Genomic DNA, 288358 nt, shown 5'->3' on the forward strand with positions numbered 1-288358 from the left:
TTTCAGTTTGTGCTCGACTGTGGAGAGATTTGGTGATCTAACAGGCCAAGACAACATGTCGACACTCTGTAGGGCATGTTTGGTTACAACAGCGAGAGTTATCGTGTTGGAAAATACCCCTTGAAATGCTGCTCATTAATGGCAGTGCAACAGGTCGAATAAACAGACTGACGTACAAGTTTGCAGTAAAGGTAAATGGGATGATGATGAGAGTCGTCCTGCTGTCATAAAATCGCACCCAAGACCATATCTCCAGGCATAGTTGCAATGTGTGTAGAACGCGGACAGGTTTGTTTAGACCTCAAATGGCTTCCTGCTGACTAATATACGGCTGCCACTTCTACCAAGGAAGAACCAGCTTTCATCAGAAAGCACTCCAAATCTCCACCCTGCCTTCCAATAAGCTCTCCCTTGACGCCACTGAAGTCGAAAATGGCGGTAGTTTGGGGTCAGCGGAATGAACAGTCCTGGGCGTCTGGCTCGGAATTGTCCTCGAATAACTAATTTGTAAGAGTTCGTTGCGTCAATGTGGTGGCAACTATTGCTAAAATTTGTGATGCAGATGCAGTATGATGCGCCAGAGCCATACACCGAACACGATGGTAGTATTGGGACAAGGCGCAATCTGATTTGTTGCCACATGTATCCAAGACAGCGGCTATGACCTCATTCACAATGACGGCGTGTAGACTTGGCAACAGTGCATGTCATCCAAGGTGGTGGCTATGACATCATCCAAGATGGCGATCTTCTCGAGAAGTTTGAATTTTTTCGGGACAATTGGGCAACCTGCCCCACTCCTCCCCCCCCCCCCCCCCCCAAGAAAAATGGCTGGAAGTTCAAATTCCAACAGGATGATGCATCCCACCTCTACTAAGCTAAGAAAATTGCAGGAAGATAGGTTAGGAAAGGTAGCCCAAGTGACCTAAGTCATCAGACCGCCTACTCGCCCTAAAAACTGGCGCCAAGTTAGAATTTTGGCAGCAAAGATAGGTCACTTGGGGTTTCTCTACCAACCTAAGAAAATTGCGGGAAACAAAGATCACCTCCTGTTGTGTCTAGACAAGACAGCCTAGACACAATGAGAGGAAGCCGAAAGGCACGCGCTAAGTTAAAGCAGGATGGCGTGAGGTCTGAAACAGGATACGTAATGAATGCTATAAAGAAAAGTACGTAGCTTCTGGAATACTTAACTTTAATCCATCCTTTTGGTACATCTGGAGATTGTGGCGATACAAGTGAGACTCTTTAGATACATGCAATGTTACTAATGGCGCCTTGCTAGGTCGTAGCCATTGACTTAGCTGAAGGCTATTCAAACTATTGGCTCGGCTAATGAGCAATGCTTCGTCCATGTAGTCGCTAGCAAAGTCGTCCGTACAACTGGGGCGAGTGCTATCCCGTATCTCGAGACCTGCCTTGAGGTGGCGCTCGGTCTGCGATCACACAGTGGCGACACGCGGGTCCGACATGTACTTATGGACCGCGGCCGATTTAAAGCTACCACCTAGCAAGTGTGGTGTCTGGCGGTGACACCACACCTCCACTAACCTAAGTCACCCGGGCACCACCTCTTCCTAGGGATTGCTGGGAAAAGAGCTGACACTGGGCTGGTGAAAAGAGAAAAGTTTGAACTTTATTTATTTTGGAACAATTTATTTAGGGATGGAGTATATTTATCGCAGTGATACAGAACACGTGCTCAGACATGCCACACAGCATACAGACATGCAAACTACTCCTAAATAACTCATTTATAAATCTCTACTCACACATTTGCCAATTCTGTCAAAATAACGCTTTGCACAGCCTGGAGACATGCAAACCACTCGTAAATAATGCCATTCATTTACGTCCAGAGAGCCAAACAACTCATAAATTGCATAAATTGCTCGAACAGTCCACAGGTACACTGCCGGTTCATAGTGTCCAACGGGCACAATACTTCGGCGATCAGACATGTCGCCATCGTCAGGTGCGCTGATGAACTGAGATCCTGAGGGCGGGTGGCTGATTTAAATCTCCACCCCCCGCAGGCCGCTCTCTTCGCCGTCCGCGCCCGCGCGCCGGCGGTCGCGAAGACGTGGGCGTTGGAATCTGTCGAAGCGTCGATGTGCTTGCTACGTCCGCCCTGGTCGCCAGTTCGTACTTCTTGCTGAGTGTCTTCTTAATTACATTCAATGCCGGGCCCCAAGCATCGCTGAGATTGTAGCCGCAATCTCTGTTGATAAGATCTTCCCTGGTGCGAATTTCGATAGCCTCCCTTATAACGCTGTCCCAATATACAGAGGTCTGAGCCAGGATCTTGGTACGCTCATAATCCATCTCGTGTTTCTCGGACAAACAGTGCTCTGCTACCACCTACTTATTTGTATATTTCAGTCGAGTGTGCCTTTGATGTTCTCGGCAACGATCTTCGATGGTGCGTACTGTTTGTACGATATATGTCTTCTCACACTCATAGGGAATTTGGTATATGCCGGCCTTCCTCAAACCGAGGTCATCTTACACACTTCCCAGTAATGCCCGTGTTTTATTGAGCGGGCAGAAGACGGTTTTAACTCGGTGTTGCTTTAATATACGGCTGATTTTCCCCGATAGTGCGCCATTGTACGGAATAAAGGCAGTGGCTACCTCTTCTTCCGTGACGTCATCCGTCTCCACAGGCTGTGCAGTGGTGGTGGGACGGAGAGCGCGTCTAATCTGCCATTCCGAGTGCGCGTTTTTTCGGAACACGGTTTTGAGGTGTTCCAATTCCTGGGGCAGATTCTCTGCGTCTGAGATGCTGCGCGCCCTGTGTACTAGTGTTTTTAGTACTCCATTCCTCTGAGAAGGGTGGTGGCAGCTGTCTGCATGCAGGTACAGGTCAGTGTACGTTTTCTTCCAGTACACACCGTGGCTCAGGGTACCATCAGCTCTTCTCTTGACCATGACTTCCAGGAATGGTAATCTTCCTTCTGCTTCGGTCTCCATAGTGAATTTGATGTTTGGATGTATGGAGTTTAGGTGTGTAAGGAAATCCAGGAGCTTATCCCTACCATGGGGCCCAATGACGAACGTGTCATCGACATAACGGAAGAAACAAGTAGGTTTCCAATTGGATGAGGCCAAGGCTTCCTCCTCGAAGTATTCCATGTACAAATTCGCGACCACCGGCGAGAGTAGGCTGCCCATTGCGACTCCATCCGTTTGCTCATAGTATTCCCCATTAAACAGAAAATACGTTGAGGTCAAGACATGCCTAAAGTGTCAAATTTCTTCCCAATACGCTCGACTGACTCTCGTAGAGGCACCCTGGTGAATAGTGAAACCACGTCGAAACTCACTAGGATATCAGTGTCTTTCAGTCTGAAGTTGTCGAGACGTTTCACGAAATCCACGGAATTACGGATATGGTGAAGGCATTTACCTACATAGGGGCTAAGTAATTCAGCCAGATATTTTTCCAGCAAGTAAGTAGGTGCCCTAATGTTGCTGACAATCGGGCGCATAGGTACCCTCTCTTTGTGGACCTTAAGGAGTCCTTAAAGTCTTGGTGGTACAGGTCCTTGAGGTGACAGTTTCTTGCCGTCCCCCTGTGGTAGATCCGCGTCCTTGAGTAGAGCCCTGGTCTTGTTCTCCACCTTCTTCGTGGGTTCAGCGTTGATCTTCCTATAGGAGTCGTCATCTAGCATGCGCTGCATCTTCTCAATGTAGTCCTTACGGAAAAGAACAACAGTGGGACTGCCTTTGTCAGCAGGTAAGATAACAATCTCAGAGCACCCTCTTAGGTCCCGAATGGCCGCCCTCTCTCTACTGGTAATGTTAGTCTTCGTAGGTTTAGTTCTGGTCAGAGCCCGGCAGGTTTCCCGACGCACTTCTTCTGCTGCTTCAGGTGGTAATCGCGCTGCAACCTGTTCCACTGCACTGACGATGTCCGCGACCGGCGTGAACCTAGGGGTGGGAGCAAAGTTGAGTCCCTTCTCCAGAACCTAAACCACCTCATGAGACAGCTCCATGTCAGTGAGATTGATGATCGTCTTGCATGGTTCCTCCAGCGATGGTTTATCCGAGAGAAGTGGGAATTTTGAAATCTGACGTCCAGTGGCCTTTTTATACGCAGAATCGGCAATCCACCCAGTCCCAGGTCCACGAGTTAAACTGATTGGCCATTTTACGATGAAGTTTAAATAGTTCCTGGCCCGTCTCTTAATTCTCTTGGCTGCTGCATAATCGATGTGATGTGTGACCTTAGCAAATTTCCGCACAATCTGTTCGGTACAACATCTCTTCAGGAATGCAAGAGCACTCAGCAAACGGCATCTTCGGTGGCGCAGCTTGTCGAGTTTCTTCATGCTGCGATACATCTCCTCCCCGTAAAGGTATATGATGTGATTCAAAAATGGCTCTGAGCACTATGGGACTTCTGAGGTCATCAGTCCCCTAGAACTTAGAGCTACTTAAACGTAATTAATCTAAGGACATCACACACATCCATGCCCGAGGCAGGATTCGAACCTACGACCGTAGCGGTCGCCCGGTGATGTGATTCTTCAGTTTCTCCAGGCGTATTTGTTGCTCGAACAGTCCACGGGTATACTGCCGGTCCATAGTGTCCAACGGGCACAATATTTCGGCGATCAGACATGTCGCCATCGTCAGGTGCGCTGACTGAGCTTAATACGAATATAACTGTATAACCTAATGCCCTGTAGACTGAGTGGAAGCTGTCTGATCAAAAGGAGATAGGGACCACAGAATTTTCGTGAGAAAAGTACAGCTCAAGACTTTGGTTAATCTATATTCAAGCGACATGGGGGTTAAGGAATTACCGAAATGGTAGCAAGAGAAATTCGACTACTGCACATTGATATTTCCAAGATCTGCACACACACACACAAAAAAAACCGAACATCGCTGACGTCTTCGTCTAAAAATATCAAGAAATGCATGAAGTAGTAAACAAGTGACGCTCGTACGGTGTAGCCACCGGTACAGGAAAATACAGAGTAAAAGAGGGGTTACTTCCAGAGACGGCGACTGGTCCGACTTTAAGCAATGTGGTGGAAGTAACTGCGTTACTTACGGTGCTCGACATGCGCCACAAGTTAACCAGTAAGTCAATGGTAACTCATGACCCACTGTAACAAACGGTGAATCGTGAATCGCGAGAGAATTTAAATTAAAAGTTAACACTCGCGACTTAGGCCGTGGAAGGACTCTGCCTGAATCGCAAGGATCCTAAACTGCTTACGACACCGATCTCATTTAGATCGTAACTCACCACTCTGGCTGACACCTCAGACCTCGTAACAGAGAGCGACAGCTCCCCACTGGTTCCGGGTTCAGGAATCTGCTGCCTTCCGCTGCTCCTCAGCACCGAACGTTTCCCCTGCCTCCCTCCGGACAGAATGCCCTCCGCGCTCCTCTCTGAAACCGAGCGATTCCGTAACTCCGCGTCTCGACAAAAACAATTCCGCCGAAAACTCGCGTCAGCCAACCAGGGCCTGTGCTTATTTGTTTTACCAATCGGAAGAGGGGAAATTTTTCCACGCAAGTGCCAGAAGGATCCACGCCACATATTTTCCCTATCATCCTGAATCTTTTTAGAACCGGTTTCGCTAAACGACTTTGGAGTCAATACGTTTGCAGGGGGCGTAACTTACTACTTAATCAGCAAGCAGCCAACTTCCCACTGGCGCCAGTATGTTGCTCAGACAGTGCGAAGGCATTTGCACATTTTCACATTGGTGGAGAAGGTGCACAACTTGCATGTGAGTCTCGGCCATCCTGACTTCACCTCATATGAACGAATATCTGTTATTTCAAAAAGATCTAACTTGATCGTTCCTCGATCTGTTAAGAGGAGCATCAAATCGCACATCTACATCTTCCTCCACATAAGAAGCCATCGTACAGTGCGTGCCGGAGGGTACCCTCAACCACTATTAGTCATTTTATTTCCTATATATCTCATAATTAAATTTTACTCCAGACATTTGAGTCTAATTTTTAACTACGATAATGATGGAATCTAAAGAAATGAATTAAAATTTGTGTCCCAGCCAGGCCTTTAACCCAGGTTTATCTTGTTTACTAGAAAGAAATGCTAGGCACTACACCCCTGCAGAATGCAGTGCTGCACGGACTACCCAAGTGGAATGCCTTTCCTGTTCCACCCGCAAATGGAGCGATGGATAAACGACTGTCTGCAAGCCTCCGTAAGAGCCCTAATTTCTCTAATCTTATCTTCGTGGTCTTTACGCGTAGTGTCTGTTGGCGGCATCAGAATCATTTGTCAGTCAGCTTCAAATGGAGGTTCTCTAAATTTACTCAATAGCGTTTCTGGAAAAGAACATTGCCTGCCCTCCAGGATTTCCCATTTGGGTTCCCAAAGCGTCTCCGTAATATTTATATGTTGTTTGCTTCTGCTTGTAACAAATAAACAACCTGCCTCTGAGTTGCTTCGATGTTTTCCTTCAATTTGACCTTATATGAATCGTAAACAATCTAGCAATCTTCAAGAATAGGTTGCATCAGCTTCCTATATCCACTTTCCTTTACAGGTGAACCACTCTTTTCTAAAATTTTCCAAGTAAACCGAAGTCGACCATTGCATATCTAAATTTTATTCAAAGGAGCTAATTGTGAGAGTGGCTGCAACTGTTTGTGTTATATTCACACTGTAATTACTGGTGCGAATCAGTATTAACTAATTTTGAATCTCATCGCACGGATGTCTCGTTCAAAGGGCAAGCAGCGTCGTCCTATGTTGCTTTTATAGATCTATGTTTTTGTCGTCTGTTGCCAGACTGGAATTTCACGTTAGTTAGGTTTGGAAGGAATTAGCAGATCATAAACATGTAAAAATAAAGAAGACAATGGCACACTTCTTTCTGTGTGGTTAGTGATATTAATAAACATTTAGGAAGTGGCAAAATCCAGTGGACACTTTAGAAAAGCATAAAGAAATGAGAAGTATCTGACAGATCTGTCTCAACATTGTGGAGAGAAGAGAATTGGAACTTGTGAAATGTCATAATACAGCTGGATGCTGAAGATTGTATGGGTAGGTCAGGCAACTAATGAAGAAATAATACATCAAATCACGGAGAAAATAACTTTATGGTGTAATGTAACTTGAGGGAACTGTTTATTAGGAAATACTCTGAGCAATCATGTATTATACATTGACAGTGGAGGTAACCTTGAACGCTGAATATGATAGAGGGGGTTGCATTAGCTATGCAGATATAGAGGGGCTTCAACAAGATGGCTTACCTTGGGGAGCAGGATAAAACCAGTGTATGGACTGGCTTACCTTGGGGAGCAGGATAAAACCAGTGTATGGGCTGAAGGGAATGATACTTTAATCATTTCCATTAAATCTTTGTTCCCTCACGTTTGTTTCTAATTCCCTTCCTTTGTTTTCCTGCTCCTTGAATTTCATGAAGTTTGGATGCTTGCGTTCTTCTGACTATCACTTAGTAACAAGATGGAGCCAGAAAAAAACGTGTTAATAAAATGACAGGTCTTAATATGTAGAACCCCTCATGGGAAATCATGCAGCACTGGATTGCGAGATGCTCTCTGAAACGTACCAGTATTTGACGTTATGATAAGTATGACATGAAGAGTCGACCTCAGGTGCCATGCAGCCAAATTTACAGGTTTATATAAATTTTGTAACGTTCTTGTTTCATTTATTTAATCATTTTAAAACACAATATATTATACTGTCATTAATTTCAATTTTATCGAATACAAAAACATCCTTGTTCTGGTTCTATCGTTACTAATCGATACTTGAACGTAAATCACAAACAACTCTCGATTCGTAGTTCCAAAATACTTTTCACAAGAACTGAACCTAACTTTTCGTTTGTAGTTATTTAAAGAACTCATATACATGTTAACATCTCCCAGATAACAAATCTCATGACATAAGCGACTTTGTAAAACACAGTGTTAGCGAACATATTTTGTGAATTTTAGCACTAAAAACTAAGAACCCAGTAAAACTTAATGTTTCAGAGTGGGAGGAGAGAATTAATACTTAAATTTCCACTCTCAGTTTGTAATACTTTTATGGACTTCTTTTCTGGAAGCAATACAGATATTTGTGAGTACAAATTAACATCAAAATCACATAGTGCTTTATAATTAATAGTACACACTAACCAACTTATTTCTGCGTAATTTTTATTCTGAACAAGAAGTTTAAACGGTACATGCTTAAATCTAGAGAAAGAAGCCAGAGAAGACTATAATTTAAATTTCTAATATGCTTAGATGTTTAACAAACATGGGCACCACTGTTGAATATTTGACAAAGACTTTTTCAAACCACTGCTTTCAACAGTTACGTCAGCAGTATACAATTATTTCACACATATATAAATTTACAAACTTTAGTTTATGGTCTAGCAGAGATTTGTGGCAACTGCTTGGAGGTACTGTATTGTTAGTTTCTGTATTTTTCTGATTCATGAGGGTTTTGTTGGGTGTTTCCAGGGAAATGTACATTTTCGCTATCTTTTCCCATAATTTATTTAGATATGGAGCAGAATTAGTGCTTACAATTATGAGAACAGAAAGTGCTCGCTGTTGTGTGTCTTTAGTCTGAAGACGGCCACTGGCTGGCCGGAATCAGTTATGGGATCCTAAAATGCTCGTGTGGTTGTGTCATAGATAATTTAAAAAATGAAAAGAAACTTGTTTTCTCCAAATAGTAAGTAGCTGCGCTGGATGTGTTAATTTACAGCGCAAACATGATGAAAAATAAAATAAAAGAAAAGGAAATAGATGATGAGTAGCAGAGTTCAAATCAAGAAGTAACACAGATAAACACAAACAGGTGGGAAAAAATTACAGATAGGATTACGAAAAGGAGACTGATAGTCTGCAAGCACTCCCTAAGGAAGAGTCCCAGCAAAGATGTCTGAAATGGGAAACAAGAAGGGGGTACTTGCTCCTCCCTCCACCTATCTCGCAATCTGGAGTACAGAGTATTTATTCATTACGAAATTCTCATATACTTCTGGAAGTGATTTCCCACGATTCTGGTCAATCACGTGTTCAGCCAATTGTACCACTCCGTGGTTCCCTGCACTGAGGCAATACAAGGACTTTAGCAATTGCTCTATAGCCTGTGTTTGTTTGGTCGTCACAATGTAGATTTTAGTTTACTTAAGAATTTTATGCCCCTCCCCCAATCCAGATAAATTTCTATGCACGTCTATGAGTCCTAATAGACAAAAAAGAAAAATGGTATACATTAAAACTTAAAAGATAAACCCCAGCTGACTTACTGGAGTACATGGGCATCTTGAAATAATTGTATAAGTAATCGAGAAATTGGAGACACAACAATATGTGGAAATGAAGTCAATATGTGAGAAAGTTTCCTGAATGAAACTGTTCCTACGAATCACGGAAGGAAAAGAGGAAATCAAAAACTGGAGAGCTGAAGTAGTGTAGAACTGTCATAGTGGCTTAAGTGTGATCCTATGTTCGTCTGTAAAGGGCCAAAGAAGAAAAGAAACTGAACACTAAATGTTAACTTTTGTGTTTCCTTAACACATTTTTCTTCTCCTTTGTTCTACTAACTGTTACAAACTTTAGAGGGATATAGTTTTTCAATAAGAATTTTTTGTTGCGAAATATATAAACACCTGAGGGTTTCCCCCACTGAGCGACTACTCTACCTCCTATCTCCAAACTTAAAATCGTGCTTCTCGAGTTACGGAACCTAGTTGAGCAGAGCTAACACGATGCTCCCGACGGCAGCCAGCAGGAGGTGCAGGGTCGTGGAGACGGCTGCCGGTGAGCCGCTGGCGACTGCGCTGTCGAGCCAGGCCCCCACCTCTGGCACGTGGTCCTCACCCCAGGCCACCTGCTGCTCCGCCTTGCTGATGGCGCTCTGGACGGTGGCGTTCACTGCCTGCAGGTCTGGCACACTGGACAGGGCCCTCAGCTGGAACAAGAAACACACCTGTCTGTCTGCAGATTCTCCGTTATACGGTGCATTGTGAGCCAATCATTCCTCTTTGTTGCGGAGTAGCTGTACACACATGTGAAGATTATGTCATACATCATAATTCTAATCCAGCCCCAAAGGAGACACATTTGTTTTCTTTACATTTCTATTAAATTTCAAAGGCCGAGCTAACTAATTCTCTGTATTTCCATTTCCTTGCTGCGGTGATCTCAGTCCGAACGCTGGTTTCGTGCAGATCTCCACATTAATCTATATTGTGAAAAACTTCTTCGTACTCAATTAATCACTCTGACCCTCATCCACATGAACCTGCTCTGTGTGTCTGTATAACTTTTAATCCACCACCCTTCACTCCATTACCAAACGGACGATTCATTGACCCATCAGGATGTGTCCTGCCAGCCAATCCCTTCATCGAATCCAGTTTGTCGTAAATTTCTCTTGTCCCAATTCCGTGCAGTACCTCCTCTCTAATTATTCGAGACATCCATCTTGTTTTCAACATTCTCTGGTAGCTCCACATTTCGAAAGCGTTCTTTTTGACTGCACTATTTATTGTCCAACTTTCAATTGTGTACAATGTGCTGTCTGGACAAGTACCTTCAGAAACGACTTTCTAATACTTATATTCGATGTGTGTGTGATTTTCAGACAATATTCTTGCTATTGCTACCTACATCAGCCATCGTCAGTTACGTTGGTGCACAAATAGCAAAACTCGACTACTACTTTCAGAGTCTCATTTCTTTCTATTGTTTCCTCTGCAAGACCTGATTTAATCCGATTGCACTCCATTGACTTTTGTTTTAATTTGTTGATGTTCAAAGTACAATCTCTTTTCAAGTCAACTGTATTCTCTCACAGGATTACAACTTCATCTGAAAACACAAAATCTTTATTTCTTTTCCCAGACTTTACTTCTATTACCAAATTTCTTCTTGGTTTCTTTTTCTGCTTCCTCAGTGCATTCTTCACTAATGATTCCCTCTTATGTCATTCGACCCTTATAACTGGTTTGTGTACAAGTTGTAGATAATTTTTTAATCCTTATATATTTCCCTGTCACTGTCAGAATTTCAAAGAGTATATTCTAGTCATCATCGTCGAAAGATTTCTGTAAATCTCCATACACCACAAAACATAGATTTCCTTTTCGTGATTGTATCTTTCAAGAAAAGCCATAGTCAGTATGGCTCTGTGCATTCCTACATTAGTCCTCGAGGTGAGATACGATAAGCCAAGTGCCAGAAAATTAAAATAATATTTCTCTCCAGCTGAAGCTTATATTCCTCGAGGTCATCTTCCAGAAGTTTTTCCATTCCACTGTAAATAATTCTTGTCCATATCTTGCAGCCACGACTTATTAAACTGATAGGTGGATTCACACCATCCACTTTCTAGGAATGCCACTCCAGCAAGGTACGCAATAGAGTCCAATGGAGCTTGGAAAGCAGCTCACGCATGAAAAGCTTTATTCCCTGTGAGTGACAACGTCATTAGGGGTAGAGCTTAATATCGGACTCGGGGGGGGGGGGGGGGGGGTGTTCGATATCCTCGTCTTTTTCTCAAGAAGTTTAAGGCACTGTAGAAAACCTAAATTGGAATGGCCAAGTAGAGATTTGAACACTAACATAAAATGTCGTGTGGAGAGGTTGCATGCCTTGTGGGGCATGCTGTACTGGCGCCTCTCCGACCCGTTCCGACCGTGTAACATACAATAAGTACATGTACTTTATTTGTTTTAGATCCCAGTTGGACTCCTACTTATTGGCTCTCACAGTTACATGATCATATCTGTTCTGGTTGTTGAGACTATGACTTCACTGTGTGCGTTTTGTCTGTTAACTGGTATGGGTTCCACGCCTCCATCTAAAACATGTGAAATACGTGGCGGGATGGTTACTTCCAAATAAATGTCCACAGCTGATCTCAATCCCCACTTTTGGCCACCCTGTCCATCTGAACTTTCTTTAACTATTTTAATGTTTTTCAGCTCTAAATATCATTTAGTCCTTCTCTTCTTTAATATAAGACATGTAACCTCACCTGATTCAGTTGTTCGTTTGTCACCACTTTCCCAGCGAGTCCACTGATGATCTTCTGCAAAACGCTGGGCCTGGGAAGCAGAATATTATGTTATGACGCGTCTGAAATGGAATATTATATTATTAATCCGACACGTTTACATAACCATGTGAAGATGTGAAAGAATGAAGGAATTACTTTGCAGTTTCAAATAGCTTGCAAAGTCTTTGGATGAGTGCTACGAATCTTACGAAATCGTATTAGACACCCTCTTTGCTACATCAGGAAATGTATCGAAGAATGGACACAACATGTGTGTAATTTCTGTCAGAGAAAGTAAACTTAAAGAACTGAACGGTTTCAAACCACTTTAGATGGGAGTGGACAACATTTTAGGCAGTTTCGGTGAAGCAGACAACACAAGTTACTGGTGCCTGTGTCCGGTAATACTGTGGACGGGAATCGTCAGGGAAGCTCTAAACACACCCACAGCTCTGAAAGAGAGCGGTTGCACACACTCCATTCTTTGTTGGAGGAAATAATTTACTTACAAAATAAAAGCTTTATTTATACGTGTATTCGATTTGTACCATGTTGTATCACTGATTCAACATTTTATTTCAACTTACGTTAGAATACTGGACAATATGTACATCATTCTTGAAGCATTTATTAGAATTCGTCTAAATAGTATACAGTCATCCTGTTTTGAGAAGACAGCAGTGTTAGATGAAGTTCGCTGATGTTTAGTTAACATACTCACTGTTCGTTTTCCATGTTAGTCAATTTTATGGATCATTGTATGATTAATCATAATTACGTTGAAGATATCATTTTCCATTCATATTACTTATTCATATGTAAATATGGCTACGTGATGATGATTTACAAAGTTTCTTTTGTTTAATACAGATGTGAATTAATAATTCCTACCCACCAGCTCTACAAATCGCAAAGATATGGAATGGATGCAGTATCATTGAAAAACTTTTTTAGTTTCTTTTTCAAATTTAACTTTTCTGTCTGGAAGATATTTCACATCATTGGATAAGTGATGAAAAGTTTTGTTGGTAGCATTGTGCACCTATTTTTGTCTTAAAGATAATCTTTTGGTATTGTAATTATCTACATCAGTGTTCCTTTTTACCCTACTGTAAATTATTCACAACAGACTTTGTGAGAGAAATAAATACACTTTGAAGCTTTAGTCAAAATATCTAACTCCTTAAGCGGATCTCTCTAAAATATTCATCAGTCAAAATGTGCTCTAAAAATAATGAGTTGCTCGTCGGTGATCATTTTGTTTATTAAGAATGAGGTATCCCAGACCATTATTTCGTACATAACGCACTGAAAATACGCAAAATTATAGCGAAGTGGACGATCCACCGTACGCCAGTACGTCAGCAGACATTCGGATTCTGGGCAGTCTGCAACATTGCTCAAAGACAAGTCGGAGTGTCTTGGAATCTCATGAAAATTTCAACATAGGCAATCAACGTACCTAGCAACTTTCATTGCAAACTCATTGTTGAAAACCGGAAAATTAAAACATCTAACAAATGCGCTAAAGGACCACAACGTACTCATAACAGCCATTCAAGAGACACGATACATGGATACAGATACATTCGATTCCGATGGTTTTAGGATATACAAAGGGAAAGTGGGACCGAGAGTAATGAAAAATGTACCACGTCTTGGAACAGCCTTTATAATCAACAAAAAAATCTTGAACTCAATAGTTGACTTTGATTCCAAATCAGAAAGAATCTCAGGTCTTACATTCAAAAGCACAAACAAAATCTACACAATTATCAATGCACACGCCCCTATAAATGAGGATAACAGAAAAAAAACAAAGAAAAATTGGAGGCCTTTTGGAATCATCTACATGACATTATACAGAAAATTCCAGATAAAAACATCATCATTCTTCTTGGAAATTTTAATGCACAGATTGGTAAAGAAAAAAGATATAAGAAAATAGTTGGAGACTATCCTGCACACAAGAGAACAAACAGAAATGGTGTGAGGCTAATAGAACTTTCCCAAGCACACAATTTAGTTCTTAAATCCACAGCTTTCAAGAAATACCACGAAGACAAAGACATGGATATCCCCAAATCCTAGCCTTGGGGAATTTCAACTTGATCATGTGCAAACAAGAAGATTTCTCGCAAAGAAATCATGAGTGTTAGGGTACTCAGGAGTGCAAATTTGGATTCAGACCACTACCTTTCTAAAATTAAGTTCAAAGTCATCCAATACAGGAAACGTAGCATAAAACAAATTAAGGGTCGGATATACAGCATAGAAAAGATATTAAAATCAGATGAATTCACAGCAGCAACAGAAACTATTCAGACGCAAAGCTGGGGGGATATCAAGGAAAACCTCATTACTACAGCTGAACGTATAGCACCTAACATAAAAAGTAAAAAAACATGCCTGGTAGTCGCGGGAATGTGATGCCCTCGTTGAAACAAGAGAACTGGCATGGCAAAACTGGCAGTCACAGAAAACAGAAGAAAGCAGATTGAATTTCATTACAGTTAAAAAACTGGTAGCTACAACTATAAAAAGTATTAAGAAGACACATGAAAACGAAATTCTCCTCCAAATTGATGGATAATTTTCTAAAAACAACACAAGAAGCTTTCACAGAACTTTCAAACAAAGGTTGTCAAGATACAAATCACCCACCCTCCAATTTCGTGATGTAAATGGGACCATCGCTCACAGTAACACGGAAAATTGCAAAATACTAGCAGGCTACTTTGAGAAACTCTTGAATTGTGAACCCATCTTTGAAAAATTTGAATCCATCCCAAATAACCGTGAGAAGCCGGATTCAGAACCACCGACGACTGAAGAACTACAGAATGTCATTTCAGAACTTAAAAACAACAAGGAGTCCGGAGAATACCAAATAGTGGCCGAACTATGGAAAAAGGTTGACAAAAATGCAATTACATCCCATAAGTGTGTTTTCGATAAAATCTCGATAGAAGAAGAGGTCCCCACAGAATGGAGAACAGCTCTCATCCACCCTATCCACAAGAAAGGTTTGAAGACAGACCGCAACAACTACAGAGGAATATCGCTGCTGGATATAACATACAAGATTCTTTCTAAAGTCCTTTTGAACAGGGCAGAGCCGCCGCAATTGGACCCGCAAATCTGGAGGTTTTAGAAAGGGTGGATCATGTTCGGAACAAATACTGAACCTCAAAAACATTATGGCATACCATAAATCACGGGCAAAGACATACGTAATCTCCTTCATTGATTTAAAAAAAGCGTATGATTCGATTGATAGAGAATCTCTAGTATCAGTCCTGGAAGAAATGTGTTTGGATAAGAAAACAACTAATATTATAAAAGCGACCTTTACAAATACATTTTCGAAAGTTAAATTTATGGGCAAATTATCGGAACCCTTTGAAATGAAAACGGGAGTGCGACAGGGGGATGGGCTCTCGCCGTTGCTGTTCAATTGTGCGCTTGAGAAAGTAGTCAGAGAATGAAACACAAATATTAAGAGTGCTATAAGACTGGGTTCCAAAAAGAAGAACCTTAAAGTAAATTGCATTACTTTTGCAGATGATATGGCCCTGTTTGCTGAAACAATGGAAGAAGCACGGGAGCTAAAGAAAACTAATGAAACAAGCACCTAAAATAGGTCTTCACATCTCCTTTGAAAAATCGAAGATATTGACAAACATCAAGCACTCATGTAAATACATCAAAGTTCAAGAACAGAAGATTGAAATAGTAAAGGAATTCAAACAACTCGGAGAATAGATTAGTTGGAATGCTGGGGAAAGCAAAGCAATGGAATCCAGAAAAAATAAACTTGAACTGACCTTCCAACTGACAAAAAATACATACAACAAAAAATCCCTTTTATGGGGTCCAAAATTACACATTGCAAGACAGTGATTAAGCCAGAAGAACTGTAAGAAGCAGAGACACTAAACATGAATTTCAAAGGCCAAATGGAGAAACTTAAGCTAAAGGAAACAAAAATTTTAAGAAAAATCATAGAGCCAAAATTTCAGGACAATAAGATTATATACATCAAAAATGAAACTCTCTACAAGAAAATTGAAAAACTTTCAGGTACTATGCGAAGAAGGAGAATAAATTTTTATGGTCATCTTCTCAGAATGAATTCCAACAGATTAACTAAACAAATCTTTGACGAAACCCAAATGGTTTAAAGAAACTGAGGAAGATCTAGTAGAATTAAAGATTTCAGAAAATTCACTTACTGTTCGAACAGCTAAATTAATTATTAAAGATGAAAACATGCGGTTCCAAGACAAATCTACACAAATGTCCAAACGCTTCATCTCGGAAGAAGAGAGGAAAAGATCAGACAAATGAAGAAATACTGGGCCCTAAGGAAAGAACAACGCACAAAGAAATTATTGATCCAGCGAACCCCAAAGAAGGTGAAACGAAAGAAGAAGAACAGTTTCAATATATTTAAAGTTATAATTAATTGTTTGAGATTGTGAAGAATGAAATAAATTTAATGAGAGAAAAAACAATTATAGCAGCTGGTATCGAACCAAAGCCAATGAATTGGCAGTAGATGTGTTTGACCACTGGGCTACTTGACTCATACATGAATTTCTGCTCGAAAACCCCTCACACTCTACACTTAAGCGTTGCAGGCGTGTTTACTCACCCCGTCCTACCAATCCTCTCATTTCTGTGAATGAGTTACTTCCATATTTCGGTGAATAAAAATGTTTCGAGTGTTTATCATATAACAGACGTGCCTCTTTGCGTGCTATCATATACAAAAAGCCTAGTTTCGATATCTTGAACCGTTTTACAAGTATGACGTTTGCTGTGACCACAGGATTCCCTACGTACAGAAACGGAAATGAGCATGTTACGCACGACCGTCCGCCAGATATACTAACTCGTGGGCGAAATGAGATATCGTTCTGCTCTCAATTTCAAATAAAATTTTGACTACTTCTCTACATTTCATACACAGCAATGTATATGCTAAAACCCACCGTACCCAAAGTTTACGCAGTGCGTTTTTACCTCTGCTAACCCTTTAAAATTTCGTGCACTGCATTACTTAATAACGAAAAGAAATTCACGCGTGACCTACCCACGGACTTAAAAATCAATAACTTGAGGAAAAAATGACATATCGTCCTGCTCTCAATTTTAAGTAAAATTTCCATATTCTACCTACATCAGTGTGGCTGAGCCTCATTTCAGCACTTGAAGTTGCTTTCTAGTTACCATGAACAGTGCATTACAAAACATGCTTTTGTCCAATTAATTTACATACCAGCACGCATTCGAAGAGAAATGGCGTAATTTTAGTGTGCACTCTGGCTCGAATTCGAAGAGAAATTGCACAATTTTAGTGTGATTTCCGGCTCGCGTTTGGAGAGGAATGACATAATTTCAGTGGTGATCACATGATCGCCAACTACTACTCTGAATAATTGACGAGTGTAGCCGAACCTGTAAGTACACACTACCACTGCATGCAGTTATTATTGCATAATTTTATGTATTTTGTCAATCACTTAGAGGAAAAATATTGAAATGGATACTAATGCAGAAAATGTGGTCAACTGAAGTGTCCTTTTCATTCAGAAATTTCATTTCTTCCCATTACATTTGAATATTTTACTTTTTGCAGATAATGCGTATCCATTATATACAGCTTCAATCAATCAATCATAAATCAGTCACTCGATCGATCGATCGATTAAGAGATGTGAGCAACTTATTTCTATGATCAATGAAATTTCGCATCTTTCGATCGGGGGGGGGGGGGCGCTTCACAGCTTAGAAGCCGCAAGGCTGTTCTTGTATGAAATAGCATTCGCCAGTCTGTTTTGTGTACTGTGTTCTGATGTCGAGGAGTCCTGTTCTGTGATGTGACTTAGGGGGAAGATTGCTTTTGGTGGTTGTCCGTGGCGGTATGGAGATTCTACAATGATGAGAAAAATGGGTGGGATCGTTTGCCACAGCAAAGCTTAGTTGTGGGCGGTAGATCATTTCGGCACTGCTTGCTCATGATTACTCCGTGATGAGGAAAGTGGTATTTTCTGCATGGTAAAATGGCAACTTGAGGTAGCTCAAACTTGATTAAATGGAAGCTGATTACAGCGATGTCTATGATCTTTTCAACTCGTCATGCTGTGGGTTCAAATTTTTCCTCCGCACATAAACTGTGAAAGAGTCGTTGCTTCGTTTATAATCGTGTACTTGCAACAGAGTATTCTCGTTATTTATTCTGAATTTGAATTGTATACCTACTGCTTCGTGCCCGCGTAAATCGATTTAATTGTATTTAGTAACGATATATATATGCCTATTAACCACCTACTTCTGGAATTGCTTCTATGCAAAACAAATCATTCTTTGTTAACTGTGCAGAATAGTGCCATGTTGCATGGCTGTAGTCTTGTGATACATCATGGATTCCATTCACTGTTCATGAATCTACCATCATACAGGAATACGAGAGCTGAGTTTCAGTCACAAGAAACTAGTAATAAGTGGTTACTCCCCGCATACCATTAGACTGCAGATAAGGACAAGGTAGGTCAACGGCTGCCGTTTCGACAGTCGCTGCTTGCTAAGTGTTGTGTAAAGTGATCTCAAACGTTACTGTGATGTTAGTCGCAAATGCTATTCACAAATTATGTGTTTACTTTGTGATTTAATTATTCTTGCCTTTAACTGAGAAAACACCCTCATTCGCACAGCTGGACATATAAGCGTAAAGTGAAAATTTGTTCAGCTTTGGGTAACAATGATCAATCATTACTTGCTGCTTAATATTCAAATGATAGCGCAGGTGAAAATGGGCTTAGCGTAGCTATGTTATATAAGTGTGTGTGTGTGTGTGTGTGTGTGTGTGTGTGTGTGTGTGTGTGATTATTTCTATTGAACATATGGGTGAGATTGCGTTTCTGAATTTTTTTCTGGGGCATAAGACTTGTGGGAGTAGTTCATCGCTATTTCCACACACACACTTGCAGCTTACACAAATAAAGTCAGTGGGTTGGAACAGAAAGTCAAAGTTTATCTCTGATGTCAAAACCTCCGTGTCCTGCAATTTTTACTCCATCTCCTTCCCCCCTTCCCCACTCCTCCACTCCTTCACACACACACACACACACACACACACACACACACACACACACACACACACACATTTCTCTACACGACCAAACTGATGATTCCATAATGCCACGGAAGGTATCCTTTCAACTGATCACTTCTGCTAGTCTAGGTGTGGTGTAAATTTCTTTTTTCCCCAGTTCGACCCAGTACCTACTCAGCATACTTCTGTAGCACGACATTTCAAAAGCTTCTGTTGTCTCCAAGGCTACACTCGAGACGAATACCTTCTGGAAGGACCGCCTAACTTCTACATTTATGTTCGATGTTATCTGGTTTTCTCTTTTTTAGAAACACGTTTCCTCCTACTGCAAGTATGCATTGTATATCTTCTTTACTTCAGGCATCGTCACTTATTTTGCTACCAAAATAACAAAACTCGTGTACTACCATTAGTTTCTCATTTCCTAATCCATTTCCTCAACATCGCCTGATTTAATTCGGTTACATTTCATTACCCTTGTTTTCTTTTGTTGATATCCATCCGATGAATTCTTTTCAACACACCACCCATCCTGTCCAAGTGCTCTTCCAAGTCCTTTGCTGTCTCAGACAAAATTACTATGTAATTTCTTCTACCTGAAATTTTAAGCCCTTTTTTAAATTTTATCTTCGTTTCTATTACACTTTTCTGAATCTACATATTGAATAACATTGAGGACAGACTACATCTGCCACCTTAAAATACTGTTAGAATTATGATGTGCAAGTTAGTATTTATAAACTGATGTGGCAAGTTCTATAGAAATTAGTATGTAAATGAAACTAACATCAAGTTTCTATCTTTTTCCACGTCTTTCAGAACCATCTGACTTTTGGTCTGTTTAGGAAACATTAGCATATATTTTATTTTGTAAATGCTTCTGACATATTCCACATCTTCAAGTATCATATCTAACCTGTCTATTATTTACTCTAATATGTATTTACTCTAATACCTAATCATATTTCTAATCAGTCTAATAATATTAAATAATCATAATATCTAATGTAATCTATCTATTACCTGATCAATGCCTTATTATAATGTAATATAACATAATATTAAATCTAATACGTAATCTAGTGTCGTGCCTGCACGAGATGGGGATTGGTTCAGTACGTACTGTGTGGAGAGGTCGGCCGCACGCGTCTCGATGAAGTCCATGGCGACCTGCAGACCGAACGGCGTGGAGTAGACGCCGGCGTACACCGTAGTCCAGTCCTGGGGCCTCACCAGGCTAGCATTCAGTGCGTTCGTCAGATACCTGCAACAACGCCGCAGCACTTTCGTACGGCATCCCTCGTATAGGAAACAACTGAAAATCAGCTAAAGCTTTGGATCACTTGAGCACGTATTGGATGCTTCGTTTATACTGCAGGCACATGCCCACAGTACACGAGAGATGTGCACTGGGCGGCTTCAGCACAGACCAGCAGTTTTTACCAACGATATCATCAAAACAGCGGACGTAAACGACCCATCCGAGTCCAGTATGTATAATATATGTTAAATAAGCAGGATTACACTTATCCTCACGATATCACACTCATTGGCTTCGACAAATCAATGCCAGACGCTCACCTTCCAACCCGAGCTACACCTCAAGCTATGCTACAGATCAGACGTCACAACAACTGAGATTTCGCATTCACATTCATCAACATCACGAGATCACTACCGTACTGTTACCTTTCAACCTAACCTGGACCTCAGGCTACTCGTATACTACTAGCTGATATTCCGGAAAAATAAAACTGGAACACGATCTCATGTACCGTTCACTTTCTGTTTAAGCATGTATGACGTCAGTCACTGTATCATCGTTATATCGTCGGCCATAGCCTACGCCAGGAATCTATATTCCTCCCCAGCTCGGCCCGTCTTCAAAAAGTTGAACGTAAACCGAGAAGCAATGCAAATAAATTGAGCTTATGACATTGTGAAACAATCGTCGGATGCCGGTTGCCGAAATGTTGGAAATCACAAGACCAGTGGCGTGTTAGCAGTAGGCCCTGCATCAGCCACGGTTCTTTAAAGAACAGATCTGGCGTGTGGAATTTTGTAGGTATCTTCAGTGGTACAGTGAATAGTGTTAGTAGTAGGATAATTTGTGGGCCGTGAGTTACGCTGCTTCTAGACGTATACAAAGTTTAATACTTCCTGCGTTAAAAATCTAACTCGAGATTATTCCTGCTTATGAATAGATTGTGACACCACATCAAACTTACCTAACAACACGTGTCGTACCAGCAGTGAACTACAGAGGTGTGTGTGTGTGTGGGGGGGGGGGGGGGGGGCTACAGTATGGCGGCGGTTCACACGGTTAGTGTGTGGTCGCCTACGAATCATTTGACAGCGTTGTGTAACGCGTACAGTAGAGGAACAGTTTGGAGACGGCGGCTGTCTGTACCGGCACGATAACGTAGCCTGTCGTAAAGCGACGCCTGTGAGGCAAAGTTTTGTGTGTGACGACGTTCTCCAGACGGACTGGTCCGCCCCGAGTCACGACCCGAACACAGCGGAGCACCTCCGGGTTGAGTTACAGCGCTGACTTCCCTCCAGACCCCAACACCCAGCATCGTCACCTTTCCTGCGAGTACTAATGAATGGTCTCCCATTGCCTCACAGACATCCGATTGAAAGTCTACAGCAAAGTTCATTCCATCATTTATGTGGTGGTCGAAGACGTCCGCTAAAATATGTGTGGATACGTTCGATCGGATAATGTACGAGTAAAGTGGAACGAGGCAATGGAGATGTGTAGACTCACGCGTAGAGCGTGGCGTTGTCCTGGGAGCAGCCGAGCGCGCTCAGCAGCTCCACCTTCTCGGTGGCCACCGCGGTGTCGAGGTAGCGCTGCCACAGCCTGCCCCACAAGTCCCCGTCCTGCGCCCACACGCAGTACGCCGTGCTGCGCAGGTCCGGCTCCACGCTGCAAAAACAGTTACAGTCTCGTTGGCAAATGCAGAGATACTAGCAAATGGTAAATAACGGGTGAAAAATTGCCAGCTGAATCTCGACTTTAATGTAGTGTAAAACTGAATACGTACACGAAAAAGTTTCATATCCCTCGACTACTCCGTCGTCCATTGATAGCAGGCACAACAATCGTGTTCTTAGGCGTTTCTGTCGGGAGTGATTTAAGATTGAGTAGCCACGTCTGATGATCAACCAAAGCATTGTAACCATTGTTCGCCGTGAGAAACATTGCGTCCTCGTGTTACGTTCACTCGATACACTAAGAAAATTATATAATAGTGTCGAATACTGTTGCTGTGATGCGGGCTCCAAATGGGGGCCGTGCAGGGTAGCCACGCGGTCTCAGGCGCCTTGTCACGGTCCGCGCGGCTTCTCCCATCGGAGGTTCGAGTCCTCCCTCGGGCATCGGTGTGTATGTCGTCCTTAGCGTAAGTTAGTTTCAGTTAGATTAATTAGTGCGTAACGTTAGGGAGCGATGACCTGAGTAGTTAGGTCCCACAACACCTTACCACAAATTACCAAAAAAAATTACAATTGGGGAAATGACCAGACGTAAGCAACTTTCCTATGGAGGTGCTTAACAGAGGGAGAGTCTGAACGAGAAAGAGAGGCCAAAGATGAAAGTGATACCAAAGTGGTAGAAAATGCGATTACCTTAGAGCCACCTTCAATGAAACAGATCAAAACAGCAATCGAGTAGCTAAAGAATGGAAAGGCCCCGAGTGGATAACAGTGCAGAAGGATGTCTAACCACTGACGCAGAGGCAGGCACACGTGTTATCCACAGTCATTTAATAAAGGACTGGAACTTGGAAAACGTGCCATAGGAGTGGACAGAACGGCTTCTCGTCAAATTTCCATAACTGGAGGGGAACCACCTTGCCTACGAGTCGTAGCAAAGCATCTGGGCGAATAATCCTTAACAGATAAACTGCAGGTAAGAAAGGAGCAAGCTGATTTTAGTAGAACTGTTCTTGTACGGGTCAAATAAACACGCTTATAGCCGTTACTGAAGAATCAAATTACTTCATCACTGGTGTTAATATTCTTTTTCAATATTTGGTAAAGGCGTTCGACACCATTAAAAGAAGTAATACGTGCAAATCTTTGAAACAGCACGCGATACCGGAGAAGAGTGCAGAAGTTATCAGGGGGACTAAAAGTCCCGAGCTATCCGTGAGGGTAAAGTTATCGAACACTTCCCAGTTAATTGTGGAGGTCGAGATGGGGTGTGTTTTATCCACCGGTATCCTTTTTTGGTGCAGAATTCAGTGACGAGCAAAGTGACGGAGAAGAAGAAGACAGAGATATAACGGGGACTAACTGAACGATCGGAGATCTCCAATTAGTCCAACTCCTCTCGTAGAACTTTGTCGACACGGAAGAAAAGCTGCAGGACCTCCCAACACGAAGCCGAGATAGTCGGGCTGCAAGTGAATGCCGCGCGAAGACGAAGAGTACGAAAGTCAGCTGAGAACTAACGACGAGAATGTCGAAAAGGTAAACGAGCTGGCGTACTTGGGGAGTGCAGCACCGTTGCCGACGCCAGACCGAGAACCGGAACGGTGGACGGGGCGTTCACCCGGCTGTGTCCGTTACGGAGGGTCACGCAGATTTCCACGTTAACTCGACAACGAGTACGCAGAACAAAGGTGAAACCAGTGCTGCTTTACGGACGTGAAACGGAAAATTACTTCGACAAACTGCAAGATTTTGAGAAGTCAGCCGGCCGACAGCGCGACAGCTGCGAACCTACGCGAAGAGGACATAAGCGCCGCGCCGCGCCGGACTGGTCACGGCCACCTCGGAAGCGGCGTCAACGTCGGCCACTTCCGTAGATCACCGGTCACTAGTAAGACTGATTATTTCCTACGTCGCCCTTTCCTCCCGACACGTCTGTGTAGTTGTCAAATTTAAGTATCTGTAATAGTCTTTTTGTAGTACAACTCATTAATACGAGTTGTTCTATTGTACGTTTAGCGAACTGAGTATACCGGATTCGTGGACAGGACGAGATGTCTTAGGAAAAGTCTTAAAATCTTGTGACTAAATGTAATATCGGCGACGACCTACGAATTCGAAACAGAAGAACCTGTCGACGTCGAAATAGAGAGAAGACAACGGAGCTGGATGGGACACACCCTGCAAAAAAAGTCGGGACGATGTAGAGGGACACGCTCTCTGCTACCGCCCGCAGGGTTAACGAAACGTGCGAGGTAGACTGTTCGCCCGGCTGAAGACTTGTCAGTCGATTCCACTGGGGCAACTCGCGTGTTGACGAGGACGAAACGACTGAGGCAGCACGAGACCCAGTCTCCGAGGGAAGGAAATCTCCGACCTCGCCTCTAAGTGACCCCGCAAGCCTTCGGCGGTATTCTGACGTGCCGAACACCCGTCTACGGAGGCGGACAAACGCAGGGTCAAAAGGAACCGAGGAAGACCGCCGGCAAGGAGAAGCCCCAGAAGGAGGGGACGAGAGCTTCGACGCACCTGGCTGCCCCGTCGCCGTCGCCGTCGTTTTGCCCGCCCTCCGGGAAGGCGACGGCGGCCAGGTCGGCGGCAGCCTGCAGGCACGGCGGGTAGCCGACGCGGCAGGCGTGCCGCAGCACCGAGACCCGCAGCAGGCGCGTCACGTGGTCGTCGTCCGGGAGCACCTCGAAGCGCAGCGCGGCGTACGGCTGCGCCAGCAGGGCCTGCATGTACGCCTGCAAGCCGAAACCCGATCGATGCCAAATAGCGAATGCACACTTCCGTTAAAACAAATCCAAATATACGAGTTCCGTTCCCCGGCGTTGCCCAAGGCGACGTAGCAGATTATTACCTCTCGCAGCGAAAGCGTACTTTGCCTCGGGGCCGGGAGGACAGCAGATATTTGGTTCTTGGCGCCGGCACAGCTGACGCCGGCTGCTGCGCCGAGCCAGCTACTGTACTCGACTGACGCCGCGTGCAATGCGTTACATGTACTCTCCCCGAATCTCGACAAGTGCTGCTAAATAGTAACACTTCTTTTACGTACTTAGTCTATTAAATTCTGTGGATAAAACAACCCGACTGTCAAAATTTCAAATCGTAACTTTGGTACTTCCGCAGATATAAATTTTTACCTAGGACGCATAGTAACTGTACTGGCATTGTGAAACTGAGTTAGGGACTGTAATGTATTCGTGTATAGTACCAATTGAAACTACAACCGAGGGGATAGGTTCATTTACTCCAATTTTCTGCATTTTACTTTCGTTTCCATAAATTTCTGACGAAATTAAATTTCCACAAATATCTGACGTATTTAAATAAACTTTGGAAGGCTATTATTTCATCGTCTTTCGGTTGTCTGAGTCTTTTGAAAAGACTTAGAGAGCGAATGGGGGACATGCGTAAAGTGAGACTGATATTTTATTAAAACTATGTAAATGTATGTGTGGCTCTGAGCACTATGGGACTTAACTTCTGAGGTCATCAGTCCCCTAGAAGTTAGAACTACTTAAACCTAACTAACCTAAGGACATCACACACATCCGTGCCCGAGGCAGGATTCGAACCTGCGACCGTAGCGGTCGCGCGGTTCCAGACTGTAGCGCCTAGAACCGCTCGACCACCCAGGCTGGCAAATGTATGTGTGAGAAAGTCGTTGTGCAACAGTGAGATTTGTGACGTATGTTCGAGTGAGTTAGATTTCGTAACAGGCAGCCAAAAGGAGCGTTCTGTATTAAATTTATTGGTAATTTATTTCGTGGAAAGGAATCGTATTTTGTTTTCATTAAATTTTATTTAGTTTCGAAATTACGAGATTTCTAGTCTAAATCACTTGCTGTAATCTGATTGGCTGACCGCGAGTATAGAAGTGCTCGACATGATACGATCGGCTGCTGAACATACCAGCCAATACGAATTCAGCATCGTCCTGGCGTTTGAGCCGACATAGTCGGTCAGAACCCGTCTTGTGCTTATCACCTATGTTATACCGCGCTGATCAAATCTGCAGCAAAATGGAGATATCCGTGCGTCTCATCGGTTCTCGTGTAGCTGATGAAAAGTGACTACAGTACTGTGTATTTTCAGAAAGTTTGAGCTTTGTAAGTGGTTTATTCTAGGAAATTTCGTGTCTGAAAATTTCGAGTCGTAAATAAACTCCGGGTAGCGTGTTTCGTGCAAATTACGAGACATTAAGGTGAGCACTCCTTCGCTAAAAGCCTACCGAACGACTGAATGCGTTAACTCGCGAGTAGTCGTGGGTCAGTGACTGTTTGCGACGTTAAAAAGTATCGGGTAGGACTAAACATCTTCTGGCTGATTTCGTGTGTCAACTTGTAACAGAGACAGTCACTAACGATGTATAATTGATGGTGAGATATCAAATAAGGACTCGACTGCCATTTTCCGTGGTTTAGAGACAATAAATCAGCTTACAGGAAATCTTAGACAATTTTCAAACTAGTCATGCAAGATTCCCGACCGTTCCATAGTTTAGCTGTCAGCTAATGCTCACGGACTGGAGTTATGCGGTCTTTGCGTGGTAGGTATGTCAACGCTGCTTCTACCAGCTACCACCGCAGAGCTAATGGGCAGACAACCGGAAGCCTATGCAGGTGGGTGGACAGATTGTTTAAAGAATAGTGAGAGAGCAACTCGGCGTGCTGCACCGGCTGTGTATTTAATCCGATCTTGTATCAGTCTCTGTTGCTGCCCCCTCCGTTCCTCTGCTCCTTCCCCCCTGTCCCTCTCCTCCTCACCTTCTGTTTGCCAGACTCCTACCCACCTCTGTGTCCATCTCCCCTCCCCTATCGCTGTCCCTCTCCTCCTCACCCTCTGTTTGCCAGACTCCTCCTACCCACCTCTGTGTCCATCTCCCCTCCCCTATCGCTGTCCCTCTCCTCCTCACCCTCTGTTTGCCAGACTCCTCCTACCCACCTCTGCGTCCATCTCCCCTCTCATATCGCTGTCCCTCTCCTCCTCACCCTCTGTTTGCCAGACCCCTCCTACCCACCTCTGTGTCCATCTCCCCTCCTCCTACCATCCTCTGTGTCCATCTCCCCTCCCCTATCGCTGTCCCTCTCCTCCTCGTGCTCCCGTCCATCACTCTCTCCTCCTTCACCCTCACCATCTCCTCGTCCTTCCATATCTCTCCACGTTATCACACTCACTGGAGTAACAGCCTGGCCGTTGTTACTCCTACAGTATTTTTTTCATAATGTAACTAATCTGACTGATATCATTCCAGGGATTTCGGGTGAGCTTTCTACTCGTGGCTTTCCTCCCATACGAATATGTCAAATATATTGTACACATATTTAACATATTTCACGCATATTTGTACATATTTCACCTGTATGGCTAGTCAATATCGCCACACAGTGCCATTTTCTCGTAGCGTAATGTTTATCACGTCGTGTGTACTGAACTACCTGGTATAGGATGATATAAATTTGCAGGTACATTCAGTGGTATATGTACTTACTGTCTGCGGAATGTACTTCGAATCGGTAGTAAAGAAGTAATAAACTGAAGCGTCATTCTTCATGTGGCAGCGTAACTGCACAAAAACGAAAATGTAGTATGCAACAAAATTTTTCCTTTCGTCTTTTTGCTGGGGTTGTCAGAGGGTGAAAGTTTTGTAAGGGTTTGAAGTTGTGTGTGGAGTTCGTCGCAAGTCTCTAAGCGCTCCTTTCTCGAACACTGAATAACTGGACTACGAGTATCCTCGCGTCACCTCGCAAACCCTCTGACCGGTGGCTGATTCTTACCCCCATAGTGGTTTTTTCCAGACAGTAAGAGATATGTGTACCAAGTTTGATCGAAATCGGTCCAGTGGTTTAGTAGGAGATGTGGAACATACTGGGTGATTATAATTAAACTTTCCCTACTTAACACACTATAACATGGAAATTAATTACTGTACGAGTACCAAAATTGGTAGCATTAATGTCCAGAGTATGAGGTGCACGATTTCCAAGCGTCACAGCGCCACCGTCCAATTCCAGCTATGGCTACCAGGTGGCGTGATCAGTCATCGTGATTCATAGTCTCACACCCCTGACCAGTCGCAATGCACTTGTTGATGTGTTAACGTTAGCTTGGACAAAAGTATTAGCTCATTGTCTATTATCGAAACAACAGTAACGCTGCAGCGGCACTTCGAGAACATCGCCAGCTTAAAGGATGACGGAAGGGTCCTCTTTCCCCACCTGATGTGCGGAGCACGATGAAGAAGTTCGAATTGACTGGAGAACTGGGCGTCGCTCCAGGAAGGGGCCGACAACCAACTACACCACAGGTGGTTGATAAAATCGCTGTTGCTAGCGCAAACAACGCTGCGCGCAATTCCCTATCGTCAGGCAGTGCACATGCTGTGTCACGACAGTTGAAAATCCCTCGGTCCACTGTACGGAAGGTGCTTTGAACCTTTCTCAAATGGTATCCGTACAAGATCCAAATCGTACAGCAGTTTGCACCACAGGACGCACAACGACGTCTTGACTTCACTGTCCACTTTCTCGCAAGGGCTGTAGTTGAAGAAGGCTGGCTCTGGACCATCCTGTGGACAGACGAAGCTCATTTCTCTCTGATGCTCGAGGCGAACACGCAGAATTGGAGAGTGTGGGGATCTTCACCTCCAGTCACTGTACGTGAAGTTCCTCAGTACGGTGAACGTGTCACCATAGGGTGTGGCTTTACAGCAAAGTTCATCATTGGCCCATTCTTTTTTTGAACAGGTTGGCGCTCGAGGACCAAAGACGTGTAGTACGACTGGCCAGCGTTACTGCGATGTGCTTCGCCAGCAGCGTGTCACTCACGCCCTACGTGATAGAGACGCATTGAAGTTCAGTTTTCATGCTAGATGGAGCCCCAACGCACATCGCTCGTGATGTTCACCTGCTTATCCTAACCACATTTGGAAACTGTCGAATTATCAGCCGATCGTTTCCAAACGCTTAGCCGGTACGATCACCTGATCTGACCCTCTGTGATTTCTGGTTGTGGGCTACCTGAAAGGCAGGGTTTACTAAGGGAACATTCACACAGGTAGCAAGCATACCTACGGACATGCTTCGCTCTGCTGTGCAGAATGCAATCCTGCACTGATGAGCGCCATACTGAGCCCCCTTTGTAGGAGTAATGGTACCGGCATGTAATGGTATGATGTACTTTAGCAGCACATTAAAAGTGTCTCAATTTTGTTTGTCTTCCCCATGCCATCGACATCATTGCTACGAAGTTTGGTACTCGTAGAGTAATTAGGTTCTATGTTATAACGTGTTAGGTAGAGAAAGTTTAATTATAACCACCTGGTACGTATGTACTTATGTATGTACCCATATAAACAGATTTTTATGGTTTGTGTGGATTCACAGTATTATCATTCTCGGCTTTCTGCCGCCATGGTGGAGACTACCACAACTAATCGTTCCCTTCCCTGTTCCACTTGCAAATAGAGCGAGGGAAAAGCGGCTGTCTACACGCCTCAGTACAAGGCCTAATTTCTCTCACCTTCACGGTCCTTAAGCGAAATGCACTGTAGGTTTGGCAGCGGTAGTGTCGCTCTGACGTCTTATGCTGCAATCAATGACCGGTTCTCTAAATCTTCTCAACAGTGTTTTCCGGAAACAGCGTCGCCTTCCATCCAGGATTTCCAGTCTGAGTTCACGAACCATCGCTGTAAAGCCTGCATCCCGATCGAACCTACCGGTAACAAGTCCAGCAACACACTTTTTAATTTGTTCCGTGTCTATATTTAATGCAGCCAGGTGAGAAGCCTAAACACACGAGCGTTACTCAAGAATTGGTATTCTGTACTTGCTCTGCGTTACAGAGGGTCTAAACTCCTCTAAAACTCTCACAATAAACAGAAGTCGACCATTCGCCTTCCCTGACACTATCCTTACACGGTGCTGCGCTCGGACAGAACAGCTGAAGCATAAAACAGGTTCGAGTCTCAGTGTGGTTGCCACTGCTAATTACTGCAGCTCAAGTCTAATCGTATTCTCAATTCCAATTCTCAATTTAATCTTCCATGACATAATTACAGTCTTCCATCTCAAACCACAAAAGTTTCACATACTTAACGTCTCACATCATATTGAACAGATTAATTGATTTTTAGACCACTTTCGTATTGGAAGGAAGTGTGGTGGGTAAAAATTGTAGACAGACAGTGAGAGATGAATGCAGTACACAGGATCAAAAGGAAGCACGTCGCAGATGAAGAGGCTCGCACAGGATAGAGCTGCACAGGGAGCTGCCATCGAACCAGTCTGTGGACTCAAGACAGCAACAACAACGAGAACGAGGTATTCGGGCTTTTGAAGCCGATTTAATAATAACAGGTTAAAGTTGGCCAAAGGAAGAAACGTAAAAGTGCACGATGAGGATTAGGCGGCTCACAGATAGCACGTATCGTTAGGATTCTCCGAACACGTAACTACACCAACAGCTGCTGGCTCACCTTGAAGGAGGAGTAGTACTCGGAAGGTGCGAGGGCTGTGTCCAGGAAGTCCAAGTTGCGGAAGGCGACAGCCCAGGGCAGGTAGTCCCGCTCCTCGCTCAGGTAGAGGGAGATGTCGAGCGGCGGCCCCCATACCAGGTGGCCGGACCGCGCCAGGTTGAAGGAGTCGCTCAACAGCTGGGCACGCGTCTCCCGGGGAACCACCAGGTGGTCGGACACCAGCTGGGCCTGCACCACCTGCCAGCCGATCCTGTCGTAGTTTACGCGGTAGAAACCTGTGCCGACCAGACCACGGGTCAGTTCTCGAGGGCACTTTTGGCTTTGAGCCGCCCGCACACGAGCAGGCCAGTCGACCGACTCGTCCGCCGAGTGGACCTGCCCCGACCGGTTCGCCTGTGTGTGAGTGTCGGATATGTCGTCCGCGCTCTCCACTCTGACTGGCAGACCCCTAACTTCCAGCGCTGACTGCAACTTGCTGGCCCACAGTTTCGCCAGTGCCGGCAGCTGGGGTGTACCGTACAGCAGCCACAGTCGGACAGGTCGGCGAGCGAGTCGGTGAGATGGTCGGGCCGTGAACGGGCAGTACTATTGTAACATCTTTACACATTAATAGAATATGAAAGGTGGCTGTAAAGCTTCAATTACCATCTCTAAAGAACAGCGCACATACTTTTCAGAAAGGGCCCATTGTGCGAGAAAGAACAAGCTGTTCCCAATTAATTGGAGCTTCATCTCCGAATCTCACAGCTGGCAATGTCACACAATTCTTTCTCAATTGCAAACAGAATAGGGTGCACCATGTAGCATCCCGCACACTCCCGAATGGGGCTTTTGGAGTGCGGAAGTGGATTACAAAGTGACACAGTCATCTATCCTTCAGTAATATTATTTATGGATAGTTCTGCCTCGAGCAGACACAACATTATTCTTTCCTTTCTACCCAGATATGCTGTAAGGTGTCAAACAAATAACGCACTTTACACTGAACTTTTGAATCAATTCCAGTTAACTCGATATACCACACGACATAATTATGTGAAAATGTATGAATTATTGATAGATAAAGTGAATAAACAAGCCAGCATTTCGTGAATGTAAACCACTAACACTCACACTAGTAATGGCAGCAAGTAATTTCCAAGACCCGCGCTACGAGACGCAGTTCTGAGGGAAAGAGAATTTTACGGCGGCAACGCCCGCCTCAATGTTAGGGTGAAGCCCGCACAGCGGGACACCTTGTGGACACAATCAGACACCGGAGCCACTGCACAGGCCGTCGCCAAAAGCCGCCCTCGTCTCCTCGGAAAGCCTTTCTACAGATAATGGAGATTGATAAACGTCTGGAGAAACCCCACTCAAAACATTGATGACTCACTATAGCCACTAGTGCTAAAACTCACACGAAAGAAAAATCTGTTTATGTCAGTATTACATAGCAGAAGTTAAACTCTACCATACGAAAGAAACGACGCCCGTGATAGGCTACAAAAACTCTAGTGGGTGGAGCTATAACAAGTATGAACGCTCTATTGGCCATAAAGCAAACGCTTGGCCACTAGCTTTGATATAGGCAAATGTAGAGAGAGACATTCGCTCTTTCTCTTGTAGCAAATCGTCGAGTGTTTGAGCAAGGCGGCTCGCGCCATGCTGAGACGAATGCGCGAGTCATTTTCAGAACACTTGTTCACAGGCTCGTCTTAAGTCGAAAGGAGTTAAACTGCGAAGTCTCCTAGTATGGGGAATCGCACCGAGAATGACTGTTAACGCAAGCCATTTGAGGGCAATGACGTACACGCTATACCAGACAAATCGTGTGTACCGTTCTAATTAACTTAGCTGGGGAAGAACTAGGAGTATCAGCTTCACCGAAGATGATGGAAATTTATCATATTGAGGTTTAACACTCGAGAGAGATTTAGAATAGATTCTCAGGTTCACAACTCGCGCTAACAGCCTCCACTGCCGGCGCCAACGAAAGGTAAACACGTGTGCTCGTGCTACGCCAACAAGTGACATTCAATTGACACTCAGAACTGCGGTCCTCTCCGTCTCTCCTACATTTTTTGTACATTCAACCGTGATATTTAGTTAAACATACTCACGATTATCATGCTAAATTGAGTAGAAACGCGAGGTATCTGATTTAACAAAAAGAATTCATCAGCCACTGTAGAGTGCTTTATATCCTGAAGGTATTGAATTGCTTTAATTGTGTACTTGAAACTTCCTGGCAGATTAAAACTGTGTGCCGGACCGAGACTCGAACTCGGGACCTTTGCCTTTCGCGGGCAAGTGCTCTACCGACTGAGCTACCCAAGCACGACTCACGCCCCGTCCTCACAGCTTTACTTCTGCCAGTACCTCGTCTCCTACCTTCCAAACTTAACAGAAGCTCTCCTGCGAACCTTGCAGAACTAGCACTCCTGAAAGAAAGGATATTGCGGAGACATGGCTTAGCCACAGCCTGGGGGATGTTTCCAGAATGAGGTTTTCACTCCAGGCACTTAAGTGTGAATTGCAGTGTAATCACGTACATCCAGATGTAGATTCACAGTCCAATAAACCACTGGCTGTTGTAATCCTGGTGCTTCTTTTTTCCCCGAAACGTTTTTTGAGATTCTGTTGCTACTTCGCACACATCGCAACTCATTTATTCCGACAACTTTTTAAAAATTTCGTAGGCGGAACAATATTTCTGGCAGCTTCACGAAATATGGCGTTTCTGTTCATTGTTCATAATATCAACGAAATTTCTTTCTGATGGCACGTTTATCGATATCGCCCACGGGATGTTTATTATGTGCCGGTTTCTTCTTGCTCCCTGGCGGTGTCCACTTGAATCTGTGGAGCAAAATGTCCCTCCCGCTGTAACACGAGTATCATCTGCTTCCTGAGCTTCGGGCATTTGCACACGCACGCCGTCACATTTTGCGTCCACACTATTGCATCTGGAAGCCGCCAGCACCCAGTTGGTCCCCTTACGGCCAGGGCTGTCGATCGCTTTGTCCAGAAGTTGACCACCTCAAATAAGTTTTTGTCCAGAAGTAAAATACAAATATGTACCAAGCAATTGTTGTTTAGCTACCAGCCGGACACTATTTCCTCTTTCTTGCGTCTTTGTTGGTTGAGCTTTCAGCGGAGCAATAATTGTAGATTCTCATATTATTGCACTTATTCTGCTGACCTACATTGTCTGTAGCTGAGTAACATTTATACACTACTTCCTCTTGCCTGGTGTACGTTCCCACGCGAACGCTGAACTGCAGACGGCTGACTGAATGACCGGTGCGTATTTTCCTTCTGTTTCCATTTGCTTCCTGTAAACTCCAGGAAGTGGACGAGTTACGTCATCTACCTACACTGTGTGCAAGTACAGGAATGTTAAAATTAATTTCTTGTTGTGTTTTCAAGAAGGTCATGTTTATGTGAGCGGTACGCTGGGATACGTTTCTGAAAAGCTCTTGACGTGAGAAAGTGGATTACCGAATTAAAAATACACGGAGATATGTAATAAGGAAATGTAGTGCTCTTCACATCTTCTTTCTCATTAAGCAAGTTACAAGAAAGGCAGTCAGACATGTTAATGTCCCCCTGGTAGCTAAACATCATTTGCTGGCCACTATTAAAGTTCCAGCCCTCATACATATCACTAGGACATAGAGAATATGTATATATATATGAGGGCTGGAACTTTAATAGTGGCAACTATTTATTTACAGCTCGTACAAAACAGATATGTGTTTCAGAGTTTTACTGACCTTCAAAGTAGTCACCAACATTGTGTATAACCCGTTGCCAGCATTGTCCTGCAAAATGATGGTCACGTCCTGCAGAAAGCGCCATCACTTCTGTCTCTAAGCTGGTCGTAGGTTGTGTTCCAAAACTGAACAGCATAGAGACACAGGTGATGACACTTCCTGCTGGACCTGAACGAATTTTTTCAGGACAATGCTCAAGCACGTACAGTGCAAGCTGTTAGTGGTTTCAGTTTGGAAGGTAGGAGACGAGGTACTGGCAGAAGTAGAGCTGTGAGGACGGGGCGTGAGTCGTGCTTGGGTAGCTCAGTTGGTAGAGCACTTGCCCGCGAAAGGCAAGGTCCCGAGTTCGAGTCTCGGTCCGGCACACAGTTTTAATCTGACAAGAAGATTGTTACTGATTTGTTTGACTGATGGGGATGCTAAGTGATATACCACCTACTGCACTCCCCTGACTTAAGCCCCCGTGAGTTCAACTCGATTTCTAAACTGATGGAAACACTTCACGGCATTCGCTTCAGAACCACTACAAATTCGTCGGGCAATAGAGCACGCCGCTCGAACTGTCAACACAATTGGCACTGTTAAGAGTTTCCTACGACTTCCACATCTCCGGCAACGAGTTATACACAATGCTGGTGACTACTCTGAAGGTCAGTAAAACTCTGAAACACGCATGTATTTTGTACGAGCTGTAAATAAATAGTTGCCACTATTAAAGCTCCAATCCTCGTATACTGCTCCCAGAGGGAAAGGTACTTTCGGTGTTCAAGATAAATGCTCAAATGTGTGTGAAGTCTTATGGGACTTAACTGCCCTAAGGTCATCAGTCTCTAAGCTTACACACTACTTAACCTGAATTATCCTAAGGACAAACACGCACACCCATGCCTGAGAGAGGACTCGAACCTTCGCCGGGACCAGCCGCACAGTCCATGACTGCAGCGCCTTAAACCGCTCGGCTAATCCCGCACGGCTCAAGATAAATGGGATAATCTTCTTTACAGTTAAATGCTGTATTGTACGTTAGAATTCAGCAGTGAACCCAACGCTGCCCCCCCCCCCCCTCCCCCCTCGTCCCTTCGTATCTGAAAATTTGTGCTCCGTTTCATGCAAGAACCAGTTTTTCACAAATCCCACTGTTTACGAGGTCGTATCACCTGAACTATGAGCGTGCCAAAATGTAACAGGACATAGAGAATGATGCACTGAACAAATTGAGGTAGAGAACCTGGAATTGGAGAAGCCAGCTTACGGAGGTAAACTTGTCTACAGCTTTGTCTAGCATTACAGTTTTCCAGCTCATTTACAACTAACATCCGTTTGAGATTACACGTACTGTGCTTTTTATTTACATGTACATTCTTTATTTATTGCAGGGAAACGAGGACTAGCCTGGTTACTAGGTAGTACAACCCGCACGCTGGACTGGAAGGGGACGTCCTGTTCCGTGTCCTGCGAGGTCACTTGAGCATAATCCCCTCGATTTTTTCATATGGGGATACGGGAAGCCACTTGTTATGAGACCCGAGTTGATACGGAGACGGAATTATTTGTCAGAATTATAGCCGCCTGTGATGTGATTCGAAACATACCAGGGATTTTTGTCAAGGTGCGTCAGAATCTTGATCGCCGATGTCATGCTTCCGTTCAACATGTTCTGAGATACAGTACAAACGGTGCGTTAATTGTGTCAGTCATGGTATTTGCAGTTAACTGTAACTAATGTAAATAAACAAAGCAGACACTAATGGGTTGGGGTTTGGGTTGTTTGAGACCAAACGCGAGGTCATCGGTCTCGTCGGATCAGGGAAGGACGGGGAAGGAAGTCGGCCGCGCCCTTTCAGAGGAACCATTGCGGCATTTGCCTCGAGCGATTTACGGAAATCACGGAAAACCTAAATCAGGATGACCGGACGCGGGACTGAACCGTTGTCCTCCCGAATGCGAGCAGACAGTAACGTCACCTCGTTACGCTGGCTGCTCCGACCCCAGGTTCCCTACCTCAAAGTGTGGTGTCAGCTACCATTCTGCAGATTTTTAGTATTTGCTGAAATGCTACTGAGTGAATGCATTAGTACGGTCGTACCTCAAATTGACTAATTCCCTTAAGGAATAAATACACTGGGAAGCAATGGTAAATATCCCCAATTCCCTAAACAAGCCCACGAGTTCACATCACAAATAATTCTTATTGCACGTTTTGTACCTGGAAAACTTTAGCTTGGCTTGATGAGTTACCCCAAAAAATACACTCCTGGAAATGGAAAAAAGAACACATTGACACCGGTGTGTCAGACCCACCATACTTGCTCCGGACACTGCGAGAGGGCTGTACAAGCAATGATCACACGCACGGCACAGCGGACACACCAGGAACCGCGGTGTTGGCCGTCGAATGGCGCTAGCTGCGCAGCATTTGTGCACCGCCGCCGTCAGTGTCAGCCAGTTTGCCGTGGCATACGGAGCTCCATCGCAGTCTTTAACACTGGTAGCATGCCGCGACAGCGTGGACGTGAACCGTATGTGCAGTTGACGGACTTTGAGCGAGGGCGTATAGTGGGCATGCGGGAGGCCGGGTGGACGTACCGCCGAATTGCTCAACACGTGGGGCGTGAGGTCTCCACAGTACATCGATGTTGTCGCCAGTGGTCGGCGGAAGGTGCACGTGCCCGTCGACCTGGGACCGGACCGCAGCGACGCACGGATGCACGCCAAGACCGTAGGATCCTACGCAGTGCCATAGGGGACCACACCGCCACTTCCCAGCAAATTAGGGACACTGTTGCTCCTGGGGTATCGGCGAGGACCATTCGCAACCGTCTCCATGAAGCTGGGCTACGGTCCCGCACACCGTTAGGCCGTCTTCCGCTCACGCCCCAACATCGTGCAGCCCGCGTCCAGTGGTGTCGCGACAGGCGTGAATGGAGGGACGAATGGAGACGTGTCGTCTTCAGCGATGAGAGTCGCTTCTGCCTTGGTGCCAATGATGGTCGTATGCGTGTTTGGCGCCGTGCAGGTGAGCGCCACAATCAGGACTGCATACGACCGAGGCACACAGGGCCAACACCCGGCATCATGGTGTGGGGAGCGATCTCCTACACTGGCCGTACACCACTGGTGATCGTCGAGGGGACACTGAATAGTGCACGGTACATCCAAACCGTCATCGAACCCATCGTTCTACCATTCCTAGACCGGCAAGGGAACTTGCTGTTCCAAACAGGACAATGCGCGTCCGCATGTATCTCGTTTCACCCAACGTGCTCTAGAAGGTGTAAGTCAACTACCCTGGCCAGCAAGATCTCCGGATCTGTCCCCCATTGAGCATGTTTGGGACTGGATGAAGCGTCGTCTCACGCGGTCTGCACGTCCAGCACGAACGCTGGTCCAACTGAGGCGCCAGGTGGAAATGGCATGGCAAGCCGTTCCACAGGACTACATCCAGCATCTCTACGATCGTCTCCATGGGAGAATAGCAGCCTGCATTGCTGCGAAAGGTGGATATACACTGTACTAGTGCCGACATTGTGCATGCTCTGTCGCCTGTGTCTATGTACCTGTGGTTCTGTCAGTGTGATCATGTGATGTATCTGACCCCAGGAATGTGTCAGTAAAGTTTCCCCTTCCTGGGACAATGAATTCACGGTGTTCTTATTTCAATTTCCAGGAGTGTATTACGAAAAGTAATCAATGTACTACAAGGACATATTGGTTTTAACGGGGTAAAGAGTTTACAAGAAAATAATGTCAAGTTCTTTGTATATTAACAACGGAGATTAATGACTTACGAAGTGGTAATCAAAACTCGTCCAGATAATCTGTCTGTGGACTAATAAAGTAGATTCATGTTAAAGGTTTTACGTAACTTTTGAAATGGCAAAAACTGTAGCAGGTTTCAGGATGAATTATTAACAGATGGTATATGTTACCGTGATTATTACTTAGATTAATCATTCATCAAGTGGACGTAATTTTTGAGAATTTAAAACCGTTCATGTATCAGCGATACATTTAGTTCTGTAGTGATAGTTCTATTGCATATTAATAGGTGTAGCGAATTCTGAACGTGCAATTCTAACAAAAATAATCAATAGATTAAGAACTCTCTGCTAAACCCATTTCAGAAACTACAAATAATGTTCTACATATTGGTACCTGAAGTATATCACTTACTCATCCGCGCGTTATTTATTAAAGCACTCAGTGCACATTCTGCGTCTTACTACCATTGAGTGCACCGTGATTATTGTTCGATAATTCCGTCATTAACATCAAAGTACGCTACAACATTAAGTCGCATTAAACGAAAGTCGAAGCTATAAACTTGACTCAACGGGCAGAGCAGCCGGCCACACTCAAACTTCCCACATTGATTTCTGCGGTTATTTCACGCAGGGTTGCTTGTCTGTTAGCACTGAAAACCCAACTGAAATACTGCTGCTCTCACTAGTTAAGCGAAGGCCATCGGCCTCTGCATTGTCCGTGGTGAGAGATAATGCCCGAAATTTGGTATTCTCGGTTCTTATTTCAATTTCCAGGAGTGTAATTCCGTAAGACATTATGGAATGAAAGTCGGCATAGTGTGTCATCCTTTTCATTTAATGTCTTCTATGTCTGACAAAATTCGCATTGCAAATAGAGATTTGTTTAGGCGCTTCACCAGATGTGTGGTGTGTTAACGCCAGCTGAATTTTCTTATCGGGCTGTAAAGCCGAAAATCTAACGCTGTTGATTCGTCATGTGTTTGTCACAGCATTTTAGGCATTTACTGGTGGGAAATCTCTTACAAGTTCTGAATTGCAAGCAGCGTGTTTTTTTCTAAATTTAGGTACAAAGAATTGGCTGGTAACCAGTTATTAACGTCCTCGAAAGTTTCATTGCCGATCTTTCTAAGACTACACTTGATTAGCTATTTATTCCAATGGTTGTATCATCTGAGAACAAAACAAACTTCTCATCTGGTAATATTACTGAGGAAACGTCACTGATATACACAAAAAAAAGCGAGAGCCCTAAGATGGAACACCAAGTGTAATTGTAATTAGATCCCAGTTGAATTACGCTCGATAGCTTAATACACGACTCTTTCCTATTGACACCCTTTCTTTCCTGTCAGAGATGTAGGAACCAAACCATTATGCAGCATTTCCAGTTACAGCGTAATATACTAATTTACTCGAAATAATATTGTGATTTACAAATTCAAATGCCTTTGACAGATCACAATATACAGTAGCCTGTAACTTATTACCTAATGAATTAAGTACATTTTGACTATGTAGATTGTTTTATCAGTACCAGAAACCCTTAAAATCCGAACTGACAAGGAACCCCTGGAGTGGAAGACCAGTGATGTTTCGGCATTCGACTCCCCACATACTGTCTACCGTGCAACTACTATGTTGGCTGTTCGTGCAAAAGGGGGCGAGACTGGAGGTGTCCAGTAGTGAGAACAGCACGAGGTTGTGTTACGACTGGAGGTGTCCAGTAGTGAGAACAGCGCGAGGTTGTGATACAACTGGTGGTGTCCAGTAGTGAGAACAGCACGAGGTTGTGTTACGACTGGAGGTGTCCAGTAGTGAGAACAGCACGAGGCTGTGTTACGACTGGAGGTGTCCAGTAGTGAGAACAGTACGTGGTTGTGTTACGACTGGAGGTGTCCAGTACTCAGAACAGCATGAGGTTGTGTTACGACTGGAGGTGTCCAGTACTCAGAACAGCATGAGGTTGTGTTACGACTGGAGGTGTCCAGTAGTCAGAACAGCACGAGGTTGTGTTACGACTGGAGGTGTCCAGTAGTCAGAACAGCACGAGGTTGTGTTACGACTGGAGGTGTCCAGTAGTGAGAACAGCACGAGGTTGTGTTACGACTGGAGGTGTCCAGTAGTGAGAACAGCACGAGGTTGTGTTACGACTGGAGGTGTCCAGTAGTGAGAACAGCACGAGGTTGTGTTACGACTGGAGGTGTCCAGTGGTGAGAACAGCACGAGGTTGTGTTACGACTGGAGGTGTCCAGTAGTCAGAACAGCACAAGATTGTGTTACGACTGGAGGTGTCCAGTAGTGAGAACAGCACGAGGTTGTGTTATGACTGGAGGTAACCAGTAGTGAAAACAGCACGAGGTTGTGTTACGACTGGAGGTGTCCAGTAGTGAGAACAGCACGAGGTTGTGTTACGACTGGAGGTGTCCAGTGGTGAGAACAGCACGAGGTTGTGTTGCGACTGGAGGTGTCCAGTAGTCAGAACAGCACGAGGTTGTGTTACGACTTGAGGTGTCCAGTAGTGAGAACAGCACAAGATTGTGTTACGACTGGAGGTGTCCAGTAGTGAGAACAGCACGAGGTTGTGTTACGACTGGAGGTGTCCAGTAGTGAGAACAGCACGAGGTTGTGTTACGACTGGAGGTGTCCAGTAGTGAGAACAGTACAAGGTTGTGTTACGACTGGAGGTGTCAAGTAGTGAGAATAGCACTAGGTTGTGTTACGACTGGAGGTGTTCGGTAGTGAGAACAGCACGAGGTTCTGTTACGACTGGAGGTGTCCAGTGGTGAGAACAGCACGAGGTTGTGTTACGACTGGAGGTGTGCAGTAGTGTGAACAGCACGAGGTTGTGTTACGACTGGAGGTGTCCAGTAGTGAGATCAGCATGAGGTTGTGTTACAACTGGAGGTGTCCAGTGGTGAGAACAGCACGAGGTTGTGTTATGACTGGAGGTGTCCAGTAGTGAGATCAGCATGAGGTTGTGTTACGACTGGAGGTGTCCAGTAGTGAGATCAGCATGAGGTTGTGTTATGACTGGAGGTGTCCAGTGGTGAGAACAGCACGAGGTTGTGTTACGACTGGAGGTGTCCAGTAGTGAGATCAGCATGAGGTTGTGTTACGACTGGAGGTGTCCAGTAGTGAGAACAGCACGAGGTTCTGTTACGACTGGAGGTGTCCAGTAGTCAGAACAGCACGAGGTTGTGTTACGACTGGAGGTGTCCAGTAGTGAGAACAGCACGAGGTTGTGTTACGACTGGAGGTGTCCAGTAGTGAGAACAGCACGAGGTTGTGTTACGACTGGAGGTGTCCAGTAGTGAGAACAGCACGAGGTTGTGTTACGACTGGAGGTGTCCAGTAGTGAGAACAGCACGAGGTTGTGTTACGACTGGAGGTGTCCAGTAGTGAGAACAGCACGAGGTTGTGTTACATAGTCCAACTACTTAGTCAAAGAGTAACTCGCAACACGCTGCAGCGCTAGTGGTGCAGAGCAACGGCAACGATAAACGAAGCAAACATTGGATTATATCTGCAGCAATAGTTGCCGAGGTTGACATTTCGTCAGAAGGACACTAAAGAGTTTCGTAAGAGTGACAGATGAAATATTAACGTTTTTGCAAGATGCGTCGGTGGGTTGTGTGCGGTCTATGTACGAGTACATGAGGAGCAGTATGTGCCTAACAAGTGAAAGTGACAATGGAACACGTTTCGAACCATGTAGATCATCATCCTCGTCGGACAGGGAGCCACAAAGCCCGTCTCCAGTGTAACGTAGTGAAAGACAAACGCAGTCCAAGGAGCGGGTACTAAACGTAATTACATATACGGAATATCATCCGCAGCATAATAAAACAAAGACAATTATGAACAATTTATAATAAGTAAACAGCAATATGACCGTGTATGGCGTAAGAAAAACTACCGATGTTCAAGGGAGGACAAGGTGCACTTGCAACAAAAGCTGGTGTTTGTCGGTTTCAAGTGTGCGTGATACAATTTGCAGGACGTGCATGACAGTGACCAACTACGTTATACACATCAAACTGCGGGTCACGCAGACTACAGCGATTTTAGGGGAAGCAGTGGACGGTTGCGGAACTTCAAACAGAGCTACAGAACTGGAAGAGGTACGATGACGAAATTTCAAACAAAGCGTCAACTTGACGATGCATAGTAATCAGCGGAATCGGCCAGAAAATTTGTAGATGAGATAAAATAACTTATCTCATCGTTCAGTAACAAATTTGTTTTCGTCTCCGACCAATCGGAATTTGAAGAGAAAATACAGATGAAAGGAACACTGAAAATGAGAGATACCAAGGGAGTTGTAGCAAGCTGAACTAACATCAGTGCTGGAAGGTTATTTGTTGCGCTTTGAGAACCCGGAGCTGCTCTGCCCCCTAAGATTCCTCCTGGTGTGCGTCATCTTGCAAGGGCGGTAGGGAATATTTACGTCGCAGAAAGCAAGAGTGGAAAAATGGCTGTAAGAGAACTACAACTATGGCATAAGCGCTGCTTTAGGCCAATAGCTGATAAAAATAACTTGCTTTTGCTTGATTCCTGGTAAGCGTATAAAAATCGTACTTTTTTAGAGCAAACTATCCTTCCTGAAACGTGTGACATTACATTTCATACCAGCTGGAACATCAGGACAAATTCAGCCTATAAAACGTGTTATCACATTACGTGCAGCTACGCCTTAATGGGTAACCGGTTTCATGGTAAGCTGCTCGACAGACTTTTGAATTCGCCTGCATGACATCAAATTCCATCAGTTCTCACCATCCCGTTGCACCAATATAATTCTTTGATAGGGGATACCTAGGTGAACGCCCTGCTCGGTTTGTAACTCCCAAGGAGATCGCCTCTGACACTGATGGTTCCAACCTCTGTGATCACGTGGTGCGCAAGTTTTCATTCGTTGTTTTTAACGTTTCTCCAATGTCGACGATGTGCACTTTGCGAAGTGTAATACATGCACCCCATAGATCGGTATTCTCTGCACGTGTCGGGCACTCATTTTCTGTGGCCCTTCTGATGCACACGGTGAGTCATTAGCAGCTAATAATTAGAAATGAGCCTTATTAAAGAGAGAACTTGCGATCTTGCACTGAGGGGTTCCTTGTGAGGATTGGACAACATACTGAATAAAATTTTCACACTGCAGCGTAGTAGGCATTGATACGAAACTTTCTGGCAGATTAAAACTGTGTGCCAGACGGGGACTCGAACTGGCGACCTTTGCTTTTAACAGGAAAATGTTCTTCCGACTGAGCTACCCACGCACGACTCGCGACCCCTCCTGCCAGTATCTCGTCTCCTCCTTTGGATAATGTAATATTTGTTATCAGATGGTTAAGAGGCCGACTGAATATTTGGGAATGCTGGCTAAAGTGAAATTGGACGGAAATTTTATAGTATTTTTTTATCTCCTTTCTTAAACAGACTTTTGCCTTTAGCATAGTTCAGCCATTCGGGTTTCATCTGAAAGTAATGTTTTCGAAACGCGTCTCGAATGTGGAACAAAAGAAACTGTGTGGGTGTCTTACCGGTCCATTTGTAGTTGAGGAGTATCAGTTCTCCCTCCGACAGACCTACGGTGATGTCCATCTGGTCGTCGAGCATCCACACGCTCTGCACGACGTCGTCGCTACCCAGCTGGGAGCCGTTGTTGAAGGTAATGAAGATGGGCCACGGCGCTGCGGCCTCGCCGTCCCCGGACGGCGTCAGCTGGAACTGCCACTGCCAACAACGGGCACTCAGGTCACCGACCGTGTCGTGCTGCACCTGCACTTGGCACTCGAATTGTAGTAATAACTGAGTAATAATCGAGTAGTGAGGATTACTGGAGACTGGGAAACCACCTGCCGGCTCCAGCTAGTGACTTCTCCACTATCCCGGAAACCCTTACTTCGAGCGTATCCGACATGGCGGCCACGAACCTATCCACTTGTAAGGTGCCAGAATAAATGATCATATTCGCACCTTACATGAGAACTTTATACATCGCAACAAGAAGGTGAATATTACACCTAACGTTCTTCGGCGGTTATGAGAACATTTACCTCTCAGTATGTATTGCAAAAAGGGTTGACAGTAAATCGACGGTAATTAACACACCGTATGCGTGTCTTTGAGCGGAAGGTGGAACAGGCAACGTGAGTCGTTTTTAGTTTGAAAAATACAGGTGGGCAACGGCGTAGCGAAGGCGCGCTGCAAGGGTTACGACGGAAGCCACTTCAAGGTTTGGCAGGAGTAAGGTCAGCGACCCGACCAGGTGATTCAGGAGGGAGGGCCACGCAAGGGACAAAGGAAAGGCTTCAGAAAGCTACGTTTCGGAATTCCTATGGGACGCGAAGAAAAACTAGTAACGCATTTCGATGACGCGTCCAGCGCATGTGACACGAGGAAAGGTCAATATACTTTAGACCTCAAGAAGGGGCACAAAACGTCCGATTGGCGGAAACGCACAAGGAAGGAGAAAAATACTGAAGTTTCGACGCAGTTTGATAGAATGGACATTGCGATTAGTAGAGAGAGTTTCCACAAAATAAGAGGAACGCTCCTATTGATCGAAAAAGGCCGTGACGTGAAGAATAAATGAACCCAAGTGGCGGACGTAGTTCTGCCGTGAGTAGGACAAGAGAGAAATTTTCGGGGATTCGTCTCTGAACTGGCGTCAAGTGCAGAACGGAGTGTTTATCACTCTGTACGACTCAGAGAAGAAATTTGTGTGGACACTGCACTCACAGCGGCTGCAATCCAGCTCTAGCAACGTTTAGCTCCAACTGTGGAGAAACGAACCAGCCAAATTAGTTAATTGCTCTTGCGAGAACTGAGAGGGAACTATAGTATGCACGCTGCTCCAACCACGCGCGTGTATATCGCCACGTACTAAGACTAGGGCTGAGTACATGTTTTCTCGCATAACGAGAAACACAGGGGAAGTTTCTGCTGGAAAGTTCAGCAAAGGCCTGATTAGTTTTGTAGGAATTTCAGTGGGAGAGAGCGCCATTCCATTGCAGTCGGCAGCTTGTCGCAGATGAAGGCAAACACCGCATACAGAGGCTTAAACTGTGTTGCTTCACCAGCTTGTGTCCACTGTAAACTCGAGCGGCCTTGGCTAATCTTGCGCTCACATTTGTCACGTAACTAACGATCTACCGTAGACTTGATTGTCATCCTAAATAGTACCAAACTTTGAACCGGAATCGGACGATTTTCGTAGTACCGACCAACATCAAAACATATGTGTAGGAGCAGTTTTGTAAAGAAACTTCCAATTTAACTTTTATATTATTGTGCTTAGGATTACTGTTCTTTCAGAGAGTTAATATTTAATAGTGTTGTGTGTAGGATTACTTCACTTTTTGATGTTGGCGAGATGCGTTATCCATTGCGCTGTTTTTATGTCGTCGAGTTGAAAACTGTGTAAAAGCTCTAATTTTTGTGCTAAAATTTGCTACATTAAACTTGTCATTTCAACTTACACAGTTGTTTTCAATTCTGGAATACGCACCCATGTTACACACTGACTAAAGCCAATTAAATTAGTGGGACAAACACGGCAAAAAGGGGTCTCGGGTGATGATAAGCTATAAATTCAATAATAAATACAACACCGTTCGAGGCGTAACATTCAGAAAAAAAACACTCTAAACTGCCAAAAAACAAAAGGCGACAAAATCATTCAACACACAGCATAAGATCGCAGTATCCCAATCTGCAGTTAACTTATATAGCTGCACCCTATAACAAAATACCAATAACCCCTCCCTCCCCCTTCCCCCCACAAATACGAAAGCCGGTATCCCAACCTCCAGCTCACCTATGTAACTCACCCCTACACCAGGATACCAACAAACCCTCTCCCAACTGCAAACTCGGGTATCCGAATCTCCAGTTCACCTATATACGAGTACTTTGACTGTACCCAAAAGTGCACTTGCGGTGTCCACGGTTTTGTTGGATATTGCATTTGGTAATTGTGTGCGTGGTGAATAATGGAAAGTGAAGATGGGAAATGACGAGTCGGACAGGACAAGACGGCGAAACGCATGAGAAAATAGTTTTCGATAAACGACGTGAATGGATCAGAGTTTTAACATTAAATCGTGAAAGATGATAGAGGAATCGTGGTTCTTTAATGAAATCGTGGGAGAAGGTAGGTGGATCAGTGTTTATTAATAATAGTGTCATACGTTCGATATATTAATAAACATTGAACCACCTGCCTTCTCCTGTGGTTTACTTAAAAAACTGATTCAGTTACTCGGTGGTTAAGCAGGCACCTAAGAGTGCAGTTTAAATGTTACGACATAATCTCTTTTATATGACAACTGCACATCATGACGACTGGAGCACACTAAATGACACAACGACATACCTCACAGACACTACATAATTAAACAGCTAGAGCGTGCCACAGCGCCCGCTACAGCACTTCACTTCCACTCCGAAACATTCCGAGACTCCACGAGTCGGCGAGGTGTCGCGGCACAGCGCAGCTACTGTACGCGAGGGGCCGAAGCCGGCGGGCGGCGCAGTGAGGCAAGTCCTGTACACTGAGCAAGCGGTAAAGGGGACACCAGCAGAAATCTGGAGAGCCGATTAAGAAGAAATTAAAACTTTCAGCTCCGCCGATGACAACAGGATTTTGTCAGAGACGATAAAGAACTCGGAAGAGTATCTGAATGAAATGGATAGCCTGTCGAAAGGAGGTTATAAGGTAATATCGACGAAAGTTAAGCAAAGGTAAGTCTGATTAAATCACGTGACGATGAAGGAATTAGATTCGGAAATGATACATCACAAGTGGTAGACGAGTTCTGCTTTCTGCGGAGCAAAACAACTGATGACGGCTGAAGCAGAGAGTTTGTAAAATGTAGCCTGCCTATACTTCGAAAAGGTATCTGAAAAAGAGGAAGTTCTTAACATCCAATATAAATTTAAATTTCACGTAGTTTTTTGTGTATGTATTTCTCTGGATTGCAGCCTTTTTTATCTTAGACGTGGGCGACGAGCAGTTCAGACAAGAATATAGAAGCTACTTGGGGGGTGGAGCCAGAGAACAGTGTCTAAAGATTAGGTGCATAGTTGGCCTAAGCGAAAGCGAATTGCTGACAGGGATAGAAGCCATTCTCCAAATTGAAACGTATGATGGCTCTTGTCGCATGTTTGTAAATGTGCAGAGTGGTTATAGTTTGGCTACTTGAGCCAGTATAGAAGGAAAACTGCTTACCGTATAGGCACCCAGCTTTACAAGAATGATGTTCGGATTGTGCGCTGCAGGATTTGCGTTGTTAGTAGTGTTGGTTCGTTCTACGTCTACATCTGCATCTACATGAATACTCTGCAAATAACATTAAAGTGCCTCGCAGAGGGTTCATCGAACCACCTTCACAATTCTCTATTATTCCAATCTAGTATATCGCGCCGTAAGAACGAACACCTATATCTTTCAGTAAGAGCTCTGATTTCCCTTATTTTATGATAGTGATCGTTTCTCCCTATGTAGGTCGGTGTCAACAAAATATGTTCGCATTCGGAGGAGAAAACTGGTGATTGCAATTTCGTGAGAAGATTCCGCTGCAACGAGAAACGCCTTTCTTTTAATGATGTCCACCCCAAATTACGTATCATTTCAATGACACTCTCTCCCCTGTTCCACGATAATACATAACGTGCTGCCCTTCTTTGAACTTTTTCGATGCACTCCGTCAATCCTATCTGGTAAGGATCCCATACCGCGTAGCAGTATTCTAAAAGAGGACGGACACGCGTAGTGTAGGCAGCCTCGTTAGTAGATCTGTTGCATTTTCTGCGTCCTGCCAATAACACACAGTCTTTGGTTAGCCTTCCCTAAAACATTTTCTATGTGTTTCTTCCAATTTAAGTTGTTCGTAATTGTAATTCCTAGGTATTTAGTTGACTTTACCACCTTTAGATTTGACTGATTTATCGTGTAACCGAAGTTTAATGGATTCCTTTTAGCACTCGTGTGGATGACCTCACACTTTTCGTTATTTAGGATCAACTGCCAATTTTCGCACCATTCAGATATCTTTTCTAAAATGTTTTGTAATTTGTTTTGATCTCCTTATGACTGTATTTGCCGATAAACGACAGCGTCATCTGCTAACAACCTAAGACGGCTGCTCATATTGTCTCCCATATGGTTTGCATAGATAAGCAACAGCAAAGGGCCTATAACACTACCTTGGGGAACGCCAGAAATCACTTCTGTTTTACTCGAAGACTTCGCGTCAATTACTACCAATTCGCTGACGGGAAATCACAATCCAGTCACATAACTCAGACAATATTCCTTAACCACGCAATTTTACTACAAGCCGCTTGTGTGGTACAGTGTCAAAAGCCTTCCGCAAATCCAAAAATCAATCTGAAATCCCTTGTCAATAGCACTCAACACTTCATGCGAGTGAAGAGCTATTTGTGTTTCACAAGAACGATGTTTTCTAAATCCATGTTGACTGTGTGTCAATAGACCGTTTTATTCGTTTTAATTAGTAATGTTCGAACACAGTATGTGTTCCAAAATCCTGCTGCATATCGATGTCAATGATACGGGCCTGTAATTTAGTGGATTACTCCTACTACCTTTCCTGAATATTGGTGTGACCTGTGAAACTTTCCAGTCTTTGGGTACGGATCTTTCGTCGAACGAACAATTATATATGATTGTTAAGTATGCGGCTAATGCATCAGCATTCTCTGAAACGAACCTAATTGGTATACAGCCTGAACCAGAAGACTTGCTTTTATTGAGTGATTTAAGTTGCTTCACTACTCCGAGGATATTTACTTCTACGTTACTCATGTTGGCAGCTGTTCTTGGTTCGAATTCTGGGATATTTACTTCGTCTTCTTTTGTGAAGACATTTCGGTAGGCTGTGTTTAGTAACTCTGCTTTGGCAGGACTGTCTTCGATAGTATCTGCCATGCTATCGCGCAGAGAAGGCATTGATTGTTTCTTGCCGCTAACATCACATACGACCAGAAACTCTTTGGATTTTCTGCCAGGTTTCGAGACAAGGTTTCGTTGTGGAAACTGTTATAAGCATCTCGCATTGAAGTCCGCGCTAAGCTTCGAGCTTCTGTAAAAGATAGGCAATCTTGGGCATTTCACGTCTGTTTAAATTTGGCATATTTGTTTCGTTGTTTCTGCAACAGCGTTCTGACACTTTTTGTGTGCCAAGGAGGATCAGCTCCATCGTTTGTAAATTTATTTGGTATAAAACTCTCAATTTGTGCCGATACCATTTCTTTGAATTCAAGTCAAATCTGGGCTACACTTTTATTATTAATTTGGAAGGGGTGGAGATTGTTTCTCGGGAAGACGTCAAGTGAACTTTTATCTGTTTTTTTGAATAGGTATATTTTTCGTTTATTTTTAGGGGATTTGGGGGTTCCAATATTGAGTCTCGCTACGACAACCCTGTGTTCACCAATCCCTGTATCCGTTTTTATGCTCGTTATTAACTCAGGATTATTTGTTGCTGAGAGGTGAAGTGTGTTTCCACAACCGTTTACTACTCGCGTGGGCTCATGAACTAACTGCTAGAAATAATTTTCAGAGAATGCATTTAGCACAATTTCGGATGATGTTTTATGCGTACCTTCGGAATTAAACATGTATTTTCGCTAACATATCCAGGGTAAATTAAAGTCACCACGAAATATGCTCGTATGAGTCGGGTACGTGTTTGAAATCAAATACAAGTTTTCTTTGAACTAACAATGACCTCGTCTCATGCTAATTCGCAGGAGATATCTACTTCAATTTCGCGACAAGATAAACTACTTCCAACATCAACAAATACGCCACCGCCAACCGTGTTTAGCCTGTCCTTTCGGAACACCGTTAGGTTATTTGCAAAAATTTCGGCTGAGCTTATATCCGGCATTAGCCACCTTTCAGTGCCTATAACGATTTGAGCATCAGTGCTTTGTATTAGCGCTTGGAGCTCTGGTACTTTCCCAACACAGCTATGACAATTTACAACTGTTATACTGACGGTGCCTGTATCTACGTTCTTGCTGTGTTCCGCCTGCAAATAAAAAAAAACGCCCAGTCCACGCCAAAAAGCCCCTGCTACCCGTGTAGCCGCCTGCTGCGTGTAGTGGACACCTGATCTATTCAGCGGAACCCGAAACCCAGCCACCCTTTGGAGCAAGTCGAGGAATCTGCAGCCTACACGGTCGCAGAACCGTCTGAGCCTCTGATTCAGACCCTTCACTCGGCGCTGTACCAGAGGTGCGCAATCGGTCCTGTCGACTATGCTGCAAATGATCACCTCTGCTTTCACCTTGCCGGCAAGACTGGCAGCCTTTACCACTTCTCTGTACCAGAGGTGCGCAATCGGTCCTGTCGACTATGTTGCAATGGTCACCTCTGCTTTCATCTTGCTGGCAAGACTGGCAGCCTTTACCAATTCTGTTAGCCTCTCGAAACCAGAGAAAATCTCTCCTGATCCAAAGCGACACATATCATTGGTACCGACGTGAGCCACCACCTGCAGTTGGCTGCACCCTGTGCTCTCTGTGGCACCCAGGAAGATGCGTTCCACGTCTGGAGTGACTCCACCCGGTATGCACACGGAGTGCACATCGGTTTTGTTTCCACGTCTCTATGCCGTGTCCCTAAGGGGCCCCACAACGCGCCTGATGTTGAAACACGAGTATCAGCGTGTATCACTGTTCCAGACAGGTAGGACGGGTCTGGACGTGGGGAGCAGGGTTTTACTTGTAAAGCTCTTTCATAGAAACAACAGCAACAGTGATGGCGCCCTTTGGAGTACCGACGCGTTAAAGGAACTCTGAGACGTCCTCTTTCCGCACCGGGGTTGAAGGGCGTAATTCAGAAGTTGAGATTAACTGGCGATTCGGGAATTGCTCCCGGGAGAGGCCGACGGCCAACTGCGCCACAAACTGATGAAGGAGTTATACTGCCGCACGCGATGTGCGACCTGCTGGCAGTGCGCCAGCCGTGTCAGGGCAGCTGGACGTTCCGTGGTCCGACGTTACAAGAGTGCTGCGAACGAGAGTCATACGGTATACGTACTAACTTCACATCAATCACCAACTTTTGGCACGTGATGCAGACATTCGAATAGGCTTTGCTATAACGTTTCTTGCAAGGACTGAAGTTGATGACGTGTGGCCTCGGAACATTTTGTGGTGTGACGGAGGTCATCTCTCCCGGTCAACAAACACTCCGTATTTAAAGGCAATCGAGAACCTGTGTGACGACTCCAGCTGGGCTGTTGGCATCACAGAGCCTCCACTGGGGAACCTTACGCGGCTGACCACGGCACTGCAGTTGGCACGGGTCCGCCAGTCTCGCACCTGTCTCGGTAGGTGGCCGCGTCAGTGCGACTCGGCAGCGTACGCCGTCCACTCGGCCGTGGCAGCGGCGCGGGGGGCCCAGTCGTGCAGACTCTCTGAGGGGAACCGACGGTGCCGGGCTGCGATCTGCGTCGTCAGGCGGACTCAGCATGCGCCGCGACGGTACGGGGCGCCACTGCGTGTTCATCTTTTGTTCGCACAGCTGCCCACATCACACTTGAGGCGTGCCACGCCGATGTCGGACGACGCTCGAATTACGGACACCTCGACGGAAGCTCGCCTCTGTCTGTCCACTGACCAAATGAGAAGGCGGGATATTTCCGCTCGCCTGCAGCAGACGGGAAACGGCAGCAGGGGCCGGCCGGACTCGCCAGCCCTGCCGGATCCGACCGCTTCTCTCGTCTGCGGCATTCCGGGGACTTGGTGTAGGTACGCCTCAACGTTTCCCAGTGAGTAACATTCTGCAGTCACGATTCCTGCAGACGCTAATTTTTCAGTCTGGTGTGCATTGGCGAAAGTAAAGCAGATCCCCGGCTGAGATTAATTCCGAGAATCCTAATAAAATTTAATTCTGACGATTCAAAGTCTGGCGACCAGCGGCAGACGTAGGAACGAAAAAACACCGAGACTAGAATGTAAGTCCCCACAATGGAAGGGGAAGCCCAATCCGACAACAGCCGATGGTGGCTGATTACGGACCGACGAGTTGATAGACCAAACACGTTCCTAGATTAAATGTATCCCCAGTTGTGATTATCGACAATCATCAGCTGTGTACTGGAATGACGACACCGAGTTCGTGCTCGACCGGGAGTGGAAGGCGGATTTGCCGCTTGTCGCCAGATGGCTACCCGAGCACGGCTCGCGGCCACACCTGTACACGTACACACGTAACGGGCGTACGAGTACAGGTCGCAGACACACGTGGATCTTTCGGCCTGGCGCTGAGCTGAGTCGCGGTCGCATAGCTGGTAACTGCTCGTCATAAGCGGGTCCCGGTCGAGCACGAATCAAAAGTGTCGTCGTTCCAGTACACAGCTGACGAATATCCGTACTCGCAACTGCGGATACGTCGCATGTACTTCGTAACGGCTAGAGTTACCGCAGTACCTGTTCCTTTGGTCGTGCGTGCATGTCCGAAGAAAATCTGCATCGTAATTCGTAAGAACACAGGCACTGCAATATCGTAAACGTGTCTGTTTCCAGTCCGATAACTCATCCTGGCGGCACAGAACGACGGCGAAAATAGCCAATATCTAGCTCGTACGCACTTACTCATTTATAATTTCTTGTTAATAATACCCTATATAAGATTGGAAATGTTATTAAATAATGTTGAATGTTTGCTTATGACAAGTTTTTAATTCTGAACCGTTACCTGCCCTGAATTTACACTGGCCAGTTGCCTCGTTTCTTATAGTTTCAAAAATGTTCTAGTCCTGGAAATTATTTAGGTAACTTCACAAACAGATCCAAGTTTCGAAAAAGTCTCCTGCAGATCTGTCTTCATTAAGCTGGCGCACCCAAAACTTTTCCTCCAAGTGTTTTGCTAAGAATAATGTTCTTCACTAGCAGAAGCCAATGCAAAAACTCGTCATCAGAATCGCTCGTGCTATCCCCACAACACAACTGATGCGACCTCCCTATCGGCCGTTAACTATAGCCAATGTTGGCACCCGTGGAGGACGACTTCTGTCGGCATTGCGCCATATAGCCACTGCTTTACATCGGTTCGGGAGAAATATGCATCCAATGTGCGTGCACAGGACAGGTCACGACACCCTTAAAAACGGGGACGTGAAGCGAGTTTCATATGTAAGGATCAACTGTAGTGCATTATACTTCACTACCACTTTATAGTCGGGATCTGCATTTAGGAGTAGCGGGAAGGGCTCTGAGGGACAGGGTACAAGGGAGAAAGACAATACTCCGCAGGAATTTCTAAAATCATTGAGGCAAGTGGCAACGAAACGTCCATTCAAGTTGGTGTGTAGAGTCCGTGAGACTGGCGATGTACCATCAGAGTGTCGAAAAAATATAATTCGCGTAATTCTGGAGACAGCAAGTGCAGATAAACGCGAAAACTATCGCACAGTCGGTTTAAAGGCTCGTGCATCTAAGTTGCTGACGAGATTAATGGAGAGGAGAATGGAAAAGAAAACTGAGGATCTGACAGACGACCATCGGTGTGGCTTTAGAAAATGTAAAAGGACCAGGGTGGCAGTTCTTGACCGTTGGGTTTAATAATGAAAGCAAGGTCGAAGAAAACTCGAGACACGCTCACACCATCGGCGACCTAGAAAAAGCATTCGACAATATGAAATGGTGCACGATGTTCGAAATTCAGAAAAAAACAGCGCTGAGCTGTGAGCTGTAGGGAGGGACAAACTGTACAAGAACCGAGAGGGAACGAAAAGACTGGAAGACAAACAACGAAGTGCTTAGGTAAAAAGTCCTTAAGACAGCGATCCAGTGTTTTGCCTGTACTGTTCAATCTATACATCGAAGAAGCAATGACGGAAATAAAAGAGGCGTTCAACAATGGAATCAGATTACAGGATGAAAGAATATCAACGATAACGTTCACTGATAACATTGCTATCCTCAGTCAGCGTGAAGAAGAATTACAGGACTTGTTGGATGGAATTGGTACAAATATGCATTCATAGTACACTGGTACGAGACAAAGGTAACGGAATGTACAAGAAACAAGAATAGCGAGCAAGTAAACATCAAAATTGAGGATCACAAAGTAAAGGAATTTTGCTACACTGGAAGCAAAATTATGCACGACGGCCGAAGCGAGGTCGGTGTAAAAAGTAGTCTAGCACAGGCAGAGGGGCTCAAGTCCACAGCTGTCTAACAGAGGCCTCTATTTAAGGAAGAAATTTCTGATAAGGTATAGTTCGTGCGCAGCATTGTATAATATCCAATTGTGGTGTGCGGGAAAAGCGGGACAGAGCAGAATCGAAGAGTTTGAGATGTGGTACAACAGAAAAATGTTGAAAATTAGGTGGGCTGAAAGGTCAGAGAGGAACGGAATATATGGAAAACACCGACAAGAAGAAAAGACAGGATAGTAGGACATCTGTTAAAAAAGACATCAGGGATCGGGGATAACTTCCGTGGTTCTCGAGGGACCTGTGCAGGGAATAAAACTGTAGGAGAAGGCAACGTTTTGAATTTATACAACAAATAATTGAGGACATAGGATGTAGATGTTAATATGGTATGGAGAGGTTTGCAGGAGAAGAATTCGTGGTGGGCTGGATCAAACCAGTCAGACGACTGATGACTAAAAGAAAATAGAAAAGTGGATGTGTGTCTGGATAAGGTCAAGAGGAGGAAAGAAAAGGGAGGGAAGCTCTGCAATTAGAAAGTAGTGCGGAAGGGCTAGTCAAATCTGATAAGAGTGATAGATGTCAGGGCGGGTTTAACTGCCAGGAGGTGGGAGTCTGCTAAAACTGTGCAGGGAGAGGATATGGAAAACGTATAAGTGTAGAGCGCGCGGAATGTGTTGTTATATGCGTCGCAGCACACCAGGATTTGTAGCTAAGCGGGAAACTATGAAGTTACTATAGTCGAGTCTACGGGGAGTGTAGGATGTACAGATGTGTTTAGTGTCAACATGGAGGTGGGGAAAAGATATGACCTCGTAAAAGACTGTTACAGGGGAAGGCATGTGGATTCAGGAAGCAAGGCCGAGAGTGTGTTGTTCGATGAACTTGCAGGGGTTGATGGAATGACGGGTTGTCAGATATCGAGGCAACATTTGCGTAGGAGAGGATAGGTCACATGCAGGCATTGTAGGCGTGGGGGATGGCGAAGGGACGCCGTCCCTACGTTCTGTCAGTCAAAAGCTTCTGCCTGTTGAGGTGTTTCTGTTCGACAGTTAGCAGACGGCGTTTCCATATTAGTTTACAAACAAGAGTTGGTCCAAAACATTTTAGTGTGCTTCTTAATTGGGAAGGGCGGTCGTAATCACTAAGGTAACAGTCATGGATACGGAAACTGCAAACAGTTCACCGCATAATTGTTGCCTAAGTTTTAGAGGGACTGATCTTGATGAGTCGCTGCTTTGACTAGAATGTCAACTGATGAAGGGTAGACGTAGGGCAAAATTGCGAAAAAATTTGATTTTTTTTCATTTCATAATTTATTACGTTGATTCTTTAAGAATTCATCGGAAAGTTTCATAAGCAAATTCTGGCTAGAAATATGTTTTAAAAAAGTTTGTATGGGTGTGTGTGCCTGCTACGCTGCCCCCCGCCACCTCTTTCTGAGCTGTCATCCACACCTCACCTCCTCTATGCTAGAATTTATTTTTTTTCCATTAATTTTTCCTTCAACGAACTGCAGGTGAGTCTAAAAGGCTGCCAGAAAGATTATGTCTGTTTGTTCCTTTCTTTACAAACGTGGTTTTTAGAAGGTGGAAGGCCACTGGGAGGTGTTAACAGACTGACAGACAAGGAAATCCACACTTTACAATTATACCATGGAAAAACTATCAATGATAACCTACATAGTGTGAAAACAATGCAGCAAGCCGTGTGGACAATATTCTTGCACAAGCTTTCCACGGATAATAATCCTCAACATCCCCTTTGTGAAAATATCTTCTGGCAGAAGCCAGTGGAAAGCGATACACCCACAAACATGGTTTGACACATGCTGTTTTAGACGTTATAAAACCAATTTTCAAGTACCTATCCAGTCCTGAACTGCTCAAAAAATGTGTACATGCGAAAACATAGGATGCGTTGTCCAAAAACAGTATTTGTGTCCTCAGTTGTTGTGAGGGTAGTTACATGATATATATGTCTAGTGGAAATGTAGATAGGATTAAGTGCCTGTAGAGACTAGACTTCCATCCAGGTGCGTTCACACTGAAGCATCGATGGAGCGCGACTGGACAAAGCTCAGGCAGCAGAAGAAAAAATGGGAAACATGCCAAGCGAAAGGAGGCAGGGGGAGAGATTAGACCAGGAAGACGACGAAGAGAATAAAGGTTATGGACTTGGAGAACATTAGTCACTAGAGGTACAGAAATAATGTCAAAAAGCTTTAAATGCGAATTGCTATAAACTGACTTTTTGAGCTGTAATGTACCTTTTATCAGGAACCATAAAAGGTAACATCCTGAAATTTGGGATAGTTCTTAAGAATTACTTACTGAATAATCCTGTGCAGTGCTTTTCTGTTATCTTTTTCCTGAGAAAAGTTCTGCTTTAAGGACGACAAACGGGCCGACTTCGAGCAAGAGAGCCACTGCAGGACATTTTAATTTCTACTGTATATACTTTAACAAATAAATTCATAAAACTTTGTCAGCATGACCAGGAAGGATTGAGGACTCACATTCATAGCAGTGGTAGTTCAAAAACTTAGCAAAATACCTTTTTTTACATGTGAAATTTCATCTTTTTTTCACTTACTACTGGCTGCATTTGTTGCTATAGGTACACTTTTCTTCCTAAGTGAGAGAGATTCTTCGATGAATTTTGCACAGCATACGAACAGTACTCTCAGGTGAATGAAACTCTAGAATTTTCCAAACCTATTAAAAAACTGTGGTAAAAATTGAGATAATTAACTATAAAATTTGAGTTTTTTCTAAACATGAAATTTAAAATGTAACAGTTCATTCAGTTTTTCATAAATTAAATAAATTGTAGAGTTTCATACACCTATAACTATGGTTTGTATGCTGTACAAAATTCATGGAAGAATCTCTCTTACTCAGGAAGAAAAGTGTACCTACAGCAACAAATGCAGCCAGTAGTTAAGTGAAAAATGATGAAATTTCACATGTAAAAAATGTATTTTGTTACGTTTTTGAGCTGTCACTGCTAAGGGTATGAATCCTGAATCCTTCCTCGTCATGCTGTCAAAGTTTTATGAATTTATTTGTAAAAGTATAGACAGTGGAAATTAAAATGTCCTGTGGTGCCTCTCCTGCTCCAAGTCGGCCCGTTTGACGTCCTACCCCCCTTAAAATTTGAGAAAAATAAAACAGTCCCGAGCCAAACAAAAATGAAAAGTTAATTTCAAAGCAACTATGACCTTAAAAAAAATCTGTTCCACAGTTTTATTAGCCTCTTATGCAGCTTTAAACTGTGAAATTTCAGTTTTATTGCTGGATTAGTTTACGAGAAAAGGTACATTATAGAAACAATAAATAAAAATTCATATCCTTATAAAATGTATGTTGATGCGCAATTTCAAACAAAAATTTCACAAAATATCAAGCATTATGTTGTTCATAACAGTCTCAAGTTTTACTAGTTCGGCTGTAATACACTGAAGCGCCAAAGAAGCTGCTGTAGGCATGCGTATTCAAATAGAGATATGTAAACAGATACAATACGGCGCTGCGGTCGGCAACGCCTATATAAAACAAGAAGCGTCTGGCGCAGTTGTCAGATCGGTTACTGCTGCTACAATGTCAGGTTGTCAAGATTTAAAAGAGTTTGAACGTGGCGCTATAGTCGGCGCACGAGCGATGGGACACAGCATCTCTGAGGTACCGATGAAGTGGGAATTTTCCCGTACGACCATTTCACCAGTGTACCGTGAATATCAAGATTCCGGTAAAACATCAAATCTCCGACGTCGCTGTGGCCGGAAAAAGATCCCAGAAGAACAGGACCAACTACGACTGAAGAGAATAGTTTGAGGTGATTGCAGCAATTTCCAGAAGGATTTCATTTCTGATTTTAATGCTGGGGTACGAACTAGTGTGCCGGCCGGAGTGGCCAAGCGGTTCTAGGCGCTTCAGTCTGGAACCGCGCGACCGCTACGGTCGCACGTTCGAATCCTGCCTCGGGCATGGATGTGTGTCATGTCCTTAGGTTAGTTAGGTTTAAGTAGTTCTAAGTTCTAGGGGACTGATGATCACAGCAGTTAAGTCCCATAGTGCTCAGAGCCATTTGAACCAATATGAACAAGTGTGAACGTGCGAACCATTCGACGAAAATTCATCGATGTGGGTTTGCGGAGCCGAAGGCCCACTCGTGTACCCTTGATGACTGCACGACACAAAGCTTTACGCCTCGCCAGGGCCCGCAGATACCGACATTAGAATTTCGATGATGGAAACATGTTGCCTGGTCGGACGAGTCTCGTTTCAAATTGTATCGAGCGCACGGTATGGAGACAACCTTGCGAATCCGTGAACACTGCGTGTCAGCAGGGGAATGTTGAAGCTGGTGGAGGCTCTGCAATGGTATGGGGCGTGTGCAGTTGGAGTAATACGGGACCCCTGACACGTCTAGATAAGACTCTGAACAGGTGACACATACGTAAGTATCCTGTCTGATCACCTGCATCCATTCGTGCCTATTGTACATTATGACAGTTCAGCAGGACGATGCGGCACCCCAAACGGCCAGAAAATGCTACAGAGTGCCTCCAGGAACACTATTCTGAATTTAAACACATCCTTTGGCCACGAAACACCCAAGACACGAACATCGATGAGCATATCTGGGATGCCTTGCAACGTGGTGTTCACAAGAGATCCCCGCAGAATTCGTGGCGTCAGGTCCCTCTAGCACTACTCCAGGCATTAGTCGAGTCCATGCCACGTAATGCTACGGCTCTTGTGCGTGCCCTCGTGGGCCCTACACGGTATAAGCAGGTGTAGCAGTTTCTTCGGCTCTTCAGTGTATTTTTGGAGATATATATGTTTAAGTACAAGAATACATTTTTCCCCACGTCTGTCCTTAAGACGGATCTAGAGGGAATGTCGTGATTTCTGGAGGCTGTGGTGGAGGGGTAGGGCGGCGTAGTGGCCGTAGAGGAGTGGGGAGGGGAGGTACCTGCTTCAGCTGCACCTGGCTGCCGTCCTTGGTGACGTTGATGACGGGGTAGCCGGCGGTGGAGGTCCAGAAGGCCATGCGCTCCTGCAGCTGCGGCTCGCCCGGCGCCAGCGCCTCGAACAGGTCCGCCGGCCGCGCGCTGCTGTAGTTGCTGCAACGGGACGCCGTAAGCTGCGCCGCCAGCTCCCGACGCTCGAGGCTTTGCTGTGCGCAGTGCTGTGTGCTAAATCTACGTCTACATCTACGTCTCCCCGAGCCACCGAACGGTGTGTGGCGGAGGATACCCCGTGCCACAACTAGTCCTTTCCCTTCCTGTTCCGATCTGGGCAAGTACATGCCTAGTAAGTGGATTGACGACGGAAGGACCCCACCGTGGTTTAATAACGAAATATGGAAACTGCGGAGTAGGCAAAAACTGTCGGATTCTCGGTTCGAAAGACGACGTGCAAGTGACGAGAGGCAAATGTTAGTAGAGATTCTTGCGTCTGTGGAAAGATCGACGGGTGAGGCATACGGCAGCAACCACCGCCGTAATTCGACTACAGATCCGGCGGGGTACCCCAAAAAATCCTGGTCCCGTGTAAAATCGCTAATCGGTGCTAAGGCTTCTATCCAGTCAACTCTTCACCAGTCTGGTTTGGCAGAAGACGATAGCAAAAGGAAGGCCCGAGTTTTAAATTCCACATTTAAGAAATCGTTCGATCGCGAGAATCTTACAGACGTACCTATCATTCGACCATCGCAGAGAGTCCCGTACGGACGACAAAGTAATAAACGTCGATGTCGTAGAAAAACAACTGAAGGAGTTGGAAAGCAAACAAAACGCCAGGACCAGATGGAATCCAAATTCGGTTTTACAAAGATTACCCTACGTAAAGGAAACAAAAGTAAAATTCGGAGTAGGTATTAAAATCCATGGAGAAGAAATAAAAACTTTGCGGTTCGCCGATGACATTGTAATTCTGTCAGAGACAGCAAAGGACTTGGAAGAGCAGTTGAACGGAATGGACAGTGTCTTGAAAGGAGGATATAAGATGAACATCAACAAAAGCAAAACGAGGATAATGGAATGTAGTCAAATTAAATCGGGTGATGCTGAGGGGATTAGATTAGGAAATGAGACACTACTTAGGGAGTAAAATAACTGATGATGGTCGAAGTAGAGAGGATATAAAATGTAGACTGGCAATGGCAAGGAAATCGTTTCTGAAGAAGAGAAATTTGTTAACATCGAGTATAGATTTAAGTGTCAGGAAGGCGTTTCTGAAAGTATTTGTATGTAGTGTAGCCATGTATGGAAGTGAAACATGAACGATAAATAGTTTGGACAAGAAGAGAATAGAAGCTTTCGAAATGTGGTGCTACAGAAGAATGCTGAAGATTCGATGGGTAGATCACATAGCTAATGAGGAGGTATTGAATAGAATTGGGGAGAAGAGGAGTTTGTGGCACAATTTGACGAGAAGAACGGATCGGTTGGTAGGGCATGTTCTGAGGCATCAAGGGATCACAAATTTAGCATTTGAGGGCAGCGTGGAGGGTAAAAATCGTAGAGAGAGACCAAGAGATGAATACACTAAGCAGATTCAGAAGGATGTAGGTTGCAGTAGGTACTGGGAGATGAAGAAACTTGCACAGGATAGGGTAGCATGGAGAGCTGCATCAAACCAGTCTCAGGACTGAAGACCACAACAACAACAACCCTACGTCGTTGGCCCCTTACTTAGTTTGCATTTATTGCGAATCTCACGACCAGCGTAAAGTTCCGAGCGCAGGTTACTCCTGCATATAATAAGGCTAAAAGATCGGATCCGCAAAATTACAGCCCAACATCCTTAACATCGGTTTGTTGCAAATTCTAGAACATGTTTTGAGTTCGAGTACAGTAAATTTCCTAGAGACGGACAAGTCGTGTCCACAAATCAGAAAGAACGCAGCTCGGTCTTTCCTGACACGATTGCTGCCAACTGCGGCTGATTTCCGGCCGCCCACTGCGGACTGGTAGCGGCAGTGCGAGGCCCCCAGCCGCAGCTCCAGTTCCCGGTCCCCGTGGTGCAACCCTGCAACTCGCATCTGTTTGAACCTGCTCACTGCAGCAAAGTCTTGGAATTCCGTTCACTGTTTGTGGTGGTACTATGGGTACGGGGTTTCGTTGCGTTGGCTAAAGATCCTTTATCAATTATCGCAACACTATATTGACAAATTGCTTTCGTTGCTTTCGGTACGTAGCCTTGAGTCTTATCAATACTGAATCCTTTTTTAAATATTAGCTGCGTTATGGCGCTCGAGTATATGATTATTAACACATAATTTTAATTTTCTGGTTGTAATATAAAACTGTGATACCACAAAACCCAATTTAGTTTTTTTTCTGTATATCCGAATTGCGCGTCACTAACGTACAAAAATGTAAATTATAGATCAGTTTTTTACAAACATTAACTACCAATTTCTGAAGCGTATAAAATTAATACGACATCTTTAGTGAAAACATATATTATAAGTCAATTCAATCTGAAGTTATCTTGTGTCATGTGTGAAGTTTTGTTTTATGACCAAATGTAAAATTTATTAATTACAAGTAAACAAATCAATGTATCTGGTGAGAAACCGGAACAACTTAATTTATAAGAAAATCACAAGTCAGCAGTTACAATTATGGTATACACAAATCGAGATTAATTCAGGACTATAATGGAAGTAAAAAATCAGATACCTACAATGAAGTTCTGTGGAGACAAGCCATACAAAGCACAAGTACAGATGCATTGTGTTTGTTGTTCTCAAATATTTCTTATTTGGTATAAGAAGCAATTAGTGATGCGTTTTTAACGCCTAGTTGAGAACAGTAGTTAAGCTCACAAGAGATAGTGTCTCGTTTCGTAATTCCCTCAATATCATCTCACGTAATTTTACTACTTACATGACCGTTGTTTTAGTTTTGTTGACGTTCATTCAATAATCTCTTGCAAGTTGACTATCCAATCCATTTAACTGACCTTTAAAGTGTTACAGTTCCATCGGCAGATCTTACATCTTTTATTTCTTCTCCTTGAAATTTAATTCCCTTTTCAAATTTCAGAGTGTTTTCCTCTATGCCTGTCTGTGTAACATATGAACCAGTCTGTAACGCCATCTCACTCACCTCTTCCGAACTGCTGCCTCTTCTATATCAGCGTATACATGCGGACTCCGCAAGCGCCCGCCTCGCTCTGGGCGGGGCGTGCCCTGTGTCACTACTAGTCATTTCCTTTTCTGTTCTACACGGAAAAGCAACGAGAAAAAGAAGACTCCTTTTATGCTGCTGAACGAGCACTACTCTCTCTCATCTTATCTTCACGGTCCTTACACGCAGTCAGTCTCAAATACCGGTTCTCTAAATTTTCTCAGTAGTGATTCGCGAAAAGAATGTTGCCTCTCTTCATCGGTGCCCATTTGAGTTCTCAAAGCATCTCCGTAGCACTTGTGTCTTGTTCGAATCTGCTGCTAACAAATCTAGCAGCCCGCCTCTGAACTGTTGCGGCGTCTTTCTTTACTCCGACCTGGTGTGGATCCCAAACATTCTGGCAGTACTCAACAATTGATCACACTGTCCTACATGCAGTCTCGCTTGCAGATGAACCACTCTTTCCTAAAATCCTCCCAATGAACCGAACTCTGCCATCCGCCTTCCAACTACAAACCTTAAATGCTCATTCTGTTTCGTACTGTTTTGCGATATTACTCCCAGATACTTAATCGACTTGACCGTGTCAAGCAGAACACTGCTAATGCCGCACTCGAACGTTACAAGTTTCTTTTTGCTACTCATCTGCATTTACTTGCATTTTGCTACATTTCGAGCTAGCTGCTATTTATCACACTAACTATAAATCTTTTATCCTCTTATAATGGCTCAGCGGCTACACCAGAGCATCATCAGCAGACGTCCGCAGACTGCCGCCCTCCCTGTCCCACGTGAAGAGCAACAGCAGTCGCATCACACTTCAAAAATGCTTCAAATGGCTCTGAGCACTATGGGAATTAACTTCTGAGGTCATCAGTCCCCTAGAACTTAGAACTACTTAAACCTAACTAACCTGAGGACATCACACACATCCATGCCCGAGGCAGGATTCGAACCTGCGACCGTAGCGGTCGCGCGGTTCCAGGCTGTAGCGCCTAGACCCGTTCGGCCACTCTGGCCGGCCATCACGCTTCCTTGGCGCACTTCCGACGACACCCTTGTCTCTGATGAACACTTGCCGCCGAGGACAGTGTACTGGGTTCTGTTACTCGAGAAGTCTTCGAGCCACTCATATATCTCTGAACCTATTCCGGTGTACTATGTCAGATGCTTTACAGAAATCTAGGAATACGGAATCCGCCTGTTGCCCTTCGTACATAGTTCGTAGGATCTCGTGTGAGAAGAGGACAAGCTGAGTTTCATCGGTAGACGTTTTCTAAACCATGCTGATATGTGGACAGAAGCTTTGCCCTCTCATGAAACTTTAATACGCGGGGTTGGAACTTTAATAGTGGCTACTATTTATTTACAGTTAGTACAAAAAAGACACGTCTTTCATAGTTTTATTGACCTTCAAAGTAGTCACCATCATTGTGCAAAAGCCGCTGCCAGCGATGTGGAAATCGTAGGACACTCTTAGCAGTGCCAGTTCTGTTCACACTTTGAGCGGCGCGGTCTATTGCCCGACGAATTTGTAGTAGTTCTGAAGCGAATGCCGTGAAGTGTTTCCTTCAGTTGAGAAATCGAGTTGAACTCACGAGGCCTTAAGTCAGGGGAGTGCAGTAGGTGGTATAACACTTAGCAGCCCCATCAGTCACAGCTTACACTGTACGTGCTTGAGCATTGTCCTGAAAAAGTACGGTCAGGTCCAGCAGCATGTGTCATCACCTCTGTCTCTATGCTGTTCAGTTTTGGAACACAAGCTACAATCACACGTTACTATTAGAGGCATGTATGCTTTTGGCAGTTACCACTGTGCTACACGGCTGCCGTTACCGAGCAATTGAAGCCGCGAGAGACAGAGCGGCTTCTCCTCTGTAAAGCAGACCACGTACCATGGTTTACGTACAATAACTCCGTCTTTCGTCAACTTTCCCTTAACCAGCATTTACAGGCGAAATCTTGATATTAGGATCACTTCCCATTCGAGATGGGCATCGAGCTATTGTAGAGATGAAGAATAAATTTGTGCGAATTAAGCCGTAACCAAACTTTGTCTGGTGCAAATATTTCGGCTTGCTCTCGTCAAGTTTTCTGACTGGTCCGATGCGGCCCGCCGAGAATTCTTCTCCTGTGCCAACATCTTCATCTCACAGTAACACTTGCAACCTACGAACTCTATTATTTGTTGGTCACATTCCTATCTATGTCTTCCCTTACAGGTTTTACTCTTCACAGCGCTCTCTAGTACCATGCAGCTAAAAAAAATGGAAATGAGAGTATCGCATCGTTGGCTGGGAGGCCCCATTCGGGGAAGTTCGGCCACCAAGTGCAAGTCTTATTTGAGTCGACGCCACATTGGGCGACTTGCGCGCCGATGATGAGGATGAAGTGATACTGGGGACACCCAGCCCCCGAGCGGGGAAGATCTCCAACCCGGCTGGGGATCGAACCCGGGTCCGCTTGCATGGGAGGCGAGCAAGCAGGTGGACACCACGTAGGTATTCCTTGATGTCTTAACAGAGGTCCAGTCGTCCCATTCTGTCTTCTCGTCTTTGTTGTTCACACGTTTCCTTCTTCGTAGATTATGTGGAGGACTTCCTCATTCCTTAATTATCAGTCCACCTAATATGAAACATTCTTCTGTAGCTCCTCATCTCAAATGCTTTCATTCTTTTCTGTTCCGGTTTTCCCACAGTTCGCAGTTCACTACAATAGAATTCTGTGTTCAAAACGTACATTCTCAGAAATTTCATCATGAATTTATCACCGATGGTTGACACGAGTAGACTTATCTTGGTCAGTAATACGCTCTTTAGCTGTACTTGTCCCCATTGTAAATTCTCCTTGTTTCGTCCGTCATGTTTTATTTTGCTTTCAAGTTAGCAGAATTCTTTAACTTGGTCTACTTCTACAGTATTTACGTTAAGTTTATTGCTAATCTCACTTCTCCTACTCTCTTTCTCCGATGTGCCCTCAATTCACATCTCTACTCATTAGAATGTTCGTGCCACTCAGCATGTCCTGAGTAGTTCTTGATCACTTTGAATGAGGATAGCGATGTCACCAGCAAATCTTACCATTGATTTCCTATCCCCTGAGTTTCAATTCTACCCTAGGACATTTTACAGCGGAAATGTTAGCAGCAGACAAAGTTCATGTACGGTTGAATTTCTGCAGTTTTATGGCTGAAGTAATACGTCATGAGAATATGAACATTCCCAGAGCGGGCGCTCTCACACACACACACACACACACACACACACACACACACACACACACACAGTACCTCTGAAGCGATTCCTCGATTTTGTTCCACAATCCATTCCTTTTACTATCAGGTGAAATATGATCAGCTGTGTTGGGCAGCAGATGTCATGTATAAGAGCTGACATTTGTCGTGTAGTGACATAATGATGGTGATGTTACATTAGAGATTATAATCATCGAACAGTACCTCATTGTCTGAAGGAGGGAAACAATTGGTACTGAATGTTATTCCGTAGATTTTCCCAGCGCCTTTCATGTTTATGCTCTCCATGGATATGCTGCAGGATATGGTCATCTTCACTACATGAAATTTCGACGATCCATCTGCCCGCCATCTTCAGGTGCGATCACTGAGTACACAATCTCGCCTGAACTGAACAAACACCAGAAACGGCGGCTCCTTTATAAGCCATGTATAGGCGACTGCAGTATTGGGACAAAGTATGGTTCTATGCCAAAGTACCGTTATCCAAGATGGTGGCGATGTCGTCATCCAAGATAGCGGCTGTGATGTCATCCAAGATAGCGGCTTTTGGCGGGAAGTTTTAATTTTGGCGGGAAGATAGGTCAATTGGGCTACCTCCACTAAACTAACCACCCTCCCCCAGAAAAATGGCATGAAGTGCAAATTACAACAGGATAATGCATCACATAACAGTTATCTCTACTAACGTAAGAAAATCGCAGGAAGATAGGTCACTTGGGCTGTCTCCACTAATCTAAGTCTTCTGACTGCCACATCTTCCTAGGAACTGGCGCCAAGATTGAATTTTGTCAGTAAAGAAAGGTCACTTGTGGTTTCTCTACGAACCTAAGAAAATCACAGGGAGATAGGTCACTTGGGCTACCTCTACTAACCTAAGTCACCTGATCACCACCTCTTCCTAGGGATTGGTGGGAAAAGGACTAAGCCTGCACTGGGCTGATGGAGAGAGGAAGGGGTGTACTTTATTTATTTTGGAACAATTTATTTAGGGATGGAGTATATTTATCACAGTGACACAGAACACATGCTCTAGACATGCCACACAGCATACAGATCTGCAAACCACTCCTAAATAACTCATGTATAATGCTCTACAAATCCATCTGCTAATTGTAAACTGTCAAAATTAGATTAGATTAGTACTTGTTCCATAGGTCATGAATACGACACTTTGTAATGATGTGGAACACGTCAGGTTAATAAAATATGTCTATACAAGATATTACATTACACAAAATATTATACGACACTTAATATTTTAATTTTTATTTACTTTTTTTGTGGGCGTTCGGAAAATACCCACTTACTATACCCAAAAATTCATCTAATGAGTAGGAGTTGCCATTAAGAAAATCTTTTAATTGCCTTTTAAATGCTATATGGCTATCTGTCCGACTTTTGATGGTATTAGGTAAGTGACCAAAAACTTTCATAGCAGCATAATTTACCCCCTTCTGAGCCAAAGTTAGATTTAACCTCGAGTAGCGAAGATCATCCTTTCTCATAGTGTTGTAGCCATATACACTGCTATTACTTTTGAATTCGTTTGGATTGTTACTAACAAGTTTCATAAGTGAATATATATGCTGTGAGTATCTCTATCTCTTTAAATAAGTGTCTGCAGGATGATCTTGGATGAGCACCAGCAATTATTCTGATTACACGCTTTTGTGCAATGAACACTCTTTTACTCAATGATGAGTTACCCCAGAATATGATGCAATACGAAAGCAGAGAATGAAAATAGGTGTGGTAAGCTAATATACTGAGATGTATATCGCCAAAATTTGCAATTACCCTAACAGCATAAGTAGCTGAACTCAAACGTTTCAGCAGATCTTCAGTGTGTTTTTTCCAGTGCAACCTCTCATCAATGCAAACACTTAGAAATTTTGAATATTCTACCTTAGCTAGCGATATCTGATCGAAGTCTATATTTATTAATGGTGTCATTCCATTTACTGTGTAGAACTGTACATACTGTGTTTCGTCAAAGTTTAATGAGAGCCCATTTGCAGAGAATCACTTAATGATTTTCTGAAAAACATTGTTTACAATTTCGCCAGTTAATTCTTGTCTGTTGGGTGTGATAGCTATACTTGTATCATCAGCAAAAAGTACCAGGTGAATATAGATTGCCAAGTCATTAATATATATTAAGAACAGCAGTGGACCCAAGACCGAACCTTTCGGCACCCCATTCTCAATTGTTTCCCACTTTGATAAATCAGCAGTTTTTTGCAAATGACGCATTGCACAGACTACAGACATGCAAACCACTCGTAAATAGTGCAATACATTTACGCCCAGAGACCCACACAACTGGTAAATTGTCAAAATAATAATCCATCTAAAAGACTTGGCAAACATGCTTGCTCATCATCAACTGTCGTAACTGTGCACCAGTCTTTATTTAAACAATTAGAGACAGCAACACCATTCAGTGTGTTCGGCAGGAGGTCTGCACTCCAACTGACCTAGTACACAATACTGCCACTAGAGGGCGCTGTCATCCCTCCTGTTGGTGGTCTGGAGGGGGAAAATGGCGCAAAAATAACTGAGCCTGCGCTGGGCTGCTGGATACAGTAAGGAAGGAGTGTACTTTATTTATTTTGGAACAGTTTATTTAGGGATGAAGTATATTTATCACACTGATACAAAACACATAAATGGAGCCACGCCTCAGACCTGTAAACTACTCCTAAATAACGCTCTGAAGACACACGAATAGCTCCTAAATTACCGAAATAATTTCAGTACAGACATGCAGACTCCTCCTAAATAATGCAGTACACAGATGTTCAGACATGAAACCAACTTGTAAACTGCCCAAACAATGCATAGTTCAGCCTGCTCACAAAATAATGCAGTGGATAAGTAATCAACATATGTAGACACCATCTGCCACCACCTGTCCAGTAGACCACACATGAGGCCACCTGTAGCCCTGCAAAGCGACACAGCTGTCAGCTGTCAAACCACCCACGAATGCCTGCATGCATGAGGCAGCGACATCTCTCTCATACTTGATACCTGAGAAATTCCTCTAAAAATATGTGTTCACCTAGGCACCAATGCTGATGCTACCGGGCAGGAGTGCAGACGCACCAGGGATGTGCTGTGAGCTGCTGCCAGACACAGGTGAAAGTTGACATACAGTCAGTGTTATACTGATCTCACAGAACTTCAAGGCGTGCTAACGCAGATCCCATATGCGAGACACCTCAGGGCAGCACGTGTCTTTACCGTTGATTACAGAGTAGCACTTGGTGCATTGTTCCTAGTGTGGCATGAGAGAAGCGTCTAACCGTGCTTAATCGCAAATAGTGCAAAATAACATCGAATGCACTCTTCCCAGAGGTCCTAACGTGATACCTGAGTCCATTACGTGTTACCCTTCCTGCTTTCAACAGACACAAACGTTCCCACCACTATGTAGAGGCTCCTATATCCCAGCACAAAAGATGTGAATGAATCGAGCATTATGATTGGCTCTTATCGAATTTACCTGCCGAATTACTGATGCTGTCGGTATTGAAGCACCATCCACCTTTTCTTTCTTTCTGCAAACAGGGATTTCAGTGGTAAATTATTTTGCACAGACCTCTCAATTACATTGACGGTTAAAGCTGCAAAGTTGTCTACAGATCATCAAATACATACAAGACTCACAAGAATATTGGAAGCCAGGAAAATATTTACCAGTGTAACTACAATTAAATATTGTGATTGCTGCTACAGTCTGACACCAATCGATGTACAGATAATGTCTCCTCTTGACGGCTGTGCTTCTGGAATCAATCTCAGTATCTATAGCACACATAATTTTCCGTGCAAAACATCTCCTTCATACCCTTGCGATTATTGATGTGCTGAATCTATACATTCCTTTCGATAGGACACAGTCATCCTCTCTAGTCATGCCACAACATAAACCACAGTAACTTTACAATGCTGTATATACACATTGTACACAACATAAGCTACAGTAACTTAACAATGCAATATACACACATTTTACTCAAACACTGCAGTTTTCATTTATATCTGTACAGCACCCGAAAAAATTATAGTATGCTTACACTTACACTGGCTATATGTCATGAGGCTCGTCAGTCCTAGGGTAACACCGTCAGCCTTTTCTTTTCTTTCTACAGATGTGACATTCAGTGGCTATAATCTATTTTACATTGATCACCATATTGCATCAACAACTAAACCTTGTAAAGTACCATACGTATAATCAAATACGGAAAGACTCTTACTCAATTACACTGCTCTCCCATTGAGGACAGGAGCTTGAATATTAGAGCGTGGAACCGATCTCCAACCGAGCAATATATCTCCGCATACCGTGTCGATGTAGTAAACATACAATTCATATCCTCCATGGATTGATGTCACTCTCAGAACAGTTATGCAAAGACTGGCTCGTTTCCCCCTCCTCCTCGGTAAAAAACAGTACTGTTTCTGGTCTTGATCTGCCTGCTTATTTGCGTTTCTACACCCATCTCCAGACCCTGGGATTACAAGAACACATGTAATTTAGCACGGTTCACACACAGCAGTATCCTACCGATCGCTCACCCAATGTAATTCCGAAGATATAAACTGGGATTTATTTCTATTTAAACCCGGAACATAGCTGGATGGAGCATGCTCTAGACCACTGAGTAACTAGAAATAAACAGACGAAAATGATATTTCCACCCACAAATACCAATCTCAGTGATATAACAGATTTGAAACCATCCCTATAATTTACAAGGTCAACTAAGGTGTTTCTCATGTCTATAAAACCGAAAAAAATGTCTTCCACTTGCTAGATACACCCCACAAGCGATCTTCTCTCAACTAAATTATGGCGCAAAATGTGTAGAAGCAATCAACCGAACAATTTACATGGGAGGGAATAATGGTCCAGCACAAACGCACCTCCACAGTCATTCTCAAATTGGAACATGACACAGGGATCACGCACATGACTGCAATATGAAGAATCAGTCGAAAGCGGATGCAGAGCCATCATCTATTCCGTCATTGTGACAGAAGAGTTTAAAGTCGTCAGTCACTTTCGGACATCAGTTTGAAAACACTTCACAATGCAGCTAGTTTCCTTATGTTGTAACTGTCTTTTATTTAAAAGCATCCAGTGTGTGGCGTCTTACGGTAGCCATCGTAACAACACGATTTACACTGTGCGATGTCTAGTTTTCTGCGAGAAGCTGTGGATCAGAACTTCTTAATGTCAGTTTAGAGCATGGCACAGGATTCGAAATCGTGGCAGAAAAAGAAAATGTTTTGCAGTGTACAAAACCATGTTAGAAAACAATGTTTCAAACAATGGCACAGGAACACAGGGAGCATCTCTTGTGACTTACAGAATAGTCTGTGGGATACGGTCATCATCCTACAGTACAGGTGATCAAACTTTAAAGTGGCCTCTGCAGTGCCTGTATATTTAATAGGATCGTGCCACACCGGCAGCAGTAGCAGCAGCAGTTTGACGGGACTGGCTTCACTGTTAGGAATGCTATTCTGGGGAGTATTGCGAAATCTCTTTCTCCGCTCTGGACCGCACCGCGGCAATGCATCATTGCGCCAGCATCGATGCCTTGGTGACTTCTAAATTAGATGAAGTTGGTGGAGCTTTTATAGTTCTATAGTTCGTAATTTTTCTCAATTTTTGGGGGGGGGGGGGGGGTAGAGAATAACGATTATAGCATGTTGGGCTGATTGATGTGAATGGACGCGGATGTGTAGTACTGGTAAGTAGTTTGGGGACACACCACAAAGCGCGCATTTCTGCATAATGGTCAAAGCACGGTCCTGTCGCACTAACTCAGGTCGTTCAGTTTCTACACAGGTTGCAGAAGGTGGTGGATATAGTTTTCTCCGACTTCTGCTGAGTTCCGCCTTAAAATGGAACGATTAAATACGCTAAGCTGTAGGAATAGAATCAGTTGCAAGATGCGTAGAGGGTGACTAAAACCACGTTGAAATTTTACTGTAGCAGCTAGGTTCAGGAAAGGCAACTCATTTCGAGACATGAGAGTGCCAAAAATATGATTCACTTGTGGCTGTGATCCAAAGCAAGTATCTGTTTGAATGGAAACACCTGTTTCCAAATCCCAACCATCATTTCTAGTGCATAGCGTAACACTCCAGTTCTGAGAAGCTAGTGTCCATTTTCGTACGACCTCAATTAGCACACCATCTACTACTTTTTGTGATCCTTCTGAATCAACCATCACCTACAGCTCAGTGGATATATCACCAAACCTCTGACAAGAGATCGAAACAGAATGCGCTACAAATACTGTAGAAAATTCTAGCTGGGTGGCGTGAGGGAGTCACAAATACCCCTTACATATCACGTTCCTTAGCCGAATCACTTTCAAAATGCAGCGATTTTATCACGAGCTTGCGCCGTCGGCGACGCGTTGGTCTGACACAATATACTCCTGCGATCGCCGTCACGGTATTTGTGTGGGCAAAAAACAAACCTTATTCAGAGGTAATGTCATACCTCGATTTGTAAAGTGTGTATAGCTTTTAACATTGACACTTGTATGCATATGTAGAACCAAGACTGCTTGTGACAGTAACATACAGTAGTTGTTAGGATCGGGTTTTATAACATTAGGTGGTTTGCAAGACAATCACCATATCATTATTTGTCTGGAAAACCCACGTGATTTGTAGGTAATGCCATACGTGGATTTATAAAGCAAGTATAGCTTTTAAGATCGATACTTGTGTGCACCTGTATAACCAAGATCGCTTGTGACAGTAACATACAGCAGCTGTTGTGATCGGTTTTTTAACATATGAGACTATTATGGCTCTCTTTCTAAGACACAGTGGTATCACTCACAAGAAAAACTTATGAAACATGTCCATCCATCGCTGATTTTCTCTCAGTGTTATTTTGTATCATAGGTAATCAGTTATTGACGAAGTATTATACTTAGTAGTAGTGGGTGCATGATAGGTTCGCCTTGAGCATCTAGCTTATAAAGTATGTGTTTGTGTTCTGATATATGCAAAGAAATGACTATGTCGATTCATAAGGAAGCTATGGATTTCTAGTACTGTGATAGCAAAGGGAGGAGTATCTCAGTTCATAACAATGGTACTGATATTTCTATTTCCAGATCCATAGCCATCAACAGGGTGTATTTCCGATACTTCGCTCATTATCGAATGTCATTCAACTGAGACCATGACTGTAACATTCAGTTGTAAGTACAGGCATGAAATATATATGTGACCGATTTCTTAGGACGATTGATTCTACCTGTGCACAGTCGGCCTGCAGAGCCGGTGATCTGTGCGGGGGTGATTCACGTTTCCCTTTAACACTAGGAGCTGTCAAAATGGCGAGGCCTGTTGGAATGTAGGAATGTAGATGAATTAAGGGGTTGTCCTCTAGACTACGATATAGCGAACTAATACTTAGTACGTGTTGGATAGTTTTCGTGTTCGCATGGAAATTTGAGAATGAATATGGAGGTGAGTTTGTGCTGCATCATTATTTCCTCCCACGTAAATTGTTCGGTTGGCTGCTTGTGGGCATTTTGCGCCTTCATTTAGTTGAGAGGAGATCGATTGTGGGGTGTATATAGCATGTGGAAGACACTTTTTCCGGTTTTATAGACATGACAAACAACTTAGTTGACCATGTAAATTTTAGGGACGGTTTCGAATCTGTTATATCACTGAGACCGGTATTCGCCAGTGGAAATATCATTTTTCGTCTAATTATTTCTAGTTACTCAGTGGTCTAGATCACGCTCCATCTAGCTAAAGTTTAAGGCTTGTATAGAAATAATTCCCAGTCTATATCTTCGGATTGGCATTGGGTGAGCGATCGGTAGGATGCTGCTGTGTGCTAACTATGCAAAATTAGATATGTTCTTGTAATCCCAGAGTCTGGAGATGGGTGTAGAAATGCGAGCAAGCAGGCAGGACTGGCACAGAATAGTAACACATTTGTACTGAGGGAGGGCGAGAGGAGCCAGTCCTTGCTCAATAGTTCTGAGGGTGAGTTCGATCTATTGACGGCTTTCTGATGTAAAAAGGATGATTTTGTATTGTGGAGGACACGAATTGTATGTTTACTACATCGACACGGTATGTGGTGATATATTGCTCGGTTGAAGATCGGTTTCACACTCTAATATTCAAGATCCTGTCCTCAGTGCGAGAGCAGTGTAACTGAGTAAGAGTCTTTCCGTATTTGACGATACGTATGCTACTTTGCGAGGTTTGGTTGTCGGTGCAATATGGTGATCAGTGTAAAATAGTTTCTTGTCGCTGAATGTCACGTCTGTAGAAAGAAAAAAAAGGCTGACGGTGCTTCCCTAGGACAGACATATAGCTGCTGTGAGTGTAGGTACACCATAATATTTTCGGGTGCTGTACAGATATAAAAGAAAACTGTAGTGTTTGTGTAAAATGTATATTGCATTGTAAAGTTGCTGTGGCTTATGTAGTGTAAGATTTGTATATATTACATTGTACAATTACTTTGGCATGACTAGAGAGGATGACTGTGTGTCCTATCGAAAGGGATGTATAGATTCAGCACATCAATAACCGCAAGGGTACGAAGGAGATGTTTTGCACGGAAAATTATGTGCGCTATAGATACTGAGATTGGTTCCAGAAGCACAGCCGTCAAGAGGAGACATTATCTGTACATCGATTGGTGTCAGACTGTAGCAGCAATCACAATATTTAAATGTAGTTACACTGGTATATACACTCCTGGAAATTGAAATAAGAACACCGTGAATTCATTGTCCCACGAAGGGGAAAGTTTATTGACACATTCCTGGGGTCAGATACATCACATGATCACACTGACAGAACCACAGGCACATAGACACAGGCAACAGAGCATGCACAATGTCGGCACTAGTACAGTGTATATCCACCTTTCGCAGCAATGCAGGCTGCTATTCTCCCATGGAGACGATCGTAGAGATGCTGGATGTAGTCCTGTGGAACGGCTTGCCATGCCATTTCCACCTGGCGCCTCAGTTGGACCAGCGTTCGTGCTGGACGTGCAGACCGCGTGAGACGACGCTTCATCCAGTCCCAAACATGCTCAATGGGGGACAGATCGGGAGATCTTGCTGGCCAGGGTAGTTGACTTACACCTTCTAGAGCACGTTGGGTGGCACGGGATACATGCGGACGTGCATTGTCCTGTTGGAACAGCAAGTTCCCTTGCCGGTCTAGGAATGGTAGAACGATGGGTTCGATGACGGTTTGGATGTACCGTGCACTGTTCAGTGTCCCCTCGACGATCACCAGTGGTGTACGGCCAGTGTAGGAGATCGCTCCCCACACCATGATGCCGGGTGTTGGCCCTGTGTGCCTCGGTCGTATGCAGTCCTGATTGTGGCGCTCACCTGCACGGCGCCAAACACGCATACGACCATCATTGGCACCAAGGCAGAAGCGACTATCATCGCTGAAGACGACACGTCTCCATTCGTCCCTCCATTCACGCCTGTCGCGACACCACTGGAGGCGGGCTGCACGATGTTGGGGCGTGAGCGGAAGACGGCCTAACGGTGTGCGGGACCGTAGCCCAGCTTCATGGAGACGGTTGCGAATGGTCCTCGCCGATACCCCAGGAGCAACAGTGTCCCTAATTTGCTGGGAAATGGCGGTGCGGTCCCCTACGGCACTGCGTAGGATCCTACGGTCTTGGCGTACATCCGTGCGTCGCTGCGGTCCGGTCCCAGGTCGACGGGCACGTGCACCTTCCGCCGACCACTGGCGAGAACATCGATGTACTGTGGAGACCTCACGCCCCACGTGTTGAGCAATTCGGCGGTACGTCCACCCGGCCTCCCGCATGCCCACTATACGCCCTCGCTCAAAGTCCGTCAACTGCACATACGGTTCACGTCCACGCTGTCGCGGCATGCTACCAGTGTTAAAGACTGCGATGGAGCTCCGTATGCCACGGCAAATTGGCTGACACTGACGGCGGCGGTGCATAAATGCTGCGCAGCTAGCGCCATTCGACGGCCAACACCGCGGTTCCTGGTGTGTCCGCTGTGCCGTGCGTGTGATCATTGCTTGTACAGCCTTCTCGCAGTGTCCGGAGCAAGTATGGTGGGTCTGACACACCGGTGTCAATGTGTTCTTTTTTCCATTTCCAGGAGTGTATTTTCCTGGCTTCCAATATTCTTGTGAGTCTCGTATGTATTTGATGATCTGTAGACAACTTTGCAGCTTTAACTGTCAATGCAATTGAGAGGTTTGTGCAAAATAATTTACCACTGAAATCCCTGTTTGCAGAAGGAAAGAAAAGGGGGATGGTGCTCTGTTACCGAGGGCATCAGTAATTCAGCGAGGAAATTAGATAAGATCCAATCATAATGCTCGACTCATTCACATCCTTAGTGCTAGGATGTAGGAGCCTCTACATAGTGGTGGGAACGTTTGTGTGTGTTGAAAGCAGGATGGGTAACACGTGATGGACCCTGGTATCACGTTAGGACCTCTGGGAAGAGTGCATTCGATGTTATTTTGCACTATTTGCTGTTAAGCACGGTTAGACGCTTCTCTCATGTCGCACTAGGATCAATGCACCGTGTGCTACTCTGTAACCAACGGTAAAGACACGTGCTGCCCAGAGGTGTCTCGCACACGGCAGCTGCACGAGTGCTCATTAGAGATCTGTGACGTCAGTATAACAGTGACTGTAGATCTGGAAACAGAGGCAACTCTCAGCCGCATCCGGCGGCGGCGTACGGCTGTGACGGCGCGGGCACGCCTTGGGGTGGGGGGGGGGGAGCGCTCCCAGCCGGTCGCATCGGCAACGGTGCCTAGGCGGGCACGTATTCTGAGAGCAGTTTCTCAGGTGTCGAGTACGAAATGGACGTAGCCACCTCACTGGTGCGGGCATTGCCGTCCGGTACGACAGCTGACGGCTGTGTCACTTTGCGGGGTTGCCGGTAGCCTCCTGTGTGGTCTACTGGACAGGGGGCGGTAGACGGTGTCTGCTGCATTATTTTGTGAGCAGGTCTGTAGGCTGCACTACGTTTTATTTGGGCAGTTTACGAGTTGACTTCGTGTCTGCACATCTGTATACTGCATTATTTAGGACAAGTCTGCACGTCTGAAGTGAAATTATTTTGGTAAAGTAGGGGCTGTTGGCGTGTCTTCAGAGCGTTATTCAGGAGTAGTTTACAGGTCTGTGGCAAGACCGCGAGCACGTGTCTTGTATCAGTGTGATAAATATACTCCATCGCTAAATAAATTGTTCCAAAATAAACAAAATATACAGCTTCCCTACTCTATCCAGCAGCCCACCTGCAGATAGCGGCCAGATGCATCGCCGAAATATCGTCTAGTGAAGACGATCGTATCCGGCAGCATACCCCTGAAGAGCATAAACATAAACATAAATAAGTACTGCACCTTCATAAAGCTGCTATCCCCCGACCACTAGAGTTAAATGTTATTTTGATGGTACTAATCCACTGGATAGCAGTCAAGTATGCGCAGAGTTTTAAATATCTGTGTTGCTGACACTTACTGAGAAATAAGATACTCGTTGAGCCTTTCGTAGAACACGTCCTCACCGAGCCAATTGCTGAACATGCGCAAGATGGAGCCTCCTGAAAAATATGAAATGAAAGTTAGTTATAATTGTCTACTGTAACGCATTTGCGACGGTTCGCTACGATGTAGAAGATCTCGACAGCTTCACACACAACATTCTGCATCTGTACATCTGCAGTGCAAGAGGCGAGTATTGGGAGGGCTCGAGTGAAGTTGGTTCTGTGAGAGGAGGCACTCGCCCCTCGCCGGTTTCCCTCGGAAGGCCTGCAGCGGCCAGTGGTCGCCGGCAGTAGCGGCGCCAGTGCGCAGCGAGCGGCCCCGGCTGTGGGCTGTGGGGCGTGCTCTGCCCTCCCTCGCTCACCGCCTTTCCTCGTCATCCGCCGTACCGCCATCGCAGGTGCCGTGCACCCGTCGAGTTGGCCTCCAGTCCAGGCTCCCTCTATTCAGTCCACTATAATGTCAGGAATGTGGTGTCCTGATCCTGGCGGGGAGCAAAGGCCTCCAGGTCCCGCCACCTGAGAGAGGGGCACACCGCGGTGTCCGACTCCGCGACTGGTGATTATGGCGAGGCAGCCACGTCTCCCAGTAGCGGCTGTTGTCTGTACCGTGCAGGAAATCTACACCAGACTCGTGCCAGACGTCACTTCGCTGCAGTCGAGGAACCGAGTGTGAACGTCACGTAGGCCACCGATCCGTCCCACCGGCTGCCTCACGAGCTAAACTGCATCGGTATTTGTGCAGCGAAGTAGAGGCTATTCTTTACCGAACGTCATTCGTAATGACCACGTAAGGCGAGCTATTACGGAGGTAGCGTCGGTTTTCCTTTCAGCCGTGCTCGCTTCGTGACTTTCCTGTGGTACAGAACTGTTTCGTGAAAGCTCTCGGTACCCTTCGTTGCATTCGCCTTAGCCTCTCTTTCCGACGTGACGCCGTGTGCTCGATCTGAGCCGCCGCATTCTGCTAGACTCTCGTGCCCTGCTCTCCCGAAACGGCAGTATTTTGTTTTGCCCTGACCCAGTCTCGGCAGCGAAATGTTTTCATTACGGCCGCCTCGTGTCCACGTTCTCGCAATGCTTCGCTCTGCGACTTTGAAAATTTCCCTCGTTTTACTGTCCTGTAGATTAATATGAGGAGCGTCCATTCTTTGCCTCTATGACTGCTCGAAACCTGCTAGAGATACTGTGACCGAGGTGTAGGACTCGACATCGTAGGCAGTAGTGACCCGGACACGTAGCTGTGGAGCCAGGTCGACGGTGTCGCAGTTTCCGCCAGTGCTACGCTGGATTCGTGTCGGTGTCGGCAATCCGCGCAGGCGAGTCCACGCGGGGAACGTTACTGTCAACAAACCGCTGCCTCACGGGCGCTGCGTTTCCGTCTTGACACAGACGTCCATCGCCTCGGGACTGTTCCTCTACCGCACGCAACACACGACGCTGAAAATTTGTACACTTCTTCTGTCGCTCTCAGCGTTTTCTTAGCTCCATAAGGGGACTGCGCCCTGGACACCAAAACCGCTCGCATTCTATAACACTACCTTCCCCGTTATTTTGATGTGGAGTGAAATAGTGACTGTGAAGGTGACAGCGATCCACTGCTACGAAATTCTGTAAATGCAACAGTCTCCGATCGTAAGAGGAGATTAGTGTTTAACGCTCTGTCGACATCGAGGTCATTAGAGACGGAACACGGGCTCGGATTAGGGAAGCGTGGAGAAGCAAAGCGGCCTTGTCCTTTCGAAGGAATCATCCCGGCATTTGCCTGAAGTGATTTAGAGAAAGCACGGAAAACCTAAAGCAGGATGTCCGGACGCGGATTTAGTTCCAAGTCTCTGATCACTGTTATTTTTTTATTCATTTACCGGTTTCAATCGTTATGATCATCTTGACACTGATCTACAAAGGGCGTTATGATCATCTTGAGACTGATCTACAAAGAGATGAAAATATTTATAGCAGGTCATCAACAGTTACAAACAGTATCGTAATATACAGGGTGCTATGAAATTCCTTTGCAAGCAAAATACTTGCAGAGAGCTACGAGTATATAGTAGCTTGAATGCAAACACACGTCCGGAAACGTACCGCTTCTGTTCTACGGCGGTTTAAAAAAAAATGGCTCCGAGCACTGTGGGACGTAACATCGCAGGACATCAGTCCCCTAGAACTTAGAGCTACTTAAACCTAACTAACCTAAGGACATTACACACATTCATGCCCGAGGCAGGATTCGAACCTGCGACCGTAGCAGTCGCGCGGTTCCGGACTGAAGCGCCTAGAACCGCTCGGCCACAACGGCCGGCTACGGCGGTTTCAATTCAGACGTATAACTCATTCACTTCTGCCTGAGGAATTGAATTAAGCGTGACACACTACCGTTATTAGGCAGTAATTCCAAAGGAAGCATAACGAGACATTCATTTATCACTGAAGCACATTTGTTTGTATTAACTCTTAAACATTACCTGTTTACAATATTGCAGAGCAAATAAGAACCCAGCACACTGTTCGTATAGAAAGTAATGTTTAAGTGTTAATGCGAACAAAAGTGCGTAAGTGATAAATAGATGTTTAGTTATGTTTCCTTTCTGATTGTTACCTAATAACTGCACTGCGTCGCGCCTAATTCACTTCCTCAAGCAGAAGTGGATGAACTGAAACCGTCATAGCACGGAAACGGTGTCGCATTTAATCGCCGACTCCAGGCAAGCGACTTTCAAGTAAAATGTCTCACCTGTACCGGAATATACACAATGGATGTACGAATACAGGTTGTAGAGGCATGGGTCTGGCCGCGAGGCGTTCTGGAATAGCCCGACAGTGAGGCAACAGCCCGCGATAAGCGGAAAATCATGGCTGGCCACCCGGTCCGGCATTCCGTTATACAGCTTACGGTTACACTTTTAATGTATATCGTAGAAGATTGTAACAGGAATTTCCGAAAACCCTTGCAAAACTAACGTTTTTGGCTACGATACTGTTTCTAACTGTTGACAGTCCACTATTAGGTAAAAAATTTCATAAATGTGCTCTCTTTTTAGATCAAACTGAAGATTAGCACAATGATTAAAACCGGTAAGTGATTAATCAAATATTTGCAATCAGTGATCCTTGTTGCATAAAAAAAAAAAAAAAAAAATGTCCTCCGTATTTCACTATTGGCACCACGCATGACGCGAGGTAAGGTTTTGCAGGCATTCGCCAAACCGAAACGCACAGCCACAGAGCACAGCGTCATTCATCACTACAAATGACTTGTTTCCGGCCATCCAGTGTCTCAGGTGTCGTCAGTATTGACCACACAGATGTGTGGCTCACGAGCAGGTCCTCGGCCGTTGTCCGCCATTACTTTTAATTCTCCGCCAGCAGTCATTTTGTTGGCGTTTTGGAAGTCACGGTCGGTTCCTTCCGCTGACTCCACGCGACGGCCCTGTTTGTCGGCAAGTGGGCCGTGCGCGGGTGCCTGGTCGCCGTTCAGCTGTGCTTCTTCCTCCGCGTTCCAGTTCCGCCTGTGAGGCTCTAGACAAGTTTAAATGTCCCCGACGGTGTTGTTACTCGGGTGACATCCGTTCCAAGTCACTGACGCCCCCCTCCCCCTTTTATACTGGCTGGTCCGCCTCTGGTCACATCTGCTGGTCGATTCCGCATTACACAGGGCTCTCTGGATGCTACTCTCCATTGCATGACTTGTGATATAAACGGCGATTAAAATGTTTCCGCCAGAAGGCCCTACAGTCCAGAATCTGGATGCCAGTAGGGCAAAATCGAAGTGATGATATACTCTTTCTATGGGCTCGATCAAACTATTCTCTCAACCAGTTTCAATAGCAAGTGGCAAACAATCAGTTATCTTTAACGGTAATGATTAGGGAAAGGAGTAATTCTCCCCAACGCTTCACTTTAGATTTTGCATTTATTGTCACACCCTTCAGTGTGAACCACAGAACCAGCAAGTGTAACAATGAAAGAATATTTGCACTCGTAATATTTGTTATATAACTTAAGAATTAATTAATAAACAATAGGAATCTAAAACTAGTCCTTTTTAACAAACATTTTAAGACCATAAACAATATAGTTGAACGGTTAATAAAGTCCCATAAACTTGAGCGAGGATTACCTTTTCAGTCTCTGAATGAAGTCAGTAGGTGACATAGGGGACAATCAGAAGTACATTAAATGTTATACCATTAAGGACGGTCACTCATTAAGTATTATAACCACAAATTATATTAGATTCATTTAAAGCAATTAACATCAATAGCAAATAATTAAGTCACGTCACAGCAAATTTATCAAAACCAAATCTTTCAGTTCTATAACAATGTCGGATCGTGGAATACGCCGGATTACCGACGCAGAAGGCTAAATTTTACCAAACAGGAATTTCTCCAAGCCTAGAACTATCTCAATAGTTTACAATACTTAGGTTGTCCAGGACTACTCTAATTCGCCTTTCTTGGGCATAACGGTGGAGCAGATAATTAACCTCTTATTTCATTCTCCTGGAACATTGAGCGGCAATAGACACTCGGGCAACTCTTACCCCAGCGTGGCTCGGGAAAGAGGTTGGCTTCACCAGGAGGAGGAAACATTTACCCGAACTGGAAAGGGAACTCGTCTAACGCGAGCCACTAGGTTGGACGAAGACGAGTTGGCGATTTTTAATCATTAACCGAAGCTTGCCGGCCAGCGGACGAAAATTGCAGAGGCAAAGGTAGCTTTATTTGTGCTCCCTGGAATTGATAACTTCTGCAAATGAGATTCGATTAGAAGTACTGCCGTAGTATCAATATGGGACTTGGGAGCTGAGGAGAGCAGGTCAACAACGGTCTCTACCCAATACGCCCAACATTTCAGACAGACCGTGCAACCGACATCAGTCGTGGCTAGGCGGATTACCAAATAGAAACTCCAGCATTACTTTAAATAGAATTAAATAGAGCACTTAAATGCCACAGGGACTAAACTCCTTAACACAAGAATATATGCACAATAACGACTACAGTTATATATGCCTACATACTAAAAGACAACAGATATTGTCGAACATTAACACAATCTCACAGCCGGCCGAAGTGGCCGTGCGGTTGAAGGCGCTGCAGTCTGAAACCGCAAGACCGCTACGGTCGCAGGTTCGAATCCTGCCTCGGGCATGGATGTTTGTGATGTCGTTAGGTTTAAGTAGTTCTAAGTTCTAGGGGACTAATGACCTCAGAAGTTGAGTCCCATAGTGCTCAGAGCCACAATCTCACATTTCAGACATCCATAAAATTAATTGGCTCTATCTCTCCACCAGACAGTACAAGGTTATTTAACATTTTGCAACGTGCTTATCCAAACAGTGACCTACGCCGTCCATGGGAAAACTAAAGTTTGCAGAAGGTCCACAGCCAAAAAATTTTTCCTTTTGTGCTTCTTTACGACTCGCGCCTTAAGTCAGTATGGCGTACAAATGCACCATCGTGCAAGGGGACAGTAACACACACGCAAGGCAGTTTCCGACCACAAACTCAAAGCAGAGAAACGTTGCTACACATTTATTAATAGCTCCCACAACACCGGGAGATTAGCCCCGACAGAGATTATTGGCAGCCGCAGACGGACTTCTTAGCTTCCCCAGCCTACGAACGGAAACCGAACGTTGTCCACAGATTTACGGCCTCTCATGTCCTCACGCCCCGGGTTTTTTGGCCCATGCAGACTAAGCATAGAGGGAGCGTCCCGCTGCAGATCGGTCGTCCAGGGCCACACACTCGCCTCAACCGCCTCCTCCGCCCTGGGCACGGCTCACAGCGGGCGCCCTAGCGGAGGCTCCACAGCGCGGAAACTCCAAACAGGAGTAAACCGAGTGGAAAACAGGAACCGCAGCAAACGACACGCTTCACGTGAGCATTGACGCAATGATCCCACCGACGCACCAGTTTGGCAAGACACAGCCCCCTGCTGCACGTCACCATCTGGCGGGAATCGTCGACCCTTCTGGGCCTCTTTAAGGGACCGAAGGCGCGATAATCGCGTGCCGGAGAGACCGGCACTATAGGGCTGACGATCGAGTGCCCGCCGCTTAATGCTCCCAGACCGACCGGCGCCTCGTGTCGAATTGCGACCAGCGCGGAACTTGGCGCAGCACTCCACAAGATCGTTTTCGACGGACATACTACCCCATTCGCATTCTTCATTCTCCGACGGATGTCTGCCGGTGTTCATCGTGCGGCACGCGAGAAAACAATAACAGCACACTACTGCTGTTTCGACGCATTTGGTAACAAAGTCGCCATATTTTACATTTATGCATCTACCACACGAACGTCGGAAAGATACAAATGTCACACTAATCCCATTCCTACAGGTCGGTGCTTGTATACCTACATCGGAGTCGCGCTACTTTCGTGTATATTGTAGCAACGACCTCAAACGGAACCTTTTTGATCGCCTCTTACACACACATCAAAAAAAGTTTTTTATCACCTCGGTTCTGAGAGTTCCGGAACGTGTACAGAAAATTGGAATAGAGATCAACATAAATAACATTTCCGCCCTTTTTACTGCTCATGAAAACCACATATTGCATGTTGTACCACCAACCAGCAAAACCTTCAGATGGTCCAGATTGCTGTACACACCGGTACTTCTAATACCCAGTAGCACATCCTCTTGCATTGATGCACGCCTGTATTCGTCGTGGCATACTATCCACAAGTTCATCAAGGCACTGTTGGTCCAGACTGTCAAGCTCCTCAACAGCGATTCGGCGTAGATCCCTCAGAGTGGTTGGTGGGTCACGTCGTCCATAAACAGCCCTTTTCAATCTATACCAAGCATGTTCGATAGGGTTCATGCCTGGAGAACATGCTGGCCACTGTAGTCGAGCGATGTCGTTATTCTGAAGGAAGTCATTCACAAGATGAGCACGATGGCGCGAATTGTCGTCCATGAAGATGAATGCCTCGCCAATATGCTGCCGATATGGTTGCACTATCGTACAGCCGGTACGGTGCCTTCCATGACCACCAGCGGCGTACGTCGGCCCCACATAATCCCACCCCGAAACAGCAGCGAACCTCCACCTTGCTGCACTCGCTGGAGAGTGTGTCTAAGGCGTTCAGCCTGACCGGGTTGCCTCCAAACACGTCTCCGACGATTGTGTGGTTGAAGGCATATGCGACACTCATTGATGAAGAGAACGTGATGCCAATCCTGAGCGGTCCATTCGGCATGTTGTTGGGCCCATCTGTACCGCGCTGCATGGCGTCTCGGTTGTAAAGACGGACCTCGCCAAGCTGCGCATCATGCAGCCTATTGCGCACAGTTGTAACACGACGTCCTGTGGCAGCACGAAAAGCATTATTCAACATGGTGGCGTTGCTGTCAGGGTTCCCTCGACCCATAATCCGTAGGTAATGGTCATCCACTGCAGTAGTAGCCCTTGTGTGGCCTGAGCGAGGCATGTTATCGACAGTTCCTCACTCTTTGTATCTCTTCCATGTCCAAACAACTTCACTTTGGTTCACTGGACACTTCCCTTGTTGAGAGCCCTTCCTGGCACAAGGTAACAATGTGGAAGCGATCGAACCGCGGTATTGACCCTCTAGGCACGGTCGAACTACAGACAACACGAGCTGTATACCTCCTTCCTTGTGGGATGACTGGAACAGATCGGCTGTCGGATCCCCTCCGTGTAATAGGAGCTGGTCGTGCGTGGTTGTTTACATCTTTGGGTGGGTTTAGTGACATCTCTGAACAGTCAAAGGGACTGTGTCTGTGATACGAAATCCATATCGATGTCTATCTTCAGGAGTTCTGGGAAATGGGGTGATGCAAAACATTTTTTGATGTGTGTACTATCACTAGCCGGCCAGGGTGGCCGAGCGGTTCTAGGCGCTACAGTCTGGAACCGCGAGACCGCTACGGTCGCAGGTTCGAATCCTGCCTTGGGCATGGATGTGTCTGATGTCCTTAGGTTAGTTAGGTTTAAGTAGTTCTAAGTTCTAGGGGACTGATGACCTCAGAAGTTAAGTCCCATAGTGCTCAGAGCCATTTGAACCATACTATCACTAGCAAGGATTCCAACTACAATCGGTCACGTATAAACCTATCAACACGACAGCCTGAGGGACACGAATCGTGACAACGAGGTAGCTGCACTGTTTACCGACTCCCAAAAAGTATTTAACTCTCTAAGGCATCAATGTTCACTAACGATGGTAGGATCTTGCGGTGTATATATCGCATTTGGGACTGATTTCTAATTAGGGAGCAGGTTGCATGTTATCTTCAGTGTTGGGTCGCCAATGGAAGCTGAACAACTTTGTACGTTTCATAGACAAAAATCTTCCCACTTCCACAGAATTATTTGATCTAGGAACAGCCTTCTGTGATGTAAAGTGGCGCAAGTTGTTCGCAATCCTCAGTAACTTAGATGTAAGCTGTGGGGGAAGGAGGCCACAGAGGTCACACCGGCAGAGTAAGGCGCTGCCGGAGGCGGTCGGCACGCGGGCGGCGGCGGTCCGGGCCTGCCGAGTGCCGCACCGGCAGCGGGCGGCCCGCACTCGGCCCTCGCGAGCCCGCCCGAGAAGCAGCGTCCCCGGTCACTAAAACTGAGACCGACTGGGGAGCGATGTGCTAACCACGTGCCCAGTGAGGTCTGTGGGCTGAGGAAACAGATAAACGTAATTAGGAGTAGCAGAAATTAGAATAGCGAAAAAATTATTATCCAAGTTTGATACCACTTAGTAGATGAAAACGCCGTACGGCCACTGTAGCGTAAATAACTAGCCGAGTACACTGAGGTGACAAAAGTCCTAGGATAGCCATTTGCAGATGGCAGTAGTATTGCATATATCAGGTATAAAACGGCAGGGCCTTGCCAAAACTGTCATTTGTACTCTGGTGATTCGTGTGAAAAGGTTTTCCACGCTATTACGGTCGCACAACGGACTTAACAGACTTTGAACGCAAATTGGTAGTTGAAGTTACAGGCATTTCGGAAATCATTAAGGAATTCAATTTTTCCGAGATCCGCTGTGTCAGAATATCTAATTTCGGGCATTCGCTCTCACCATGGGCAACGGAGTGGCCGAGTCCTTCACTTGACGACTAAGACCGGTGCCGTCTGCGTATAGTCGTCGGTGTCAACAGACAAGCCACACTGGCGGAATAACCGCAGAAATCAGTGTAGGACGTTCGACGGACATGTTCGTTAGGACAGTGCTGTTAAATTTGGCGTTAATGGGTTAGGGCAACAGACGAGCGACGCGACTGTGTCTGCTAACAGGACAGAATATCCTGCAGCATCTCTGCTGCGTTCGTGACCGTGCCAGTTGGACGCTACACGACCCCACGAAGCCACTGACCCAAAATGTCAAGGCACTGCGCAAGTTGGTCGTGGCTCCAAAATAGCGTGGGCTGCGTTTACATGTAACAGACTGGCTCCTCTGGTCCAACTCAACTGGAGATGATTATGTGCAGCTACTAAATTTGTTTTTCCAAAATTATTTCACTGAGTAAGATTGTGGCTCGCCCTTTAAATCGTCAGACGAACGTCAAAATCACAGACATCGAAACAGGTGACCCAGGGATAGAAAAGCAACTGAAATGGTTTGACAGAGGAGAGGCCGCCTGACCTGATGGGATACCAGAGTGTTCTAGCAGCACTGTACCGCAGGTCCCTGCTGAAAGCAAAGTGTTATATATATAATTCCCGGCAATCAGTTGCAACAATTATGCATATAATAAGTTGTTGAAAGTCGTTTGTCGTGGAAAAACTGGCGACTTCGAACATCATTATGTTTTCCGCAAACAAAGTTGTATTTCACAAATGTTATTAATTGTCTTCATAATGTTTACCACGTATAGTTAACGGAAGACGTAGAAACGATATTCCGAAACGAATACGTATAGCGTAAGTCAAACGTTCGAATTAGAATAGAGACCCCACGAACACAAATTTGCTGTGGCAGGTATGAAATATAAACTCCGTTACTCGCTCGTTACACTTGATGGACAGATGTTGAATGGGCCGAAACGAGCCGCCTCATAACGGCGTAGTTGCCTGCTAACTTCGAAAGAAGGTAGATGCGGTCCCTAGCGCAACTTATAACATCGTCGAAAGTCAGTGCGGGCGTGAGAGCTTTGGTACAGCCTGTTAAACAAACGGAAAAATGGAGGCGGTACAATTGGAGAGCGATCCGCCTTCACCAACATGCATAAGCAATTCATTAATTCGCGGCATGCAACTTTTTTTTATTATGCCTCGGGATTTGATCCGGCGACCTTCGGATTGCGAACCCGAGCGCTTACCGCTGCGCCAGGACGCTGTAGAAAATTGTTAACCGTAGAGAGTATTTCACTGCAACGGTTTCTTTTAACTCTCGACAACGGCTGAGAAGTGCATCTTGGTGCTTTGCCACATTACACCTCTGGCCATGAGCTTTTATTATGCGCAGTATGAATCGAATCTGAATTTCACAATTGGCGGCCTCCCCTTGTTAGAGCGTATAAATGACCTTGTAAATAACGTCGGAAATTCTACGAGTTTTTTCGCGTACGACGCTGTACTATACAGAGACGTCACGACGGTTGAAATCTATAGCGAAACACACCAACACCTGCAGAGGATCTACGCTTGATGCACGGATGCGAAATTTATCCAAGATTAAACAAACGCAACACATTGCGCACGAATAGGCAGAAAAACCGGTTACCGGATGATTACACAGTTGCAGAGCAATTACCGCGCGCATTACATATTTGGGTGTACACGGTCAGAGCCATCTGGAACGACCACATAGAACTAATCGCAGGTGGTGCTGACGCTCCGATGAGATTCGCCGGAAGAATTCTCAGGATGTGTAGTCCACCCACAAAAAAGGCAGATAGCAATACACTCACTTGACCGATTCTTCAATATTGCTCGTCAGTATGGGACTCGTATCGGACGTGACACAGGAAGAGCAGCGTGTCTCGTCATAGACTCGTCCGGCATCCGCGAGAGCGTCGCGCAGATGCACAGCCACGCGCTGCAAAAGGGGCGCTGTGCGACCCAAAGATGTCGCTTGCGGCGTATCGAACACGATGTGGGCCTACGTATCACTGTACTCGAATGCTATGTAATTACGTAAATATTACAATTAACATCTCGCCAATAGTCATCATTGTACAACAAATAACACTAGTAATTACACTACTGGCCATTAAAATTGCTATACTAAGAAGAAATACAGATTTTAAACGGGTATTCATTGGACAAATATATTCTACTACAACTGGCATTTTATTGCATTTTCACGCAATTTGGGTGCATAGATCCTCAGAAATCAGTACCCAGAACCACCACCTCTGGCCATACTAACGGCCTTGATACGCCTGGGCATTGAGTCAAACAGAGCTTGGATGGCGTGTGCAGGTACAGCTGCCCATGCAGCTTCAACACGATACCACAGTTCATCAACAGTAGTGACTGGCGTATTGTGACGAGCCAGTTGCTCCGCCACCATTGACTAGACGTTTTCAATTGGTGAGAGATCTGGAGAACGTGCTGGCAAGGGCAGCAGCCGAACATTTTCTGCAACCAGAAAGGCCCGTACAGGACCTGCTTGGAACCGTGCGACCGCTACGGTCGCAGGTTCGAACCCTGCCTCTGGCATGGTTGTGTGTGATGTCCATAGCTTAGTTAGGTTTAATTAGTTCTAAGCTCTAGGGGACTGATGACCTCAGCAGTTAAGTCCTGTAGTGCTCAGAGCCATTTGAACCATTATCCTGCTGAACTAGCCGGCCGAAGTGGCCGTGCGGTTAAAGGCGCTGCAGTCTGGAACCGCAAGACCACTACGGTCGCAGGTTCGAATCCTGCCTCGGGCATGGATGTTTGTGATGTCCTTAGGTTAGTTAGGTTTAACTAGTTCTAAGTTCTAGGGGACTAATGACCTCAGCAGTTGAGTCCCATAGTGCTCAGAGCCATTTGAACCATTTGAACCTGCTGAACTGTAGGGTTTCGCAGGGATCAAATGAAGGGTAGAGCCACGGGTCGTAACACATCTGAAATGTAACGTCCACTGTTCAAAGTGCCGTCAATGCGAACAAGAGGTGACCGAGACGTGTAACGAATGGCACCCCATACCATCACGCCGGGTGATACGCCAGTATGGCGATGACGAATACACGCTTCCAATGTGCGTTCACCGCGATGTCGCCAAATACGGATGCGACCATCGTGATGCTGTAAACAGAACCTGGATTCATCCGAAAAAATGACGTTTTGTCATTCGTGCACCCAGATTCGTCGTTGAGCACACCATCGCAGTCGCTCCTGTCTGTGATGCAGCGTCAAGGGTAACCGCAGCCATAGTCTCCGAGCTGATAGTCTAAGCTGCTGCAGACGTCGTCGAACTGTTCGTGCAGATGGTTGTTGTCTTGCAAACGTCCCCATCTGTTGACTCAGGGATCGAGACGTGCCTGCACGATCCGTTACAGCCATGCCTGTCATCTCGACTGCTAGTGATAAGAGGCCGTTGGGATCCAGCACGGCTTTCCGTATTACCCTCCTGAACCCACCGATTCTATATTCTGCTAACAGTCATTGGATCTCGACCAACACGAGCAGCAATGACGCAAGACGATAAACCGCAATCGCGATAGGCTACAATCCGATCTTTATCAAAGTCGGAAACGTAATGCTACGCACTTCTCCTCCTTACACGAGTCATCACAACAACGTTTCACCGGGCAACGCCGGTCAACTGCTGTTTGTGTATGAGAAATCGGTTGGAAACTTTCCTCATGTCAGCACGTTGTAGGTGTCGCCACCGGCGCCAACCTAGTGTGAATGCTCTGGAAAGCTAATCATTTGCATATCATAGCATCTTCTTCCTGTCGGTTAAATTTCGCGTCTGTAGCACGTCATCTTCGTGGTGGAGCAATTTTAAAGGCCAGTAGTGTATCAGAACTGTAAGACTAGTGACAATATTGACACGGCAAGAGAGATGGGCTAGTAGTGTTGAAATAACAACGTTAATTCATGAAATGTAACATTTTTATCATGTGAAGGCGATATTTATTGGTTTATTTACCAAAAAAATCACACTTAACAGCGTTACACAAAAGCTTTCAGTTCTTTCAAAGACTCATGTTCCGATCGAGGACAAGTGCGGTAGACTGGCCACCGTTGATGACCACACAGTGTCACTGTTTGCTTAGCACATTACGTTTGAAGCCATACAGGTCTCTCCTCCCCTCATCAACACAGAGTATTATAGAAAGGACGTAAGGTTAAAAGAGACAAACAGAAAAGGCAGGATGTTTCAATAGAGGCTCAGTGAATGAGAGAATAGAAGTGGAGAGTATCCAGAGTCCACAGTGAACTAATCCGTGGGCAAGTATGTAGAAAGGAATGCTAACCCATTCTCTCTCCTCAAGCTGTGAATGCCTGGGATAGTCCTGGGTGTTTGGATCCAGTTGTACTGATTTTCGAATTAGATTCAGACTATTGTGGGATCACTGCGACTTAACCTCTCCACGGTTTGTGTTGCTGGAATGGTTCCTCAACCATCCTGCAGTCGCGTCTCTCTGCCTGGGCTAACGCTTCATCTCAAATGCTGACGTACTCATCTCTTTGGTTTAATTCAAATGAGAGCCACATATTCAAAAATAAGAAACTCAAATGTCACTCACTATTATCCAGGTAAACAAACATACCTTTGTTGTAAGTGATGTCATCGAAGGGAGCTGTGGTGTTTTCTTCTGTGGTCATCGGGTGCGTGTCGGCTGCCGCGTCAGATTCCAGGGCCCCCGTAAACTCTTCAGCCAGGAACTGGTCACGTAGTTGCCATCCCTCTATGATGCTTCCCTGGAGAAATTTCGGTGCAGTCAGTACAAAGCTATAGCCATTATAATGCGCATTGTCAGAGATGTTCTCCGAGGCACAGTGTTGGGACCAATGCCGCCCTTTGTATAAGTGAACAGCACAACAGTCTCCCTACCCTGCTGTAGTTATCAGATGTTATCTTGCTCGCATTTAGGCCAGGCAAAAGAATGGAGTGGTCTATACACATCTGCAAGCACTAAATCTGTCGTTCCACTAAGTGTTCCTCAAGCCTCAGTGCTAGATCCACAACTGTGTCGACTACCAACCTGTCACACACCGAGCGTTCGACGTTGCTGTGGTATTTCAGGCGACACATTGCAGGAGTCTGACGTCGGTAGAATGGCAGTTGCGCAGATAATGAAATGTGAGCATTTTAATGTCCCTTAGAGTAGGTGCTGTCCAAAGCGTAGTGATTGTCACACTGCTGTTCTCACTGTATATCTACGACACAACAACTACGCTATGCAGTTTTAGATTGCCGAGCACTTATGTCCCCGATCCGTCCCTGCACGAAAGCACACAACGATCGGTATATAAATATGGCCGTTGTAATGGTCATTCCGCTAAGTTTTGCACAGGTTTAGGCATTTTACTGTTACCACTGTCAATCGTACATCAAGTTTTTGATTTTATGTGTAAAGACTGAAGTGGGAGCGAAAATTTGTACCGAGGTCCGGAATCGAACCCGGGTCTCCTACTTACTAGGCAGGTGTGGTAGCCACTGAGCCATCTCGGCACAGCAGTTCGCTCCACTGCACGGATTGCCCTGGCACGCCGCCATCCCCGATCTAAATTCTCACTCCGGCCCCAGTCTACTTTAAATTCCCCCTTACATACGAATCGTATATGTACGAGACCAGTAAAGTCTCTAAAACTGCGTCATTCCGTTTGTCAAATTTTTGATCGTCCAGTGGGTTGTCAGCCTGCTTTCTACAGAATTGCAATCTTCGCAGAAAGGTGATGTTGCGAGTGCACAATTATGGATGGTGTAATATCCATTACATCAATTGTTCTTTGAGGCAAAGTGTTAGGCCCACACCAGTTCTCACTGTGCCTCGACAAGACAACATATTCCTGACAGTAGTGCAGTTTATCAGGCGCCATTCGGTGCGAGCTCCCACGGAAGGACAGAGTGCTGACTACAGAGCAGTCGATGCTGCAGTGGTGCTCCTCCAGCCACAATAGAAAGTCCACCACCGTTGTGAATGCCGAACAGTGGACGATGCTGCAGTCAACAGCCGGCAGTAGACAGTATACTTCGGCAGGGCAGGAAGGCATTGTCGTCATTAATGAACTGCGGGCGTCGTAATCGTCTTTACTTCGTCAATGCACGGCGTAATCCACTCCTCACTGTATAACAATGGAACATCCAGTGTCTCATTCTAATAGAGATCATGATTTAAGTGAGATGTGCTCCCATCAAAATACCAGCTTCCTCAGTGCAAAGCTGTAGTGGTCGTAACTGTAGTTGATGTCCGAGGGTCACTACTAGACACACGACTCTTATGACCTCGGGCAACAGGCGTGCCAAATCTCCTTCCCTGCAGGGTTCCGTCAACTGACACCCTGCGTTGTTTAAATGTTGGCAGAAGTGAGGTATGCTGAATATGGAACTCTGAGCATTCTAATGCTCATTACTCCACGCGAACCGGTGCCGTAGTGGTGGGCTTATTACTGTTCTCACTTTTACATCGAGCTCACAAAAGTCTCGGGATAACGATATTCACATAAACAGATGGCGGCAGTATCGCGTATACAACGTATAAAAGGGCAGAGCTTTGGCGGAGCCATCCTTTGTACTCAGGCGATCGGTGTGCAGAGGTTTCCCACGTGATTACGGACGTACGAAGGGAATTAACAGACTTTGAAAACGGAATGGCAGTTCGAGCTAGACGCATGGGACGTTCCGTCTCGATGTTTAGGGAATTCGATATTTCGAGAAAAACAGTGTCAAGAGTGTACCGAGAACACCGAATTTCAGGCCTCACCTCTCACCACGGACAGTGCAGTGGCCGACGGCCTTCACTTAACGACCGAGAGCAGCGGCGTTTGCATAGAGTTGTCGGTGGTGACAGACAAGCAAGATTGCGTGAAATAGCCGGGGAAATCAATTTCGGACTTACGATGAACGTATCCGTTAGAACAGAGCGGCGAAATGTGGCGCCAGTGGGCACGCACACGACAGAAGAGAGTGCCTTTGCTAGCAGCACTGTGTCACCTGGAACGCCTCTCCTGGGTTCGTGACACTAGAAGGCCGGAAAACCGTGGCCTGGTCACATGAGTCCCAATTTCGGTTGGTGAGAGCTGACGGTAGGGTTGAGTGTGGCGCAGACCCCACGAAGCCGTCGACGAGGCACTGTGCCAGCTGTTTGCGAATTAATAAAGGTGTGGGCCGCGTCCAGTCCTACGGTCCAGATAAACCGATCAATGACTGGAAATGTTATGTTCGACTACTTGGAGACCATTTGTGGACTTCATATTACCAAACAATGATGGAATTTTTATGGACGACAATACAGTATTTCACCAGACCACAAATATCCGCCATTGGTTTGAAGAACATTCTGGACAGTTCCAGCGAATGATTTGGCCACCTAGGTGGTCTGACAAGAATTCCATTGAACGTCGATGGGTCAGTTCGTGCACACAATCCTGCACTGGCAAGACTTCCACAGTTACGGACGGCTACAGTGGCAGCGTTGCAGACTTGCTGTGTCCACTGCACGTCGAGCTGCTGAACTACGCCAAGCAGGAGGAGGGCCGGGCACAGCTGCCCCAGCGGGTTTCGTCACCCCAGCTGCAGGTTATCAGGCGGCAGAATAAGGGATACAGGCAGACATCACAGTATTTCTTTTTTTTGTATGATAATTGCATAACATGTAACAACACACACCCCAAACTCACAAGTAACTTGCACCAATATTACGATTCTACTTCGGTTGTGTCATTGCCAGTTAATGCAAAGCCATAAAATTGAAAGACGGAGAGAGGCAGATGGCGGACTAAGCGTCAGTTAGAACTGTTTTAAATGAATAAATAATTTTTGCCCTGCCGATCAACTGCTGTCTCCAGTAGCTGCATGTGGATCTCAAGATGACGTTTAACAAACGTCGAAACCGATAATCCGCATAAACATAAAAAGGTGACCCAGTCGGTGTCTACCCTGCTACATCATGTTAAGAGTGCTCACTGAGGCCTGAGAAATCGTGTCTTCAGTTATGCTTTGCAATTACGTTGCACAGGTTTGCATGCTATAATGGAAACTTCTCCATCTAGAAGCGACTTACATGCATCTCCATACCAGATAGTGGAGGGGCTTATGGAACTGTTGTTCAATCCAGCTGTCTGAAAAGCCTAATTATTTCCTTTTATACGCCTTGTGAAGATATAGCTATTAGTGATAAGTATTTTTTCCCCTTTTCTTGTGTCATTTCTTTCGCTTTCTTAGACCAAGTATCTTTCACGGTATAGCATAGCAGTGTTTATAAATAATACTAAAACGCAACTGTAGTTTCTTTCTTTTTCTCTAATGGATAGACGTTTTCTTTCTTTTAAATTATTTTGTTTTTCTCATCTGTATTTCTAACATTAACTCCGGTATGAAGAACTGCTACGTAAATCGTAGGCCTGAAATAACCGAGAGTAATGTCGAAAGTAACAGTGGAGCAGCGATATTAGTCTGTCAGTGCTTACGTCAGAATATGGCGAGTGTTGATTTGAGATGCAAAAACTTGCCGAGAAAGTGAATCGTGGAACTTGACAACTGACGATTGGGATTATCGTCCCAGTGCGCGACCAAAGTTGTAGTGATCGTTGTGAATAGGAAGACCGCACGACTGTTTCTCAGCTGCTACTGACAATGCTTATATTGCTAGCGTGTCAGTGTTACCGTTTCCACATTTAGCCTACGGCGAGAGCCAAGGCTCCATAAAACTGTTGTATTTGTCTTACGGAACTGCCGAGAATATCAAGTCGTAACTCTCGCGGTGAACGGAATTACAATTGTGGATTAGGCGCAAAAAAGTTTCACTGACCGTGAATATGCGATTCCGACGAACATTTACATTGCAGTTGAAAATTATCACGAATAGTGTATAAAGTGCTGAAATGATAACTAGATGTGTATAACAAGTAATAAACGCGTACATGTTAAAACGGTGGTTTAACACCAACAATTACGTCTGTCCGAACAGTAGCCTGTTAAACTTCACCAGCATACTACGACAGTCGGAGCTGATTTGATAACTTCGTCTGTATCATTACAAGCCACAGTCGCCATCTCAGCATGTCTCCACGGCTCCCTAACAACGGACATTTTTGCTGCGTAAATAAAATGCTTAAAATGAACTATTAACTTTTAATCACTATGTTTTCATGGGCTCCCAAAACCGGATTTCGTAAACCAATTCCCCAGTACCGCCTTTGATTAGTTGTGTAAACACTCCAAAATCGATTGTGGAATGCCGTTTCTTGCTGCTGGTTTTCCACATCCACAACAGATTTTCGTTACCGTTTTTCGAACGTGCTTGCTCTGACAGGTTACGACTTGTTAGAAAAAAATTCGTCTGATATGGACGGAGTGACTTTTTGCGCTGTGCAGGAGAAGTATAAATGTTACACAGAGTATGAAGCTGTCTACTTCTACTATTTAACTGAAAAGAAATAGCGATTGTGCTGACTAAATCAGAAACTGGAACAGCTGATTTCCAGACGCCGTATTTGACTGGGCTAGCAGATCCGCTTCAGGCCTTAACGTGTAAACACGGCTTCTGAATTCGGTTTTCGTCTTGTAGAAGACGGGTCGCATATAAACGTAGTGAATGTAACTTTGTTGATCCACCATTAGTTGTAAGTATTTTTGTTTTACTTAAACTATCTCTTTCTTTTAAATTAATGCCGCTGCAGTTGCATGTATTTTGTACGCCTTTTCGAGGGAAGTGTTATCAACGGGTGTGCAGAGTTATTTTCGGAGTGAGTTGGCATACCTTGTACTTCGAATAAAGTCACCACACTTTCGCGAATAATAACTTGGTTGTTGATGATTACAGGGATATGGGAACATATCTCTAATCAAATCTTATATTGTTTACAGGGTTAGTAACAGAATTGTGCTTCATTTACAAAATTCAGGGACTTGGATGAATAACATTCTCCACAGTCTGGAAGTAAAACGAGTTCCTTTGGGGAGAAATAGTCGGGCATTAACTCAGGTTATTTCTAATAAAACCTCGTATAAATACACGGTCTATAATTTCACAAAGTACACCCCTGAGAAACATTTTCTCCACAACCTGTGCCCCTCCTATTTTAGTGCCCTTCAATCGCTATTTTTCTTCCTCCCACTTACTTTGCCTTCCACTATTTTCTTTTTCCTTTTTCAGCACATCTATATTTCTTCATCCATCACGTATAAGATAAGTCGGCCTCGGATCCATACGATATTCCCGCCCGAGCCGGGGCAAAAACTTGACAGTGCCTCCCCCCCCCCCCCCCCCCCCCTCCACCCCCGGCAGCTCGAAAATTTGAGACAGCACATCAAAAGTTAAAAAAATAGATTTTTTCAAAAATATGTTCATTTTGTAGCGCACATCTTTCTGAAGAGTTTCATTATTAAAATATTGGAGAGACTGTAAGTCATGTTACTTGGTCTTAAGTGTGCGAAAGCGTCGTGCCACGCCTCTTCACACAGATTCGCACCTCACTGTCTTTCTCTCTGTGAATTCAAACATGTACATTTTGTAATGGAAGCCATCAAACCTATATTCAGGACAGTGGAAATTAAAATGTCCTGTGGTGTCTCTCCTGGTCTCAGTCGGCCGGTTTGATATTCTACCCCCTTAAAAGGAACTCACAGTTAATAAAGGGTAGGATTATTTGTAACCGTGAGAATAAGAAATCTTCATAAAATTTGCACTCTTAATTGTCTATTAGCTAATAACGTTCTCTTTTGTGTAACATAAATTTAAATAGAGGAAACATAAATACAGTAAATACGAGAGACAAGCAAGACAGTACAGATTTTTTCAATTCTTAGGTCCCATCATTTTTTCTCTCTTATCTTACTGCAGGTTTCCTTTATGCGATAGAATCTATTACTTCATCAAAATTCGTCACTCGTTTTGTTACACGAAAAATCAAATCTTCATTGTCTAATACTGAAAAAACTGTTAATAAGAAGAGTACTAAGACTGGTTTGGTTTCTCGATCTGATTATGTCTACTTTGTCACTGTCTGCTACATAAAACGAAACAGGCTTTTGTATTATTGAAGCAACTGTAACACACGCCAAATAGAAGAGACTGTTTTGGCACAAATGGTCGTTTTTATGTACCTCATTTACATAGATCAGACGACAGAATATAATTCACGCAGTACCAACATTAAATGCCTATTAGGACAACTACAAGCTAAAGTTTTATGTTAGGAAATAGTTTCACATTTCACTCATACACTGCAGTTTCTCAAGCACGAGATCGATAAATAGTGGCAATAAATTTTTACATAAAATTGGATTCGTCATTTGCTTGCATATAATTTGTGTGATGTCCCCGTTTCTTTTTCTTCCTTTTTCTAACGAACAATCTTGTCACCACTATCTCTGTAACTATCGTCCCATTGTCTAAACTTTTTCTCCGGTTAACTTCACTACCCCTGTTTAATTCTCCGCGTTTATCCTCCTGTCAGGCGTTATCACTTGTTCGTACAATGCGTTTTCGGCGCTATTCCAAGAATAGAACTTTGCGGCTCCTACCGGGGACTGTACAACTGGCTCTTAGTGGTGTAGCGTTCTGGCAAAACTATTCTGTCAAAACGTCATTTTCTCGGATGCACCGAGGACATTAATATGTAATCTTTCTTACCTGTTATTCCTGTTAGCAGTTTATTTCCACTCTGGTAGTCTGCATCTACGAATTTCGATAGTAATTATAACAACGCCGATCATTGGCTCACCCAGTTAACCACACAAACAAACTGTTGTGGATTGGCAGGAGATCCAAACCGTATTAATTGAGGAAACCGAAAGGCACGCGTTTTAGCTCACGCAGGCTGGCGTGAGGTCTGGAACAGGACAGGGAAATTAGACTTTAGAGAAAAACGGACGTAGCTGGTGGAATACTTAACTTTAATCCGTTAATGGTGAACGTCGCTCTTGACGGTACATTATTTACAATATCAATAGTAACTGGTAATGGCGCCTTGCTAGGTCGTAGCAAATGACGTAGCTGAAGGCTATGCTAACTATCGTCTCGGCAAATGAGAGGGTATTTTGTCAGTGAACCATCGCTAGCAAAGTCGGTTGTACAACTGGGGCGAGTGCAAGGAAGTCTCTCTAGACCTGCCGTGTTGCGGCGCTCGGTCTGCAATCACTGATAGTGGCGACACGCGGGACCGACGTATACTAACGGACCGCGGCCGATTTAAAGGCTACCACCTAGCAAGTGTGGTGTCTGGCGGTGACACCACACAAACAGGAATTGCCACTCACCCGTTCGTGTTTATACAGCTCAGCACGTATAGCACCGTCCCCTTTTGTCTGTGGGAAATTTTTTTATTTCTATATGCGATGGAGATTCCGCTGGCAGAAACATCACGTAGTCCTACACTATGCACGGATTCAAAAATCAGCTTACGAATCATTCGTAAACCAACTTAGAATGTGTTCAAAAACGTTCAAAAAGTAACAGGGTGCGTTTCAAAATGGAACGAATAATCGCTAGAGCGGCGTGTGCCGGATGCTGGGCGCTTCGAGAGCACGAATGTGGCCCCGCTGAGAACGCGAGTGTGCGGCGACTCACCAGGTCGGCGTGGTACGCCCAGTAGGTGGCGAAGCCCTCGTTGAGCCACAGCACGTTCCAGAAGTCGGGGCTCACCAGGTCCCCGAACCACTGGTGCGCCAGCTCGTGCGCCACGGTCGTGACGACGCTGCGCCGGGACTCGGTCGTGCTCTCGGCCTCGTCGATCAGCACCCCGCGTTCCCTGGAAGTACACTTTACAGGTGAAGGTGCCTGCTGGTGGAGGGGCAGAAACGTGTCGGGTGGCCTTATCGTTCACATCGAGCCAGGATTCCCAACGGTGCCGTATTTTAAGGGATTTCCCACACGCGAAGGTTAAAAAATTCTTTCAGCGAGGACCTCGAACAGGACAGTAACTCCTATATTTAATATTTTCCAGTAATTCATCTTATTTCTGTAAATCGTTAGTCCAAATTACACGAATATTAGCTCTAAATGTCGTCGGCCAGTATACTGAAGTACGAATTTGTCTTATAACGCATTTCTCGAAATCGTGGCCTTAGTTTAACTGACGGTGTTCTGAGTAATGCAGTTCACGTTGTATACGTTACATGACGCTGAAAAATCGTAGAAATATTCATTAACCGGCGCGCTTGCGGCGAGTCCTGAAAGAAATGTAGCACCACTTTCTGCCACCAGGTGAAATTATAGGGCCATGAACAGTCAGGATATGGGAACAGGAATAGGTGAGAAAAGATCCGATACGATAACGGTGGTTACGGCAAAAGTTACAACAAGTGTTCAGTACCGTCTTCTCACACAGCGACATGCTGCATTCGTAACGTGCCACGGTCGACACTTGCCGCAACATATTCGGTGTAATCGGAGTGTCATTGTGCGCTAGCCTTCAGTTCGGAAAGAGTCCAGATACGTCCCTGGTAGGCACGATCCTTCAGATATCTCCACAACCAGAAGTGACACGGGCTTAGGTCGGGGGATCTGGATGGCCACGCAACTGGAGCTTGCCTGGAGATGATGTGCTCGTTACAGAATCTCTTTAAGAAAATCTTTTTCACCTGGCGCGTGAAGTGTCGCGTCGCCACATCTGGCACGAAAATAGTGGTGTGGACACAGTTGCGTTCTTGCAAAGCTGGAACCTTGAGCTGCTCGAGGAGATCCTTACGATGTGCTTATGTCACTGTACACCCGACAGGGCTACGAGGAGTCATCCCCTCGAAGACAAACGGAGTGAGAATGACGAGCTCGTGAAACCACAGCACAAGGTCACATAACTTGAGTGCAGTGGATGTTTCTGCACAACATGTGGTGGAGCAGAACCCCATATTCGACAGTTCCGTACATTCACGATACAGTCCAGAGTAAAATGTTCCTCTTCTGTCCAAAAGATATTTCCCAACCACGCGTGCCAAAAAACGAAAGCGATAGTCACGTTGTTGTGGCCTGGCACGGGGCTTTGTCTGGTGCATATTCTGAATCTTCCGGGGACACCACTGTAGAATGCGTTGAAAAATCTTTCTAACTGTTCGGCAGGGGAGAGACATTCCCGCCACGCAGCCCGAGCACTGGCCGCGTGCCGCACGGCCGGCTACAACTCGGCCGACAGCTGCCACGGGAAGGGGCGCCCGCCCCGCCTGCCTCGTCTGTTTCTTCAGATTTCTCGATCGTATTTCTTAGCCCTTTTACCGACACGGGGCCTCTTCGCAGTTGTTTGCGTCACCGATATTCCCCCAATGTAGCGCTGCTATTGCTGCCGTTCTGATTAAACAACTTCACCAGCAGTGCGTGGTCTTTCTTCTCAACAGCCATTGCATTTCGCACGGAAAACTTGAACCGTCTTTATGCTTCGCAACGATAGTCACGTCAAAAAAGAAATGTATACTGGCACTAAAACAGGAAACATTTCACCTTGTGACAGCTTACAGCGCCATATTTTCGCATGGTGCCAGAAAGTGGACTGTTATTTTTGCTGCATACTGCATGAGCACACCGATTAATGAACACGACCTGCGACGTTTCAGCAACCTGAAAGGTGTACAGCCCACTCTGCAGCACTTGTAAGACCTTAAGATTGATTATAATCACCCGGTACACCACTTTTCTTATACAGTCTGTTGAAAGAAGCTACTGCACATTTTGAGGCGTGGTAATACTGACCAACACAGGAAACACAAATTCTGTGTGAGCAGTTCGCGTCGACAGCGTACATTGTTCGTGAAAACGTCGGGGTAAAATAGTCAAAAGTGCTTCGTATTCGTGTGTAATTTCATTACCGATCTTTTTAATAAATGTCCTACCGCAGTGGTAACGCTGGTTCCCGTCAGATCACCCAGATTATGGCTAGCACACGGACGGGTCAACACGTGGGTCGCACTCGGCCCTCGTGAGAGACTGCTCGGCTGACATCGGCCGCCAGAGCAGCGTGCTCTACCTCAGGGCTGAGGATAGCACGCCAGCCTGTCCGTCACCTCAGCTCTTCCAGACAGTGTTTGTTTATTTAATAAAACCGTTACACAGACTAGATAAATCGCAAGTTCGATGTCTGATGGGCCAGCTACGTAATCGCTACGCGCAGTTTTTTCATTTCCTTTTCCACGCTGCCCTTGCGTTCGCATCGACTCGCCACTGGACCTTTTAGGGTGTTTGGACCCCTTTTCGACATGAGCTTTGCTCTGCCTCGTATTCTCTATAATTCCGAGCTTTTTCGCGAGCCGTACGAGGCAACATCTTTCATTAATCTGAAATTTTCAGTTTTATACCTATTTTCACTCACATTCCGGCGAATATTATTATTGTCTCGCATTGGGTTCCAGTAGCTCTTCAGAATGATAGCCAAACCTGCGTCCTAGCCAAACGCGGGTCCCTGCCACACCAGTGCTAATTCCTAACAACCACGCGCGTGCGCCTACTCTGATAGGATGACATCGAAGGCAAAGGAAATCAGACGTGATCTGTCGGTTATCGGCTCAACCACTATCTACGCATTATTAGTCTCGCAGTTATTAACGATTCAGATCTGACGGTATTTTTACACAGAAGAAAGTTTGACAGACGAGTGAAAAATGTTCAGTGAAATATGGGCTCTAAAATGCACACCTTAAGAGACACGAGCACTTGTTCATATCCGCTACTTTGAAACACATCTCTTCCACTGCAGAATTAAAGGTATTTTTAAGTCTGCTTTTATTTCATATGGGTCCCACTGCTACTATAAGTTATGTAAAATCAAATTATTTTTATTAGTATTCAAAACCGGTTGCTTGGCGATTTTATTACTGTTTTGTCAACCTGTGAATGTATGTATGGATTCTGACCCAGTGCTGATGTGGAAGCGTACAACCGGTGTTATAAAGAATGTTAGCTTGTCCAAATGGGGACGAATGATATGTACATCATAGCGTCGTTAAATATGATAACAAAATTGTTAGTCTACACCCTCAAAACTTTTTTGTTGTTGTAATTAATATTGTTTCATGGCATTTGAGTTGTTACTTACTGGCATTTTTCGTACTATTACTGTTTCTTACATATTTGACTCCTCAGTTTAAACGTAATGTTTTACGTAAATCAAGAACGATATACTTCTAACTTCCCTCTCCAAATTGTGGGTGCTATGTTTTACAGTAAGCAACCGGGTATCTTTGATGTCATGTATGTATGGGTTCTGACCCAGTGCTTATGCGGAAGCGTATAACCATTGTTATAATAATGTTAGCTTGTCCAAAGGGACAAACGAGATGTACATCATCGTGTCGGTTAAATATAATAACAAAATTGGTCGCAGGTTCGAATCCTGCCTCGGGCATGGATGTGTGTGATGTCCTTAGGTTAGTTAGGTTTAAGTAGTTCTGAGTTCTAGGGGACTGATGACCACAGATGTTAAGTCCCATAGTGCTCAGAGCCATTTGAACCATTTGAATAACAAAATTGTTTGTCTACACCTTCAAAACTTTTTTGTAATGATTATTGTGTTTCACGGCATTATAATTATTGCGTAATGGCATTTTAGATTACTATTTTTATATATTTGACTCTTAACGTAAGTAAATCACGAACGTTGTACTTCTAACTTCCCACGCCAGATGGTGTCTACTATGTTTTAAAAAAAAAACTGTGTTATACCTCATTTCATGTTATTCATATATTATTCTTTTTCCTTTTCTTTTTCTCTTTTACTTGTCCTGCACTCTGACAACTTATTATCGATCTGTTTTATGTTTTCTAAGTTGGTTTTTTCAAAAACAATACGCCATTGTATTTTAGATGTTTCCTTCCCCCTTCGTCTGCTATGTTTATTAGGTACATTTTAAATTTGAATTACTTCATGAGCCACAAATGCACAAGAGGTATTTTGTGTTAATATCTTGCAAAACCAGTAATATTAAGTCTTCACGTGACACATGTCACATAGAGGGCGTTCCAAGCCCTGTCTCACCGAGGTCTGCTGTACAGGTGCATGTAAACAGCGGCCTCAGTTTATGTGATCCGTCTAAGCTTGTGGTTAGAGCTTGATACCAGTGCCTACCAATTTTAATTGTATATTACAGGTATGTTCCTACCAACTGTTTTGTTCATACGCAGGTGTAGTTGTGATTTTCGTTTTTATACTCTCTGATCGTCATGTGAAAATTTTTAACTTCAAGCGTTGAGGATGGTCACTAAGTGACCGAAAATCGATTTTGCTGACAATAAAACAACAAAATACGGCCAATGCTGATTTTCCTTCCAATTCTATCCACTATTTGGTCGTGGTGCACACAACACGCCACGGAGTCACCAATCAATTATGTGTTTTATATCTAATCGAGAAGTTGTAAGTAGGCTGTTTAGGTTTTTTTATTGGTAACGCCACCTCTGTATGAAAATCACTGGCTGTGCTGTGTGCAGTCTGTGGCTGCTTTGCATTGTGGTAATACTCGCCATTGTAGTGTTGGGCAGCGGCAGCTGGCTGTGAACAGCGCGTAGCGTTGCGGCAGTTGGAGGTGAGCCGCCAGCAGTGGTGGATGTGGGGAGAGAGATGGCGGAGTTTTGAAATTTGTCATGAACTGCTATATTTATATATGATGATATCAAGGTAAATACATTGTTTGTTCTCTATTAATATCTTTCATTTGCTAACTATCCCTATCAGTAGTTAGTGCCTTCCGTAGTTTGAATCTTTTATTTAGCTGGCAGTAGTGGCGCTCGCTGTACTGCAGTAGTTCGAGTAACCAAGGTTTCTGTGAGGTAAGTGATTTCTGAAAGGTATAGGTTAATGTTAGTCAGGGCCATTCTTTTGTAGGGATTATTGAAAGTCAGATTGCGTTGCGCTAAAAAAATATTGTGTGTCAGTTTAAGCACAGTCCTGTATAATTGTTCAAAGGGGACGTTTCAAAGTGAAATACAGATTTTCATAAATTTAGCTTTAAAGTTTTTTAAATATAGCGAAATAATTTTTTAAAAAAATTATTATCCTCTATTGCACTCCCTTAGGGGCTGAATTTCCAGAAACACTGAAACACGTATTTTTTACTTGTAACAGAGAAGTCAAATACCATTGTTCATAGATGTATCTTTAAAAATACTTTACCAGTTCTTTAATAATGATATAGTTTCAAAAAAAGCTTTGACCCACTGTTTTATCTCCGCGAGGTTTAATTTCCAAAAATGTTGAAACGCACACACCTTTATTCCTGACCGGGGAACCAAATACCCATTTCCGTAGGTCTAGCTTCAAAAAGACCTTCATCCCCTATTCCACCCCATCGGGTTGGAATTTTGGACTTCTTAAACGGTGCCCCCGGTATAAGGTCCACACCGCCTCCAAATTTCAAGTTTCTATTCTTAGCAGTCTGGGCTGTGCGATGTTGAGTCAGTCAGCCGGTCGGCCTGGACGCTGCCTTTCATATACACAGAGATCAGTGGATATCTTCAGTTAGTCAAGTGTCAGAAAACGAGTGGCTAAAGACTACTTGCTTCACACTGCCTCAGAGGAAGTAATGTGGAGCTCTTGAGTCTGCGGAACTGGGTGGCCACGTCAAATCGGCTCCTGGATTTTACAATGTGTGGACACATTTAATAGAATATGTACATACTTTGGTTTGATGTTCAGCTGTTGCACTCTCCTGCGGACCTGAATGTTGTTCAGATCTTCTCTTGTGTGCAATTCTGGAATTTTTCAGTAATGATCAGCAACAGCTTTTGGATTTGCCTCGGGTTTCGCACGCAGACGTTGTCGAAGCTTTGCTTCTGAACATGTCCAGTCACGACAAAGCTTACTTCACTGGACAGCAAATCGTATTGGAGAAACATTTGTTTTCAGATAATCGTCGCAAAAATGGCAGTGCAGCTAGCGAATCTGTTTTGGCCAGGCTCTCTCTTCATTCTTTATATGGGCGAAGCTTCATATAGTCAATATGCGGCACAATGAGCGTCGCGATTGTTGTAAAGCTTGTGCACGTCGCCGAGCTGAACGTCTAGGGCGTGTGTGTTCGTGTAATAGGCGCACTCGCTCGTGGTTCTCACACAAGCGGAACTCTTCTCGAGCAGACTGGTGACCGTCTGTTGGAGACACTACCACTCGCCCTCACCCGCCTTACCCACCTGACTACACTCGCCGTGTCGTGTTCACCCAAATGGCGATCCTTACATTTCCACTGCGCTGCATTTCGCGTCTGCACAAACCACCGTTCCATCTACAATGGTGTGATGAAACTACTCTGAATACATCGTGTTCCAAAACATTATGACCCTTGTCCACCCCGACACTGGATGCTGCCTGGTGTCGTTGCGGGCACGTGGCGCGGTATACATATACCGAGGATCGCCCTAGCCAAGATATGGGCTGCAAAGAGGTAAATCCAAGAAAGGGCAGAGCCAGTAAACATCCCGAAAATGGCTACAGTTGTGAGCATCTATGGAAAGAGGCAGGACAGTGAAACTACCACTAGGCGCTAAATGGTAACATGTCCACGACTCTTCGGAGAACTTGGAGTTCGGAGACTTGTCTGCTCTGTAAAGTAGGATAGAAGGCGACCTGTGGCATATCTGCCGAAAGAGCACAATGTCGGTGCACCCGCAAGTGTTTCGGAGCACACCGTTCGTCGTACATCGTACGTTGTCGAACGTGGAGCTCCGGAGCAGACAACCCCTACGCGTTCACATTTTGACCCGACGACCTCGTCAGTTACGATAGTAGTGGGCACGGAACCGTCGGGATTGGACCGATGCAAACGCGTCGGTCCTTCGGGTGAATCACGCATTTGCTACGCTCGGTAGATGGTCGTCATCGGCGGCTCGGAATGTGCAGCGCGCCACAGACACAGGCTGGGGGAAGCGATATTATCCTGTGGGAGACATTCTCCTGCGCTTGTGGATGTAGTGGCAGCTGTGAACCACCTGCCTCCCTTCGTGCTCGATGTCTTCTCGGACTGCGATGTCATCTTTCAACAGGATAAATGTCCGCGTCTCGGAGCCAGAACCGTGCTGCAATGCTTTGAGGAGAGTTACAGTGGACTGATGTTGATGCCTCGGAAACCAAGTTTGAGTTTTGTAAATCCGATGGAACCCATCTGTGGCGCTATAGGGACTATCACCGCGTACGGATATCAGCGGCTCGTTTACCCGAATTACATGACCTGTACGATGTCATATAAAGCCACATACCTCTACAAACCTATCACGAAACTGTCAGATATGTAGGATCAGTGATGTACTTCAATCCAAAAACGGACAAACAAGCTATTAATCAAGTGGTCTTAATGTCTTGGGCCATCAGTGTACGTACCAACTGCAATTTCCAACACAACATGTTTTATCACGTATTCTACGACACCCTTTTCTTAGATAAAAAGTTAGCTTATTATTTTGATAACTGTAAATGTCAGAAAGGTGTGTAAGCATGAAGAAATTTAATAATCTTTGACCAATGTGTTGTTATCTATGTATTTAACAAAAGTGGCTTATCAGTGGGTAAAGTATGTCCAAATGTGTGTGTGTGAATTACTATGGGATCAAACCGCAGAGGTCATCGGTCCCTAGACTTACACACTACTTAAACTAACTTATGCTAAGAACAACACACACACCCATGCCCGAGGGAGGACTCGACCCTCCGGCGAAAGTATGTTAGTTGCTGTAGTTTGCCGAGAGAAACTGTGTATGACCGCATATGGTCAAAGGCGGCCGAACGTAGCCATTATATCTAAATAACAATGCTCTAAAATATCTGTGTATAATAGTGAACCACAAAGAAAAGGTGTTATTTCAAATTTATTAAATGATTTCAAGAATATACCAACAAAGTGCAAGCTGAAATGTGTTCATTGTTTTCATTAGAATTGATACAGCAAGATCAAACATATGAACTCCTGCGAACTTTCCACCCTCTTTGCTCAGTCTGCTGTTACGAAGGCTGAAGTATATGTCCTGTAAATCAACAGAGGCAGAATTTAAATAACTAATTTGTATCGGTAATTATAGGGTGGAGGGTTAGAATGGTCCCGTCCTCTCCACCCCCACCCCCACCCCCCCCGCCCCAAAAAAAAAAAAAAAAAAAAAAAAAAAGATTTTCAGTATTTCGTACAGTTATTTACCCTCTCGTAATCAGATATAATCTCACGTTGAGGGTTCAGTACAATAATTAAAAATATATCAGTTACAAATCGCTTGTATGTCTTGAAGCAGCGGTTGCAATTACCCGCTCTATATTCAGCCAGTATTTCACAACGAGAGCACTTCACTTTCAGGTTTTTCGTTTAACATGTTGTCTTTAACTCTAATGTAAATGTATTTCCAGTTTTTCTAACAAATCCATTTTGGCCACCATATTTATCGGCGGAGTAATTTGATATTTTGCTATACTTTTCCAAGTGGGTGTCCTGTATTATGGATGTGTGTTGTGTGTTTTGGCTTTAACTTGGTCTGTGTGAAATTTCGGCCTGTTTGTCCTAGGTTGAACATGAACCATTCCTCGCATGTTACTTTGTATATTCCAGAGTCTGCGTATGTATCATAATTATTGTGTGTATTATCTATTAGCTTTTGTTGTAGTTTATTTGATATAGAAAGCCAAAGTTTTATTTTGTGATTTTTCAAAATATTAGCAACCGTCTGTGATATATTGCCAATATATGAGATGCTAGATATAAATTTGTTTTTGTCTTTTTCTTCTATGGCGCAATTTGTGTTTAGGTCTTTATTCCCTTTGTCTACGACTGCGTCAACCATGGAAGCAGTATAATCGTTGTCAACTGTGATCTGTTTCCCTACATTTATTTCTTGTTGCATATTTTCTTGGTTCATAGGTATTTTAGTTGCACTATGTGGCACTGATTTGTATGCTCACTGTTTATGGATGTCTGGATGGCATGAGGTTGGAGGGATTGAGGTGTCGGTCATTTTACTTTTTCCTATAAATTTTAAATGTGCGTGTGTTGTCGTTTTTTGTAATATTTAGTCCAGCTAAGTCATGCTTTTGTCTCGTTCATGTTTCATTGTAAATGTAATTTTCTCATGTAGATCACTGAAGCAGTTTAGAATGTCTGTTATGTCTCTGACATCCCCTAACAGTAGTGTGTCATCTACATATCTCCTACAAAGTTTAGTTTTCTTTATGGAAGGTTCTTGGCTGCTAAATAACTTTTGTTCCAAGTGACTTATTTTTACGTCAGCTGCGATACCTAATTTACATGATCCTATTGCTAGGCAATCTGGTTGCTTATAAATGCTGGCATTAAAGGTAAGTAGTTGTAGCTTAAGAGTTAGCTTGTTTGGTTCAATAAATTGAATGATCTCTGTATACGCAAGTTTCTTATGTTTCATAAGGCTCTTTTGTATTACTGTTACAGCTTCTTGTATGGATATGTTTAAGTAGAGGTTGGTTTAAAATGGTTCAAATGGCTCTGAGCACTATGGGACTTAACTTCTGAGGTCATCAGTCCCCTAGAACTTCGAATTACTTAAACCTAACTAACCTGAGGACATCACAAACATCCATGCCCGAGGCAGGATTCGAACCTGAGGCCGTAGCGGTCGCGCGATTCCAGGCGGTAGCGCCTAGAACCGAACGGCCACCCCGGCCGGCAGTAGAGGTTGGTAATGTCACCTGATAAGAACTGAGCATCTTAGGGAAGATTTTTACCTTTCAGTTCTTCTTCTGGTATCATGCTGTTTCTTTATAGAATATATTGTTTCATATGTATAATTTTTTATCAGTATGTTTTTCAATTTTTGTGATAGTTTGTGTGTTGCGCTATTTATAGAGTGTACCATGGGACGTATTGGAATACGTACCCAGTTCGTGAAGTTGTGCGTGCATTACGCTGGAGCTCAGTGCATTCGAACGTGGGCGAATTGTTGGGTGCTTCTGTAGCCAAGGTAGGCGGCGTGTTTAGTGTTCCACGAGGCACGATACCGAAGATTTACACTGCAAACAGGGAAAGTGGAAAAACATCATCCGATATGACAAAACGCAGGTGAAGTGGGAGCCGAGTGGTGGTGACGCAAGATCACTGAGGAGTATTGTGGCGACACCTGCAAAAATCACTGCAGAACTCACGAATTCTGTCAGTGCAAAATACGCAACGATGTTAGATACATAAGCAGCAAACTGCAGGTCGGGCTGAACTCATCACTGATGAAAATTTTGCCCATAGCAGGAAAATGCGGTGTCCAAGCGAAAGAACCTGAACTACATATCAGCGGAAGGCACTCGTGTGGTCGGCCGAGTCTCGTTTCACAGCGTCCCCGACTGCTGGCCGAGGGCGCGTCCCGCAGTGAAACGAGGCGGGGGTTCGGTGTGATCACTCTGCAAAGTCACACTACTGCGAGTGGACTATGTGAGCATTTCGGCTGCTGAGGCCCGTCCCACGGTACGACACGGCCCCTGGTCGCATGAGCCTGAGTACGAGGATCGATCGTAGCGTCTACCCTGGCCTCCGCAGTGGCCACATCTCGACGTTACTGAGTCTTTGCCGTATACTGTGGTGAGAAGGATGCGCGGTTGCCACCCATCTCCATCATGGTCACCTGAAATTGCCACTGCTTCGCAAGGAGAATGGTGTGAGGTTCCTATGAAGACCCTACACGGTACCTGTATTTTTCTATTAAGGGACGACTGAAAGCAGTTCTCAAGTCCAGCTGGGCACAGTAATGTGTTGTGTTTTTGGTGTTCACATGTTTTTTCCGCCCCCTGACCCCCCTCTTCTACTTCAGGAGTCACGATGTCATAAAAACTGGGATGCACGAAAAACGAGCTTTTCTTAAAACTGAGTACAAATTACCGAGACTGTACTCTTCCACTGTTTGATAATGAGAGCACTTACGGACTTAAGACAAACTTAAAACATAATTAAGGTTTTATGTCTCAACCGTAAAGGAGTAACACGTTAACTATCTGCCAAGTCGTCACACATATGAAACCGTTTTACACACGGGAGATCGAGTCCTTAAAGCGCCTCGCGAGTGAGGGTTACTGTTGATACACTAACAGCGAGAGGTCCTCAGTGGCGGGAGCGACCATCTAAACAGTGGTGTAGGTTAGGGTACCAGGTACTACACCGTTCAACCGTTCACCAACGTGGGTCATCGTTTGCGAGTAAATGAGCAAAAAAAATTTCGGAATTTTGCGTGATGTAGAGCTTTAAAGTAGTAGAGTGTTACAAGTTGTTTGCTTAGCGTAATGATTATAGCACTCGTATCATGTCCGAGAGCTTGTGGGTCCGAACCTCGTTAGGTGGTTTCAAATTTTATATTTTTAAATCTTTATCGAAATGACTTAAGTAATTATTTCTATTTAGGTAATTGGAATAAACGTATTATTTTATTTCTATTCCCTTGTCACATCTTTTAATCACGATATTAATTTTTTCAGTTGCTCTCATTTTTAATTCCCTGTGGGGATCTTTGTGTATCTGATTTTAATTATTGCCTTGTATTAACATCGATTTAGTTTCTTCCGTTTCATCATCCTATATTTTCGTTCATGTTGCTGCATTCATTACTTATATTTCTCGTTTTGTTTGCATTTCGCTGTACTTATAATCCCTTCATTTATTTAACTCTTCGTGTGCGTTATTTTTTCCGTTGCACATTAAGCATTTGTGTTTTAAATCGTTGTATGACATTACCATCCAAGAATATGTCATTTATAAAGAAAATTACGTTTTCACGCTACTGCATACATAAATAGATTATTTCTTCTGTGTTTCACAGGCAGTAGATTGACGTTTTCAAATGTTTAAATACTGTTTATTTTATTATATTTATTTATTTATTTATCTAAATACTATAATAGATAAATAAAAATATGTACATATTTAACTTGAGATGGGCAGATATTCCCACTGGAGAAAGAATGATGGGAATTAAAAATGAGAGCAACTAAATAAGATAATATGCTGATTAAATGATTTACCAATGAAATAGAAATAAGGAAATACAATTAAACCAATTAACTAAATAATAATAATCATCAAAGTCATTTCGATATCAATTTAAAAATATAGCGCCAGTGCTACAGCCGTTACACTACGCAACGACTCGGTGAAACGCTACTATTTTAAAGCAGCAGAGCATCAAAGAAAATTTCGAATTTTTTTTTTTTCGTCAGTTATTCGCAAACTACGGGCCATTGCCTCAGGGTGTAATACCTGAGCCTAAACCTACACCACCACACAGATGATGTCGAAAAGTCAGTTCCACTGCCAGGGACCTCTTCTCGTAAGTGTCCGATTGCCTCGTATTCGGCAATGTACTCGGACCGAGCATTCGACACAAATGCGGTCAGTGATTAGACTGGATACTGACCAGCCCGACGTGTCTCGAGAAAGCGCGTACCCGCAGCCAGTTCTGGTGGTATAATTAAAATGCACGGGCACGGAGCAGGCAGCCGGCCTACCTGTAGGTGACGAGCCCCCAGTTCTCCATGGCGCCGGCGCTGAAGTCCGGAATGGCGACCTGGTCCAGCTTGGTGTTCATGTGCAGGAAGTAGTCCGGGAAGAGGCGGCCGTACGCGGCCAGCGAGGCGGCGGCCACGTCCAGCGCGAAGCCGCGCTGCGCGGCCAGCTCCGCCCTGGACCACACGCGGATCGGTCCCTCGGTCTCGGTGGCTTTCCTCTCCAGCGCGCCGAACGTCTCCTCGTGGTACACTACGAACGCCACCAGGTACGTCGACATCGGATTCGTCGTCCCAAAGTACACCGGCGTCCGGTTCGCTACCGCAGCTGCTGCCGCAGTTGACCTAGGACACGTTCACAATAGGTGCACTTAGTGCATAATGCATTTATTCGAATTACGCAGTAATTTGAGAATAAACGTTTCAATATTTTTTTTTTATTTTACCCCTTTACTTTTGTTTCACAGTCCTACATTTTCGTTCTTCAGCCGAGAGTGTTTACGAAACACTAGCTTTGTAATTGTGACATTGGGTGTCCCTCCTACAGGTCGTCAGGTGTTACTGTAGGAACTTGCAATTTCTTTTCTGTAATGCGTAGTTGACGCCACTTCAAACAAATTGTTATCGTCACGTGTTTCGTGCGACGCGAAATGTCGACTCAATGCGTGGGTTTGTTTCGCGTTTCAAACAAAGTGATTTTAAAATCGGAACAGAACGCTGCCAGATTAGTCCGGTGTGTAGGCTACTGTCGTGACAGGGACAGCACAGCAGCGCCAGCACCGCCCCGCCCCGGCGTGCAGCGCTGCTCAGTCGCTGCTGGGGTAGCCTACCGGCTGTTCCTCATCTTCCATTGTGCCTTTTAATTCGTACCGGCAAAATCAATATCGATTGCACTACACTAATCTGGTAGCACTCTGTCGAGTGGGAACGTGAAATTACACTTTCAAAATCATTTTGTGTGTGTGTGTGTGTGTGAGTGAGTGACGAGAAACAAACGCACGCTTTCCGTCGACTCTTGGCATCGCATGAAAGACGTGATGAGCAGGATGCGATTGGGCTGACTCCAGCTACACGTTGCAAGAAAGAAATTCCAGATACGTGCCAAAACTTGAGAGAAAATGCGCTTGACAAAAACCCTGCATCTCTCTCTCTCTCTCTCTCTCTCTCTCTCTCTCTCTCACACACACACACACACACACACACACACACACAGAAACACATACACCCACCTACACACATAAGTGTTGACCACTCAGCCGAGATCTTAAAATCTGTGATCTATAAAGCATGTAGCTTAAAACATTATCGAGGTGTTTGAACTGTAGATAGCGTTAAATAGAAACAGATCGAGCCCGAATTGCGGATAAGGAAAATATATTCGACTATATGGGAAATTTTTATAATAACTTGTACAGCAAAATCGATGATGATATTTTAGTCCCACGCGAATTCGATGCTCCTGTTTCCCGAATTGCAGGAATATTCCCCTAAAGAGTCAAAAATGCTCTAGACGAGCTCGATAAAAGGAACTACTCCTGTCAGTGTCGAACTCGGCGTCGATATTTTGAAACTGACAGATGAGAAATCTATAAATCATTTAGCTTCAACATTTTCCAGCTATTTACACAGCGAAACATTACCGTGTATCTGGAATGAAGCCAAATCAGTCCTGTTACTTACACAATGACTGCCGGAATGAGCACTACACTCGACCGGGCTCGACCAGGCTGGAATCTGGGTTTTGCACAGGATTTAGTACACTCGACCTTATCCTCACACCGAGCGATGTGGCGCAGTGGTTAACACACTGGACTCGCATTCGGGAGGACGATAGTTCAAACCGCCGTACGGCCGTCCACACTTAGGATTTTCGCGCTTACCCTAAATCATTCCAGGCGAAAAATACTGGGACGGCTCCTTTGACAGGGCACGGCCGATTTCCTCCCCCATCCTTGCCACCATCCGAGCATGTGCTCCGCCTCTAATGACCTCGATGTCGACGGGACGTTAAACACAATCTTCATTCCTACCACATCCTCACTGCGCATGAAACAATAATAGTAAAAGATGTAAGTAGGCTGTTTAGGTTTTTTTATTGGCAACGTTACGTAGCGCTCAATATGAAAATCACTGGCTGTGCTGTGTGCAGTCTGTGGCTGCTTTGCATTGTTGTAATACTCGCCATTGTAGTGTTAGGCAGCTGGCTGTGAACAGCGCGTAGCGTTGCGCAGTTGGAGGTGAGCCGCCAGCAGTGGTGGATGTGGGGAGAGAGATGGCGGAGTTTTGTAATTTGTCATGAACTGCTATATATATTATGACTTTTGATGATACTAAGGTAAATACATTGTTTGTTCTCTATTAATATCTTTCATTTGCTAACTATCCCTATCAGTAGTTAGTGCCTTCCGTAGTTTGAATCTTTTATTTAGCTGGCAATAGTGGCGCTCGCTGTACTGCAGTAGTTCGAGTAACAAAGATTTTTGGAGAGGTAAGTGATTTGTGAAAGGTATAGGTTAATGTTAGTCAGGGCCATTCTTTTGTAGAGATTTTTGAAAGTCAGATTGCGTTGCGCTAAAAAATATTGTGTGTCAGTTTCAGCACAGTCTTGTATAACTGTTCAAAGGGGACGTTTCTTCAAAGAAATGCGTAACATCTACCTCTTTGCCTTGTGGTAATAGGTTTTGGCAAGTCATTCGATTCGATCAGTCACTCAGCTGCGTTTAAGGTTCTAACTCAACGGGAAAGAGAACACGACCGTATCAAAATCTTGTACAACGAATACAACATATGCATAGCACTTATGAGAGTTATTTAACAAATCAAAGCATTTTCTTTGTGAATGTTCTCCTAGTAAGCCGTGTCCTCCAGGTAGCCCCACAACCAGAAATCACAGGGGGTGGGAGCAGGCGATCGTGCCGGCCAAGCATTTGGAAATGATCAGTTGATAATTCGATCGTTTCCACGTGCGTTTCGGAGAAGCAGGTGAACTTCAAGTGCGACGTGTGTTGGGGCCCCATATTGCACGAAAATTATCGTGTTCAATGCGTCTCTCTACTGCAGGGCGGGCATAAGACGCTGGCGAAGCACATCGCAGTAACGTCGGCCAGGCTGCACATCTTTGATCCTCGAGCGCTAACCTGTTCAAAAAAGAATCGGCCAGTGACGAATGTAGCCGTGAAGCCACACCATACAGTGACACGTTCACCGCCCAGAGGAACATGGTGCACAGTGACTGGAGGAGAAGAACCACACACCCATCAGTTCTGTGTGTTCTTCTCACTCGTCAGAGGAAAATGAGCATCGTCTGTCCAGGGCCAGCCTTCAACAACTTCAATCCTTGCGAGAAAGTAGAGAGCGGAGTCGACACGTCGCTGTGCGTCGTGTGGTGCAAGCTGCCGTACGTTATGGATCTTGTACTGATTCCATTTGAGAATGGTTCGAAGCACCTTCCGTACAGTGTACCACGGTGTGTTCAACTGTCGTGACACAGCACGCGCACTGCCTGGCGATCGCGAACTGCGCGCAGCGTTATCTGCCGTGGCAACAGCGATTTCATCGACCACCTGTGGTGTGTCGGCGTCTTCCCGGACCGACGCCCAGTTCTCCAATTGATTCGAATTTCTTCATCGTGCTCTGGGTAGCGGGCGGAGAAAGAGGACCCTGTCGTAATTCTTTCAGCCGGCGATATTCTCGAAGAGGAGCTGCAGCGTTACTGTTGTGTTGATGATAGAGCTTCGCCAATAACGCCCTGCTCCTTTTGTCCAGGCTCATGTTGACACGTCAACAAGTGCACTGCGACAGGTCAGGTGTGTGAGACTATGAATCACGAGGTCTGATCACGGCACCTGGTGGTCGTAGCTGGAACTGGACGGTTGTGCAGCGGCGCATGCATATCGTGCATCCCGTACTCTGGACATTAATGCTACCAAGTTTGGTACTCGTACGATGATCAGCATCGGTTTTATAATGTGTTATATAGGGAAAGTTTAATTATAACCACCCCGCATTACGTGGCGGTTTACTTATCCAGAAATCGCATTTCAGTGGTGTGCGGTCATGAGAAGAGCGTGTTATACCTCTCGCAAGAAGGAAAGAAGCAAAAGCTTCTTATACTATTGTTACAGTGATCTTCTGTCTTCAGATGTCACCTAGGAGTTTGTCTCTTCTTGTCTGGATGTGCCTTCGCAGAGATATGGTTTCCTGTACTCTTCTCAGCACCTCCCAATTGCTAACTTTATCTCTGCAGCTGATGTTCAACATCCTTCTGTCGCACTAAATCTGCAGGGATTCCAGGCGTGTTACCTCTTGTTTTCCTATTGTTTGAGTATGGCCAATTGCTTTCATGATCTCTTTCCTTATTTCCAGGCGTGGCGATATCGGTCACGGCTTCCCTCGCCACTGCCGCAGAAACTGGTGCATCCGACGACGACACGACACGCGGGAGTGTCGCCCTGCTGTCTTTTCAGACCAATCCGGGTGTGGAGCTCTGACGAGAGAGTTCATGCTGGCAAATTCCGTAGGTCGCTAACTTTGTGGCAGACTTTCCCAGATAACGGTGCTAGTTATCGAACTGCTTCTGCCACTCTGGGATTTGCTTTGGATAGTATCAGCCTAACAGATTAATGAAGACGGCGAGCGAGCTGACCGGCCTACGTACGGTCTTTAGGCTGTTTTTCACATCTGTGGTCACGCGCCGACCGTATTAGGTCAGAAACGTACAGTTCAGGAAGTAGATTCCAGCAGTGCCAGGCGCAGGCGAGGGCGCACGTTACGCCTTAGAAAATACGACACAGCTGTCACGACGTCACGAGGCGAGCCGGCCCGGTGAGACGTCGAAACAGTTGAGACGCCGGCACCCAAGTGGAAGTAGGTAGAAGCCTTTCCACAGCGGCTGCTGCGGAAATGCTTATCGTAAGCGTCACGAGGCAGCAGAGCCCACGCAAGTAACCTACAAACGGGTAGCCATTTTGTACTAAAGTCCCTTGTTAGCGTCACAGGTGTAGAACCGCGGGCCTGTGACACTCGGGCGCCATCCGGGATGCTGTATGTGGAGCACAGTTGGAGCCTGCGACAGGGCGGTCCGCAGCTCGCCAGCAGCCGTCGCGCGCTGGCGGCTCGCCACTCGGCCCACGGCGCGCTCTGTCGGAGGGAAGGGATGGGGAGGGAAGGGGCGGGGAGGGGAGGGGAGCCGCCGCGCGCCCCAGCCGCGGAGGTATCTGGGAGCTGTCACTGTCTCGTCTGCGCCCTCTCCACTGCAGACCACGTCGAGGTGAGTAGTGCGCTGCTACACGAGTTCCAGCTCGGTGCCACAATTCACAAACATTTCGAAAACGTTCTCCCACTCAACACTAAACACAAGCAGCTGGGGTACACAACTTCCACCCCGGGGGAGAAATAGAGGACGGGGTGGTCACAGAAAGGACTTCCGAGAACTGACGTTGCCGAATCCAGGTTAATGTGATATTCCCACGAAGATGTGCGATAACGTGACGAAGGAGAAGAACATTATCGTACGTGTGATGCGCGTCGTGTGACGCTGTGTGGTGCCGTCGGCTACGCGACACGGTCACCTCTCGTTCGCACAGCCGGTAATTTGGAAAGCGGCCGTTACATTTCTCACCTGTTATGGCCGGCGGCTTGCCCCTGCCTTCGAGACTGCCACGGCTGAAATGGAGAGCGGTGAGATTTCGGGGGAAAATTCGAGTATATTTCGAAAGGATAGGCGAATGGGAAATTGATGTGGTGTACTTGTCGCATTACATCCAAAACTCAAATCCGCCGATATTGAAATTGAAGCTGCGTGTAAGATTGTTTGGGCGAGACTCGGTATCGGGGGTTGGCACAGAACGATAATTAGATCCTTCTGTCGCCCACCAGACTCGTCCCCATATGTAACTGAAAACTTTACTCCTCAGCCCACTTGTACGGAAGTTCGCCAGTCTTACTGTAATCGTCGCTGGAGACTTTACCAGCCAACAGTCAATTGGGAAAATTACAGTTTTCTTAGTGGTGGACGTGATAAGTCATCCTGTGAAACTTTACTAAATGCCCTCTCTGAAAACTACATAGAACAGATAGTTAGAAGCCCTACTAAAAACAGAAATATATTGGATCTAATAGTAAGAAACATAAATGACCTTTTTGAGGATGTGCATCGAAACTGGTATCAGTGACCGTGACACGGTAGTGGCTACAATGATTACCAAAGTGTTGTGAATTGGCAGGAGCCAATTCACGGGGTTTGGAGGAAGCCGAAAGGCACGCGTTTAAGCTCACGCAGGCTGGCGTGAGGTCTGGAACATTACAAGGAAATGAGAACTTAGAAAAACGGACGCAGTTGCTGTAATACTTAACTTTAATCCATAATTGGTGAACATCGCTCTTGATGATACAGAATTATAATCTCAATATAAACTGATAATGGCGCCTTGCTAGGTCGTAGCAAATGACGTAGCTGAAGGCTATGCTAACTATCGTCTCGGCAAATGAGAGCGTATTTCTCAGTGTAGCATCGCTAGCAAAGTCGGCTGTACAACTGGGGCGAGTCCCAGGAAGTCTCTCTAGACCTGCCGTGTGGCGGCGCTCGGTCTGCAATCACTGACAGTGGCGACACGCAGGTCCGACGTATACTAATGGACGCGGCCGATTTAAAGGCTACCACCAAGCAAGTGTGGTGTCTGGCGGTGACACCACACAAAGTACAAAGGGCAACTAAAACAAGCTGAAAGATGTATATGTTAGGTAAACTAGACAAAAAATCAACAGTGCCGCATCTCAATGAGGAACTCGATACTTACAGCTCAGGTCAGGACTATATAGAGAAACTCTGGCTCAAGTTTAAAAGAATAGTTGACCACGCACTGGATACGTGATAGATATGCACCCAATAGAACAGTTCATAATGGGAGGGAACCTCTATGGTATACACTCGCCATACAGAAACTTCTAAAGGAACAGACATTACTGCATAATAGGTGTAAAACAAAGCGTTGGGCAATAGACAGATGCTGAATGAAACACCTTTGCTGGCAAGAGAGCAATGCGTGATGTCGTCAATGACTAATGTAGCAGAATATTGTCAAATCACATTTCGCAAAATCCAAAGAAATTCGTCTCGCATGCAAAAGGCTGTCAGTGGCACCAAAGTTAGTGTCCAGTCCCTACCGAATGAGACAGGAACTAAAATAGAGGGTAGCACGGCAAAAGCTGAAATGCTTAACTCCGTTTTCAAATGTTCATTTACAAAGGAAAACTCAGGAGAATTACCCTAACTTACTCCTCAAAACACTGAAAAGATGAGTGAAATGAGTTTTAGTGTCAGTAGAGTTGAGAAACAGCTGAAATCGTTAAAATTGAACAATGCTTCAGGCCCCTATGGAAGCACTGTCTGATTCTACACTGAATTTGCGACTGACTTATCCCCTCCTCCGACTGTAATCGAACAAAAAACCGTGGCCAGTTCTTGGAAAAAGCCAGAAGTCACACCCAACTACAAGGACGGTAGTAAAAGTGATCCACATAATTACCATCCAATATCCTTGACATCGATTTGTTGTAGAATATTACAAGCTCACACGTAATGAGGTATCTTGAACAGAATGACCTCAATGGCAACCAGCATGGATTTCTAAAACTTCGGTCATGTGGGATCAAGGCAAGCAGGTAAATCCAGTGTTTTTGGTTTCCGAAAAGCATTTGACTCAGTACCGCACCTACTCATGTTGTCACAAGGACGATCATATGGGATATCACGCGAAATTGGTAACGGGACTGAGAACTTTTTGGTAGGAAGAATACAGTATGTTGTCTTGAATGGAGTCATCGTCAGATGTAGATGCGTCTTCAAGTGTGCCGCAGGGAAGTGTGTAGGGACTCCTGCTGTTCATATTGTATATTAATGAACTTGCAGACAATATTAATAGTAAAATCAAGCTTTCAGCAGACGATGCAGTTATCCTTTATGAAGCAGTATCTGAAAGATGCTGCATTAATATCATCTGATCTTGATAATATTTCAACATGGTGCAGAGATGGGCAACTTGCTCTAAATGTTCAGAAACGTAAAATATAGCACTTGAGAAAACAGGAAAACGTAGTATCCTCACACTGTAATATCAATGAGTCACTGTTGGAACCGGTCAACTCATACGGATACCTGGGCGTAACGCTTTGTGGGGATATGAAATGGAATGATTTCATAGGTTCATTTGTGGGTAAAGCTGGTGGTAGACTTAAGATAAATTGCTTACAAATCACTTGTGTGACCAGTTCTAGCATATTGCTCAAGCGTGTGGGACCCATACCAGCTAGGACTAACACGGATATTGCATGTATACAGAAAAGGGCAGGACGAATGATCACAGGTTCGTTTAATCTGTGAGAGAGTGTCACAGAGATAATAAAGGAACTAAACTGGAAGACACTTGAAGATAGACGTAAACTGTCGTGAGAAAGTCTATTAACAAAGTTTCCAGAGCTGGCTTTAAACGATTGCTCTAGGGACATACTACAACTCCCTACGTATCGCTTACACAGGGATCATGAGGATAAGACTACAATAATTACTGTACGCACAGAGGCATTCAAATAATCATGTGAATGGGACAGGAAGAAACCGTAACAACTGGTACAACGGGACGTACCCTCTGTCACGGACCTCAAGGTAGTTTGCAGACTATAGATGTAGATGCAGACGGCATCTTTCAACAAGATGACAGAAGGCCACGAGTCTCCCTTACTGTCCTTACCTGCCTCGATGCGCACATTTTTCGAGTGTTGCCCTGGCCGCCACAGTCTCATCCATTGGGAACGACAACCAGTATGACGCTATATACCGGGTGATCAAAAAGTCAGTATAAATTTGAAAACTTAATAAACCACGGAATAATAGAGAGGTAAAAATTGACACACATGTTTGGAACGAGATGAGGTTTTATTAGAAAAAAAAAAGTTCGCAAAATGTTCGACATATGGCGCTGGACAGCAAAACGTCAGTGACTGCGCATGACAATCGTGTAGAAAAGGAGCTGTAATGAGATAGAGAATCAGATGCGCCAGCAGTCGCAGCATGTTGACGTTACCTGAAAAGGCGCTTTTAGTGAAGCTGTATTATCACAATCAGAATCTCTTGCGCGCGTCGTTTAGTGATGATGGTGTGCTCAGCTGCCACTTTCGTCATGCTTGGCCTCACAGGTCCCCAGACCTCAGTCCGTGCGATCATTGGCTTTGGGGTTACCTGAAGTCGCGAGTGAGTCGTGATCGACCGACATCTCTAGGGATGCTGAAAGACAACATCCGACGCCAATTTCTCACCATAACTCCGGACATGCTTTACAGTGCTGTTCACAACATTATTCCTCGATTGCAGCTATTGTTGCGGAATGATGGCGAACATATTGAGCATTTCCTCTAAAGAACATCTTTGCTTTGTCTTGCTATTCTGATCAGATGAAGCGCCATCTGTCGGATATTTTTTGAACTTTTGTATTTTTTTGGTTCTAATAAAACCCAATGTCATTCCAAGCATGTGTGTTAATTTGTACCTCTCTATCTACATTATTCCGTGATGTACTCAGATTTCAAATTTATACTGACTTTTTGATCACCCGCTATATTAGAGAAACAATTTGTCTAATAGTTGAAATGCCCTGCCGTCATAGTTAAAACTGACGGCACGAAAAAAGACAAAACTGCCCATTTTCACAGCACAGCACAGCACAGCACAGCATTTTCTCTTTGACAGTCAGTTTTCGCCGAAAATGTGCACATTGTTGCTTAAAATAAGTAAATAGCGTATGTCTGTCTCTGTGTTTACTAGAATGTTGTGTAAAAATTTGAAGTAAATTGGTCAAGAATTTTTCGAGATTTTTGGATACAACGATAAACAATATTATTATTATTCACGTATGGGTACAGTAGGACCACGCGACGTACAATAAATCAATGTCGCTTTTGATGGTTGGCCTTCCTTTGTGTCCAAATATGTTTCATCGATTCAGAATGTTATGTCTTTCTTTCATCAGACCATGGTGTTGCAGGCCGTTTTCTAATTTGCCTATGGCCAACTTTCTAATCAAGTATCTCTTGTCTGAATGTCTTTCTATCTGTAACGTCTGCCTGAGTTATACCGGCTGCTTTGAGATCCTCCTTAATTGCAGTGATCGATTTAATTGACTCCCTTTTGGCCTAACTTATGTTTTCGTAGAATTATACTACTCTAGTGGGTGCCATTCTTTTTAATGTGCCCATAAAATTTAAGTTTTCGTTTCCTCATGTCACCATTCTTCTATTTCCTTATTACGAATTTCTTCGGTATCTCTCTTTCTACTTAAAATTAAAATTTCTTCTCCACCAGGAAAATCAGGTTTGATTACAGTGCTGTAATACCTAAGTTTACTGAATTTAGAAAATGATTTTTTTGTTGTGGATGTTTTGTGTTAATCTGAATGCAGCTGCTGTTTTTTGACAGCTTTTTCCGAACCGTTTTCTTGTATGATTCCCCCCGTCCGTCCGTCCCCCGCCCTCCCCCCCCCCCCCCCCCCCTCCGCCAAATATTGAGAAAGCGTTTTTATTTTTCCATATTTCGTGATCAAAAACTTTGTCACTTGTTTGTTGTACGTCATATATTCCGGTTTTTCGAATAACGTTTCTAGTCCTACATTTTCCGCAACTTGTAAAAGAATTTGAATTTGTTTTTGAGCTGTGGTAATATTCCTAGTTGAAATTGGTAGGTTATCTGCAGATCTGCTTGTATAATAGTGTATGTATACACACAATAAGTAAAATTTCGTCGTTTCCTATCGTTCTTGGTGCCTCAGTTGTAGAGGCCAGCAGGCTATGTTATTTGTGTTGAGGCTATTGCCTCCTGGGACGTTCGTGGTTTTCGATGCTAAACGTACCTTGGTGCAGGCCAGCTGCGCAGTGGAGGCGAATTATCCACAGTCGTTTGCGGCGTCGGCGTCGTCGTGGTTGTTGTTGTTGTTGTAGGAGCCGGAATGGGGTCCATGTTGAAGAGCGCACTGTAGTTGTGAGGAGGGTAAATGACCATACTGAATGTGGCCTTGAGCGCCGGCTCGTCGAAGCACGGGAAGGCTTTGCGCGCGCTGGTCGCTTCGAACTGCGTCGCAGCCAGGTACCTGCACAGAGGAGAGACAGCCCCAGTCGACCTGTCCACGCGTAGCACGTTTGCTTAGCACGCCCCATCGCATCGAGCAGTAAGGCAACGCCTGTGCAGCTCACACTAGCCAGCTATTCCCACTCGTCTCCCTGATAGCAGCCGTGGGAACTGACACGAAAATGACTCGCCAATCCATGCAGCAGACCCCATATTCCTTTCGTCGCGTTGCGCTGTTTTTGTGTTATAACTTGTTTATTCTATTACAAGGCAGCGGCACAGTGGAGATTTATGAAGAACACATCACCCTTTGTTCAGTTTCTTATAATTAAATGTCTATCAATCGAAGACGTGAAGTCTGCGATCGGATTGTCGCACCTTGTTTTTAAAGATGCATCTTGACCACACAGATATTACAATCCACTATTACTAGTTTCTGCTACTGCCATCTTCAAATCTGTTGCAAATAAAATATAACAGTGATGTAACCGAAAAAGTTAATTTAGCTGAAGCAAAATCTATAACAGACCTGGTGACACATAAAAAATAAGAAAAAAATATATCATTAACAGCCACGGGCAGCAGCCATACAAACCATAAAATATCCTAATGTAGGAGTCAAAGTCATTGACTACAGACATAGGTAAATAGTAAGTGCGTGTGATGGCACGGATGAGTGTGGTATTTATACAAATGACAGGCGAGCGGCGGGCACTATAGTTACGGCACGCTACTGACTAGTATCGCAAATTTAGTAGTTAAAATGCAGTATGCGTAGTCATTAATTAAAGTTACTTCACACGAGTGTCTGACAATAAAACGTGGACATACTTAAAATTCACACAAGAAGTATAAAGAGTAATAACGGGAAGCTCCTTGCCTGGCAAACTGAACGACACACAATTTTGCAAAAAGCGGAATAAAAGTTTTAAATAACAGAGAAACCTTTAGGCACGACAAAACAGTTAAACGATGACCATAGGTGTAATGTAATTAACAAAACAGTGACTGTTATTTTAGACCGGAGTCGGATCTCAGTGGCGCCGCATCGTGGCTGCCCTATGTGTTTTCAAAGGTGTTAGTAACGAACAGGAAAAGATCGTAATGAGACACACGAAGAAAACCTCCAATTGACATAAGAAACATAATGTGAGACAGCAGGAAATCAAACATTAATTTGCGGATGTTGTTGTTGTTGTGGTCTTCAGTCCTGAGACTGGTTTGATGCAGCTCTCCATGCTACTCTATCCTGTGCAAGCTTCTTCATCTCCCAGTACCTACTGCAACCTACATCCTTCTGAATCTGCTTAGTGTATTCATGTCTTGGTCTCCCTCTACGATTGTTACCCTCCACACTGCCCTCCAATGCTAATTTTGTGATCCCTTGATGCCTCAAAACATGTCCTACCAACCGATCCCTTCTTCTAGTCAAGTTGTGCCACAAACTTCTCTTCTCCCCAATCCTATTCAATACCTCCTCATTAGTTACGTGATCTACCCGCCTTATCTTCAGCATTCTTCTGTAGCACCACATTTCGAAAGCTTCTATTCTCTTCTTGTCCAAACTGGTTATCGTCCATGTTTCACTTCCATACATGGCTACACTCCATACAAATACTTTTAGAAACGCCTTCCTGACACTTAAATCTATACTCGATGTTAACAAATTTCTCTTCTTCAGAAACGATTTCCTTGCCATTGCCAGTCTACATTTTATATCCTCTCTACTTCGACCATCATCAGTTATTTTACTCCCTAAATAGCAAAACTCCTTTACTACTTTAAGTGTCTCATTTCCTAATCTAATCCCCTCAGCATCACCCGATTTAATTTGACTACATTCCATTATCCTCGTTTTGCTTTTGTTGATGTTCATCTTATATCCTCCTTTCAAGACACTGTCCATTCCGTTCAACTGCTCTTCCAAGTCCTTTGCTGTCTCTGACAGAATTACAATGTCATCGGCGAACCTCAAAGTTTTTACATCTTCTCCATGAATTTTAATACCTACTCCGAATTTTTCTTTTGTTTCCTTTACTGCTTGCTCAATATACACATTGAATAACATCGGGGAGAGACTACAACCCTGTCTCACTCCTTTCCCAACCACTGCTTCCCTTTCATGCCCCTCGACTCTTATAACTGCCATCTGGTTTCTGTACAAATTATAAATAGCCTTTCGCTCCCTGTATTTTACCCCTGTCAACTTCAGAATTTGAAAGAGAGTATTCCAGTTAACGTTGTCAAAAGCTTTCTCTAAGTCTACAAATGCTAGAAACGTAGGTTTGCCTTTTCTTAATCTTTCTTCTAAGATAAGTCGTAGGGTTAGTATTGCCTCATGTGTTCCAACATTTCTACGGAATCCAAACTGTTCTTCCCCGAGGTCCGCTTCTACCAGTTTTTCCATTCGTCTGTAAAGAATTCGCGTTAGTATTTTGCAGCTGTGACTTATTAAACTGATAGTTCGGTATTTTCACATCTGTCAACACCTGCTTTCTTTGGGATTGGAATTATTATATTCTTCTTGAAGTCTGTGGGCATTTCGCCTGTCTCATACATCTTGCTCACCAGATGGTAGAGTTTTGTCATGACGCTCTCCCAAGGCCATCAGTAGTTCTAATGGAATGTTGTCTACTCCCGGTGCCTTGTTTCGACTCAGGTCTTTCAGTGCTCTGTCAAACTCTTCACGCAGTATCTTATCTCCCATTTCATCTTCATCTACATCCTCTTCCATTTCCATAATATTGTCTTCAAGTACATCGCCCTTGTATAAACCCTCTATATACTCCTTCCACCTTTCTGCCTTCCCTTCTTTGCTTAGAACTGGGTTGCCATCTCAGCTCTTGACATTCATACAAGTGGCTCTCTTCTCTCCAAAGGTAGGCAATATCTATCTTACCCCTAGTGAGACAAGCCTCTACATCCTTACATTTGTCCTCTAGCCATCCCTGCTTAGCCATTTTGCACTTCCTGTCGATCTCATTTTTGAGACGTTTGTATTCCTTTTTGCCTGCTTCATTTACTGAATTTTTATATTTTCTCCTTTCATCAATTAAATTCAATATTTCTTCTGTTACCCAAGGATTTCAATTAGCCCTCGTCTTTTTACCTACTTGATCCTCGGCTGCCTTCACTACTTCATCCCTCAGAGCTACCCATTCTTCTTCTACTGTATTTCTTTCCCCCATTCCTGTCAATTGTTCCCTTATGCTCTCCCTGAAACTCTCTACAAGCTCTGGTTCTTTCAGTTTATCCAGGTCCCATCTCCTTAAATTCCCACCTTTTTGCAGTTTCTTCAGTTTCAATCTGCAGTTCATAACCAATAGATTGTGGTCAGAATCCACATCTGCCCCTGGAAATGTCTTACAATTTAAAACCTGGTTCCTAAATCTCTGTCTTACCATTATATAATCTATCTGATACCTCTTAGTATCTCCAGGATTCTTCCAGGTATACAACCTTCTTTTATGATTCTTGAACCAAGTGTTAGCTATGATTAAGTTATGCTCTGTGCAAAATTCTACAAGGCGGCTTCCTCTTTCATTTCTTCCCCCCAATCCATATTCACCTACTATGTTTCCTTCTCTCCCTTTTCCTACTGACGAATTCCAGTCACCCATGACTATTAAATTTTCGTCTCCCTTCACTACCCGAATAATTTCTTTTACCTCGGCATACATTTCATCAATTTCGTCATCATCTGCAGAGCTAGTTGGCATATAAACGTGTACTACCGTAGTAGGCATGGGCTTCGTGTCTATCTTGGCCACAATAATGCGTTCACTATGCTGTTTGTAGTAGATAACCCGCACTCCTATTTTTTATTCATTATTAAACCTACTCCTGCATTACCCCTATTTGATTTTGTATTTATAACCCTGTAACCACCTGACCAAAAGTCTTGTTCCTCCTGCCACCGAACTTCACTAATTCCCACTATATCTAACTTTAACCTATCCATTTCCCTTTTTAAATTTTCTAACCTACCTGCCCGATTAAGGGATCTGACATTCCACGCTCCGATCCGTAGAACGCCAGTTTTCTTTCTCCTGATAACGACGTCCTCTTGAGTAGTCCCCGCCCGGAGATCCGAATGGGGGACTATTTTACCTCCGGAATATTTTACCCAAGAGGACGCCAGCATCATTTAATCATACAGTAAAGCTGCATGTCCTCGGGAAAAATTTGCGGATAGGGTGGTCAGTCTCACGAACATAAAAATGACAGAAAATGTAATGGATCTTCTGAATAAGAGTCTACACGAAACTTGAAACTTACTGGCAGATTGAATCGGTATGCCGGACAGAGAGTCGAACTCTGGACCTTTGCCTTTCGCAAGCAAGTGCCCTACCGACTGTTCGGCCCCTGCACTGGCCACGGCCCCAACTCGGGGATGAATTTCTTCGATTTTGAACTCGTGTCTGTTTAAAAAAGGGACGATGAAATTGCTGCGACTGTAACAATCAGCAGCGGCACTCTTATTCTCGCTCATCATACATGTTGGCAGTTTATTCGGAATGTATCGCGATTGCCGATGGCGTCGTTAGGCAGGAATCTAAGAGGACAGCTTCAGACGCTGCAAGTGAAATAGCAGTTGTTAGTTTCTGGGGTTCGTTCACTGACGGAAGAAACCGGTGACGGAGTCATGCTCAGCGTACTCGAAACGCGGGCACGCCACACCGACTCCACTCCCGAGTCAGCCGAATGTGTGAGCAGCCAGCCGTCCCCGGCCCGGCCTGCGATGCTGCCTGTGGATCGCAGGGTCCCGGCTTGTTTCGATTGCTGGCCGTGTCAGACATTTTCTCCGACTGGGGACTGGGTACTTGGATTGCCCTCGTCATTCCGGAAACAGGTGAGACAGAACAGTGAAAAGAGACACGCGGACCTCGAGCAGAGCCTGCCGACTACCCACCTCGTCTCTCCTGCCGCCTCGTACGTGCTGACGTAGAAGCCGTCCATGTCCTCGGCCAGCTGGCCCGTGTACCAGATCTCGATGCGAACCTCGCCGCTCACCTCCGCCACCAGCCGGACGGTCGCCGTCTCCGTCGCATTGTCGCGATCCACTGACGTCACGGCGACGTAGGTGTCCCTCGTAGGATCTTGCTGGTACTGGACGACGTTCACAGTGTCCTTATCGAAGTCGAGGTTGCTGGCCGCGTGGAGGGTGATCTGCGGACCGATAGACAGGGTGAACTCGGCCTGTGATCCCAAACAGCGCAGTAAAACGTACGACACCTTTGTCGACAGAGCTTCCCACAGCAAAGTTAAAGCTCTCGTCGAGCTTAAAGTCGTCTCGAGCACTACGGTAGTTAAGTAGGAGCAGTCTGATCGCACAGTCTCGCCCTCCTCGATCTCTGAACGAGCTCGTGTGACCAGGTACACAGGGACCGACAATTCGATGTCTATACTGAACCGTGGGGAAGTCTGACGTTATTCACTACGACAACTCAATTCCACTGCTGACACAGCGTTCTGTGGGACACCCCACCACTTTCTTCTGATGCTGTCAATGAGCGTTTATTAAAGAGTATCTCAATTTATAATGTGTAGTAACCAAATTGTATTCAGACGTGGAACCTACCGTCTGCGGTATCCGATACAAACAGTTGTACGCATGTCAATGTCTACAACATATCAATTCGATACATAAGTTTACTTATTACGTATCTCTATGTCAGTGACATCTGTGTTAATCGTACGTCGTTTCTTATGTTCCAATCGATATACAACTACAAGCACACAACGATGAAGAGATTTAGACTGTAACTATAACTCCGCCTGTTTTAATCTGACGGGACTTAAAATATGTCCTACTTCACAGTATGTCGCACATGTTACTGCTATCAATCCTTAAATGGAGAAATTTCTTGGATACATTGGACACAACTGTCATAGAGTGTAAGCAAGGAACAGATAAATACACCAAAGAGTTTATATTATATGTTCAAAATGGTTCAAATGGCTCTGAGCGCTATGGGACTTAACTTCTCAGGTCATCAGTCCCCTAGAACTTAGAACTACTTAAACCTAACTAACCTAAGAACATCACACACATCCATGTCCGAGGCAGGATTCGAAGTGCGACCGTAGCGGTCACGCGGTTCCAGACTGAAGTGCCTAGAATCGCTAGGTCATATATGATATGTTTCTTGCTTCTCCTGTGGTCACATTCACAGTAGTAATTAACGTGCGTGTCTCGGATATAGACCTAGATAATACATCATTAAACTTACGTTTCTACTGCTGAGTATAAAATTGTTATGTTGCAGATATACGTACAGTTGTTTGTTTACCAGGCTGTTGTTTATGCTTCCTTCTCTCACAGAATACAGACGCTAATTGAATATGTTTTTTACGAAGAATGTAAATGTATATTAATAGTGGTTGTAATTATTATACTGCATGTGTCATGTGCTGCCTGAGAGAAATTTGGTGACAGCAGAACCAGCTACTAATGAGAACTTTCACCACAGATGCTGCCAAAAGTCAGAGATATTACTCAAGAAACCTCTGGTCCAAAAACTGCGACAGCCCTGATTGTTATAGTGATCATAAAGAATTTCCCTGTCAAAAAATTGTCTATGTGACTTTCATCGAGAGTGCAAAGATTCTGTACTTTTATCTAGGAATACTGCGAGATAGCAAAACGATCGTGTTTAGATTCTCGAGCCACACGTGCTGCTTCACTTTACTTGGCAGAATATTTTGTAGAGTCATATTGGAAAATTTTTAATGTCTCTTAGAAGGCAACGTCTGAAGAGAAAGAATGTCTGTTTTTGTTTCGTAGGTTGAAAAGTGGCGATGTCGTAAAGGGCTAGCTGTAATTTTTGCTTTATTTATTTATTTATCTGAGTAAGGTTAATAGCTGGCTGAAGTGGCCGTGCGGTTAAAGGCGCTGCAGTCTGGAACCGCAAGACCACTACGGTCGCAGGTTCGAATCCTGCCTCGGGCATGGATGTTTGTGATGTCCTTGGGTTAGTTAGGTTTAACTAGTTCTAAGTTCTAGGGGACTAATGACCTCAGCAGTTGAGTCCCATAGTGCTCAGAGCCATTTGAACCATTTGAGTAAGGTTAAGTTCCAAATATCAGAAAATTTGGGGCAAGATTTGACTATTTTTTGACTCAATACCACACCAACTTGTGAACAAGTTTCGATGATAAATGAAGTCCCAGTGGGCCAGCATACCTCATTTCATAGTTGTAGCTACAAAAACTAATATCTCTTGCCAGCTACGCATTTTTAAAGTCAAGGTTATTACATTATGGTGGTAATAATATTTAAACTAGAACGGAGTCAAGCAACAGCATTAAAATAAGCAGTCAGATTAAAAGAGAAATTTTAAGATAAAAATCGAAGTTTTTGTGTTCTTGTGGTTAAGGAACAATTTCAAGTAGCAATTTTCGTGGTGCTAATACCTGTGCTGGATAATCACTGTCTCAGAGATAATGCTTGGGCAGCTAGCTGCACAGAGTTTCAACGAGAACACGTGTATCCTGAAATAAGTGCTACAGTATCACGAAGCAATCAGGACTGGAAGCATCCTTTTAAATTACAATACTGATCAGGCTACGATTATAATAGTCCCCCAGGGGATATGAGACAGCACTATATTAAAGCCATGCAATGAAGAAGTTATTAACTGCTAGTGTAACATTTTTCATATCTGTCTTCAGCGCTACAGTTGCATCTTTAGGGTCAACGTAAATGTGTCATCAAGCTGAATGTTGGTCTCTCCACCACTAAAGAATGGTCCTGCTGGAGCTGGTGTGCCTTTCCTTCCTCTGTCTTTTGGACTGAATCACAAATCAACTGTAGGATATGTCTTCAGAATGAATTTTTCACTCTACAGCGGAATGTGTGCTGTTGTGAGGCCTGCTGGCAGATTAAAACTGTCTTTCTTCCAGATGTGCTAGTCTTGCGGTCGGTGGGGAACTTGCCTGCGAAAGGCAAACGTCCCGAGTTCGGATCTCGGAATGGCACACAGTTCTAATCTGCCAGCAAGTTTCAGCTGTAGGGGATTTTTGAATTCTAACATGGAATTCAGACTACATGTAAGGTGGCTTCATTATTCATGTAGCGCCACCCTACATGTTTATTCACATTTTTATGTTCTAATACTACTCCCCAGGTCTACTAACGTATTGAAGAGGTAACTGAAATGTTCTTTTCATAATTCGTATTATTACTTGCAAAATTCTTGCATATGTAATTCCACGTGTTGCCAACGATCAAGCTAGGAACTAAATTAGCTATTCACTTCAGTTTGTGAGAAGCTGTTTATTTCCTTTTACTCGAAACAGCAGCCTAGCAGAGTGAGACAGCAGAGAGACACTGGCATTCTACATCTACATCTGCATGGATACTCTGCAAACCACATTTAAGTGCCTGGCAGAGGGTTCGTCGAACCACCTTCCCGATTTTATATTATTCCAATGTCGAAAAGCGCGTAGAGAGAACGAACACCTATATCTTTCCTCGAGAACTCTGATTTCACTATTTTATTACGGTGATCGTTTCGCCCCATGCAGGTCGGCGTCAACAAAATATTTTCGCATTCGGAGGAGAAAGTTAGTGATAAAAATTTCGTGAGAAGATTCCACCGCAACGAAAAACGCCTTTGTTTTAATTATGTCCACCCCAGATCCTGTATCATATCCGTGACACTCTCTCTTCGCGATAATAGAAAACGTGCTGAACTTCGGTGAACTTCCTCGATATACTCCGTTGATCCCATCTGGTAAGGATCCCACACCGCGCAGCAATACGCCAAAAGAACACGGACAAGCGTTGTGTAGGCAGTCTCTTAGTAGATCCGTGACATATTCTACATGTTCTGTCCATAAAACGCAGTCTTTGATTTGTCTTCCCCACAAAATTTTCTACGTGTTCTTTCCAGTTTAAGCTGTTCGTAATTGTAATTCCTAGGTATTTACTTTAGTTTACGGGCTTTAAGTTTGACTGATTTATCGTGTAACCGAAGTTTAACGAATTCCTTTTAGCACTCATGTTGATGACGTCACACTTTTCATTATTTATGGTCAATTGCCAGTTTTCGCACCATACAGATATCTTTTATAAATCGTTTTGCAATTTCTTTCGATCTTCTGACGACTTTACTAGTCGATAAACGACAGCGTCATCTGCAGACAACCTAAGACGGCTGCTCGAATTATGTTCTAAATTGTTTACATAGATAAGGAACAGCAGAGAGCCTGCAACGCTACCTTGGGGAACGCGAGAAATCACTTCTGTTTTACTCGATGACTTTCCGTCAATTTCTACGAACTGTGACCTCACTGACAGGATATCACGAATCCGGTCGCGTAACTGACACGATGTTCATACGCACACAATTTCACTACAAGCCGCCCGTGAGGTATAGTGTCAAAAGCCTTCCGGAAATCCAGAAATACGTAATGAGTTTGAAATCTCTTGTCGATAGCACTCATCTCTTCATTTGAGCGAAGAGCTAGTTGTGTTCCACAAAACGATCTTTTCCAAATCCGTGTTGACTCCGTGTCAATAGACCGTTCTCTTCGACGTAATTCACAATGTTCGAGCACAATATATGTCCCGAAATGCTGCTGGATTTAACGATATGGGCCTATAATTTAGTGGATTACTCCTACTACTTTCTTTTGAATGCTGGTGTGACCTGCACAACTTTCCAGCTTTTGAGCACGGATCTTTCGTCGAGCGAACGGTTATATATCATTTTTGGGTATGGAGCTATTGTATCAGCATACTCTGAAAGCAACCTAAAGGGTATACAGTCTGGGCCTGAAGACTTGCTTTTGTTAAGTGATTTAAGTTGCTTCACTACTCCGAGGATGTCTTCTTTTACGTTACTCACATTAGCAGCTGTTCTTGATTCGAATTCTGGAATATTTACTTCGTGTTCTTTGGTGAAGGAATTTCGGAAGGCTGTGTTTAGTAACTATACTTCGGCAACACTACTGTCGATAGTATTTCCATTGCTATCGCCCAGAGAAGGCATCGATTGTGTCTTGGTGGTAACATACTTCAGGTTTCGACCTTCACTGTGGCCATAAACGTCGCCTTTGGGGGCCCTCGCACTTCCTCCCGAGACAAGGCCGGACATGTCAACGCGACAGCCGGTAATGCCCCAGACGGCTGGGAAGCGCTCGAGCAAAGACGCGATGCTTATATGGAGGTATGTCTCCTGTACTTAAAGCTTTCTGTGGGAAGCGCAAGACGCAGCGCCTCGAGCGCGGCTAGAAAAACGGTTGACTTCTGCCCCGCCCCCGTCCACAAAACAAAAAAAATCTATCTTCTGCTGGCGCTCTGTCGGAATATTGGAATTTCACCGCGGCTGTTATCGCAATCTCAGCAAAACTTGGCCAGAGATCAGACGGTGCTCAGAATCGTTACCGTCATTGGTGGATGGCTTGGAGACATTCCAAAACTAGAGAGGAGTTAGAATTTCTGTTTTCCACTGACGATGGTGTTGCAGCATCTGTACGGCTGCACACGGGAAGATGGATCCAGCACGCTACTAAGTCTCGCTCACAGCCGACGCGCGCGCGTCTGAGTTTGGGGAGTTTAATTGGTGAGGTTCGTCCAGCGACGCTGTCCCAGGAATAGTTCAGGGGGCGCGGTGTTTGTTAACTTTGTGGCATTAGTCGTTTCGGTAACTGATAACCCCACTTAGATTTTTGATTTGCAGGATGCATTTTGCATCTGTGAACGGCCTTTGTTCTTCTGAGTTCACTTTCCATTAGCATTTTCTGACATGCTCTTCGCTTGATCGTTGGCAGTATTCATTACGCGATCATAAAATTGGTACCGCGATCGGAATTAGACATAATTGTTCTCTATCTTTGCATTCGTTGTAATCTTGTCGAATGTTTTTCCCGCTCGAATGCACGTCAAGAGAAATAAACACCATCGATCAAAAAATGGTTCAAATGGCTCTGAGCACTATGGGACTCAACTGCTGTGGTCATTAGTCCTCTAGAACTTAGAACTACTTAAACCTAACTAACCTAAGGACGTCACAAACATCCATGCCCGAGGCAGGATTCGAACCTGCGACCGTAGCAGTCGCACGGTTCCGGACTGCGCGCCTAGAACCGCGAGGCCACCGCGGCCGGCACCATCGATCATAAGCACGCATTTTCATTTAATAGTTCGATGCCTCCCTTAACTCTAATGTGCGGTTGTGATGTGGCTGACCTGCATATTTCGTGCACGAAAATTAACTTTTAAAGGTGTGCCTACCCCTCTTAAATTCAGACTTAATAAATCGTTATCTATTGACTGACTGATGATTTTCACGGGTTTGCAGCCGGGTTCCATCGTCCTGACGACAACACGATATTTCGGCGGACCATCTGGCCGCCATCTGCAGGTGAGATTGAGTGGACAATCACGCCGGAACTGAAGAGACCTCACATTCGGCGGCTCCTTTATACCGCGGGTACTGGTCGTTGCGCGTGCGCGAGCAACGGAAGACCTGCCCTCTGAGAGGCGAAGAATTGCAGCGGCGCCAGCGGTGAAAACTGTCAAAAGCGAGGAATCGCAAAATTAAAATGCAGCCGGTCGGAAACTAGACCGTTGTTGTTTTATCTGTGATTAAATAGGAGTCCACGCCTTGCTTAAAGGAAATCCTTTATCTCTGTTAATAATATCATCAGACAGACGGATTTCAATTGATTCTTTCAATACACAATCCCAGTACCGGGAAGCCGAGGCAATAATTTGCGTCTCTTTAAAGGACATATTGTGCCCTTCATTAAGACAGTGTTCAGAAACGGCTGATTTTTCCGGCTGGAGCAGACGTGTATGCCGTCGATGTTCCACACATCGATCTTGAACTGTACGAATAGTCTGTCTAATGTAGGCCTCGCTGCAGTGACAGGGAATCTTGTATACCCCAGGCTCCCTCAGTCCCAAATCATCTTTAACCGATCCAAGAAGGGATCTAGTTTTGGCCAAAGGCATAAGTACGCTTTTAATATCATATTTCCTGAGGATTCTTGAAGTTTTCGAAGAAATACTTCCCACGAAGGGTAAAAAAGCAACAGATTTGGAAGTGTCCACCGTTGGTTCTCGTGGGGGTCCAAATTGAAAAGCACGAGTAATTTGTGATCAGAATACCCATTCTGCCTGAAAACAACCTTAAGGTGATCCAACTCTTGTTTCAAGTTATCGGAATCCGAAACAGCATAAGCCCTCTTGCCCAGTGTGCGTAAAACTCCCAAGCGTTGATGTTGTGGATGACAACTTGTGGCATGGAGGTAGCGGTCCGTATGTGTAGGTTTTCGGTATACACTGTGGCCCAAAGTGCCATTTTCTGTCTTATGTACTAAGACATCCAAAAAAGGTAATTTGCCATCATTTCCAATTTCCATCGTAAATTTGATTCGTGGATGAAGGCAGTTAAAATGATCTAAAAATCGATGAAGAGATTCCATTCCATGTGGCCAAAAGATGAAAATATCATCCACGTATCTCAAAAAACAAGTTGGTTTAAGAGAAGATGTCCTAAGTGCCATATGCTCAAAATTTTCCATAAAGATTGATTGACTGCTTCATCACCTTTAAAAAATAATTTCGCGCGACTGCATAGGAAGCTTCACTCCGTGTTCCGGCCACAGAAACTTTAATTTCGTATCTCAGGGGTGTGTAAACTACAATCACAATCACCACACCTAACACACAGTTCAGGTTGGTGTTTTTCACACATCACACACAGAAATCATTGCGTAAAGTGAAGGAAGCAACCCGAATGTTCAGCATTCGATGCCGAGTGCTCGACAAGGTACAGTCGTGTTGGAGGGGAGTGTGCGCCCGGCTTTCTGTGCCCATTACACGCAGCCAGTCACGGGCGTGCCGGGAGTTTAATACGGGCTCCTGACCGCGGTCGAATTTGGGCATTGCCACATCGAATCATTGCTATAGATGGACTACATTCCAGCGATGAAGATAACGCTGCGGCCAACCTGAAGGTGTGGTCTGCATTGCTTCAGTAGACATTGTCCTGTTGGACGTGGTGCGGCCTCGGCTTCTTCTAACCTCGGAACTGACTTACCCGACTAATTGTAGCGGGACTGTCAAGTGTAATATAGTACCCAAACCACTTCTATTTTTGAGATACACAAATCATTTCCTGATGTGGAAGAAGCAGCCTGCAACTTCCGTGCTGTCCTGGTCTGCCTGTTCGACTCTCGCCTTGGCCGTCACGACCTCCTGGTCTCCCACGCAGTCAAAACGTGCGCTGAGAGACCACAGCGCCACCAGTCTCGCAACGCGGAACCACACGATGTCCCCACATCTCTCATCCGAGCTCACGTCGACTCGAGTCCAGCCAGGTTACAGCCGTTTTGTTTCCCACTGGTAGCAGTTCTGTATACCAAGATTCGCAAGCACTATACCATAAATCACCTACAAATTTAATTATGCAATCTTTCTACTATACTGAATATACACTATAACTACAGTTTCATTTTTTGTTATCTGTTACTGAAATGAACATTGCTAGTGGTAACTGAATGACAAATTTCTCTGGGCACATTTTCTCTTCTTGTAACGGGACCCAGCGTAGTTTCTTTTTCTGTCAATTTCTTTCATCCGGCGTATTTTACAGAAGGAATGACTTACGGGGAAATGTCCAAAAATAGTATAAGATGGTCGAAAGATGCTGTTACCAGACGAAGGAGTCGTAGTCTATGAAAAATGCGATAAAAGAGCGCAAGTGATTTTACCATCATTAATAATGTCTTTCGAAAAGAAGTTCGTCTTCCCTCCTGCGATTCCCACTTCAGTTCCCGAAGCGTCTCCGTAATACTTGCGTGCTGATCGAACTTAACAAATCTGGCAGACGGCCTCCGATTTCCAACGATGTCTTCCTTTCATCCGACCTGGTGTGCATCCCATACAATCGAGCAGTACTCAAAAATACGTCGCAATAGCGTCCTACAAGCAGTCTCCTTTACAGGTGAATCATACTTTCCCAAAAGATGACCATTCGCCTATCCTACTACGATGCTCACATGCTCGTCCCACTTCACATCGCTCAGCCACGTTACGCCCAGGTATTTAAACGACGTGATTGTGTCAGGCAGGACAGTAATAAAGCTGTACTCGCAAAGTATGTGTTTCTTACTCGTCACCATCAAATAACATTTCTCTACATTTAGGGCTAGCTGCCATTCACCACTCCAACTGTAAATTTTGTCCAACTCATCTTGTATCCTCCTACAGTCACTCAAAGACGACACTTTCCCGTACATCACAGCATCGTCAGCAAACAACCGCGGACCCTATCAGCTAGATCATTTATGTACCAGCGAAAAAATGCTCCTCTCGGAGCACAAAAATTGCGAACACGTTCAAAAGACTCTGACTCAAAAGTTGGGCCCCTTCTACCTCATTCCACCTTCCTCAGCACCTTTAAAAATTTTCCCAAAAATTTTGGTATTCCGTACTTTTTTAACGTGCAACTCACCTCAAACTCCAAATTGTAACCCTCTCACACGCGCTAGACCATCGCTGTAAGTCACCTATATCCATCCACTCCCAGTTGCCCTCCTCATTCAGTCCAAAGCACTGTCTTTTTCTCTTTGTGTCTCTCTAACTGCCGCTGTCTCCCCCCGTCTTGCAGCCATCATCTCCTTCGTTCTGTCCTACTGCTACAGTCTCCTCGCTCTGTCATTGCCTTCCTCTTTGTCTCTTTTATCGCTGATACGTATCTCGTTCCTCCCATTCTACTCTGCTGTGTCTTCTCAGTCTATCTCTCTGTTCCTCATCATCATTGTCGTTCTTATATACTCTGTCCCTCACTATCACTGGCTCTCGCCCATTTTCCCTTTATTCCTAAACCCCCCTCCCCGCCGCTGACAGTGTCTCCTTCACTTTTTGCCTGGCGCTGTTCTGTCACTGTCAACTATGTTCCGCTCCCGAGCTGCCATTGTCTCCTTTGCTTTTTCTATAACACGTCCACTATCTATTATCTTTCAGTATTTTTCCGCTGGTTCTGTTCTTTTCCCAGCTGCAGCACGGCATGTAACTCTTACAGAAGAAATGTAACGGTCAGGAAAATGCAGACAGTTTACTTACGTGAAACTGAAAAAAAAACGCGAAATTAATTTTACACCTCAGACCAAAGTTTACGTGCAAAAAAGTTTGGCACGTGTTTCATTATTACGACATGGGGTTCGCAGATAATAACGGAGACACTTTATAACATTTCTCCGTGCGACCTCACTTTCTATACTGCCTCACACCGGATTTTACGTGCATGTTTTTCGTAAACAAGTAGCGTAATTTTGAACCTCTGTATTTCGAAAACGGATAAAGATATGTAAAAAGTTTTCTAGGGTGGTCGAGATCGGGGTCTGAGGAATACATTACAAAAATTCCAGTCATTTGCTGTGCGTGTCCATTTCGGAATCCCTGGCGGTGTTTCGGTATCCAAAAAGCAAGTGTTTGCGTTGTTTATCGATAGCACATTTTTGAAAACGGAAAGGTGTCACTTCTAGATAAATGACTAGAGAATAAACCGTTAAAATTTGAGCAATTTGCTGCGTTCGGTTGTTTAGATATCCGCTGCTGACGGCAAAAGAATGGTAAGGAAATCCAAGCGGAGGGTTGTCGAAGGGGTCGCCTAACCTTCTGACACTAGCACAGCCGCCACGTTAAAGTGGTGTCGAAATATCTGAAGGTACATTTCTAAAATGCTCGACAAAGTTGCGTGCGCGGCAGTGGGGCTGTCACCGAACTGGAGGCTTCTAGAGGGGCTCTTTGCCGTTGTAGTCAGGGGCGTGTCAATGTTGGAGGAGGGAGGGGAGTAGGAAGGCCTAAGAGGTGTGCGTACCCTTTCCTGCTTCCGATCGCGCTTAGATTTCGTCGTACGGTTCTGAACGGTCTGTAGACGAGAACGAAATCTGCGGTCCCGCTGCACGTTCAGTGGAGATGCAGCCCCGCAGTGCCCTCAGGGAAGGTTTCAGCAGGCCAAAGGTTGTCAGGAAGGTCTAGAACTACCTGCTGCTCATCAGACTGAGAACTCTCGCACTCGAACGTGAAATGTGTGCAGTCGACGCCTCAGGGAAAGAGGCAGTTTCATTTGCGCACTTGATGCCAACTTCTGGGACGTTTTCGTGTCGATTGTGAGCGGCGGTCTATCTGAAATGTTTTCCTCGGCCACTCGTAAGAGGAAGACTGCACTGTAGTTCCTTCTCTAGATTGTAGCACAGGTGACAAAATGGTAAATATCGAAATAGATGACAGAGGAATAGAAAAACAATTAAAATCGCTCAAAAGAGGAAAGGCCGGTGGACCTGATGGGATACCAGTTCGATTTTACACAGAGTACGCGAAGGAACTTGCCCCCCTTCTTGCAGCAGTGTACCGTAGGTCTCTAGAAGAGCGTAGCGTTCCAAAGGATTGAAAAAGGGCATGGTCATCCCCGTTTTCAATAAGGGACGTCGAACAGATGTGCAGAACTATAGACCTATATCTCTAACGTCAATCAGCTGTAGAATTTTGGAACACGTATTATGTTCGAGTATAATGACTTTTCTCGAGACTAGAAATCTACTCTGTAGGAATCAGCACGGGTTTCGAAAAAGACGATAGTGTGAAACCCAGCTCGCGCTATTCGTCCACGAGACTCAGAGGGCCATGGACACGGGTTCCCAGGTAGTAAGAGTGATTTCAGGTGTGCCGCAGGGGAGCGTCGTAGGACCGTTGCTATTCACAGTATACATAAATTACCTTGTGGATAACATTGGAAGTTCAGTGAGACTTTTTTCGGATGATGCTGTAGTATATTGAGAGGTTGTAATAATGGAAAATTGTACAGAAATGCAGGAGGATCTGCAACGAATTGAGGCATGGTGCAGGGAATGGCAATCGAATCTCAATGTAGACAAGTGTAATGTGATGAGAATACATAGAAAGAAAGATCCTTTATCATTTAGCTACAATATAGCAGGTCAGCAACTGGAAGCAGTTAATTTCATAAATTATCTGGGAGTAGGCATTAGGAGTGATTTAAAATGGAATGACCATATAAAATAAATCGTCGATAAAGCAGATGCCAGACAGATTCATTGGAAGAATCCTAAGGAAATGCAATCCGAAAACAAAGGAAGTAGGTTACAGTACACTTGTTCGCCCACTGCTCGAATACTGCTCACCGGTGTGGGATCCGTACCAGATAGGGTTGATAGAAGAGATAGAGAAGGTCCAACGGAGAGCAGCGCGCTTCGTTACAGGATCATTTAGTAATCGCGAAAGCGTTACGGAGATGATAGATAAACTCCAGTTGGTAGACTGTGCAGGAGAGACGCTCAGTAGCTCGGTACGAGCTTTTATTGGACTTTCGAGAACATACCTTCACCGAGGAGTCAAGCAGTATATTGCTACCCCCTACGTATATCTCGCGAAAAGACCATGAGGATAAAATCAGAGAGATTAGAGCCCACAGAGAGGCATACCGACAATCTTTCTTTCCACGAACAATACGAGACTGGAATAGAAGGGAGGACCGATAGAGGTACTCAGAGTACCCTTCGCCACACGCCGCCAGGTGGATCGCGGAGTATGGACGTAGATGTAGATGTAGATGTAGATTTCAAAGCCGGGGGTCGCAGTTCTGACCTCCGTCGCAGAGACGTCAAAAGTAGGGTGTAACGGGGGTGTCAGCTTCCGATCGCGTGGCTCGTTGGGTGCCGGTGTGACGTGACACGCCGCAGCAAGTAGCGAGCCGCGGCCCTCTCTCCTCTCCTCTCCTCTCCTCTCCCCCGCACGTGTCGACCGCCGCGGCTCGCCGTCTGGAGCGTCGCAGCAGCGGCACGAGTGTGGCGCCTTTGAGCCGAGCTGCAAACTTAAGCGTCGCAGTATGTCTGAATTACTGGATTTCGAGAAAGTGATCATTTATTTCTGTTGCACGTTATACTTGGCGTACGTATGGGATTTCGACGACTGTATACTTGTGATATTATTCTGAGGTATGTGGAGGAAGTTAAGCTTATAACTCTCAGTTTTTATGGGTTCACACCAACATCACAGAAATGCATCCTTCCAAACGCGCACAGCGTCTGACATTCTCAAAGCAAATGCAGTTGATGCAAATGATCAGCGGAGCCGACTCGGAGGTCAGAAAAGGGAGGTATCCTTTAACAAATGAAGAAAAAGGGAAATGAAGGAGTGGCATGTCCTGTGGAACGTACAGGAGTATAGGAGTTGCTGTTGTGTTTCAACGGATAGGTCCTCCGTGGGTACACTCTAAAAATTTTTTCTTGTGTATAAGTGAAAAGGGGAAGCAACACATGTTCAAGAATTTTCAGGAGTTGAGTCACTATTATAAACAAAATGCGTACTTACAACGTTGTTTTCGGTCAAAAAGAGTCATTCCTAAAAGTAGCTACTAAATTTGCGCTTTGAAGAGTTTTCTCTGTACTATTTCGATGATTCATCCAGATACTGAACAGGAATATGTCAATGGTAACTGGTGTTAAGTAAACAGTGGTAAGCACCCTTCGACAAAATTTTAAGAATGGGGTTGTGTATATAATTTACATTTTAGAAATGTGTGCAGCGAGGTGACAAGTGGCGGGGTTCCTCCCGACGTCGGCTCGGCGCACTGCAGCAGCTCGGCGTGCCGTGGACTCGGCGCGCCGCCGGCGGCCCCCTGTACAAGTACTGAGCTGTGCTGCCACAGCGGCGGAAGGCTCGCCGGCGCGGCACAAGTACATGTCGGCCGGGGCTCGTGTCGGAGGATCTGGCTGGCCAGTTGTCCACAACGTTCTGTAAACCAATAGCGAGTAATCGTGGCCCAGTGGCATGACAGCGTTGTCTGGGAACATCGAGTCCACGAACGGCTGCAAATGTTCCCCAACTATCCGAAAGTAACAATTCCCAGTCAATCGTCGTGTAAACACTGTCCACACCATTACGGTGTGCGTTGTCGACAACTCGGATCCACGGCTTTGTCGAGTCTGCACGACACTCCAACCCTACGTGGATAAAAAGTTATACTGAATTTACTGAAACTCCGCTGTGCGATTTCTCGAAATAAGCAAAATATCGCTCATCACTGCTTCAATTGACGTCTTCAAATCTTTTGATTAATTGGGAGATACTGAATCGGACTGGAGAGAGAAATACTATGTGGCACAACTCGAATGAAGGATTAGGTAGGTCGGTACGGCAACCGTGAGCATCACAGTATAATTAGTTTGGTAACGAATGGAAATTTGGGGAGGGGGCGTATTGTAGGGCGACTAAGTCCCGATTACTGTAAGAAGGTTGAAGTGGATACAGGTAGCAATAGTTCATCATTTAGAGAGAGACCGAGAGGCTTGCAGAGGTTAAAGAAAATTGCTACTTAGAAATGGAGCTTACCGTATTCGTCAGGTTCCCGACAGCGTCATTCACGATGGCGTCGATGGCGACGTGTCCCTGGAACTGGTTCTTCTGGAAGCCGCCCTCGGGCTGGAAGTAGGGCGCAACGGTGAGGCCGTAGTGCCTGGGCAGCACCTCGAGCGGCAGGCGGGTGACCGCGGCGGCGCGCGCCCACTGCGTCCTCCGCGCCTGCCACCGGCCCACTACGGCCGGGGCCGGCTGCACCAGCGACGCGCACGTAGACGCCGCCAGCGCCGCCACCAGCGCCGCCACCACCCGACTGCTTCGCAGGGGCATCCTGCACAAAAGTTGCACGTACCACTCGCTGCCGCTCCACCCGCGGACTTGTGCGCCAGCTGCCTAGCGAGCGTACACTCGCACTGAGCGCTAGTCCGAAAGCTGTCCGATACTCTTGACCATCGTCTCTGAGATCGATAAAACCTGAGACATTACCCCCAGAAGAATCACATATTTGAGTGCAGCTTTTTGGAATTCAGAGATATTTCGTATGTGAGAGGTTTAAGGCAGTGAGACAAATATAACAGTTATAAAGAGTGCACAGTGATGAACCAGAACATTACTACGACCACCTACGTAACACCCGGTACGTCCACATTTGGCACGGGTAACATCAGCGACGCATCGTGGCACGGAATCGGTGAGGTCTCAGAAGATCACTGGTGGGAGTTGGCACCACATCTGCACACTTAAGTCAACTAATCGCCATAAATTCGTGTCAGGGGATCGATGAGCTCTGACGTCACATTCAGTCACATCCCAGATGTGTTCGATCTGTTTCCGGAGAGTTGGGGACGGGGGCCCAGCACATCGATTGCAAATCGCCACTGTGTTTCTCGAACCACTCCATCACACTCTTGACCTTCTGACATTGCACATTATCTTGTCGAAACGAGTCACTGCCGTCACGAAGGGGTGTACGTGGTCCGCAACCAGTGGACGACACTCCTCGGCCGTCACGGTGCCTCGCACGAGCTCCACTGGGCCCACGAATGCCAACGAGGATGTTCCCCAGAGCATAATGGAGACGCCGCCAGCTCGTTTCCGTCCCGAAGTTCAGGTGTCGTCTGGAAGACGACGGATTCGTGGAGCTGATGAAGAAGGTATCGACATTCGTCGTATCGTGCAACGCTGTGTTGCTGCGCCAACGTGCAGTGCCGATGGTCACGTGCCCATTTCAGTCCTAGTTGCCGATGTCGTCTCGTTAACATTGGCACATTCACTGGTCCTCGTCTGCGGAGGCCCATCGTTAGGAGTGCTCTGTGTCTTCAGACACACATGTACTCTGCTCAGCATTAAAATCTGATGTTAGCTCCGCCACAGTTCGCCGGCTGTCGTGTTTTACCAGTTTGTCCAGACAACGACGCCCGACATCTGTAATGAGCAGTAGCCGCCCAACCCCACGACTTCTGGACGTAGTTTCACCTCAGTTTTGCCACAAATGCTCGTGCCGAACCTCCGACTTATCATAATCTGCCCTCGGTCAAATGCAGATACGTGGCGCGCATTCCCCATTCCACACAGGGACAGCACGCTCACTGATGCTACACGCACTGTGCGCGTATCTGACTACCAGTCATTCCTCGCCTAGTGACGTTGCTATCGCCTGGACCGGTTTATATCAATAGAAGTTCATAATGTTCCGGTCGATCGGTATATCCCGGGGCGGTCGATAGACCCGCAACTGGGCGCCTCCCCAGGTGGCGGATAGTGGAGTGCCTCCTAGATATAGGGAGTGCCGAGAAAATGAAATACTCGGGGCGGACCAAAACAATCAGTAGCGTCGGTTCCCACAGTGGCTGTATCACATGTTAGTGCCGGCCATAGCCAACCTCATGATCTGTAAAATCAGGCTGAGGCGGCAACAATCCACATATCCAACCATTGAACATCGTGATGGAACAACGAGGAAAATCTCACTACCCTGAGACCCAGTCAATACACTGGAAAAGTCGTGAGCATCGGATTCCGGGGGCTCACGGACATCGCAGGAAGAATCGGAGCTTCTCAAACTCTCTCAAGAGAAAACAGAAACTCTACATCGCAACACTCAACGTGAACACACTACTCGAGACAGGAAAGATGAAACAGCTCACAGATACTTTAGACACGTTCAAGATCAAAATTTCCGCACTACAAGAAACAAGATTCCCAGATGAAGACCATTTCAACACAGGGAAGTACACAGTATACAAAGCATAGCCATCGGTACACAGGAAGAACCTCAGGCTCTGTGGCACAGGATTAGCAGTACACAGACGTAGTAATGGACTTCACATCGCCTAACAAAAGAATCAACACTGTCAAAATGACCACAACAGGAAGGACCCTGACGCCATTGAGGACTTTTGGACAATAATGGAGGAGACAATCAAGAAAATATAAACTCCAAACTAAAATTATTCTAGGAGACTTCAACGCAAAACTGGGAAAAGAACAAAAATACGGACACATTACAGGAAGATACACACCACATCGCGACACAAACCTAAACGGGAGACACCTGATAGAATTACGCGAGACCCATGTCAACGAACTTCAAGAAACCCATTCAAAAATTAACCATACGGAAACTCCCAAATGGCAAGAGAGAATTACAGATCGACCACGTCATAAAACAAAGAGAAGCACCTAGGGAAATGCAGAACATCGACACACGAAAGGGCTACTTTGAGTCGGATCACCACCTACTACAGATAAAGACACGCCTAATCCGTAAGAGGAAACAACAGAAAAGATCACTAGACCAGACCCACAATATCTGACACTTAACCACGACAAAGTACTGGAGAAAATTAATATAGGAACTATGCAAAACTGGGAACAGCTATCAGGAAAGCTTTAGGAAGCTACGAAATTAGCAGTAGCACTGCGAAACAGGAAACACCGCTGCTGGAACCACACATGTGACTTAGCAATCGAAAGACTAATCATCACGTGGAAGAAGTTCAATAGCAAGAAGATACCAGAAAACTGACAAGAATTTCTCAAAACACAGAAACAGACAAGTAAAATTATCCGTGAAGAAAAATGAAACTTCGGAAACAGAAACTAAAAGAGATGGAAGCAGACTTCACAAGGAACAAAACAAGGAATTTCTACAGGACGTTCAGAGAAAACATGATGAAATAGCAAGCACCGAACCTCTGCTTTAGAGGACCACATGGCACACTAGAGACCAATACCAAGAACAACTGTAACCTCCTAGCGATGTACTTCAGTAAACTCTTAAATGCAGAATCACTAACAGACAAACTGGACACAGAGGAACCCTCACCGAACCCAGATGGCGAACCGCCATTAATAGAAGAAGTAAGAGAAATCATCAAGGACCTCAAGAACAATAGAGCACCAGGAGAGGATGGAGTCATCGCAGAATTCTGGAAGCTACAAGACCCAGATATCACAGAACACACACACAACATCAAGAAACAGATATGGAAAACAGAAGAGATATCGAAAGACCGACACCCACCACTAACACACCCTCTCCACAAGAAATGGGATCAGTGCGACCTAAACAACTGTATGGGCATCTCACTGTTACCTGTCAAATATAATTTCGAAAGCACTGCTAAATGTAAAAGAGAAGCAAACAGACCACCTGATTGGCAAATACCAGGTGGGAGTAGTGGGACAAAGTTTGTACAGCCCACACTTCATTGTTGCCAGATGTATCCAAGATGGCGGCGATCCAAGATGGATGACGTCCCCAAGAAAATAGCGGGAAGTTCAAATTCCATCAGGACGATGCAACACACCTAAGAAAATGGCGGGAAATTAGGTCACTTGGGCTACCTCCACTAACCTAAGTCATCTGACCACCACCTCTTCCTAGGGATTGGCGCGAAGTTTGAATTTTGGCAGTAATGAAAGGTCACTTGGGCTATCTCTGCTAATCTTAGAAAATGGAGGGAAAGACACTTAGGCTACCTCCACAAACCTAAGTCATCTGACAGCCACCTCTTCCTAGGGATGGGCGGGAAAAGGCCTGTGGTGGACATAACTCTTTATTTTGCATGCACCAATCTTTTTTTAAACAATTAGAGGCAGTACAGCCATCCAGTGTGTTCACCACAAGGTCCGGACACGAACTGACCTAGTACACAGTACGACCAACAGAGTAAGGTATCTAATGAAGAGAGAAGAGTGAAACTAGAGAAGGCCTACAAACTGACTTGGAACCACAACAATAAGAAAGCTATCTCACTAAAGGCCAAGCTACGACACTACGAGATGGTGGCGTTACCAGAAACAATATACGCAGCCGAAACCACAGTAGTACAAAGACAGACACGTAAATCAGAGAGAGAAGACGGAACGAAAAATACTCGGGGCGACGCAAAAAGACGGAGTATGGATAAAGAGGCCAGCTGAAGAACTATACGAACACACAGAGAAAATAACAGACCAAATCATGAAACGAAGACTACAGTTTTACCGGCACTTCAGCAGAATGGCACCACATAGGATAACAAGGCAGATCTTGTACTGGGTTAGCACAAGGAAAAACAACAAATGGATGATTGAAGTAAAAAATAACATGGAGCAACTCAACATCACACAGGAAACAATACAAAACAAAACACTCTTTAGGAACCTGATCAGAAGAAACAAACTACAAGAGACACCACACAGCAAACGAACACAATGGACCGAACAGACGACAAGAACACAACCGGAGGTTGAAGGAACATAGGGCGAACAGGAAAAACGAGAAGCCGAATAGAACAAAGGGCCTAAAGTGGACCGAAGAACGGTAGCAAAAACACAGCACACGAATAAAGGTTGTTTGGGCAGAACGTAAAAGAGAAAACAACATGGAAATGGACTTGAAGTTTAATGTAAATGCACTCTTCAAGGGCATAACACAAATAATAATGATAATAATAATATATCATGAGGATTAGGTCCTATTTTCATCTCGCCCGCCTTTTTTGTTAAATGTGTAGATAATATTTACGAAAGAAACCGAAAACTGTGTCGTACATTTAGAGTAACGTCTGGCCGTGTGTAATTTTCGTGTACTCGCTACACAATAGTAGCTTGTTGCTTTCTTTGACGTCTTTCACTGTGCGTATTTTACTAGCTATTTAGATCTTGTTCCGTATAGGTCTGTTTCCGTTTAGTGGTAGGATGATTCTCATCGTTCTAAATGTTGTTTCGCACTTTTCATGCATCGCCAACACTAATAGATGACGAAATTGTTTCAACTCTTCTCGAGGACCTGCCAAAGGTAATTAAGTCAGGTAAGTAGAGGATGAAACAGGTGACGCTAATAATACTGCAGCTTGAGGTTTTGACGCAATTTTTGAAAAAGCTTTAGGTTTCAATGCAATTTTTGAAAGACTCTTGCTAGAATGTTCACCGGTGGGGCTCCAAACCAGTTTACCTTAAACTCTAAAGGAACGCAAAAAAAAGACGAAAACAGGAGGTAAATGGTTCCTTACATGAAAATCTCTACGAAAGTAGAAAGGTACTGTAAACCGAAATTTGCAGAAGGCGGAGGAAAGTTAGATGACTCAATCATTTTCCTCAATGGTTAAAGTCCAGTGAAACAATACAACCCAATGAGATCAGTTGAACATTGTAACAAAGTGTGGTGTACTGCAGACAAGAAGGCTATATTCTCGCCTTTCACATATATCGAGAGAGGAATAAATCTCTGTAGAGGGGATTTGGAAATAATCCATTTGAGAAATACGTAATTTCAGGTTTACGGAAGAAGTCTTGGAGCAACAACGAAGAGTGGTCTTTGTCAACATTTTTATTTGCTGCCTCGAGACTAAAAGCAGAGACAACTGTGTCTTGTAGCAGAATGACGATAAATATTAAAGATTTCCCATCGGGCCGTTCACCTTATAAGCAAATGAAAGGAGATCAGTTTTATTATATGACGTCATTCTCTGAGATTGAGGTATTTTTTTTTGGAACGTTAATAAAGCAGTGTGTGCCTGGTTTCCAATTACCGTGGAACAGAAGTAATGTTTCTGTGCAAAAAGCAGAAGCAGGGCGCTAAAATCAGCATTAAGTATTTTTCTGTAACCATGTTGGCAGACTTGGATCTTCTCACGGGCTGGAAAGAAGACGCAGAAAGCATTTGTAAACGCTTATAAACTATATTCTTGACTGTACGGAAGGATCCCACTTCTGAAGTTCAGGAGAAATGTTGCTCAAGGAGTGATGGGTAGGACGAATGCAAAACAGAGCTGCAAGGCCAGTTGTACAGAAAGCAACAAAAGGAAGAAATTAGCCTAAAGGATATAAGATGGGGTAATAAAGGTGATCATTTGCTCACTTTTACAGCAAACAGGGAAGATATGAGATACAGAGTTCAAAAAAGTTTCGAGCTAGACGAAAACATTTATTTTGCGGAGTATTTTTCAGCTGTAACGAAAATAAAAATATTTTTACTGAATGCCACTAAGTAACTGCATAATTAATTACCTTCCTAAATATCACTTAACTGCAGCCTTAGTGCATTCTAAGACATTCTGACTCATCTCTGAGGAAAACTGCTGCGCTGAGAACTGTCGACCGGAAGGCTAGGGAGGATCAGACGGTACTCAAAAAGTACCGCCTTTGTAAAATGGTCCAAAAAATAAAATTAAAGTTCCAAAAAAGCTCACCGTTGTTTTGTTACTATTTCCTACCGTGATCCACAAGTATACTGGAAAATTTGTGTGTTTCTGATGGTTCAGGCAACAGACGGTTAAAAGAGTGTTACCTCATTCCGCTTGTCTCTAACGTATAATACTGCCTTGACTGTGTCATTCCACCAAGCTGTTTGCTTCATCAGACTTTTACACACTACTGTTCCAAGACATTCTTTAGCCACTTCTAGTACTGTGTCCCTGTACCTTGTCCATTCCTTTTTCAATGACTGTATTTGACTACATTCAACTAACTGGTACCTTTCTGAGATCGCTGCTATGTACTTGTGCCTAATTTCCTTATCCTGAAGTTTCTCCACTCTTATCCTCCTACATATGGACCTGACCTCCTGCACTTTCGGCCTCACAATCCTAATTTCACTGCAGATTAAATAATGATCAGTGTCATCAAAGAATCCCCTGAATACACGTGTGTCCCTCACAGCCTTCCTGAATTCCTGATCTGTTATTATATAGTCAATGACAGCTCTGGTTCCCCTGCCTTCCCAAGTATACTGGTGAATGTTCTTATGTTTAAAAAAGGAGTTTGTGATTACTAAGCCCATACTGGCAGAGAAATCCAAGAGTTGTTTCCCGTTCCTGTTGGCCTCCATATCCTCTCCAAATTTACCCATAACCTTTTTATACCCTTCTGTTCGATTCCAATCCTGGCATTAAAATCACCCATGAGCAGAACACTGTCCTTGGCCTTTACTCTAACAACTACATCACTGAGTGCTCCCATAAAAACTATCCATCTTATTTGATCTGTCCCTTCACAATGTGAATATACTGACACAATCCTAATTTTCTTGCTAGACACTGTCAAATCTATCCACATCAGTCGTTCGTTTACATACCTTATTGTAAAGGAAACGAAAAATTATGTTGCGAGAAATTGTCCACAGTTATAGGAAAGGAGGAAACCACATCTGGAATTCCTACAAAAGAAACAGAAGTCTGACGTACTTTTTAATGAATTTGAAGATTCCTCAGAAGATGAATCGACGAGAGATCGACTTTGCGTCAGAGGAAATTCTCAGATATACAAATGATAAAGTCCAATTGTCGGAAGGCGTCGACCTGATAGCTTGGTGGCATGGACGTGAAAACGTCTATCCGCGTCTTTCCAAACTCGCATACTTCGTGCACTGCATTCCAGCGTCCAGCGCGCCATCTAAGAGAAGCTTCTCTACTGCGGGACTACTGCGTCTTTGAAGACACAGACGATTGATGACATCATGTTCCTGCATAGTAAGCTTCCAAAGTAAAAAGGTACTTGTACAGCTTCTCTTACTTCACTGTATTTTTTGGGCTTATCTGAATTAGTTACAATTTTTTCATCTGATTATTTCTTTTCCAGAATTTGAATCAGAAGCAAGCAGAAGATGAAAATATTTAATCTGAATCCTGTGAGTTTTTATTGTAATATTTATAGTAAAGAATTTCCTCGACATATTGTTAGAATTTTTGCTATTCCCAACAAGAACATTTAAGTGGCATTAGATAAAAGAAGGAAACATTTAACAAGCAATCTGTTTTGTTGTAATTTTCATATTAAAGAGCTCAATTTTAAGTTTTTACTCTTCGCAACAAGAACGTTCAACAGCTAACACGTCAATATTATTGAACTAGGTAATGATGATCTCATAAGTGCCTACCTAAATTTTAGCGTGCACTACAGTAACATTTGCAGCCGCCGCGCATTGCCGCTCTTTGTGAACAGTGAAACAGCCCGGCCGGGGCGGTGGCACGGCGGGCCTTGTAATTAATTACAAGTGGGACTTCAAACTACGGCTCACGACCACCAACAATTTGTGACTGCGATAGCCCGTGAAAGATTATTCTGATCACATTGAAAACTTACAAAATATTCAAATCATCCAAAATAATAATGTGTCTTTTAATTTACCAGTCAATTAGTAAAGATAAGGGCTGAAATTAGTAACAAAATTGAACATTTTAACTGTAACTCGGTATTGCTTAACAGGGAACAGTGTCTAACATTTGAAGTTATGCGACAGTGGTTCTTATACAGACATCTTGAAATCGTTTGCAGTTCCATTAAACTCTGATAAAAAATTATTTCTTAACATTGAAAGTATTAACTGCGAAATCTACTGCATATTTTGTCTTAGTAATTTAGACCAATGTTGAGAATGTTTTAAAGTGTGAAAAACTTTGTTTAGTTGAGAATGAAACAGACATTTCATTTATCGCTAGGTCTTAATTCGATAAATCTGCCAAAAAGTGAGGTTCGAGGTTTCAATCGTATTTTTAGCTAAAGCTAAATGCACTCCTAATTTCTATAACCACTGATTTTATTGTCACTCTTCGGAAGACAAGTTATTTCTTCCAGACAACGTCAATTATTGCTGGCAGTTTAACTTTTTCACAGGTGCGCCAGCGTTTTGCAGTGTAGGCCTAATACTGTAAATATTTTCACCTGGAAATGACGAGGACTGAACGCGTAGACTATAATATAATCATCAGCTGACATGAATGGCTTCAAAATTTGACACATCCTAGCAGTGGGTACAAAAAAACTGTCGGTAAATGATGCAATGTGCTAGTAACAGTTTAAAATGATCGTCATTTTCAGCTGCTTTGGCACAAGAGCAGCGAGATATAATTGTTTCTATAACTTTGAGGTTCGCCGATGACATTGTAATTCTGTCAGAGACAGCAAAGGACTTGGAAGAGCAGTTGAACGGAATGGACAGTGTCTTGAAAGGAGGATATAAGATGAACATCAACAAAAGCAAAACGAGGATAATGGAATGTAGTCAAATTAAGTCGAGTGATGCTGAGGGAATTAGATTAGGAAATGAGACACTTAAAGAAGCAAAGGAGTTTTACCATTTGGGGAGCAAAATAACTGATGATGGCCGAAGTAGAGAGGATATAAAATGTAGACTGGCAATGGCAAGGAAATCGTTTCTGAAGAAGAGAAATTTGTTAACATCGAGTATAGATTTAAGTGTCAGGAAGGCGTTTCTGAAAGTATTTGTATGGAGTGTAGCCATGTATGGAAGTGAAACATGGACGATAACCAGTTTGGACAAGAAGAGAATAGAAGCTTTCGTAATGTGGTGCTACAGAAGAATGCTGAAGATAAGGTGGGTAGATCACGTAACTAATGAGGAGGTATTGAATAGGATTGGAGAGAAGAGAAGTTTGTGGCACAACTTGACTAGAAGAAGGGATCGGTTGGTAGGACATGTTTTGAGGCATCAAGGGATCACAAATTTAGCATTGGAGGGCACCGTGGAGGGTAAAAATCGTAGAGGGAGACCAAGAGATGAATACACTAAGCAGATTCAGAAGGATGTAGGTTGCAGTAAGTACTGGGAGATGAAGAAGCTTGCACAGGATAGAGTAGCATGGAGAGCTGCATCAAACCAGTCTCAGGACTGAAGACCACAACAACAACATACACGTATTTTCATCATTTCATACTATTACATTGAATTTTATTTTTTTAAATAGCGTTTCCAATCTCTCGAGATCCGAGCCGCTACTGTGTGTGCTCCGGAGCGCCAATGCTTTCCTGTATGGAATGGTCTGCTTTAGAGTAGGTATAGAGCATTTCCTGTGATTTAAGAAGTCAAAAGTAGTTAAGTTGGGGCAGAAATGGCACCCTAATAATAACTATGTCATTACGTACCATAATTCTAAGTACTACAGTCTATTACTATTAATTACTCATTCAAAACTTGAATATATGCGGACGCGGATAAGGAAGTTGCGGATGCGGATTAATTGCTGCGGATGCGGTTGCGGTTGCGGATTAGGACCTTGCGGATGCAGATTGCACTTTTCTTATCCGCACAGACCTCTAGCCATAGTGTCCGTAGTAGCTTTACAATTCTTGAGGGTATTTTTGTACTGTCATTGCAACTACAAAAACTAACTATGGACCTCCGAAGGGGAAAGCCGCGCGAACCGTGGTAAGGCGCCCTAGACCACGCGGCGTTCATGCGCGGCACTTCCCTACTCTTTCACGACATATTAATACACAGAGACATATTTAAATAGAATTACACACATACAATAATAAATAAATAAACAGGTTGTAGGTCAAAGACAAAGTTGTGGAAATTTTATGTTGGAACCACTACGAAACGCAAACCAGAACACATACTTGGAAGTACGAAAACAAACAGTTTATAGTGACGTGCCTAAAAGTGTGTTGTGAAAAACATAAGAAACGCACAGTGCTGCAGAACAACTAAATATTAGACGAAAATTATCAGTGACGAATGCAGAAAAGCAACTATGCGCTAGCAGACGGCATTTCCCGATGTAAGCGAGAAATCAACCGAAAATCACCGTTAAGTACAAATAAACATATTCTTAACGAACTGTTTTTCGATCTAAAAGCAAAACAAAATGTTAATAATTTAATTACAGACAACTGATGATTCTTTACCTCAATATAGCGAAAAGCGGCTGGTGAAAAAAATTGCCCGTTTTTGTAGTTTCAATGACAGAACAAAAATACCCTCAAGCTAAATATTTATTTCATCCTTCATTCTCAGATCAGATTGAATGTAAAAAACATCCAATATTGCAGAACACAAATGTGTTACAATCATTAGACAGTAATAGAACGTGTTAACAACGCTAACGCGAAAAGAAAATTGGAATGCGAAGCAACAACTTCAGACTCCAGAAATCATGCACGACGCTTTTTATTATTCCAGCACATATCAATGAGATGTTTAACTCCGGTCTTGGTTATCATATTCCCTTTGAAGGCTTATATCATTGATGCGTTGTTAAGTGACATTTAATGATAATGGTGACGAGTATGTGATAAACTTTTAATGCTCCCTTACCTCGAAACGGCACATTGCAAATTATAAAACAAGCATGTTTCGTGCTTACTTTGTAAATTATTGACAATAATAACTCTCCTGAGTGAGCACTCTTATATAAAGGCATTAACCGTCGATGAATCACTGTGTGAGGTTTTATCATGGCAATAATTATAATAAATCATTCAAGGATGACGTGTACTTGTACATCTCCGTTACATGCCATCAAGTCTTGTGAGGGGCCCATATCAAACGCTAAAGAAAGTCGATATCCGATCATGCGGTCGTCGATATTGCGTGTGACACCAAATGACGTCACGTTTGCTGGATGTGCAAACACCACCTAAATCACAAGGCCATACAAAACTCTGCCAATAGGCGAGTGACGTCATCAACTTCAGGTATACAGCCAGTGCCACCTACCGGTAGCAGCGCGACCTAGATGCCTGTAGAAATGCTACGTGGAGCCATGCACGGGGGTGAAAGCTATATGGGAGAAGAGGCAAGAAGCCACGTAGTTCCTTCCAGACCACTAGAGGCGCTGTGGATCAAACGAAGCTGAAACTGACCAATGAGAGCTGTTCAATGGCGGTTGTTGATATTCTTTCGTCTTGCTCTGTACTGAAGTCTACAGTTACAGTCGTCTTTGTATTTGTTTCTTATCTACGTACTACTGAGCTTCATTATAAACAGATTTTATACTTTAAATTTCATGAAGTTCACCGTGGAGCTGAAGAGATTTCCTGCTGAAAAAATGTCCACAATTAATCCTAAAGTAAGACATTTAATTTACAGTAAATAATCTCGTATCCTATAAATGAAATGTATTCTCTTTTATCGTGAATTAAGCTGTGTGGTTTCCGTTTGTTTATTGAAATAACTTTGATATATCAGTAGTAGTTTTATTTGATGAAGAATTTTATGTTTTTCAGAATATTCAACACAACAAACTGACGTTCAAGTAGTCCTGTAAATGCCCCAACTGTTCATTTGGATATTACGTGGTATCAATGGAGAAAGTTAGCAACAAGCACTTCTACAGGTTTCCAAAAGAGCCCCAAGAGTTGCTTCTGAAGTGGAAAAGTGTTTGTAAACTGACATCTGATGTGAATTGTGCTACTTATTTTGTTTGTGAAGATTATTTTTTCAAAGAAGATTTTGTGAATAAAACTTGGCATAGGCTAAACAGGGGTGTGTTTCCAAAACATGTGGTGGGTGTTCCTTGTGAAATTGCTAATATCAGTAGTGAATCATGTGAAACCGTTCTTAATAGTGAATTAGGACTACCATTACTAGTGATGCAGCAAGTGTTCGTTATATAGATGCTAATACCGTAACTGGTGTTAATGAGCTACAGTTTTTTATTTTGTGATTCAGAAATAAAAAGTAAGTTTTGTTTTCATTTCACTGTTTTTAGCCAACTTTCCTATTTTTGCTACTTAATATTGCTGTTTTCTCTTTTGTGTTGAAGCATTTACAATTTTAAGATGTAGGAACATATTTTTAAGAAATTAGTGATCAGTAGAGCAAGTTTCTTGGGCAGTTACTCAGACATTACTGTCCTGAAACCTAGTTGTAACAAATTTTAGAATTCTTCATTAATTAATACTGTGATAAACATTTCTTAATTGAACCTCTTTAACTGACGAATATTCTCTTAATAATAGGTTTTTTTCTCCATTGACCCCACAGCTTGTAAGATCTCAAAGTATGACATTAATCAGGAATATTTGTAGTCCAATTTAACTGTTACAATTTTTTTTTAGTTTGTGGCAGTTATTTAGACTACAAGCTTTTTGAGTCTTACTGTCAATTTGAAGCATTGTGTCTAGTTCTTATGACACACAAAACGTCTTGGAGCTTTTGTAGGTTGATAGGAATCAATAAGTGTGTCAGTTTGCAAACTTATTCCTGACGTTTGCGTCTGACAGTCGCTGCTGAAGAAAGCATTATAGGAGCAGCGAGTATCAGACGCAAACGTCAAAAATAGACTTGTAAATTACTCGCTTATACTGATTTCCATCAACATTTAAAGGCTCCAGAATGTTTTGTGCGTCATAAGAAGCAGACGCAACACTTAAAACAGACAGTAAGTCGAAACAAGCTTGTAGTGTGAATGGCTGAAGCTAAATTAAGTTGTAGCAGCTAAATTGGACTACAAATGTTCCTGAATAATAGGTTTGTCACTGCTGTATTGCAATGTGCTATACCTGTGCATAGCATGCCCAGAAAACTGAGATAAGAAAATTACAAGGAAAAAAAAAAACGTACATGAACTAGGAGGGATGCAACCCGCAATGTTTATCCTTTATTAGTTAATCTCCATACCACTAGAGGCGTTGCTGTCGGTCCGTGTTTCCCTCTTTTAACACAGGAGTTGCGTTTCTCTTTTCTTGTTGTTCTGTGGAGCCATGTAAACAACTGTTTCGGAGCTATAGCGTTGGTGAGTTGAGTACCTTTGTGAAATCGTTTGCTTTTCTGCTCTTTGAAGTGTATACTGCCTGTGGCAGTTCAGACTGATTATCACCTTGGTGAATAAATGTCGTGGTTCTGGTTGTGACGGTAATTATGACGAGAAGAAGAATGTTCATATTTTCAAATTTCCAGCTGATGAGAATACACGAAGGAAACGGTTATCTGCGATCAAAGGGGAGAACTTCATTCCTAGCAGACATTCTGTGGTGAGTGCCTTTGATTTTAAGCCATACTTATCGACGAAAGTATATGGCAGTTGAAGTTTGAGTATCAGTACAAGTTTCAGCGACATTCGTGCAGTATATTACTTTTCACTTCGTCTGCCACTTGCACTTCTGCGATGATGATATACTGTGGGAAACATAAGCAGTAGACTGAAAAACTGGGGCTATGTTAACCGCACCACTAAGCAAGCCACAACTCCGGCAAAACGCAGTCCCAAGCAAATTTCCTAACTGTCCTTCGTATATTTCAAAAGTTGTACCAAAAACCAGAGAATCTCCTTCTGAAAAACAGGATTAAAGGGGAGCTGCTGCACTGAGAACATCCATAGAGAACAGTATTAAGTCTCTATAAGAATATAATGGGCCTTTTTCCTACAATTTATTTCAAGAACTGATAAAGAAGTTTGACTCTGTTACTTATAGTGAAAAGAGGTCAAAAGCAGTGAAAAATTATATATTTGCACTGCTTTTTTGTGTAGGCACTGAAAGAACACCGCATCATATTTTGTACATAATTATTAATCAGGAACTCAGTGTAAGCATTTATGTTAAGGGTTGTGAAATCATTTTCAAGAAAGTTCCAAAACTGTACGTAATATCCATGATCTAGACAATATTATAATATTTGTTGAAGGTTTAGTGCGCAAAAAGGAAGAATAACAACTTCAACACATCATTGTTGAGTTTTTAGATAACTTAGAATGTAAGGGGAAAACTAAACCTGATGCTGAATTCATAAGAATCCAGTTTCAGTTAAGCTTTTCGCCTCCTGAGAGACATAGGTTTCCTCCCCACACTTTAGTATTTACTTCTTTGTTGTTTTTTTTATTTCAAGCCATGCTTACAGATTCATACAGAGCACTGGAAATATTATTCTGTCTCATCCTAATACTATTAGAAACATCTGTGCAAATATTAATGTTGATCCTAACAGTCCAATCTTTCTTATTTACATAAGGGAGAAAATACCAAACCTGAAACATCATGACTGACACATTAAGCCAGCCATGGTCAACAAAGGAGGAAATTTAGTTGGCATGACATGTGATACCACTACTTTTGCAACTACTCGTATGTTTATGGTGCAAGGTGTAATTTCATCATTTATAGATTTGTCTGTAAATAAAATGACTGCTGTCCTGTTGTTCCATGTAATTGAAAAAGTATTGATTGGGTTGGAAGACTTAGGTTTAAATGTTATTTTATTTGTTCTGACAATAATTCAATTAACAGAAAAGCTGTTTGTAATTTTGCAAATCCACCACAACTTAGTATTGCTTACCCACACCCTTCAGATCATTCCCACCGTCTTTTATCTTATAGACCCAGTACACATTTATAAATGCATCAGAAATAACTAGGTGAATTTGAAAGATGAACTTCTGATATTTTGCTTTCCCAGCTTTGAAAACACATCTGTGAGAATGCAAGCTTCATTTTCTGCAATTAGGTCTATATTTGACAATGAAACGAACAAATCATTGAAATTTGGGTATGGCTTAAGTACGAAAACTCTGTGGCCCTCTTAACTAGAAAAACAAAATGTAAGGCTTGTTTGTCAAATTTTCAATGACAACATCAAGTATAGTTTACTGGAGTTGAGGCCTACAAATAACACTAAAAATTATGAAGGAACTGCTGAATTTATTAAAATAATAAGCACATGGTGGAAAATTGTGGATGTTAAGTCCGCTTTGAAATACCTTAGACATAGAGAGGAAATGCAAAAGCCCCTAACAAGCCACAAGGATGATGAGAAGTGCAAATTTCTAGAAAGTTTTCTAAATTGACTAGACAACTGGAGCTCCATGAATTCTCCAAGTGGGAAGCTCAGTAAGGAAACACACTCTGCCCTCAAGCATACAACTTATGCATTCTTAGAACTAAGAACATATTGTCTGTCAGAACTTAAAATTTCATACTTGCTGTCTACAAAATTACAGACTGATGGCTTGGAGGCCAGGCTTCGATAGTATTGACAGATATCTGGATCCCAGTACAGTGTGTCAATGAGGCAAATACGCTGTGGCTGCTCCGGGGGAACTGGGTTCGGTCGTGGCGGCGGCTGATTTAAATACCCTCCGCCCGCGGCGCACTCCCTCCACCGTCCGCGCCCCGCGCCACGGTCGCGCAGTGGAACAGATTGCGACGGCGTCTGAGATGACATCGGTGTGATGGCTCTGTCCGCCGTGGCCGTCACAACTATACGTTTGCTCGATTTACTCTTGATTAACCCAATCGCTGGTTGCCAAGCCTTGCTAAGATTATAGCCACAGTCACGGTTTATGAGGTCGTCACTGGTGCGAATTTCGATGGCCTGTCTAACAACGCTGTCCCAGTATCTCGACGTCTGTACCAGAATCCTCGTGCGTTCATACTCCATAGCGTAATTTTCCGACAAACAATGTTCAGCGACCGCCGACTTGCTCGGATACATCAGTCGAGTGTGCCTCTGGTGTTCACGGCATCGAACCTCGACGGTACGCATCGTCTGACCAATATACGACCTGCCACATTGACACGGAATCTGATACACGCCGGCCTTCCTCAAACCGAGGTCATCCTTGGCGCTCCCCACCAGTGCACTAGTTTTATTCGGAGGACAAAACAGTTCCGATCCGGTGTTTCTTCAAAATGCGGGCGATTTCCCCCTAGAGTGCGCCTGTATATGGAATAAACGCAGTGCCTACCTCCTCCCTCGTGATTTCATCCATCTCCACACATTGTGCTGTAGTGGTTGGGCGGAGAGCACGTTGAATCTGCCACTCTGAGTACCCATTTCTTTCGAAATACATCTCTCAGATGTTCCAATTCCTGGGGTAGACTCTCTGCGTCAGAGATAGTGCGCGCCCTATGTGCTAGAGTTTTAAGTACCCCATTCCTCTGTGAAGGGTAGTGGCAGCTGTCGTGTGCAAATACAGATCAGTGTGCGTTGTCTTCCGATACACCCCATGACCTAGGGTGCCGTCAGAACTTCTCTTGACCAAGACGTCAAGGAAAGGTAATTTACCCTCCGTTTCAGTCTCCACAGTGAATTTGATGTTGGGATGTATGGAGCTTAGATGTGTAAGGAAGTCAAGGAGTTTATCCATACCATGTGGCCAGATGACGAACGTGTCGTCCACATAACGGAAAAAGCAAGTAGGTTTCCATTCGGATGACGATAGGGCTTCCTCCTCGAAGTTCTCTATGTACAAATTCGCTACCACCAGTGAGAGTGGGCTACCCATGGCGACTCCCTCCGTTTGTTCGTAGTATCCTCCATTAAAAAGAAAATACGTGGAAGTCAAGACATGCCTAAAAAGTTCAGTGGTCTTCTCGTCAAACTTCTGACTAATCAATTCTAGTGACTCTCGCAGGGGCACCCTCGTAAACAAGGAAACGACGTCAAAACCCACCATGATATCTGACTCATCCAACCTGAAGCTATCAAGGCGTTTAGCAAAATCCACGGAATTACGGATGCGATGAGGACATTTACCCACATAAGGACTTAATATTCCCGTCAGGTATTTGGCCAACAAATATGTAGGTGCCCTGATGTTGCTAACAATGGGGCGTAATGGTACCCCGTCTTTGTGAACCTTCGGGAGTCCATATAGTCTAGGCGGTATCGGACTTTGGGGTAACAATTTCTTAGCGTCACCCTCCGGTAAATCTGCGTCCTTGAGAAGCGAGCTCGTCTTGTTCTCCACCTTATTTGTAGGGTCCACGCTGATCTTCCAGTAGGAATCGTCGTTTAGCAGGCTCTGCATCTTATCAGTGTAGTCCTTATGGGACACAACAACTGTTGCATTGCCTTTGTCAGTCGGTAAGACAACAATTTCAGAGCGCTCCCTCAGATCACGAATGGCCGCCCTCTCTTTACTGGTGATATTTGATTTCATCGGCTTGGATTTCGTCAACGCACGACAAGTTTCACGACATATTTCCTCAACTGATTCAGCGGAAGTCGAGCCGTAACCTGTTCAACAGCACTAACAATTTCTGCGACCGGAGTGAACTTGGGAGTGGGAGCGAAGTTGAGACCTTTCTGCAAAACCGAGACAGCATCATCACTCAACATCATGCCACTCAAATTGATGACAGTCTTGCACAGAACCTGCAGAGATGGTTTGTCAAGGAGACGTGAGAACTTAGCTGTTCGACACTGTAGACCGGCAGTACACCTGTGGATATTTTGATTAGCATGTAAATTAATTCTTGATTGTGTCACGGCCAATGATGATTTTGCAGTAGATGTCTGTGACAAACATTCAGCACAGGAATTGTGTAAATCTGTTGTTTGGACAGGTGATAATATTTTACTTAATAACTATTGTAAAATGGAAAATGACAAGGTGAATAGGTCATTAAACGAAAGGAAACTGAAAAGTTGGTGGAAAGACATATTTTAAACAAAGAAACTAAAAAGAAATGTACATAATTTTCACTAGCGGTTGACCACTTTTGTTAACATTACCAAGCAAGTTTTCAGTACTAACTACAGCACATCTAAGCTCTCCCTATACGTATTTATTTCTTCACCTGTGATGTTACAGAACTTTCACCATTTTCAATATAGAGAGAATATACTTTGTGTCTAGTATGTTACTGTAATGATTATTACTTAGTGGAGTTTAGGATGGTGACTGAGCTGTTAAGTGTTAAGAGGAAGGTCTGATAAGTGTATCTAGTCATAACTGTTTGTCATGTTCCTCCTATTACATATTCTCAATGTGTTTTAAAAATACTGCTGGCACTTGTTATTCCCATACCTGTGGCTCTTGTCTCTGATGTACGTTATTATCATTTTCGATACTATGCAAATGTGAAATATTTAGTGTGGGTGCAGGATGATGTGAGTGTGCAGTTAGGTGGTAAGGGAAGGGGGAGATAAGTATCATTAGTCATAGTTGCTTCCCTTGTTCCTCCTATCATTTTAATGTGTTTTGAAAATATTTGGTTTCTGATATCCAACAAGTCATTTAAGAGTTTTCTAATTTCTATTGTTCTTTGAGTGCTGCTTTCCTTAAGAATGAGGGGTGTGCTACTGCTGACACTTTTTATCCAATTCCTTTTACTCTTATTCTTGATGTGAGGTGATGTGGTTTCACATAGTATGCAAATGTCAAATAATGTGGGTGTGGGACAGCGTGAGTGAGTTGTTAGGTGGTAAGAGGAATGACAGGTAAGTGCATCTAGTCATAATTGCTTGTCTTGCTCCCCCCTATTGTTTTCACTGTGGAATATTTGGTTTCTGATATCCACCTGGTTATTTATGAGATGTCTATTTTCTATTATTTTTATTTGAGTTTTGCTTTCTGGATGGGTGAAGTGTGTGTTTTTTCTGACACTTGTTATTCCCATACGTTTGACTCTTATCCCTGACGTGAAGTGTTGGTTTTAGTTAGATAGTTTCAGGCTCCATGGATCATTTGGCACAATAAACCATAATGATTTGGAATGAGTCATTTTAAATTCACATTGAAAATTAATTTGTACCTATGGCTAAATGCTGAAGATTTTTAGGTGTATTTTACCACGCAAATGTGAAATGAGCTGTTCCACACTTGTTACCTGCTTTTCTGTGAAATATTGTGCTGGTCATATGCACCACTTTTCATATTGATATTTGAACTAGTAAAATCTTGGATTCCTAATGTTTTAATATGTACTTTTTCTTAGTTAAGGTGCCGTTTTGTGCTACATTGTGTGTTTTCCGAACATGTGTACTCACCCTAATATTTAGATTGGTCTTTTTCTGCTGTATAGCATACCTTATTAATTAAAAAATAAAGCTGTTTCATCCCTCTAACAATCTGCTTGTAGTTTTCCATTGGAAGTAGCAAACTCTTGTTTCACATTCAATATGCAATGATAGCAAATTTAGTGACTCTAAGATGGCTCTCATTCATGTTGCACAGCGTTCTTTGCCACATTGCCATTTTGTAGAGTATGGTGAGAAGTAGTTGCATGTCTTTGACCACGTGCTACGTTGATCCTGCTTTGAAAGTTAATTGTGGCTGGACAAGGATGTCGTGTTTGTATTTCCTTTATGTATCATGAATTTGGATTGTCTTGTTTTTCTTCCTCTATTTGCGTGAAAGTGAAACGAACATAGCAAATGAAAACAAGGCGACATTCTTGAGGACTGCTACTTTGTAACTCTGTGCAATGTTTCCATAAGTGTAATGTAAAATGAATGCTTTCATTGTTAGAGTAATGCTGGGCTGTTTCATGCAATTCGTAGATACTTCTATATGTTTTGGTTGTTCTCAAAGGTTTAGTGAGAGTTATCAGTAATCTTGTTTCCACTTTTATTGTTTACGATTTACTTCAGACCATATATTTGAAATATGGATGTATATTATTAGTTGTTGAACATCGTTTAGATGTGTAAGCTGTATATTCTACAAATTTGTGTCAATTTTACGAGAATGAAACTGTATAAGTGTAAACTTTGGTGCAATTGAAGGGGATGGCCTTGCCGCAGGGGCTGCAACTGCTGTGTTCGGATGCAGGCTGAGTTGGCATCTCTTCGCTCCCAGCTTCAGGCAGTGTTGGCTTCGGTCACACAGCTTGAAACTGTTGCCAATGGGCATCACTGTGGGGGTCCGGATGGGGGTTTGTCGGGGACGGCCAGCTCGTCCCACGCATCCCCTGATCGGACTACGACTGTGGTTGCCCGGGATACTGCCCGCATTGAGGCTGATCCCTCACCTGTGGTAAAGTGGGAGGTCGTCTCAAGGTGTGGCAGGGGGCGAAAGACATTCCGGAGGGCTGAACAGAAAGCCTCTCCAGTTTGTCTGACGAACCGGTTTCAGGCTCTGTCTCAGGCTGATACTGATCTTTGGCCTGACATGGCTGCTTGTCCTGTTCCAGAGGTTGCCCCTCAGTCTGCAAGATCCGGGCAGTCGCAGAGGGTGGGCTTACTGGTAGTTGGGAGCTCCAACGTCAGGCGCGTAATGGGGCCCCTTAGGGAAATGGCAGCAAGAGAGGGGAAGAAAACCAATGTGCACTCCGTGTGCATACCGGGGGGAGTCATTCCAGATGTGGAAAGGGTCCTTCCGGATGCCATGAAGGGTACAGGGTGCACCCAACTGCAGGTGGTCGCTCATGTCGGCACCAATGATGTGTGTCGCTATGGATCGGAGGAAATCCTCTCTGGCTTCCGGCGGCTATCTGATTTGGTGAAGACTGCCAGTCTCGCTAGCGGGATGAAAGCAGAGCTCACTATCTGCAGCATCGTCGACAGGACTGACTGGGGACCTTTGGTACAGAGCCGAGTGGAGGGTCTGAATCAGAGGCTGAGACGGTTCTGCGACCGTGTGGGCTGCAGATTCCTCGACTTGCGCCATAGGGTGGTGGGGTTTCGGGTTCCGCTGGATAGGTCAGGAGTCCACTACACGCAACAAGCGGCTACACGGGTAGCAGGGGTTGTGTGGCGTGGGCTGGGCGGTTTTTTAGGTTAGATGGCCTTGGGCAAGTACAGAAAGGGCAACAGCCTCAACGGGTGCGGGGCAAAGTCAGGACATGCGGGGACCAAGCAGCAATCGGTATTGTAATTGTCAACTGTCGAAGCTGCGTTGGTAAAGTACCAGAACTTCAAGCACTGATAGAAAGAACCGAAGCTGAAATCGTTATAGGTACAGAAAGCTGGCTTAAGCCAGAGATAAATTCTGCCGAAATTTTTACAAAGGTACAGACGGTGTTTAGAAAGGATAGATTGCATGCAACCGGTGGTGGAGTGTTCGTCGCTGTTAGTAGTAGTTTATCCTGTAGTGAAGTAGAAGTGGATAGTTCCTGTGAATTATTATGGGTGGAGGTTACACTCAACAACCGAACTAGGTTAATAATTGGCTCCTTTTACCGACCTCCCGACTCAGCAGCATTAGTGGCCGAACAACTGAGAGAAAATTTGGAATACATTTCACATAAATTTTCTCAGCATGTTATAGTCTTAGGTGGAGATTTCAATTTACCAGATATAGACTGGGACACTCAGATGTTTAGGACGGGTGGTAGGGACAGAGCATCGAGTGACATTATACTGAGTGCACTATCCGAAAATTACCTCGAGCAATTAAACAGAGAACCGACTCGTGGAGATAACATCTTGGACCTACTGATAACAAACAGACACGAACTTTTCGACTCTGTATGTACAGAACAGGGAATCAGTGATCATAAGGCCGTTGCAGCATCCCTGAATATGGAAGTTAATAGGAATATAAAAAAAAGGGAGGAAGGTTTATCTGTTTAGCAAGAGTAATAGAAGGCAGTTTTCAGACTACCTAACAGATCAAAACGAAAATTTCTGTTCCGACACTGACAATGTTGAGTGTTTATGGAAAAAGTTCAAGGCAATCGTAAAATGCGTTTTAGACAGGTACGTGCCGAGTAAAACTGTGAGGGACGGGAAAAACCCACCGTGGTACAACAACAAAGTTAGGAAACTACTGCGAAAGCAAAGAGAGCTCCACTCCAAGTTTAAACGCAACCAAAACCTCTCCGACAAACAGAAGCTAAACGATGTCAAAGTTAGCGTAAGAAGTGCTATGCGTGAAGCGTTCAGTGAATTCGAAAGTAAAATTCTATGTACCGACTTGACAGAAAATCCTAGGAAGTTCTGGTCTTACGTTAAATCAGTAAGTGGCTCGAAACAGCATATCCAGACGCTACGGGATGATGATGGCATTGAAACAGAGGATGACACGCGTAAAGCTGAAATACTAAACACCTTTTTCCAAAGCTGTTTCACAGAGGAAGACCAAACTGCAGTTCCTTCTCTAAATCCTCGCACAAACGAAAAAATGGCTGACATCGAAATAAGTGTCCAAGGAATAGAAAAGCAACTGGAATCACTCAATAGAGGAAAGTCCACTGGACCTGACGGGATACCAATTCGATTCTACACAGAGTACGCGAAAGAACTTGCCCCTCTTCTAACAGCCGTGTACCGCAAGTCTCTAGAGGAACGGAGGGTTCCAAATGATTGGAAAAGAGCACAGATAGTCCCAGTCTTCAAGAAGGGTCGTCGAGCAGATGCGCAAAACTATAGACCTATATCTTTGACGTCGATCTGTTGTAGAATTTTAGAACATGTTTTTTGCTCGAGTATCATGTCGTTTTTGGAAACCCAGAATCTACTATGTAGGAATCAACATGGATTCCGGAAACAGCGATCGTGTGAGACCCAACTCGCTTTATTTGTTCATGAGATCCAGAAAATATTAGATACAGGCTCCCAGGTAGATGCTATTTTTCTTGACTTCCGGAAGGCGTTCGATACAGTTCCGCACTGTCGCCTGATAAACAAAGTAAGAGCCTACGGAATATCAGACCAGCTGTGTGGCTGGATTGAAGAGTTTTTAACAAACAGAACACAGCATGTTGTTATCAATGGAGAGACGTCTACAGACGTTAAAGTAACCTCTGGCGTGCCACAGGGGAGTGTTATGGGACCATTGCTTTTCACAATATATATAAATGACCTAGTAGATAGTGTCGGAAGTTCCATGCGGCTTTTCGCGGATGATGCTGTAGTATACAGAGAAGTTGCAGCATTAGAAAGTTGTAGCGAAATGCAGGAAGATCTGCAGCGGATAGGCACTTGGTGCAGGGAGTGGCAACTGACCCTAAACATAGACAAATGTAATGTATTGCGAATACATAGAAAGAAGGATCCTTTATTGTATGATTATATGATAGCGGAACAAACACTGGTAGCAGTTACTTCTGTAAAATATCTGGGAGTATGCATGCGGAACGATTTGAAGTGGAATGATCATATAAAATTAATTGTTGGTAAGGTGGGTACCAGGTTGAGATTCATTGGGAGAGTGCTTAGAAAATGTAGTCCATCAACAAAGGAGGTGGCTTACAAAACACTCGTTCGACTTATACTTGATTATTGCTCATCAGTGTGGGATCCGTACCAGATCGGTTTGACGGAGGAGATAGAGAAGATCCAAAGAAGAGCGGCGCGTTTCGTCACAGGGTTATTTGGTAACCGTGATAGCATTACGGAGATGTTTAATAAACTCAAGTGGCAGACTCTGCAAGAGAGGCGCTCTGCATCGCGGTGTAGCTTGCTCGCCAGGTTTCGAGAGGGTGCGTTTCTGGATGAGGTATAGAATATATTGCTTCCCCCTACTTATACCTCCCGAGGAGATCACGAATGTAAGATTAGAGAGATTAGAGCGCGCACGGAGGCTTTCAGACAGTCGTTCTTCCCGCGAACCATACGCGACTGGAACAGGAAAGGGAGGTAATGACAGTGGCACGTAAAGTGCCCTCCGCCACACACCGTTGGGTGGCTTGCGGAGTATAAATGTAGAATGTAGAAATGTAGATGTAGATACACTGCTTCCCGTGAGATCACAGAAGTTAAGCGCTGTTGGGCGTGGCTGTCACTTGGATGGGTGACCATCCAGCTGCCATGCGATGTTGCCTCTTTTCGGGGTGCACTCAGCCTCGTGATACCAATTGAGGAGCTACTCGACCGAATAGTCGCGGCTTCGGTCAAGAATACCATTATAACGACCAGAAGAGCGGTGTGCTGACCCCACGCCCCTCCTATCCGCATCCTCCACTGAGGATGACACGGCGGTCGGATGGTCCCGGTAGGCCACTCGTGGCCTGAAGACGGAGTGCAATTGAAGGGGCCTGTGGAAGAAAATGCTAGCCATCAATGAAGGATTAAACTGTTAACTTGTAAGGTGGTAACGGCCTTGCACCTTAGATGAGTCCATTTAACGTGACACTTTAGGTTTTGTTGGAATAATACTCTAAATTACAGTGTAGGAAATCTATGTGGAAACGCATCGGCACGCAAGAATTCCGCGATTTTGTAATTATAAGATTTTGCGGAAAGGCAGTACGCGAGACAGAGATCGGCTACGTCCCCGCCTAGCCGCCGAAGGCCACAGCCTGACGGTATGAATGGTGAACTGGGGGATTTCTGTAATCCGTTTAGAGAGGCCACAGCGGCTGCCAACCTCTGAGGGACGCGCGGCTGCAGGTGTTCAAGTGTTTACCAAAACAGAGCAGTGGATAGCTGGACGGGCTTTCCTGTGCTTACTCTCGCCTATGTCTCACTAATTTTACGCGTTCGAGTAAGTGGGCCAGGAGTTCCGAATAGCAAACTTTCAATGCAAGAATCTGTGTTCGCTACGACGAGGAATCTCGAGTGGTCTCTTGGGAGAAAACTTCCAGTAAACGTGTTATTGCCCAACGCTGTGGTTCTTCCCAGCCGGCGAGGGCGGAGTTTGATTGTGAAATTTTGTAGAAATAAAAGAATTTTGGAAAAGAGTTCTATTCCCAGTCCTTACATTGGTCGGCACTGGCAAACCGGGTATTTTGAGAGCTTCTAGTGATGTGATTCGCTTTGTAAAAGTTGAGGGTAGAAAACAAAGGTGAAGAGCGATCTTGCTGGACTCTCGGTCGTGGTCTTCCGTTCTGGGCTCTCGTACTGAGAGGGCGTTAGCCAAGTCGTCTCCCGTCTTGGTCTTTCGTTCTGAGAGGACGTTAGCCGCGCCAGCTCACTGCTGTCGGAAACAATGTCGCAATTAGAGAAGTTTGCGGATAGCAGCCTGGTGTTCGAATTCTGTAGGAGTGTACTTCCCGAGATGCCACACGCCGACCGCACGGCCGCGCCGGCGACGTCGGAGACCGCCGCTACAACAGGAATGTTACGGTGAGATCGCTCCCGCTTCGGCCTGTGTTAGGAGTAACGTTAAATAGTTGGATCACGTGCAGTTGCTGTTTCCACAGAGGTTTCACGGTACTTTGGAGTGTAGTGGTTCTTCGTATATATGTTGTAAGGGATCGCGTTTTGGACCGATTTTAACACAGTTACTGCCAATGCCAGTTAGGAGGATAATTTGTAAATTGTTCATTGTGTTTTATTCAGCATTGATCTGAAGGTTATAATAAAATTATTGTGATTCAGGAGAGCCTTTACTTTCAGTAGTTGATCCTGAATTCACCCTTTTGCTTTACTTTATTTTTGTGTATGTGTTTGATGTCAATGAACACACTAAGTGTTCGTCATCGTTCGTGTTTGGAAGTAAAAAATAGGTGTGATTTATCGTCAACACTACCACCGCAGATTAATTAGGGTGACAGGGCCACATTTAAATATAGCGTTATCCATTTTTGCGTACAGTTCCACTCCCAATTTGTCTGTAAGTTGCAGTCAGGGGCGAACACACGCAAAAATCAGACAAGCAACTGGTGGGGTGTTACAAACTTTATTTGTTTCCCCAATACACAACGTTCTGGGAGGTAGTAGTTTCATGTGTACCGTCAGAATGCACTGCCTACTCTGTTTATGTCCTTGTCTTTAAAATTAACGAAACATATAACATACAATAACTCAAAATATGCTGTTGTTAATTAGCACTGTTTTCCGCCGTCTGCTTCAGTGTCGTAAGTTATTTTACACCTGACATACCTTTAAAAAGAAGTTAAGTGCTTTAAGCCTAAGTAATGTCATTTCTTACGGCTCGAGATCTTTTAGTCCCTGGAATTGCCAAAGTTGTGTTAAGCGCAAAAACGTTTCCTGATTCTATATGTGACACAGCTGAAAACAGTAAATGCTGCCGCTTTTTTCCCAGAGGTAACAAATAAACTCGCAGTAATTTCACTTATAGTCGAAGTTCGATCGACTTAACGTCTTTTACTGTCTTATCTTCAACCGTTTCTAAAACGGCGTTACCGCAACGATTTGGCGAAAGGCAGAGTTGACGCTAAGTGCCTCGCCTGCATTGCGTGATGTCATAGCTGAGCTGTTTGGCCTTGTCATCTAGGTGGCGTTGGATGTGCGGTAAAACGAGCGTTACCCAATTATTTATTGTTCAGTTTTATTCCTTGCTAGAAAATTCTGTAGTTAGTTTCATGTTTATTCAATTTTGATGAAAGTAGCTTCAGTCTAGCTCTTGTTCCACGATCATGGCAACAGGTGTTTGTGCAGTAATTATCATTGTTATTTTTCGAGTATACAACTGACGGGTAAATGTACACACATGGTATAGTTACAGTCCCTAGAGTTCTGGATAGATCTTTACAATGAGCTCCACTGCTATTTTTGGATAGTCATATTTTGTGTATTGTTCCCCAGAAAAGAACTGCACAGCTAAGACTTGAGTGTAGGTATGAATAAATAATACAAGGGTTGGAACTTAAATAGTGGCAACTATTAATTCATAACCGATACAAAAGAATTACATATTTGCACCTGTTACTGTCCTTCAAAGTAGTCACCAGCGTTGTGTATAACACGTTGCCAGCGATGTGGAAGCCGTAGTATACCGTTAGCAGAGCCTGTTCTATTAATGGTGCGATTGGAGCGGTCTACTGCCTGTCGAATCTCTGGAATAGTTCTGAAGCGAATGCCACGAAGTGGTTCCCTCATCTTCGTAATCAAATCAAAGTCACAAGGACTTAAGTCCGGGGAGTATGGTGGATGGTACAGTACTTCCCAGTCCCATCGACAGAACAGAGGAGCCACAGCTTGCGCTGTATGCGCCCGCGCATTGTCGTGCAAACTGATGGGTGGGTTGCGCAGAAAGTGTCGTCGCTTCTTTCGCAAAGCTGTTCGCAGGTGATGCTCCAAAAACGAACAGTAATACTGTGCATTGACGATCTGACGTGGAGGAACGTAATGCGTTAGGATAACACCATCACAGTCGTACACGAGAATCATCATAACTTTCACCATACTGGGGCTCTGATGCACTTTCGACTATCGTGGCGTCCCACGTACTTTCGACTTTGGCGGCGTCCCATAATGACGCCATTCGTCGGATTGGCATTCCAGTTTTGGCTCTTACGATGTGGTCCATGTCACATCCAGTGTTACGATACGGCGTAAGAAAGCCTCTCCTTCGCGCTCGTAGCGCTCCAAGGGCGTCTGAGCAACGTCGTAAGGCATCCATTTCTGCATTTCCATCAAGTCATACGGAACCCATCGTGATGGAATTTTTCGCACGCCCAGACGTTCCTTCAGGATGCGAAGCACAGTCGTATGTGCTAATCCGATTTCGGGGGCTAGCTCGCGAATTGTATGGCGTCGATCACTGTCAATTAAGGCGGCAAAAGCATGCACTTTTTCTTCAGAAGACGCTAGGACGACCTGCCCGATAGATGTCTGTCACAGTTTGCCGACCTTCGTCGAACGCTTTTACCCAACGTGCCACTGTTCTGTACGGCAATGCCGACTGGCCGCACGCCTCTGGAAGACCTCGATGACACTGTCGTGTTGTACGACCTCTGGCACATTCAATCTCGATCCAATTCCGTTGTTCCTGTTTCGAAAACATAGTGACACCGTTACGTTAGACAGCTCGGTCACAAGTGACTGTGTTTTCCTCGATCGAGCACACGCCTTTGACGTGGTACGGGCGACTCCATTTGCTCGATGTAGATACGTCAACAACGTGTGCTATCAGCGGCAATAGTAGATTCCGTTGCATAGTGTCTCCACAGCAGTGTTGCCACTATTTAAGGTCCATCCTACGTATGTAGATAAAAGATTGGTCGTTACACACTAACGACAGGACTCTAAACGTAAAGTATGCTGCTGACATTCTGTCTGCAACTGTCTTTGTGCATTCGCGTCACTTCAACCGAGAATCAGTATTCCCTCCTAGAAATGTTTTGTTTGTTACGCAGTCTATAGAGGGAGGCGTCGTCTACATTTCGTTTCACAGTCTCACTTTCCCTCTTCTCTCTGCATTGCACGGAATTTGTTTTACTTACGTTCAATGTCACTCGACTATATGCTGATCAGCTGTAAACTTTATTGTGGGTTGTGTTTGTTTTCTCTCGAAGGAATCCTCTCGTTTTCCCAGTGACTCTTAACATTGCGGTCGTCAACAAGTCAACAAATGGAATTTTGTCAGTATCGGTATGGGAAAAAAAAGAACGACGCACCACGAAGGAGCTAACCCAGTGGGACGGAAATGGTACATGCGTGTGGGACGCACATGTACGGATAAGCAAGTGATCACAATTTCAGAAAAATTCAATAAAATTAGCTTCAGAAAATGAGCAAATCGATAGCGCGTCGGTCCGTGTCTCGCCCTTATGCAAGCAGTCTTTCAGCTTGGCATTGATTGATAGAGTTCTCGGGTTATCGGATACCATCGTGAGGGATATTGTGGCAAATTCTGGCTAACTGGCGCGTCAGGAATCTCACTGGGTGGAGTGGAAATGTCCTGAGTGACGAGTCCCGGCGACGTGTCTGCAGGCGAGCGGTGGGGTGGCAGGCGGCCGCCTGGCTTACACTTCAGCAAGATAACGGCCACCCGCACCCGGCGAGAGTCTCTACTGCTAGCCAAACTCTACCTCGGATGGCAAGGTCGCCGGATCTCTCCACGGTTAAGCACCTTTGGAAAGTTATGGGCAGGGCCCTCCGACCGTCTCGGGATTTTGACCATTTGACGCTCCAGCTGGACAGAATTTGCCACGGTGTTCCTCAGGAGGACATTCGAAAACTCTATCGATCGATGACGAGCTGGCTAACTACTTGCATAAGGGCCAGAGATGGACCGACGCGTTATTGAATTGCCCAATTTTTGATGCTCTTTCTCTCGGATAAATCATTCGATGTTTCTGAAATTGTAATTGTTTGTCTGTCTCTACATGTTACAGTGTATTTAGATATTACCCTACAGTAGCATTGGTCATCACGACATAATAATCACAAAATATGTTTTCTTTACTTTCCTTTAAGCAGTTAAGAACTTTACAGCACCGAGGACATAACTGCTTTTAAGATTTTCGTGGCAATTGTACTAACGGCGTCTTCTGATAACTACAGTATATTACTGAGCAACTATCCCGGAAACCGGAACACTCGACCGCACAGCAGTTCCGGGCTGCCTGTCTATTTGCTTCCGGAGGCATCGACAGCTCGGTTTTCAGTATTCCGAGTAGTTATTGAAAAATTTAAAATACTGTAATTATCCGCATTACGGTTAGAAACTGTGTCTTTGTCTCGACTCAGAGTAACTGACCCGGACATCATTCATCCAGTGTTTGAGAATGAGGGCGTTTAGCGACTTCTAGCAAACTTAACACGCAGTTTCAAACCTTTACGAAACTTTTTCTCGCTAACACACCCCACAAAATTATCAAAGGGGAAAAGTATCTCGGTTACTGCATTTTCGCTGTTCGTACAGTAAAATTTCAGTGTGAGACACAACGTTTTCATTTATTACTACATTAGCACCCAAATTTCTCCAAAGTTTTTGTCGATTACGTGCTGAACATCAAATATGTGGCACATTAACTCGTTTGAAGCCGTTCTACGCACGGCAGTTCGAGTGTTTAAGGAATCGGGGATTTGCTGGTTACAACTCTAAACATCGTTCAGACGACCTTCCAGTCACCAGAAATTTCAGTTTCTCCTAATGTTTTTTCAACTTTAATTTCCTCTCTAATAACTGTCTTTTTTCTCTATTGTTCCCCGTGACGCCATTAATAATTTTTCGTAGTCGGCAATAGAAGTCGGAATTCAGCGAGCAAATTAACGAGAAGTATGTCGGTATTCTTTGTTATCACTTTTCGGCATTCATAGTTAACAATATATTAGCTTTTTCAAATCGCGTCGCCAAATGAGAACACTAACATAACTCTTGACGGTGGTTTCAATATGCGATGTGGACCATAAGATTGTTCCCTCTCTCAATCATTGGACTTTGTTTCGCACAGTGCAGTGGTAGTCACGTGTGAACTTGTCCTGGCTGAAGTGTTCGTAAGTCAGTTAACACTAGCGGTTTGAGGTTTTTTTTTTCTTTTTTTGTTACGTAAAAAATGGTTCAAATGGCTCTGAGCACTATGGAACTTAATATCTGTGGTCATCAGTCCCATAGAGTGCAGGGGCCGATTCCCGAGTGGAAAGGGGATTCTACGAGCACGTGTCCGGAGGTGGACGGTGTGCGCGCGACGTGGACGCATCGTCCCGGAACGCGGCACACAGCTGCGTCGCGCCCACGCCTCCACGGTAGCCTCCGCGGGACTGAAGCTGCCCGAGGCGGCTCGCTCGGGCGGCTGCAGCTCGTACCGGGGTAGAACCCGGCCCTCCACGTCTGGTGTACGCACAGTCCGACGTCCCCCGGCACTTTCTCAAAGGACCCACGGTCGCTCAGAAGCCGAAAAAGTGCTCGAAATGTTATGTGACGTGGTCGGTGTCTGTGAATGTACTCGTTTTGGTATAACCTTGCTGCCTCTCGACCGTTCCCATCTGCTGGGCCGCACATAAACACCGTCTCGGCTTGTTCCCGACGCGAATACCGGACCACTCTGCCGTTACAGTACGCTGCGTCAATCGTACACCCTGCAACACGCAGGGAACACGCGGTACGTCGGCATCTACCGTGTGACCGATGCATTTCTGGACACGTGTCTGCATTTCCATTTCCAGTCAGGAATACGTCCTTGCAGTTTGTCTGTTTTAGTAATGTTCAGACTCCACAGACCGGGAGCAGCAGAGGCCCTGTAACAGTCAATTACTACGAACTGTGAAGTTTCTGGCAGTCCTTCATAGGTACGCAATTTGATTAGAAGTCGCTTGTGAGGAACGGTGCCAGAAAAGCCGTTTGTGAATCTAGAAATAAGGAGTCAGACTGAGATATCCAGTCAGTAGTACCCTTTACTTGGTGAGAATAATGACCCTGTTGCATCTCCCAGCAACTCAGCTTCGATAAGAGGTCCGAGTGGAATCGTTCTTGGGTACTCGTCGTGATCCCAGCCGCAGCTGGGCTCGGCGGGCGCTGGAGCTCCCCGGGGTCGGCCGGCGGCCGCCTGCAGTCCGTGACTGCGGCAGTCGTGTAGCCGCGCGCTCCAGCGGCCGCCGGTCACGCTCCCCCCGTTTACCGTCCATTTGCTGCTCCACCCAATGCGCTCCAGAAACAAAAGACAGGCGTTACTTTACTTTTCTCACACGTCACAGTGAAAGCTGTGGGTCGAGGCAACCAGCTAGGTGCAATGTTTCCTGATTTCCGAAAAACATTTGACTCCGTTCCGCACCTACGCTTATTGTCAAAGCTATGATCGTACGAGGTATCGAGTGAAACTCGTGACTGCATTGAGGACACAGCATGTTATCTCGGATGTTGGGACCCTTGCCGTTCGTGTTATGTATTAACGACCTTGCAGACAATATTAATAGTAAACTCGGGCTTTTTTGCAGATGATGCAGTTATCTTTAATAAAGTACTGTCTGAAAGAAGTTCCATAAATGTTCAGTCAGCTCTTGAAAAGATTTCAAAGTGGCGCAGTGATTGGCAACTTGCTTTAAATGTTCAGAAAAGTAAAATTTTGTACTTCACAAAACTAAAAAACGTAGTATCGTATGACTATAATATCAATGAGTCACTGCGGGAATCGGCAAACTGATACTGTTGTGGTTGGCAGGAGAGCCAACACCGTGTTACTAGAGGAGGCCGAAAGGCACGCGTCTTAGCTCACGCAGGCTGCCGTGAGTTCTGGAACAGGACAAGGAAATTAGAATTTAGAAAAACGGACGTAACTTTAATCCATTAATGATGAACGTCGCTCTTGACGGTACATGATTCACAATATCAATAGTAACTGAATATGGCGCCTTGCTAGGTCGTAGCAAATGACGTAGCTGAAGGCTATGCTAAAATATTGTCTCGGCAAATGAGAGCGTATTTTGTCAGTGAATCATCGCTAGCAAAGTCGGTTGTACAACTGGGCGAGTGCTAGGAAGTCTCTCTAGACCTGCCGTGTGGCGACACTCGGTCTGCAATCACTGATAGTGGCGACACCCGGGTCCGACGTATACTAACGGACCGCGGCCGATTTAAAGGCTACCACCTAGCAAGTGTGCTGTCTGGCGGTGAAACCACAGATACAAATACCTGCGTGCAACACATTGGTCCGATGGTGGGTAAAGCTGGAGGTACTCTTAAAAGGAATTGCTTATAAATCACTTGTGCGACCAGTTCTACCATACTGCTCACATGTGTGGGAGCCATACCAGATAGGACCAACAGGGGATATTGTAGGTACACAGAGAAGGGCAGCACGATTGGCCACAGGTTTGTTTAACCTGTGGGAGAGTGTCGCAGAGATACTGAGGGAACTGAACTGAAAGACTGTTGAAGATAGTGTATTAATAAAGTCTCAAGAATCAGCTTTAAACGATTACTCTAGGAATATACAACAACCCCCTACATATCGCTCATATAGGGACCGCGAGGATAAAATTAGAAGAATTACTGTACGCAGAGAGGCATTCAGTCAGTCATTCTTTCCGTGCTCCATACGTGAATGGAACAGGAAGAAAACCTTAATAATTGGTACAAACGGACGTACCCTCTGCCATGTACCTCACAGTGGTTTGCACAGCATAGTTGTAGAAGCCAGCCGCCGGTGTGTGACGGGGGTGGGGTTACCGGGCATCCGCCTTTATGCCGACACGTCTGGCTGCCTACGGTCGGGTCGTTCGGCCTTTGTGGCTTTTCTTTACCTTTGTAGCGATGAAGCACAGAAAGCACAACTACGGCTTGCTTCGAGCTAATGAAGTATATCTCCGATCAATGTTCTCTCGGATTTTTAAGGCGATTATCAGAGACACATCAAAATCAGGTGAAAAAATTTAGAGCAACGTAACACGTACGCAATTGCCAAAAACTGTTTAAAATCCTGGACATGTGAATTTAGTGCCTAATCACAGCACTTTCAGTGGATGAGATTAGCTGGTTTTCAACATGGCAACAAGCAGCAGAAACTATATACAGTTTACGACCCAACCGAATTACAGATATTACCTGCCAGTTGGCATTGATTTGTATCAGTGGGGCAAACTGAAAATTTGTCCCGGACGGCGATTCGAAACCGGGCCTCCTGCTTGCTAGGCAGACGTGCTGAGCAGTATATCATCCGGATACACAGTGGTGACATCACATCCCAGAAAGTAAAATTCTTTCATAACGGGTTTAAATTTGGTGTCGTGTAGTTCCCATGCAGCAACAGATCCCAGGGTGAACAGTGTGTACAGTCAGACATACGCTGACGGTAAAAGATCGAACACGAGGAAGGAGTCGCGTGACATAAAAGAAAGGTGGTAGGTGTGTTTCTAGTTTGCACGTGGTGAGTTGATGTTAGAATGCGTTTAAGGAGACAAAGACGTCTTTGTCAACCCCCCTCCCCGCATCCCCTCCCCCCCCCTCCCCCCCACGGAGTTTGAACGAGATCGAGTAGTAGGGCTACGAGGAGCTGGGTGTTCCTTCTGCGACACTGCAGAAAGACTTGACAGGAACGTAGCCAGCGTGCAGCAGTCGCCACGAGAATGTACGCTCGCCAGAAGACCGCTCTCCGAATGGCCACGTGGCACTACCGAGAGGGATGGCGCGTCGTACTGCATCTGCAGCGGCAATACGAGAAGCAGTCGGCACCACAGTGTCACAACAAGCTGTTACAAATCGGTTACTTCGTGGACAGCTCCGAGACAGACGCCCTGTAGCGTGCAGTCCACTGACCCTAAACCACCGCCAATTGCGACTCGAGTGGTGAGCTCCCTGGAGGGCAGGCTGGACGTCTGGTTCTACCCCAGTGCCAGCGACGGCCGCGTGTTGCTCACAAGGAGGGCTGCTGCGCGCTGGACCCACACGAGGCGACACGGCCTGCAGTGACAGCAGCAGCAGTCTCTCGGGTATCCCACGCACCCAGGTTGAAAGTCTGTACGACACTCCGGGGATTCCACATGTATCGCTGCAGTTGATGAACATCAGGCCAAGGTCTGTTTTCCAACAGGATAGCGCTCGCCCACGTATCGCTGTTGTAACCCAACATGCTGTGCAGAGTGTCGATATGTTGTCTTCGCCTGCCCGATCACCATTTCTCTCTCCAGTTGAGTAATTGTAGAACATCATCGGATGACAACTCCAACACATCGACAGTCAGAATTAACCGTCCCCGTATTGGCCCACCAAGTGAATAGTGTAATACGAAATTTTATTGCGGAAATGACTCTGTCAGATACTGTTCTGCGTGTGGGAACTAAAGAAAAGCGAGCGTTGCCATGATATTATCTCTGATTTTTATTATCTCTGTTGTTGAATGTAATGCTAATGAGTACGATTTTGTTCTCCCTCTGATAAAGACGAAGGCAGCTTATAACTGTGAATATTACGTATTACAACTGGATAGTAACAGTTGTATTTAAGGAAGAAATAAACTAGTACTCATCTCTGATAAATAATTAGGTGAGACTCGAATGTAAATATTACTCTTTCTAAACTCTGTCCATCATAAGAATAAAGCTGATGTAAACTACGCCATGTATTCTTCCACGTTTGCTTGAATCTCATTGGATTCCGTTTCACGTGGAGCGGAAGCCAACCTGTGGCCAGTACAGTCAAGTACGATCGTAAGGATACGTTTTATGCTGTCTCACACGAACACAGACCGAGCGGTAATGCGGGACAACAGCTTTACCGGCTCATTAAACTTGGACAGCACTGGCCAGCCAGCTGGTCTACAAAAACTGCAGTGATGTGAGCAGCTGCAGTTCAGACGTAAAAAGAGACGAGCAAAGAAATAATACAGCTTCGAAAGTCATGTAATGAGATAACATTCGACAAAACTCCAGCATTACTTAGGGGACCAGACGGAAAGCATAAAATACGCTCGTTCTCACCTGACATAGTATTCTAATTAGAAACAAAGAGTGATGAAAATTCCTAACTTAAACAAAGGATAATTTTTCTGAGCGAGCTATATGTGATGCAAAATCATACTGGAAGAATTTCACCGTAATGCTGAGTGCTGAAGCCACTGGAGATATTGCAGTCAGTCGTCTTCCATATCCGAATCCGAGAAATACATTTCAGTTCTCGAACTGTCATCTGCTACGCTGATAACGAGTCGATCAACATCAGAATCCACGAAGCCAACCAGGCGCCGCTTTTCTCCTCTTCTTTTATGACGAACCGTTCTGTATTCCGCCATCGTTCAGCAGTGACATGTGAAAAAGCCGTGTGTCTTAGTTCCAGTACGTGTGGCAGCTTAACAATCCTCTTACTTCTCGGCCCAACTCCCGTAACTTGACTCCAGATCACTTCTGTTGGGTTCATATTGTAATGGTACAGCGGCGAATGTAAAAGTGCAACATTTATATGGTGTGCTTGATGCTGTGAAAATGTTTCTACGACATTTATCTGCATCTGTGGCATAAACCAAAGGACATAGTCCAAGTAAACAGTATTTGGTTTTTCATATTTGCCTCAAAAAATTAAATTTTTCTGGTTTCTTAACTTAAATAACCTTTATAATTAAGAATTTATGTTTGAAATGAAAACAGGAATTTCGCGTGCAGTACGTAATTAGAAAAAAGAAGAGTGCATTTATCATAAAAAATGATGATGAATTTTACAATTACGAGATGTAGATATTTCAAATTGAGTGAGATAAAAAATACGACTGTGCTGAGAAACGTGCGAACCGTTTACAGTAATAGGTTACGAAACTACTAGTCTACTGACTACGGTATACGCTTTTTTTTTTTTTTTTTTTTTTTTTAATCTCACTTTATCCTACCTGGTTCCTTGAACTGGTTCGTGGCGGACGTCCGATGACATGCGTTCACGTTTTCGTTGATCCGTTCACTCAGTTTTTTTACTACCGAGGGTAGGTAACCCCTCTGGCCGAACACGCTGAGCTACCGTGTCGGGGATACGCTCGCGGCGCTATAACGTCTCATTTGTATCTAATAACGACCCTGGGAAAATTTCAAAGCCTATTATCTCTATAAAATTATGAAAAACATTGAGAACAACCTGTTTCCTGGCACATTTTAACCGTGCCCCACACGCTTGTTTCACTACTGAACACGAAGCAGCAGCGCCAGCTATTTCCATACTCCGTATTAACAGCGCACATGATTTTTAAAATAAAATTTACATAGCTAAAGCGTGATTAAAAACATTAATGGCTGTTAATACATTTCAATATCTTAAAGTTTCATTTAATATAACGTAGTAGTAATATATCTAATATAAGTATAGCCTACATCCAAGAGCGCAACAGCACTAGTGCACGTGTGCTACGCCTTCTGACCAATCATCGCATTTGTGTTTGTTTACATCAGCTTTATTCTTACCGTGAGCGGAGTATAGTCATTCTAATAACTATAGTAAGTTTCAGCTACACTAGGACGACGTGAAGTTGCGGAGACGCAGGGTAGGTTGGTGAACGAACCTGCAAATAAACGCGGTGACTTTCAGTGGACTCGACAGCGCACAACAAGAGGTCTGCTACAGGTCTTTGCCGAGATATTACCACACGACAAAACACGCGCAAGGCGAGTTTAGTACATTTCAATAGGAAGTCATAAGAAGTTTAAAAGTTCGAGGTGCAGTACCACCGAGATTTTATGGTCGTCCTAAAGTTACACGATGGATAAGGATGAGCGTCTAGAGGACTTGTCTATCAGACCTATAACGAGCACTATTGGTTCGCCAACATATTTTTCTACCAAATATTTAGCTTCCTTATTATAATCATTGGTAGGAAAATGTAGTCACCACATTCGTAATTCTGTGGATTTTATTCAGAGACTTAATAATGTCAGGCTAAATAGTACGGATGTGCTTGTTAGTTTTGACGCGTTTTACTCCAAGGTACCTTTAAAGGACTCTTTATCTCTTATCGGCCAATATTTTGATAAGAACATTACGGCCTTATTTGAACATGTGATTTCATCATCTTATTTTCAGTTTAATGGTGACTTTTATGAGCATATTGATGGTGTTGCCATGGGAAGCCCCCTCTCCCCTCTGGTAGCTAATTTATTCATGGAAGACTTCAAGGACAAGCCACTGGACTCAGCAAGTTTAAAACCTACGGTCTTCTGGAGGTACGTGGACGACACATTCGTGGTATGGCCCCATGGTATGGATGAATTACATCGATTTCTTGAGCATTTCCATTCCATCCATGCTAGCATTAAATTTACTATGGAAATAGAAAAAGAAGGCTGCCTCCCTGGATGTTGTCGTTCGCCGTAAAAGTGATGGCACATTAGGACACGCCGTATATCGGAAACCGACGCACACAAATCTATATCTTCTTGCCAGTAGCTGCCATCACCCTTCACAGACCATAGGTGGCCTTAAGACCTTAGTGCATCGGGCGCACTGTATATCCGATAAAGACAATTTGCAAGAAGAGCTCACATACCTCAAGAGCATTTTTAAATCGAATGGATTTTCTCCGCAACAAATTCGTAGAGCATTCGATGCGAAACCTAAAAAGCAGGGATGTGATGGGAAAGAAGATAGTAATCCCTTCAGATCTAGTGCGTTTTGCCCTATGTGGGTGCTCTTTCCTCAAAGATAGGACGTACCCCTGAGAAACACTGTGTTAAGGTGATCGTGATCTTCCGCCCCCCCCCCCCCCCCTCCCACGAAGATTGCAGCTGTACTCGGCTCTGTGAAGGACGATTTACAGCTTCGTAAAGCGTGGGTGTATCAGATTCCTTGCGGAAATTGTGAGCAGTCATACGTAGGTCAAACAACACGCACCGTTCATGAGAGGTGTATGGAGCATCGAAGATACACACGCTTATTACAGCCAGACAAGTCAGCTGTGGCCGAACATTGTATTGATACAGGTCATTCCGTGAATTACAGTGATGTGAAGATTTTAACATCCACCTCTTCTTTTTGGGACTCTGTCTTCAAGGAAGCTATAGAAATTAGATGAGCTAACAATTTAATAAATAGAGATGATGGTTTTAATTTGGACAAAACATGGAATCCAGCTCTTGGAGTAATTAAACTGCAGAGAAGTCGTCATCGTGTCACCGCCGCCGATCATACATCGATAAGCGAATCGAATGTCTGTACGCCTTCGCCACAGGCGGCGCATGTGTAATCGTACGTCTCTGCCGCCGACCAGTGTCTGTGACCCTCATGCGCAGTACCGCCGCAGTGGAGCATATAAGGCCGCGCTTGGCATCTTGTCGTCAGTCTTGTGACTCACTCTGAGGATGGCCGGACGAGACGCGGCCGAAATATCAGTGGAGGAAATTTTATTTGCGCGGCTGCATGACCGAAAGTTAATGGATTATTTCAATACACCATTTGAAGACCAAGAAAACATGCTAATCTTATCTATAAAAGCATAAAATACGATTAAAAAAGCAATGTAAGAGGCACGGGCCTCCAAGCCACAAACTGACATCCAGCACTCGTACAGCACAATGCATGCACGTTTGCACGTTTACATTCGTCATTGTGGCGATATCGCGGTTGTTACCGCATCAGCATTTCATATTTGGAGTAGCTTATCTCGCGTTTACAATAACCTGCCATTTTGCAATGTTAATAACTTTACCTATGTTAAGTAGACAAATTAATTCCCAGAATTTCCTTACCACAAGTAAATTTTTTTTTTGATGCGATTTTTTCCCGTCAGTGTACTTTAGTGATCTACTGTGATCAATAACCGAGTTTGAAACTATTGGAAATTACCCTTTTATAAGACGACCAGCACTCTGTCTGCAGCAGAAGGCTTGTGCTATGCAAGCTGATATGCTCTGCAGGCATCCGCGAAACCCGGACCCTTCTACCGGATTGCCAAAGGACACATCCCGACTCAGCCGTGTCCAGTTACCTCCTGTCCAGTGGCGCGACAGGAATGTGTGGCTTAGAGGAGCTCGTCCGCCGCTGTGCCCCAATCTTCTTAATTCTGTATGAGCAGTCATTTTGTTGGCTGGACTGCTAGCAGCATTTTGGAACTCACGGTTGGTCCCTTCCGCTGATTTCATATGATTTATTACAGCCACCCTCTCCAGTGCTCGATGGTTCCCACTTGTCAGTAGACGAGGTCTCCGTGACTTGGTTTAGCTGTCGTTGTTCCTGACGTCTGGTGGCAAACTCCGCATTACAAAGGGGCGCCCGGATACTTTCGATCCGATGCTGTATTTGCTGTCTGTAGCGGGTACAGTCAACCGAGGTATGGGCCCAAAGCATCAGTAGTAGCACAACCTGCCAATTTTGTTCGAAGTAGTGGATCCGAGATGGTGGCGATCGATATGGCAGCATCACAATGACTCTCGGTGGGAAGTTAAAATTTTTTCGAGAAAATAGGTCAATTGGTCTACCTCACATAACCTTAGAAAATGGCGGAATAAAGTTCACTCGGGCTGTCCCCACGAACCTAAGTCATCCCAACGCCACCTCTTCCTCGGAATTGGTGGGAAATGGACTCAGCCTGTGCTGGGGTGGTGGATAGGGTGGATGTAAGTCTTTATTTCGAGTGCAGTTTTCATTTAAACAGTTCGAGTCGTCATCGGCAGTAGATCCGTCCGGCGCGTTCACCGTCAGGTCTGGCGTCCGACTGACGTAGTACACAGTACCACCACCAGAGGCTGCTGTCGTCCTGTGGCAGTCTGGGGGGGGAGGGGGGTAAATGGCGGGAAAAGGACTCAGCCTGTGTTCAGCTCCTGGAGATAGGAAGGAGTGCACTTCATTTATTTTGGAACAAATAATTTAAGGACAGATTTTACATAGTTTATTCATTACACTAATACAAAACACTCATTCTGATGTGCTTGGGGTCACAGTATACAGCCTAGATACCTGAAAACTACTCGTAAATCACTGAAATAATGCAGTACACTGATGTACAGACACGAAAACAAGTCGTAAATTGTCAAAATAATGTGTGTAAAATGTTATGCAAACATGCTCACTAATTATAAACTGTCGAAATAATGCACTGCACAGCCCACAGACATGTTCACAAAATAGTGCAACATAAATGGAAACAACTCGTAAATTGTCAAGAAATAATGCATGTGTAACACTATTCAAACATTGTGAAAGGGTACAGTACCACCCGACATTGAAAATAGGTACAACATACTTCATTATTTTTGTCAGAAGAACACATTCTTTTTTGTAAAATAACTCAATTTCAATTAATACAGCGAAGCTGGATACCAGTGTGGGAAAGAATGACAATTTATTTATTTATTTGATCACATGTGCACTCCCACAAAGTAAATCCCTACATCCAGTTTGGTGAGATCTGTGAAATGAATGAATGTATGGTCGTCTGCTAACCGCAGATGGTGAATGTGAATATATGATCATCTTTGAGTCGATCCTATGGCCACCTTTGGTGGGACCAAAGAGATGAAATTTACCAGAGCTTTGAGCGCCTGAAATGTGGCTGACCAATACGATAGCAAGGTGCTTCCACCACCTCGACAGAGATGTGAGAGCACCTAGAGAACGGCTATGTTTCAGCACTCTGCTGCTGGATCTTGTGCTGTTAAGACCTGTTTTAGTTGTGCTCCGTAATGACGAAAGAGTGGAGACATGGTATGCATGTGGAATATTTAAGAGTAGTTTGAAATATTAATTTCTCTATTTCAGGAACTTTTGTGGGGAGAATTACATGTCAGGCATATTAATGGGATTGTAGGAATCTTCGGAAGTGACCAACGGTCACAATGAAACCACGTGTAGCAATAAGTTGAAATACTTCCGTGTGCTTAAGTTAAGCTGAATTACTAGCATGTGTACAATAAGTTGAAATATTTAAGAAATAGCGTGTGTACCATAAGTTGAAATATTTAAGAAATGGCGTGTGCAGGACTTGAAATTAGAGACGAGTACTTCCATGTGGTGAGTACTGTGTGAGTCTCAATCTGTGTATGAGACAAAGGATAAAGAGAAGTACTCGTCCATGGTATCAGTTGAGGACTCGCGTGTGTGATGTTCTTAATATTACTTTGCGTGATATGATTCCGTGTGACGCCTGATTCAAACTCTGAGAGAGAAGCAAGGTTAGTCGGCCGTCTATCCAGCAACGCCACTTGGCTTGCATTGCACAGGAAGACGTGCAAATATCTCCAGAGTTCATAGTAGGAAAGTAGAACTGCGAAGTGGGGCAGTGTCGTGTGAAACTGGGATAAATATTAATTGAAGTGGGAAAGCTGAAAGTGATAATGTTGTGACCATTCTCTGTGTAGTATTTCATGTTGTAGTGTGGTGTATGTCACGTAATTTGGGTATGTGTGGTTTGCACGGGAGAGTAGCGAGGTAGTTTCAAAAGATTAGTGGGTTATGCTTGTTCCTTCGGTACCGCTTGGTCTGGAGGAAAGTTTAGTGATGATGATTGTGAGAGTCGAAGTGTGAGGTACAATAAAAGATCCACCATCCTATCCAGAAAGTGCCATAATACAGAGATTCACCATTGTAAAGCCATGCCCACTGGGCGGAATTTCTCACGTGTTATTGTTGTAGGTTATAGAATTTGTGTGTTTAGGTTAGAGAATTTATCGGAATAAATAAGATAGTGAAAAGAAAAATATTGGTGACTTTTCCTTCGAATTGTATGTTGTAATAATGTCCCGAATTTATAATGTGTGCGCCATTCACATTCAGTGCGGTGGTCACATGTCGATAAAAGCCGTTAAATAAAAGACAAAAAGAAAATGTGGTATTGCCAGTGCATAGTGTCCAGTCAGAGTTCTGTAAATTACTGATAGTCAGATGCATGTTTCCATTGCGTATTACTCATATAGGAGGATAACTTGTAACTTAAGTGTGAGTACTAGAGTTCATGTTACTCGATAAATAAGAATGAATCCACTCGCTTGGCAGACCACTCATCTTGCAGGCCTGACTGCCTGATGCCACAGTATGAGCAAGGCATGTGGGTGCCTCTCATAATTTCGACCCTGCCAGGACATTTTGTTGCCAGGGTAATTTGGCCAGGAGATATTTTGCCAGGATATTTTGCTGTTAGGGTTTGCTGTTAAGATTTTTTTTATTTTTTGATGGAATATATTGTGATAGCGCTAAGAAGTAAATTTTTTTCTGTCTGCAATTTCTTTCTGGATTGGTGAGGATCTTTTATTTATTTTATATAATTAATTGCTATATCGTCCAAGGCGGGAAGATCGTTGTATAATTTTTTTTGCGTAAAGTCCATAGTAACTAGGTCGCAGTCGAAAAGTGTAGTCACCATGGAGAATAGCGATTCTGGCGTGAACGTAGCAGTGCAGCAGGAAGTAGCTGTTGACCATGGGTTAATGAGCGAGAAAGACAAACACTCCGAAGGGGCTGTGTTGTTCAGTGGACCGCTGCTGGGTGATCCTTTATGCGGCGGGCTTTGTTCACAGTCGGGGGCTTTTCCTGACGACGCGGGCGAGCCGGGACTAGGTCAGGTATGCAGTGAAAGTGCAGCTACCCTTAGCGAGGCTACGGTTTCTCAGGCGAACGAGGTGAGCGCGTCGAAAGTAGCAAATGATAATGTGATTCTACAGTTTTTACAGAGGATGGATAGAGATAATAGGGAGAGAGATAGGGAGAATAAGGAAAGATTGGAAGCAATGGATAGGGAGTTTAAGGAAATGGTGGACGCGATGCGTAGAGGTAATAAGGAAAGATGGGAAGCGATGGATAAAGATAGTGAGGAAAGTATGGAGGCATTGGATAAGGGAAATAAAGAGGCAATGTGGAAGCTACACACAGTTATCGATGAGCGTCTGCCCACAGTTAATAATCGGTTAGATGAGGGGGAGAAGAATCTGGGTGCGTTGAAGGAAGTATGTGACGCCGTGAAAGGAAAAGCTAATAATTTGGAGGTACGAATAAGTGCAATAGAGAGTGATACTACTGAGCATAGGGACGTGTTGCCGGATGAGCGAATCAAAGAGGTAGTGGTCAGAATGAATACGATTAGTGCAGATGTAGAAAAGATCAGTATAAGAGGCGAGACAGGCTCTGACAGTACGCAGCGAGAGGTTTATGCCAACCAGGGGGAGATACAATCGCTATTACAGCTTAAAGAGGCGCAATTAGTAATAAGTAGGAAACATAGTGAAGAACTAGCACAGTTGCAATTAGCGTGCAGTAGCGAAGGTGACACACCACCAGGTAGATTGCAGAGGGAGATTGAGATAAACTCAAAAAGCGAAAATAGGCAGAAAGAGGAAGACGAATTCAGAGAGTCAGAAGAACGGTTGTGTCGGATAAAGCAGGTGGCAAACCCAACTGAGTATAGTCCAAGGCTGTCTCAATTTCAAGATTCATTACCTTCATCGTGGGGACCGCTCCTCAAAAGGAAGTTTGTGTGTAGCCATTTGAGGGACGAGGCTAGAGCGAAAATGCAGGAAGTTATTAAAGACTGTAGTAGCTACAAGATATTTTGTGACAAGTTTTTAAATGAGTTCTGGTCGAAAAGTAAGCAGGACCAGGTTAAGCAAAGCATATTGATGATGCCAAATTGTAACGAAGGTGGTATAAGAGATCCAGTGTCGTGCTATCAGGAAATGCTGAGACGAAATAGGTATTTGGATGTGCCATACGAACCTGGGGAGTTCATTAGGATCAGTATAACGAAGTTGCCAGTGAAATTGCACAGAGATATAGCGATAGCAGGCAGAGGCTTAGACGATTCTGCGTCATTTCAGCACTTGTTACAAGAATTGGGTAATGAGAGCAATATTGTGAACGGAGACACGACTCATAGGTCAGATAGTGTCGAGGGTAGGAACGGCAGAAACTATCAGAATGACAGGAGAGCATGGAATCCTGGCATTTCATTCTTGTCATAATGGACTGAAGGAAAGGAGAAACTAATCCAACATATCAGCCCTTAACATCTTGCTTTAAAACACAGGCCGCTGCCACTGAAAATTGTCTATGTAGCAGACATACTCTACTGATACGTAGGAATGCAAATACCATACTTCTGATCAGAGAATAAAACACCAGTAATGGCTTCTGTTAGGCTGGTCTCTCAGAGAAAAATTTGAAAATTTTTATTTCGAACAGTAAAGTAAAAGAACTGTTTCCTCAAAAAAAAAAAAAAAAAAAAAAAAAAAAAAAAAAAAAAAAAAAAAAAAAAAAAAAGAAGTTGCTAAAAGTGTTTGGTTAACGCCAATGAGTCCAGTTTAATTGGTGCGATTTGATTATGGCTGGTACTTAACACGTAATGTATAAAGTAAACATTGTGATCTGTATGGAACAGGGTACGTTTACACTGCTGTTACAGGTAACATCTGTAATGTGATCGAAGTTTTTTAAATTAGATGCCATCTGATCTATAGTATGTCATAGTCGTGGTGACAGTTATAATGAAGTGCTGTGTATGGTTGTTCGGAATCTGGTGTTAGTGAAAGAGGCCACTAGCACCAAAGTTTCTAACACTTGGGCTGTCCCATCTCTCCCAGCTTGTATATTCTCTGACACATTTAATTTTCATGTAAACTTAGATTCCTAACTAGCAAATTCTTTACTGTGTATAGTGGACCATTCAGAGTGAAGCGGATTGTCCATGAAAATGCTGTATTGATTGAGACGATCAAGGGAAAACAATCTCGTGGGCTTCATCACATTTCTAACATCAAATTATGGAAAAGTTAAGGATAGATCTAAAGTAGGCAATTTATGGTAGATAGTCAGTGTATTTATTTGTGGTGTGTAGCGTTGTGCAGGGTCAAATCGAACATAAGAATTTTTAGGCGGGATGTCAGGAAGTATGACGGAATAGACTGGTCGAATGAGTCATGAACAGGAGTCGACAGAGTGGTGTATGTACGTATTTTTTGTCATATGAATAAGGATCAAGCAGAAACGACGTGATGAGTAATGAGAGGATAAAGATGGTAGATAGAGAAGCGACGTGATAAATAGTAGTGGATAAAGGTGATCTTTAAGGAGAGAAGCGACGTGAAGCAGTGTGATTAATAAATAGAGATTCGACGTGATGAAACAGTGGTAAATAAAGGTGAGTAGAATTAATAATGTGGAGATGTCTTAGATGTATGTTACAGAGAGGCCTGTGTATGCTGCAATAGAGATTGATGCCAATGGCGAAGGAAGACCAGGAAATGATGGAGTAATGGACGGACGGAGAGCCGAAATACGAATGAAGAGATGAGGACAAATGCACAATGTGAAAGGACATAAAGGGAGTATGAGATCCAGATGGTGAACGTTGTGGAATACTGACGTAAGATGTAATATAAGTGTAGATCTAATTCTTAGCATAACATATGCGATTTGGCAAAAATAATATTTGTTGTTGTTGTTGTTGAAGCCTGGTACCAGTATAACTAATGAAAACGGTACCAAGAATGTGTACAGTTATTTTGCAGGTTGAATAATTTGTGTATTTTTGTTCTTAGATGAAATGTCGCAATTCTAAAGTTACATTTAGCAGGAGGAATAGTCGGTAAAGCAAATGCAGAGGTAAGCCGATGGAGAGAGGTGCCAGAGTGAAAGGACGAATTCGGAGACTGGAATGCTATCTCCGAAACAGCTTCATGTGTTATGTGGTTGAGTATAAGGGAGCAAAGGTATGGTATGTTGTGAGTGTGGTGGTGTTATGAGTGTAAGGGAGCAAAGGTATGGTATGTTGTCGTGAGTGTGGTGGTGTTAAGGTTAGCTGACTTCTAGACCTATTCTGTTAGTGTATTAATGGATTGAATGAGAAGGAAAATGTGATGTCTGGTGAGTGAGAGTCGTAGAGTAGTGTGATCAATGCGCACACTCCTGTAAAGGGGATGCTACCGATCTGTAACTAAAACATTATTGTGTATTGTTTGATTTGGATGAACCTCGATGGCAGGTCAGGATCTGACATCATGTGGATGGTACATACGTGTCCTAGAAATGTTGTTATACATAATAAAAAAAGGTAAAATATATAAAGAGATACTAATTTCAGTCAGTCACAAGCACAAAGGTGCATTGTATGTTGTAGATTTAGAGTCACCAGTTTCTAAAATGTTTATTGTGATAGGATGTTACAGTAGTCTACCATTTTATATTGTAATTATGAGTCGTATAGTTTGTTTATTATTCCTTTTGTTTTTTTTACACTTTCATGTTTTGTATGAGGGACGACAGGTACAATCAATAGCGCAAGTGTGGGCTGTATATAGAAAAGGGATAAATGTTGATGTATGTGTAGAAAACTAGGGTGTATAGTTTTATGTTTTTTAGAACAAAGATTCTTTCATTACCAATGTATCTAATAGATCATACATGAAATCAATGAGTATTTAAATATATCCTTTTGTCTGTAATGTTGCGAGATGCATGGAAGGGTCTGACTGATTGGGTGTCGTAACGCCCATACCGCTAGCGGGCCGAGCTGACGTAGCCATGGCGACGGGCGACAGAGCCGCGGCACTCCCCACTCCACTGCCGGACGGGGCACACTCCACGCGCCCGCTACAGCAGGTCAACGGCCTGAGGCGACACGCACGTACCACTGGCCATTCGTAAGTTCCGGCACCCTTACGACTGGGGAAAGTATCCCGCAGAGGCAACAGCGGGTGGTTTCTTCTGCTCAACAGCATGCGCAGGGGCGCCACGGCAGAAAGGACGACGCGCGGCAGAGCCCGGCGGGCATTTGTTACCAGCAACTATTAACTAGTACTGGACTGTGCAGCCATCAAGCAAGATGACTGCTCGTATGTCTCCATAAGGTGGAAAGTGAAAGACTGGCGTTCCCACGTTGTGAGTAGTGGAAAAGATTTTGTCTTTAGCAGACAGGACAATCGTTTTTTTTTGTCTTGACCACTGATGGTGGGATCCATAAACTTTTGGCAGTGACTTGTTAAGTGTGCTTTGTGAATTGCATGTGGGACGCTTGGTATTCTTGAAGAGGACAGTTGTCGTTTGGTGACTAATTATTGTATGAACGCAAGAAACTAGAGTGGGACATTGACATTTTCGTTGTAGTAGGAGACATTTCTTTAATTGGTGCGGTAATAATTGCTGTTTATTGGAACTTACGACTTTTAATTACACCATGAACTGAAAGGACAGAACCGTGGGTAATAGTAGTTGTAGGGCCATTTCTGGACGACCAGATTCGTGTGGATGGTACGCTGAGTGTGACTATGACATTTGTGTTTAATGTGAGATACAGTTTACTGTTCAGTGCATGTTCAAAATGCCGATTTGAGTGACTTAAAGACTTTCGTTCGGGTAACCATGGGAGAGCTTTGACACCGAGACAGTGTTTCTAGGGAACCTGTCAGCAACTTTTTAGACCCCAAGAAAATCACAGACTGAAATGATTCTGTGTGACTCGCAATATAGGGAATAATGTATTTGTAATTGTGTAAATGTTTTCTTTTATGTGTTTCATTCCTGAAGGGACAGCAAGTGTAATTGTATTTTATTAACATTTGTGTTTAGAATAGTTAGTGTTTTTTTTTGTTTGTTCTGGGTTATCAAGTTCACGTAGCATGTTTATTAGAATATTTGGTACAATGATGCTTTAATTATTAGCCAGTGGCGTAATACTAACATAGCGGCCCTTGTAGCATTGATCAGTAAGATTGTCACAAGGGACAAGAGTTTGCATTGCACAACAAATATCGGAATTAACTGATGCATTTTGATGTCGTGGACAGTAATGATCTTGTTGGTGTGTTGACTGAAGCCACTTATTTTATTATCACAGTGGTGATATTTCACATTAAAGTGTAACAAAGGCTAGTCGAAATGCAAGTTCTTGTGGTCTAAATGTGTGACAACAGAGAAATGAGCAGTAGAGTAAGATACGAGAGCTACTGGTGGATTCAAGCACTTATTGCTAACTATTTATTGCGTGTATTGATATGGAGCCTGACTTCTACGTGTAACTAGTGTACGCAATTTTTTTTCTTTTGTTGATTTTGTTTTGTACTTAGACATTGCCGTGTAAAGATTATTACAACGCAATTTATGAGTATTTTCTTTTATTTGTCATTGAATTAGTGAAGTTTGGATTACTCATAAAAATAACGGAGATTCCGGTAATTAAGCAATTTTTTATCTCACCATTATTTTTTATTTGTATGATGTAATGTTTTATTTGTCATGTGGATTGTTGCAAACTTGTATGTGTACGTTACTCCGGATTGTGGAGAGTACAATAATGGAACAATTGTGTCAATACTTTGGTAAAGTAACAGCATTTGGTCGTCTATTTGAGGTCACCAGGGGCTAAGGTCTCCTCCTGGTTATTTTGATGACTTGCTACGTTTGTTCGAATACAGTTTTCTTAAAAAAAATGTTCGGAACTACCCTCGCATTGCAAGGATAGTACCATGCCATTTTTTTCTGCATGGGTAGCCGGTCGTGAAAGGGTACAGTACCACCCGACATTGAAAATAGGTACAACATACTTCATTATTTTTGTCAGAAGAACACATTTTTTTTGTAAACTAACTCAATTTCAATTAATACAGCAAAGCCGGATACCAGTGTGGGAAAGAATGACAATTTATTTATTTAATTGATCACATGTGCACTCCCACAAAGTAAATCCCTACATCCAGTTTGGTGAGATCTGTGAAATGAATGAATGTATGGTCGTCTGCTAACCGCAGATGGTGAATGTGAATATATGATCATCTTTGAGTCGATCCTCTGGCCACCTTTGGTGGGACCAAAGAGATGAAATTTACCAGAGCTTTGAGCGCCTGAAATGTGGCTGACCAATACGATAGCAAGGTGCTTCCACCACCTCGACAGAGATGTGAGAGCACCTAGAGAACGGCTATGTTTCAGCACTCTGCTGCTGGATCTTGTGCTGTTAAGACCTGTTTTAGTTGTGCTCCGTAATGACGAAAGAGTGGAGACATGGTATGCATGTGGAATATTTAAGAGTAGTTTGAAATATTAATTTCTCTATTTCAGGAACTTTTGTGGGGAGAATTACATGTCAGGCAGGTAATATTAATGGGATTGTAGGAATCTTCGGAAGTGACCAACGGTCACAATGAAACCACGTGTAGCAATAAGTTGAAATACTTCCGTGTGCTTAAGTTAAGCTGAATTACTAGCATGTGTACAATAAGTTGAAATATTTAAGAAATAGCGTGTGTACCATAAGTCGAAATATTTAAGAAATGGCGTGTGCAGGACTTGAAATTAGAGACGAGTACTTCCATGTGGTGAGTACTGTGTGAGTCTCAATCTGTGTATGAGACAAAGGATAAAGAGAAGTACTCGTCCATGGTATCAGTTGAGGACTCGCGAGTGTGATGTTCTTAATATTACTTTGCGTGATATGATTCCGTGTGACGCTTGATTCAAACTCTGAGAGAGAAGCAAGGTTAGTCGGCCGTCTATCCAGCAACGCCACTTGGCTTGCATTGCACAGGAAGACGTGCAAATATCTCCAGAGTTCATAGTAGGAAAGTAGAACTGCGAAGTGGGGCAGTGTCGTGTGAAACTGGGATAAATATTAATTGAAGTGGGAAAGCTGAAAGTGATAATGTTGTGACCATTCTCTGTGTAGTATTTCATGTTGTAGTGTGGTGTATGTCACGTAATTTGGGTATGTGTGGTTTGCACGGGAGAGTAGCGAGGTAGTTTCAAAAGATTAGTGGGTTATGCTTGTTCCTTCGGTACCGCTCGGTCTGGAGGAAAGTTTAGTGATGATGATTGTGAGAGTCGAAGTGTGAGGTACAATAAAAGATCCACCATCCTATCCAGAAAGTGCACTGTAGCGTTAAAAATAATTACGAGACCATAATATAGAGATTCACCATTGTAAAGCCATGCCCACTGGGCGGAATTTCTCACGTGTTATTGTTGTAGGTTATAGAATTTGTGTGTTTAGGTTAGAGAATTTATCGGAATAAATAAGATAGTGAAAAGAAAAATATTGGTGACTTTTCCTTCGAATTGTATGTTGTAATAATGTCCCGAATTTATAATGTGTGCGCCATTCACATTCAGTGCGGTGGTCACATGTCGATAAAAGCCGTTAAATAAAAGACAAAAAGAAAATGTGGTATTGCCAGTGCGTAGTGTCCAGTCAGAGTTCTGTAAATTACTGATAGTCAGATGCGTTTTTCCGTTGCATATTAATCATATAGGAGGATAACTTGTAACTTAAGTGTGAGTACTAGAGTTCATGTTACTCGATAAATAAGAACGAATCCACTCGCTTGGCAGACCACTCATCTTGCAGGCCTGACTGCTTGATGCCACAGTATGAGCAAGGTATGTGGGTGCCTCTCAATTGTCACAACAATTAAACAGCCGAAAACAATGCAATGCAGAAAACACTCATTGCACGTAAAAACACTTTGGAACTATAGTCAATTACAACGTACCAGCGAACTGTCGCCTACAGAACTCCGAGGTACGCAAACGGGGCAGCGCGCTGTCGCCGGTCACACACACGAGCCGCCTCTCGGCTGTGCGCACACGTCTACCACTGCTGGCGCGGTGCCTTTCTACTTGCAGCCCAGCGATGACCGAACTGTCGAGCGACTCACCGTCGTTGGCGCGGATAAAAGGTTGTCAGTGGTATGCTGACGTCACAGGTCTGTGTAAATATGAACCAGATCTCCCTCTGGACGCACTATAGTAATGTTTTGTAATGCTTCCCAGAACAGCACAGGTGCATTCTTCCTAGCGATAATAATGAGGCAGCCCCTCCATAACATGTCAGTTTCTTCGCAGAAATCTTAAAGTGTCGCAGAAATAGTTAACGGTCACTTTTGTAGGAGCTTTCGTGATGTCTCATCTTGTCTGCATAGAAATTCTTGCCCTAACTGGAGCTGTTTACAAAAATAGCCCAGAATAACAGCGATTGCATTCTTCCTGATGGTTCTAAAGAGGCATTCCCGGAAATGGCGACGTCCTGCTTCCAACATAGTCTGAGGAGTGGCCTCCCCCGCGTCGGCCCCCTGCGGCTGGCCGCCCGCCTGTCCCACGGGATCGGCCCGCGCTCCTCAAGCCGCCCTCTGCTCCACACTTCTCGGCTCATTACGACTCGCGCAGAGCCAGCGTGAATTTTTGGCGACTTTGAGCTGTAACACCTCGGCCAATAGTTTTTGTACAGAAATCAAATTTGGCCATCTTGTACAACTTTAGGCGTTTTCTTAAGAATAATGATGAAAAGAATTTTGCTAGCCGTATTCAGCCACAAAATTGTAGGTAAATCGGCCAAAAAACAAAGGCGCACGAAAAATTTCAAAGTTTGGCTTCTTGTATCTCCTGAACTAACGCTATGACGAACGTGAAACGTGGCATGTAGTAACCTAACAACACAAGGTTCTCAAATATAAAGTTTCATTTCCATAGTTCTTTCCAATACTGAATGAATTAAGCGCAAAATTGAAGATTTTGTAAAAAAACGTCAAAAATGCGGTATTTTCGTTCTGATTTTGCTAAAAAAACTATGCTCTCTAAACCATACCAACCTGTATAACTGGAATGAAAGTTGGGAGTGAAAATCAGGTCCGAAAACAGTGTTAACTTCTGATTCGCTTATCTAGTAGAGTCAACGCATGATGAAAATGAAATTTAGAGTGCAATAGATTGACAGCACAACGACAAGGAGTAAAAATTTTTAATCCCCTACTATTTTCCAATAATCTACAAATTAGTCGAAAAGATGTTGATTTTTATGAAAAGATGAAAGCAGGGTATATTCATTACTTCTTTTACAAATACCGTTTTCTATTACTGCTTCAAAGCTAGTCTCATTCGAACAACAAATTTTAAGCGCACCACCCTCCCCAGAACAATGAGTTTAATTTCCAATATTGGCCAGCAACAGAGGCAACGTAGTAAGAAAAATCGCATTGAGAACAGAGTTTTAACTTTGGCATGTTGTTTCTCGTTGATCAAAGGCGTTTAAATCACTTATGAACAACAGGTTTTGTACAAGTAGACAGTGTCGTCTATTCTCCGCCCTGTGAAATTTCCGTCCAGAAAAGATCGAGCAAGGGCGCACCAATCCCCTGGGGACGCGAGCTAGCATGCTCAAGCCGTACGGTACGAGCCATACTACATGTTGCATGTAAGAATTTCGGTGTTATTAGTTCTGATATGCATATGTTTTTACTTAGAGAGTTCTTAGTGATTAAAAGTAAAAATTGATTCTATTAATTTATGCAGAAATTTGGTTTAGAACAAATACACAGCGATGTTGCTCAAGTGGAGCACAAAATAAGTAAATCAATAAATAAACAAGTAATTTGCGGTCAGGTTTTTGAAGGGCCATTTGTTGGCCGTTTCACTGCTAGTGCTCAGAGCCATTTGAACAATTTGAACCAAGCGTGGAACAAGTCTAACTGTTAACAGAAATACCTTATCTAGACAGCACCTCAAACGGAAGAATGGTCCTATGGGAATTTGTAAATAAATAAATGATTTTGTGAGGATGGTAACTGGTGAGGATGACAGAAGTCCGCGTTGGGTTCCAAAATACGAGTACATAGCTAAACCACTGGGTTAATTGCAAGTCTGCAGCAGAACAAAATATTCGACGTGCAGGTAACAAAATAGGAAATTAATACAATTCTGTGTGAGCTCGAAATTGACCACGGCAAATATCGCCAAGTCATTCAATAATTTAATATTTAAATACCTCAGGAGTCTCATCTTTGCATCAATAGTGCGCGTCTTTCTGAAGTGAATGGGAACTCACAAAAAGCAAGTGTACATTCCTAAGACATGCTTAATTTTAGCTCAGTATATGATCATTCATCATCACAACCTAGAGAAAACCAATTTTGCGTTTGGGTTTCGTGTAACGTCCGCAGTTGTGGTCATTAGAGATTTACATTTCGCTCGGATTGTTGGTTACGGGAGAGGTTCCTCTTTAAGGAACCTTCACAGCATTTGCTTAAACAAGGAAAACCAAATACAGAAGACTATGGACGGCCAAATGATTGATCTCTGGTTAGCCACTGCGCTAACCTCGCTTGGTACGATGAACAACAAATAGACAGTAGAGAGGACAAAATAAGACTTCACAGAGACTGTAGAATATTTCAGTACATAAAGAAGATTCGGTTCTTTTCCAGCACCAGAAAGCAGTCATTGTCAATAGAAATATTTTCATAAAAGTGCACTTATTAAATACACGGAAGTATTAAGTGGCATCATGTTCACACATGTGTAGTGTAGCTTAATTTTAACTGTTAACTTGTAAACACTCCTGAGGCATGTGACTAGTGGCGCTTTGGGTTTAGATGCGTTATAAATCACATACCTACATTTTTAAAAGTAATCTGATTCCTATCGCAGTTTATCCAGGTTTTGGACTGGTTAAATGGCAAAAGTAATTTTTTTGTTATTTGGGCTTGTTTAAAATCAGCTTGTAAGCTTCGTCAATTTTTTTTTGTATTTTTTAAGATTGATATTTACATTTCATATATTTTTTATTTTATATACATATTCTGATACATTATTTAGTCTAGTTTTTGAAGGTAGGAGATAGCCTTGAAGCAAGTCCTATGTTACCATCCTCCTCGTACTTTTACAGTATTTTCTCCAGCGTTTCATTCCGTTTCATGTACACTGCTTTCTTTCTTTTACCTTCCATATTCAACTCTGTTCTCATTAATGCGCACGCTGAATTTTCTGCTTCTGTTTTCGTGCAAGTGATTACATAACTAATTTTAGGATTTGGTTTGGAAAGCATATTATTAATTTTGTCATGTCAGCCCTCTGCAGAGTTAGTTGTTCATTGGAACCGTTTGTAGCATCTCCAAAAGCTGCTAGGGTTTTCTTCATTTTCCAACCATCTCTCTACAAAATAGTCGAAAAAGTCAGAAAGCCTAGGAACATCCGGTGCCTGTGAATGTATTTCCAGCCCGCCATCACATACATCTTCAAGCCGTAGAAACGCCAGCGCAGCATAAATGCGAATTTTTTGTCTCACTTCTTCATTATCTTTATGTTCGCAAGTGAGTCCAAGATCCTGTACTTTCTTCCAGAGAGACTTTCTCATATTGGAATATTTTCCAGCACATGTCTGAAAAGTCGGATTATGTCTCTTTCCTTCTATTTGATAATAATGAAAATGCAACTGGATAGATATTAGCCTCATTTTTATTATTTCCAAAATCTGCACGAATTGTATATATCTGTGAAAACTGTTTGCTACAGCACTTGAACGTACCATCCATAAGAAGTCTCGTTTACTTCTTAGAGTCTTTCTCCCTGCTCTTCCACAGAAAACTATTTCCTGTCTCCTGATTTATCGTCACTTAACAGGAAACTGCTACCATCATTCATAGTTAATAGCTCTGCTTTAAGTTCAATCTCTTCTCTTGTCTCTGGATCCCTCTCACTTGTATAACGTCGTCTTCGTTGTTTGCTGCTGTGGCATTTCTGTCACAAAGTCGTACCCTCGATTATGCAAGCTACCTAGCTCCTCTGAATAGATTTTGGAAGTAGACGTATTTTCCTCTCGTGTCCTCTTCTTTGCCTGGTTCAGAGTCCTCTGTAATTCCAACCTTGCGTCATCCGGAGCTCCACATTGATGCACGCGCGAAAAGAGCACTGTAGAATCCTCGGTTTTGAGCTTTCCTCGTCAATGCTTCTCTTTCTATTTTGAACAGTCTCATCTTCCTTCGTTTTCTTCACCGTGTAAGAATAACCTTCATAGTGGCAACTAGGCTTACCACGAATTGTAGTTGAAACTTCCATATCACAACTACTGAGATAGTAGTATCCAAGTGGCACGATGTAAAGCCTACGAAAACTAGAGCGATACTGTAACAGGCAGACGGGTGTGTGCGGGCGGAGTTGGGCCGAGTCCAGGGAACAGGCAGAGCGAGGCGGTTAGGACGGTCCTGCTGCAGCTAGGACGGCACACAATGGACGCAGGTACGAGGCGGAGAGTTCGCAGGTTTCTAGTGGGGCGGAGAATTCGTACATTCAAGTAGACCGAATATGATCTACATTTGTGCTACTGAGGATAAAAGAATATAACTGTCCATCTTACCTGTTAATATTTTAAATGTGTCGTACGTAAATTAATATATGGGTTTTGTTATACTGGCGCAATGTACTCGACGTAGTTACAGTTGCCACAGTACAGCTATTGCGCCTTCTCAATCACCAAGTCCGTTCATTTGCCAGTAAACTGATACACGTGAAGAAGTCAGGCTTCGTTTGAATATTTTTACACCTGTTGCATCAATTTCCCATCCTTCTTTTCGATCCGGGCTTGGGACCGGCACTGGCAAAGTTGAAAATTGATTTATATATATATTTTTACATTCTTGCCTTTTTTTAGTAATTCATTCAGAAGTGTCAATAAATTTTCTCAGATTTAGTTCCCAAAGATCAGTAATGCTTCTTTGTATCATAAGTCTCAATATAAGGTACAACACACAATTGAACGTTGCAAGTTTCGCATTGGTATCTAGTTTCCCAGCGCACTTTCTGTTTCGTGCAAACCACGCATCTGCGCATTAGCGTACTGTGCTGCGAATGTGCACTCACGATAACAGCCGGAAAATATCTCCCTGTGAATCTCAGAGGATTCTCCTCATCGTAGCGCCTTCCCCTATCAGCTTTTTCCCGTTCTGTAGCATATTTTTCTACTATCTCCCTTACGAGAGGTAGGTGAAACTCTGCGAGTGCCATTTTCCGCCCTGATAGCGACCGGTGGAGAGCATGGGCATTTAGAATGCACAAATCCAGAATGTGGAAAAAATATTTCTTGCACCATTTCACAGCCTTACGCACTGATCCCTCTGAGCTCAGTACGAAGTGACAACGGTCACGTGTACCCAGACCGGAATTGTAATCTGCAATACACTGCGGTTTCTTTATTTTTTCTCTGTTTCAACCATTTGTGTTGTGTGACTTGTGGTCAACATACACACCTCTCTCTTATCGCACCACTCGATAGCAAGGATCTTGTCAGTGGACGTAAACTCAGTTTCTCCTCATTGTAATTCCTTTGCAGTTTTGGCATGTTGCGCCTATTCTTACGAACAATGCCATGCGCGGCTGTTCCACAGCTGTGAAGCCAGAGGAACAGATCCAGTTATCGACGCATAGAATATGACCCTGTCCCAAATACGATACCATAAAGTTGCCACTACGTAGCCTCTTTTTCCCAAATTGTGGTACCCAGTTTCTGTTGTTGCGTCTGTATATATAATAAAATCCAAAATATACCCACTCTGACAGTCACACAGTACAAATGTCTTAATTCCGAATCTTCTTCGCTTGGTTGGAATGCATTGCTTAAAAGACAATCGTCCTTCGAACAGCAAGAGACTTTCATCTATGCAAAGCTTGTGATGTGGGAGAAATGAATTACGAAACGTCTTACGAACTTTGTCAACAATCGATTTTAAATAGACTGTCACCTCCAGTACTCATAGAGTTATCACTAAAGTGCAACATTCTCAGAAGTAGACAAAAACGGTCTCGGGACATAATTTCGCTGAAAACTTATGCGTTAAAAAGTGTATCTCTGGACCAATAATCACTCAATTTTAACTTCTTATTGCGCCATTAAAAGGCAAATAGCAACAAAACAATACATTTCCTCAAATCCAATGTCTTTCTATTTTGGCAGTCGAGAATTCACAGATTCTGTAGTATTTTCTCTGGTGTAAACGTAAATACGATTTGTTTCGTCTGCAATAAGTTGCAACAGTTCTTGACGCTTAAATATCACAAAAAATAAGAGAATCTAATCGACATTCGTGTCCTGAACTCGAGGCATCGAAGTAATCGTTTAATGGCTGGAAATCAGTTTCTTTTCAGTCAAATGTGTCACTTAGGCGTGCTCTTTTCCGAACCGTTTCACTGTCACTTTCATTCCTCGGGTTCAGAGGAACTGCTGACTATAATTCTTTCTCTCCACTCTTTAGTAAGGGGTTGAGGACTACAGCTTCTGTTGAAGACGTGTCACTGCTAACAACGTTAGACAATTCACACTCACTATCGCTCTTAGTGAGCATATCCAGGATTTCTTTGTCTGTGCAACCACGGCGACGTGAGATTTCTCACGCAGAAAACAAGAAAACTGGCCAAAACACAGGAATCGAAGTCGAATTCTGCAATGAGAGAACACGGCAAACAAACATATATGCACTCTCGAACTATACAGTCAGGCCACTGGACAGCTACTGGAAGCTGGAAGTCTGTAGCGCTCAGGTAGCTGTGACTAAACTTGTCCCTAGTGGTGGAAAGGCCGTCGGGGCGGTATGCGTCAACACGTCCTTAGCACTCACTGTAGGGAAGACCCAAGGGCTACGCTCATACACGCCACGAGCACCAGGGAAACGGCGAGGCATGACGACTTAACACGTCCACAGCAGTCAGAGGGTTTCTCGTTGTTAGGAGAAAGAGCACTGTCTAAGCACAGACGTGAAAAATCAGAACAATTACGCTAACAGAATTCGCAGAACTGCCACGCAGAAGGGAAAAATGCTGGAATTTTCGGTGCCCTGCAGCTGCTGGAAATGTCCCAATGCCACAATAGCAGATGAGGGACAGCGTCCGGCTGCAGATACCCTACACCATCTTGTTAGGACCAGTCTGTAGAGGCTCCTATGTCCCAGCGCAAAGGATACCTTGTCAATGAATGGAGCATTCTGATTGGCTCTTACTGAAAATACCCACCAGATTACTGATTCTGCCGGTGTCGGAGCACTGTCCGCCTCCTTTCCTGTAGACGAGACTTTCAGCGGCAAAACTATTTTGTACAGATCGCATACTGCACAGACAGTTAAACCTTGCAAAAGTGGTCTACAGATCGTCAAATACGGGAAGACACTTGCTCAATTACACTGTTCTGCCACTTACGACGGAAGATTGGATATTCCAGCATGAAACTGATCAACAACCCGGCTATATATCACCACATACCATATCGATCTAGTAAACATGTAATTCGTATCCTGTGCCATACAATGTCACTACTTCTGCACCCTGCATGTAGCTAGCGTTTGTCAGAGACTCGTGCATAAGCCGCGAATACTGTTGCACAAAAGCTGGGTCGGATCCCCTCCGCACAAAGGCGTTACTGTTTCTGGCCCCTACCTGGTTGCTTCCTACACCCATGTCCAGACTCTAAGATTACAAGAACATATGTATTTTCACGTGGTGTACCAGAATATCATACCATTTTTGCGATAATTCTCGATATCAAGCACATAGCAGTATTCTATCGATTGCTTGAACAGTATAATTTCGAATATATAAACTGGAAATTATTTCTCTCGAAACCCGAAACTTTAACGAGGTGTAGCGTGCTTAAACCACCGAATAACTAGAAACTTATCCCATCTGCGAAGACCTTTACGTGAAAACTCGACAAAAAATAGAAGAAACTTATATTTCCACTTGTGAGTACCTATGTCAATGATATAGCAGATCACAAATCATTCTTATAATTTACAGAGTCAACTAAGGTGTTTCTCATGTCTAGAGAGCTAGCAAACATGTCTTCCACCTGTCTTTCACCTGCTAGATGTACAAACCACAATCGATGTTCTCTCAGCCAAATAAGGATGGGAAATATGCAGAAGCAGTCAATTGGACAACTTACATGGGAGGGAATAATGGTCCAGCGCAAACATACAACTTCTCAAATTTCCACGCGATCACGAAGACTATCCAACACATACTAAGTATTAGCTCGCTATTGTGCCATCTAGAGGACGACACAATTAAGTGCCGGCCGAAGTGGCCGTGCGGTTCTAGGCGCTGCAGTTTGGAACCGCGAGACCGCTATGGTCGCAGGTTCGAATCCTGCCTCGGGCATGGATGTGTCTGATGTCCTTAGGTTAGTTAGGTTTAAGTAGTTCTAAGTTCTAGGGGCTAATGACCTCAGACGTTGAGTCCCATAGTGCTCAGAGCCAGAGCCACACAATTAAGTAAGCTACATTCCTGCATCCCAGCAGGCCTTTCCATTCGGACGGCTAGCGGGAAACATAAATCATTCTCTCCACAGGCCACCGTCGTCGCGCTCCGCTCTCCCCTGATAATCGTCCTAGGAAACGCTACATACATATTTGTTCGCTATACTTACTATTAAGTATTACCATCGCGGTCTCAATTCGACGATATTTGACGATGAATGAAGTATCGGAAATACACCCTGCTGACGGCTGTGGCATTGGAAATAGAAATAACTGTACCATTCTTATGAGTTGATGTACTTTTTCCTTTGCTATCACAGTATTCCACGTCAAATCCATAGCTTCCTTATGACTGGACATAGTCATTTCCTTTGCACATGTCGGAACACGTACGCATACTTTGCAAGCCTGATGCTCGAGGCGAATCTATGTCACAGCCCCTTCTACTAAGTATCGTCATAGAAACCGCCATATATTAAAAAACACGATCGCAACAACTACTGTATGTTACTGTCGCCACTTTATTTTTCATTACAAGCGATCTTGGTTCTCCAGGTCCTCACAAGTATCCATGTAAAAATTTATACTGGCTTTATAAATCGAGGCATTGCATTACCTCTGAATGAAGTGGTTTTCCAGACAAATACTGAGACACTAAATATAGATGGTGATCACCAGAGTGTATATTATTAGTAAAATTCCCATGTGGCTTTTTAGGCATTCCCTATGGCTCTTGCAACTGCTGACATTCCTGCAGCTTTGCACATGTAATCGTTCCAGTTCAAGTCAGAACTGAGCAGAAGTCCCAGAGAACTGTGTCTACCACCTTCTGCAACCGGTATAGAAACAGAGTGACCAGAGTTAGAGCGACAGGACCGTGTTTTGACCATTCGGTGGAAATGGGAACATGTTGTTGTATCTCTGCCAACAGTGTATGATGTGTAAGGTCAGTGCCAAACAAAGCCTGCTCCTGCAACACGAGGTAGTATAAAAGACAGTATAGGATCTGGGAGAAGGACGAGGATTTTGCTACTGCATTGTCGTGTCCCCAAACTACATACAGGTACTGCAGTCCGAAGCAGATCCGCTTCCCTCAGGGTCCATTCACGTCTATCATCCCAACATTCTGTCATCATTATTCTGTACCATCCAACAGAGAAAAATTACGAACTACAAAAGCGCCATTAACTTCATCCGATAGAGCACTCGATAAGATTTTTACCGCATCTCTTTCCTCCCCTATATCGGAAACAAATACCATCTGCATGCCGGCATCAAGCACATCTGACAATCCTATTAAATACACAGGTATTGATCCATTGCACAGATCAGTGTAAAACTGCATCGCGTGTACTGTAGCAGGATGACTGTATCCCACAAACTATACTGTAACTCGCAACAGACGCTTCCTGTGACACTGTGTTGTTGTTCGAAACATTGTTTTTATCGGCTGTAGCACGCTTTGAACACTGTCGTACTTTTTTTGCCGTGACTTCGAGGTCAGTGTCAGGTTCTAAACTGACATTAACAGGTTCTGATCCATTGCTTCTCACAGAAAACAAGATGTCGCATGGTGTAAATCACGTTGCACTGCTGCTACCATAACACACCAGTCACACACTGGATGATTTTAAATAAAAGGCAGTTACAAGATATAGGAACTGGAAGAGTTTGGCGGCGTTGTGGAGCGTTTCCAAACTGCTGTCCGAATGCTATTGATAACCTCTACATTTAAACTCATCTTTCACAGTGACGGAATAGCTGGTGACTCTGCATTCCGTTTCGACTGATTCCTTATATTGCAATCATGTACGCAATCACTGTTTTGGTGCTGGCCATCCCCACAAGGTGTTTCTATTCCACCAAAACTCTTTCTCCATGGCAAACAAGCGATGTCAGTCAATCTCTATGTGGTAAACAACAGTGTACCAGTGGATGGATGGAATGGAAAAGACACCATCTATGTACTGTAATAATAAACATCATAGTTGATAGTGCGAACAATTTTAGCAATTTTACAGTAATTTCAACACCGACCAATATTTTCCCAAGCATGCACATACATGATGAAGGCTTTTAGTGGTGAGAACGTTTACCGCTTCTGAGACATATGTTGAAAGCAGGACGTCGCGATTTCCAGGAAGGACAGCACAGGATGCCTCGTTGGGACCATCAGGAAGAATGGATTCGGTGTTATTGTGAGCTGTTTTCGTAAACAGGTCTGGGTAGGGCGATAATTTCCATGCAAACAAGCTGAGACATCATGAAAGCTCCTACAACAATAACAAAAGCGACCATTAACTGTTTTTGCAACACTTTATGATTTCTGAGGGGTAGACTTGGCTCTTATTTATATAGACACGGACGTTTAACCCTGGCAGTCTTTTAGCCGCGCCTGCAAGGGTGAGACACTATTCAGACACCTCTCACTTGACAATTTGGCCTCTGCTGGACTCCTAAATCCAAAATCTACGAATCAGCCACGGTAAATACTTGCGTGGCTAGACGCATCTTACATGTCCCATAAGGATCACTAGAAAGAAAGCATGCTGTGCTATTCTGGGAAACATTGCAAAACATTTCTATAGCGCGTCCAGAGGGAGACTTGTCTCTTATTTGCATAGCCCTGTGACGTCAGTATAAGTAGAAAGGCATCGCGCTGGCAGTGGTAGGCATGTGTGTGCAGCCGAGAGGCGTCTCACGTATGTGACCGGGCTGAGAGCACTGTCTTGGAACTTAATAGGCAAAAGTTTGCTGATACGTTATGGTTGACGATAGTTCGAAAGTGTTTTTACGTGCAATGAGTCTTTGTGCACTGCAATATCTTCTGCTGTTTAAGCGTTGTGAGTGTGTTCGCATAGCTTTACAGGTGTATTATTTTTTAACAGTATACGAGTTCTTTTCATGTTTGTTGCATTATTTTGTGAACATGTATGTGGGCTCTGCAATGCTTTATGTCGACAGTTTATAATTAGTGAGCATGTTTGCACAACATTTTACATGCATTATTTTGACAATTTATGACCTGTTTTCATGTCTGTATATCAGTGTACTGCATTATTTCAATGATTTACGAGTATTTTGCCGGTCTGTAGGCTGTGCAATGCATTATTTCAACAATTTACAATTTGTGAGCATGTTTGCAGAGCATTATACATGCATTATTTTGACAATTTACGAGTTTCTTTTGTGTCTGTACATCAGTGTACTGTATTATTTCGGTGATTTACGAGTAGGCTGTGTATCGTGACCCCAAGCATGTCAGAGCGAGCGTTTTGTATCAGTGTAACAAATAGACTATGTGAAATCCATCCTTAAATAAACTGTTTCAAAAAAAAAATAAAGTACAGTCCTTCCTCTCTCCAGCAGCTGCACATAGACTGAATGCCTTTGCTTCCCTTCCCCCCCCCCCCCCCTCCCTCAAACCGCTATGGGAGGACAGTGCCCTCTGGTGGCGGTACTGTGTACTAGATCAGTTGGACCCCAGACCTGATGGTGAACACACTGGATAGATCTACTGCCTATGACAACTCAAATTGTTTAAATAAATCCAGCACCCCAGCACAGTCTGAGTCATTTTCCCACCAATTCGAAGGAAGAGGTGGCAGTGGGACGACTTACATTAGTGGAGGTAGCCCAATTGACCTTTCTCCTGTCAAAATTTGAACTTCCCGGCATTTTCTCAGGGAAGGAGAGGGTTGGCGTGGGGGAGTTTAGGTTAGAGGAGGTAGCCCAATTGTCCTATTTTCCCACGAAAATTTTAACTTCCCGCTATGACGTCATCACGACGTTGCCTTATCTATTGCCGCCATCTTGGATCCGACATCTTGAATAAATTTGGCAACAATGCGACATGGGACCATATGAAGGTTGTCCTACTACCAGCGTCTACCAGGATGGAATGCCTCCTGCAGGCATGCAAACCACAAGGCTTGCATGTGCACATGAAATAGTCGCTCGTGTTATATCTATCTCGTTAATTTTCTGTAATTCCTCCGATTGTTTGACGATTGTCGTGATACTTTGTTTTCTGAAGATTAGAAACTCGGAAGTTGATATACATAAAAATACAAACCATTTTCGTAAAATATTGTCGAGAATAAGGGGGAGGGGAGGTGTTTCATGACATCGATAGCTACCCTGCCTCCATTACTCTTCTCCCACCTGCTTTGATCTGCCCCTCTTCCTTCCTCCAACATTCTGCCGAGAACCTCCTCATGTCTTTCTGAAGACCCCTCGGAGAGGAAAAGAAAAAGAACCATAGCAGTAACTGTACGAAAGCACAGGTCACACTCGTCTACGAAAAGGGTAGCAAAATTAATCCACTAAATTACCATCCATTTGCTGTAGAAGCTTAACACATCTTTCGTGCTCAAACATAGTGATTTATCTGAAACAGAACGACATCATCCATAGCATGGATTACGAAAACATCAATCACGTCAAATGTAGCTCGCACTTTTTTTTTTCACATCTGATACGTATCGAGGCAGTCAGGTAGGTAGAGAACTTGTTGGTTTCAAAAAAACGTTTGTGTCAGTAACACACCTACGTTGATTATCGAAAGTACGACAGTATTGGGTATCTAGCGAAATTTGTGAGTGTATTGATGACTTTTTGCTAGGTAGCACACCCCATGTTATCTCGGATGAAGAGTCATCGTCAGATATAGAAGTAACTTCGGGTGTGCCTCAGGGAAGTGTGTTAGGTTCCCATGTTGTTCGTGTTGTATATAAATGATCTTGCACGCAATATTAATAACAACCACAGATTCTTTGCAGACGCTGCTGTTATCTATAAAGAAATACTGTCTGAAAAAGCTGCATAAATATTCAGTCATATCTTGATAAGATTTCAAAGTGGTGCAAAGATGGCAAGCTTGCTTTAAATGTTCAGGAATGGATAACTGTGCATTTCACTGAAGTAAAAAACTTAGTATCATATGGCTGTACTTTGAATGAGTTGCAGCTGGAATAGATCAAGTCGTAACACTTTCTAGCGACATGAAATGGAATGATCACATAGTCTCTGATGCGTGTGAAGCAGGCAGAAGACTTAAGCTTATTCGTAGAATATGGGGAAGTGCAATCGGTCTACAAAAGGAGTAGCTTACAGATCACTTGAGCGGCCCATCCCGGAATACTGCTAAAGCACGTTGGACTCGTACCAAATAGAACTAACTGGAGTATCGAAGGCATACAGACCAGGGTACCGCAAATGGTCATAGCTTTGTTTGAAGGATTTGGTGGAAGGGATTGTGTTTGGCGAATGCCTGTAGAGCGTTAAGTGTGGTGTCAACAGTGAAGGGGAGAGGAGCTGTTATGGTATGAAGGCGTTCTCTATGTTCGGTGTGAGCCAACCCCCCCCCCCCCCCCCCAATCCCCTTTACGCTTGAGAAAACGCTAAATGCCGAAGGAAATGAGCTCATTTTACAGCACTGTCTACTGCTTAAAGTAGAGGAACAATTCGGATCGGAGAAGTAGGCGGCTTTTACCAGCCGGGGCCGGATTAAGGGGTCTATATGCCCGGTCTCCAGGTCGAAGGGGGACACCACTCTGCTCAAAATCTCAACTGGCTGTGTAAAAGGAACTAACTGTACAAGACACGGTTATCAGCGTAAGATAAAATATGACCAAAAATATGAAACTAATTTCTTCGCTTGTTATACGCACTGTCTTCACAAATTAGCGCAATTCAGTTTTAAACAAGAACATCCAATGTAGTACATGATAATCGTGATACATAGTTTTCTCGTTGCACAGAAGTGATCTGTAGTCTCATGTAATTATTGAATACCTAAGAGCTTAAGTGAGCATGTGTATCACGAATTTAACGGCGAAAGGAGACGCAAAATAATAAGAAAAGTCCCTGATAGAGAGAAATCAGAAGAACTGAGTGGACGTGATAAATTTCATGTGCCACCTATTTCAGTTGTTAATAAACTACAAGCAAAACTAAATTAAGCGAGAAGAAAAGTATTGCGAAGTAGTCGATCTTTCCGAATTTAAACAAAACAGTTAAGCAAGACGCTAAAGAACTCTTTAACAGAAACGTCGAAAGTTTGAGAAATATCGAGGTGTGTTCGAAAAGAAATTTTTTCGTTCTGAAATCCTTCATTTTAGTGAATACTTGAAGCGTTTCGTCAAAGAAAAGGTGCTAAACATTTTACCAGTCGAATTATATGAAGTGATGGTTGAAAACGATCTCGGTGATGTTTTTCCGAATCTAATGATTGCTTCAGGATTTTTCTCTCAATACCGATCGCGAATTGTGAAGCTGAGAGAGGCTCCTGTAAACTAGCCCTTATCAGGAACTAATTTTGTGCTACAATACGAGAAGAACACATTACCGCTCTCGCCTTGCTATCACTTGAACGTGAGCTGAACAGTTGACTTCCAGGATGCGATAACGGACGACACTAGGACGCAAGATAGGAAAAACTTTTTTGAGGTACACGTTTCTTATTTATTGCTGTTATATAGTAGGGTACCTTTGTGTGTTTTGCTATGCATTTGCTAAATAGCATTAGGTACAATATCATCTACCGCATGGCACTACTGATATGTAAGTACGTGTATTCCCTTAACTTTTCCACCGTACTTTCGTAGAAATGTATTAGGTCTACAACAAGTCGTCAGGGGCTTCACATTTTTTTGTAGCCTCAGGCCTTCACGTGGGTTAACTCGGCCCCGGTACCAGCATAGGAAGGCCTCGGAGATGCTGAGAGAACTGAGTTGACTGATTTGAAGATAGATGCAAACTGTTCCTAGTCAGAAAATGTCTAGAACCACCTTTGAGTAATGGATCTAGGAATATATTACAGGCCCCTGCGTACCACTCTTCCAGGCATTACGAAGAAAATATTAGACAAAGTACAACATGCGCAGAGGCGTTCGAGCAATCATTCTTCCCATACTCCATACGTGATTGGAAGGGGGAAAAAAACCCAATAACTGGTAGAACAGGACATACCCTGTGCCACGCACTTCACAGTAGTTTCCAGAGTGTAGTTCTTATGGATCCATATTGGAAGGCTGATGCCTGTAAAAAAGCAGACTTGTACGAGGGGAGTCAGGGTTTTCCCTTTGTGTGTGTGTGTGTGTGTGTGTGTGTGTGTGTGTGTGTGTTATCAAGTTGCGACTGACGCCCGAGCTGCGGTACTCTGCGTCTACTGACGGCATGCCTGCTGCGCCTTGTTCGCTTGATCTCTCTCGACCTGTCAGCCTCGGCTAAGCCTCGATATCCGCTCGTTGCTCTTATAGGACGGGTGTCTTATAGAAAGAAGTTTTCCTTCGTCCGAGACAACAGCTACATACACAGCACGTTTCACGACAAATGCATACTAACGTTATAAACGTCAAAGAAACTGTCTATTATGCGTTCTCGTCCAAACCGCTGAAATGATTTTGATAAAATCTAGCGTGGGGATAGCCTGAAAGCTGACGGAGAACGCAGGTTACTTTACAAAGAGTGCAGTAAAACACCTTTGAATATGACACGAAGTGAGGAACAATAATCACTCTTTTAAAAAGCTATTTGCTCTTTGAATTTGAACTTTAGCGTATTTGCGAATATGCTTCTATTATTTGATATGATCTACATAACACGATTCAAAGTAATGAATGCAGTGTTTATAGAATCCTTTACATCTTCGTTCCGTAATCATTCGGTTAGCATTGCTGTTTCACAAAAGTGAGTACCTGGGTTCAGTTCCCGTTTGGATTATATATTTGCCGTTAAAAAGCGCAGTTGGACTAAACTACATGGCCAATTCCTTTTGCTGCCTTCCTTGCTGCCCAGACTTCCCTCATTCGCTCGCTGTGTTTCTGTATCCGGTCCTCTGTCCATGCTTTTTGTTGGCTTCGTGTCTTCGGCTTCATCTTGGTAGCCTTTTTGGTTGCCCATATTTCATCTCCCGGCTGTGATCTTGTTTGCGTTCTTCGGTCCATTTTACTCCTGTATATATATATATATATATGTATACTCCTGTATATATATATATATATGTGTGTGTGTGTGTGTGTGTGTGTGTGTGTGTGTCTACGTGTGTGTGTATGTATGTATACTTTGCTCATGTCTGGATGTATGCGGTGTCCTCATCATCATTTTATCATCACCGCCGTGCATTCTACGTGGACCTAGCTCCCGAAGACATACCAACTGGGATGTCTCGGCCAATGAAGCCATAAGCACATTCCACTTTATTTTACCGATCAGCGAGCGCAGCCGTGGGTGCCAGCTAGAATACAGTGCACATACGAGGGTTGACTGAAGAGTAATGCCTCCACCTTCGTAACTCTTCAACAGTTGGCAGCATTGGTATTCGGCAGGTACTGACTTGTTCCGTAGCCTCTTCTCTACAGCTCCAGTTGGCGGGAAGCCTTAGCATTGAACGGTTGTGTTGTTACAGTGTGAAGAATGGGACCCTGCGCAGACGCTCGGTCAATGCGATTTAAGCAACGTGCAGTCATTCTTGACAGCAGAAAGTGTCACACCAAAGGAGAATCATCAGAGAATCAAAGCAGTTTATGGTGACTGTGTTGATGTGAGTACTGTGCGTCGTTCAGGAAGTAAGTTTAAAGATGTTGAGGTGGTGACATCTGATCTCCATGACAAACAAAGAGTTGGACATCCTGTGACAGCAACCACCGAGTTTCACAAGCAAAATGTTGACAGATTGATTCAGGACGATCGTCGTATCACTCAGAGAGAAACTGCAAGAACAATCGGGATTTCACAAGAACGTGTGGGACGCATTATTGCTTTTCTTGGCTATCGGAAGATCTGTGCACGACGGGTACCCCGGATGATGACTCCTGAAATGAAAGTGCACAGACTTGAAATTTGCCAGGAACTACTCTCGCGTTATGAGAATCAAGGTGACGCCTTTCTCCATTCAACTGTGACAGAAGACGTGGGTACACCATTACGACCCGGAGACGAAACAGTCTATGGAATATCGACACATAGACTCGCTGCAGAAAATGAAATTCAAGACGAAGCCCTCAGCTGGAAAAATCATGGCCACAGTGTTCTGGGACGCAGATATTGATTTCCTTGTTCGTGGGAAAACGATAAATTCAGAGCGTTACATCACAACGCTGCGAACTCTGAAACGACGGCTAACAAAGGTCCGAAAGGAAAAGGGAAATGTGCTCCTGCAGCATGACAATGCCAAACTACACACTTCACGTGCCACTTCAGAGACTGAATCTCACCACCGTACGGCATCCTCCATACAGTGCAGATTTAGCACTGTCTGACTTCCATTTTCCATACAGTGCAGATTTAGCACTGTTTGACTTCCATTTGTTCTCGATAATGAAAGACGATCCCCGAGGACAACACTATGCTTCTGATGAAGACGTTGAGAGAACTGTGAGACTTTGGTTGCGGAAACAGAGTGTCGATTACTTCCGTGACGGCTTGAGAAAACTTATTTATCGTGGGCAGAAATGTATCCGATTGGCTGGTGATAATGTGGAAAAGTGAATATTGGTAATTAAGGATCACATTCCAAGGATTATTTCTGCGTTTGATTTATTAAAGTATTCTCATCCAAACCCAATTAACGAAGGTGGAGGGATTACTTTTCATTCAACCCTCGTACAATACTCATCGTGTTTAATCCATGCCAACGCATACTTCTACACTAGCATTATAAATGTCAAAAGCAACTTTCTGTGTTTCATTTTCACGAGTAAACCACTGAACCGATATCCATGAAATGTGGCATGAGATAACTTGAACCCTGGTGAAGAAGACAGGCTACTTTACAAAGATTGTAGTACAAAATATTTATTGATTTGAAGAATATTATGCAAATTATTTGACAAAGCTATTTACTCTTTCCGTTTCGACCATTGTCATATCTGGGAAAATGCTTTTATTGGTTTATATATTGTAAGTAATACGATTCACCGTAATCGATACACCACTTATTCCGTTGTCGACGTGTTCAGTCCATTCTAATACCAGTATTACTAACTGAGAAACTAACTCACGCTTTCGCGGCTCCATCACTGGAGTGACTCCGACGTTATTTGGTATGGAGACAGCTTGAACTCCGAGGAAGACCATAGGTTTTTTTAGAAATCTATATCTTTCTCAGTATTATTAACAGTTTTAAACGTGGGGCTAATGTGTGCCACGCAGACGACGCTTAGTGCCTACAGTTTATCTCGTGACAGTGCAAATCCAATGTTGTTGTGCACGTGGTATATATATTTCTATGCCATCTGGGGCAGCTGGAGAGTCTTGATAACAAAATCGGACGGCAAGTCCGAGACCCACATCTAAAGCTATTACTATAAGCCTCGCAAACCTAAATCTGATTTATCGCGTAGTTGTACGAGAGCTCGAGCTGCGAAAGTTATTCGAATCCAACAAACCTCAGAGTAGTCTCATGTCCGCCGGGACGTGGATGCAGAACGTCAGGTGATCTTAAGAGCTACAGAGGCATCAGAGACGAGGGTGTCGTCGGGAGTGCCCCAGGGAAATGTGACAGGACCGTTGTTGTTCTCTACATACATAAATGGTTTGGCTTATTGGGAGAATTATAGGAAAGAGCGCTTCACGTGTAAAGGAGCCCGCGACCTATTCTTGAGTACGAGTGTGTACCATCCGAAGCAAGTCGGATTCAAGGGCGACATCGAAGCAGTTGAGAGGAAGGCTGCTAGATTTGTTACCGGAAGGTTCGAATAAAACTTAAAGTGTTACGGAGATGCTTCGGACACTCAAAGGGGAATCCCTGGAGGGAAGGCGGCGTTCTTTTCGGGAAATATTGCTGAGAAAATTTAGAGAGCCGGCATATGAAGCTGACTGCCGAACGATTCTGCTGTCGCCAACACACAACGCGCGTAAGGACCACGACATGAAAACTTAGAGCTCATACGGAGCGTACAGACAGTTGTTTTTCCCTCGCCCTGTTTGCGAGCGGAACAGGATGGGAAACGACAAGTACTGGTACGGGGTAGCCCCCGCCACCCACCTTACTGTGGCTTGCGCAGTATCTACGCAGAAGTAGATATAAACGAACTGTCACACAATCCCCCGCAATTCAGCCGCTGGGCGTCACGCGTCTCTTTCAGCTTCCGAGATCCTCGAAGAAGCACAACGACAGCATCATTTAAAGCAAGGTTATTAAAAAGAAGGTTGGGTCCGAAGCGCAACGGACTTTGATTAGCTGGCGCAATGACGTCACTACAGGAGTAAAGCGAAGCAGCGACTGTCGGAGCGAATGGCTCTCCATGCTTATGACTGCTATAAGTTCTCATAAAAATATTTAAAGCAGTTGATTTACCCGTTTAGATGCTAGTAGCGGATGACGACTGCCAGTGTCGGGATTTTAGCTTTTTGCTGCTGTCGCCTTTTGTATTCTCAGCTTCATATGAAGAAAGCTCATGCGAATATGTTGTTCTGTCATACAGTTTGATGATTTATGGCGAAAAACCAGCATATTTAGTGTGGAATGCAGTGTAGATCAGCCAACGGCTTTGCCGCAGTGATGACAACGGTTCACATCAGATCGTCCGAGTCGAGCACCGTCGGTCTGGCCTAGCACTTGGGTGGGTGACCATCTGGTCTGCCGAGTGCTGTTGGGAAGCGGGGTACACTCGGCTCCTGTGAGGCAAACTGAGGAGCTACTCGACTGAGAAGTAGCGGCTAGGAGTCTCGTAAACTGTGATATGACGGGGAGAGCGGAGTGCTGACCACATGCCCGACCCTGCATATCCGCATCCAGTACCGTCTGTGGGCTCAGGGTGACACGGCGACGGGTCGGTACCGTTGGGTCTTCGTGACCCGTTCAGGCGGAGTTTCGAGCAGCGTAGATTGGTTTCACTATACTTCTTTCCTTCGAAATACTTCGTAAACCGTTAAATTCGTAAAAAATAATTTCAAACTGTGACAGTTTATGTAGCCAGTCATCTGTAAGCCCACCGCGAGACAGGACTTCAGTCCAGCCAAAATGTTTCACATGTCTTGCAGAAGGACCGAAAATATCAGTAGACAGTGTTCCCAGTGTGTCGTCATATTTCTTTGCGCGGTATGCGGCGTAGTCGGCCAGGCATCGGAAGCCTTCTGCAGAGCATTCAGCTCCCTCGCTGACAGCTGATTCTTCTGGTGCAGGTTGAAGAGAAAAGTTAACATCTTGCTGTTCTCTTTCACCATCGCTCACGTCGGGCAAAATTCCGCTGAACAAGTGTGACGTCAAAAGTCCACCACTGTCATCTGCGTCTACCGAAGTTTCATTTGATAGACGAATATCGTGAGTATTGTGCCCCAGGAGTGCCTTTTGTTGGAGAAGTGGAACTGACCAGGTCCTCTTATCTGCGAGAGAAATTTTTCCAAAGTGTCTTGGTTCAATTGTGCAGTCAGAATATGTCTCGCGTGTAGCGGCTGCAGATTTGAAAACAGTCCAAACAAAGACCGAACAGCTGTCATGGTGCCTCTCTGGGATGGGGGCAAACGGTTTCTACTGCCTACGTACAATTTACCGGCACATCTGTACAGTTCCCTTAACAATCTTCCCTGAACGTCTTTCTGCATCCCATAACCACAGGGTAATGTATTCTTGTCATGGATCTTAGGGCATTCAGGATGTCAAAGGGGCCTTTTGCAAGCTGAAAAAAAATTGCTGCTTCCTCTTCTTCGGGCATCAGGTATCTTATTTCTTTAGCCGTTGTACTCTTAAAACTTCCATAGCTAAATAAACCCTCTGATTTTCTGTACCCTTGACACTGTGGTGAATTTTAGATAGTTTAGGAGACAAGTTCATTTCACTCCTATGCAACTCAGATTTGTTGCTAATGCGTCAATTTCCTCATTAGCAACAAATCTGAGTAGCATGCCCAAAAACATTAAATTCTCCGTTAAGTATGAGACCAACAACAGTATCAATTTCCTAGCCGTAAAAATGACCAACAAAAACCATAACTTTTGAGATTTATAGAAAATCAACATCCACTATCGTATGTATCAACACATCTTGAAACCCAAACGAGCATAAGATGGCATATTTTAGATACACACTAAATCGCCTAAACAAAATTCCACTTGAACCTGTTCAAAAAGAAAAAGAAATCAGTATCACTAAAACCGCAGCCTCAAACAATGGATACAGCCCTCTCATGATAGACACTAGAAACCATGCAACTTACACAAGACACAATAGAAAACAGCCGAAAATATATTGCACTACCTTTCTTACAGAGCATATCCTATAAAATAAGCAATTTGTTTAAAAATACAAGCCTTAAGATAACTTTCCACACAAGCAACAAACTCCAGCAGTTAGCAGTTCACAAATTAAGAAATAACAACCTCTCCCCCCCCCCCCCCCCCCGCCCCACCTCCATAGAAAAAATATGGCATATACGAACTCAGCTGTCGAAGTTGCCCCTCTTACTATATAGGACAGACTAGAAGACGCATTGAGACCCAGTTCAAAGAACATATAGATGCCATATGTTTGAATAACATTTCATAATCCACATTTGCCTTACACACAACTACTAACAGTCATGGAATGAAGAGCGTTGAAGACCATGTGCAAGTATTGCACCATGCTGAGAAAGACAGCTTTATGAATTTGCTTGAGGAGATTGAAATATATGTACATAAAAGCAAATCACCACAAAATCTCCCCAATGAACGAAGCGACTTAGCCAATGCAGCCTTGCTTCAAAATTTCATTCATCTGCTTTCTTATTTAAAGAAAAAAAAAACAATGAAATGCCCACTGTTGTAATATTTATATATGCACATCCATCCCAAACCATTTACTGTGCTTTCAACGTATGCCATAATATGTCCATAGTTGTAATATTTATGTATGCCTAGCCCTTATCATTTACTTTGGTGCCAATGTTGTTGTTGTGGTCTTCAGTCCAGAGACTGCTTTGATGCAGCTCTCCATGCTGCTCTATCCTGTGCAACCTTCTTCATCTCCCAGTACTTACTGCAACCTACATCCTTCTGAATCTGCTTGGTTTACTAAACTGGTCATCCATTGATGCCTCAGAACATGTCCGACCAACAGATCGCTTCTTCTAGTCAAGTTGTGCCACAAGTTTCTCTTCTCCCCAATTCTGTTCAATACCTCCTCATTACTTATGTGGTCTACCCATCTAATCTTCAGCATTCTTCTGTACCACCACATTTCAAAAGCTTCTTTTCTCTTCTTGTCTAAATTATTTATCGTCTATGTTTGACTTCCATACATGGTTACACTCCACGCAAATACTTTCAGAAACGACTTCCTGACACTTAAACCTATACTCGATGTTAACAAATTTCTCTTCTTCAGAAACGCTTTCCTTTCCATTGCCACTCTACATTTTATATCCACTCTACTTAGACCATCATCAATTATTTTCCTCCTGAAATAGCAAAACTCATTTACTACTTCAAATGCCTCATTTCCTAATCTTATTCCCTCAGCATCACCCGATTTAATTCGACTACATACCATTATTCTCGTTTTGTTTTGTTGATGTTGATCTTATACCCTCCTTTCAAGACACTATCTATTCCGTTCAACTACTCTTCCAGGTCCTTTGCTGCTCTGACAGAACTACAATGTCATCGGCGAACCTCAAAATTTTTATTTCTACACCGTGGATTTTAATTCCTACTCCAAATTTTTCTTTGGTTTCCTTTACTGCTTGCGCATTATACAGATTGAATAACATCGGGGATAGACTACAACCCTGTCTCACTCACTTCCCTACCACTGCTTCCCTTTATGCCCCTCGACTCTGATAACTGCAATCTGGTTTCTGTACAAATTGTAAATAGCCTTTCGCTCCCTGTATTTTACCCCTCCCACCTTCAGAATTTGAAAGAGAGTATTCCAGTCACAAAGTCAAAAGCTTTCTGTAAGACTACAAATGCTAGAAACGTAGGTTTGCCTTTCCTTAATCTAAGATAAGTCGTAGGGTCGGCATTGCCTCACGTGTTCCAACATTTCTACGGAATCCAAACTGATCTTCCTCGAGGTCGGCTTCTACCAGTTTTTCGATTTCTCTGTAAAGAATTCGTGTCAGTTCCAATGTATACCATTACACTTACCTAATAACACTACAGCAACACTTTATAACTGACTGCTTTATTTGTTTATCCTAATGTGAATCAGTTCTCTTTCAATGTAAATAGTAAGTAATGTAACATGAGCAGTTTGTAAATTTCTACTGTCACATGCATGTACATAACAAAATATCTCTGAGAGTGGAAGTCTTTGGCATTGTTGTGGTTGTAATGTCGCCATCCTTGTACACACAACTCCATGTGATGAAACTTCTTAGTGTGTGAATGGTGCTTTACATTGCGCGCATAAATATGTACATAAAAAAGTGCGTTAACTGTTTTCGCTCTTACAAGATCGTAAGCAGTCTGCACTGGAACATAATGGTGCAGATTCTTCATCTTTAAGTAACCGAAACATCTTCCCTTTAATAATTTGTGTACAGTAGAACCCCTCTAATCCGACCTTGGATGGTCCGTCACTCCGGTTAGTCCGACCATGCTCAGGTTCGCGAGCCTGTGCCGACTTGTCACTGACTGGACGCCTGTCAGGCCACTGTTGCTGTGTCTATCGCTGTGTATATTGTTATACTGTACGTTATTGTGCAGTTTCATCCTTTGTTGGGATTAAAAAACTTCTTTGTTTGCTTAATTCCGTGTTCTCGACAGTACTTATTACTGTAGATTCATTGTGTGTACAGTTGTCTGTGTTTCAACATGTCTGGATTCAAAAGTAAACACGTAACTCTTTCACTAAATGAAAAATTAGCAGTGCTACAAAGGCTGGACAAAGCAGAAACGCTCCAAAAAATTGCAAAGGAACTGAATGTAGGTGCTACGACAATTAAGGATTGGAGGATGAATCGGAAAGACAATGAATCCTATACAGATACGATTGATGGTGAAAACACTCTGAAGAATAGCAAAACATTAAAAAGGCCTAAACTTGAACTGCTTGATAACGCATTTTGGGTGTGGTTTTGTCAAGAAAGAAGGAAAGGAACTCCAACATCCAGGCCAATTCTCAAAGAAGAAGCGATAGTTTTGCACAAAACACTGGAAGCCGAAAGTAAATTTGCTGCCAGTGGAAGCTGGATTGATCGTTGGAAAACTCGTCATGGTGTCCGATTTGTTTCTGTTTCCGGTGAAAAACTATCTGCCGATGCAGCAGCTGCTAAGCAGTTTTCTGCTAAGTTTCAAAAAATTGTAGAAGAAAATGAACATCGACAAGACAAGGGTGAACATTAAAATGTTGCCAACAAAAATGCTCGCAGCTTCAAATGAATCCGTGGTAGGAACGAAACTTATAAAAGAACATTCCTTGTAGCAACGCAGATGGTATCCACAAGCTCCCCATTGGCAAATCTAAGAAGCCAAGGTCTTCAAAAATATATACTTATCTTTCTTGCCGGTTTATTATCGCAATAAAAAATCTGCTTGGATGGACTGCAACCTTTTTTAAATCCTGGTTTTTCTACGAGTTTGTGCCATCGGTCGACGGACTTGAAGCAAAAAAATCTGCCTGTTCGTGGTCTACTGCTGTTGGATAACGCACCATGACATCGATCTGAGGAAGACTTGGTGAAAGGGGACATAAAAGCTCTCTTTCTGCCTCCTAATGTGACCTTACTCATCCAACCAATAGATCAGGGCGTTATCGAATGTTAAAAAGGCGATATCACAGAGAGTATAGCAGCTCAATCTTGGAAAAATCTGAAGGAGGTCATAACTTATTTGAGGCAATGAAATCCCTGAACGTCAAAGATGCTATCTACACAATCGTTGCAGCATGGGCTGAACTGAAACCTGGCACACTGCGGAAATCGTGGCGTAAGCTTTGGCCATAAGCTAAGATTGAAAATGAGTGTGCCGAAGATGAGCAAAACAACGACGCACTGGAAATCTTTAAGGATCTAGAAACTCTGGAGCCGAACGTTCCTGCCAATGAAGTTGAAGATCCACAATCATCGAATGTGACAAAGACTGTGACACTTTTGAAGAGCTCAGTGACAACCAGATTGTGGTCGCTGTTAGCCAGGTAACTGTGAATGAGGACTCGGACGGCGAAGACGAGCCTCCCACCCGGATTTCACACCACGATGCAAAAAACGCTTTTGACATCGCCCTTCAATACATCGAGCAGAATCCAACTTCAACTCCAATGGACGTATTGTGGATAAAAGAAATGGAGGGACACTGCAGCTAAATCTAGAATAACATCTGCTAAGTAAAAATGTATCACTGACTTTTTTTCAATTAATTTGTTTTCGTTTTTACTGTAAAAAAATGCATACGGTATAATCATTTCTTAGTTTATACATACATTAGTTTATTTCTTTGTAAAAAATTTCTTTTTTATATACAGCGCTACAAACATTTTTTGGTTACAGTATATATCGTTTATACGCTCTTAAGTACTGTAATTTGTTTGTCGTTTTTCCTTTTAAAACCAATACATATTGTAGTGTGTGTAGACGTTTTTTAGTTAATATATTGTTTAACACTGTGTAAAAAACATCTTTTTATATTACTGTAGACGTATTTTAGTTCTTAATTCGTTTAATTTTTTGTGCTAAATGTCTTTTTATATTTTTTGCAATAAATATTAGATTTTTTCGGATAATCCGACCTTTTTTTCGTTCCGACCATGGTCCCGATCCCGAGGGTGACGGATTAGAGGGGTTCGACTGTATATCACTTAAAATCGTTGTGAGGCGCAATTACAGTTAAAAATACATTGTCTCACATCTTGTTTTGACCACCACCCCAAAGAAAAGAAAAAAAATTGCGTCAGTTTGGAAAACAAAAGACGAAAGCTAATGTAAAACGTGAACTAGCCGTCTGAAGATGAACCTGTCGGATCGAAACCGGTAACGGCGCTGTTTAAACAAATAAATAGCATTGTAAAAAGTGGCTGGTTGCTGTAATCGTCTACGTAAGAGTCATGCTATGTTTTATACACAGCCCCGGCTTCAAGATGTCAGTTTTTAACAAAATAATACGATCGTCAACAGAATCGTTTGTAACGCTGCTGTCTACATTCATTCCGTTGTATGAGAGCACACATACACTTTCAGTTTTCGACAATACAGATTATAAGTCTTTCATTAGTTGTAAAACATATGTAAGCAAACCAGGAAAGCATCTGAAAGAGTGTAATTTCCACCTTTTCAGTGTTGATAGTCCTAGAAGCGGGAAACCAGTCTGATTTCTTAAAAACAAATAACACTTCCTAGATACGGCACGATGAGTAGCTGCTTTACAAATGTCTTCATTTCCACTTCGCTTGTTTCTCTCAACCCAGCAAGTAGTTAACTGCGTTCTTGAAAATAATTTGCCTAATATTCCAGTCACCTTTTCCTGCACTGGTTTCATTTGATACTTCTGCTGATGTTTTATTTTCGAAGCACAAGCTTTCACTTTTAGTTTCAGGCACTTCTCACATAGCTGTCAGTTTGTTGTTCCGTATTTTAATTCCTCTGTGCCTTTACGAAGTTCACTAATTTGTTTACTGTCAATCTCACATCCTTCTGTAGGTTGTCTGGTCCATTTTTCTTTTTTTTTTGAGAGACACATCAGCCAGGTCTGAAGCGCACTTTGCATTGTCTTCCTGGCCTGCAACCCGTCTGCCCTATTTGAAGAAACTGCATCATCTGCATTCGCATTACCACTTCGAACACTTCTTGGCATGTTTACATTCGGTACTGCGTCTGGACGATCAAGAACGATGTGCTCGGATTGAAATGGGCAGAAGACAAGTATGTAGTCTGTTCAATGTGTACACCGAAGAAGATTCAGGAGTGGAATTAAATTTCAAGGTGAAATGAAATGAATGATACTAGTCACTGATGACATTGCTATCCTGAGTGAAAGTGAAGAAGAATTACATGATATTCTGATTGGAATGAACAGTCCAATGAGTACAGAAAAAGGGATGGCGAGTAAATCGAAGAAAGACGAAAGTAATGAGAAATATCAGAGATGAGAACAGCGAGAAACATAACATCAGGATTGATGGTCACGAAGTAGATGAAATTAAGGAATTCTACTGCTTATCAGCAAAATAGCCAATGACGGATGGAGCAAGGAGAACATCAAAAGCAAACTAGCACTGGCAAAAATGGCATTCCTGCCAAGAGAAGTCTACCAGTATCAAACATAGGGTTTAAATCAAACAATGGAAAACCCAGGATGGAATGCAACAATATCATGAGAAGGAAAGTTGCTACTCATCATATAGCGGAGATGCTGAGTCGCAGATAGGCACAACAAGAAGACTCTCACAATTAAAGCTTTCGGCCATGAGCCTTCGTCAACAATAGGTACACATAAGCGTGCGCACACACACACACACACACACACACAAGTGCAGTCTCAGGCAACTGGAACCACACTCAGTTGAGTTTACAGTCTTTAGAAATGTGTGATTTATCGTGTAACTGAAATTCAGTGGATTCTTTTTATTGGTTATGTAGATGACTTTACACTTTTCATTATTTAAAGTCAATTGCGTAATACATACATCTTGTCTAAATAATTTTGCAATTCGTTTTAATAATCTGATGATACTGAATGACGGTAAATGACAGAATCACCTGCAAATAATCTGAGAGGACAGCTCAGATTGTCTTCTAAATCGTGTATGTAGATCAGGGGCAAGATAGGGGCTGTAACACTTCCCTGGGGAACATCAGATATTACTTCTGCTTTTCTCGATGAGTTTCCATCAATTTCTATGAACTCTCGTCTTTCCCTCAGCAAATAACAAAGCCAGTCATACAATTGGAACGATTCTCCATAGGCAAGCAATTTAATTAGAAGTCACTTGTGAGGAACTGTGTGAAAAGGCTTCTGGGAATCTAACAAAAACGGAATCGATTTGACGTTCCCTCTCAATACCGCTTAATACTTCGTGGAACGAAGAGCTAGTTGTGTTTGACAAGAACGATATATTCTTTATCCGTGTTGGGTATTTGTCGACAGACCGTTCTCTGCCCCATTGGCCGAGCGGTTCTAGGCGCTTCGGTTCGAATCCTGCTTCGGGCATGGATGTGTGTGATGTCCTTTCGTTAGTTAGGTTTAAGTAGTTCTAAGTTCTAGGGGACTGATGACCTTAGATGTGAAGTGCTCAGAGCCAATCGAACCATTTTTTAGACCGTTATATTCGAGGTAATTCATGATGTTCGAGCACAGTCTTGTATGCTCCAAAATCTTACTGCGGACCGATGGGTCTGTAATTCAGGGGATTCTTGGGTATTGTTGTGACCCGTGCAGCTTTCCAGTGTTTGGGTACGCATCTTTCTACGAGCGATCGGTTGTATACGATTGCTAAATATGGAGCTATTGTATCAGCATTCTCTTAAAGCAAGCTGCTGACTGGCATATATTCTGGAACGGAAGCCTTGCCTTTATTAAGCGTTTTAAGCTGCTTCGCTACACCGGGGATACCTACTTCTAAGTTACTCATGCTGGCGGTTGATCTCGATTCGAATTCTGAAATATTTACCTCGTCTTCTTTTGTGAAGGAATTTCGGAAAACAGTGTTTAGTAACTCTGCTTTAGTGACACTGCCATCAGTAACACCAGCACCGTTATCACACAGTGAAGGTATTGTGTACTTTACATACGATCAAAATCTCTTTGGGTTTTCTGCCAGTTTTCGAGACACAATTTCGTTGTGGAAACTATTAAAAGCACCTCACACTGAATTCGCGCTAAATTTCGAGCTTCTGTATAACTTGGCTAGTTTATGTGTTCTCTTAAATTTGGCATGCTTCTTTCGTTGCTTCTGCAATAGTGTTCTGACCCGCTTTTTTGTGTACCAAGGGGGATCAGTACCATCTCTTATTAATTTATTTGGTATACATGTCTCAGTTGTCGCCGATACTGTTTGTTTGAATTTAAACCACATCTGGTCTACGCTTATACAGTCCCCGGATTTTTATCTGCTTTTTTTAATAGATGTACTTTAGGTTAAGTGGTGCGAATATGTTCGCAGGGAAAAATTTTTGACGAGGGAGGCAGAACTAGGCTTGACGCTGCTGGTTCCCTGCGTAATCTCCTGTCAGAGACTTTTAAAGAAGAGACTACTTGCCTTTTTGTATTCCGGCAAGACCATTTTTCATTTGGTATAGATACTGATCTAATTTAAAATTTTAAAATGATGTCACAGCCTACCCATTAAGAGGTATAATCTTACATTAAAGATTTGACACAGTAAGTCAAGTGACAGTTGGAAACTGTGTGTACATGTCTTGAAGCAGAACACTTGTTGGCGCGCAGATTACCCACACCATATTCCTCCAGTATTTGAGGATGAGAGCGCATAGCAAGATTCAACAAACTTTACGTACAATCTCAAACCTTTTAAAATCATGTTCTCGCTTCCACGAATTAATGAAAGTAAACATTTTTACCACTTACATTTTCTGTGCTCATGCACTAAAACTTCAGGTTGAGGAATTACTTTTAATTTATTACTTTTTTTACTATTAACTCGATTCACAGCACGTTTTCCAGACAGTAGCCTTATATACCACTGAGTATACTGCAAAATGGCACACCATTGCACGCCACACCGTTCAGGAGATACGACGCCATTAACAATGAGATGCGAGAAAAGCTAACTTTCGCTTAAATCGGAGCCTAATCACCCAGACTGTATTCGTGCAGCGTTCCACTATGTGAGCACTTAGCTACTCGTACTTCCAACAAATTTTAAGAAGAATTTCAAACCTTTTTCAAACTTTTTTCTCGCATGTTTGCTTAACGTCAAATACACACTATACTATCAGAAAAAGTTTTGCGTCACCTCGGTTCCGAGAGTTCCGGAACCTATACAGAAAACTGGAATAGAGATCAACATAAACATCATTTCCGCCCGTTTTATTGCTCATGAAAACCACACGTTGCGTGTTGTACCACCATACATTCAGAGGTGGTGGTGGTCCATATTGCTTTACACACCGGTACCTCTAATACCCACTATCTCGTCCTCTTGCATTGATGCACGCCTGTATTCGTAGTGGCATACTATCCACATGTTCATCAGGGTACTGTTCGTCCAGATTGTCCCGCTCCTCAACGGCGATTTGGCGTAGATCCCTCAGAGTGGTTGGTGGGTCACGTCGTCCATAAACAGCCCTTTTCAGTCTATCCCAAGCATGTTCGATAGGGTTCATGTCTGGAGAACATGCTGGCCACTATAGTCAAGCAATGTCTGAAGGAAGTCATTCGCAAGATGAGCACCATGAAGAGCAATGCCTCGTCAATATGCTGCCGGTATGGTTGCACTGTCGGTAGGAGGCTGGCATTCACGTATCGTACAGCCGTTACGGCGCCTTCCATGACCACCAGCGGCGTACTTATGCCCCACATAATGCCACTCTAAAACAGCAGCGTACCTCCACGTTGCTGCACTCTCTGGACAGTGTGTCTAAGGCGTTCAGCCTGACCGGGTTGCCTCCAAACACGTCTCCGACGATTGTCTGGTTGAAGGCATATGCGACATTTGCTGATGAGAAAGTGATGCCAATCGTGAGCGGTCCATTCGGCACGTTGCTGGGCCCATGGCGTCTCGGTTGCAAAGATGGACCTCGCCAAGCTGCGCATCATGCAGCCTATTGCGCACAGTTGTAACACGACGTCCTGTGGCAGCACGAAAAGCATTATTCAACATGGTGGCGTTGCTGTCAGCGTTCCTCTGAGCCATAATACGTAGGTAGCGGGTCGTCCACTGAAGTAGTAGCCCTTGGGCGGCCTGAGCGAGGCAGTTCTTGTCTCTCTGTATCTCCTCCATGTCCGAACAGCGCTTTGGTTCAGTCCGAGACGCCTGGACACTTCACTTGTCGAGAAGCCTTCCTGGCACAAAGTAACAATGCGTACGCGATCGAACCGCGATATTGACCGTGTAGGCATCGTTGAACCATAGACAACACGAACCGTGTACCTCCTTCCTGGTGGAATGTCTGGAACTGATCGGCTGTCGGACCCCCTCCGTCTAATAGACGCTGCTCATGCGCGGTTGTTTACATCTTTGTGCGGGCTTAGTGACAGCCGGCCGGAGTGGCCGAGCGGTTCTAGGCGCTACAGTCTGGAGCCGAGCGACCGCTACGGTCGCAGGTTTGAATCCTGCCTCGGGCATGGATGTGTGTGATGTCCTTAGGTTAGTTAGGTTTAATTAGTTCCAAGTTCTAGGCGACTGATGACCTCAGAAGTTAAGTCGCATAGTGCTCAGAGCCATTTGAGCCATTTGAGCTTAGTGACAGCTCTGAACAGTCAAAGGGACTGCGTCTGTGATGCAATATCCACAGCCAATGTATATCTTCAGGAGTTCTGGGAATCGAGGTGATGAAAAACTTTTTTGATGTGTGTATTTAACACGTCAACTCAACTATAAAGTAATTAGACGTTTGAAACTGTTTTATACATGGGAGTACCTTCTTTAAAGAATCTGGTCTATACCAATACAAAAAGGCGAAACCTTTGTTTACAAATATCTCAGACGTTCTTCTCCGACTTATTTCAAATTTTACTCGATACTGTCCAAAACAATCTGACTAACGTTGGCTATATATTTTTTCAAGCGGCAAACTACCAGGTCTGTTCAAAAACATCCGGAACATCCGTAATATAGCGCTAAAGGTGTGTTGAAGAGAAATGCATTTGGCGTCCCTGCACACGCCAGTGTTTAAAGTGTGACTGCCGGAAGTTTTGTTCAGTGCCGTATTGAGTAGAATGTTGTGTGGCACAGTTTGCGAATTTCGAGATGGCAGACTTAGATGAGCAGCACGTCTGCGTTAAACTTTGCGTGAAACTCGTGAGAACCTTTACAGAGCCACACGAAATGATGCAGGAAGCCTACGGTCATGAGTGCTTAAGCTGTACTCGGTGTTACTAATGGTTCATACGGTTTAAAAGCCGGACGGAAGTTAAAGATGACCCTCATTCAGGGTGCCCTTCGCCGTCTACCGACGATGCTGACGTCAGGAACGTCAACAAAACTGTGCGTGCCGAGCGAAGACCGACTGTCCGAGAGATTGCAGGAGAATGTGGGTCGTGTCATGAAATCCTGACACAGCATCTTCGAGTGCATCGTGTTGCCGCCAAGTCCGTCCCACGAGACTCGTGAATTCGTGCCGCAGGGACGGTACTACCGGGACGTGTTGCGACGCCTTCGGGAAAATATGAGAAGGAAACACCCTGAAATGTGGCGAGACAATTCGTGGCTCTTGCATCACAACAGCGCAACCGCACATTCATCCGTGTCGGAGCGTGACTATTGCGCAAAAAACGATCTCACTGTGCTGGCTCATCCTCCTGGCCCCTGGGGACCTTTTTTTTTTTTATTTCGAAAGCTGAAAACCCAGGCGAAGATTTGCAACGATAGACGACATAAAAGAAAATTCGGAGATGGCGCTGGGAGCAATCGAGCACAAAGCGTACCTAGACTGCTTCCGGAAGTGGATAAGGTGTTGCGAGCGGTGTATCAATTGTCGAGGGGAGTATGTCGAAGAATACCCCGCCCGATAAATAATAGGTAAACATAAAAAATGTTGTGGACAAACTTCAGAATTTTCTTGAACGCACCTCGTACAAGTTCTCTGCTGAAACAGACAGCGGAAAACAAAATGATGGCGTGTGATGTGAAAACGTGAAGTTTCGTTTTCTGACGTAGAGTTGGCTTTAACTACGGCAGCAGGTTATTTAAGCCGCTAGAAAATTTTTTCGCGCGGGGTGACTAATGTTCTGTTGGGTGATGAAAATACACTACTGGCCATTAAAATTGCTATACCAAGAAGAAATGCAGATGATAAAGGGGTATTCATTGGACAAATATATATTTTACTAGAACTGACGTGTGATTACGTTTTCACGCAGTTTGGGTGCAAAGATCCTGAGAAATCAGTACCTAGAACAACCACCACTGGCTGTAATAACGGCCTTGATACGCCTGGGCATTGAGTCAAACAGAGCTTGGATGACGCGTACAGGTACAGCTGCCCATGCAGCTTCAACACGATACCACAGTTCATCAAGAGTAGTGACTGGCGTATTGTGACGATCCGCTTGCTCAGCCACCACTGACCAGACGTTTTCAATTAGTGAGAGATCTGGAGGATGTGCTGGCCAGGGCAGCAGTCGAACATTTTCTATATCCAGAAATACCCGTACAGGACCTGCAATATGCGGTCGTGCATTATCCTGCTGAAATTTAGGGTTTCGCAGGGATCGAATGAAGGGTAGAGCCACGGGTCGTAACACATCTGAAATGTAACGTCCACTGTTCAAAGTGCCGTCAGTGTGAACAAGAGGTGACCGAGACGTGTAACCAATGGCACCCCATAAAATCACGCCGGGTGATACGCCAGTATGTCGATGACGAATACACGCTTCCAACGTGTGATCACCGCGATTTCGGCAAACAGGGATGCGACCATCACGATGCTGTAAACAGAACCAGGATTCATCCGAAAAAATGACGTTTTGCCATTCGTGCACCCAGGTTCGTCGTTGAGTACACCATCGTAGGCGCTCCTGTCTGTGATGTAGCGTCAAGGGTAACCGCAGCCACGGTCTCCGAGCTGATAGTCCAGGTTGCTGCAAACGTCGTCGAGCTGTTCGTGCAGATGGTTGTTGTCTTGGAAATGTCCCCATCTTTTGGCTCAGGGATCGAGACGTGGCAGCACGATCCTTTACAGCCATGCGGACAAGAGGCCTATTATCTCGACTGCTAGTTATACGAGGCCGTTGGAATCCAGCACGGCGTTCCGAATTACCCTCCTGAACCCACCGATTCCATATTCTGCTAACAGTCATTGGATCTCGACCAACGCGAGCAGCAATGTCGCGATACGATAAACTGCAATCACGATAGACGAAAATTCGACCTTCATCAAAGTCGGAAACGCGATGGTACGCATTTCTCTTCCTTACACGAGGCATCACAACAACGTTTCACCAGGCAACGCTGGTAAACTGCTGTTTGTGTATGAGAAATCGGTTGGAAACTTTCCTCATGTCAGCACGTTGTAGGTGTTGCCAACGGCGCCAACCTTGTGTGAATGCTTTTAAAAGCTAATCATTTGCATATCACAGCATCTTCTTCCTGTCGGTTAAATTTCGCGTCTGTAGTACTTCATGTTCGTGGTGTAGCACTTTTAATGGCCAGTAGTGTATATAAATGTACTCTGCCGGAAAAGAAAATGGAACATCCTGAAGGACAAGGTCATTTCATTGAGAAGTGAGGTGATGGACGGTTCATCATTGTATGAGTGTATGACAATAAACGCAGACCAAATGAACCACACGCGTCAGAGTAAAGAGTGTCCAAACAGGTGTATCTGTACACAGTGTGGGTCCGCCCCCCCCCCCCCCTCGCAACCCCTTGTTGGTGGCAACGCAGGCGGGTACTCTCGTGGTGTTGCTGGCCAGGGTAGTTGCTGTGCACCACAAAGAGCGCGTTGCGTAACGGCAGCGGTGTGTGGTCGTGCAGTGTTCTGCTTGAAAAGCACTTCGACTACCTGTCGAAGAAATGCCAGTAGCTCGGGAATAGCAATCGGTGCCGCGTAGCAGCCACAGGATGCTTTACCCTGCAGGAAGACCAGATCTGACCACGAGATGTAGTCGATGCCCCCCCCCACCCCCACCCCTCCCAACACACACCGTGAAACCTCGGTTAGGACGTGCGTACCGTGCACTCTACAATAGTCAGCCCCTCAGGCGTACGCCTTAGTCACGCACGCCCACCTACTCTCACCACTGAAGACGACAGATCGTCATTCCACTGTGCGGTCGAGACTCTGGTGCCCGCGCTCTGTGGCGTCGCGGCGTCAGCGGTAGCCCGGCTCCCAGTGTTCCGTGGTGGCGCGGCAGGTGCGACGTGTCTTCCCCGTGTGTGGGAACGTTCCAGAGGAGCGTCACACCACCAGGCGACACGTCCGTCCAGTTGCCGCAGGCTTTCAGGTCGACGCAGTTCAAAGGGCTGAAGCTGTTCCTCGGGAGTACGGAGTCGTCGGCGGGTCGTTGTTGTACCGTCGAGTGTTTGTTGCAGACACTCTTCCCGTCTGAACTCGGCACGCTCACTGTCTCCACAGTCGAAACAGAGGCCGTGCGCAGACGGGCCCCTTAAACCCCGTCTGGTCGCCGATGACCGCGACGAATGAAACACTGACACCACAACCCCTGAGTGCGCACACACGAGAGCTGTTCCACAAATTCCGGAACTTTGTCCACAAAATTTTTCCACCCTTACCTTTTGCTTACTGTGCGTGGTCTCCTTAGGAATACTCTCTTCCACAGTTGATACACCGCTCCCAACGCCATTTCCATTTGCGGAAGCAGTATCGGTACACCTCGTGCTGGATCGCGCGAAGCGCCGTCTGCGAATTTTCGTTTGTCTCGTCTATCGTTGTAAATCTTCGCCCTTTCGACGGGGTCTTCAACTTTGGAAATAAAAAAAGTCCGCAGGCTCCTGGTCTCGAGAATACGAGGGGTGAGCCAGGAAAAAGATTTCGTTTTTTGCGCAACAGTCACGCAACCAACAGGAATGAATGTGCGGGTGTGTTATTGTGATGCAAGACCCACGAATTGTCTCGCCCATTTCCGCCTGTTTCCTGGTTATGTTTTCTCGCATGCGTCGCAACACGTCCCGATAGTACCATCGATTAACAGTTTGTTCCTGTGGCACGAATTCGTGACGAACTAATCCTTTAAAATCAAAAATATCAGCACGTATTTGACGTTTGACCTGACCTGACGAGCTTGTTTTGGTCTTGGAGAACCTTTCCCGACCCACTGTGAAGACTGAATCTTGGTCTGAGCATCATAACTGAAGGCCCACGCCTCATCACCAATTACGACTCTTTTAAGGAACACCTCGTTCTCACTTGCGCGATCCAAAAGCTCTTCACAGGTTGCGAGGCGAAGGTCTTTCTGGTCTTGATTAACGAGCCGTCGAACGAACTTGGCGGCAACACGATGAATTCCGAGATGCTGTGTCACGATTTCATGACGTGGTCCAACTGAAACGGTACATTCTTCTGCAGTCTCTCGGATACAGTCTTCGACTAGCACGCAGAATTTCGGTGACTATCCTGACAAGAGCGTCGTCGGTAGACGTCGAAGGGCGTCCTAAATGAGGCTAATCTTTAACTTCAGTCCGGCCGTTTTTTAAACCCTGTGAACCATTCGTACCACCGAGTACGGTTTAAGCACTCATCCCCTTAGGCTTCTTGCGTGATCTGGTGTGTCTCTGTTTAGGGTTTCTCGGAAGTGTTGCTGACGTAATTCCACCATCTCGAAACACGCATATTATGCTTACAGCAGTCTACTCAATACAGCACTGAACAATAACTAACAGACATACGACGATAAAAGCTCCGGCAGTTACACATTAAACACAGACGTGTGCAGGGATGCCAACGGCGGTCTATATCAGCATCCAGGATGACGATAACTTCGTTCAGTTCCGATAGATTTTCGGCAACTCTCGGCAGCATCACAAGGGAGTTTTATAGAGCTGTTATCGGTTCCAGTCTATATAATAACGATCTGGTGGATACTGTCGGAAGATCTGTGAGAAGGTATGCTTCCATAGGAAGACTGCAAAGCCAGACGAGGGTAGGGAAATGATGGAAGACTAATAGAGGTGAAGGGACTCGGAACTGACACTCGATGTAAACAAATGTAACGCACTGCGAACGAAGAGGCGAGCACACGAATTATTGTTTCATCGCGCTGTTGCCGATAAATCAGCGTAAATGGTAACTCTCGTAATATCCCTAGAATTAATCGTGTAGGAAAAGCGGAAAACAAGGTGAGATTCATTGGGAAAATCGCTGACATCATCAAGCCGAAGAGACCTGCTGCGGGCTGCTAGACACGAGTGTGTAATCGAGCTGCTGCTGATTGTGTAATCATTGTTAGCGAACAGAATACGTTTCTCCGTTGCCAGGTCAATGGAGCAACCGAGGTGATATCTCGAAGAGTCGTCTAGACTGATAACAGTAGCAGGGTGATGATAAGGAACGCAGACCGATACACTCAGTAACAACTACGTCTCTCCCTATACGAAAAAAAATGTCTGAGAAATTATTGCATACACAGCGTGAATCACCTAAAACTTGAACGGCAAATATTGCTGAAATGGAAACTGTACCGTCTTCACACAGCACGAACAACGCAATGCTTTCTCGTACGCTGTCTACGGCAAGATATCCCAGTAGACGTCAACCATCTCAGCAATTATTCGTCAACCAGAGATTACGTGAAAGTGGTGGTGTAGCACATAGGCAACATAACAGAAGGAAACAAGTGACGACAGAAGAGGGGGAAATTAATGTTCTTGCTGCTCTTGCACTTGTACCGCACGTCAGATCCTGCGTAGTTGCATGAGGAAGCTGCATGAGTCATGGAAGTGTCCAACGCATTCTCCATCGACCTAGGTTCCACCCCTGTCACATCGCTCTCCATCAAGAGCTACATGGAAACGATTATGAGAATCGTCTTAAGTTTTGTACGTGGGCATTACGACAGGGTATTCCAGATGTATCGTGTATTCTGTTTACTGATGAAGCCATACAGTGTGATTTTTTCTACCCTGTACAAACTTCAGGGATTGATCGATGAGAGAATACGGAACAAAAAATATCTAATGGTTGGTTCAAATGGCTCTGAGCACTATGGGACTCAACATCTTAGGTCATAAGTCCCCTAGAACTTAGAACTACTTAAACCTAACTAACCTAAGGACATCACACACACCCATGCCCGAGGCAGGATTCGAACCTGCGACCGTAGCAGTCCCGAAATATCTAATTAAGTTACGCCCGGAAATGCATGGTTTCCATGCTATAGACCATTTATTCAATCATAATTGTTACAGAGACTGCAGTCTAGTACGTGCTGTGCCATGCAGCCATACTGTATGTATTGAAAATGGTTTCCTCGTGCCTCAAAGCACGCGTGTACGCACCATAGCAAGTTGTGCCACACGTTCACATCGGCCAGGCTGCATCCGAACAGCGTCAAAGGCAGCACAGAAACGCTGCTCCAGTGTCTCCACGTCTGGAATGGGCTCTGCATACACGATATTTTTGAGATGGCCCATAACCGTAAATCGCACGAGTTGAGATCCAGTGAACGAGCAGGCCGTGCAACTGGACCACCTGGTCCGATCCAATGACAAGAGAAGACACGATTGAGATGCATCTGGACGTTAACGGTGAAGCGGGCTGGGGGACCATCGTGTAGCAGCCACATAATCCTTCGAATCGTCAATGCCGCTTCTTCCAGCAGGGGAGGCAAAGTCACCCGCAAGAAAAGCCCATAGTTCCGGCCTGTTAGGCGACGTGGAACGAAGACTGATCCCAAAATACAGTCGCCAATTATCCCGGGTCACACATTCCAGTTGCACTGATGATGATTCGCTGTCACCATACCATGGGTGTACTGCGTAATATCACACAGATGACTGTTATAAAAGTTGAAGATACTACTCTGCTTAAAGGTGGCCTCATCTGTGAACGGAATGGGCGACACAAATCCCGGAATCGTGGTTGCCTGGTGAAGAAACCAGTGACAAAACCGCTTCCGATGTAGTAAGTCTGTCGCCAATAAGCCCTGCTCACGCTGTAAGAGACAATGATTGAAACAATTGCCATGGAGGATGTTCTATACGGTCATCAGTCTTAGCCTGTACTGGCGAGCCAATTCACTGACACGGCGGTCGCCATGCGTACTGTTATTCACGTTTTCCTCCAAGTCTGGCGTCCAAACATTTCGGGCACGTCCCTCGTGATTTCCTGCTTCCTGAAACGACCCTGTCTCAGATAAACGGCGAAACTCTGTTGCAAACATTACTTTGTTTATTGTCGGCGGGGACAGATCTCCTGATTCAACCTTGCTGCCTGCCGCCCTTTGCATTTGCCTCTCCGCAAGTAAACACCATGCCGCCAAGCTCTCGATCGAATGCGGAACCATTGTGTACAACGCTGCACCACATCCACTAAAAGGTGAGTCAGCAAGAGAGGTGAATCGGACCCGATATTACCAGTAACTGTGGCAGGAGAGGGCGCTATGGCATGTATGAGGAACAGTACCACACGCTAGTAGGAAACCATGCATTCTGTAACTGTAGCTGCATGGCACAGGGCATATTAGACCGCAGTCTCTTTGACAAAGTATGATAGAACAAATGGTCTCTACAATGGAAACCATGCGTTTCTGGAGGTAATTTCATTAGACCTTATATCCTCCCTATCCTCTCATTGATCAATACCTAGAGATTTTACGGTGGAAAAAATCACTCTGTATATACTGAGGTGACGAGAAGTGATGGGATAGCGATATGCACGAGATAGTATCGTGTATACGAGGAATAAAAGGCCAGTGCTCTGGCGGTGCTGTCGTTTGTAGTCAAGTGAGTCATGTGAAGAGGATTCCTTCGTGGTTGTGGCCCCACGACTGCAATTAACCGACTCTGTATGCGGAATGGTAGTCGGAGCTAGACCGTTAGTACATTCCATTTCGGAAATCATTGGAGAATTCAGTATTCCGAGATCTACAGCGTCAAGAGTGTGCCGAGAATACCAAATTTCAGGCGTTACCTCTCACCACGGGCAATTAAGGGGGCCGACGGCCTTCACTTAAGGCGTTTGCGTACAGTTGTCAGTCCTGACAGACAATCAACTATGCGTGAAAAAACCGTAGAAATCAATGTTTGACACACAGAAAACGTCGCCGTTAGCACAGTACGGAGAAATTCGGCATTAATGGGCTATGGCAGCAGGCGACGGACGCGAGGACCTTTGAAATAATAAACAGTTTACTTATTTTCCCCATCTGTCTCGTTTTCACTTACACATAAGTGAAAGGTGCACTGTAAGCATTATAGACAAGAAGAGAGCAGAGGATTTGCAATTGTGGTGCTACAGAGAATGTTGAATATCAGCTGGATACATCGGATTATTAATTAAGACGTAGTGAACTGAAACTGAAGAAACTGCAAAAATATAGGAATTTAAGGAGATGGGACCTCGATAAACTGAAAGAACAGAGGTTATAGAGAATTTCAGAGAGAGTATTAAGGAACGATTGACAAGAACAGTGGAAAGAAATGCAGTATAAGAAGAATGATTAGCTTTGAGAGATGAAACACTTAAGGCAGCAGAGGATCAAGTAGATAAAAAGATGAGGGCTAGTAGAAATCCCTGCGTAACAGAAGAAATATTGAATTCAATTGATGAAAGGAGAAAGTTAAAAAATACACTAAATGAAGCAGGCGAAAAGGAATAGAAACGTCTCAAAAAATTAGATCGACAGGAAGTGCAAAATGGCTAAGCAGGGATGGCTAGAGCACAAACGTAAGGATGTAGAAGCATGTATCACTAGGAGTAAGACAGAAACTGCCTACAGGAAAATTAAAGAGAACCACCTGTATGAATATCAAGTGCTCAGATGGAAAACCCGTCCTAAGCAAAGAAGGGAAAGGAGAAAGGTGGAAAGAGCATATAGAGGGTCTATACAAGGCCGATGTAATTGAGGGCAATATTGTAGAAGTAGAAGACGACGTTGATGAAAATGAAATGGGAGATATGATACTGCGTGAAGAATTCGACAGAGCATTAAAAGACCTAAGTCGAAACAAGGCCCTGGGAGTAGACAACATTCAATTAGAACTACTGATAGCCTTGGGAGAGCCAGTCATGACGAAACTCTTCCATCTGTTCAGCAAGATGTGTGAGACAGGCGAAATACCCTCAGACTTCAAGAAGTAGATAATAATTCCAGTCCCAAAGACAGCAGGTGTTGAAAGATGTGAAAATTGCCGAACTAGCAGTTTAATAAGTCATGGTTGCAAAATACTAACACGAATTCTTTACAAACGAATGGAAAAACTGGTAGAAGGGGAAACCTCGGGGAAGATCAATTTGGATTCCGTAGAAATATTGGAACACACGAGGCAGTACTGACCCTACGACTTATCTTAGAAGATAGGTTAAAGAAAGGCAAACCTACGTTCTTAGCATCTGTAGACTTAGAACAAGCTTTTTTTTTTTTTTTGTAACGAAACCAGATGGCAGTTATAAGAGTCGAAGAGCATGAAAGGGAAGCAGCGGTTGAGAGGGAATGAGACAGGATGTAGCCTATCCCCGATGTTATTCAATCTATATACTGAGCAAGCAGTAAAGGAAACAAAAGAAAAATTTGGAATAGGAATTAAAATCCATGGAGAAGAAATAAAAACTTTGAGGTCTGCCGACAACATTGTAATCCTGTCAGAGATAGCAAAGAACTTGGAAGAGCAGCTGAACGGAATGGACAGTGTTTTGGAAGGAGGATATAAGATGAACATCAACAAAAGCTAAACGAAGATAACGGAATGTAGTCCAATTAAGTCGGGGGATGCTGAGGGAGTAAGATTAGGAAATGAGACACTCAAACAGTAAATGAGTTTTGCTATTTGGGGAGCAAAAAACTGATGATGGTCAAAGTAGAGAGGATATAAAATGTAGACTGGCAACGGCAAGAAAAGCGTTTCTGACGGAGAGAAATTTGTTAACATCGAGTGTAGATTTAGGTGTCAGGAAGTCATTTCTGAAAGTATTTGTGTGGAGTGTAGCCATGTATGGAAGTGAAACATGGACGATATACAGTTTAGACAAGAATAGAATCTTTCGAAATGTGGTGCTAGAGAAGAACGCGGAAGATTAGATGGGTAGAACACGTAACTAATGAGGAGGCACTGAATAGAATTGGGGAGTAGAGGAATTTGTGGCACAACTTGACAAGAAGAAGGGATCAGTTGGTAGGACACAATCTGAGACGTCAAGGGATCACCAATTTAATACTGGAGGGAAGCGTGGAGGGTAAAAATCGTAGAGGGAGATCAGGAGAGACAGTAAAGCAGATTCAGAAGCATGTAAGCTGCAGTAGTTATTCGGAGATGAAGAGGCTTGCACAGGATAAAGTAGCATGGAGAGCTGCATCAAACCAGCTCTGGACTGAAGACCACAACAGCAATACTGAATGGAAACGACGGGAAATGGTATTTGTGACACAACTTGAGTGAAATAGTGTATCGGTTGGCAGGACACGTGCAGAGTCATCAAAAGATCGTCAATTCGGTTATGAAGGTAAGTGTGGGTGATAAAATTTGCGGATAGGGACCGCAGCTTGAATGCAAGTAAGCACATCCAAATGGATGTAGGTTTCAACAGTTTTCCAGAGACGAAGCAGCTTGCGCCGGTTATAGTACCGGGGAAGGCCGTATCAGGCCAGTCTTCACACGGAAACTCACATCAACAGCACACACCCTGTGTTGACCAATACTCAAACTCTTTTACCAACCTGCTGTCACAATATGAATGTTTGACCAAAACGACTGCGTTCTCCCACACGAGTGACAAGCACAGTCGTTAGCTCTTGCGGTATGATGAAGATTCCACTCACCTGTGTTCCAAACGCGTCGTTTGATCGAGGATGTCTGGCGAAATCTCGTGTGCGGAGAGGAATGTCTGCCAGTGCTTCACTCTTATCTCGTCTCATTCGTTCAAGGTTGCAGTGCCATCTTATCAATCAGAACAACTCCAGAATCTCCCCGGCAATCGAGTGCTTTACATTTCTGAGAATAGTGACTTGCGTAACTAGTTGTCCTCTGCCACTTGAAGCCTCAGGAGTTTTTGCGTTTTAAGAGTAAATCGGCCGCCAGACGGTTAATATTAATGACCTTCTGCCTAGGCTACTCAATTACATTGCTAGTAATATTGTGCAACAATTATGTGGCTCTGAATCTTGGTCAATAAAGACACTGCTGCTGTGATAATTGCTCTACATTATTGCAAGTAGAAAGAAAAGAGCGATGAAAAATTAGTTCAAGGAGAGTCAAAGACCGAGAGAATTGAGATTGAACGAAAATGAAAGATTATCATAACTGTTTGTGTGTTGATGGTCGAACATTACTGGAAAGGATTCCCACCATACATCGGCGTTCCCATACATAGGCTTTTGCGAACCCCCCTCCCTCCTGGATAAATTTCTGAGGACCCCCATATCCCCACCATCTAAAAGCAAAATGATACAATGAGGGTCGCATCTAAACAGCGCTTTCTACTGTATTATGCTATGATACATTGCTACTGGCAGTCTTTCGAAGACTTGAAATTCACAAATGCAGTTTCACCGTACAGCATCTTAGACATAGTTGTGGAAACGTCTTGTGCAATAATGCGCGCTCTCCAATAAATTGTATTCAGGTAAGTACACAGAGTTAAATATCTACAAGAACTCTTATTCTTTGCATTAATTAAATTTTTCGAAAACATCTTGCTTTTGCGCGTTACCTATATTTTTTGATCCACAAATCATACGATTAATTAATCATTCTTAACAATTCTGTTCTCGCACTTCTGCTCTAATATCACACAATACCGGCAATGATTTGTAAATTCTGATGGACTCTAATAAAATTACGTTTAAAGCATAAAATGATAGAACTCCAAACAAATTTCTCATCAACATCGCTTGGTTGCAGATGACAAGCTACCGGCACGAAATATTACGCAAATGATCCTGCAAAACCATGCAAACCGAGTGTAAAGGTATTAACCAACAGAAACAAATGGTTGTTTCAACTAAATATTTCCGTAATCATGTAAACCCTTAGTAAAAATATTTACATTACAGATTAAATAAAACAGAAAACCACTGATGATGGCACAGAGGTGCTGAAACATGTTAGGGAGTTTTGCATTACTGGCGGACCTTACATCCAACAATTCTAATAACAGTGTTCTTTTGTGTTGTTCTGAAGGCATTTTTCACGCAACAACAACAAACCTAACCGAACCTCCTTTGTATGTATAGTATGCGAGAGACTGTCAAGGATATTATTGTCAGTACTGCCCACAGACGGCACAATATTTCCGGGCGGTGCAGTATATTTCGACAGTTTTTGATGTTCTCAGTATCATTCCGCAACATCTCAATCTCACTCCAACACGGTCAATATTATTGCGCTTTCAGGAAATATTGTTAATTTTATTGACTGTCTAGGGGCCGCTTCATTTAAAAGTGGTGATATGGGTTGAGAATTATTTTAACTCTGGCATAGCTACGAACTGATGTAAGCATCATTTACTTAAATTTATAGTCATTTCCAAAGCACTATATGGGGGCTTGAGCTATGTTCAGATCAATATAATGACAGCTGTTATATATTCACCAGTCCACTACTGAATACGTGGAAATTTCCTGTTTACCTACGTGAGTGATGTTTAATTTGAGTTTGTGGTGAGGAACAGACGACGGCCACGGCGACCACCAGCGCAGAGACGAGCCGAAGACATTAGTCAGTGGTCGCACTGACTTTCGATTTATTACCGTACTCTCCAAAATTACCACTGTACGAACGGCTAAAACAGAATAAAAATTTTCGTTTTGTAAATAAAAACCGCCTTTTCTACATGCAACGTATTTTATTTGTTACAGACAGGTTTCGCCTTTCACTTTAAGGCATCGTTAGCGGAGTCCAGAATGATACAGCTGTGTTTCAATATGCGATATTTGTAGATTACAAAACAGCTGACGACTTGTTGCTTACGTAAATAAAGTGGTTACTTGCCTTTTATTTTTTTTTATTTTATTTATTTTTTTTTTTTTTTTTCATCTGCGTTTTCTCTCCTCTCGTCACATGCTGGAGGTGGCACTGTAACTTCACTTACGAACAGGAAGTATTTTAAAATACGGAGTGTGTATAGTGTGCCACACGCTATGTTCGTCTGCATTATAAAATGGCTAAACAGTCACTCGTTTTCCATGGGGATGCTCTGAAGTAGCGGAAATTAAATTATAACCACCTTGTGTATCGCCGTTTAGGCACACTGGTTGTGTCTCTAAACGGGAAAGTAGCCGTCGAGCAAGCGTGCCAGATGCAAGCGTGGAGAGGCTGAGGGGAAGTTTCGTAAGCAGTCAAAAAACAATCAACAGTTCGCACGCGCCAGGAAGTTGGAATACGCAGCAAACTGTGTGGAAGATTTTGCAACGGCGGCTACATTACGAGCCGTACATTCTTCAGCTCCTGCAACAATTGAAACCGGAAGATCATGGCCGGCACCTTCAGTTGTGTTATCACAGTGCAGGGAGCACTTGAAGATGAACGTTTCGCCCCCAAAGCGATATTCAGAGACGAATCAACGTCCCATGTACCTGCCAACGCGAGGGTGTGGAAAATCGCCATGCAGTTGTGGCGCACCAACGAGGTTCGTCCAAGGTGAAAGTTGTCTGCGCAGTGTCGCAGACGAAGTTGTATGGGCCGCTTCCCGACTGCGAGAAGAGTGTGACGGGTACCTTTTACCTTCACATGTTACAGTTGTGGTTATTTGCACAACTCGCTGCTGATTCCGAGAATTTCATCTTCCAAAAAGACACGGCAGCCCCCTCGCAGTATCGGTGTTCGTCGCTGCCTAAACGACGAACCACCGCGTCGCTGGAGTGGTCGTAGTGGTGAAGATGACGCGCTCTCGTGACGTTGCAAATCATACAGAGTCGCCATCTGGCAATGAAAGCGTAGCTCGCCGTGGATCCGGAAGAACAGGAGGTGTCTGGTTCTCGCGCCGGCACGGCTACTGGGCCGAGTGAGTGGTGTGCTCGGCTAACTGTGTAATACGTTGCACTTACGCTCTACGAATCTGAGCAAGTACTGTTAAATATCAGTCGATCTTTTTCATACTTAGTATTCCAAGTCCTATGGATAACACGACCATACTATTAAAATTGTAAATCTAACTTCACTATTTTCACAGATATAAATTTTTACCTAAACATGTGATAACCGTGCTGGTACTGTGAAACCGAGTTAGGGACTGTAGTGTATTCATCTACAGTAGCAACTGAAACTACAACCAAGGGGATGGGTTCATACAATCTAATTTTCTGGAATTTCTTTAGTTTCATTACCACAAATTTCTGATGTAATTAAAAATACTTAGGAAAACTAGTACTTCATCGCGTTTTCATTGCGTGAGTGTTTTGGAGAGACTGAGAGAGCGAACGGAGGAGATACATAAAGTAAAGTCAGCGCCGGCACATCAATCGAGAACGGCAGAGAAGAGAAGTCTGTGACAAGAGGTCAGCCAGTCGGACTCTGACCGACCTCCCTCCAGGACGACAACGCGCCAGCAGCGACCTCTTGGTGGAGACGACGTAAGCTCCGCGCCCCACTTCGATAGCAGCATCAACGTTAGCCACGTCACTAGCCGACACGTCGTAGCCCTCATCATTAGTAATCTCTAGGTAGCACGGTTAGAGATCATCAGTCACTACTGTTCAGTTGACTGATTTTTGTTAGTAGCGGTCGCTAGGACCAGAAGTGTTGCTTACGTTTGTCTCTTCTGATTATTTTGTATATCGCCCTTCGCTTGCCACGCTTCAGTTTAACTGCCCTCTTGGAATATCACGTATAAAGGACTACAAGAATTCTCAGATCAAAGTTATTTGTACTTGTTGTAATAAAACTCATTAATACAAGTTTTTTGATTGTTTATCTGGTGAATGGAGTATGCAGGGTTCCTAGACATAACAACGTGGCGACGAGATGTACGAGTAACATGGTGCAGCAATAACATAGAGACAACCTGTTAACGCTTTGAGCCCAGACCCACTAGCTGCTACAAATTGTCTCTGTTTTGTTTTGTCGTGGGCTTTTCTGCTTTGCGGAGGCTTAATTCTACCTCGTCTTTTCTTTGCAGGGGTGTGTTTTCATGTTTTTACAATGTTTCTTTTAGTGTTTTTGCTATTCAGTGTTTTAAGGTGAGCGTTGCAGAAATTTTCTTTGCTTTTGTGCTTATTTTTATTGCGAAAAACAGCGAAACATGCAACAACTGTAGCTCCAAGTGTCATATCACCTTTTCGCAAGTTTAATGAAAAAGAAGAGGAATGGCTCGATTGGCTACAGCAGTACGAAGCCCACATCACTGCTCACAGACTGTCAGGTACTGTGAATCTACATAACTTTTTGTCAACGGTAGGAAGAGAAGTCTTTCGCCTTATTTAGAAATTGTTCCCTAACGCCACTCCGAGTTAACTTTCATACGGTCAGGTTGTAGTTTCTCTATTATGACCAACAAGTGAATGTGGTGGCAGGTAGGTACCAATTCTTTTGCTGCAAGAAAAGGGCAAAACAAACTTATCGTGAGTGGGTAACAGGTTTGCAGGGTATGGCAAGTAAATGCGAACTCAAATGTGCTTGTGGTGCTTTATATTCAGATATTATGTCGTGCGATGTGATAGTGTTCAATGTAACTGATGTCAACCTTAGAGAACAGATTCTGAAACAGTCCGATCCATCATTTCATCATGTAGTGCAAATTCTAGACAGTACGATTCAGGTGCCTTAGTGGTCCTCTACATTTGAGCGGCCACCAATTTGTCGGGTTGCGCCATTCCTTGACCACGACCGGCCCAGCGAGCACAACGGCAAGCACACGCCAAGCTGCGTAAACAGTTCTTTGAACAGCGGCTACGTTAGTCAATAGATTACGTCATGCCCTCGGTGCTATTCACAGCACTAACGCCAACATTGACCCTCCAGACAAGCACAGTGATATGAGTGCGGCAAGAAAAGCCACGTACAATCTATATGTCTGCAACAGAACAAACATAAAAATTGGGCAAACTCACAAAAATCTAGTAACCAGTCCCATGTAAGCAATGCAGTGCATTTAAAGCCTGCTGGAGGTTGGCTCAAATGGCTCTGAGCACTATGGGACTTAACATCTGAGGTCATCAGTCCCCTAGAATTTAGAACTATTTAAACCTAACTAACCTAAGGACATCACACACACCCATGAGCGAGGCAGGATTCGAACCTGCGACCGTAGCGGTCCAGACTGAAGCGCCTAGAACCGCCCGGCCACACCAGCCGGCCCTGCTGGAGGCATTAGCAAAACTTGCAAGCAAACAGTTTCTTCAGTGCTACGCAAGACCAACAAACATTTTGTTCATTTGCATCTTAGTGGAAAACTTGCGAAATTTCAGCTGGGCTAGCGTCCTTCTGTTACATTGCTGAATCGTAACACATATGAACTGTTACGCTCCCCACGCCTGTCTAAAACTAGCACGCACGTGACGGCTTATGGACAAGACATTCCCGATCTCGGAAAATGTACTTTGCCTGCCAGTTCCCTGCAATGTTGCGGAACTGCATTCAGACTTAGAGAAATCGGTTCTTACCGAATGCTGCACAGATTGCAGCTCCATATTATGGCGTAAAGTCAGCACCGGCAGCAGGGAATGACAGAGAAGAGAAGGCTGTGACATGACGGCAGCCAATCACATGCTGACCGACCCCCCTCCAGAAGCACAGTGCGACAGCAGCGGCCCCAAGGTTAAGACGACAAAAGCGCCTCGCCAGACTGGAGGTGGCCCACTTCGATAGCAGCTTCTGTGTTAGCTGCTTCGTAGCCTCCATCATTAGCAATCTGTACATAGCACAGTTATTGGTCAGCATTCACTGCAGTTCAGTTGGCAAACTTTTCTTAGTGGCTGTTGCTAGGACCAGATGTGTTACTTCTGTTTGTCTATTCTAAAGAAGACTGATTTTGTATGTCACCCTTCACTTGCGGTACATATGTGTAATTGCACTTTTGGATGATCACGTATAAAAGACTACAAGAATTCTCAGATAAAAGTTAAGTATTTGTACTTGTCTTGTTGCAATAAAACTTATTAATACGAGTTGTTTGAGTGTTTATCTAGAGAAACGAGTATGCAGGATTCCTAGACACAACAGTGAGGATGTGATATTTTATGAAAACTATGGAAATGTATGCTTGAGAAAGATGTTGTGCAGTAGGGGAGTTTGACGTCCTTTCTGAGTGAGTTTGAGTTTGTAAAAAGGAGCCAGAAAGGGCGTTGAATAAAAATTTATTAGCAACTTATTTTGAGAAAAGAAATCGTGTTTTGTTTCCATTAAATTTAATTTAGTTTCGAAATTACGAGATTTCTAATCTAAATTACTTTTGATAATCTGACACAGAAATGCTCGAAATGATCTTACTGGGTGCTGAACATACTAGCCAATAGAAATACAGCATTTTTCTGCGCGTTGAGTAAGGCTTTGTGCCTCAGGTCTATGAGTCGATATAATCACTGGGAGTCGTCTACTGCTAAAACACCTATCTTAAACCGCGCTAATCGAATATGTACCAAAATGGAGAAATTCCCGCGCGTTTAATCGGTTTTCGTATCATTGACGAACAGCGACTATAGTTTTGAGTATTTTGTGAAAGTCTGAGATTCGAATGGTTTGTGTTTGTGTTGTCCTCATCGTTTCATCATCATTCTTGAAAGTGGCGAGACTGGGCTGAGCAAAGGTTGGGACTTTGTACGGAAGCTGATAACCGCGCAGTTGAGCGCCCCACAAACCAAACATCATCATCATCATCATCATGGAATGGTTTATTACAGGAGATTTTCACATGTGAAGATTTCATGTCGTGCGTGAACCCCACGTGGGGTGTTTTGTGCAGGTTACGAGACATTTTGGGCTCCGTCTTTAAGCCACAAGTAGCCCATCGGGACCATCCGACCGCCATGTCATCCTCAGATGAGGATACGGAGAGGAGAGGCGTGCAGTCAGCGCACCACTCTGCCGATTGTTATGATGGCTTTCTTTGACCGGAGCCACTACTATTCGGCCGAGTAGCTCTTCAAGACTGAGTGCACCCCAGAAAATGGCAACAGAGCCCGGCGGCCCAGACAGTCACCCATCCAAGTGCCGGCCTCGCCCGACAGCGCTCAACATCGGTGATCTGACGGGAACTGGTGTATCCATTGCATCAAGGCCCTTACACGAGACATTATGGCGAGCGTTTTTTTTACAAAAAGCCTGCAGAACGACTGATTGAGTTTACTCGCAAGTAGTTAATGGGTCAGTGACTGTTTAGGACGTTCAAAGAATCAGGTTGGACTAAATACCTTGTCGCTGCTTTTGGGTGTGAACTAGTAACAGAGACAGTCAGTAACATTACAAAAATGATGTCGGGATATTAAATACGGACTTAATAGCCATTTTCGTTGCTTTAAAGACACTAAACTAACTTACAGCAAATTTTCGACATTCTTTTAAGCGAGTCATGTAAGAATCCCGAACGCTAGATAGTTTAACTAACTTTTAGCTACTGCCCACCTATTGAAGTTATGTGGCCTTTGCGTGGTAGGTATTTAGTCGTATTTTCGTCAACGCTGCGTTTCTCGGCTAAATCAATATCTGCCATCGCAGAGTGAAGGGGCAGACAACCCAAATGCTATCCATGTAGGTGGACTGATTGTTTAAAGGATAGTGATAGAGTAACCCACCGACCGCACTCTGTTCCCTTGACCTGCCAGGTTGCCTGACCTAACGCCTTGTGACTTCGTCCTTTGTGGATACATTAAGGACGGTGTTTAAGTGCTGCAGCTGGCAGGCAGCACTGAAACAGCTCGAAGGACGCATCAACGATGTCGCGATAACTACTGACAGGATGCTGCTACACAAAGTATGGGAGGAACTTTACTACCGCTTGGATGGGCGTCGTGTGACCAGAGGGGCGCTCATAGAATGTCTGCGGAATGCAAAATGCAAACTTGGTGGGTTAAGGTCCAGTTCACTCAGCAATCGCATTTTTACACATATTACATTGGAAAATATACAGATTCGAAAACGAATGCCCCCGTAACGCAAAGGTCCCGCGTTCGAGTATCGGTCCAGCATACAGTTTGGATGCCGTAGGAAGTTTCATTTCAGGGCACACTCCGCTGCAGAGTGAAAATTTAGTTCCGGAATGAATCATTTACACTGAGGTGAGAAAAGTCATGGGATATCTCCTAATATCGTTTCGGACGTTCTTTTTCTGGTGTAACGCATCAACTCGGTATGTCATGGATTCAACAAGTCGTTGGAAGTCCCCTGTAGAAATATTGAGCCATGCTGCCTCTATAATAGTCGATAATTGCGAAAGTGTTTCCGGTGCTGGATTTTGTGCAAGAACTGACCTCCCGATTATTTCCCATAAAAGTTCGATGGGATTCATATGAGGTGGTCAGGGTGGCGAATAATTCAGAATGTTCTTTAAACCAATAGCGAACAATCGTGGCCCAGTGACATGACGTCGTTGTTTGGAAGCACGAGTCCACAGGTGGCTGCAAATGGTCCCCAAGCAGCCCAACATACCCAGTTGCTACCAGTGAGCGGTTCAGGTGGACCTGAGAACGCAGTTCATTCCACGTGAATACAGCCAACACCACTATTGAGCCAGCACCAGCTTGCACAGTGCCTCGGTGCCAACTTGGGACCACGGCTTCGTGCGATCCGTGCCATGTTCGAACCCTTCCATCGGCTCCTACCAAATGTAATCGCGACTCATCTGAGCAGGCCACGGTTTTTCAGTCGTCCAGGGTGCAACCGATACGCTCACGAACCCAGAAGGGCGATGCAGGCGATGTCGTGCTGTTAGCGAAGGTCGTCTGCTGCCATAAACTATTAACGTCGAATTTCGCCACACTCTCCTAACGAATACGTCGGTCGTTCGTCCTACATTGATTTCTGCGGATTTTGCATGCAGTGTTGGTGGTCTGTAAGCACTGATAACTCTACGCAAACGCCGGTGCTCTCGGTCGCTAAGTGAAGGCCCAAGGCCGGTGCCTTGTCCGCGGTGAGAGGTAATGCCTGAAATTTTGTATTCTCGGCACACTGTCCTTTGACAGTGTGGTTTTCGTAATATTGAATTCGCTAACGATTTCCGATACGGAACATCCGCGTCTAGCTTCAACTACCATTCCGCATTCAGTGTCTGTTAATTGCCGTCGTGGGGCCGCCGTCACACACGAATCATACGGGCGGCAGTGCCAGCGCACTCATCACTGATCCTTCATACCTTTTGTATGCGACACTGCCGCCACCCGCATATCTGTGTATAGCTGTTCCGTGACCTCTGTGGCCGCAGAGTACCGATGCCACGTGCGAGATACCGTGTTGTCACGTGTTATCCGCCGTCAAAGTGCAAATACTGAGCTCGAATGAAGTTACTGAAACACAGCGACATACAACGGACTTCGCACCTTAAAAGGCCATTTCTGGTGTGCCCGCACTGCAGCAGTGGGATATCAGCAGCCACTCTCGTCACGTTATTAGACGACACAACAGAATATCAAATTCGTAAGCAGGTGTTTCCCACACGTATGCTAACATTGTTCTGAATCTCAGTGCAAATAATCGCATCTAGATAACGGAGCAAAGACAGATGGTGAAATATCGATAATGTGACGTGGCTGTCTGTCAGTTTGCAAGCGTGCGCACTAAACGTGAAGTGCTGCACAGAGCTCGTACATCTACATCTACATCTATACTCCGCGAGCCACCTTACGGTGTGTGGCGGAGGGTACTTATTATACCACTATCTGATCCCCCCTTCCCTGTTCCATTCACGAATTGTGCGTGGGAAGAACGACTGCTTGTAAGTCTCCGTATTTGCTCTAATTTCTCGGATCTTTTCGTTGTGATCATTACGCGAGATATATGTGGGCGGTAGTAATATGTTGCCCATCTCTTCCCGGAATGTGCTCTCTCGTAATTTCGATAATAAACCTCTCCGTATTGCGTAACGCCTTTCTTGAAGTGTCCGCCACTGGAGCTTGTTCAGCATCTCCGTAACGCTCTCGCGCTGACTAAATGTCCCCATGACGAATCGCGCTGCTTTTCGCTGGATCATGTCTATCTCTTCTATTAATCCAACCTGGTAAGGGTCCCATACTGATGAGCAATACTCAAGAATCGGACGAACAAGCGTTTTGTAAGCTACTTCTTTCGTCGATGAGTCACATTTTCTTAGAATTCTTCCTATGAATCTCAACCTGGCGCCTGCTTTTCCCACTATTTGTTTTATGTGATCATTCCACTTCAGATCGCTCCGGATAGTAACTCCTAAGTATTTTACGGTCGTTACCGCTTCCAATGATTTACCACCTATGGCATAATCGTACTGGAATGGATTTCTGCCCCTATGTATGCGCATTATATTACATTTATCTACGTTTAGGGAAAGCTGCCAGCTGTCGCACCATGCATTAATCCTCTGCAGGTCCTCCTGGAGTACGTACGAGTCTTCTGATGTTGCTACTTTCTTGTAGACAACCGTGTCATCTGCAAATAGCCTCACGGAGCTACCGATGTTGTCAACTAAGTCATTTATGTATATTGTAAACAATCCATTATTCTACAACAGATTGACGTAAGCGAAATAGGCCTATAATTATTCGCATCTGATTTATGACCCTTCTTGAAAATGGGAACGACCTGCGCTTTCTTCCAGTCGCTAGGTACTTTACGTTCTTCCAGCGATCTACGATAAATTGCTGATAGAAAGGGGGCAAGTTCTTTAGCATAATCACTGTAGAATCTTAAGGGTATCTCGTCTGGTCCGGATGCTTTTCCGCTACTAAGTGATAGCAGTTGTTTTTCAATTCCGATATCGTTTATTTCAATATTTTCCATTTTGGCGTCCGTGCGACGGCTGAAGTCAGGGACCGTGTTACGATTTTCCGCAGTGAAACAGTTTCGGAACGCTGAATTCAGTATTTCTGCCTTTCTTCGGTCGTCCTCTGTTTCGGTGCCATCGTGGTCAACGAGTGGCTGAATAGGGGATTTAGATCCGCTTACCGATTTTACATATGACCAAAACATTTTGGGTTCTTGTTTAGATTGTTTGCCAATGTTTTATGTTCGAATTCGTTGAATGCTTCTCTCATTGCTCTCTTTACGCTCTTTTTCGCTTCGTTCAGCTTTTCCTTATCAGCTATGATTCGACTACTCTTAAACCTATGATGAAGCTTTCTTTGTTTCCGTAGTACCTTTCGTACATGATTGTTATACCACGGTGGATCTTTCCCCTCGCTTTGGACCTTAGTCGGTACGAACTTATCTAAGGCGTACTGGACGATGTTTCTGAATTTTTTCCATTTTTGTTCCACATCCTCTTCCTCAGAAATGAACGTTTGATGGTGGTCACTCAGATATTCTGCGATTTGTGCCCTATCACTCTTGTTAAGCAAATATATTTTCCTTCCTTTCTTGGCATTTCTTAGTACACTTGTAGTCATTGATGCAACCACTGACTTATGATCACTGATACCCTCTTCTACATTCACGGAGTCGAAAAGTTCCGGTCTATTTGTTGCTATGAGGTCTAAAACGTTAGCTTCACGAGTTGGTTCTCTAACTATCTCCTCGAAGTAATTCTCGGACAAGGCAGTCAGGATAATGTCACAAGAGTCTCTGTCCCTGGCTCCAGTTCTGATTGTGTGACTATCCCATTCTATACCTGGTAGATTGAAGTCTCCCCCTATTACAATAGTATGATCACGAAACTTCTTCACGACGTTCTGCAGGTTCTCTCTGAGGCGCTCAACTACTACGGTTGCTGATGCAGGTGGTCTATAGAAGCATCCGACTATCATATCTGACCCACCTTTGATACTTAACTTAACCCAGATTATTTCACATTCGCATTCGCTAATAACTTCACTGGATATTATTGAATTCTTTACTGCTATAAATACTCCTCCACCATTGGCGTTTATCCTATCCTTGCGGTATATATTCCATTCTGTGTCTAGGATTTCGTTACTGTTCACTTCCGGTTTTAACCAACTTTCCGTTCCTAATACTATATGCGCACTATTTCCTTCAATAAGAGATACTAATTCAGGAACCTTGCCCTGGATACTCCTGCAGTTTACCAATATTACGTTAACTTTTCCTGTTTTTGGTCTCTGAGGACGGACGTTCTTTATCAACGATGATAATGTCCTCTCTGGTAAGCCGTCAGGTATTTTATCGTTTCGCCCAAGGGGGGGTCCCTCTAACCTAAAAAACCCCCGTGTGCACGCCACACGTACTCTGCTATCCTAGTAGCTGCTTCCGGTGTGTAGTGTACGCCTGACCTGTCTAGGGGGGCCCTACAGTTCTCCACCCAATAACGGAGGTCGATGAATTTGCAACCATTATAGTCGCAGAGTCGTCTGAGTCTCTGGTTTAGACCCTCCACACGGCTCCAAACCAGAGGACCGCGATCGACTCTGGGCACTATGCTGCAGATATTAAGCTCAGCTTGCACTCCGCGTGCGATGCTGGTTGTCTTCACCAAATCAGCCAGCCGCCGGAAGGAACCAAGGATGGCCTCAGAACCCAAGCGGCAGGCGTCATTCGTTCCGACATGTGCTACTATCTGCAGCCGGTCACACCCAGTGCGTTCAATAGCTGCCGGAAGGGCCTCCTCCACATTACGGACGAGACCCCCCGGCAAGCACACCGAGTGCACACTGGCATTCTTCCCCGACCTACCCGCTATTTTCCTGAGGGGCTCCATAACCCGCCTAACGTTGGAGCTCACCGACAATGAGGTGACAAAAGTCGTCGGATACTTCCTTTTATTCGGCGTAGCGCAGCAGCTCGGCGTGGTACGGACTCAACAAGTCGGTAGGAGTCCCCTGCAGAAACATCGTGCCATGCTGCCTCTACGGCCGTCCATACTTGCGGAAGTATTGCTGGTGCGCGAACTGACCTCCCGACTGTGCGCCGCAAGTGTTCGATAGGGTTAAGACCGAGCGATCTGGGTGACCAAGTCATTCGGGCGCATTGTCCAGAATGTTCTTCAGATCAATTGCGAAGAATTTTGGCCCAGTGACATGGCGCATTGTCATCCACGAAAATTCCACCTTTGTTTGGAAATATGAAGTCCACGAACGGCTGCAAACGGTCTAGCCATTCCTAGTCAATGATTGGCCCGGAGCACCGAGTCCATTCAATGTAAACACAGCCCACACCATTACGGAAGCACCACCAGTTTGCACAGTACCTTGCTCCATGACTTCGTGGGGTCTGCGCCACACACGAGCGCTACCATCAGCTCTCATCAGCTGAAGTGGGCGCTTCTATGAGCAGGCTCAACCGGTGCGGTCACGAGCCCAGGAGAGGCACTGCGGGCGATGTCGCGCTGTTGGCAAAGGTCGCCTGCGGCCACAACCCAGTAGCGCCGAATCACGCCGCACTGTCCCGGCTGATACGTTCGCCGAACATCCCGCCTTCATCTCTGCTGTTATTTCGAGCAGTATTGGCTGTCTCGAAATATTGGTTTCCCTAACTATTTCCAGAATGAAATGTCCCGTACGTCTAGTTCCAACTACCACTCTGCGATCAAAGTCGTGCGGCCATAATCACGTCGGAAACCTTTTCACACGAATCACCTGAGTAGAAGTAGCAGCGCTGCTCTTCTACACCCTGTGTACGCTATACTGCCGCCGTCTGTGGGCCAGCACACAGCTACCTCAAGGCTTTTTGTTACCTAAGTGTGCATCACTGAGGCGTTGACAGGGGAAAACGTGTTTGTCACGAAAGCTGGACTTCATGCGAAAAAGCGAAGAACATTTCTGGACGCATCAAAAAGGAGTTTCAGTTGTATAAACTGATTGTGAAACACGCAACATCAGTGGGAAACAAACTATGTGCCACAAACAGCAGAAAACCTTCCTAGTAAAACACAGTTCGGTAAAAATAACATTCCTTATTAGTGCACAGACAGCTCTCTGCATGATCGTGAACAAGAGCTAGACTGAACTTACACATACAGAGATACAATAAACATAGAATTCAAAAACGGCATTTTCTATAGAGGAATAAAACTGTACAGTAAATTGCCAAGGAGTTTAAAGAAATTCCTAAAATAAACATATTCAAAACGGTACTTAAAAAGTTGAGCATTGCATTCCGCACATTGAAAGATTATTTACGTATCGCAGAGCAGCGGTTCGCTATAAAAGTAACACAAATAAATAATATACTGATATTAAGACATGCGTCATTGCACATAACGTTTTCACACAATGACTTTCGCTTCTTTTTTTTCTTTTCTGGAAAAAATTGCTCCCAAAGGTATGCAATGTAGAATAATGTGTATTGTCCAGACATCAGCTGATAGTATGTGTACAGTGTGTGGGAGTGAGACACGAATGAACAGTGTAGCACTAGTCTTTTACATGACTAAAATAACTTCTCTGTAAAAGAGTACGATACGCTACGGACCAACAGAACGGGGTAACAGAATGGCCTCGTTTCAGGTAGGTGATGGCTCTATCTTCATCCGATGACCCAGTTTTAGGTTCTCTGTGGTTTCCAAAAATTTCTTCAGAGAAACGTCGGAATGGTTCCTACCACAACGCCGGAGACGACTACCTACCCCATCCTTGTCAAACTACATAAGCTTGTAACTATATAACTTCCTGTGTTATTATTATTTATTTAAGCCCACTAAGGAGCGCTTATGACTAGTTCTTCTTCAATGGTCTCTTCCGTTGCCAATACCTCTTGAGCCCTGCTCATAATTTCTCCTTCCTCTCCTGTGAAAGGGGCTTCCGACGTTTAGGGGCTCTAGGTGGTGGGGTCCGAGACACTACCGTAGCACAAAATTTGGAACGATCTTCTACCTCAAGATCAGAGAGCCCACCCGCATTCCAGTCCTTCAGTACTTCATTGAGCCACAGGCTTCCAGTCTTGTGACTTTTAACCAATGAGAAGATCTTCTTGGTAAGCCTGTCGTTCATTCGTTGTAGGTGCCAACAGATCTTGAGTCTCCTACGTCGCATACTGGTGTTGGCTGATTCAAACTTTACATACAGTTCAGAATTATTCTTCAGTCGTTAGGCCCCATATGGGAGCAATATCGGGCCACGAATTTTTGTGAGAATACATCTTTCTGCTTTCTTCAGGTCATCCATCCTGCCTTTTCTATTCACCGAGAGGGTCTGTGCGGCATACAGAAACTGTGGTCTGACACCATTTCTGCAATGACAGACCTTAGCATTCTTTGAAATGCACTTCTTGTTGTACAGAGTGTGGGACAGATGGTATGCTGCGTTGAGTTTGTTACGCCTTTCTAAGATGGACGTCTTATAAACTATGTAACTTTTGTTGTTCTTCAATCGTAATTGCAAGACATGTCCAATATCCTTGTAAAAGTGATGTGTAGATAAATGAAACCACTACTACTACTACTACTACTACTACTACAGTATCATCAGTGTATATTTATCCAGATTGATATTTTCACTCTGCTGCTGAGTGTGCGCTGATACGAAACTTCCGGGCAGATTAAAACTGTGTGCCACACTGAGACTCAAACTCGGGACATTTGCCATTCGTGGGCAAGTGCTCTACCAACTGAGCTACCCAAGCACGACTCACACCCTGTCCTCACAGCTTTACTTCTGCCAGTGTAGCTGTGAGGACAGGGTATGAGTCGTGTTTGGGTAGCTCAGTTGGTAGAGCACTTTCCCGCGAAAGGCAAAGATCCCGAGTTCGAGTCTTGGTCTGGCACACAGTTTTAATCTGCCAGGAAGTTTCAGTGTATATTTATCTTTGCACCTATACTCTGCAAACCAATGTGAAGTGGACGAATTTCCTCCCTGCAGCAGAGCGTGTGCTGATATGAGTATTGGGGTAGAGTATTGAGTGTTGTTGCCTGATGTATCCACGATGGGGCGATGACGTCATCCAAGATAGCGTCATGTAGACTTGGCAGCAGCACATGACATCATCCAAGATGGCGGCCATGACGTCATTCAAGATGGTGGATTTTGGCGGCAAGTTTTAATTTTGGTGGGAAGAAGGTCAATTGGGCTACCTCCACTAACCTAACCCCTCCCCTCCTCCAGAAAAATGGCGGGCGGAAGTTCAAATTCCAGCAGGATAATGCATCACACCAAGGTTATCTCTAATAAGCAAAGGAAATCGCGGAAAGATAGGCCACTTGGGCTACCTCCACTTACCTAAGTCACCCGACCCCCACTTCCTCCTATGAACTGGCGCCAAGTTTGAATTTTGGCCATAAACAAGGCTCAATTCAGATATTTCTACTAAGCAAAGAAAATGGTGAAGAAAGGGCACTTGTGCTAACCTCAGTGGCCCAACCGCCCATCTCCTCCTAATGATTCATGGGAAAAGGAGATAAGTCTTTATTTAAACAATTTCAAGCAGTATAGGCGTCCGGTGTGTTCACCATGAGGTCCAGAGTAGAGTCCTGCATGACCGAGTAAGCGAGCACAAAATACGAGATGGGGCGAGCACACCGTAACTGGATGTGCTGCCTGCACTAGTTCTTGTGACCGAGCATAGAAGCCGTGACCAAATACCTAATATGTAACTTCAAACACATTACACGTGTCATTATCCATGAGAGACTGCAGCCACCATGGGCTTCTCACTTGTGGTATGTCTCTCTCTGTAACAATGCAGCGCGAGGAACCCAGTGCAGTAAGACATAAGATTGAAACCAATGTTTACATACTGAAGAAATGGGAAGGTCTAAAAAGCCAAGTATGGAGTACATTTCTGTTGCTTGTAGACGAAAACAGTGCGTCTACTGGGTACATATCATGCATAAACTGTTCCACATTACTGTTTCCAGTCGGGAACCACTCATTTAAAGAAACACAGTTGCAAGAAACCTCACAAAGATACAGCTCCTTCAGGGATACCGGCAGTGATAATAAATACTATTACAGCAAAGTGTGTTGCAATGTGTGCTAAAGATATGAGACCTTTTAATGCTGTTTCTGGTGAAGGTTTCAGAGATCTAGGCCAAGAATTAATACATCTAGGTGCGCATTATGAAGAAGTTAATGTGGCATTGACATCCCTCTACTATAAGCAGACATGTCAAACAACAAGCTGATGCAATACGAAACAGCATAATGCCTTCTGTTATTGCGGAAGTTATTAATAAAACATGTGCTGCGACAGTTGATATGTGGATTGATTCGCATAATCAGGTTCACTGTTTGATGCTTACAATACATTACATTAACACAGATTGGTCTCTTGTGAACAATGTTATGTTTACAACAAAATTCCCAGATGTTAAGAAGAAGGGAATAAATATTATAAAAGAAATTGAAGAGATGGCTGATTGGGACATTTTGGTGGACATGTTGAACAGTTTTGTTTGTCTCTACAACCAGGGTGCCAATGTAATAAAGGCTTTGGAAACGATTCCTTGTGGTGCTCGTTGCATAAGCACAGCGCAGCCATACTTTCGATGAATATAACTTCTTGTTAAATCATGTCCCGAACATCGCATCAACAATAAATACTGCAAAATGCATTGTAAGGTATATTAAGAAAAGTGGCCTCTGCTCGTCTTTGAAATCATCGTTGAAACAAGAGGTCTGCACACGCTGGGACAGCTTGTACACTATGCTGGAATCCTTACACACTCATTATAACGAAGTTGCTACTTTGCTGACGGAAAAGGACTCCGCTTACAGATTGCAAGGATATGATAATGAGCTTCCAGGAAAAATTGCGCATTTTCTGAGACCATTTAAAGAGGCCGCAGATGAATTGAATGGCGAAAAAGAACCGACAATCCAGTTAGTTCTTCTTTGGTTTCACAAACTGTCAGGTGAATAATTACTGCAGTTAAAAGAACTGTTTCATTGTGATATGTGATAGATTTATAACTGACTACCGTAATTGATGTGTACTAACAGATATGTGTTTTTTAACAGGAGGTACAAAGGATTAAAAATCGAGCCTTGACTTCCGTTTGTGAGAAGATTGTGATCACTTCCAGACATAAAATTGCTACGCTTCTTTGGCCGCCATTCCGTGATCTTAATATACTTGAAATAAATGAAAAGCAGGAAATTCTTAGCAATGTGCTACAAATATGTACTACTTACGCAGTTACAACATGCAATCATTAACATAATCGTTTTTGCATAGATAGTGTATTATAGAGAAACGGGAGTGTTATAATTCGTATAATATTTCATTAACGGCAACGTTTCGATGATTTCGACACCAGTTTGTATTACTTGTCTCTTTTGTTTATTATCATAGAGCCTTCAAGTACTGTGTCATCACCACCCAGAAATAGAGACCGTTTCAATGAATGGAGGAACAACAGATCATCCACAGCAGATGAAGTAGACCTCTACATTTTAATGCACCCCAGAGATGATGATGTCTTAAAGTGGTGGAGCAGACATGAAACAGATCTGCCAGGCCTTGGTGCAGTTGCAAGACTTATTTTATGTATCCCAGCAACAAGCGCACCTAGTAGAAGATGCTTTAGTTAAGCCGGCATGTTATTAACAAATCGCTGCAGCCAATTAAATCCGGAACGCGTTAGTGATTTACTGCTGATCAACAAAACTATAATTTTGTTTCTGTTGCAAACAAGTGACAAGTATGACAAGTTACGCCTGTAAATGTTTAATGTTCTTTGTATGCTTTCTTTACTAAGATGGTTGTCTTATATATTACAGGGACAGCACTTATTTAATGTTTCCTGTTAATGAAAGGAAAAATATATCTTCTGTTTGGAAATGAGACTCGTCTTCTATCTGTGATTGTACTGAAATGTCATTTTATTTTCCAAGTGCTTAATGAATATAACTGTGTCACGTACACGTTCTTGGAAACGTTACTCTTGTATTAAAAGAGACAGAGATAAATACATTGTGTGTGTGTGTGTGTGTGTGTGTGTGTGTGTGTGTGTGTGTGTGTGTGTGTGTCTGAGAGAGAGAGACAGACAGACAGTTGGATTTGTACAGTACAGTGCAGCGATCCAGGGTGAGGCGAGGTGAGACATCAGCAGTGACCGGTCACGCTCAGTTATCCGCGTGTCCGGAATCCAGACAACAGACATGGGGTGTGTACGTGACTGAGCTGAGTCGTGTGGGGTCGGACACGATTGACTCGGTCCCCCCATCAACAGGCAAGCCGTGACTGGTCAAACATTGAGCGTTGCAGCACTCTAGTCCAGAGCCCAACTGACTGAGTACACATCGCCACCACCAGAGGGCGCTGTCATCTGTGACGTAATCCAATATGGTTGTACCCAGTGTGTTTACCACGAGATCTGGACTCCAGCTGACCTAGTACATATTGCCACCGCCAAGGGCGCTACTGTGACGTCAGCTGATGACACAAGTACCGTTATCCAAAATTACAGTAAGCAGTGTCACGCCATGTGGTCTAGGACACAGCCAGAGCACGATCCCATTAAGTAATCCGTGATTGTCGCTCTCAGTACACGTGTCACCCCTGTAGTCAAGTGCTGAGAGAGAGAGATGCTGCAGTGCTTTCTCTTTCACACGTTTATAACGGGACATGCACCTCGTGTATAGTCCGTGAGCCTGCGACTGCTGACGTTCGTACTGGTGCCACAGATAGTCTTGTGGAAATATGCAAAAGAGGTAACTGACACATGTGGCACCCACATCGTACATATAATGTATGAATTACCTAAGTACTTAAGTCCAATCCAATTTTAATCATACTCCATAACTGAATGTATCATTTGGATATTCAGTGATCAAATGAGAAGTTCGAGGTTTCCCCTCTAGGAGCGCAATGATCATTCGTTCATGACGTAGCACTCTCCACCCCTAGAATGCAGCACTCCTATTGGCTACTACATTAGTGACGTGATACGACGTCGTAGAACCTATATAAACCAAACCACAACCCAACTCGCCCTCACTCTGCTTCTGTACTTGGTTCGCGCTACTTTTGGTTTCATCATGAAGTGTACAGGCACCACCAGCAGCAGCGACAGTGGCAGCAGCAGCAGCAGCAAGCGCTGCTGCGTAGATGAAGATCAGTTACCTGGTAAGTACTTTTTCAGTGTTCAAATATCTGTTTTAGCCACAATCCATAGACTGCTGCGTCCTTTAACTGACTGTATGTGTGTTATATCTGTTTTGGACCGCACTCTATACAGAATGCTGCGTCCTTTAACAGATTTTATGGGTTCATTGTCTCTGTGTTCAATGTCTCTATGTTATATCTATTTTGGACCGCACTCTACCCGGATTGCTGAGCCCTTTAACAGATTTTGTGTGTGTGTGTGTGTGTGTGTGTGTGTGTGTGTGTTCAATGTCTCCGTGTTCAGTGCCTCAATGTTATATCTGTTTTGGATCGCACTCTATATCGAATGCTACGACCTTTAACAGATTCTATGTCTGTGTTATGCGTTATATCTGTTTGGGCCACAGTCCACAGGCTGCTGTGTCCTTAAACGGTTTTTGTGTGCGCTATACATGTTTTTTGAACCGCAGAATGCTGCAATTGTGCCTGTGTATGTATGTATGTGTGTGTGTGTGTGCGTGTGTGTGTGTGTGTGTATGTGTATTCTACAGAGATTTTTTTCCATACTGAACTTTATACTTAGTCTTTTCCATCTTTCTAGAATTCATCTCGTGGATGTTAGACAAGCTAGACCAACAGCTAGAGGTCGAGAGGGCTGAAGCACAGTACGAATGTAAGTACGTTTGTAAAAAAAAAAAAAAAAAAAAAAAAAAAAAAAAAAAAAAAAAAAAAAAAAAAAAAAACCTAGTTCTTACATAAAATAATTTTTTTTATGTATATTGGTTTTAAAAGTGTATAGATTGAGCTTTCTTATATTCTTTTCTTTCTAGATGATTCCACCCATAGGGAGGGGGATGCCTGGGATGGCGTGCAAGGCGAGGGTGGTCCCTGACTGCGTCCACGAGATGGCGGCCGCGGCGGATCAACAACAAGAATCCGAAAGGCCCAATATTATGGCCATTTTAGATGAGGAGGTGAATAGTCCCGAGTGGGTGGGAGACCTCAGTGAATGTGCTGATGAGTTGCTCAAGCCATGGAGCCAGAGTGGAGAACGTGAATATTTTTGAACTTTAGCATTACAGCAAATAATTAGCATCGTTTAGTCTTATTATTTATTGTTCTTTTAAATCAAGATCATTAAACTTGTTTTTTTCTTATTTATGTTACAGGTATATCACACAATGTACACCGTACACCTAGAGCAGTGGTTGTGGGGGCGGGATTCGGCAGCACAGCACCACAGAGGCCCACTGCGCCGTGCGCAGCGCCAAAGCGCCAATCAGAGCTGCGCGAGAGGCAGCAGCAGCAGCACCTCCCCCCTGCGCCACCGCAAGCCCTCTGGCGCCCATGGGCTCCTCAGCCGGTGGAAGAAGAACAACAACAGGTGCATCTGTCTCCCACCCCACCGTTCGGTAATGGGAGCATCACACCCCGGTGGTCATCGCTGCAGCCCAGTTGTTCCAGCTATCACCGCCTCAGCCGCCTCCTTAGCCAGCTCACCCCCATAGTCACTGAAAGGTGTGTGTACCAGTGTGTATACCCCTCCCTACAGATGACGCACCGTCACCAGCTCCATCTTCGGCGGGGTGGACACCTAGCTGTAGTAGTAATAGTAATAGTGATTACCCTGTGGCTGGTGGTAGTGCTCTCCCCCGTCCTATTGATGGTGAAGTGCATCAGAATAATGGTGTAATGTCCCCTCTAGATTACTCAGCAGTTGCTAGGGCTTTTGAGGGGCGCATCTCTTTCACGACGATTGAGAATCTGGGAGGGAGGGACCGCGAACTTGTCGGATTTTTAGAGGTGTGCCTCCCTGTCTTGGAGACTGAGCTCCTCAAAGTCCTAGATGATCCGGGATTTAACGCCATTAAGTGCAGTGCAGTACTATGCTGTGAGTTGAATCACTCCCCTAAACATCCAGGTGATGCAGACACTACAACTCTGCACTATATATGGGGTGATAATGACGTTATTTCTCGGAGCACATCCATTGCTGAGTGGTATCGTGAATCCACATTCAGCACTATCATGGCACATTTTCCGAAATGGAAATACACGGGTCCGCTAAAGTGCTCAGCTATATACCACACCCTGACATCCATATACTTGTCTATGATCCAGTAAATGGATGTTCCAGTTATATTAAACTCCCTGAGGGTATAGCTAATAAGCAGGCATGCATCAATGTCGAAAATAGAAAGGATCAAGCTTGTTTTGCATGGTCAATCCTGGCTTGTGAGAGAAAGTACAAGACAAAACCGCAGCATCCGAGCAGTTACAAAGTCAGTCATATTAAGACATATTATAACTTTGATGGTATAGAGTTCCCCGTAAAGATCCAGGACGTACCCAAGTTTGAGGCGCAGAATACCGGAATATCGGTTCACGTTTATGGCCCGGAGAAGAAGAATAACGAAAGTCAGATGAGCAAGAGAAGCACACCGTAGTCAGCCCCTCCATTTATCAAATTTTGCAGGTGAGTGAAAGCTGCATTTAAACATGGCGATAATTATCACTATGTCTGGCTCAAAGACATGTCCCAACTACTTTCCTCCAAACTCTCAAAAAATACCGTTAAAAAGCATATTTGTTTAATGTGTCTGAATTATTTTTCATCTGAAGAGTTATTAGCTGTACATCTATTAGATTGTGCTTCCAAGGACCTGGTACGTGTGATTATGCCCACAGAGGAAAATAACTTCATTAAATTTCAAAATGCTCACCACCAGCAGCGATGTCCTTTTGTAGCGTACGCCGACTTTGAATGCCTGCTAGCTCCCATTACCTGTTGTGAAGGGAACCCCTTAGCCTCACATACAAACTTCACACAAAAACACGTACCTTATGCGGCAGCATTCCAAGTTGTATGTGGATATGATTCTAAACTTAACTGCTACCAGTCCCATATAGGGAACAATCCCGTGGTTTGGCTCCTCACTGAGCTTGAAAAACTTTCATGGGAAGCTCATAAGTCCTACAGCACCAACATTCCCATGACCAAATCAAAGGAAGATTATGAATTGTGGGCTAGCCTTAGATAGAAAAGTGGAAACTCCTCGTAGAGACCACTGTCATCTTATGGGTAAGTTCTGCGGTGCAGCTCATAACACATGCAATTTGAAGTATAAGTTACCTAGACACATACCCGTCTTTTTTCATAATTTGAGTGGGTATGGCGCTCATTTTCTCGTTGAGCACTTTGCTAATTTCGGTATGAAGAAAGATCAGGTCAGTGTCCTCCCTCAAAACGAATGGCGCCAAAAATTACGCTCCGATTCCTTGACTTTACGCTTTATGCAGTCTTCACTCCAGGAACTCGTTGAAACTTTGCCTTGGAATGATATGCATATCACTCGATCTGCATTTCCCGATGAGGAAAAGTTCTAACTTGCGACTAGGAAAGGAGTTTTCCCATACTAGTATGTCGATAGTATGGCAAAACTCAATGAAACCAGGCTTCCCAACATATGTGTATTTACCAGTACTCTCACAGGCGATGCAGCATATTATGAGCATGCCGTGAATGTCTGGCAGGAATCTAACATCCACAATTTGGGAGAATATGCAAGACTATACATGGACACAGACATGCGTTTCCTTGCAGATGTTTTTGAAAAGTTCCAGAGTGTATGTATGGCCACATAGTCTCTGGACCCTGTCTTTTATTACATGGCAACTGGGTTGTCCTGGGACACTATGCTCTAAAAAACAGGGCGCAGCATCGACCTTTTTCTATTTTTTGAGCGAGGGGTCCTTCGGGGACTTTGGCAATGCGCTCACAGGCATGCCAAGGCAAATAACCTGTGGATGGGTGTCGAGTTTAACGCATCCCTTCATTCAAGTTACATTATGTACTTAGATCTGAACAAACTTATACGGGCACACCATGATGCAGCCACTGCCGGTTGGTGGGTTTCGATGGGTGCCCAAAAACGAATTGAAGGGATCAAGTGGACAAATAATGGGTCCTGCAGCCGATTCTGATGTAGGATATGTGCTTGAGGCAGACATCACATATCCTAATAATTTTCATGGAGAGCCAAGCGACTTGAAGTTCTATCCAGAGCAACAAATTCCGTGAGTAAGCATCATCCCCAAACTGTTGGCTACTGTTGGAGGTAAGCAGAAGTATATTATTCATTATCGCAACCACCAGCAGTGCCTCAGATTAGGGCTGAAGCTTGTTACAATCACCCGGGCAATCCAGGCAATCTCCTTCAAGCAATCCTCCTGTTTGAAGAAGTATATTGAAATAAATACCGAAAAGAGGTCAGTCGCGAGTAATGATTTTCAAAAACAATTTTATAAATTAATGAACAATTCCATTTATGGAAAAACTATGCAGAATGTAGGAAATGAACACGATTTTTTGATTAGAACCAAATAGGAAGGGAGTTATGGTGTGAGAAAGTGTATCGCCAGGCCAAATTTTAAGTGTGCCACCATCTCCAATGAAAACTTTGTTGCTCTGGAAATGTCGATGACTGCAGTAGAGTTTGAAGCCTAATTCTAGAAGAACCGCTTCCACTACGAGTTTGAGAAACCTCATTTTGTAGAACTAAAGTTGCTTTATGTGGATACAGAAAGCTTTATCTACTGATTAAGAACTGCGATCCATATGAAGTAATTAGGTGCATTGGTAAGGAAGTCGACACGTCTTCTTGTTGTTGTTGCGGTCGTCAGTCCTGAGACTGGTTTGATGCAGCTCTCCATGCTACTCTATCCTGTGCAAGCTTCTTCATCTCCCAGTAACTACTGCAGCCTACATCCTTCTGAATCTGCTTAGTGTATTCATCTCTTGGTCTCCCTCTACGATTTTTACCCTCCACGCTGCCCTCCAATACTAAATTGGTGATCCCTTGATGCCTCAGAACATGTCCTACTAGTCTTCTAGTGAAGTTGTGCCACTAACTTCCCTTCTCCCCAATTCTATTCAATACCTCCTCATTAGTTATGTGACCTACCCATCTAATCTTCAACATTCTTCTGTAGCACCACATTTCGAAAGCTTCTATTCTCTTCTTGTCTAAACTATTTATCGTCCACGTTTCACTTCCATACATGGCTACACTCCATACAAATACTTTCAGAAACGACTTCCTGACATTTAAATCTATACTCGATGTTAACAAATTTTTCTTCTTCAGAAACCCTTTCGTTGCCATCGCCAGTCTACATTTTATATCCTCTCTACTTCGACCATCATCAGTTATTTTGCTCCCCAAATAGCAAAACTCCTTTACTACTTTAAGTGTCTCATTTCCTAATCTAATTCCCTCAGCATCACCCGACTTAATTCGACTACATTCCATTATCCTCGTTTTGCTTTTGTTGATGTTCATCTTATACCCTCCTACAAGACACTGTCCATTCCGTTCAGCTGCTCTCCCAAGTCCTTTGCTGTCTCCGACAGACTTACAATGTCATCGGCGAACCTCAAAGTTTTTATTTCTTCTCCATGGATTTTAATACCTACTCCGAACTTTTCTTTTGTTTCCTTTATTTCTTGCTCAATATACAGATTGAATAACATCGGGGATAGGGTACAACCCTGTCTCACTCCCTTCCCAACCACTGCTTCCCTTTCATGCCCCTCGACTCTTATAACTGCCATTTGGTTTCTGTACAAATTGTAAATAGCCTTTCGCTCCCTGTATTTTACCCCTGCCACCTTCAGAATTTGAAAGAGAGTATTCCAATCAACATTGTCAAAAGCTTTCTCTAAGTCTACAAATGCTAGAAACGTAGGTTTGCCTTTCCTTCATCTTTCTTCTAAGATAAGTCGTAGGGTCAGTATTGTCTCACGTGTTCCAACATTTCTACGGAATCCAAACTGATCTTCGCCGAGGTCAGCTTCTATTAGTTTTTCCATTCGTCTGTAAAGAATTCGCGTTAGTATTTTGCAGCTGTGACTTACTAAACTGATAGTTCGGTAATTTTCACATCTGTCAACACCTGCTTTCTTTGGGATTGGAATTATTATATTCTTCTTGAAGTCTGAGGGTATTTCGGCTGTCTCATACATCTTGCTCACCAGATGGTGGAGTTTTGTCAGGACTGGCTCTCCCAAGGCTGTTAGTAGTTCTAATGGAATGTTGTCTACTGTGGGGACCTTGTTTCGACTCAGGTCTTTCAGTGCTCTGTCAAACTCTTCATGCAGTATCATATCTCCCATTTCATCTTCATCAACATCTTCTTCCATTTCCATAATATTGTCCTCAAGTACGTCGCCCTTGTATAGACCCCCTATATACTCCTTCCACCTTTCTGCTTTGCCTTCTTTGCTTAGAACTGGGTTTCCATCAAAGCTCTTGATATTCGTACAAGTGGTTCTCCTTTCTCCAAAGGTCTCTTTAATTTTCCTGTAAGCAGTATCTGTTTTACCCCTAGTGAGATAAGCCTCTACATCCTTACATTTGTCCTCTAGCTATCCCTGCTTAGCCATTTTGCACTTCCTGTCGATTTCATTTTTGAGACGTTTGTATTCCTTTTTGCCTGCTTCATTTACTGCATTTTTATATTTTCTCCTTTCATCAATTAAATCCAATATTTCTTCTGTTACCCAATGGTTTCTACTAGCCCTTGTCTTTTTACCTATTTGATCCCCTGCTGCCTTCACTATTTCATCCTGCAAAGCTACCCATTCTTCTTCTACTGTATTTCTTTCCTCCATTCCTGTCAATCGTTCCCTTATGCTCTCCCTGAAACTCTGTACAACCTCTGGTTCTTTCAGTTTATCCAGGTCCATAAATTCCCACCTTTTTGCAGTTTCTTTAGTTTTGATCTACAGTTCATAACCAATAGATTGTGGTCAGAGTCCACATCTGCCCCTGGAAATGTCTTACAATTTAAAACCTGGTTCCTAAATCTCTGTCTTACCATTGTATAATCTATTTGATACCTTTTAGTATCTCCAGAGTTCTTCCATGTATACAACCTTCTTTCATGATTCTTGAATCAAGTGTTAGCTATGATTAAGTTATGCTCTGTGCAAAATTCTACCAGACGGCTTGCTCTTTCATTTCTTAGCCCCAATCCATATTCACCTACTATGTTTCCTTCTCTCCCTTTTCCTACTGACGAATTCCAATCACCCATGACTATTAAATTTTTGTCTCCCTTCACTACCTGAATAATTTCTTTTATCTCATCATACATTTCATCAATTTCTTCGTCATCTGCAGAGCTAGTTGGCATATAAACTTGTGCTGCTGTAGTAGGCGTGAGCTTTGTGTCTATCTTGGCCACAATAATGCGCTCACTATGCTGTTTGTAGTAGCTTACCCGCACTCCTATTTTTTTTATTCATTATTAAACCTACACCTGCATTACCCCTATTTGCTTTTGTATTTATAACCCTGTATTCACCTGACCAAAAGTCTTGTTCCTCCTGCCACCGAACTTCACTAATTCCCACTATATCTAACTTTAACATATCCATTTCCCTTTTTAAATTTTCTAATCTACCTGCCCGATTAAGGGATCTGACATTCCACGCTCCGATCCATAGAATGCCAGTTTTCTTTCTCCTGATAACGACATCCTCTTGAGTAGTCCCTGCTCGGAGATCCGAATGGGGGACTTCTTTACCTCCGGAATATTTTACCCGAGAGGACGCCATCATCATTTAATCGTGCAGTAAAGCTGCATGTCCTCGGGAAAATTTACGGCTGTAGTTTCCCCTTGCTTTCAGCTGTTCGCAGTACCAGAACAGCAAGGCCATTTTGGTTAGTGTTACAAGGCCAGATCAGTCAATCATCCAGACTGTTGCCCCTGCAACTACTGAAAAGGCTGCTACCCGTCATCAGGAACCACACGTTTGTCTGGCCTCTCAACAGATACCCCTCCGTTGTGGTTGCACCTACGGTACGGCCATCTGTATCGTTGAGGCACGCAAGCCTCCCCACCAACGGCAAGGTCCATGGTTCATGGGGGGAGGCCAATAATCCTTACGGTATTGTTCCTAAGAACAAGAAGGTTATTGGTCTCATGAAAGACTAGGGAATGATTTAATGATTGTAGAGATTGTGGGCTTGAGGTCCAAAATGTATCCATATATGCATATTGTACAATAGACGGGGGCACCCAGAGGCAGGCAAAGGGTGTTAGATGTGCAGTGTCTCGAGCTCTTACGGTTGAAGATTTGCGGTGCCTGTATGGTCGCAGCATTCATGGCACTCTTCCACACATCGTTCGGCAAACTAGCATTCGATAGTGAGGTCACAAGGTGTACACTGCACTGCAATCTAAAGTCGGATTGTCTCCTCATGACAATAAAAGAGTCATTTGTGAGGATGGGGTGGAAACCCTCCAATACTTGCACTATTTACTTGAAAGTAGGGTTGGGGGACTGGTTGATAGATAGAGAATGAGCGTGTGATGGGGGGATTTATGCATCGAATAATATGGCTCTTTTATCATAGTGTAAATAATGGATGAGTGTGTTGTGTTGTGTGTGTCAGTCTCTGTGGTTCTGTGTATGTCTGACTGTGTGAATGAGCGTAGGAGCCTGTGTATAGGAAATAAGTGTATATATATATATATATATATATATATATATATATATATATATGTATGTATGTATGTATGTATATATATATTCATTAGTACAAATTAATTTGCCAAGGAAAAAAATTAAAAACTGAAAAGACTATCAAGAAAAAAACAGTCTATGTAAATACATTTCATGGTTCTTAGTAATTAATATGGCCAGATAAAGGAAAAACCAAGTTTTCGCACTTCATATGTGCGTATGTGTGAGTGGTTATGGATTAGATTTTAGTTCGTAAGTTTCAGCTGCTGCTAGCCATCCAGTCAGAACTAATTTTAAGTATGTGACTTCCACTCAATTAAATTCTTTATATATGTGTTTACTTGCTTGAGGTAGTGGAAAATGTTTAGAGCCACCCACTTCAGAAACATAAATGTTCATTTGCTTATGGTAGTGGAAAATGTTTAGAGCGACCCACTTCTAAGAAATACTTTCACTTACTTGTGGAAGTGGAAAATGTTTAGAGCCACCCACTTCAAAGAAATAAGTACACTTTCACCTAAAAATCTTTTCTGTTTCAGGTGAAACTTCACTAGCGATAGTATTTAGCCTAGATAGCGTAATTAGTTTGTAGTAGTACCTCTGTATTAGTTGTAAAATGATATAATGTAAATCTGAATCGTGTATCTCTAAAGTGATATAATGTAAATCTCAATCACGTATCTGTAAACAGGGGAATGTTGATATTTCTCAAAAAAATTCTAAATATGAATCAAGCATCTCTAAACTGATATAATGTAAATCTGAGTCAGGTATCTGTAAATTTATATTTCACGAACAGTCTTAAATCTGAGTTTAATAATACATTAACTTATTTTTTTGTAAAAGTGAAGAATGTTATTATTTCAAACCTCAGTCATCAATCTTTTGATAAAATCATAAATGTATTTCTGTACAGTGGGCAGCTACATCGGCATTGCTCGTGCGACTACATGATGTACCGCCTTGAGCACACACACATTTTCAGAGACTTCCCTCCAAGCGAGGGGCGACGAATGTGAAATCACATCTATTAATAGCACAGGTAGCACTAATCCCCAGGTGAAAGCGAGCAAAGGCTGTGGTAAGTGGGTCAGACGGTTCCAGTGGAATGCATTTATAGATGGAGGCGATAAACTTACTTGCTAAGGACGTAGGTGTCAAAAAAAAAAAAAAAGAAAAGAAAAAAAAGAAAAAAAGTATTCAAGGATTGTTAGGGAAGAAAAAGTTATTTGTGTCTCATCCGACTTAAAAGCAATTTTACATTCGCATAAGCAGATACAACAGTACTTTTTTGATACATGTTCTTGAGTACGGCGGGGTCAGGGATTTTCTCTGCCTCGTGATGACTGGGTGTTGTGTGATGTCCTTAGGTTAGTTAGGTTTAAGTAGTTCTAAGTTCTAGGGGACTGATGTTAAGTCCCATAATAAGTCGAATAATTTAATCACAATCACCATATCTTTATAGTGTATGCCAGGATCAGTCCAGTGAATTCCACGGTAGAAATGTGTTAACCACTTTGCGCTCTTCCTTGTCTTACCGCACCTCACTTGCTTGAAAAGTCTTGGTGATGCAATGTTTGCAGAGAATGTCTCTATTATTCCAGAATCTCTGTGTACGTTACAAACGCAAAATCCTTAACTACAAACTGTCTACACTCACCGTCATAGAAACCATGAGTATCCGCAATGATGTCCACACCGTGACACATCATCGTGAAATGCTCTAGGTATGGAGCAGTACCTATTCACTTATGCAGCTCGCTGCACAACACCTGTGAGCAGACAGTAGTTGATTGCACAGCCATGTAGAACTAACGCATTTGCGGCAGTGTGTTCTGGGAAATTTGTCGATGATTCAAATTCAATTCGCACATCTATAGGTCTAGACTTAATTATCTCAATCTGTTTCGAGCAGTCTGTTATGATGGTCAGTGAAAGCTCTTTGAACTTACGTGGACCAAGTAGACACCTCCTCCCTCTCCTTCAGCAATTTCATAGTAAGAAGGGAGAAACCTTGCATACATGTCATACGCCAGGCTGTATACAGTTTGATTCCACTGGAGATGTAGATTGCCATATGGGTAGAATTCTGAATTGAGGTAGACTTTGGCATTAGTTAACCTGCAGTTATTGAACACGGTGGATTCATTTGCTACATTACCTCTTCTATCAGTCTGAATCGCAAGTATGATGAATCTAGGTGTCTCTAAATGGCCGGAGGTTTGTCTGTCTGCTCGCCATCGGTAACACTGGGTACTCGAAAATCTCCCACGAGCGAAATGTCAGTGAAAGAAATGTACCTGAATTCAGGACTTTTCAAAGCTTCAAACGCTCCTCGTCAGGAGCTGCTGTGATGCATTTTCCATATTATCTTGCTGATTCTGATCATATTCTCCTCTTGAGCTCCTTGAATGTATGAGTTATTGACCATCGCACTCTGCACCAGAATGAATTCTTGTTCAGCGTTTATAATAGTCTGTCTCATGTCCTCAAGGTATCCGATAAGCATTTTTAGTGGTGTGCATGCAGTAAATCGCTTGTACTCTTCAACTGCTCTATCCTCTGGATCGTCTATGAACCATGCTGCATTTTCTAAACTATGCAAACCTGCTGGTGATGCCGAGATGTATGTTTTAAGGGTTGATTTTATGCTGACATTGCGTGTACGGTCGATCTCAGACCCATTGAGTTCATAGCGTATCTCTTCGAACAGGAATGCTAATGCGTTACGTGTCAGCTTGGATCCCACTGTATTGCAGCTGTCAGTTTTCTTGAATGATCCCTCTAGATGTATGAAACTTTTGCATGGAAGCATGAGTGCGTCTTGGTGCTGGATGACAATCCTGATTTCATCGTTCTTGATAAACGTGGTTGAAGACTAAGGTTTATGAGAGAAGTATTCCTGAGGTATAATTCTATCATACTCTACTGGACTGGTTATATTGAGTGATGACATCACTGCTCGGCTTCAGGCCTACTGATTTAAGAATCTCGTAGTTCGCAGGTGTTATCACTTTGCTGTTCGGTAGCGAAGTAACACGCTGTGGATTGTGTGCACTTGTTTTATGCCATACACGCATCCTGACTGAGATGGAATCATACAATAATTTCCTCACCACGAAAGTCAACAACTTGATTATTCTGGTCAACAATACGCAGCTCCAAATAGCCCAATGTCTAACCTGTCACTGGAGGGTATATTGCATTGGCAGGGGTCTAAAAAATCTCATACCCCGTTGCAACTGAGGGGAAGAATCCGTAAACAGTATGAATCAGACTATCGTTGAGATAGTAGTTCGTTGCAATGTTACACTCATAGATTGTGCTGACGGGGAGTATGTCCACTGTCTGATCTGACTTGTAAAATTTACTTGGATCGTCCTTCAGAATCTGTTCTTTTGTGAAAGCCACCAGGTGTCCTATTGAATCTTTCTGGTTAAGCTCAATCGTTGCATTTACAGTTCTTATTTCTGCTTTAAGTGTATTGATGTTTGCATGTAGTTCAATACCTTTTCCAGACTGTTTTAAGACTTCGTTTAAATCGTCGATATCATATGCACCCAGTTCTATTTCCACAATATCTTTTTCACCATTAATATGCAAGTGCAGTTTATTGTTAGACTCTGTGATATTTGGGATGCTGTTGTACGTCTTCAGTCCAATCAATGCAATATTCCATTCACCAAAGCTCAAATCAATTGGTGCGAAGTAATTTGCACGCAATACAGATGATCGTCCTTTTAACGTCAAATTGTACAACATTGCATCTGAACCTCAACTGATGAATGAACGTTTAAACCTCCTACTTACATAGGGTGCTTATTCTTTTTGAACGTCAAGAGAAACATGATGCATAGATATCCACAGAGGTGTGTATTAAAGTCGTGATAGCGTCGATAATTGTAGAGCACATGTCTTCTGGGAGTGAAGTATTGCTGTAATTCTTCCGGTGGTTGCAGGTCACCAAATGAGCCGAAACAGTAGACGGTATCCGCATCTTTCATAACATATGACACCCAGTGGGTGCCGGGGCCTCCAGTAACATCTAAATTCACAATGCCACGTTCACCAGTTTTCCACATAGTCTTCGCTAATGTACCCCGCATAAACACGCCACGGAATCTTGGTATCTTCTTTCCGCATCTTTCTGCTTCAGTGCGTTTTTAGCTGCACACATTGCTGTCAGGATGCAGTTCTTCAAACAGCCCTTCTTGTTCTTCTTCTTCTTGTTTAGTGCGCAACGTGCAGCATTCATAACTCGCTTGAAATAGCGATTTTTCCATGCTTGGCTTTATCAGCTGCAAATGCTGCGATACGTTGACCTATATCAATATCCTTTCTTCTCCGTATCGCCTTAGCCTTATCAGCTAAAATCCTATCTGCAATGTGACGACTTGATAGATCTTTATTTGGAGCATATGCAAAGTCGTGTTCCATACACGCTTCGTCGAGCAGATTAACTCCCTTATCACCTCGCGCCAAGCGTTTCTGAAACTTAGTCTCAGATCCACAGTAGTTATACCCAGGGATGTGCAATTCCACTGGTAGTTTGTCTAAAATACCACCACCTCCTCTAATGCGTCTCCTAGCACGCATGTTACGCTACTGTGGTGGTTGTGGACGCCCATTGCATAGTCGCAAATTGTCGGCATCAATCCAACTGTTTTGTGTAGCAGGAAAACCAAGCCGTTTTACTAGTGCTTTATTTCCCCGACGTCTTATGACTCTCTCCACGAGAAAAACCCGGTTCCGAGCTTTTCTGCATCTCCTCGGTGCAGAAGCAGCCTGCAATTTCTTCACCTTTACTATCCTTCAGTATACAGGGTGTTACAAAAAGGTACGGCCAAACTTTCAGGAAACATTCCTCACACACAAATAAAGAAAAGATGTTATGTGGACATGTGTCCGGAAACGCTTAATTTCCATGTTAGAGCTCATTTTAGTTTCTTCCACCTACGCTCAATGGAGCACGTTATCATGATTTCATACGGGATACTCTACCTGTGCTGCTAGAACATGTGCCTTTACAAGTACGACACAACATGTGGTTCATGCACGATGGAGCCCCTGCACATTTCAGTCGAAGTGTTCGTACGCTTCTCAACAGCAGATTCGGTGACCGATGGATTGGTAGAGGCGGACCAGTTCCATGGCCTCCACGCTCTCCTGACCTCAACCCTCTTGACTTTCATGTATGGGGGCATTTGAAAGCTCTTGTCTACGCAACCCCGGCACCAAATGTAGATACTCTTCGTGCTCGTATTGTGGACGGCTGTGATACAACACGCCTTCCTCCAGGGCTGCATCAGCGCATCAGGGATTCCATGCGACGGAGGGTGGATGCATGTATCCTCGCTAACGGAGGACATTTTGAACATTTCCTGTAACAAGCTGTTTGAAGTCACGCTGGTACGTTCCATCATTAATGTGATTTGAAGAAAAGTAATAAAGTGAGCTCTAACATGGAAAGTAAGCGTTTCCGGACACATGTCCACATAACATATTTTCTTTCTTTGTGTGTGAGGAAAGTTTCCTGAAAGTTTGGCCGTACCTTTTTGTAACACCCTGTATAAGTTCTAGGATTCGTTCGTTGCACTTTTGAAACTGTAAATATCTCAATTGACCAGTTCAGTAGGTATGATTTCTCAAATGCCGTCTTGTGTTTTGAGATACGCACCAAATCACCTACATTAAATTTCTGTTTTGCGTGGATCCAGCATCTTAATGCGATAGTACACCGTATCCATGAGTCCATTATCATGAACATCGATTTGTTTCATTTTTATTGTGCTATTTTTGGTTCGATTATACTGAGAAATTATTTCTGGGAGGGTATCTGTCAATTTGTATGAGCCGCGAAGGCTAAAACGCATCCACATTCGATCTTTTATTGTTCTGTTCAGGTGCTCCACGATACTTGCCTTCAGTGTGATGTGTTGCGTACCGCTGCATCACTGTCTTGAAGTACCACCCCACATTGTGATCGGTTTGGAGGTTGTCTGGGCATCGATTCGTTCTTATCTGTAGCAAACGCTCAAAAACATCGGCGATATATCGTCTCTTTTCTATTTTGACAGGTAATGTCCAGGCAAATTTGGAGTATGTATCAATAACGATTAAAATATATTTGAATCCATTATTCTACCGTGAATATTCCCTCATATCTACAAGATCGGCCTGCCAAAAGTCATACAACCCTTTAATCATAACATGCCTGCGAGGGTACATTTTGAGTGCTGGTTTGTGCAGTTCTCGAACTACTGTCTCCATACTTACTCGATGATACCTCTCTCTCTGAGATTATTGAAACAGCCTCATTCGAATGAGCTGTACTACCTGCAGCAGCTGATGCCATGAGCAGCCGTAGTCGATCTGTTAGTTCGTTAGGGTATATGCTAAATGTCAGTACCATCACAGCTGCTGCTGTTGTTGTTGTTTTCGCCTTCAAGTATTGGTTTTATAATGGTTTTATATTTCTTGTTTCTCAGGCTTTTCGTGATCTTGTGTACACCAGTCATGTGCAGTATTTCACGGTACGTTTCCCTATCATTAACTGAATAATTTATAGATTTTTTGGTAAGTCTTAGGAAAATAAGATTCATTAATCCGGATGTTCTCTGAAACCTTCTATCACCTATCTCTGTTGTGTCTTCAGTTACAGTTATAGGATGCGTACCAAACATGTACGGTCTTCCCCTGCTAATGCCGAATGTCCTATCTATCTGACGGGGGGTGTGACGAATAATGAATTCATCAAAGGCAGCACCCTCGTTATCGTGTGTTTTTGTTTTTGCTGAGAGCTGTCGGAGGGATTCGGTAACCGGCTTAAAGGTCTCCCTTAGTGTTTGCTATCGATCCATATTCCCTAACCTCAACAGCTGTAATTTCTCACGAACTGCTTTACGCGCCTGAACCACTTTCGGCTTCGTCGACATCTCGGTGTATACTAAGCAGACATCTCCACAGCTTCAGGTTTCATATATGCGGTCATTTTCTTCCTTCTCCTACTATGATCCTACTCGCCCTTTTCAACAACGAGGAAGTCTACATCTACTTTCCCTCAATAGCATCGACCTTTTCACTTATGTCGGTTACTTTCTTACTGACTTGATTAACTAACTCATTTAACGAATTCACCATTCTCAGAAGAGTCTGGTAATATTTCTCTAGTTCCCTGCGCATACCTGTAAATTTATGTGCGATAATCTGATTTTTCGCATCCATGTACAGGCGAATGTTCTGTCTCTGCAATAGCTGATACTTGGATTGAAACACTGTTTTCGAGAATGCACAAACACGTTCAAATCAGACCCCATCTACATGTGTTAGCAGAGTCATGAGGACATTGGTCTTCCCACAATTGGATGGACCTACAATAATTGCTCGTATATTGTCAGGAAGGAGAATTCCGTTCTTTTTGTTCTTCTTCAGATCATTTGCATTTTCACAGGACCAGTCACCGACAACAAAGTCCTTGTGGTGAGAGCGCTTCACCCAACCCGCAATGATACTAACTGCGCCAGGAACACAGTTGAACAAATAATAATAGTACGTGTAGCCACTGGCTATATTGACTACACAGAGAAAACATCAATATATTTTATGGATGAAGACTAACTTGATTATCTCAGTAACTCGTATAGCACTGAAAAAAATAATTGTAATACTTTAATTATAATGAGAGAGTTATAAAATAAAACACAAACACGGTCTGAGATTATACATAAATTATTTATTTAAAAATCATACATGGGTTGTAGTATTTCATGAATATCATTACAATCTGTATGTATCTTCTTCTTCGTACCTGTACAGTATTTATCAAATAAAGCTTTCTGGCAAGCAATAAATTCAGCGCATATCTCACTAGACATGTTGGTGCTTAACCCTGTTGAACAAAGATGAGGAAGCATTAGATATGGACCAAGACGTGAAAACTTTGAATAATAATAGTAATAAGGCTAACCAGAGAGAATGATGTGACATGGGACACTTACTTTTCCATTTAATCCTGATCTGCATGACTGTGCTGGAGTACGACTGCTGTTCATGGTTCATCTGCTGACTGACTGAATGAGACTGAGGAGCTGCTGAGCCTCACCTACATCTCCTACAATGACGTCACCAGATACTTCCATCCTACTGGCTGAAGTCGAACACATGACTGGATTAAGGGTTCCCACCATTTCTCCCACCCCAGAACGTCATCAGCTGACATCACGACAGTGCCCTCTAGTGTCGATGCTGGGTACTAGGTCCAGACTGAAAAACGGTACTTGCGTCGTCACTTGATGTCACGGTAGCGTCCTCTGGCGTTTGCAATATGTACTAAGTCAGTTGGAGTCCGGATCTCGTGGTGAACAAACTGGACACTCGTACTATTTGAAATTGTTTAAATAAAGACTTATCTCCAAGTCCTTTTCCCATCAATGCTTAGGAGGAGGTGGCGGTTGGGTGACTGAGGTTTGCCATTTCCTCTGCTTAGTAAGGATATCCAAATTGAGCTTTGTTTACAGCTAAAATTCAAACTTTGAGCCAGTTCATAGGAGGAAGTGGCGGTCAGGTGACTTAGGTTAGTAAGGGTAGCTCAAGTGGCCTGTCTTCTCGCGATTTTCTTTGCTTAGTAGAGATAACCTTGGTGTGATGCATTATCGTGCGAGAATTTGAACTTCCTGTGATTTTTCTGGGGGAGGGGCAGGGTTAGGTTAGTGGGGGTTGCCCAGTTGACCTTCTTCCCGCTAAAATTGAAACTTGCCGCCAAAATCCTTCATCTTGAATGACATCATGGCAACCATCTTGGATGACGTCATGCACTGTTGCCATGTCTACACAACACCATCTTAGATGACGTCATCGCCGCCATCTTGGCTACATCTGGCAACAATGCAGAGCAGCCTCGTGCATACTTTGCCCCAACACAGATACGACTCTTCCTGTCAGATTAAAACTGTGTGCCGGATCGAGACTCGAACTTCAGACCCTCGGCAGGCAAGTGCTCTACTGACCGATCTACCCGAGCACGACTCACGACGTGTACTGGCGGAAGTAAAGCTGTGAGGATGGGTCACGAATCGTGATGGGATAGCTCGGTCAGTAGAGCACTTGCCTGCAAAGGGTCCGAAGTTCGAGTCTTAATCTGACAGGAAGTTTCACAGAAAAGAGACTTAAAAAGATAGTAAAACCTTCACTTTAGAAGAATAACGTGGAGTCAGGAAAGACTTATTTTTACAGTAAGAATGCTGACACAAAAGTACTGTGAATACGGAAGAAATCTTGTGATTGTATTTGTGGACATTGAAAAACTGTATGACAGTCTTCCTCAAAACAAGATATGGGAATGTTTGGAAGACCTAAAGGTCCAACTATCTAACTGATTAAGTGAAGATGCTATAGCATAAGTGTTACAGATGTGTCCAGATAGGCAATGGACGATCAGAATGATTTGAAACAAACAGAGGTGTTCAACAAGGAAATGTCCTCTCACCACTTCTGTTTGTAATGGCAGTACAAGACCATTAAAATCTAGCAAAAAAGTTGACAGCGAACCAAATGCCTGGTGGAATAACAAATTCAAAAATTTCTGACTAAAATTAAGTATAGCAAAGACAGTAGAAACGACCGCGAACAGGCAAGGAACAATATCAGATATATTTATAGAAGGAGTCAAAGTAGAATCTGTTTCACAATTCAAGTGCCTAGGAAGCATGTTCTCGAAAGACAACACCATTAAGCAGGAAATACATAGCAGGACACAGAAAGCACTCAGTTTTTACAGTCAAATCAGAAATGTTCTCTCGGAAGATAAAATGCCACGAAAAGCAAAAGCGACCGTGCATCACACCTATTTCGTACCAGCCCTAACATGTGCTTTTAAAAACATGTACCCCACTAAACAAAGAACTCAGAAAAATTCGGCAACAGAAATGAGATTCATTAGAACTACGAAACAGACAACTAGAAAGAACAAAATCAGGAATGAGGTGAATAGAAAAGTAGGTGGTACTGAGGTTCCGTATTACCAGTGCCATAAAGAAACACAGGCTTCAGTGGTATGGGGCCATAATGAGAATGAACAGCCAAAGATCTGCCCAAAAAGTATTGCAACCTGAACGTCGTAGGAAGAAGTCCACGGGGAAGACCGAGAAAACGCTGGCTTGATCAACTGTAAGATCAACTGTGGAGGAGAAAGGGCACAAATGGGAAGCTGTTCTGGATCGGAAGATGTGTTAAGGCAGAAGGAGACGGCGAGCGCTCGTACATCACACCTGGAAAACTGGAATTGCAAAACGATGATGACGATGAGGAGGAAGTTTCACAGTGAAACAGTGAGGTTCCCTGCCGCTCAGTCACTTGTGCGTGAAAGCCAGTGGACTGGGGATGCACGTGCCAGCGGCGCCACCCGAGCGCTCCGGAGTCCCGCCCTGGTCCACGACGGACGCCCGCAGACAGCGGCGCCGCCGGGGCGCGCGTGTCGTCGCCCTGCGATTGGCTGTTTTCATGTGTCAAAAATGTAGTTCGCACTGTTGTTATTATGACTGAATATAGTATTTAAATAGCATTTACCGTCGATATTCTCACAAAATATCTGTTAGCGTAAATATCATTAAATATCAAGATCTGGTCACGTGATCGAAAACTCTGTTATTGGCTGATGCTCTGGTGACGTCACATGCTATGAGTAAGACGAAGCTACTATATTTGGTTTATAGTAGCGTTAGCCGAAGTTACGACGTTTTTATGTACTTTTAGTGCAAACAGTTTAGCTATTTAGTGATGGAAGACGCAATTACAACTTTTAAGTAACAATAGAAGGGATTTTTGTGAACGCTGAAGGTAGAAGCCTTGCGGAAACTGGTGCGTTTATGCTCCACCCATTGAGAGCGGCAATTATGTGTAACGACACACGTTCTTTCCCTGCTCCCGGCAACTCGCTCAAAACTAAGGAACGGGATCTTTTGCAAATGGTTTCGTATTTTGTAACTAGACTGTCGACTATCAGTCGTGAGCTACGACATAAAGCACAAATTATTCTTGCTGTAACTTGCTGTACCTCTGTGCTGACTTGCTGTGTAGAACACGCGCACTAGACTTTCAGTATCTGTCAGGCGTTCCGTAGCGCAACGGACAGCGCCTGCGACTGCCGGGTAAGGGGTCACATGTTCGATTCCTAAATAAATTATATATTACTCGAAGCTTTACAACAAATACGTAAATATGGTTCGCAAGAACTAATTGTAGCAGTTGTTTCGATTGTGGGATGTATTATACATAGTGCCACATTAGTCGTAGGGTGAGAAACGGACAACAGACAACAAATGCATTTACTTTAAGAATGAACACTTCACTTTTTCGAAACCATTGCTAGTAGTAGAGATAAAGCTGTAATCACAGTACATGTGCAGGGCGATGAGGTTATACAGAGAGATATAAAGCGTGTACAACATTCACGTGACGCAAAGGTAACAGCTCTGATGTTTGTCGTGTAAACTAACGTCACCGTCTGATGCAGAATTTCTTCATCAAACTGTAAAGTTTAAACAATAAGGATCGTAGCTAGACAGTAGGAAGATAAAAAACATAGTCTTTAACATGGTAAAAAGTGTGTCGTCACATTAACTAGAAAATATCCTTATGAATGTGACGACTGTGAACAGCGATTGTAAATGTAAGCGCATGTAAACAACAAAGAAAACACAATAATGTAAATGTAATCGTAGGCTTCCGCAGCCGTAGTCACAGTGAATAAAATTCTTCTGGGTTTGTGTCTGCTCTGCCAACTATAAAATTCAGACACTCCGGCGATTACTGCAGCACGGCCTGCTCAGAGTGTATCGGTAACTGCTGAATGGGTTGTTTTCCTTTATCGTAATTTCATGCCTCAGCTGAGGCATGCTGGCAGCGGCCTACATACGCCGCTCTTCGGCCAAAAGACACGGAAGGCTTAGAAAACATAAAAAACATGATAAACACAAGATGAACACTACACAAGAGATCAGAAGTCGTTCGACGGAAGACACTGTAATGAAGGGTGGCACCAGTTGAAAACAGATGAAGACGTCCAGGTGGAGACACAAACGTAGGAGAAAACACTGATGAAGACACTGTACATAAAGGGAGAGACACTAACGCACAGAAAACACTGGCGACGATCATCGGCGAAGCACTCACACTGACGAAGGGCGGGAGGGGGGGGGCGGCTGCCTCCAGGTCAAAGGGGGAGGTAGGAGGGCGGGAAGGGGGGTGGAGCCAGTGAGAGAAACAAGGGAGTGTGGTGGGAAGGAGAGAGGGGGGGTGGGAAGTCCGGGGGTAGAAGGGGGAGACGTGGGAGAGAGAAGGGGGGGAAGGAAGGTGAGGAGGGGAGAGGGAGCCCTGCAGGGACAAAGAGGGGGAACAGGAGGGGAGAGAGAGAGCTGGTAGGAGGGGTAGATGGACAGGACTAAGACATCATCAGGGAGGGGGAGTTGGTGGAAGCCACCTTGGAAAAGGGTATGGAGGGTGTGAAGATGGAGAACAGGTGGGATGCAAGAATATAGGTGCAGCAGTGGGCGGGGATGGACGAGGATGGGACAGACAAGCGGATGTGGGGGACCGAGCTTGCGGGAGGCATAAAGGATCCGTATCCGTTCGAGGAAAAGCATCACGTGCGGGAAGGGAATCAAGTCGTATAGGATCCACATGGGGGATGGGAGACAAATGCAATAGGTGAGGCGGAGTGTGTGGCATTCAAGGATTTGGAGGGACTTATAGTAGGTGGGAGGGATGGAGATCCAGACAGGATGGGAATAGCAGAGGATGGGTCGGATGAGGGATTTATAAGTGTGGAGGACGGTGGAAGGGTCGAGACCCCATGTGCGGCCAGAAAGGAGTTTCAGGAGGTGGAGTCGGGAATGTGCCTTGGCTTGGATCATCTGGAGATGGGGGTTCCAGGAAAGGCGACGAAGGTACTTGAGGGTTGGGGTGAGGTGAATGGGACAGCCATAGATGGTGATATAAAAATCAAGGAGGTGGAAGGAAGTCATTGCCTGGGTTTTGGAAGGATTGACCTTGAGCAGCCACTGGTTACACCAAGTGGTGAACCGGTCAACATGGGATTGGAGAAGGTCCTGGGAGCGTTGCAGGGTGGGGCCGAGGGCAAGGAAGGCAGTATCATTGGTGCACTGGAGAAGGTGAATGGGAGGTGAAGGTGACGGCATGTCCACCGTATACAGAAGGTAGAGAAGGGGAGAGAGGATGGAATCTTGGGGCACACCGATGGAGGGGTAGAAGGTGTAGGAATCCGTGTTATGGATGGTGACAAAGGAAGGACAGTGGGAAAGAAGGGAGGCGATCAGACAGATGTAGTTAATAGGAAGGGCAAAGGTTTGGAGTTTGAAGAGGAGATGGGAATGCCATACATCGTTGTAGGCATGTTCAAGGTCTAGGGAGAGGAAGATGGCGGAGCAACGGGAGTTGAGTTGTTCAGAGAGGAGGTGAGTGAGATGGAGGAGGAGGTCATCAGCAGAGAAGGATCGCCAAAAGCCGCATTGGGTAGCGGGAAGGAGGTGATGCTGGTGGATGTGTTGGGTGAGGATGGATTCCAGGACATTGCTGAAGACTGGGTAGCAGGAAACAGCGGATGACGGTTTGTCGGGTTTGAGGAACATCAGGTTCCGGGAGATTTTCCACAGGTCGAGGTAAAAGCCGGTGGACAAGACCACATTATAAAGTCGGGCCAGGGTGGAGAGGATGGAGGCAGGAGCTTCACAGAGATGACGATAGGTAACACTGTCATGACCGGGAGCAGTGTTGTGTTTCGTGCAGAGTGTAGAGATTAGATCTTGAGTAGTGATCAGGGCTGACCTGTGAATTTACCTTAAAAATTTATTCGTAAAGAATTTACTTTATTTACTAGCGATTCATCAAGAACATTAACACATTTAGTCACACTAGGTGAGTGTGGAAGTAGTTGCATGGAAGTAATTGATGAAAAATGAAATTACTTTTAACAAATGTGAATTTTATTCCTAAAAGCTTTTTCAAAAACAGATTTAAAATTATAAGCAGAAAAGCACCCTCGAAATATTAAGTTACAATTTTATTTAGCGGCAGAAAGAACAATATTAACAGTAGGAGCCTTCGGACTGAGAAGCTTGCCTGCCCCCTTTCGACAAGGCCGTAGTCATGACTGCTCACAACAACCTCTGAAAGAGTACCCTGGTGCAAATCTGGGACACACCAGATTACTTTAAACAAAAAAATTTTTAACAACTCACACAAACACATAAACTATGCCCCCGTTAGAGGGATGCAATATATTTGCCACCGAAAGTGCGATTTCTTCTTTTTTTAAGGACTCTTACGGTGGGAGGGGGCAACCTTATAACCTAAAATGACTATTTAAATAAAACCCATAAAATGCAGACTTACATAAAATGTACAACATGCTCTACGTTACACATATACCACCTCGCAAGATGATGGGCAAGATAAAAACATATTTCAAGAATTCGGCCTTTGAGCAATAAATTCGAGAACACCGAATCCGACAAACATGACAGAGGCAGCTATTAACGTATGGCAGATTGACGGAGGGAATTCGGGGTGGGGGGTTACAACCCGAACCGTAGATTGCTCTAAACCTTCCCTATTCCACAAGGGAAAAACGAACCACCCAATTCACCAGTAACCACCTTCCCGTGGGTGGGCAAATGGAGAAGAATGGTGGGGAGACCCTAAAGAAAGCGGCTGGTGACCTTACCAAGAAAACAAGTAGAATTTAACAAGTAAATGAAACAACATATCTCCAATGACTTAACTTCTAATATACTGCGATTTCTGGCGAAGACCTGGCGCAGCACCCACAACGCTCTTCCGAACCGTCCGCTGCCAGCCGCTTCAACGGACTTAGGAAGGCGCGCTGATCTCGCGTCTCTCGGCGTCGCAGCTCGCCCCGGCCAGCCCAATGTCGTGGTTTCACTCCTGTTGCTTTCATGTGAACCGCGAAGCCACTACCCCTTTCTATACGGCGCTGCCCACTGGACTCACGTGAGGACCTCACATGCGCCGACGCTCAAGGCAGACAAGTCATCTCGTATCTCAGCGCGCGACCGACCAACCGACCGATCCAACCGCCAATGAACGTTGCCGGAGCAACTCGAGCAGACTGGCGACCTAACGCGCAGACTCAGATGCAGGAACTCAGCCCCGACCGGGCGACCACTAGCTGAGTTCTGTTACTGGCGGAGTGGCAAGACTCTCATTTTCTGACTTTAAAGTTTGATCCAAACGACAGACATACTAGCACTCCGACGACAGACAGACACTAACTGCCGCACAAATGCAAACGAGAGATAGACCAGCAACTGGTGACACGAGACTGACCTAGCCTCACTCCAACTTACCCCCTGCCGAGCTAATAGCACCCCTTAAATGCACGTGAACAGGCAACCTTTCTGCTTTCCCACCAGAGGGAGACACCAAAGCTGTGATTACCACAGCGGCGCCACCGCCACAAACGGAGGGCGACTGCTTAACACAACGCGCTTCGGAGTACTCTTCAAAACAGCGTTTCTTTTCCCACAGCTCAACCTCCACCCCTCAAAGTAGAACAGCCGCCCACATTCAGAGACTTGACCTGGCTCAAATGGACTCGATATTCCCTACCGGTCTTAACAGGTTAACCGGCCCCAACACACGGAGCACCGTGCATGGACCTATAAATCAGGGTGTGCACTTCCTACCCGCCCCCCCCCCCTCCACTCCTTCCTCGACCCTGAACATTCCTATTATAAACGTGATCCCCCCAGTTTTCCCTGATAAGTACGCCTATTGCGGTTGTACCGCATGGCTTGACGACCATGGGCAGCCGCTATATTGCGACGAGCCCGATTCCAGTTCTTTCTAATTAACCCTAGGGACACCCGCTGAAGAAGTAAGTCTTGGATGCGCCATAAGTCAGACAAAGGGAAATCGATAGGATAGTCCAATAAGAGAGAGGCCAGAGTAGTCTTCAATGCCTCATGAACTGCAGTGTTAATCGCAAAATTAATCCAGGGCAAGTTAGTATCCCACTTACTCGGTTTAACTTGATGGTAAATTATTGAAGCTGATTTTAAGTTGCGATTCACACGTTCAGCAAAGGACCCCTGAGGGTAATACGGTGTTGTGTTTATGTGCTTGATACCATTCCCAAAACAAAAGGCCTTAAACTTTTTTTTTTGTCATCAGTCTACTGACTGGTTTGATGCGGCCCGCCACGAATTTCTTTCCTGTGCTAACCTCTTCATCTCAGAGTAGCACTTGCAACCTACGTCCTCAATTACTTGCTTGACGTATTCCAATCTCTGTCTTCCTCTACAGTTTTTGCCCTCTACACCTCCCTCTAGTACCATGGAAGTCATTCCCTCATGTCTTAGCAGATGTCCTATCATCCTGTCCCTTCTCCTTATCAGTGTTTTCCACATATTCCTTTCCTCTCCGATTCTGCGTAGAACCTCCTCATTCCTTACCTTATCAGTCCACCTAATTTTCAACATTCGTCTATAGCACCACATCTCAAATGCTTCTATTCTCTTCTGTTCCGTTTTTCCCACAGTCCATGTTTCACTACCATACAATGGTGTACTCCAAACGTACATCCTCAGAAATTTCTTCCTCAAATTGAGGTCGGTATTTGATATTAGTAGACTTCTCTTGGCCAGAAATCCCTTTTTTGCCATAGCGAGTCTGCTTCTGATGTCCTCCTTACTCCATCCGTCATTGGTTATTTTACTGCCTGGGTAGCAGAATTCCTTAACTTCATTGACTTCGTGACCATCAATCCTGATGTTAAGTTTCTCGCTGTTCTCATTTCTACTACTTCTCATTACCTTCGTCTTTCTCCAGTTTACTCTCAAACCATACTGTGTACTCATTAGACTGTTCATTCCGTTCAGCAGATCATTTAATTCTTCTTCACTTTCACTCAGGATAGCAATGCCATCAGCGAATCGTATCATTGATATCCATTCACCTTGTATTTTAATTCCACTCCTGAACCTTTATTTTATTTCCATCATTGCTTCCTCGATGTACAGATTGAAGAGTAGGGGCGAAAGGCTACAGCCTTGTCTTACACCCTTGTTAATAAGAGCACTTCGTTCCTGATCGTCCACTCTTATTATTCCCTCTTGGTTGTTGTACATATTGTGTATGACCCGTCTCTCCCTATAGCTTACCCCTACTTTTTTCAGAATCTCGAACAGCTTGCACCATTTTATATTGTCGAACGCTTTTTCCAGGTCGACAAACCCTAAGAACGTGTCTTGATTTTTCTTTAGCCTTGCTTCCATTATTAGCCGTAACGTCAGAATTGCCTCTCTCGTCCCTTTACTTTTACCAAAGCCAAACTGATCGTCACCTAGCGTATTCTCAGTTTTCTTTTCCATTCTTCTGTATATTATTATTGTAAGCAGCTTCGATGCATGAGCTGTTAAGCTGATTGTGCGATAATTCTCGCACTTGTCAGCTCTTGCCGTCTTCGGAATTGTGTGGATGATGCTTTTCCGAAAGTCAGATGGCATGTCTCCAGACTCATATATTCTACACACCAACGTGAATAGTCGTTTTGTTGCCACTTCCCACAATGATTTTAGAAATTCTAATGGAATGTTATCTATCCCTTCTGCCTTATTTGACCGTAAGTCCTCCAAAGCTCTTTTAAATTCCGATTCTAATACTGGATCCTCTATTTCTTCTAAATCGACTACTGTTTCTTCTTCTACCACATCAGACAAATCTTCACCCTCATAGAGGCTTTCAATGTATTCTTTCCACCTATCTACTCTCTCCTCTGCATTTAACAGTGGAATTCCCGTTGCACTCTTAATGTTACCACCGTTGCTTTTAATGTCACCAAAGGTTGTTTTGACTTTCCTGTATGCTGAGTCTGTCCTTCCGACAATCATATCTTTTTCGATGTCTTCACATTTTTCCTGCAGTCATTTCGTCTTAGCTTCCCTGCACTTCCTATTTATTTCATTCCTCAGCGACTTGTATTTCTGTATTTCTGATTTTCCCGGAACATGTTTGTACTTCCTCCTTTCATCAATCAACTGAAGTATTTCTTCTGTTACCCATGGTCTCTTCGCAGATACCTTCTTTGTACCTATGTTTTCCTACCCAACTTCTGTGATGGCCCTTTTTAGACATGTCCATTCCTCTTCAACTGTACTGCCTACTGCGCTATTCCTTATTGCTGTATCTATAGCGTTAGAGAACTTCAAACGTATCTCGTCATTCCTTAGTACTTCCGTATCCCACTTCTTTGCGTATTGATTCTTCCTGACTAATGTCTTGAACTTCAGCCTACTCTTCATCACTACTATATTGTGATCTGAGTCTATATCTGCTCCTGGGTACGCCTTACTTACAATCCAGTATCTGATTTCGGAATCTCTGTCTGACCATGACAGCCTTTTCCAAGTATACCTCCTCCTCTTGTGATTCTTGAACAGGGTATTCGCTATTACTAGCTGAAACTTCTTACAGAACTCAATTAGTCTTTCTCCTCTTTCATTCCTTGTCCCAAGCCCATATTCTCCTGTAACCTTTTCTTCTACTCCTTCCCCTTCAACTGCATTCCAGTCGCCCATGACTATTAGATTTTCGTCCCCCTTTACATACTGCATTACCCTTTCAATATCCTCATACACTTTCTCTATCTGTTCATCTTCAGCTTGCGACGGCGGCATGTATACCTGAACTATCGTTGTCGTTGTTGGTCTGCTGTCGATTCTGATTAGAACAACCCGGTCACTGAACTGTTCACAGTAACACACTCTCTGCCCTATCTTCCTATTCATAACGAATCCTACACCTGTTATACCATTTTCTGCTGCTGTTGATATTACCCGATACTCATCTGACCAGAAATCCTTGTCTTCCTTCCACTTCACTTCATTGACCCCTACTATATCTATATTGAGCCTTTTCAGATTTTCTAGTTTCCCTACCACGTTCAAGCTTCTGACATTCCACGCCCCGACTCGTAGAACGTTATCCTTTCGTTGATTATTCAATCTTTTTCTCATGGTAACCTCCCCCTTGGCAGTCCCCTCCCGGAGATCCGAATGTGGGACTATTCCGGAATCTTTTGCCAATGGAGAGATCATCATGACACTTCTTCAAATACAGGCCACATGTCCTGTGGATACACGTTACGTGTCTTTAATGCAGTGGTTTCCATTGCCTTCTGCATCCTCATGTCGTTGATCATTGCTGATTCTTCCGCCTTTAGGGGCAATTTCCCACCCCTAGGACAAGAGAGTGCCCTGAACCTCTATCCGCTCCTCCGCCCTCTTTGACAAGGCCGTTGGCAGAATGAGGCCGACTTCTTATGCCGGAAGTCTTCGGCCGCCAATGTTGATTATTTATCAAAATTTAGGCAGTGGCGGGGATCGAACCCGGGACCGAAGACGTTTTGATTATGAATCAAAGACGCTACTCTTAAACTTATCTGACACAAAAGCAGGGGCATTATCACTAACCAAGCTCTTAGGAGCCCCAAAGATCGAAAAGATGTTAGTAAGGTGAGAAATAGTTACGTTGGTGGTACTACTTCTACTGGGAATAAGCCAAGTAAAGCGAGGAAAGGCATCAATTACCACCAAAATATATATTTCCCTCTACTGGAACGTGGCAACGGATCCACGTAATCGATACAAAGACGATCTATCGGATAATTTTCACGTTCCGAAGACAGTAGACCTTGCTGTAGGGCATTGCGAGGTTTAGCGACCCAGCACAATTGACAACCAGTTACTAATTTCTAAACGTCACGCGCAAGATGAGGCCAGGGCACATACTGCTTAATTTTCTGAATCGTTTTATATGTGCCTAAATGACCTCCCACCGAAGAGCAAACATAAAGCTGGAATAATGGTTTGATTAATATTTGTGACAGACAAATTCGGATGTGGCGCTCTCGACCCACTGCCCTACACAGAATACCTTTCCTCAAGCTGTAACTTTCGACTACCTCACCCGACCTAATCCGCTGCTTGATGGAACCAAATTCAACATCCTGTTCCTGGTTTGCTTCGAGATTACTAAACAGTTGGGGTACTTCCCCCAAAATCAAAAGCTGACCCTGAAGTGGACCCTGGTGGTGCTCCTCCGAACAATCAGATGGTGGGTCAAACATCCGACTGAGGGCATCCGCGACCACATTCTCGGAACCTTTGATATGTCTAACCTAAAAATTAAAGGTTGAGACTCTCATGGCCCAACTGGCGATCCGACCGGTCTTACATGGCCTAGCCAAGACCCAACTCAAGGCTTGATTATCGGTCTGCAGCAAAAAAGGTTTGTGCTCAAGGTAAAACTGGAACTTTTCTAATGCAAATAGGACCGCCAAGGCCTCACATTCGTAGACTGAGTACCTTGTCTAGCATCATTCAAACGGCGCGAGGCATAGGCCAAAGGTTGCCACTGACCTTGCCATTCTTGTAATAATATGGCTGACACACCCGAACTCGATGCGTCCGTCTGAACTACAAAAGGCTTATCAAAATCAGGCACCCAAAGCACCGGTGGACTAGCAATGGCGGTTCTGATCTGTTCGAAGGCCGCCTGCTGTGTGTGACCCCAAGTAAATTTAACTCCATTTTTACGAAGCTGATTCAAAGGGGCAGCTAAAGCTGCAAAATTCGGAACGAACCTCCTGAAATAATTTGGCATACCAATAAACTTAGCGACTCCCCGCTTATCAGTCGGAGGTGGGAGCACGCGCAAGGCTTTAGTACAATCTTGATCGATCCGAACTGCATCGCCTGCAACAATATGGCCCAAGAAGGAAATCTGGGGCCTCGCAAGTGTGACCTTGGAGAGTTTAACGGTTAGACCAGCCTGCTGAAGTTTAGTAAATACCTGGTGCAAATGACTCAAATGCTCTTCAAACGATTTACTGTATACCACAAGGTCAACCAGGTAAATACAGACAAAGTATAGTTTAAATTCACCCAGTATACTATCTAATAAATGAGTCAAAACAGCAGCTCCGGTGGCCAGGCCAAAGGGCACCCAGTTGGATTCAAATAAATTCCAATCGGTGCAAAAGGTTGTGACATCTTCACACTCCTCTGTCAATGGCATCTGGTAATAAGCCTGATTTAAATCAATAACCGTGAACCAAGACGCGCCTGAAAACCAAATAAAGGAATTGTGTAGATCAAGCAATGGGACTGATTCCAAAATCACCTTTTCATTTAAACGACAGTAATCTACCACCGCCCTGAAATCACTACCCTGACCCTTCGGTACCAAGAATATCGGAGAGGCATACGGAGAAGTCGAGGACGGGTAACCCCTTGATCTAACATCTTCTGTACCTTTTCCCGCAATATTTTCATCTTAGGTGGTGAGAGGCGATATGGGGACTGTTTAACCGGAATATTGTCAGTCAAACGAATATCATATTCTAATTTATTCGTTACCCCAAGTTTATCACTCATGAACCTGTTGGCCCTGCCGCAGAGAAAGATGACAGAGATCAATATCATTACTAGGAGTGACTGACAAGGAATGAGGCGTGGATGTTAACGCCGCTCGACATTCACAAAATCCAAACTTCTGATTCGGCGCAAACTTAAAAGAAAACTTACCCCGGAATAATCGAAAACTAGTTGAGTTTTAGAAATGGAATCACAACCCAGCACCATATTTACCGGCAAGCTAGCAACGAGAGCAAAGGTCATTGGCCACGAAACCTGCCCTACGGTAACACTACCCTTAACCCACCTCGCCAGAGGCAACACCTGACCATTGACCACACGACATCTCCGAAGCGGGATTTTTTTTGGTCTCAGTTTGGTAAGATTGCCAAATTCCAGAAACCAAGCCTCATTAAGTAAGGAATACGTGCTACCAGTATCTAATAATGCGCACAGAGGTTCCTGATTCAAATTAAGACAAATATAAGGTAGACAGAACCGGGAATCAGCAGCTACGGCACGCCCCTCACTAAACAATAAGTTACTGCTGGAACCGTCTGCCTGCCCTTATTTCACTTAGTACTTCTTGCCCCACGTAAAGCCGGACAACTCCTAACCAAATGCGTAGTAACCCCACACCGAAAACATTTCCTGTGTACGCCTTGATAATTACTACCTGGCTAATCGCTCTCCACTCCAAAATTTTCCTTCGCTTGTCCCGACACACTAACATTCCTAGAGTCCTTGCTTAACTTTAGCGCAGTGCAGAAGAAACAACAACAGAGAGCTCTTCCCAGGTCTTCAGGGGTGACTTGAAAATAAAATTTATTTTGTCAGCAGCCGCCATCCCTTCCAAAACTACTGCAACTAATTGTTCTTCTGATAAATCACTTATCAAGGCCTGCGAAGCCACCCTTACCCTTTCCACATACATTGACAAATTTTCACTAGCGGCCTGCACCTTCCAAATATATTGACATTTTAGATGTTTCCTAAAGCCCTCTGTAAGTCTCTCAGGGATAATCAGTTGCCTAAGTTGTCGTAACGAGAACCCCTCCGAAAGAGCTCTAGAAAGTAATTCGTTACACTTCCCCTTTGCTAACGGGTATAGCAAAGCTAACAGAGTGGAGTGAAAGATTTGAAAAGCACACGAATGCTGTTCAAAATAAACCAGTAACCACAAAATTTCCAGTGTCTTCGCCACCGATTCTACACTTCATTCTCCTACATCCTTTAACAGAAGTGCAATCGGGTTAGGTAGCGTTGCGAAAAACTCCGAGTTAGACTCAATTCCGCGGTTTAGGCTATTTAGTTCGCTTCCTGTCCGTGCCGTATCAACTTGGACGTGCCCACTAGATTCTTCAGAGCTAGACTCTAACCCAATTAACCTAATCTGTAACGCATCCAGCTTTCGCTGAAACTCAACCACTTCCTTACGATCAGTCGCGTTTACAACAAGTTGTCCTAAATCAGAGACCCGGTTGATCACGTGCACCAAATGCGCGCGTAGTCTAGCTAATTACTTGCGACTCGGTTGATCAACACAAAATCAGTCTAAATGTTGTTGGAACTCACC

General features: G+C 44.1%; 1 protein-coding gene across 1 annotated transcript; it reads right to left on the reverse strand.

Moving 5' to 3' along the window:
- Positions 1 to 9730: 9730 nt before the first annotated feature.
- On the reverse strand, positions 9731 to 142567 carry LOC124544900 (aminopeptidase N-like). Its single transcript, XM_047123632.1, has 15 exons — positions 142271 to 142567; positions 127811 to 128067; positions 122684 to 122920; positions 111789 to 112130; positions 98957 to 99137; positions 90992 to 91142; positions 77278 to 77359; positions 59290 to 59440; positions 43651 to 43888; positions 30586 to 30860; positions 24636 to 24850; positions 21937 to 22098; positions 20290 to 20430; positions 12026 to 12095; positions 9731 to 9955 (listed from the first exon to the last, which is right to left on the reverse strand). Exons 1-15 carry the CDS (start codon positions 142565 to 142567, stop codon positions 9731 to 9733), a joined length of 3024 nt encoding a protein of 1007 aa, XP_046979588.1.
- Between the last annotated feature and the right edge of the window lie 145791 nt (positions 142568 to 288358).

Source organism: Schistocerca americana, chromosome 8, assembly GCF_021461395.2.
Source record: "Schistocerca americana isolate TAMUIC-IGC-003095 chromosome 8, iqSchAmer2.1, whole genome shotgun sequence".
Classification (NCBI taxonomy): Eukaryota; Metazoa; Arthropoda; class Insecta; order Orthoptera; family Acrididae; genus Schistocerca; species Schistocerca americana.

What these genes read in the sequence shown, in the direction of transcription:
- LOC124544900 (XM_047123632.1), bottom strand. Translation starts at nt 142,567, where the DNA reads ATGCCCCTGCGAAGCAGTCGGGTGGTGGCGGCGCTGGTGGCGGCGCTG. An exon ending in CGCAGCTGGCCTGCACCAAG is followed by an intron (nt 112,131 to 122,683) that starts GTACGTTTAGCA and finishes AACGTGTCCTAG; the next exon opens with GTCAACTGCGGCAGCAGCTG. An exon ending in GACGGCGACGGGGCAGCCAG is followed by an intron (nt 22,099 to 24,635) that starts GTGCGTCGAAGC and finishes CTGTTTTTGCAG; the next exon opens with CGTGGAGCCGGACCTGCGCA.